The following is a 253,989-nucleotide window of genomic DNA, read 5'->3' as shown; positions in this document are numbered from 1 at the left end:
CTGCCTCTGGCGCTCATCCCCACCCCCAGAGGCAGAAAGCCCCATCTCAGTCAGTCCATAGCGCTGGGGCCACCACCTCCCCTCTCCCAGTACACTTCCTGAAAGGTCCAGTGCAAACCTCTAAACCCAGGGAAATCCTGTGCCGTCAGCAGCGCCCTGGGCCAGGGCCTTCTGAGGCTGTCAGGCCAGAAGGCCTAGTACTTTTGCTCTCGGGTTTCCCCAGCTTTACTAGACATGTGAACTCAGGACCCAGAGTGCCCAGTTGTACAGGCACACTGCCAATCCCCAGGACTTTGTCCCCCGCCCCCGCTGAGGGGCAACACAGGGTGGTGCCTGCAGGACGTGGCTCTTGGGTCCCAAGTCTAATCTGACCCTCCTGGTTCCACCCTGAACCTGTCTACAGTCTGGGAGCCAGTGTCTGTGGCCCTCTTCCCTTCCGTCCTCTTCCACGTCCCCCAGAAATCCCCAAGCTGCCACCTCCTCATCCACTCCAAGATGGGCCCTCCCTTCCACTGAGGAGGGTGCCGTGGTCACCAGGTCAGGACCCCTGATGTGACCCACTCCACGATCAGGACGCCTGCAGCCCCCACCCCGGGGGCATGCTCACCACCTCGTCCCCAGCATGCACAGGAAGAGGACCGCGGGATAACGCCTGATCGGGAACCTAGTCATTTCAGTGGCTCAGCGAGCACTTCTGGGGTGTCCGTGAACCTGCTGTGATTCCCTCGACACACCCTATCCGACCCTATCCCTCCTTCCAACCGTATCACGCATTGCAAGGCAGTTTTATTCTGAGAACTCTGCTTTTGAGAATGGTATTTATCAAAACATCTGCTATTTAATGGGCAACTTCTCCGGGAATGCGACGCCTGGAGGATGTCCTGTAGTTGTGTGGGCCCCCAGAGACACAGCCACCGGGGCAGGTGGCGCACCAACCTCCCAGGGCACATTCCGGCCCAGGGCCTGGGGCACAAGGTGAACACGCCCCACTGCCTCTCTCTGGAGCAGATTTTGGAAGGTATGTGAGAGGGTCTTAGGAAGAATGAGACCGAGCCGGCCCTCCCCTCAAAGCTGAGGCCTGCGGAGGCGTTCAGTCAACCAGCCTGTGTTCCGGGACCAACCCCACAGAAACAGGGAGTCTCGGGCCTCCCCCAAACCAGGCCTCCTTCCAGCTGAGACCCCCGCTCTGCTGCTCCTGCACGGGTTGGTACGTGAGGCCAATTCAAGATGAGCAAAGGCATCCCGAGGCGAAGGCACGTTGGTGTGGCTGAGGTATCGGAATACCGTGCCTGGGTCAGGCCAGAGGCCAGTCACCCGCATCAAGGTGCGTTTCGGCCGCCCTCGGCTGCAGCCATGGAGGCCGACTCGGCCAGAGTGAGGCTCATTCGCGGCCATTGCACCCTTGTCTGCTTTACTCTCCCCTTGATCCCAACGTTCTCATCTTTGTCGGGACTGTATGCTCTGGGGCGAAGCTGCCTCCGTGCTGGCACAAACTCATCGTCGTGGTATCTATATCTCTTCGCTGTCCCCAGCAGAAGAAACTCAAACCCCACTCTTTAGGCACCTAAACCCTGGTCTCACGAGCGCTTCCGAAATCTAGACAGGATACAAATAACCCTTATATCAGGCCCCGCGGTCTGTAAAATAAGGGTTGTGGCAATCATAAAAACGTTAGGAGATAGTGCAGCAATGAGGCAATCCCCACCCATACCCAGAGACCAGAGGGGGAGGACTCCGCTCGCAATTGTTAGGAAGAGCTGTCATTCATCTGTTGAAGCCCCAGGCCAGGGCTTCCCCCACCCCATGCCCCCCTAGCTGGGGCGCAGGCCGGCACCTGCCAGGCACACGTTCACCGCCTTTCTATGCCCAAAGTCCCAGCTCCTGTCAAGTCGTCCCTGTGAAGACACGAATGCCAGCAGGTACAAGCACCTCTGTGAACCTTGCTCCCCTGGCACTGGGGGAAGAGCAGAGAACATGGCCTTGACCTTCAGGAGTGCATACGCCAGTTGAGGCAGCCCCACACAGGAGAGACAGGAACACATGCCCTCCCCTCCAAAAGCAACCACTCGACAAATGTGAACTCTCAAAAGCACGAAAGCATGTTTTTTTCTGTCTTACCATTTCTGAAATGAGGATGTTATTACAGCCAACGTGTACATTTAACGTGGGCGTGTTTCTCTTCTTCCTGCCATGTTATTAAGTTGATGAGAAGTCTCAAAGCTGCTTGTGGTGGCGTTTCGCAACGGAGGAAGCGAATACAAATGAAGAGGAAGGTTTCCTGGAGACAAACGGTCTGTTCCAGGGGTGGGGGTGGGGCGGGCTGCCAGGGAAAGGCAGACGTGGTGGCAGAGGCTTTGAGCAGTGACGGAAAGGGACGGCGGGTCAGTCTAGAGCAGCGCCGTCCAGCAAAAATAGGGTGGGAGCCACAACCGATATTTTAAAATTTCTAGAAGCTAGTCAAACATTTTAATTTAGCCCAACGTATACAAAATACCAACGCAACATATGAATATAAAAAAGTTACGGGAGTTCCCGTCGCCTCGGTGGCAGGTGGTCACCGCCGCGGAGGGCAGCGCCCGGGGGCCCGGGATGGCTCGCAGACAGCCAGCAGGAATCGGCAGCCGGCGGGGAGGCAGGTGCGCGGCCCCCCGAGTCGGCCTCCCCCGGGACCCCGAGTCCCCCGCTTTTGGACCCTCAGCTGCAGCGGCCCAACCTCCCTCTTCCTGCGCCCGTTCTGGTGGGCCTCCTCGCCGGCCTTCCGGCCATATCACGTTCGGCCTCGGCGTCCCCCGCGCCACCTGCGCGCCGCCTCCGCGCCCCGACCCGCCGCCGGCACCGCCCGGGACGGCCGAGCCCCGCCGGCCCCGCGGTGCTGGGCTCGCGGCACGCACCGCCCGACCCTCACGCGCACCGGAAGTTGCGTAGGCTCGCCTTCCGACTCGCAGAGCTGGGGGGGCGGTGTCAGTTAAGGACAAGCCGTCCAATCAGAATGCAACACGAAGGGTTTCAGAGGCGCAGACGCAGCTCCGCCCTTCACTCGGGAGCTCCGCCCCACTGCCACGTTTGACGACGGATCGCGCGGGCGTGCGCGTATCTCTTGGCCAATCAGGAGCCGCAGATCCTGGCCTCCGAAGGTAGCAGCCATTCCAGACCCGCGGAAGGTGTAGGAGAAAGCCACCAGTCACAAGTCGAGGGAGAGAAAGTTCTCCATGGGGAGCCAATGAAAAAACCGGGTAGAGTGCGAGCGCGAGCTCCTCGGCCAATCTCGGGCGAGGGCGAGGGAAGCCCCCACGGCGATTTCGAATCCGGGGTCGGGGGCCAGAACGGTCAGCCAATGCGAACGCTTTAGAGGTGGGCCCCGGAGCCCGCCAGCCAATCGAGAGTGGGCGCAGGCGGGCGCGCGCGCGGCGGCGGCCGGGCTTATAGGGGCGGGGCGGCCGGCGCGCGCTCTCGTGGCCTCGCTGTCCCGGCGGCGCCAACCGAAGCGCCGCGCCCGCTGCCGACATGCTGCGCCGCGTTCTGCTCTGCCTGGCCCTGGCCGTGCTGACGCGCGCGGGCGCCGCCGCTCCGGAGGAGGAGGACCACGTCCTGGTGCTGCACAAGGGCAACTTCGAGGAGGCGCTGGCGGCCCACAAGTACCTGCTGGTGGAGTTCTGTGAGTGCCGCCGGCCTGGCCGGGCCTCGCCGTGGCGGGGCGGGGACGCGGGGGGGCCGGCGGGACGGGCGGGGGTCTCCGGGGCTGTCAGCATCCAGCCCCCCCTCAGGAGGCGCAGTCCCGGGCTGGTGCGGCGCGCAGAGCTGCTGTCGGCGTCCCCGCGCTGCCCACGTCCTGGGGGCATCCCTCCTGCTTGAGCCGGGTCCCAAGGCTGGCCGCAGGCCGACAGCCAGGACATGCTTTGTGCCTTACGTCCACATGGCAGGGGCCCTCCGTTAGCCTTGTGTGAGCTGCCACCAATACAGAGGAGCACGCCGGGGTCCAGCCCCCTGACCGCCCCCCAGGACTGATCCCAGAGCGCCCCACCTTCAACCCCATACCGCTCGCTTTAGCAGTGCTGTCACCCAGACTCAGCACCGCCGTCTGTGTTTATAAGTGTGTAAGCACTACCTGGGGTGGAAAGCTCCAGCCCGCCAGAGCTGCTAACCTGAGCTGGCAAAGAGTCACTTTTAAGTGGGAGTCTTGGGGCAGGGGTGCACAGGTGTGCGTTGCACATTCACGACTAGGTCTTGCTGAGCGTACAGGTGCCGAGGCGCTGGCTTCTTGACTTTTCTGGGAGATCCCAGAGACGTGACCGTCCTCACTGCCTGCAGATGATGGGAAGTCACCCATCGTTTGTCCCGTGCCAAGCAGCTTGGGGTCTGGTGTCAGTTTGTCGTTCGTGGCCTCTGTACCAACATTGCCCAAGAGCGTCAAGCTATCAGCTCAGCCCTGTGGGTTCAGGGGGGTTATCTTGGCGAGTAGATAAGATTTTTATGGAAGGAAGTGCAGGAGAAGGTGGGGGAAGCGGCGGAACTTGGTCGACGCTGCTTTCCAGCATCCGCTTCTCTTCCAGATGCGCCATGGTGTGGCCACTGCAAGGCTCTGGCCCCCGAGTACGCCAAAGCAGCTGGCAGGCTGAAGGCGGAAGGCTCGGAGATCAGACTGGCAAAGGTAGATGCCACCGAGGAGTCCGATCTGGCTCAGCAGTATGGTGTGCGTGGCTACCCTACGATCAAGTTCTTCAAGAACGGAGACACCGCTGCCCCCAGAGAGTACACAGGTGTGGTTGCCGCACCGCCCTTCTCTTCCCTGCAGACAGGGGTGTGCCTGCAGGCTTTGGGAGAGACCTGAGAGGTGGGGAGGCCCGTTTTCAGAGGCAAGGCGGGGAACCTGGTCTCAGACTGGATTCTCAGTCGAGGTCAGCCTCTGACGCTCTCGTGAGGAAAGTGCTCCCATCCCCGAAGAGTGCGTCAGGTAGAGAGGGACATCCTTCCGGGACGGGTGGCAAGCTGAGGCTTGTCCTAAGGTTGACCGGTGAGAGGAGGAAGGCTGGGGCCCTCGGGCCCACTTGGAGCAACAGGGGTAGCGATTTGGGACTGTCCGGTGTGCCAAGCCAAGTGCCCAGGGCCTTCCCCAGGGCAAGGGCTGAGGCTGCGAGCCACTGGGTGACAGGCTGGCGTCACTCACCTGTCCTGGCAGAGCTCAAGTGCAAGGCCCGGCCCCTCAGGCTGCCTCCTGGGGCCTGGGCCCCTTTGTAGCCTGGTAGGTACCGGGACAAGAGGAGAGACTTTTGTCCACAGAACCGGTTCTGTGGCTCTTCTGTCAGAATGCTCTCGAGCAGCCTCGTTGATTCTGATGTCTGCGGCTCTGGTGTCCTTACTAGGCTGCTGTTTTGTTGTTCACACGTTCGCCTGGGTTCGCTCTCAGGACAGGAGGTGCAGAGTTCCCACGGTCCCATCGCTCGCGCTTAGGTTTGGTGAATGAGACAGCTGCTCCTAACTCCACCTGGAACTGATGAGTCAGCATCTCGTTGCCACTTGGGAGAATCCTTCTAAGCGTGAGCCTCGCACCCTCCTCGTGCCGGGCCAGGTGGCCAGATGCTTTGAGGGGAGGAAGGCCCTCCTTGGCCTCAGTCCTAGGAGGAGCAGGCTTCTACCTTTTCGGTTTGTCAGCTCTGGGTGGCGTGCGGGAGCCTGATCCCTCTCATTTTGCTGGTCTGGGAGGCGTGTGGGAGGGCCAGGCCGAGGACAGGGACCCCTGAGCGGCCTGCATGTCCCAGGTCAGCTAGAGCTCGGGGAAGGCGGGGGTTGAGCTGATTTACCAAGCAGCCTTTTTTTATCTTTCTATCACATCTTTAATTATGACGGAGCCTAGAGTGAGGCCGCTGGGGGAAAGTGTGTGTTTGATGAATTTAAGCGTCAAGGGATTTAGAAAGTGCAGAGGGGTTTAGAGGAGGGGGCGGCGGCGTGATTCTGCTACCCTGGGGGCAGCCGCTGCGTCTCCCCTGCTTCACACCCAGTCCCGGTTTCTCAAGAGACAGAATAGTGCTCTTAGCGCTAGGATTTGCACAGGCGCGTAGACAAGGTTCCTCTTCTGGAAGGAGAGTGTTGAGCCCCGGTCTTGGCAGAGAGCTCAGAGAACGCGCAGGGAGGGTGGGCCCTGGTTTTCAGCGGAACCCGCCTGTATTTGGGTGCAGCTGGCAGAGAAGCTGAGGACATCGTGAACTGGCTGAAGAAACGCACCGGCCCCGCCGCCAGCACGCTGCCCGACAGGGCCGCCGCGGAGGCCTTGCTGGAGTCCAGCGAAGTGACCGTCATCGGCTTCTTCAAGGTAGAGGCTTCGGCACTGCGCCCCGTCGTCGGGGAGGGGTTCCCTGTGGTCTGGGTACTGCCTGTCTGTCCTGCTGGCGGCCCGGGCGGGACCCTCGGTGCTTGGCTGAGTGGCCGCCTCTGCTGCTTCTCTGTAGGATGTGGAGTCGGACTTTGCCAAGCAGTTCCTGCTGGCAGCGGAGGCCATCGATGACATACCTTTTGGGATCACGTCCAACAGCGACGTGTTCTCCAAATACCAGCTGGACAGGGATGGGGTTGTGCTCTTCAAGAAGGTAAGTGGCCCTCCAGCAGCCCCGCCCAGGGCATGGAGACACCGCGGGGGGGCTGCTCTCCTTATCACTTCCAGCCCCCGAGAACCTTGCCCGGGCGGCGCTGGACCGCCAGCTGGACTTATCGGGGGCCTGTTGGCAACGTCAGACCATAGGAGCCACTCAGACAGTGGCCTTCAGACTTTGCGCTGTGGGCCCGTTGTTCCGGCTCGAGTGGCAGCTCCAGGGCCGTGTTTGATGAAGGCAGAGCTGCTCTGGAGCGTTTAGCGTTTCCGAAAAAAAGAAAATGGCAAAATATTCGGGAAGGTCTGCCGCCTTAACCTTTTCTAAGCACGTGATTCTTCGTATGAGGCATCAGTTACGTCGACGGTGCCGTGCAGCCGACACTCCTGTTTGCTCAACTTTTTGATCCCTGGACAATGGAGGCCGTGCGGGTGGCAGGCAGAGGAGGGCAGAAATCAGGAGAGGGGCAGGGGGCAGGAGGCGGGTCTTCGGGGATGAGGATCGGGCCTTTCGCTCCTGTTTTGTCCTGGTGGGAAGAGGGCGGGTTTGGAACCCCAGCAAAGCAGGAAACCCCGTGGTCAGAAAGGTCGCCGCCTTCTGGTCTAAGGCCGTCGTGCGTGTGCGCCCCACGTGTAGGGCATCTGGGCCGAGTGACTGAAGACAGGTAACCTTGTGTAGAAACTGCCGCATCTGGCACCTTGCCAGGGGCTGGCAGGGAGGGGTGAGGGGGTCTCCCGGCTGTACTCCTGAGGACTGGGGACGCCAAGGTGGCTCCGGGTGGCTCTGTTCCAGCGTCCTTGCCACTCCAGTGTTTCTGTAGTCTTGCTTTCCTCAAAACAATTCCAGATCCTCGTAGCGCCCGCCCCCCGCGAGGGAACGGAGGGGCTATGAGGCCCCCATGGGGGGCCTGGGTGGGACTGGGTGGGATGGGCCTCTGCGGGTGGCCAGAGTCCTGGGCCCTGAGGTTGAGGCTGACGGAGGGGGCGGGTGTCTCAGAGACCGCCGAGACCCATGTGCCATCCCGCGTCCACACCGTGCTTTCCTACCTCCTGAAAATCCAGAGCGCCAGTTCTCACGCGTCCTCCGGCCTCGGCTCCCTGTTGTCTTGGGCACTGGGCGCGGCCTGGGTGACGTGACCCCTTGGGTCTGGTGCCAGTTGGGGGGCAGCCTCGAGCAGAGGCCTGGCAGGACCCCGGGGACTTTGTGCCGCGTGGGTCAGTATGGGTCCCAGCTGCAGTCACAGACCGTCGTACGGACGAGAAGGAGGAGGCTCAAGTCTGGCCCCTCCCGGCTCTGTTGGGCCGGCCCCCGTTTTCTCCATCATGCTCGTTTCCTCAGTCTTTCTTGTTCCCTTTTCTCTAGGTTGTTCGATCGCATTTCTTGCAGTGTGTTGGGTCTGTCCAGGGGCCGCTGTGGGCAGCCTCACTGAGTCAGGCACCTCCCTAGTGGGACAGGGCAGGCCACTTGCTGGGAAGGATGGGGGCTCGGATGGTGGCTTGGGTCATGGGTCACTGGCAGTTGGGCTTCTGGTTTGAGAGCTATTCTGTGTCTTTATTCGTCCTGGTGGTTACTTTGCTTTTCTTTCCTGAAACTGAGGGGTAGGAGTAGGTGTCGGGCCAGGCCTGTCCTCCGCTGCCTGCAGCGTTGCGCCTTTTGGGGATGTTTGTCATTGTGGCCTGACGGGGCTGGGCTTCACTACTGTCCCTGGCTGAATGAAGGCTGGTTGTGTGCTTTTTACTGAAGTAGAGGGGGACTGTAGCGTGATGTGACCCCGTTACTAAAAAGATTGTGTCTCAAGACAGGTGCGTGCGGCAACTCTGTTCTTTGGGCCTCTGGGCATGAAACTGGGCACACCGCTCACTGCTCGGAGGGGCTGGCGGTACGGTTCTGGAGCAGTGGGGGCCTGTGTGCCCCTGGTAGGGGCTCAGGAGCATGCCTGGTGGAGCCGGGCCCCCTGGCCTTGGCTTTTCATCCCCTTTCCCCTCTTCTCCTTGGGTTTGGGGAAGAGAGAGCAGGCTTCAGCTTTTCCTGGGGGTGCTGTGCTCGTGGCCCCTGGCACCTGGCCCTCGATCTGGTCTAACTTTAGCAGCCGGTGTCATAGTTGAGCTGAATGAAGGTCAGGCTGTAATGTGATGTTGGCGGGAGCAGGGAGGGGCCACCTGCTTTTCTGGAAGTTCCTTTGGGGAAGTGTAACTGGAAATGACTGGGAAGAAGAGGTGAGTAGTTTCTCTCTGTGGGACTCATTCGGGAGTTCAGAGGGAAGGATGAGATGCTCGTGTGAACAGGTGTAGAAGCAGCATCGTTTTTGTGCTGGGAGTGGTCTCTGTGCTCCACCCAGAGCCAGGGCTGCAGCTTCGCTGCACGGCTGCCCGTGGGCCTCTCTGGTCTATAGCAACAGCCTTCCAGCTTCGGGGCCTCAGGACCTCTGAAACTCTTAGATATTACTGGGGATCCCAAAGAGGTTCTGTTGCTGTGGATTCTATCTATTGATTTTTACCAGGTCAGGAGTCAGAACCGAGAAATGTTTCTAAGACCCTAACCGTCTAGGGTGTGTGGCTGGCTCCGTCGGTAGAGTGAGTGACTCTTGATCTCAGGGTTGTGTGTTCAAGCCTCACATTGGGCACGGAGCCTACTTAAATAAGAACTCGTCCGTCTAAGTAACAGTTACGTGTGATCAGAAGGTCTTGTGAAAGTTAGTTTTTCCCAGACAACTGCATTTGAGTGGTGAGCGTGTTCGGGTTCTGCTGGTTTCTAGCCTCCACCTTGTGGAGGGCAGACCTGGCTGATGTCAGTCTGTCGGGACGTCCCTTGTCACTCTGCTCTGATCTGAGGGCATAGCACATTCGGGAGAACGTGTGTTCTGAGCAAGAGCACGAAATTGCAGCTGCCCCGGAAGGGCCCCACACTCTCCCCTTGGTGTCGCTGTGGCTCAGTGCCCGGAAGAGGCTGCTGTCTGCAGCCCTCATCCGGCTCTGTTCGGTGGACAGAGGCGTGTGGCTTCTGCTATCGCAACTCCGGGTTGCTGTGCCGGGCCGAACCTGGGCTCTGGGGGGGGTGGGGCGGCATGGGAGGCTTTGGGAGGACCGAGGTTCTCGCAGCCCTCTCTGTGCCCACAGTTTGACGAAGGCCGGAACAACTTCGAGGGGGACATCACCAAAGACAAGCTGTTGGACTTCATCAAGCACAACCAGCTCCCGCTGGTCATCGAGTTCACTGAGCAGGTGCGGCTCTCCTGTGGGTCCTGTGCCCTGAGGGCGGGGCGGTGTGGGAGGTCGCGGGGCCCCGACCCCGGGAACCCCCACGTACAGATCGTCGCAGCGGTGGCATTGCAGCCGTTGAGAGAATGTTCTGTGTAAATGGCTTAGTTCGTGGCTCAGCCCCAGCAACCTCTGTTTACAACACAGACAGCCCCGAAGATTTTCGGAGGTGAAATCAAGACTCACATCCTGCTATTCCTGCCCAAGAGCGTGTCTGACTATGAGAGCAAACTGAGCAACTTCAAGAAGGCCGCCGAGCGCTTCAAGGGGAAGGTGAGCGGCTCAAGTGACTCCGGCTGCAGGGTGGCCCGGGGCTCTCTGCGGCTCCCGGGTCCCTCTGGGAGGGCCAGGCCGTGGCGGTGCGAGTCTGCACAGTGTGCGTGGCGGGAAGCAGCCAGGCAGGGGAGCGGAAGCTGCCTGTGGCCCCCCCGCCTCACCTGCCGCTTCTCCCCTAGATTCTGTTCATCTTCATCGACAGCGACCACACGGACAACCAGCGGATCCTGGAGTTCTTCGGCCTCAAGAAGGAGGAGTGCCCCGCCGTGCGCCTCATCACCCTGGAGGAGGAGATGACCAAGTACAAGCCGGAGTCGGACGAGCTGACGGCGGCGAAGATTGAAGAGTTCTGCCACCGCTTCCTGGAGGGCAAGATCAAGGTGGGGGAGCCACAGCCCGAGGTGGAGCCGGCCCGCGCCGGCCTCTCGGCCTTTGGGGTCCCGGGCTCCCTGCGGCTGCATCTGGAAGGTGTCCGAGCTGAGCGTGGACTCCTGTGGACGGGGCCCCAGATGGCGTGAAGATGCTTGGGGAGAGACGCGGTGGTCCCACTGCTTGGGGAGCAGAGCAGCCCCGACCCCGTGGGCTCGGCCCTCTCCCGAGGCTCCGTGAGCAGCTCTGGTCCCTGTGTGTCTCAGGCCGGGGTGGGGGTCCTGGGGGCCAGTGGGGTCTTGAGCCATCCCTGACCCTGCTCTGCCTGCCCTCCAGCCCCACCTGATGAGCCAGGAGCTGCCCGAAGACTGGGACAAGCAGCCCGTCAAAGTGCTGGTCGGGAAAAACTTCGAAGAAGTTGCTTTTGACGAGAAAAAGAATGTCTTTGTGGAATTCTGTAAGTGGAGCCTCCTCCGCTCGTGCGCGTGTCCCCCACGAGGGCCAGCGGGCCGGGGGTGGGCAGAAAGCGGCTCCTCGGCCCAAGGGGGGGACTCCGCTGCTCTCTTCCAGATGCCCCGTGGTGTGGGCACTGCAAACAGTTGGCCCCCATCTGGGACAAGCTGGGAGAGACGTACAAGGACCACGAAAATGTCGTCATCGCCAAGATGGATTCGACGGCTAACGAGGTGGAGGCCGTGAAAGTGCACAGCTTCCCCACACTGAAGTTCTTCCCAGCCGGCGCCGACAGAGCGGTGCGCCTCCGGCGGGGGGCTGGGGGAGGAGGGGGGGAGGGCCGGGGAGCGCGGGGCCGGCTCCCTGATTCACATTCTCGCTCCCCCTCTCCCCCCCCCTCCCCCAGGTCATTGATTACAACGGGGAGCGGACACTAGACGGTTTTAAGAAGTTCTTGGAGAGTGGTGGGCAGGACGGGGCCGGAGACGACGATGTAAGTGGCACGTTGGTTCCGCCCGGCCAGCCTCTGGGTCACACCCTGTAGTCCGTGGGACAGGCCTCCGTGGGCGCCACTTGAGGCAGGCACGGGGACCCGGGCTGGGGGGCTGCCGGGAAGCCCTCACCGTGCCCCGCAGAGCCATCCTACCTGATGAACACGCTGTACAGATTGCCCGAGAGGGGCCTTTAAATGCTGACATTTGCTTAAGAGATTTACTCGTCCCGTGAGGCTCCCTACTGCGCTGGACCCGGACGCTCCTCCCCGGCCACTGGCTGAGGCGTCCTGCCGGACACCAGCTTGGGCCTGTCCGTGCAGCCGTGGGCGGCTGGGGAGAGTGGAGGCTGGTCTGTGCCCAGGCCAGAGGGCAGGGTGGTGTGGGGGCGGGGGCCGGCAGAGTGTGTGAGACCGGGAGCCAGGGCAGTGGTCAGCTCAGTGGGGTATGGTCGGCGGGCTGTCGGCGGCCCCACAAACCCTGGAGGCTGGGGTCCCGGGCTCCCCTTGCACCGTCTTACGGGCAGAAGCTCTGAGAGCCGACAGTTGGCTGCTTCTGCCCAAAGGGCCAGCCAGTGTCTGGCCGACCGAGGCCCCGCCCCGTCCTTCCTGGTCCCTCCCATTCCCTCCCGGTCCCTCCCGGTCCCTCCTGGTCCCTCCTGACCCATGTGCTTGCTTCCCTCCCTCTTCCTGCTGCGCCCCAGGACCTGGAAGATCTGGAAGAGGCGGAAGAGCCTGACCTGGAGGAAGATGACGATCAGAAAGCTGTGAAGGATGAACTGTGACACGGAGGCCAGACCCTGGCGCCCAGACACGGCACCTCATGGCCGCACACCCAGCGGCGCGGCCTCCGGAAGCTGGGGCCCCTCCCCGGAAGGAGGGAACGTCCATCGGAAATGCAGGGAACTTTTTGAAGCAACACTTCATTCTAACACACGTGTAAATCGAAACCCATCACCCTTTGCTTTTCAATCTTTGGAAAGGGATTTATCTCCAGGCCAGCCCATCTTCTGGGCCATTTTTTTTTAAATCGTGATGTACTTTTTCGTACATGGTTTTGTCCAAAGTGCTCGTTAAAATGTCTTGGAATCTCGGGCAGGTGAAGCCTCCTTCCTGTTAGGTTTATACTGTCACTTTTGAACATGCCATCGGTGGGATTTTTAGACATTTTTGGACGTCAGGGTGTCTGTTCCACTCTGGCCGTGGCTCCCCGGAGACTCCTGTCCCCTGCTCGGGGAGGGGCCCGGCCGGCCTGGACAGCCACTCTCCACATGCCGGTGTTGCCATGGCTGAGCGTGGTTCTCCCGGTGTTTGGTTAAATGGACGCTTTGGCACGGTGGGGAAGGCGGGGGGCCTTCTGTGCCTGGAGGGGTGGTGGGTGCCGGCCGAGCCCCGGGCAGCCCCCCATCCTTCCCGAGCCAGGCCCCCCGTTCTGTGACTTCCAGGGTAACCTGAGGCCCGTGCCAGGCAGAACCTCCCATTTCCAGACTGGGAAACGGTCAGGCGTGCTTGAGCCGAACCAAACGTTGACAGTTTTCAGGCATTTCTACCACAATATTGGAATTGAACACATTGGCCAAATAAAATTGAAATTTTACTACCTCTCGTTGTCTCTGCTCTACGGTCCCTCCTGGGCCTGGGCTCGGGCGGGGCCTCTCGCCAGGGCCTTTCTTGGCACGTGGCGCCAACACGGGAGCCACAGGAGTCTCTTGGGTCGTCAGCCCGAGGTGGTGACCGCCTGCAGGTCACCAGGTGGAGGCGCTGCTCCCGCGCCCCACCCAGGCGAACGGTCCACAGCCAGCCAGCGGGCAGGGAGCACCCGGTGTGAGCACTCTGGGCAGCGCCGACCAGACCCCTGTGCTGCCTCCCCAGCCCAGTGGCCCGCGCTGAGCGCTGCCCACAGCTGGGCTTCCTTCCCCCGTTCTCCAGTCTCGGGTGGCCTGTGCCAGCAGCTTTCCAGCTGGTCCGCTCCCGGGTTCAGCTGTGCGGTGCCTCCGTCCTGCTGGCACAACGAGACGCTTAGCCGCGGAAAGGTGAGCTGGCGCCGTTCAGCTTCAGTGGGAGGACGGCGGCCCTGCCCTCCAAGATGGGAGCTGCTCCCCCAGGGGGCGCATGGCCTCCAGCCTCCAGAGGAGGAAACCCAGCACGGAGTGAGGCTGCCACGGGGGAGGGGGAGGCGGGGTCCAATCCTGTGCTCCCTGCCCCAGCGACCGGTGTGGGTGACCCTGTGGACCCAACTGCGCCAGAGCCAGGCCCCTCCGCGTGGAGAGCTGGGACCGGGCGGGAGCACAGTGTCATGTGCTCCTGGGAGCGGCGGTGAATCACCCGTACCTTTCCCCTTTTGCAGAGGCAGCTGATTAGCACATTCCAGGGCCTGGATTTGCTGGGAGGCTGTGGGGGTGGAGTCCAAAACCTGGCCGGGCTGCTGGATTAGCAGGCAATTTTGCACACTCAGGGTGGTCAGTTAAGGCTTAGCAGCCCGGGCGTCCCAATCTTCTCTTCCTCTCCCCTGCCCTCCTTCACTTCTCTCTCCAGGTGGCAGGAAGTTACTGCCCTGGTGCACCAGACACCCCTCCCCTGCCTGTCCCCCCAGGTCCTCAGGCCTCAGAGCCTGCCGGCAGGGACAGGCTATACAGTGGGCCCTGCACCCAGTCTCCCAATGGGCTCTCTGGCTCCTGTTTTCTGCTGGATAAAAAGCACCACCAGTCGCACTCCTCGGACTTTTCAAAGTGGGCTTTTTGCATTAAACGTTTTGGTTTGCTTTGTTCCTCTAGAAGGTAGAAACCTAACATCGTATAAGCCAGATCGCGGGTTCACACGGGCATCAGGAAGAAAGCCACATGAATACAGGTGTGGTTCTGATGTGGTTACAGGTAGTTAGGGTTTGCCAACCAACATTCTTAGGTGAGACGCTCACAGCCAGCTTCTGACAAAAGGTTCCAAAGTGAGACGCTTCAGGCCAGGCCCACGGTTTAGAGGACGGCTCCAGTGCCCAGGTAAGAATTAAAAGCACATTAAATACCTTTCAGGGGAGTCTGTTGTGAAGGGGGGGGGGGCGCTTTGGGCACCAGTCCCTTCTCTGGCCCAAGCTGAAACCCAAAAGCCAAAACCCCCACGCTCTCAGCTCACCTCGGTAGGACGGGGCCTGTCTCCAGCCCGAGGCCTGGCCACTCTCGGGAAGGCCTGGGTGGCAGCTTCATAAAGCCTTCTTTCATTTGATCCCCTGAGCAGGGAGGGCAGACAGAACTTTCCACGACACCAGAACAGGTCATCTTCACATCAAAGGAAAGTTTTCTCCTGTAAACACGCCAGAAGGAAGTGTACGGACTCCTCCCAGGTGACTAGGAGTTAAGATCACCCAGCACCGTCCTCTGAGCCCTGGAGCTCAGGAACCCCAGGCACCACCCCTGGATTGGGGGCCCTGCAGGGCCTGGCCGGGGAGGAGGGTTCCATGGTGGCCAGGCCCGGCCAGCAGGTAGGGGCTCTGAGACCAGCCGAGAAAAACCTTGTCAGGGCCGGGAGTCTTAGGCGGTGCCCCATTTCTCCACAGCATTTGGCCCCAAGGCTTTGCACCTAGAGGGTGTTAAATGCATTTGTTGATTTGGTTCTGTTGGATGGAGACCAGCCTGGTGATGCAAGGCTGCTGGTGACCAGGTGGCCGGCCCCACCCCCAAGAAGAGTGCCAGTCAGCCTTGGTTCTGTCCTTACTCAGGACTCCAGAGACTCCCCGGGGGCTTCTCGCCAATGTCATGGCTTGAACTGCATCCTCCAGTATTCCTAAGTTGAAGTGCCAACCCCCGGGACCTCAGAATGTGATCTAATTTGGAAATACAGTTGTCATAGATGTGGTTGCACAAGACGAGGTCATTCCGGAGTAGGGCGGCCCCTAATCCAATGACTGGTGACCTTATAAATTTGGACACAGGCACACACAGGAGCAAGGCCGTGTGAACATGAAGGCAGAGATGGGGTGATGTCTCTACAAGCCAGGCAACAAAGACAGACACCAGCAGCCAGGAGGGGGCCTGGATTCTCCCTCAGAAGGAACCAGTCCTGCTGACACCTTCATCTTGGACTTCCCGTCTCTAAAACCATGAGGAAATAAAGTTTTGTTTTGTTTTTCAATGTTTGTTTATTTTTGAGAGACCGAGTGACACAGAGCAGAGCAACAGAGGGAGACACAGAATCCGAAGCAGGCTCCAGACTCTGAGCTGTCAGCACAGAGCCAGATGTGGGGGCTCGAACTCAGGTGTCCATGAGATCGTGACCTGAGCCGAAGTCGGCCGCTTAACTGACCGAGCCACACGGGTGCCCCGGAAATAAGTTTGTTTCAGCCCCCAGTCTGGCACTTTGTTACAGCAGCCCAAACACACCCAGCTAGCCAACAGCACGTGCTGCGGGCGCTGCCCCCCCCCCCCCCCCCCCCCCCGCCGACCCCGTGAGCTCCTGGCCCAGCTCTGCTCCTGTGTGCAAGGCTCATTTCCACTGGCTCTTCTCCCCACCAAAGTCTCGGCCACCCCTGGACACAGGCTGCTGCGGTGGACTGCTAGCGCCGGCCCAGCCTGCCGGGCATCTTCGACGCATTGCACTGGTTACGTTCTTACAGGGAAGCCCCGACCAGGCAGAGTGCGTACGCCACCCGGGCCGTGACGGCCCTTCCGAGGGGAGCAGACTGAATGCTCCCTCAGGCGTGAGCATGTGTGTCCTTGGCAGTTAGAGGCAGGAGTCTGGAGCCAGAGGAAATGGGGGTGGAGGGCACGGGGCTAGAAGGAAATGAGGGCGGTGTGGGGAGGGCTACCTGGTGGGCAGGGTGGGATGGGCTAGTGGAAGCAGAGGCATTTATTTACATTCTAACCTGGGAAGGTTCCCAGCGGGAGGGCAAGGTGGTGCAGGCCCAGCTGGAAGGTGACAGGTGGCAGGGGGGCACATGGGTGGGGCTGGACCTGTGCTGGCATGGTCAGGACCCTGTGCTTCCTCAGATGTGGGCAGCCCCTTGCTTCTCAGGAGGTGGGAGCAGCCACCCCCACCAGACCTCGGGCCTTTTCCCTGAGTTCCCAGGACTGTGGGAGATGCCCGGGCCCTCTCCATGACCTTGGTACCCGCTTGCCGTCCTTATGGGTCCTGTCCTTCTAGTGCCTTCTCCTGCCCTCTGTAAGGCACCTTCTAGGCCCAGCTGTGGGGCAGACAGCAGTGGCCAGGGAGGATCTGACCCCTTTGGCCGGGGCAGAGCGACAGGTGGGCTGAAAGACGAGCCACTAAACATGATCCTGTGTGCAGGGCAGAGCTGCTCTGTTTCAGCCCCTCCCGGTGTGAGCATGACTGCGCAGCTTTATATAGCACTGCGGGCCCTATATAAGAGGGAGGTGGCCTCATCACAGGAGAGCACGGGGCGGCGGTGGCGCAGGAAGAGCCTGTATGCGTTGTCTGATCCGGGCCGGACACGTCCCTCCCCCGAGCAGTAGGGTCCCCGCAAGGTGGACCCACCACAGCCCCCAGGATGCCCAGCAGGACCAGCCGCTACGCCCGATATAGCCCACGACATCGGCGCCGGCGGATGCTGGCCGATCGCAGCGTGCGTTTCCCTAACGACGTCCTGTTCTTAGACCACATCCGCCAGGGTGACCTGGAGCAGGTAGGGCGCTTTATCCGGGCTCGGAAAGTCACCCTGGACACCATCCACCCCTCAGGTGAGCGCCTGTGGGGCCAGCCGAGGGTCTGTGGGGTGTTGGGGGAAGACCTCAGCTTTGACCCCTCCCGCCCTGCCCTGCCCAGGCCTGGCCGCCCTGCACGAAGCCGTGCTCTCTGGAAACCTGGAGTGCGTGAAGCTGCTGGTCAAGTACGGAGCTGACATTCACCAGCGAGACGAGACTGGGTGGACACCCCTGCACATCGCCTGCAGCGACGGGTACCCTGACATAGCCAGGTAAGAGGGCCAGGCCTGGGGCTTCATCCCAAATGCCCTGACCTCAGGTGGCCTCCAGGATGTGGTCTCCTGAAAGGCGGCCCTGGCAGTAGAGCTAAGAGCCCTAAGAGCTTCTAGGATCTCCTTTCTACCCTGTTGCCTTCCCTAGAGCAAACCAGAAAAGTCAGCCACTGTTTCTGGAGGATAAAGTTTCTTCCTCTTCACCCTTCCTGGAAACACTTTTTTAAAAAGGCGCACGCCAGGACTCCAGCCTGCTACCCCGGGGTTGGGGTGAACATCCTGCAGGCCGCCTTCCCCCCACCACAACCTTTGCACCCCAGGTACCTCATCTCCCTGGGGGCAGACAGAGACGCAGCCAACGACGATGGAGACCTGCCTTCAGACCTCATCGACCCAGACTTCAAGGACCTGGTGGAGCTCTTCCAAGGGACTCGGATGGACTGAGCCCAGCCCTGACCTCCCAGGGCTCTGGCCCTCCGGAGAGAAGTTGGGTGCCCACCTCCCCCACGTACGAGGACTTGCCCCACCGGTAGGGGCGGCAGCTGGCCAGGAGCCCGTACCTGGGCACAACCCCCACCCCCCACGCTTCTGGCCTGGCTTTTTCTCCAGGTGAATTTTTTTTTATCGTGACACTTTTTACTTTTTCAATAAACGTCATTCCCCAGCCCCTGGTGGTAGCCTGATTACTGGGCACGGGGCCGTCCCGGTTCTCCCGCTTCCGGTGGTCAGTGGGCCCTGCCATCCCAGCGCCAGGCTTGGGGGTGCAGGGGGCAGCGCCAGGGAAGGGAGCCAGCGTCTCGGGGCTCCGGGGTCTGAGGTCTCTGACCCCGCCGACCCCCGACTCCCAGAACCCCAGCGTCCCCAGCCCTCAGCTCCGCTCCCCTCGGCTCTGCAGCCCCCGCTCCCGCCGCTCCCCCCCCCGTACCCCGCCGACCCCGCCGACCCCGGACCTAACGAAACCGGAGGCGCCCGTACCGCCGTCCCCCGGTCTCTGGCCCCGCCCCCAGCGGCCCCGCCCCCGCCCCCAGGCGCGCGCGCCGGTCACGTGGCCCCCGCGCCTGCGCCTGCGCGCGTGGTGGTAGCATCACTTCCGGCCGGGCCCCAGCTGGCGGCGGCGGCGGTGGCCGAGCGGGCGAGGTGAGGCGGGAGCGGGGGCGGGGGCGGAGGCGGGGCGGGGCGGGCGCGGCCGGGACCCGCCCTGGCTCGGCGGCTCGCGAGGGCAGGTCCCGGGCGGGGTCGCGGAGGGCCGGGACCGGGCGCCCCGCTCCGTCCGCTGCGCCTGAGTCCCTGGGCCTGCTGGGGGGGGGGGGCGCGCATCCCGCCGCGGGCGGTGCGGTGAGGAGGGGGCGTGGGGACGTGGCGGGGCCGGTCCGCACCTGTCCCGGGACGCGGCGCCTGGGTCCCCCCGGGGGAGACGGGCGCGGAAGGGGCAGCGATGGGCCCGCCCTTTCCATTCTCTGAAGCTGCCGCCGCGGTGGTTGACAAATGTCCTGCCTTCCCCCCTTTCCGAAGGGAGCATTCCTGAAGATGCTCCTTGGCTCTTGGAATGCAGCTGGCCAGGCCCCCCGCCGTTTTCCCTGCCCTCCGTTATCCAGCCTTTCCCACAGCCCCGGCCTCCGCAGGCCAGGTGGTGCGGTGCCAGGTGCAGGGTGGAAACGGGGGAAGACGGGCCTGCGTCTGCCCCGCCCTCGGGGAGTTCCCTGGGTTGCAGGGCCTGACCACCGTAGCGGGCTTCCAGAGATGGGGTGGAAGCCGTGTGGGGTCGGCTTTCTAATCACGAAGGCCACCGGGCTGTCATAAACATCAGATGATACGGAGGTGCAAAAGTTGTATTCTCCGCCCAGCCCCAGGGAGACTTCCAAGAAAAGGCTGTCTTGTAGCTGACTCCCAAGGATGAGTCAGATCGTGTTGGGCAGAGGGGACACCTTGAGCAAAGGCCCTGAGGTGTCTGTGGTGAGCAGTGGGAGTCCTGGGTAGAGAGCTTTAAGAGAGGAGTGGGAGTGGGGAGGAGAGGAAGCGGGGCGTGGGCTTGATTTGGGGTGAGCTGAGGTTTCCAGGTCACGTGGTGGGGGGTGCACACGCTCGCGCTGGTCTGTTGCTGGGGATGGGAGCGGCTGCCAGCAGCCAGAAAAGAGGGGGTGGGGGTGGGGCAGTGCTAGGGGCTTGGCCTGAGGGGTCTTCAAGGGAAAGCCCCTGTTGGACGTGGCCTACAGCAGTATTCTGGCTGTTGTTGGGGTAACATCATTTCTAGAAGTCTTAGTGGCTGAAACTGTTGAGTACCACAAAGACACAGGATGTGATGGGAAAGCGGAATCTAAGAAAAATTTAACATCGGAAATTTTAAAGGAATGCCCACCATTTGCATCACCGATTCTAATTCTGGAATACTCATTGTCACTTTTCTGGAAAACAGAGTAGCATTTTCTTTCCTGTCCTAAAGCATATGGCTGTGGGGGGGGGGGGTGGGGAAGAATTTGAGACTGGGTAGCCAGAGGCTGGGCTTCGGGTCCCCCCCCCCCCCCCAATGCCCTGCCTTCCCCTGGGAGGTCTCTGAAGTCCTTGGTTCCCATGGAAGGGCAAGGTACAAAATTCACCCATCTGGAAGACTCCCTCCTTGTCTCTGAGCACAGCCACGTTGACGTCAGGGGTGTCCCGGGACCTGGCAGGGGTGCAGGCAAGGGCAGTGGTGGGCTCCGGAGGGCTCAGGTCGGCTGAGCTGTCCGGGCCTGGCCCTGTCTGCTGCCCCGGAGGCTCAGAGGCTAGGACTCCTTGGGGTTCAGACTCTGCCTTGCTGGGTGCCGGGCTGCTGTGCCCAGCAAGCCTGTAACCAGCCCATAGCAAGTGCTTGCTGTGGCTGGCGGTACCGCAGCCTCTTCACATATGCTGGACTTTCCTGGGCCTCTGCCTTCCTCTGAGTGGCTGGCTCTGCATTCGGTGTGTCCAGCACTGTCCACAGTCGTGCTTTGTGGTCAACAGTGGCCCTTCCGCTCTCAGAAGTGCCCAGTTAGCGCGCTCTTCCTAGGACGGTCCTGTCTGAGGGCGTGTCTGTGGTCCTATTGGATGAGGAGCCACAGAGGTGTCGTTCGAGGTGGTAGCTCCACATGGTTGTGCTGGGGTCCCTGTCAAGCGGGAGAACCTGGCGAGCCATCTCGGGGGCTGCTTTGGCTTCAGTGAGTTCTCTGAGGTCCAGAGAGGGAGGGATTTCCCTGGAGGCAGCAGAGCAGGGGGTGGATGATCTCCAGCCACAGAATGGTTCTGGGCCCTGCCGTGGGCCCTGCCATTGGCTTGGATAAGAGTCAAGGCGCACAAAGGGGGCATTTGCGTGTGGTTCTCCGTGGTGATGGCAGCTGGCAGAGACGGCTCTGTTTATACTGTGTGTGTGGGTGGGCCTAGCAATGGGTGACACCTAAAGAAACGGACTGGGGCCAGATTGAGGGCTTGATGGCTTTAGAGGGCCCAGGGCGTGCAGGGTGGGGAATTATTTGGGGAGGGGAATTAGGACAAGGGTGGGGGATAATGGTGCAGCTGGCTGTCGTGTTGTGGGGGGTGGTAGATGGAGGAGGGGCGGCTGCAGATGGGAAGAGGTGATGAGGGTGAGCGAGTGGCGGGTCACTGTCCTTTCTGTCTCCAGGAAGGCACCAGGCCCCTGGTCTCTTTCCAGGAGAAGTCTCTCAGTGTCCCCGAGTCTTGCCGGGTGGCAGGACCCGGGGTGGGGGGGGGGGGGGGGCAGTACAAGGTCTTGGTGGTGAAGACCCAGGGCCCGAAGCTGAGCTCTGGAGGGGGCGGGAGGACCCAGATGTTCCTGGGAAGACGGGTTGGTAGGACCTAGGCTGTGGCCGTCAGCTGGGTGGGGTGTGATTTTCTGCTGCAGAAGGAGGTGGAAGGCGGCGCCCATAAATGTTATATTAGCCTCGTTCTTCAAGTCCCCAGGGGGTGAGAACCTGCTGACTGTGTGGCCAGTCCTGTCTTTCCAGAGTAGCAGAAACCTCCTTAGCTAAAGTAGGATGTCCGTACAGGCAGCCCTTTGCTGACAGATGCACAGCCCTGGGACAGGGAACTGATGTGACCTCATCCTGCTCCTGGTTTGGTCAGGAAGCCCAGCAGGCAGTGGGGCCGGGTCCCTGGTGTGGGGACCGAGTGCTTTGTGGGTCCAGGGCTCTGGTCTCAGGCACAGCCGTGCGGGCCAGCTGCTCTGGGCCCAACCCGGGTTTGGCCTTAGGTCTGCAGGGACAGGGGAGCTGGTGAGGTGTCCAGAGAACCCCATTCGGCACGTGCCTGCAGGCAGGGCGACCGGAGCCAGGAGGGGGTGAGCACCTGAGTTAGCCCGAGAGGGTGAGTAGGCGGCCCTGAGATGACGCCACAGTGCCCACAAAGGCTGGGTGGCCCCCAGAGGCTGTGGCCAGAAGAGGCAGAGGCTGCCGTGCGGGGAGAGGCCCGAATTGGGGCGGGTGAGGCTGGGAAGGCAGGTGCCCTGAGCAGTGGCCTCCGGGGTTGAGGAGAGCAAAGTACAGGAGGAGAGGGGGGCCTGGCTGAGGCGGGGGGCCATCCTGTGGCAGGACCGGAGCTTCCCCGCCGTGTCCCACTGCCGATAGCCCCCCGGGTCGACCAGCGCACCCTTAGGCCCGAGAGGGCTCCCTCTTGCTCTGGTGTTCCAGGGGCCGGTGCCTGGGAGACAGGACCAGGGCAGGGAGACCCCTGAGTCCAAGAAAGAAGACGTCACTTTGTGAGGGAGGGGCGCAGGGTTGCACACATCCTCCAGGAAGCTGGTTCTGTGCTTTTTTGTGTGGTTCTTGCTCTGCCGCCTGGGCTTGCGTTCAGCTGTGCGGGTGTTCAAATGCCTGATCATTGGTGAGACGGCGAGCGAACCGGAGAGCGGGTGTCCACAGCGTCCCGCCTCTCCAGCCCTCTGGGAAGGCCTGTAGCTGCACGCTGGGGCCGCAGGGGCGGGGGCTCTTGCGTTCAGGGCCCCCTCCGTCTGCCCTTGGCACCTAGGCTTGTCCTGTCCCGAGGCCAGGCCTGGGACCGGCCCCGTGTGGGCAGTAGGCAGCATCCTCACCCTGTGCTGTGTCGTCCACCAGAGAGGGAACCCTGTCCAGCTGGCTGGTTTTAGAGTGAGCCTGAGAGTAACCCCCGCCCGGGGCTATGGCCGCCAGCAGGCGGCACCCCAGGGTCTCGGTCCCTCGGTCAGGCCCAGCTGCTGCTTCCAGGCTCGCACCTTTACCCCGGCCCTCCTTCCCCGTTGGGTTCTGTGTCCAGGGCCCCAGTTCACTCGCGCCCCGGCCTCTGGGACCAGGAAGCTCCGGCTCTGCTCGACTCCTCACTGAGGAAGCATGGCCCTGCAGACAGGGAACCAGGCTCAGTGCAGACAGCCCCCGGGCCCCGCAGGCAGTGAGGGTGGAGGTGGGGTTCACTGGGATGGTGGCAGCTCTTTCCCGCAGGCCCACGCTTCCCTGACAGGTGTCCCGGGACTCTGGAAAGGGGGCATCTGGGCTCTGCTGCCGGCGCCTTCCCAAGCTGCCTGACTGCGGGGGAAGGGGCTCCCTGGGTAGCGGGGGCCCAGGTGCCGGGATCTGCCCAGAACCGAGGCTGCTCTGAGCGCAGGTGTCGGCTGCTGGCCCCCAGCCTCCACGTGCTTGACTCTGCCCACACTGGGGCTGCGCCCCAGCCTTGAGGGACCCCGGTGGGCAGCTTGAGGGAGGAGGCGCAACTCTGTCCCACCTCTGGGGTCTGGGCTTCCCTTCTAGAGGCCGAGGGGACCCGGCAGCGGAGCGTGAGGACCAGACACCCCCGCGATGACCAGGTGGGTCTCGGGTTGTGGAGCGGCCTCGCCCAGGGGTGGGCCCCACTCTGCCCCCAGCCCTTCCTCACATGCTGGGCCCCCCCAGTTCCCCCGTCTCCAGAGTCGTCTACAACGGCAAGAGGAACAGTAGCCCCCGCTCTCCCCCCAGCAGCAGCGAGATCTTCACCCCGGCCCATGAGGAGAATGTGCGCTTCATTTACGAAGGTACGCGGGGCACCGCCAGCCGGGAACTCTCCAGAACCCCCCTCTTGCCATTCCGGGATACGGGCTCTCCCCTGGCCTTCAGGGGCCCGGCAGCTGGGGTCACTGGGGACTTGTCTGGTGAGGAGACCCGGTCCTTGTAGTGGGAGGCGGGCAGCTCCTAGGACAGGCCCCATTTGGAGCAGGCCAGGTTTACTTGAGGACAGGGGACCGTTGTGGAAGACGGGCAGACGGTGCCCCCCAGGAAGACCCAGGGGTGTCCAGAAGTGTGGCCGGGGCATATGAGCGTGTGCGTGATGAGTGTGCTAGGAGGCGGGAGAGGCCCAGAGCCTCCTGGAGGAGAGCTGCCGGGTCCCGCGTGTCGGGTCCCGCGTGTCGCGTGTCTCTGTGACCGCAGCCCCCTACAGACGAGGGGCGGAGCTCTGAGGGCTGGGAAGGGGCGAGGGCGCTGAGCGCGTGGGCTCCGCCTGCCACCGCCCGGCCGCGCTGGGGGATCTGACGTCCTCCCTGCTCTCCGCAGCCTGGCAGGGAGTGGAGCGAGACCTGCGGAGCCAGATGTCGGGCAGCGAGCGGGGCCTGGTGGAGGAGTACGTGGAGAAGGTCCCCAACCCCAGTCTGAAGAGTGAGTGGGGAAGACGACCGGGGAGGGAGGGGCCTGGCCAGGGGCCCCGCGCCGCGGAGGGTGGAGGGCGGAGGGCAAGAAGGCTGCCCACTCGCGACGCGGTTTGGCAGCACGGGTCCGGGCCCAGGGCTTCCAGAGGCAGGTACGGGATGGGGGGCCCGGGCCCGGTCTCCGTCTGTGCCACCGTTGACCGCCCCGTCCCCTGACAGCCTTCAAGCCCATCGACCTGGGTGACCTGAAGCGCCGGAGCACGCCTGACGCCAAGAAGTCCTGAAGCCGGTGTCCCCTCCCCACCCCCCCACCCCCCTGCCTCTGGGAGACCCGGGTGCCACCCGATGTTGGTCTCCCGTGGGCTCGGTTCCTGGGAGGGGGAGGGGCTGTGTGCCCAGGGGGCTGTCAACCCCAGGACCGGGAGGGGCACGATTGGTGGCCAAGGCCTGCCCTTCCTTCCTGAGCCCCCTCCTTTCCTCCTAGGGGGTCTTGAGCTGCCCCTGCCCCTGGGCGGGTCTGGGCCCTGCCAGCCCCCGCTCTCCCTGTAGTTGTCTCCTCGGAGCTGCCTGCCCCCACCCCAGGGCCTCGGCTCTGACTCCCCTCCACCTCCCGTCACCTTCCATTGCCCCCGCCCCCTGCCCCCCGGCCACTTCCAAGGTCACGAGGGAGACCTGGGGGGCCTGTGCCGTCTCCCAGGCTGGTGGTACTGGGCTGGCCTTGGCCCTGAAGTGGCCAGGAGGCAGGACAAGGGTGGCCCTTCCATGCCTGTTGTATTCCCTACCAACTCCTGCTGCTTCTCTGGCCTGGACACGTTGGGGAGCATCTAATTCTTCACCCCACTGTCCAGACTGGCCCTGTCCTTCCCTGCATCAGCTTCGGGTTGGCACCAGCCCTCTGGGCCTGGGATGTTGCGAGCACCCGCTCAAAAGGGGTCCTGGGCAACCAGGCCTAGCCCCTTGTTGTCTGTGGCCCTGTGGTCACAGCAGCCCCCTTGGGCAGGGGTATGAGGCTGGCCTTGGCCCTGTGCTGTGTGCTGGGACGGTCACCAGGGCCCCCCTTTCTTCCTGTGCTCTCCAAAAGCCAAGTGTCTGTGACTGAAGCCCAAGGACCAGTGAATAAAGGCGGGTGGCGCTGGATCGGCCCCCCTTGGTCTGTCAGGCCGCTGTCCCAGCAGCCCACGCGGGGCTGGAGGTCCAAGGTCACGGTCTGGGCGCCAGAATCCAGAAATTTCATCTGATCCCTGGGATCCTCTAGGGGGGTTCGGGCCTCCTGGGGGGCCGTGGGAGGTGGACGTGGGGCTTTCTGGAGGAGAGATCGGTTGGGGTGTCTCTATGCTCTTCAGGGGACCATCCTTTTAAGGGCAGGGCCCTGCAGGCAGCAGCCTCCCTCTGCAGCCCTGAACCTCTGTGTTGGACCCCGGAGGGAAGTGGCTTCGCTGCTGTTCAGATGAAGGGGTGGCTGTTGAGCCCTGAGAGAGACCCAAATGCACTTGACCTTCAAACCTGGAAAGCCCTGGCAGGCCAGGCCCAGATAAGCCAAACTGGAATTTATTTTGGGAACACTGTTTCCTGGAAGAGTATTCTGGGGCCCTACAGGTGGCTCCAGGAGGCATCTTCTCCGGTGGGGGGAGGGGGGCTCCCCAGGGAAGGGGCACAGGAAGGACAGGTCCTGCAATAAACAGCCGCCTTGGCTCGCTGCCAGTGGGCGCTGGCTGGTGCCAGGCCCTGAGCCAAGCCTCTAACCACGTGGCCTTGTTTGCTCCCTGGGGACCCGTGGGGTGTTTTGCAGAGGGTTTGAGTGCCCGCAGCTACCCTCCCTGGCCTCGTGCACTAGTGGTGATAGCCGTGGACCCGTACACCCCACCACTGTGTGTGGGGGGACCACAGGACACCCCCTCGAAGCCTTTTTCACTCTCCGTGTCCCTGCAAACTTAGCTTTTCTGTGAAATGGAGGCCCTCAGCCTGTGGTGTCTGCCCAGAGCACCTGGGAGGTGGGTGGAGGCTCGGGGGGGCAGGGGACGGGTGGGGGCAGGGCAGATCGGAGGAGGCATGCCGGCTAGGTGTGGAACCACCCCTTCCCTAACTGGGGGTCCAGGTGTCCATTTGGAGATTATGACCGGTGGATGAGGACTCTGTGGTCATAAAGGGGGTCTTGGGACCAGGGGGGAAGGGGCAGACATGGGGTGGAGGGATGCTAGCTAGTGGGAGGTGGTGGTTGGGCAGAAGTCCTCCCTGTTGGCCTTGCCCAGCCGTCTGGTGGGCATGGGTCCTCTGGGCTGAGCCCAGCCCCAGCTGTGCTGCCACCTCCCTGTCCAAGGTGCCTTCACCAGCGCTGTGCGGCTGCCTACGAGTGGCTGGAGACGCCTCACCTCGGAACAGTGAGGGCAGCGGGCAGCGTGGTGGACCAGGGCTGCGTCTGTTTCTCCACGTTGTATGCTGCACGTGTGCACGTCATTTCATTCGATGTCAGTGACTCCGTGGGGCAAGTTTTATTACCCTAGTTTCACGAATGAAATGGCCTCCTATAAGAGACTGCCCTAATTCAAGTTTTAGGACTTTAGTTTTATCAGAATTTTAATTTAGTAAATATTGAGCATGTTCATGTGCCTTGAGCATGAACGATAATCCCCAGTCCACATTCCCCTTATCTAAACGCATTCTCGGTGGGTCACAGACTCAGGATGGGAAGGCAGAGTGCATCAGCTGCCTCTGCTTGACATGTTCCTTAAGTCTTAACAGCTGCCCTGCCCCATTTTGGTATTGAGGACCCTGGGGTGCTTCAAAGTGGAGTTTCCCACACTCTGGATTTGGCCAGTCACCTCCTTCTGCTAACGGGCTCCTCTGTCCCCTGCGTTTCTGTTAACTGAAGTGAGATATAGAGGCCTGATGGGATTCATAGGAAGAGACCTTGGATGTAATATGATCACTTTGGCTGCTAAAGTTGAGAAAGGACTGTAGGCAGTTTCAGGGTAGAAGGAGAGAGACCTATTAGGGCTATCTCAGTGAACTCTAGAAAGAGGAAGGTGGGGGTGGGGCAGTGAGGAGCTCTGTGGATTGTGGGATTTGAGGTGTTACATGGGAAGATGGGTCCAAAGTGTGGATATGAGAGAGCCACAGGGGCTGGAGATAAAATTGGGAATCATCTAGAAAGATAGTTTTCACAGATTGATGAGAGGAGGAGAAATGTGGCCTGGTCCCTGGGCAGGGCTGTCAGGGAGGGGAGGAGGAAGCAGGAAAAGGGACTGAGCAGAGGAAAGGTCAGAGAAAGAGCAGGCAGGGGGAGGATCTGGGGCTGAGGCTTGCCAAAGTGTCCAGGAAGAGGTTGAGGCAGCTCAGAAAGTGGACCAGCAGCCCTCTGTCTTCTCCCACCCCTCCCCCACCCACAGGCAACCCTTTTCAGCTCTTCAGCTGATACTTTGACTTGTATTTCTAAGTAGCAAACATATGCTGTTCCTTCTTGATTTTCCACTACACACATACGCCGTTCCCATCCACTATTCTTCCTAGACAGTTCTTTTTTTCTCCCCTACCTTTGGTTACATCAGTGTTGAGTATTTACATTATGACGTCTATGTTTGTATTTGAAGCTGAACCATGTGGTAAATTGTGATTGTTTTTCTGTCCTGCCCAACTTTTTGTTTTCCTTGAAGTTATTAATTGCCTTCTTTTTTTCATTTGCTTAGTTTTCTATGTACTAACACTAAGTCCTGAATTCTCCACCAGGTCATTTAAATTTCCCCTTGGTTTAGTCACTTTGGTCCTCTTGAGGGTGTCTCGCCTGGAGCTGTCTGCCCCCCACCTAGGGATGCACTCTGGTGCAGAGCTGCCATCCTGGGGAATGACCCCTCAAGTCTCCTAGGTTTGATCCCTGTTTATTGTAGTCTAGGTATTCCTCTTTCTTGTTCTTCACACTCATTTTAGTAGTGCGTATGTACACACGCATGTGCACACAGGCAAGGCAGTACCCGTGTGTTCTTTGGGGGTAAGGCCTGAGGTGAAGGACTGTGGTAGCGATGGGGAAGGCAGAGGGCCTGGAGTGTTCATTCTCCTGGGCAGAGAGAGGCGGGGGTGCTGGGCTGTGAGAAAGTGGGTTTCTCGAACCATCCCCCTCCTCCTTACTTGCAGGGCTGCCTGGTCAGAGCCAGTGTTTATTGGCTGGGCAGGTCCAGCCCCTGCCAGACCTCCGCCTCCACCCTCAGCTCTACCGGTCTGCTCCAGTTCCCGTGGGGACAGGGACAAGGGTGAAGGAGGATAAGGGCAGAGGGAGTCAGGATAGGGAGGGCTGTCAGGAGGCCACTAGGTGAGTGGCACACTCCCCAAGGCAGTCACCACCCCTGAGCTCAGCTGGCGTGAAGGAGAGCTTACGCCCTCCTTGTGCCCACACAGGCTTCCGAGCATCAAGGGCTGGCAGGGGTGCCCTGTGGACAGGGGCTTGGGAGGCCCTGGCACAAGGGGTAGCCTGAAGCCTCAAGGTCAAGGCCCTCAGTCTTCCAGCTGCATGGCTGGTACTGCCCACCAGTCCTACAGAGGCACAGTCAGCTCTGCAGACTGCCATCAATCAGTAACGCTGGAGACCCCCCTGGGCCACGCAAGAGCTCAATCTCCCCTAACTTGTCTCCAGCGCCTCCCTGACCTTCCCCCCCCCCCCCCCGCCACTTCCCTCCCTGCCACACCCGGGCCTGCGGTGGGTGTGGGCAGCACAGGGTGAAGGCCCCCTCGGGAGGGCCCCAGTGCCTGGCGGGTGAGTAATTTTATTTACCTTTCCTGAGAGGCCTTCTGTCCTCTCATTTTCTCCAATTAGCCCGGCTCTGCCTGAGCAGCTCCAGCCCACGTGGCCTGTGGGGGCTGTGGGCACCCCACACCCTAGAGCTCAGTGGTTACCTCCCAGGTCCTTGAGGCAGGGACACCTGGCAGGCTGGTTAGCTTGTGCTCTCTGTTCCTCTGGCTCCTTTCTCCTCTGACACACAGCCCAACCGGTGTCACCGCACTGGCTGCATGGGCACTCAGGAGGGGTGACCACAATCCCCACACTCGTTCCTCCTCCCGCACTTGCCTCCATCCCCCGCGTCAGATACACTATCCCCAAGATGGCAACCTTGACCTTGGGGTGCTCCCCAAGCAATTGGGTTCCCCGCCTAAGTGCACCGCCTGGTTCTTCCTGTGTAGGACACGCCACTCTTCCCTGGTGAGCACCAGCCCTTGCTGCCTGCCAAGCAGGGTGCCCACCCATCATGCCACGGACAGTGTCCTTGCTGCACTCACTTGGGTGGAGCGGGTCAGGCTTCTCTGCTAAGCGATGACGTCAGGACGGCGCAGAGGTCTTGGGAAAATAGTGCTGCTGCCATCACTCAGACCATTTCAATTCCGGGGGGCCTGTTCCTCCCCACTTCATCTGCTAAATGGTCTGTGAATTGTTGGGGTTAGAGCCGGGATCGAGTAGCGGCCAGTGGAGGACATCCGGTTCTGGATTGTCTGCCGATGCCCCTATCGGGCCCGAGCTCAGCCCTGGCTCCAGGAGAGAGGCCGAGGTGTTCGCGCGGGGTTGGCGGAAGGAGTGTGGTACCTGCCGACTTCCCTCCGCCATCGTCCGCCCCTTCACACCCCTCCGCTGGCTGATGGTGACCCTCTGGGGGTTGGGAGCCAAAACGAATGGACCGTCCCCTCGGGCCCAGGGTGTGGGCGAGCCCCACCTAAACCAGCATGGGAGGGTGGCTAGAAACTGCCCCGGTGGGGACGGGGAGGGGCGCTGTCAGCCACCGGTCGCGCTTTGGGACCCCCTCAGGGGTTCCAGCTCCAAGTTATCGGGAAAATGGGGGGCTCCCAGAGGCAGCACACCAGCTGCAGTCCTCATCCAAGGCTGCTCCCTTCTGTGGGGAGGCCCTGGGCCCGGCCCCGCCCTCTCTTTCAGCCCAGCTCCCCACGGGGTGCGGCCGCTACTCAGACTCTTTATTGTTGGAGGGTACACACGTCCTTAAACACCGTCCTTAAACACCGGCTACTCCGGCAGGCGCTCACAGAACAGCTTCCCGTCACACCCCGCCCCCAGCACAGGGCAGAAGGGAAGCCCTCAGACCTCCCACACCGGGGCACGGGTGGACGGTGGGGTCGCTGTCCGGCTCCCGTCCCTCCAGCCTGGGCTCTGGGTCGTTCAGCAGGGCCCTCTCTCAGCACCCGAGTCCGGCCTCGGCTGGGGCCCCCGGGGGAGTTAGAAGGGGCTCTCGGCCAACCCAGGGAGGCTGCTGACCCGGCAGGTCTCCGCGGATGGATCCCGGCCGGCCCCGTTGCTGCCGCCTCCGTCCCCGGAGAGCAGCAGCTTCGCGCTGGGGGGGCGGCCCCGGGGCCGGGCGGAGGCCGGGGGCCTGTGCACGTGGCGCTGTTCCCGCAGCGAGTTGCCCACGTGCCAGCGGTGCCAGCGCCGCCGCAGCTCCGACTGCACCTGGGGGGTGGGGGGACGGGGCAGGTCGGGCCAGTCCCGCCCCCGCCGGGACCCCCAACCTCCCAGCCTTGAAGGACCCGCCGGCGGCGGCCCCGGGTGTAGACAAGGCGGGCTGCACCACCACGGGCCCCTGGGGTCTTCCGGTTCCCGGGCCCCCCTCTTCACCACGCATGCCCCGAGCACCAGGCCGAGGCTGACCATCGGGGGGGGGGGGGGGCAGCACCCGGCATCATGGGGACCGTGGCCAGTGAATGCAGATGGACGTGGGGGGTGCCCCCTGCACGGGTGAGGCCAGGGCGCCTAAGCTCTCTCCTCCGACCCCAACCGCAGGCCGGGTCCCAGACCTCCCCGCCTACCTCCTTATTGAGGAAACAGTATAGAACAGCCACCAGCAGGCCCTGGAGAGAGGAGGCAGTCAGGGCCTCACCCAGGCCCGGAGGGGGCCGGGTGGTTACAGGGGGCAGGGCGGGCACCTGGAAGGAGCTGAGGAAGAGGTCGAAGAAAAGCTTGGCGGAGCGCAGGGTCCCCTGGGCGTGCTCGTCCGTCACGAAGGCAAACACCACCTCGTGGACCCCCAGCAAGGGGATGAGGGTCAGCGTGGACTTCGCCAGCCTGTGGGAAGGAGCCTGAGCCGCCGGACCCAGCCCTGCCCGCTGGGGCCCTGGTGTCCCCCGCGCCCCCAGCCCTCCCGCCTCCTCCTGGCCTTGGGGTCCATAAGCTGCCCGCACCCACCGGAACTTGTAGTCGGTGTAGCGCATCTGGCGGGCTCGCAGCTTGGCCACGAGGACGCGGAGGACGCGGGTGAAGATGAGGAGGTTGATCTGTGTGTGGAGGGCAGAGCTCAGGGCGGCCCCTCCTGTCACCGGCGGCCACGCGGGCCGGGGTTGGGCACCGGCTGGTGTCCCAGCCGAGGGCCAGGGCCTCCCCCCCCTGTGGCCCACAAGGTTGTCCGCCTCCTCAGGCCCCCGGGGCCCACCCAGGAGGAGGGGGCGGGGGCCAGACGCCGGCAGCCTCCGCACCCCTCCCCGTGCCTCACTTCCTCACCAGGATCGCCAGGAAGACGGGGAAGCGCAGGATCCACCAGAAGCCCATGTTATCGTTGCTCGTCCAGCACCTGCAGGGCGGGGCGGCTCAGGTCCCGCCAGCACCCCCTCCCCCCACCCATGGGGGGTCTGGTCAGTGCCTTGGGAGAGGAAGGGAGAGGGCCGGAAGTGACCCCCATCCTTGGGCAGGCTCGCTCCCCGCCCCGCCTCCGACTATTGACTCCGCCCACAGTGCTGTCCGGCCCAGCACCCTGCGGCCGCCCCCAGCCCTGTCCTCTGGCCGGCCCATACTCACTGGATGTTCTCAAACAGACACTTGACCACAGCCCAGGGGATGACGAAGAGCATGGGGGCACCTGTGGGGAGGGGGCGGCTGTGGTCCCGCGGCCCCAGCCAGCCTGCCCCCCCTCCGCCCCGCACCGGCCTACTCACCCCAGCCGAGGCCCAGGTAGAGGGCGAAGAAGCTCCTCTCCGGGAAGGCGGCGAGGCCCAGCAGGCTGTGCAGGTACACGCCCTCCACCAGCAGCCAGCAGTAGTTGGCCACGATGCCGTACTGCATGAACACCGCGGCCACCCGGCAGCCGGCCACTGCCTGGCCGCAGGGGCGGTGTGAGCTCAGGTCCCACGGCCACCTGCCGCCCTGGGGCTGGGAGGCCCGGAGGCCCGGTCTGGGTGCTCACCCCATCACTCAGCCAGACGCTCACGCTGAGGTCGTCGCCGATCTTCTGGCTGTATCGGGTCTTGAGCAGCGTGTCGATGACCAGCACGGAACTGGCCTTGAGCACGAAGGACGCGAACAGGTTTGCGTGGATGTAGTTTCGGGTGCAGTGCAGCTTGCTGCGGGGACAGCGAGTCGGTGCCTGCCCGCCGGCCCGCTTCCCTCGGTGGGGGCGGAGGGGGGCCGAGCAGGGTGGGCGGGCGTACCTGAGGCCCAGCAGGGTGGCGAGGGCCAGGAGCAGGGCCCCCAGGGAGAGAGAGTACCCCACCGTGTACATCACCTGGAAGCTGTTGTACATCTTGGCCACCTCCTTCTGCAAAGCGCGGTGGCCGGTCAGGGCTGGGGCGCCGCCGGGCCCCGCCTCCCCGGGGCCCCGCCGCGCCCGCCGTGGGCTGACCTGGACCTCAATCTCGTCGTCGTCCATCTGGCACTGAGACGCATTCCGCCACGGCTGCCCCCGGGGCCCGCGCACCCACTGCCCGTCAGGCCCGCACTTCTTGAAGACGAGGCGGTGTTGCACTGGAGGGGCAGGCTCCGGTCAGCCCCCGGCCCCCGGCCCCTCGGCCAAGCCCCGCAGCCCCTCCACAGTTACCTTTGTGGTGCCAGGGCAGGTACCAGGGGCAGGAGATGTTGGCCGTGGTGTTGGGAGGGGTGTCCGGCCAACAGGAATACTTGTCGAAGGTTCTGTTACAGACCAGCTCTGCGAGGCAAAGCAGGGCGGGCTGGGAGGGGCCCCTCAGCAGGGCCCGGGCCTACGCGGCCGTCCGTCCTGCCTCCTCTTAGAAGCCCCTGCCTATCATCCTCTGCTCCCCAGCATGCAGCCCTCCCCCACTCCCCTTGCACACCTGCTGTCTCCAACGTGCCCCAAACCCACCCGGGCTCGTCCCTCTTCCCAGTGCTCCCTTGCAGTGCCTCCCTCTCTGGGGGCTGAACCCCTATCTGTTGGCTTCCTTCCAGGGTCCAGCCCCGAGTCTGTGGCTCACATCCCCTTTCCCTCGGCCCAGCACGGGCTCCCTCCCTCCATCGGACAACGGCTCTCGGCCTCCCTCCCGGTCTGCCCTAATCCCTTGCTGTACCCCGGGTGACCCTGAGTGACCCTCAGAACTTATGTGCCCCTGTCCCTGCCTGCGCCGCATGACGGCCCATCTCCCGCTGCACCCGGGCCTCGTGTGGGCTGCCTCCCTCACCACCCCGTCTGCCCGCTGGGCCTGAAGCTCCATGGGGGCAAAGACATGACCCCTGGGACCAGCAGCGGACGGGGGGGGGGGGGGGAGGTGGGGGACTGTGTAGCTCCCAGTTCTGGACCGTTTCTTTTCCTTCCTGGTGTGTGGCTTTGAATAAGTCGCTGACTGGCCTTTTCCGCGGCTCCCCTATAAACGGGGGGAGGGTGGGCAGGGGGCCAGGAATGGTGAAAGGCTAGGGCTCACCAGTGGGGGGGGGCAGCAGGCTCAGGTTGTAGAGACACTGATCACCGTACAGCTTCCACTTCTCAAACAGGAAGTCCATCACCTGGGCGGAGGGGGCCTGTGGCTGGGCGGACAGGTGAAGGGACAGGGGACAGGACTGCATCAGCGGGAGAGGCAGGCCGGTGGGTGGGAGCCCGGGGGGGCTGGCGGGGCGTCTGGCCGTGGTGCTCACCTGGCAGGCCAGCAGCAGCAGCAGCGGGAGAAAGTGGGGGCGGTGTGGCCGGGTGGGGGGCATGCCTCTGAGCGGCCGCCCCCCACATTTGGCTGGGACTGCGCGGCTGGGGCAAAGCGGTCCTCCTGGGCACGCACGCTCCTCTGGGGAAGTCCGGTCGAAGCAGCGGGGCCTGCGGAGGGACCCCCACGGGTGAGGAGACCCAGCTGGGCTCCGCTGCGACCAGAGGGGTTTTCTTCTTCCCTGAAACCGCCCCTCTGAGCCTCTGGTCCTGTTCATGAAGTGGGAGCCGGGAGGGAGAAGATGCCAGAAGTCGCTCTTGGCCAACGACAGGGTTGGGGTCCGGCCCGGTGCCAGGAGGTGCTGCCCAGGGTCGTGGAGGCTGTGCTGCCTCCCCCGGGGGGAGCTGGGTTTCCCACGGCTGGTGGCTGTGTGTCTTGCAGCTCTGACAGGCCCGGAGCTCTCCCCGCCCCATGCTGGTGGCGGTCACCATCCTGCCTGACGACAAAGCTGCTCGAAGCAGCCTCCCTGGCTACCCACCTCCTCCCTTCAGCCCTTGCCATCCTCCCTACCTATTCTTAGCCCCTGGGAAAGGCAGCTTGCCAGGCCGGGGCGGGGTGCCAGGGCCATCCATCACAGTGCCGTGGTTATCCAGGTGGCCCCAGGCCAGCTCCCAGCCTCGTCCAGGGGCCGGGAGTGCCGGGCACATGCCTAGGATGGTCCCTGTCACACACGTGCCCTCTTCCCAGGACTGGGGTGTCGAGGGGTACCCTCTGGGCCCCACCCAAGGCTCAGGCCTGGCTTCCTGGATCCCCTGGGGCACATAATGCAGGTGGCTGGCTGCCCAAGCTCGGGACCCCCGCCGTGGTGGTGCCTGCAGGGGGGTGCCCTGGGCCCGGCCTGAGTCTGAGTGGAGATCTGGGGTGGCAGATCGGATGGACTTTCTTTGCTTTCAGAGCCTGTCTTTGGCTCTGAGCGAATTCCCCGAGGGCAGGAGGGAGGGGCCCCTTAGGGCCTGGGTGTGGACTCCCTTAGGAATGGCCTGCGTGAGCCCTCCAGGGCCCTGGATAATCCCTTCTCTGGGCACCCTGGCAAGGAGTGAACAAGTGATGGACGGACGGATGGATGGACAGATGGACAACCAGTTGGCTGGAAGACAGTGAGCGGCCAGGGGTGGGAGGGGGCGGGGCGGGGTGCAGGCAGGTGGAAGGTTTCAGCTTCCTCCCATCAGCGTCCAGTTGGGCCCTCGTGGGGCCAGCTCAACCTAGGGCTCCCCTGAACTCACCCCTCAGCCTTAAGGGGACCTTGAGACGTCACCATGTGGGGTGAGAGCTCAGTGATCCAGGACGGGCACTTCTGTGGGGCTCCTGACCCAGCCCCTGACCACAGGTGCAGACCAGCCCGGTAGAAGCCTCACCCAACGGTCACCAGTCCCCAGTCTACAAGCCAGGCGAGGGGACACGCTGGCGGAGGGCTCAGGAGCGGAGGCGCCACAGTGTGGAGGACCCTTTTGGCAGGGAAAGTGGCAGGCAGGTGGAGCACGAGGGCCAGTTCAGGTATCTCCAGCCCTGGGGTCGCCCAGCCCAAGGAGCCTTATCTCCTGACGCTGATCGGCCAGCCCCAGCCCCGTCCGCTGCCCTGCCCCTTGCCGGCTCCGGCCACTGAGCTGGGTGGGTAAGGAACAGGCAGGAGCCAGCCTCTTGCAGGAGGGAGAGGAGGGGCTGGTGGGCAGGCTCGGCGGTGCAGGGGTGGCCTGAGAGGCAGGGAGGGGGAGGCAAGGGCTGGCTGGGGCACGGCGGACAGCGAAGATGCAGGCAGGGGACACGGGGAGGAAGGGCTGCCCAGTAGGTTTTCCCTGCCCAGCCCCGCAGCTGGGGATGGGGAGACGGCGGAGCCGCAGGGACCAGCGAGGAGCTCCACGCCAGAAGGACAGCCCCTCGGACCACAGCTGGGGGTGGCGGCCGGGACAAGCCTGGCAGCACCTGAGCAGCCGGCTGGAAAAGGGGAGCTCACCTTGCTGACTTTCGGCCGTGCAAGGCTGAGGGTCTCGGGCCCCGGCTTTCGGCACCCAAGGTGCCAGGCCGGCCCCACAACAGAGGGCCTGTCGCGTGCCAGCCCCGTTCCGGTTCTGGGAGCACAGGGAAAGAATCTAATTTCCCAGAGGCTCAGTTTCCCCACTTTACAAATGAGGACCCCTGCTTCCCTATCTTGAGGAGTAAATGAGCTTTGCCACACGGATGACCGTGGCCAGGCCCCTGCCCTACCGCGGGGGAGCACTGAAATCCAGCCCCGGGATAAATATTTGCTGGATTGGATGAAGGTTGAAGCCGAGATGATGAGGCGGTCAGAGGCGGAGATGCGGCTCTGGGGCTCCCCCGGCCCCCCATCGGCCACAGTTCCAGAGCTAGCTATTTCCCACCTTATTACCCTAGCTTGAGCCGGCGGGGGTGGGGCACGGCCCGCCAGGGACCCGAGCCTCCTCCCTTCGTGGACCGGGTGACCTGGTCCTGGACTGCCCCCGCACAAGTGTCAGCTCAGTGCTGGAGAGGTGGGCAGGGGTTCAAGCGGAGAGGCAGAGTCAGGGGCCTCGTGGGAGGTCTGGTGGGCTAGGAAAGGACGAGGTGGCCTCCCCCAGCTGCTCCGCTCACCTCCTGTCCCCTTTCCCAACCCTTTCCCCTTCCCCCTTGGATTCTGCCGCCCCCCACACCACCTATTGGGCTGGCTTGCAGGGGGTGCCCAGCCCCAAGCCTGCCCGAGGCACCACTCCTAGGTGCTCACGGCCCAGCCACCATCCCACCAGCTTCCACTGGGGATAGCTGAAGGACTGGCAGACTGGACTGGAGGAGGGGCCCCAGAATGGGTGGTTGGTCCAGGGGACCGGCTAGGTTGCACTGGTCACCCCCTGTTTGCCCCTTGATCCAAATGGGTGGGTTTGAGGATTCCCAGCCTCAAAGGGGTGTGAGGTAGTGGGGGTGGGGGGTGTTTTTGTGAAACCAGAGCAAGAAGGTCATGGCCCCAGGGCAGGATCAGGGGCCACCGGCTGTTGACAAAGCCTGACTCCCGTGTCCTCCCCACCCCCGTGGGGCGGGGCAGACCTGGATGCCAGCCAGGGTGCGATTCCCCTCCAACCCTCATCCCCCAGCGCCGGGGGACCAAGAGACAGCCAGGGCCAGTCCTGTGACCATGCGGGTGCCCAGACGTCAGGGGTCAGTTGGTTCAGGGTGGGGACAGAAACCCCGAGGCCTGGAAGTAGTGGGGGGGGGGGCACTGGAATGGTGGGGGCAGAGCAGAGCAGGTCAGCCACCGGCCCTCGCTCTGGGTCAAAGTGACAAGTGTGGGCCCCACGAAGAATGGGCCGGGCAGGGTGCAGCGCCACTCGCCCCCTCCTGGGGAAGCCGGGTAGAAGGGATGATGCAGTGGGAGTCCTGGGGACCTGGGGCTGGGGGGACGGGGAGGGGGAGCTGTTCTGGGGAGCTGGGGCCAAAGGGGACAAGCAGGACTGCCTCTGCCCTCCCCCTGGGAATCTCTGGGGTGTCTCCTTAGAGCTGCTTGTGGGCGCCTTGCGGGCGGCCAAGGGGGCGGGTGCTGGACAGGAGTGGAGAGCTGACTGGGGCCGCAGGACAGAGCGCCGGGCGGCCGGGACCACCGCGCCGCCGGGACCACCGCCCGCAACCCCGGCCGCCCTCCCCAGGGAGGAGACCCCAGACTGCCCGACGGTGCGGGACCCGGTTGACCGTCTGAGCTGGAAGGGCGAATCGGATGGGGACGGAGGTGTCGGCCGGGGTGAGGACAGCGACACCCCAGGCCCTGAGACCGCCCGGCCCACGACAGGGGTCCCCGCCGGCCATTTCTGCGCTGCCCACCCCGCGGGCCCTGGCCGGGTGGGCTCCGGGGACGTCCCCTCGGGGCCGGGCCAGGGTTGCTCACCGTGTGCCGCTCGGCCTCCCGCTCCGGCCCCGGCTCCTCGCCGCCCTCCGCGCTCTCGGGTCGGCGCCCGCTCCGCTCCCGCGTCCGCCGCGCGCAAACTTTCCGGCGGCGACGCTGGGTGGCGGTGGCGGTGGCGGCGGCGGAGGCGGAGGGGCGGGGGTGGGAGCGGCCCCGCGGGGGGCGGGGTGGGGGGAGGGGGAGCCGCACGGAGGGTCCCCGCCCGCCCTCCGGACGCGCCCGGGTCCCGGACTCCTGCCCGCAGATCGCTGCCCTGCGGACCCCCACCCCCGGGACGGGTCTGCAGACCGGGTCGCGGCGGGTCAGCGGCTACCCCGGGGAACAGGAGACGCGGGGGGGGACTGGTGGGGGTGCGCAGAGCGCTTGGCCGTGGCGGGAGGGGGGCTGTGACTCGACGTCCCCTCCTCTCGCGCCCCCCCCCCCGCCCCCCGTTCCCCCTCCGCGCTCCCCGACCCGCCCCGCCTCTTTCACGGATGCCGCGCCGACTGGACCCCACTTACCCCCGCCGCGGCTCTGGGGGACATTTCTTCCGAGCGCGCCACGGGGCAGACTGGGCTGGGTGGGGGCAGGGTGGCCCGTGGGGTGTCCCCCGGCCCCGGGCTCTCGGGGCCTCTCTAGCACCGCTGGCTTGCCGGTGCCACCGACCCGACTCCTCCCGCCGATGCCGCCCGCTGCTGCTCCCGGTGCCCCGGGGGCGCTCTGCTCCTCCCAACCTCCTCCTCCCCAGACTTCTGCCCTGGGCTCACCCTCCTGAGGGTGCCCTCTCCTCCCCGTCCCCCGGGAGGGGGCTAAAGCCTGAATCCCAGCCCCTGCTCTGTGCCCAGTGACTTCAGGGTCACCAGACCCCAGGGACGCTTTGGGGCCTCCTCTTTCCTGGCCTTTCAGCATCCTGGGACCCTAACCGTCCTCCCTCCTTCTAGAACGTTATCTGGTGTCTGTGGCTTCCAGGGTGGCACTCCCCCCTCGCCCTCTTCACTGCCCTGCTCTCTCCCTCTCCTTCACAGCTCCCAGTCCCCCCCCCCCCCCCGCCTCCTCTGGGTGCCCAAGGCCCCCCTCCCCCCCCCGGAGCCCTCTCCCCCCACCTGCTCCCAGTTCCCAGAGGGACTTCCTCCACCCACCCCACCCGCCTCTGGACACCGGGCAGTGTCCCAAGGCCTCCTGTCCATCAGCAAATCTCCGTTCTCCTTCTGAGTCTTTCTGGAATCTTTTGGGTCTCTTCTCCACTGTCAACCCCTGACCAGCCATCCGCTGTCACCCAGGACAGCCTCCCTGGCCCAGCTCCTTTTTTGGTGCTACCCTTTGTCCTTGGGACCCTTCTCTCGACTCTACTTCCGTTTTAGGGGGGCACTGGAACCTGTAGGCCACCCCTGCCGCCCATCCCGCAGTCCCCGGAACAGAGCTAAAGCTGGCCCCGCTGGGCTACAGGTAGCCGGTCTTTAGCACATCTGTGCCCGGCCGCACACCCCATCCCAGGGTGGGGGTGCCCTTCCGACCTCCATTCTTACCAGCCCACCCGAGACCCTGCTCCCAGAGCTAGCCTTTCTGTTTTCATTCTGGGAACAGGCAGAAGGCAAAGGTCAGAGGCAAAGGTCAGAAATTGTGGCTCCACCTAGGGCCACAGCTAGTTGGGTGCAGGTGCTGGGCTGGGGGCGGGGGGAGTTAGCTTCCAAAGACTCCCTTTGCCTCTGCCTCCGCCCTCCCCCTAGCCCCTTCCTCCAGCTCCCCCCCCCCCGCACCTTTCTGTGGTGGGGCCCGTGGAGGGGGGGGGGGGGCACAGATCTGGGTCATGCCCCGTCCATCCCCAAGGGAGACCCTGCCCTGCAGCCCTGGTTGAGTCCCAAGCTAAAGAGATGGGGGGTGGGGGCAACACCTGTGACTTGTGGACTGGGGCGGGGGCCGGGGGCGAGGGGGGGTGGGGGGGCATCAGAAGGGGATGGGACAGATCGGGGTGGGGGGCCTCCCAGGGCTGGGCCACCTCTATTTACATAACGGAACTCATAAGACATAAACAAAGTGGGAGCTGGGAAAGGAGGGGGCTGGGCCTTCCCACAGAGCCTGAGTGCTGAGGAGGGTGCCTGCCCGCTGCAGAGTCCCCGAGGGTTCTGAGGGGAGTGGCATGTCCCTGGAGGTATGCTGGCTGGGCTCTGGGGAAGGCCAGAGTGAAGACTGGAATGCGGGCTCCATCTGTCTGCACTGAGAGGTCTGGAGAGAAGCCCAGCAGGGCTTAATTCAGGTGCTTGACCAGCTTATGGAGTGCTGCCCACAGGCCCAGCGCCCACTTGCCTGACAGACGCCCACCCTCATGTTCTAGGGTGGCCAGACCGGTGGCAGAGCAACAGAAACGAGGGCAGAGGGAGCCCGGGTTGGGAGGGGCATCAGGGCTGCAGGAGAGAAGGTGGAGCCAGAAGGGGGTCCTCCCGCCGGACAGAGCTGCTATTGACAGCGTGGACCGTTTCCTCCAGGCGCCTTCCCTGGGCTCCTGACCCGGACGTAGTTTTGTTCCCGGCTTTGCACTCCCCACCCCAACTTGTCACATAAATGTCCCCTCTATCAACAAGAGGGGACGGAGTGCCTATCTCAGCGCCACTGCGCTTGGGTGAGACCCATCAGATCTGACTCAACCAGAGCCCGGGCTTGCCTGGCACCTCGCTCTTAGATGTGGACGGAAAACCGGGGACCAAGAACTGAGGGCAAGAAGGACGCTGGAGAAAACGTCAGCGACGCGGTGGCCGCGCTGCTCACCCCGCGGTGACGGCGAGAGGCGCCCCTGCAGCGGGAACAGGACATCGTGGAAGACGGGCAGAGAACCAGAAAGAGCCCTTGTAGATGAAAAGTGTCGTATCTGAGGGGCACCTGCGTGGCCCAGTTGGTTAAGCATCCGACTTTTTTTTAATGTTTATTTATTTTTGAGAGAGAGAACAGGGGAGGGGCAGAGGGAGGGAGACAGAGGGTCTGAAGCAGGCTCTGAGCCTTCAGCAGAGCCAGACACAGGGCTTGACCCCGTGAACCCCGAGATCACGAGCTGAGCCAGAACCGGATGTTCAACTCACTGAGCCACCCAGGCGCCCCACCTTGTGCGGCTCTTGATTTAGGCTCAGGTCATGATCTCACGGCTCGCGGGCTAGAGCCCCGTGTCGGGCTCTGTGCTGGTGCAGCGCCTCCTTGGGATGCCCTCTGCCCCTCCCCCACTTGCGTGTGCTCTCACGCACTCCCTCTTTCCCAAATAAACATTAAAAAAATATACGAACCGTCTCACACACAAAAAAGTACAGGAAATATCAGGTGTCTGGAGAAATAAAACGTTAGGGGCACCTTGGCTGGCTCAATCAGTACAGCGTGGGACTCTCGATCTCGGGGTGGTGAGTTCGAGCCCCGCGTCGGGCTCCGTGCTGACAGCTCAGAGCCCAGAGCCTGTTTCAGATTCTGTGTCTCCCTCTCTCTGACCCTCCTCCGTTCATGCTCTCTCTCTGTCTCAAAAATAAATAAACGTTAAAAAAAAATTTTTTTTAAAAACGAAGTGGTTTGAATGTGAGCCGGGGCTCACCCGTGTTAGCCAGGGGGCGCACTGGCTCTCGGCTGCCGCCTGGTAGTCCCGCGTGTGGGGCAAGCCCACTTTCCTGTTCATGCGTCTGATGGAGGGCACTGGGTTCGATTCCTCCCCACGCCATCCTCTCCTTTCCTTCTCGGCCGTGACCGTGGAGCTGCCAGGAGCGGTCCTGGACGGGCCTCCTGTGCACGCGGGCTCGGGGCTCTCTTGTCATCGGGCTGTGCCCATCGTCAGGTGGCTAGGTTTGACGGGCTGTTCCTAAAGCGCTTGTGTCCCCTCGTAATCCCACCAGCCCGCGCTCGCCAGCATTGTGTTTTGTCTTCTGATGGACACGTTCCCGTTGAAAGTCAGGCTGGTGGAGGCTTCATTTGCACACAGAGAAACTTACCCTTGAGAGATGTATAGTTCAGTGCACACATGCAGCCGGGTAACCCCCACAATGGGGGTGCCCAGCGTCTTGCCCCCAGAAGTCCCTGCTGTCCCCCAGCCCCAGGCCGCCCCTGCCCTGGCTTCTGTCCCTGTGGTCCTGCCCTTCCAGGAATATCCTGTAATGGGGTGTGGGGCCCTCTGCGCCCGGCTGTTTTTCTTTATCACAAAGCCCTGGGGGTTCTCCTCTGCCGCGGGATGTGACAGTAGTCCCTTCTGTCTGTCCCCCGCTGGCAGCCACAGCTCTGTTTCTCCACTCTCGGGCCGGCGGACACCCGGATTGTGTCCCCTCTCGGGCGGCTGCGAGTGGACAAGCGCGGGTCTCCCTGCGACGCGGGTGGTCGTTTCTCTGAGGCTGTCGGCTCCCAGAGCAGGCGTCTGCTCCCTTCGACAGAAACTGCCCGGCCCTTTGCTGGAGCGGCTGCTCCGTCTGGGTTCCCACCTGCCCAAGGGGGAGGGGCGGGCGCCCCCCTCCCCACCCTGCCGACCTTCCACGGTCCTGGCTGTCGGGCCTCTCTGTGTTTGGTCCTTTTGGCCATTTTAGTAGATGTGCAGTGGGACTTGGGGCGTCTTCACTTGAACTTCCCCAGGAACCCCGCCCGTGCTGCCTGGCCGTCGGTGCGGCTTTTGTCATGATCATCTGTTCAAATCTATTTCTCATTAAAAAATCGGCTTCTTTATTTTATTTTATTTTATTATTTCTATTGAGTTGGAAGAGTTCCTTATACCTTCTGGACACAAGTCCTGTACCGGGTACGTGTTTCTGTAAGTGTTTTCTTCTCCATGCCGGCAGTTTTCAGTTTTTAGAAAAAATTTTTTCAGCATTTATTTATTATTAAGAGAGACAGCGTGAGCACGGGAGGGCCAGAGAGGGCGAGGGAGACACAGAATCCGAAGCAGGCTCCAGGCTCTGAGCTGTCAGCACAGAGCCCGACGCGGGGCTCGAACTCATGAACTACGAGATCGTGACCTGAGCCAAAGTCGGACGCTTAACCGACTGAGCCACCCAGGCGCCCTGATTTGCTAGCATTTTAATAAGGATTTTTGCATCTGTCCTAATTAAGGGTATTATCCTGTAATTTTATTTTTTGTGTATTAAAATTGGCGTGGGTATCAGGAAAATGCTGACTTCATAAAATGAGGTGGAAAGTGTCCCCTTGTCTTCTATTTCCTGGAAGTCTCTGTGGAGGTGGTGTTATTACTTCCTTAGAAGTTGGTAGGATTCAAAAACAAACAAACAAAACAAAACAAACAAAAAAAGAAGTTGGTAGAATTGACTAGGAAAGCTGTCTGGGCCTGGAGCTGTCCTCTTGTGGGAAGGCCTTTAACAAATTCAATGTCTTTAATAGATACAGGGTGGGAAAAAAAAAAAAAAAAAAAAAAGATACAGGGTGGGGGCGCCTGGGTGGCTCAGTCAGTTAAGTGTCTGACTTCAGCTCAGGTCATGATCTCGCAGTTTGTGAGTTCGAGCCCCGTGTCAGGCTCTGTGCCCCCTCTCTCTGCCCCTCCCCTGCTTGTGCCCTGTCTGTCTCTCTCTCTCAAAATACATACATAAAGAAAATAAATACATATACATAGATACATATATAAGCAAAATAACTACATAAACATTAAAAAAATAAATGAATCCAATAAAACCATTGTGCTCATCTTCACCCCATGTAGGATTTGGGGGTTTCTGTTGTTAATCTTCACCAATACAAGGCTCTGTTTCATTTTCAAGTGTGTGCGTGTGGTATTTTCTTAATGTAAAGCACCAAGATATCAGGTCAGTGTCCCCGTGGCAGGTGCATCCGAGGTGGGGGGGGGCAGTTATCTGTCCCTGTCCATCCACGCACATCCAGCTGTGGGTAGAAAGCCTCAGTTCCGTCTGCAAACAAAAGATTGTGTCATCAGAGAGGCACTGCCTTGAGGTGGCAGGTGGCAGGTGGGAGCCCTGAGCCCTGGAGGCTGAGGGAGAAGTGCGGGGTTTGTGCGTGTGACTGGGGTGAGGTCCTGGTGTCAGCCTGGCCACCCCCATGGCCGCAGCACGGGACGGCCTCGACCCTCCAGCCCCTGCCCCTGGGCTCCTTCCTGTCTTCCTCCTCCTGACCTGCTTTTTCTCCCCTTCCCCCGCCCCCCATCACCTGATTTTGAATTTTGGTTGTAAAAGAAACATCTGTAGGCGGCCCTCGTCCTCCAGGCTGGACGCTGGCCCGGGCACCATTTCCGAGAAGACAAACTGAGGCACGGAGGAACTGAATAATGCAAGCTTGCCCAACGACCCTCCAGGACGAAGAAGCATCTGGAGCCCAGAACCCATGCACTTGACCTGCAGGGGACTCTGATCCCTGGGACCAGCCTCTGTGGAGGGGAGGGCTGTGCTCTCCCCTCTGCAGATGGGGAGCCTGAGGCTGTGGAGGTGAAGTGGCTGGTCCAGGGTCACGCTCTGTCCTCAGGGCCCGTCCCAGGGAAAGGACCCAGGCCCCCCGCTTGCAGGAAGGGGGGCGGGACCAAGGAGAATGGCCTCCCCTCCACGGCCTTCGTTCTCTCCCCGAGTGACCCCCATCCTCTGGGAGGACACCTGGGTCCTGGCCTCTGTCTCGCCGGTTGCCTCTCGCCCTGGGGCCACCATCAGTGTCATTTGGCTCTGCAAAGTCACATTAGGTGTCATTCCAAGTGGCTGGATCAAATCAGGCCACTTAGAGGGATGGTGGCGGCTGGAAGGGGCCCTGGGGCCGCCAGCTCCGGATGGGGCCAGGCTCGGGTCAGTGACAAAACGGGGACGGGGGGAGGCTGGGGTCCAGTGCCGCTGGCAGGGGAGACCCGAGGACAGGGGGGCAGGGGCATGGAGGAGATTGTGAGACAGGCGGCCCCTGACCCACGAGCTCAGGACCCCCCCATGTGGCTCACGGAGCCCAGGTGATGTAGGACAGGAGGAGGCATGGCCCCTGGGCTCCTGCAGAATGAGCCAGGCCAAGTGGGGTTGGGGGACAAGGAGGCAGGAGGGGTGAGGACTAGGGAAGGCACCGGAGGGGGTTAAGTCTGGTGCCTCTCAGGGTCCGGCCCACCACCTCTGCGCACACCCAGCGGCTCAAAACCTGCCATGACCCCCGCGCCCTGCGGCCTCTCAGCGGACACAGACTGGCCTCTGCTTCCCTCTCTTGTCTCAAAAAGGTGAACTGGTAGAGTCCTGGGGCAGGGACGCTGGAGATTAGCTGCCACCGGCCTCAAGGGTTGCTGGCAATGGGTGGTGATTGCGGGTGGAGACAGCCGCTCCGCAGCCTGGCCTGGGCCACGAGGACAGGAACAAGCGGCCGAGACTCGCCTCCAGCATCCAAGAGATATGGGGGCGACAGGAGTTCTACAGATTGGGCATTAGCGTGGAGCCCCGAAGGCGGCTCGGTCAGCAGATTTCGGGGCCTGCGGCGAGACCCAGGAGTGCCCTATGTGGGCTGAGCGGAGTCCCTCCAAATTTCTTTTTTTAATTTAATTAATTAATTAATTAATTTTTTAAACGTTTATTTTTGTTTTTAATTTTTTTTTCAACGTTTATTTATTTTTGGGACAGAGAGAGACAGAGCATGAACGGGGGAGGGGCAGAGAGAGAGGGAGACACAGAATCGGAAACAGGCTCCAGGCTCTGAGCCATCAGCCCAGAGCCTGACGCGGGGCTCGAACTCACGGACCGCGAGATTGTGACCTGGCTGAAGTCGGACACTTAACCGACTGCGCCACCCAGGCGCCCCAAACGTTTATTTATTTTTGAGACAGAGAGAGACAGAGCTTGAACGGGGGAGGGGCAGAGAGAGACGGAGACACAGAATCGGAAGCAGGCTCCAGGCTCTGAACTGACAGCACAGAGCCCGACGCTGGGCTCGAACTCACGAACCGTTGAGATCATGACCTGAGCCGAAGTCAGACGCTTAACCGACTGAGCCACCCAGGTGTCCCTAAAAATTTTTTATCGTGAGTAGGCTCCACGCCCAACATGGGACTTGAACTCATGACCCTGAGACTAAGAGTCACATGCTCTACTGACTGGAGCCGGCCAGGCACCCCTGAATCTGCATTCAATTTTTTTTTAATGTTTATTTATCTTGAGAGAGAGAGAGAGAGAGAGAAAACGAGTGAGGGAGGGGCAGAGGGAGAGGGAGGGAGAGGATCCCAAGCAATGGAGCACTGTCCATGTGGAGCCTGACGCGGGGCTCGAACTCACGGACCACGACATCATGACCTGAGCCGAAGTCGGACGCTTAACCGACTGAGCCACCCAAGCGCCCCCCTCCAAATCTCTATGTCAAGTCTTAGTCCCGGGTACCGCGGGGTGTGACTGTCATTAACGTACATGAGGTCCTGTGGGCGGGCCCTGAGACACTAGGAGATGCGAGCACAGACGCACACAGAGGGACGACATGTGAGGACATGGAAGAAGAGGCCTCTGAGCCCAGGAGAGAAGCCTGGGGAGGAACCAGGGCCGGAACCAGGCTCTAGACCTGGTCTGGGCCCCCAGTCTGTGGCACGTGCCGTGACCGCCCCCGGCCGCCACAGCACCAGAGTCTTGATTCCTAAAGCCAGGGAGTGGATTGTCCTGGAAATCAGGCCAAAGCTTTGATGAAAGGGTGCTGGGGCCACAAAGGAGGGGACAGTGACTCCTCAGTCCTCCTCCCATGCTGCAGCCAGGGCCCCTGAGGACAGAGCGGACCCCACCCCCTGGGGGGGGCGGATATCTACGGGACTCACCTGCGGCCAGGAGCCAGCAGCCCGGGCCCACGGGCCAGCTGAGGGGCCAGCCTCCCGCGTCCTGGGCCGCGCTGTCACCTGGGCCAGCTGTCCCTCTCGACCTCCCTGCCGACCCTCTGAGCTGCCTGGGCAGAAGGCTCTGCAGGCTGCAGGCGGGAGGCATCATTGCACAGGGAGTGGCCGGCCAGCAGGCCCCGGGAGAGTGCGAGCCAGGGGATGAATGTTGAGGCTGCCGGGGGCTTGGGCCTGACCGGAGGAGTTTATGGACGCGAGGCACTTTGCAAATCCTGGCCAGGCTGCGTGAGAGCCGCTGCGGTGCCCCTCGAGGCTGGGGCATGACAGGCCCTGCGGCGAACGGGACGGAGGCGCCCCGGCTGCCTAGGGCGAAGGGGCGGAGAGGCGGGAGGGCCGGGGTGGCCAGATCAGAGCCCCTGTGCCCACCCAGTCCCCGGGAGGCCCAGAGGGCAGCGAGAGCTGCCATGGGAGGCGCCGTGGGTCCTCCTTCGGCCAGCGCTGGTGGTGGGCCCCGCCAGAGCTGGGGTCCCTGGAGTTCCCGTGGGATGCCAGGGCCCTGAGCTCCGGGGCTGGACCGGGGGGTGTGTGCCCACGTCCCGTCGGCAGGGAAGCGGCTGGCGCTCACCTGCAGGCCGCCGCACGTTTCCTGCTTTGCCCGGTGACTGCTTCTGCTGCCGCAATTCTAGCCTTTGGAAATGTGCACACCAGTGAGGGTGTTTCTGCTTTCAAGTCACTGCAAACTCAACTCAAACTTGCTGGAACAATAAATGACCAAGGGTCCACGTGGCGCCCCGGGTGGCTCGGTCGGTTAAGCGTCCGATTTTTTATTTCAGCTCCCGTCATGATCTCGCTGTTTGTGGGATGGGGCCCTGGGTGGGGCTCTGGGCTGACATTGCAGAGCCTGCTTGGGATTCTCTCTCTCTCTCTCTCTCTGACCCCACCCTCTCTCTCGAAAATAAGTGAACAACGGTGCCTGGGTGGCTCGGTCGGTTAAGCGTCCGACTTCAGCTCAGGTCATGATCTCGCCGTTTGTGAGTTCAAGCCCCGTGGTGGGCTCTGTGCTGACAACTGAGAGCCTGGAGCCTGCTTTGGATTCTGTCTCCCCCTCTCTCTGCCCCTCCCCGACTCACACTCTGTCTGTCTGTCTCTCTCTCTCAAAAATAAACATCAAAAATTATTTTAAAAATAAATGAACAAACAACATTTTTTAAAAATTAAACATTTTTTAAATGGCTGAGGGTCCAGCTTCAGGAGAGGCTTGATCAGGGCTATGGTTCCATCTCTCTGGGATTGTCTATTCTGCCCACTCTATGTGTTGGCGGCCTCGCCAGTCCTGCCATCGAACCCACACGCCATGCACACATGCAGAAAGTGTAGGTGCCTCAGTGGAGACCAAATAGTCCTTCCAGGTGCCTGGTCCCATGTGACTTCCGCTCTGACCACCCTGGGGAAGGGGCCAGCTGCCTGGGTAGAGCCCAGACCTCCCTGGAACCACTCTCGGCCTAGAAGAGTGGAGCCGTGCCCTGCCTGCGTGGGGAGCTGGCCCAGGGGACCTGAGCCTTACAGGAGCAGACAGTGGGCCCTGGGTCGGGCTTGACCCTGATCCCCCAAGAGGGAATGACTCACAGAGCCTGCAGTGACCAGGCTTCCAGGGACCACAGGCACCTGTCATGGGAGGTGAGGCCCTCTTGGGTGCCGGGTGCCCCAAAGAATGAATCACCTACCTCCTCTCTGATGCCAGGTGTGGCCTCTGCATTGGCCCTCAGTGGCAAAGCAGGCCATAGTGGCTGGTGCTCCAAGTTCCCTGGGGGGGGGGGGAGGGCGGTGCTCTTGGTATAGGGTGCTGGGGAGGGAGGGAGCCCCACGGTGGTCCTGGGCTTCCTGGTAACCCTCACGGGGTCCGGAGCCATCACCTGGAGAAGGAACCTGCGCTCGGTTGACCCCCCGCGGGTGAGGAAGGACCTGGTCCCACACAGGGCAGAAGGGGCAGGTGGGTCGGAAGCCCAAAAGGGGTGGTGTAGAGGCCCCAGGGGCCCACAATGGAAACAGCCAGGCCCCTCTCCATGCCCCTCCACTGCACCCGCGTCAGGCACCCCGAGGCCTGCCATTGCACGGTCCTCTGCACCCTGTCCCTCCAGCCCCCTCTGTCCCGTTTGAACTCAAGACCATGCTCCCCAAACCATTCACCGAAGGCAGCCAGAACCTTCTGCCCCAATCTCTGGGGTCTCCCTCCCGCGGTAAACTCCCAGGTGTCCCCAGCTGGAATCTGGAGGGACAGACTCGTCACATGGTCTGGCGTGTCCCCCTTCGTGCTTCCCCCAGATGGGCTCAGGCCACCCAAATGTCCCTCACCCTGCCTACCCTCCCTCCTCAGGAGGTGCCTCTGTGGTCTGGTGCCGGCGTCCGCGTGGGGAGCACAGAGGCACCCCAGGGTCCGACCTGTGCCCCTGGAGCACCCTCTCTGCTGGGGGCCGGGAGCCCACACGCACCTTCTCCCCAAGGCTGCCTAAGCCCCCAGGAGCCGACAGGTGCAGGAAGGCCTTCCCGCCTGGACCCAGCCACCCCCTCTGAACGCTCGGACCGCCTCTGATCCCCGTTTTTGTAGTTTTCTATTTTCCAGACCACTGCTGTTCCCAGGCAAACCCAGAAACATTTCAGCCAACTTTTCGTCTGTCTGCTCATCTTCCACCCTGGAGGGCCACGCCCTCAGCAGCCAGCCTGGCACAGGGAGCCCCGGCCGCACCCTTCTGGGTCACCTCCTGAGCCTGGGCTGTTCCACTCCTGGGCCGTCCTGGCCATCGGTGCCTCGTGGCTGCCACCCCGCGGCCACTCAGGGGGTGGCAGGCTTTCCCCGTGGCTGCTGGCCTGCCAGGTGGGCACACTCACCCCCAGCTCCTCTCCCATCCACTCCTTCGCTCAGCTGCTTGCTCATCCATCCGCCCATCCATCCATCCATCCGTCCATCTGTCCGTCCGTCCATCCGTCCATCCACCCATCCGTCCAGCCATCTGTCCATCCGTCCGTCCATCCATCCATCTGTCCATCTGTCCATCCATCCATCCGTCTGCCCGCCCGTCCGTCCGTCCGTCCGTCTGTCCATCCGCCCATCCATCCATCCGCCCGCCCACCTGTCCATCCGTCCATCTGTCCATCTTTCCGCCCATCCGTCCATTCGTTTGTCCATCTGTCATCCATCCGTCCATCCACTCATCCGTCCATCCATCTGTCTGTCCATCCATCCATCCGTCTGTCTGTCCGTCCATCCATCTATCCGTCCATCCACCATATCCGTCCAACCATCTGTCCATCCGTCTGTCCATCCATCCATCTGTCTGCCCGCCCGCCCGTCTGTCTGTCTGTCCATCCATCCATCCATCTGTCTGCCCGCCCGTCCGTCTGTCCATCCGTCCATCCATCCATCCGCCCACCTGCCTGTCCATCCGTCCATCTGTCCATCCATCCGTCCATCCACCCATCCGTCCATCCATCTGTCTGTCTGTCCATCCATCCATCCGTCCATCTGTCCGTCCACCTGTCCGTCCATCCATCCATCCATCCATCCGTCTGTCTGTCCATCCATCCATCCATCCACTTAACAAACAACAGTGACCTCTGCGAAGACAGGCCCCAGCGGGCCCGATGGCTGGAGGGACACAGCCAGAGGAAGCACTGGGTCCCCCTGCTCAGGGACCACCTTTCTAGCAGGACACAGACAACTTCGCACACTTGGGCAGCTGGCACGTGGGACAGAGGGACAGACGCGCCCTGCCCGGGGCCGTGCTCTAGGCGCCATGACCTCCCTTCTGCGGGGGGTGCTGGGCTCCCCGTGGGGAGGGTGGGCGGGCCGAGGCGCCAGTGGACGCGCTGTCCCCTCCAGCTTCACACACCTGCCACAGGTGTCCTTTTGTTCTGTTTCTTCTAACGGCTTTACTGGCGCCCCCCCCATTCACTCCCTGGAAGTGCACCGTCAGGGGGCTTGGGAGCCTGTGGTCCCTTGAGAGACCCCCTGCCCTTGCCGCCGCCCCCACCCCCCAGCCGCTGACACACTGTCCAGGGACCCGCTGTCCGTGGTCTGCCCCCTGCTCTGGCTCCTTCCCTGGGAGGAGTGTCTGCCGTTCCCCCCGGGCCTGCTGTGCGAGCCTCGATTTCCCTTCCCTGGATGGGCCTGCCACGGTTCGTTTATCCGCTCATCCTCCAGGGGACCCTCGACTCGTTGGCACCTTTTGGCGATTATGAGTAAGGGGGCTTCGAGCGAGCGGGCGGAGCTTGCTGAGGGGACGCGAGTTTCACTTCTCCGGCACAAACCGGGAGGGGGGCGGGGGGGCAGCGGTAGCTCAGGGTTTCCCTGAGGAACCTCCAGCCGGGGGGGGGGCCTCCAGCTCCCAGTCCTGACTCAGCCACAGCCCCCACCCAGGTCCCCACAGCCCCTGCCACGCAGCCCGGCCGGCCGGGCACCCTCCCTGCCCTGCGGGTCCTGGGCGGGCTGTCCCCTCCCTTCCCCTGCTCCCCCTAGATTCCCACCCCCACCCCCCCGCTCCCAATTCTCCAGCCCCTTTCCTGAATTGCTCCCACGGTGTCTGTGCAGTCAGTCCATTAGAGTCCAGTCTGGAGGCTGCAGGAGAGAGAGTGTTCCGTCTTGAAGCACATAGTAGGTGTTGGTCTTAAAGCACATAGTAGGTGTTCCACGTCACCTGGTGAGAACAAACTTTCTGAGCAGGACAGGATCCAGAGATGTTTTAATTTCTTTTTCTCTTTCACTTTTTTTTTTTAAAGTTTATTTTGAGAGAGAGAGCGAGCAGGGGAAGGGAAGAGAGAGAGTCACAAGCAGGCTCCACACTGTCAGTGCAGAGCCCAATGTGGGGCCTGAACTCACGAACCATGAGATCATGACCTGAACTGAAATCAGGAGTCAGACACTCAACCAACGGAGACACCCAGGTGCCTCTCTCTCTCTCTCTCTCTTTTTTTTGTAGTTTCAAGTTTAATTTAAATTCCAGTTGGTTAACATACAGTGTAATATTAGTTTCAGGAGGTAGAATCTAAATTAAAAAACCTTTTTTAAAATTTTATTTTAGAGAGAGAGAATGCGCACGCACAAGGGAGGGGAGGAGCAGAGAGGGAGGGAGACAGAGAATCCGAACCAGGCCCCACACTCTGTCAGGAGCCCGAGGCGGGGCTCGATCTCGTGACCCTGGGATCATGACCTGAGCTGAAATCAAGAGTTGGACACTCAGCCGACTGAGCCCCCTCGGGCGCCTCGGGCGCCCCTCAGGAATAGATTCTAGAGACTCATCGCTTACATCACAAGTGCCCTCCTTAATGCCCATCCCCCATCTAGCCCATCCCCCACCTCCCTCCATCAGCCCTCAGTTTGCTCTCTCTAGTCAACAGTCTGTTTCTTGGTTTGCCTCTCTGTCCCCCCAGCCCCCACCGTGTTCATCTGTTCTGTTTCTTAAATTCCACGTAGGGGTGAAATCATATGGTAACTGTGTTTCTCGGACTGACTTATTTCACCCAGTGTTACACTCTCTAGCTCCATCCACGTCATTGCAAATGGCAAGACTGCATTGTTTTTGACGGCTGAGTGATATTCCATTGCTGTTTTAATTTCTACACGGGGCTGCATGGGACAGAGTTCTCTTTGGCCTGCAGAACATTCTCCAGTCCCTCCCTGTGCATCTGTTCCCAGCATGTTGGTTTTCCCTTGGGGACCTTCTCCCCACTCTTGGGCTAAGGGAGACTGGAGCCTCAGACTCGGCTGCTCAGCCTGTCTAGGGCAGCTAAGGTTGAGGTTGGCCCGGGGGCCAAATGGCTCAGGCGGCATAAAGAGACGCTATCCAGGTCTTTACTGCCCCCCCACCGCGCCCCCCTCCCATGGGGAATCTGAACTGGTGGAATGTGGCCACCATTTGAGGAGAGGCTGCTTGAGAAGGAAGCCACGTAGAGGAAAGCTGGACTGAGGCAGGAGAAGAGGAATGAGTGAGGCACCCAGATCGAGCCATGCCTGAAGGCTAACACCCAGGCTCTTCAGTCATGGAAGCCAATGATTTTCTTTTGTACGAGTCATTTTGAACCTTGTTTCTGTACCATGTAATCAGAAGATTCCCAATTAATGTGGGTGTATGAGCCACAAAAGAGTAACAGTCTTAGCCTATTCTTTTATCAGGTTTCCGAATAATTTGCAAGAGCAATTAATTGCTAATTAATTAGCAATTAGTAGGGACTTTTTATTACAAACTTTGCAAATATTGTCTCTGATTCGTTATTTGTGTGCGTGTTTGGTATATTTGTTTATGAAACTTTTTGCCGTGCATAACTTTATTTTTTTTTTAATGTTTACTTATTTTTTTGAGAGAGAGAGAGAGCACGAACAGCGGCGGGGCAAAGCGAGAGGGGGACAGAGAATCCTAGCCTGACACGGGGCTCGAACTCACGAACCGCGGGATCAGGACCTGAGCTGAAGTCAGACCCTTAACGGGCTGAGCCACCCAGGCGCCCGCCATGCATAATTTTAAAAGATTGTTAGATAATCAAATGTCTATCTCGCCTTCTAAATGGATGCTTTAATTTTGCTGTACATTTTTAAGGAGATGCCCTTTAGCGGATCAAGAAATTGTTTTTCTACTCCTGAGTTGCTAAGAGATTTTTTTTTTTAAATCACAAGCGTGTATTAAATTGTGTGAAGCTCCTTGCATTGCTTACCAGTCTATTTAAGCTTTGTGCAGCACGGCTGTGACCTAGATGGCTTTACTCATATTCGTTTTGCGGCCGAGCGCCTGCTAGCCTTCTGCGAACACTGCAGGACAGGGATTTTTCTGATCCGGACACAGTCCGTGGACATGCGGCAAAAATTCACCTGTGGAGCCAGCCAGCTCTGGGATTCGGGTGAGGTGCGGGGTATCGAAGGCGCCCAGCCGGGGCTCAGTTCCCAGAGCCCGGTCCGGCACGGAGTCGGCCCCCGCGACTCGCACTCGGGCAGAGACTCAGGCCGGAGGAGAGGGACAGCTCGTGGTGCAAAGCGGGGGGCTCAGGGGCTCCCCGGCAGGGACGGGGCTGTTGGCCTGGGGAAGCCGGGAGGCACAACGTCTGTGATGGCCGAGCGGGGCGCACCGGCTCTCTGCTGGGGCCCGAGTGGGCAGTTGAAGCAGGAATTAGGGAAGCTGGCAGTTATTGACCAAGTCCTGGCCGTTTGGGGCCCGAGTGGTGTTGGCATATGTCACCACCGTGCGGTTGTATATTCTGTCTCCGTTCTTCTAGAACATTATCTGTCCGATCTTGTCTTCCAAATCTGCGAGCCATTTGGGGGGATTTGCTTAGGTCTCTAATCTCTAAGATTTCTTTAAGGTGTTCTCCTTCACGGGTGGTTTCTACCCTCGCTCGTTTTCCCCTCGTTGGACATCCATAAGTTGGATGATTTAATTCGTCTTTTCAAAGGGCCGGTTGCGTGTTTCTGTCGATCGATTTCTCTTTTACTGGCTCTGTTCTTATCTTAGTATTTCCTTCCTTCTGTTCTCTCTGGGTTTTACTCTGCTCTTTTCATGCTTGCTGAAGCTGAATGCTTAGGTGTCCTTTCAATCCTGCAATAAATGCATTTCAGGCTGTAAGCTTCCCTTTCAGTGGACAAGCTGTGGCCGCAGCTACGAGTTTGATGCGTTTTACTTTCATCGTTGGTCATTCTTAGTTTTTTTCATGGTTCCCCTTGTGATCGCCCCTTCAGCGGCTAAATCATTAAGAGTGTGTGTTTTAGTTTAAAAGATTTGTTTAATGTGTATTTATTTTTGAGGGAGATACAAAGCGTGAACAGGGAAGGGGCAGAGAGAGGGGGAGACACAGAATCCCAAGCAGGCTCCAGGCTCCGAGCTGTCAGCACAGAGCCCGACGCGGGGCTCGAACCCACGAACCGTGAGATCATGACCGGAGCCAAGTCAGACGCTTAACCGACTGAGCCCCCCAGGGACCCCTTATTTTTTTCCTTTTTAAGACAGAGTGCTAGCGCGGGAGAGGGGCAGTGGGAGAGAGAGGGAATCCCAAGCAGGCTCCACGCTCATCACAGAGCCTGATGCAGGGCTCAGTCCCACGACCCTGGGACCATGACCCGAGCCGAAATCAAGAGTCACTCAACCGACTGAGCCACCCAGGAACCCCTGTGTTTTAGTTTATAAGCACATGTTATTCTTTCAAAGAGCCTCCCTTTTTATAAACAAAAAATTTAGTTCTAGGAGAATTTTTTTTTTCCTTTTGTAGATTCTGTGTCAACGGGGGTAGTTTTATTTCTTCCCTTCTCTGTATGCCTTTTGTTTTCTGTCCTCGAGTCCTGTCCTGAGCGCAGGGCCCGCTCTGACCTCGGGGAAGCACCCTGCCCCCGAGCATTAAGTGTCATGTTAGCCGTAGGCTTTTTGGAGAAGTTCTGTATCATGTTGAGATCATTCCTCTTATTCCTAGTATTTTTTTAAATAATTTTTTAAATGTTTATTTATTTTTGAAAGAGAGAGAGACAGAGTGAAAGTGGGGGAGGGCCACAGAGAGAGGGAGACACAGAATCTGAAGCAGGCTCCAGGCTCTGAGCTGCCAGCACAGAGCCCGACACGGGGCTCAAACTCACGGACCGTGAGATCATGACCTGAGCCGAAGTCAGGCGCTGAACTGAATGAGCCACCCAGGGGCCCTCCCCTGTGATTTTCTATCCAGTTTTTTTTTTATCACCTGAGAGAGGGGTCAAGTGTGATTGGTCGAGTGTCCAATCACAACGATGCATTTGTCTATTCTTCAAAATAACCCTTTGAGAGAACTCTTGAGCAAAAGAGGAAACAAATTTTAAGTGCCTGGAGCACCTGGCTGGCTCAGTGGGGGCGGGGGGGGGGGGCGGTGGGAGGCAAGAGGCTCTTGATCTCGGGGCTGGGAGGACACTATTGATCAGAGACCTGGGAGCCAAAGCGGGTCTCAGAGAAAATACTCTGCAGCCATAAGTGCATAACTTAGAAAATGTGAGTAATTAGTAATCAATGGACTGATTAAGAGGGCGTTCAAGGAACATTACAGACAGTTCCAGGCCAATACCTTCAACAAGTTCCTTGAACAACGTAAAGTACAAAGCTCACCAAAGAAGTAGGTGACCCGAATAGGTAGGCCTGTATCTACTAAAGAAATCCAACTTTTAGCTACGAGGAAAACAGAAATAAATATATAAACCAAAATAAATAGTTTGCTGGGGTTATGTTTTAAAAACCCAATAATAAGAAAACAATTCAATTATAAAAAATGGTCAAAGCATTTGAACAGACCCCTTACTAAAGAAGATGTACAGAGGGGCGCCTGGGTGGCTCAGTCAGTTGAGACCACCTTACTCTTGATCTTGGCCCAGGTCGTGGTTGCAGGGTCGAGCCCCGTGTCAGGCTCCACACTGAGCTTAAGCATGCTTAAGAGTCTCTCTCTTTCTCTCTCTCTCTCCCTCTGCCCCTCTCCCCTGCATACTTTCTCTCTGTATAATTAAAAATAACAAAATAAAAAGTAAAAAGGATCAAAAAAGGAGGGAAGGAAGGAAGGGAGGAAGGAAGGAGGGAGGGAGGAAGGGGAGGGGAGGGAGGGGGGAGGGGTACGGCGGCAGGTGAGCCCACGCACAGGAAAGGGCTGCATCTCGCTTGTCCTTAGGAAAACGCACCCCAGACGCACAGGACAGCCCAACGTGGGGCTCCAACTCGTGAACCAGGACACCAAGACCTGAGCCAAAGTCAGATGTTCATCCAAGGGAGCCCCCAGGCACCCCAAATAAGGAACTTCTTCCTGGCCTTGGCCTTGGCCTTGGCAGGCAATGGTGCAGGCTGCTCGCGGCCCCGACCCTTTTTGACACGACCAGTACTCCTTCTTTTATCGGTCATCTTGGAGGCGAGGACACGAGGAAGGATATAGCACTTTTATAAAGAATATATAAATGAACTTAAAAAAGAAAGAACTTCACGTGGTCTCCTGGAACACCCGCTTTGGGGAAGGTCCCTCCTGGAACGCTGTGAGACACACGGGGGGCCACCTGTGGGCACTCGGGTCAACAGGCCCAGGGTCCCCCGGCCCGAGGAGGCCCCTTAGTGGGAGCCACGGTGATGACTGTCGCTCGGGCCCAGGTAACACCTTGGACTGTAGCACCTTGGCCTTGGCCGGCAGTGCCGTGTGTGGAGAGGCGGGGAGGCCTCTGCTCCCAGGCAGTTGATGTCCGGCTATCCTCTGTGGAGGCCGGAGGGGCCAGGCAGCAAAGCACCCTGGGGTGTGACCCTGGGACTGGGGTCAGGGAACAAACAGCACCCCCTCTCCCGGGAGCCAGATGCCGAGTTTTGGGCAGAGCCGGGCTGGATGGCAGGTCCACTGGGGAGGCAGCTCCCTCCCTGCTCTGGGCCTCGAGGGTGCCCCAGGCTGGGGGTGAGGCAGCGGGAACTGTGAGTGGGCAGCCGTGTCCCCGAAACCCCAGAGGACCTCAGGGGAACCAAACTACATCGGAGCAGGGCGTGCAGAGATGGGCAGTGCCCAGCGAAGGGGTGGAGTGGGGTGCGAGGGGAGGGCCGTACAGGGAGAGGGAGAGCAGGGAGGGAGGGAGGGAGAGGACAGAGAGCCCAGGAAAGCCAGTGGGCAGCCTGCAGGGACAGACCAAATGCCTGATCTGGGGAAAGGAACCAAGGAAGGAGCAAAGGGCATTCGGAGAATGGGGGAGAATCACTCAAATTAACCTCCTGTCAAGGAGCAGGACAGAGCCAGCCAGGGGCAGCCTGGGGACAACTCACAGCAGGACAGCCCAGCGTGGCCCCTGGGGACACAGAAGGGAGGCAGGTACAAGCAACCTGGGAAAAGTAACGGGCGCGCAGCACAAAGACTCCCCAGGGGAAGGTGTTTCTGGAGGGAAGCCCTTTACCTGAGGCAGAAAATGTTCTAGAAGGCGCAACGGAAGCCGAGGTCCGAACCCGGGAGGGACTCATGCACAGATCCAAGGTGCACTCGTTCCAGGAAAACACTGCCACAGACAGACCTTGAGACCCACTGTGGTTGTCACTGAAATTCAGGGTTGAAGAACCATGCAGGCCCGGAGTTGGAAGAAGAAGGAGGGTAAGGAAGGGATCAGCATTTACAAAGGGGCGGAAGGTATCCAGGGGCTGTGGTTGGCTCACAAGGCAAAGGGTAGTGTTCAGGCTGAAAGACCCCGAGACTTCCACCCCCACCCCAGCCTTTCTTTGAGGCTCCCCAGCAATGAAACCCTGGCCAGCAGGAATCTTCCTGGGGATCACAGGGTAGGAGGCAGAGCTGGATCTTCAGAGGCCTGGGGGCACCTCCCACCGATTGTCCCCCTGGGTCCAGGTCCCAGCGGCAGAGGGTAAGGGTCCTGGAGACCGGGGGCAGGGTCCAGACGGGGCTGCTGGGGAGCCAGGGGCACCTTCAAGGGCAGGACAGAGGCAAGCTTCCGTGCTGGAGAACACACACTATAGGAGGGGCAAGTTCCATGGTCGCCTGTGCCCAACCCTCAGAAGGGGCCCTGCTGGTCGCAGAGTGTGGGCCTGAGCCCAGGGACAGACCCCTCTGGCTTATGCACCAGCAGGACAGCCACTGGTCTCAGAGGACAGGTTGACCACTGGGTGCCAGGTGGTTGGGTGGCCTGGGGAGCAGGGGAGGAAGGGGAGGGGGAGAAAGGAGGAGGAGGAAAAGAAGGGGAGGTGAGGGAGAGAGAGAGAGGGAAAGGGGAGGGGAGGAGGGGGAGGAAGTGAGGGGAGAGAGGGGACAAAGGGAAGGGGAGGGGAGGAGGGGGAGGGGGAGGAGAAAGAGGAGGGGGAGGGGAGGAGAAAGAGGAGGGGGAGGGAAGAAGGGGAGGCAGAAGAGGGGACTAGGAATGGGGAAGGGAGGGGGGAGAGGGGAGGAGAAATAAGAGAGGGGAGGGGGGAGAGGGGGGAAGGGAGGGGAAGAGAAGGGAGAAGGGGAAAGGAAGAGGGGAGGGGGAGGGGGAGAAGGGAGGGGGAGGAAGGGAGGGTAAAGAGAGGAGACAAAGGGAGGGAGGGGGGGAGGAGAAGGAGGAGGGGAAGGGGAAGAGAAGGGAGGAAGACAGAGTGGGGAGGGGAGGGGAGGGGAGAGGAGGGGAGGCGCCTGGAGGAGAAAAGGCACATGACTCCACTTTGCCCTGTTTTCCATCATTTTTTGGGAACTAGCATCTCGTGGAACGTTTCCTGAGCAGCGGAGATTCCCCGTGGCGTGTCTGTCTGTCCCCTGCTCTGTCACAGCCCAGCGAAGCGGGGAAAGTACCCAGGTCAGGTGGGCGGGGTGTTTCCGGGGAGGGTCTGGTCGGAGGGAGGTGTGTGTTCCGTCCCAAGAAGAGCCTTCCCAATGTGGAGTTTGTGTCGAGGTGCAAGGTCCCTTAAAACCCCTAAACGGACAGAGGAACTAATGGGTCGGGGGAGCAGAGCGGGAAGAGGCTGGTGGCCCAGGGTGGCAGGGTCGCGGAGAAGGCTCTCCCTGCCTGCCAGCCTGCCCTCTACACTCCTTTGGGCTGGTTTCAGGGCTCCGCCCTTGTCCCCAACTGCCCCAAACGCCCACCAGCCTCACGCAGGGATCCAAAGTTCCTGGAGGGGCTGGGCGGGGAGGGCAGTGTGTTCGTCACAAGGCCGTGCCCCCAACGCCCCCTCGCGTCCCCCACTTCAGTGTGGCCACTCGCAGGGTCCCTAGTCCATCACTTATTCCTGTGAGCACCCGGCTGGCTCCGCCGTCAGAGCGTGGGAGTCTCAATCTCGGGGTTGTGGGTTTGAGCCCCACGTTGGCCGTAGACGTTACTTAAAAGTAAAATCTTGGAAAGGAAATTCTCTTTTCAAAGTTAAATATAATTATCTCCCTTCTAAGCAAGATATGAAATGGATGTCTTATTTAATGTTTCCATATAGCATTATAAACGCTCCCATATGTTACGGTCCCATTACAACAGATGGTCCCGTTTCTGTGTTACCAACACTACTACTGGGGAATGTGCGGGTGGGGAGGGACATTTCTACCTGTTTGGCTCCCTTTGTAGTTTTGTGTATTGCTTGAAGTTTTGTTTTGTTTTGTTTTTTTTCCTTTCTGGCATTTTACTTATTTGCTTATTAATGTTTATTTTTGAAAGAGCACAGGCAGGGAAGGGGCAGAGAGGGGGACAGAGGATCTGAAGAGGGTTCTGTGCTGACGGCAGACAGCCCAACGCGGGGCTTGAACTCACAAACCCTGAGGTCGTGACCTGAGCCAAAATCTGATGCTTAACCAACCGAGCCACCCAGGCACCCCTAACATTTTATTTTTAAGCCGTCTCTACACCCAGAGTGGGGCTCGAACCCACAACCCAGAGATCAAGAGTCACAGGCTCCACCCACTGAGATACCCAGGTGCCCCTTTCTTTTTTAAAACCCAGTTTTTCGTTGGAAAACTACGGAATGCCTAACTGCGTGCGGTCCTGGTGCTGGAGCCGTGCTAACCTTCCCCCGTTTCCGTGCGCGGCTGTGGACCTGCGCCTGGCTGTCCTCACTCCTGAGACAGCGTCCACTGGCAAGGACAACCACGGCCCAAAGCAGGAGGCTTGACTCAGTAATCACTCGGTAACTTCCTCCTATTGCAAGGGGGGAAAGTCCATGGTGACCTGACCGCCACCGCCCGGATGCTGCGCTAGGGGCGGGGGAGGGGGGCGGCCTCGGGGTGCAGACAGAGCTGGGGTCCTCCGGTGTCCCCGCAGCACACGCTGGATTCTCCCGGCCGTCTGGACTTCGTTCTTTTATGGCCAAAGAATACTGCGTTAGGCGAACACACACGTGGTCCCCCGGCCAGGTGGTGGACGTTCGGTTGGTTTTACACCACAGGCGGCCGTGACCGTCTGTGCACAAGTGTCTGTGTGGACACACGCTTCTTGGCCTCTGCCAGAGCGAACTCTGGGTGCGTGGCCCCTGCTGGTTCCCGCCAGGGTCACCGTGTCAGCTCTGACACGGGGGTGGAAGACCCACTGCCGGTGACATTGCAGACGCACGAGGGGAGGGTGCGGCTGCACGCCTCAGCATGTGGACGCCCAGCTGCCCCGCGATGCTCGTGGACAGACTGCCCTCTCCCCAGGACTGGTCTCGGCGCCCTTGTTGGAAATTGACAATGCCCGTCACGTAACTTTTTGTAAATTATAAAGTGTTTCTTTAAAAAAAAGGGCTGAGGCAGACCCTGGAAATGCTGACATGCCCTCAGGCCCGAGTGTGAAATTAATCGGCTTGGGGCCAGACCGCAGGTGGAGCCTGGGTTCTGAGGCCGCACAGAGATCGAGGGGCCCAGGCCTTCCAGCCGCCCTTCCGCCCCAAGCTCCACCCTGGGAAGCCACGGGGTGGGCGGGTGGACATCTCTGCTCTAGGAAAGGTACCGTCACTCCCTCCTCCGCATCCTGCCACGTCCCTGCCAGGCCTGTCGTGTCCCTACCAAACCAGTCAGGGCACTTCCTCCCCCTGGTCCTGGGAGGCAGCTGGTGAAATGCCAGCTTCACGTAGGGCAGACCATCCTGTGGTAAGCCCAAGCGGCTTCGAGGTGAGAACTTGCCCCTCAAGTGGCCCAAACTTGCTGCCGGGGGTCCGAGAAGCAGCAGCCTTCCTACAGCTCATTCACTCACCCCTGCCTGTCCTGATTTCCTGTTTGGGCTGTGGGTTCTAGTCCCCTCCATGGGGGGGCTGTGGCCTGGCCTGGGGAACCGTATGCGAGCCCCAGGCCACCGCACAGCCGGGCAGGGCCAGAGCGCACCTCGAACACAGCAAGCCGGGCCGGCCCGCTTCCTCTGTGTGTGTCAGGGCACGCGGCTGCTCTGTGCTGACCCCCAAACGTGGCCAGACCCGGAGACCCCTGGCAAGGATGTGGCAGGAAGCACGCCCCACACCAAGTTCTCTCGCCCAGGAGTGGGCCTGGATCCAGATCGCTTGCTGGATTTAGGAAAGAGCCCGCTGGACGAGCTGCAGAGAAACGGCAGGGAGGGGACCCCGCTCCGCACACAGCCAGCACAGGGGAGCCGGGAAACCTGAGGGTAGTGAAGACTGACCGTTAGTTTCTATCTTGGGTGGATTACCACCGCAGCGATCACATGCTTTGAAAGACTAATGTACAGGTACAGGTGTGAAGTATCTGTCTGCAGATGATTCAAAGTCTGGGATTTGCTTCCAAATAATGCAGTGGGTGGGGACGGGGCTGTGGGGTGTGAAGGTCACGGACAGCCCAGTGGGTGCTTACCCTGTAGCTGGGGTGGACAGGCTTGTTTTGCAGGAACAGCTTTATCGGGATATAGCGGGTTTTAGTACATTTGCAGAGCTGGGCGACCCTCACCACTAATTTTTTTATACACTTGAAATGCTCCAGGACGGTGTCGGAGGTCCTCATGTCTGGACGAGCTGCCAGCAGACCACCTGTCAGTCTCTGGTGAGCAGGTGGCCCCCGGGGCGGCGCCCACAGCTCCTGCCCCAGCCCATCTGCCCGAAGGTCTGAAGTCTTCGAGAGCCAGGGTCTCCCCAGCCCCTTTCTGGGCTTGCCAGACAACCGGGCAGTGCCCAAGAGCCCAGGACTCCGACTCCAGGGGCTTCTCCCACAGCCAAAGGGGGGGCTCCCAGGGCAGCCGGCCGGCCCAACAGGGGACTCTCAAACCATGGCGCTCAGGTGCCTGCTGAAAAGGGAGAAACCCTGGGGGTCCATGGTAACTTGGACCTGGAAACTCAACGCTGACCAGACCTCCAACTTGCACACCCTTCCCCTCTCCTTCCCCAGTTTTGGGCTGCTGTCAGCCCAGTGTCCCCCAATTCCTTTGCCCACAGGCTGCCCCAATGTATCCAGGGGCTTCTTTCCCACTCTGGGCCCTCAGCCTTGCCCCCGCCTCCCCCACCGCCCCGGACACTGGAGAGCCCTCCTTGGAGGGTGCAGAGTGGGTCTGTTGCCCTGGAGGCCAGACTCAGAGCACTTCACGGTCCTTTATTAGTGTCCCTGCGGAACACCCCTTGCTGGGGTGGGGGTGCAGTACCCGGGGGTCCTGGGGAGGCAGATGGACATGGCCCCGGCCCACTTGCGGGAGGACAGGCTGCTTGGACCCAGGTGCTGACATCTGGGTCTTGGCTGCGGGGGGCCTTGCGGACAGCTGCCGTCCACACAGAGAGGGCCCCTGAGGGACACTGCACAGAGGGGGCTGTGCAGGGAGCAGGGGGAGGCGCGGACCCCGTGCACGACACCGCACGCTCCCTGAAGGCAGCAGGACCTCCTGGCTCTGAGGTTCTGGCGAAACTACTTGTGAAAGCAACCGGGGGCTGGCTGGACCTGGTGCCCGCGGGCCATGTGGTCACCTCCCTCCTGGGCATGTGGTTTCTGCACGGTGCCATCTGCCCACTGGCCTGGAGCTACCAGAGCGTGGCCGCCTTCGAGAACTTCGGAAAAGCGGTGGTCCCTCTCCACGGATAAAAGTGCCATGTGCACACACACAATTTGGTAAAGCACTGCAGGGGGTCTGTGCCCCACTGCTCTGCCACCCAGGTCCTCCACGGAAGCTGCTGGAAGATGGTGTTGAGGGCCCCAGGGGGCTGCTCAATGAAATGAAGAAACCTCAGGGGCCAAAGAAGCAGGGGCAGGGGACCCCAGACCCTAGAAGCCCCAGCCCAGCTCTCCCACCTCCAGTGTTAACCAGCTACCCAGGGAGGAGAGAAAACCGGACCCAGGGCCTGGATACCCCCCTCTGGGTGAGTCAGCAGTGTGCAGGGGACAGGCTGGGGCGGGCAGGTAGGAGATGGAGGGGGCGAAGGTCACTGGAATGAGCCTGTTGGGAAAGGACAAGGTGGGGTCTGGGGCCAGGGGCCAGGGAGGCCGGGGTGCGCCGGGGCAGATGCTGGGCTCAGGGCAGCGCTCGCCCACGGCCCTCCCAGACCCTGGAAGAGCCTGGCGCTGGGGGCTGGCCCTGGCTCAGCCCACTCCTTGGCCCCGTCAGGAAAGCACTTTGAGGCCAAAGTGTTTGCGAAGCTGTTCCAGGAAGACAAACGTGAGCACGGTGTGCGGCATGAGGCGGATGCCTGCAGGCACGAGGCCCTGGGCGGGGAAAGGGGAAGCAGGGAGTCAGAAGACCCCAGAGGGACCCCCAGCCCTGCCGCCCCAGCCCTGCCCCAGCCCTGCCGCCCCAGCCCTGCTGCCTCAGCCCTGCCCAACCTTGTAAAAGGCCAGCGGCCCGAGCTTTGCTGTTTCTACAGCGCAGTGAAAGACACCCTGCAGAAAACACAAAACAAAGCAAAGCAATAAAAGAAAGGCTGCTTTTGGCTTGAAAGGCACAAATCAACCCCCCTCCCACCCTCAGCAACAGCCAGCAGCCCTGTGCAGAGAGGTCAAAGGTAACGACAGCTGGAGGCCAGTGCGGGGGGGGGGGGGGGGGGGGGGGGGGGGGCGTGGGTTGGGGGGGGTGAATGGCCACCCCGTCTGCTGACACAGCAAAACCAGAGCCAGGGCAGGCGACCCGCCCGGCCCCCACAGCGCGTGGGGGGCTGTTCACGCGGCAGGGCAGGCACGAAGCAGGGCACCGTAATGACTGTGGGTCTGCCCCGGGCACTTCCCGAAAGTTCATGGACTACAGTGAACCGGCTGCCTCTGTGAACGCATCGAGGAATCGGATTTAAAAACACATACAGGGGGGTGCCTGGCGGGCTCCATCGGTAGAGCCTGCGACTCCTGATCTCAGGGTTGTGAGATCAACCCCCATGTCGGGCATGGAACCTACTCAAAAAGAATAGAATAGAATAGAATAGAATAGAATAGAATAGAATAGAATAGAATAGAATAAAATAAAATAAAATAAAATAAAATAAAATAAAATAAATAAAATAAAATAAAATAAAATAAAATCTTTAAAAACACAGTGCCGACCGCTGCCCCGGGGCCAGCCGGGGAGGACAACTGAGGGGACGCAGTCACAGAGGGAAGAGCCTCATCCACCTGCCAGGACGGGGCTCCTCCAGCCATGGAGCGTCACGTGGCAGCACGGGGACTCCCTCCCTCCCTGCCGCCCCCGGGCCCCCAGGCCCCCGGGTCTGTACTCGGGAGGGGGTGGTGCCTGCAGCCCCCATTCACCTTGTACTCGCCCTTGGAGTTCATCAGGCGGGTCTTCAGGACGTCGAGGGGCTGACACAGGACCGTGGCACATCCACCCTGGGTGGGGTGGGGTGAGGTGGGGGCGCTTATCACCAAAGGGCCTGCCAGGCAGAGTGCGCAAGCACCCTCCCTCTCCCCTCACAGCCCCCGGCCCAGAGCCCCGGATGCATCCCGAGGGACACCAGGAACCAACCAGGGACTGTCCTGGCTTCGGCAGCAGGGGATCCGTGAGCTCCTCCCTCCCCAGGGCCTCGGTGCCCACTTACACAACCCGGAGGGACACCCCCAGACTCGCCCCAAGCCTCCTGCTTTCTGGGCTCGGGCCTCATCCTGGGTACCCTCAGCTCCCAAGGCTGGTGAGGGACCCCCACCACCTCCGCGAACCCAGCACTCACCGCGATGAAGCTGGCGACAAAGTGAGTGAAGATGTTGTCGGCCAGGTACCCGGTGCTGAGGACCAGCTGCTTGGCCTGATCGTAGCAGGACAGCTGTGGGCGTGCAGGGGCGATCAGGGCCTGGAGGAGGGCCCCCAGCTCTGGGAAAAGCGGATGGGGGCCCACAGTGACACCACCTGGGCTGACCGAACCCCAGGGCCAGCAGAAGCCCCACCTGGCCCACGGTGACGAACATCCCACGACTGGCCGCCATGCTCGCGCCAGAGAACAGCTTCTTCAGACCCTCTGCCGGAGAAAGGAGGTGAGGCGCCCAGCCCAGCCCGATCCCTCAGGCCCGCCCAGGTCCCGCACACGCCCCCCCATGCCGGAGGAAGGAGGTGAGGCCCCCCCAGGTCCTGCACGACGCTCCCCACACCCTCGGCCTCCTTGGACCCCCTCCTCTTACCTTCTCGGGCCACGCGGTACAAGCCATCCAAGGCATGGGCGTAGCTGCCAGGGACACAGAATGGACGCCGTGAGGCTCTCCCTGACCACCAGCCCCCGAGGGAGGGTCCTCCCTGGGGAGAGCCATGCAGCTCTCACAGGAGTCAGGGGACAAAGGAGCCTGAAGATCTCTCAACTACCACCAGAAAACCCTTGCTCTGGGGCTGGTCCTGTCTGCCCGCTGTTGCTGAGGGTGAGGAGGGGGCCTGCCTGACCTCCTTCCACCCCATTCCCGTGGCTCACAGTCTGGCCACAGAGAGGACAACGGGCTTGCCTGGAGCCCCATTTCACTGCTCAGCTGACTGTAGCCCGTGTCTACACCTTAGCTAGGAGGGCAAACCGTAGGCAGCCTTGGAGTTAACAGGAACTTAAACTTCATGGAAAATAAGATTTTTACCGTTAAAAAAAAAAAAAAAAATCCCAGCTTCCAAACCTGTTTGAAGGCCCAGACTCAAACTTCTAAACCATCCTCCCTGTGAACAAGGACAAGCACAGGCCTCGGGGGCCCTGGGAGCCCAGCCACCATCCCAGACTCCCCCCCAAAGAAAGCAGCCAGAGGCCTTCTGACCCAGGACGGCCGTGCCCCGTGCGGGTTTCCCAAAGCTGTCAGCCGCCACAGGCAGCATGGCCCACTGGGGCCCACGCTGGCGCCTGCTTGGCCCCCCACACCCGCCAGGAAGCCCCAGGAGCTGACCTCGGCCCTGCTACTCACTTTCGGCGCTGACTGGGCTCCAGCTTCACGTCGTTTTGCATCCTGGAACGGGGGGCACCGGCTCAGGGAGCGCCTCACACGCCCCGCACGGAGGTCAGCGGGCTCCAGGGCTCACCCTGGCAGTGAGCAGCTGGGCCCGCCCCGGCCTGCCCCCCAGTGCCCAAGACCCCAAGGCGTGAGCGGCTCTTTCCGAGCAGAACACACCGCAGTCCCGTCAGGGGACAGGAAAGACCCCGACCTGGGTGGGTGTGCACACTGACCTGACGTTGACCATGTCTGCAGGGGTCCCCACGAAGCCTCCGATGCAACCTGGGGCGACAGACCCCGGAGCCAGCATGCGGCGACTGGCGATGCCCGCATGCCCCCCCCCCCCCCCCCCCCCCGCCCAGCCCAGCTGGCAGCTCACCGCTGATGGAACCCAGCAACACCTTCTTGTAGAAAGGCAGGGGTCCCTGGCTGCCCATGGTCACGTGGTCCCGCACAGACTCATAGATGGCAAACCGAGTCAGGGAGTAAGTCATCTGGGGAAAAGGGGCCCAGCTCAGAGGGCGCAGGTGGAGGGACCCTGCTGGGCATGTCTGTCTGACACCTGTCGGGCCTCCCCCCCCCACCCCCCCCACCCCCCCCGGTGCACAGTCATCACCAAATGGGCCATGGGGATATAGGGACTCTCTCGAAGCCACATGGTCAGCAAGTGGCTGAGACAATGTGCAAATCTGGGGCTGGCGGAGTCCAGAGTCCTGCCCCTTCCTCTCTCTTTCCCTCCCTGGGCTCAGCTTCCCCACCTGTAAAGGAGGGTCTTGAGCCCCGTAGGAGGCAGAGCACACCCGATCCCACGGCACCCTGTGCCATCTGGGAGCTGCCGTCCCTGGGCCCTGTGGTTCCTTTGTCCTAACCACCGTGAAGAGGAGGAGAAGTCACTTCCACGCCCACAGGGCACCCATGGTGAGGAGGCGTGGCTGTGTCTGAGTCCAGGCCTGGGGGGGCGCCAGCCTTCCCTTCAACCTGCCTGGGCTCTGGGGCCGGGACCTAAGGAAGCCCCTGGCCGGGAGGCGGAAGTGCCCCGGCCATGCGTCCTGCCCACCCGGCGTCCTGGGAGGGGGGCCCCCAGGGGCACCTGTCTGCACAGGGAGGCGCTGAGGCCGTTGTAGAGCGCCAGGACGCCGTCGGAGCGCACCACCTGCAGCGCCATGCCCGTCATGCGCAGCTTCACCTCCTGCTGCGTCTGCAGATGCACCTGTCGGGGTCACACCTGCTCAGAACAGGGCCCCTGCCCCAGGGCCCACCCAGGCCGGCTCTGCTCTGAGCCCTTTCCCACCGTCTACCACTTTACGTCCTCATGAAGACCCCACGGGCCGACTATTACCAGCACCCCAGTTTAGAGGCGGGAAACTGAGGCACGAGGAGGCAGAGAGGTGTCCTAAGGGCATCCAGCTGGGGTGTAGAGATGGGACGCCACGCCCACCCCTGGCCCCAGCCTCGATCCCACACTCTTCATCGACACGTGACAATACCAGCTGATACGTGAGCCCGCCAGGCCCGTGAGAAATACTCCACATATGTGTCTGAGTCCTCATGGCACCTGCCACTGGGATGGCGGTTGGCAGTCCCATTTTACAGATGAGGACACCGAGGCACCATGCAGACACCCACCAGGTGACTGCAGGGCCCCGTTTCTTAGCTATGCCCCTTCTCAAGAGGGACCAAGGGTCATGGGGACTCAGAGACAGTCCCGGTGGGCTGGGAAGAGGTGGTGGGAGTTCAGCGGGGGAGAAGGGGAAAGACACTTCTGGGAGGGCCAGGACACGGCCACCCCGGGGTCTGTCCAGCCTCAGTGATGTTCTGGCTGGGCCTGCTGGGCAGGTTACCGACCCTCCTGCTTCAGTTTCCTCGGTGTGCTGTGAGCACTAAGTAGCTCAGCGGATGGACCCTTCCCTTCCCACTCTGTCACTGCCCAGGGGCTCTGGTGGTGGGGCAAAGGTGGGCTGGGGTGGAGAGGGCTTCGTGCTCAGCACAGCCACATCAGCCGAGCTGGATAGGACAGAGGGCACGGGGCCTGGGGGCAAGGTGGCCATGCAGGAAGCAGCCCTCGTCCAGGCGAGAAGCAGCCTTGAGGACTGAGCCAGGGCACAGGGGCAAAGGGAGAGATCAACGAGCTATAAAATAATTTCTCCAGTGACCACAGGGCCAAGAGGCAACAGCCTCAGCCAGCGCCTCCCCTTGAGGCTGGCCTCCGTGGCTGTCCACACTGCCTGCTGCTCCCCAGCAGGGGCCAAACAGTGGCCCCGGTCCTGTGGCTGCCTGCCTCTCTCGACCTCCTCCCCCCGCAGGATTCTGTGGCAAAACAGCACCTGGGGGGCAGGCACGGGGCCTGTGGACAGGTACAAATGACTGTAGGCTGCCTGTGAGGGCTCCAAGGGCCCCTGGGAGCTGTGTCCACTCACCATCGGATGAGAGCCTAACCCTCCAGGGCCCCACGGTGGGGACGGGGGAGGGGACATGGGGAAAGCAAAATTAAACATGAGGAAGGGACCTTGCCTCCCCTCTCTCTGGGGGTCAGAGCAGCCTTGACTTGGCCCTGCTCCTTCTGGCAGCGCTCAGGCCCTGGGGACTACCAGGAGCCATGCAGGCCTCTCCCAGGAGAAGCCCGGGGGCCACCAGCTTCTCAGCCCCCCTCCCCATCTGCTAATGCTGCCTTGACTGGGGAGGGGGTGCATTTTTACTAGAGAAGTCAATTTCCTCCATTCAGCAAAAAAGTCGCTGGAAGGAAAATACCTTAGAGGGACGACAGCGTGGGGGCCAGGCCGGGCTGCAAGTGAGGCTGAGGTTTGGGTCAACAGGGCCCCCGTGCCAGTCCCTCCCAGAGGGTCAGTGTGGGGATCAGGCTGCTCTGGGTGGGGGCAGGGAAAGAGGTGGCTGGGCTGCTGTCCCTTGCCCACGGGTCCATGTGACCCCAGTCCAGGTTCCCCGGGGCAGGGCCTCCTGGGCAGGCTATGCTTTGCATCATTGGCCCTTTCTTCTTTGTTCTTTGTAGGGAGAAAGGGGCAGAAAACACCCCCCGCCGGCTCTGGGAGACAACAGAACTTCTGTCTCGTACTGCCCCATAAGCGTATTTTCTAAAAGAAGTAAAGTGAGCATGAATGCTTCTTGCTCACCCTCACAGGGCAGGACCCGCGTGGGCGCAGGGTCCCTGGCTTCCAGGCGCCCACCCGGTCCAGGAGGAAGCAGCCACCTGCGGTCCGCACTCCCTCACTGTGTGCTGGGTCCCCACCAGGCAGGGAGGCCACCTGGGCCCTGGGTGTGCTGGAGCCCTGGCTCGTCTCTAGATGCCAACTTCTGTGCGCCTCACAGAACCACCCCCTCAACTTGCAACCAGGCAGAAGAACTGTGCTCAAAAGTGAGGGGTGGAAACTGGCTCGGAGAGGCCAGTGGGGGAACCGCGGCCCGTGAGCTACGACAACGGGGCGCCTCCATCCGGGAGTGGGCAGGGTCTCCCGGCGGGGGCGGTGAACCGATGTCCCTCAGGCCCGGCGCCAAGGCCGACCCAAGTCCGAGGCCCTCCTGGGCAGTGCAGCGCCAGGCTGATCGGCGCCCAGAGCTTGGGCGGGCCCCCTCGCCCCACCCTCATCCCCACCGCCCCGGCCCTTAGCGCTCGTCGCCCGCCCCCGCCCGGCCCGCGCCAACCTCACCTTGAGCAGGTCCAGCGGGTGCGTGCAGCAGGCGGCCCCGCACGAGGCCAACCCCCCGAAGTACCAGCGCGACACGCGCGCCTCGGCCGCCATGGCTCGCGCCGCGGACGCCCAGGAGCGCCGGCTGCCGGCCCCGGTTCGCGCCGCCCAGACCCCGGCTCAGGCCCAGGCCCCGATCGGACCCCGACCCCAGTCCCGGGACCCTGGCCCGCGTAGCCGTCCGCTCCGAGTTCAAAGCACCGTTCGCCACCCGCGCGCCGCGCAGCCAATGCGCCCGCGCGGCCCTGGGGGCGGGACCACTTCTGGGGGGCGGGGCCACCGCGACCCCGCCTCGAGCCGGGGGGCGGGCCCCGCGCCTTAAAGCGGCCGCGCTCGGGCTGGCCAGCGGAAAGGGCTCCTCTGAGCCGCCTCCCCGTGTGCAGCAGGCGGCGGGAGAGGGAAGGGGAACGGGCGCGGCCGCGCGGACCCCCGGGAGCTTGCTGAGTGGGCTGCTCCACTCTCCCCGAGAACCGGGCGTCCTTCGTCCGCCCTGCTCCAGCTCCCCCAGGGCCACCCCCACGCCTAGGGCAGGTCTCCGAAGGTCACGGCTGAGGAGTGGCCTCGGCGCTCGGCCAGTCCCCGCCGCTCCCGGAGCCCGGCCTCCTGCAAACACCCCGCCCCAGCCGAGGCCCTGACCTTGCACCCTGTGTCCCAAGGCAGCCACACAGGCCCTGGGGTCAGCCCTGGGACACGTGTGCCCAAAAGAGGTGGCACAAAACCTTCTTGGAGCCAACCTGCGAATTACATGAAAACTAGGGGCAGAAGACAATCCACTCTCCGGAGCTCCCAGCCAAGGCCAGCCTCAGGTCTGCTCTGACCAGACAGCCCCAGGCAGCCATCCCGGAGTAGGACAAGGGGACAAAGTTCTGAGCCACGGGGGTTCAGGCTCCTGGGAAGTGGCAATCAGGAGGCCGGCTGCCTGTCCCCATGAGAAACACACCTGTGCACACGTTCCCACTCTCATCTCACCATCCAGCAAACAGCAGGTGCAAGTGCTGGACAAAGACACACCTGCTGGGCAAGATGGAAATTGGAATCCCTGGGGCCACATGCACCCAGGGGTTCTCCGCACCTGCTGAGAACCCTGAATAACAAGTCCAGCTGGCCTCTGAGCGCCCAGCAGTTATCTCGCTGTGTCAGAGGCGTAAGATGGGCCAGCAAACCTATTTGCTTCAAGTGGCCACCCGAAGACTGAGGAGACTGCCTTCCAGAAGGCTAGGAGGCTTCTGACCCTGAGGTCATCATCTGGGGAAGTGAACAGCCCAGAAATGCTGTGGGCTGGGGAGGTGGAGGGAGCGTCGGCCACGCAGACATCCGGCTTTTTCTTAGGGGGGGGGAGGGGGAGAGATGGGAGCTGCATCTGGATGAAAGCACAGGCCAGTGGGGCCCGGTGGCGGCGGTGGCGGAAGGGAAGGGTCGGAAGGGCCGCAGTGGCTCTCCAGAAGGAACCAGAGAGGGGGCGCCTGGCTGGCTCGGGCGGGAGAGCACGCGACTCCTGATCCCAGGGTCGTGAGTTCAAGCCCCACGTTGCGCACAGAGCTTACTCAAACAAAAATTCAACGTTATTTTTATACAACAGCAATAAACAATCTGACAATTAAATCAGGAGAAACAATTCCATCAAAGAGAAAGAAAGAAAAGAAACCAGAGAGGATGCGAGGCACAGCTCCGTAAGGAAATGTGAAAATGTGTCACCAAACAGCAAGATGGCTTTCGCAGCTGAGCTGGCCCTTTGTTTAAAAAAAAAACAACAGGGCTACCAGATGGAAGTGGTAGGCTGCAGAGGAGGGGCCTCCTCGTCCAGGGTCCTATGGGAAGTAGGAACACCTTTGAGCCCACTCCCTCTCTGAGACCCAGGCCAGCACAAGACCTGCCCCTGCACCGGTCTCATTCAGGATAAATCGAGATGTTGGAATCCTGGATCACCCGAGGGCAATGTTATCATCTCCTGACTAAGCAAACACGTCAGTGGCGTGGAGCGGGCAGCCCAGAAGGTGAGGGGCCAAGGGGCCAGCGCTTGCTGTGTACAGATGGCGGGCCACCCAGAACATGAGACACAGCACGAGCGATCTGCGAAGCCCCGGAAGTGCGTGGAGTGTGGGGAGCCCTCTTAAGAAATAAGGGGTCTAGCTTTTGGCTTTCTGCTCAGGGGCACGAAGGTGCTACTGTCTTCAGTAGTCCCCAGTCCGAGTTCCTCCGACAGCGGCCGCCTCCACCCTTCCGCCTAAGTTCCACCCCGAGCAAGACGAAATCCAACTCGTGGACCTGAGGCGCGCCAGTGGGGGAGTCGGGGCTACGTCTGCCCTGGCCCCGAAGCTCAGCCCTACTGGCCTGTCTCCAAGATAGGTTGGTGATGACATCGCCAAGGCAACCAGTGACTGGAAGGGTCTGGGGGTTACAGTGAAACTGACCATTCGGGACAGGCCCAGATTGAAGTGGTACCTTCCACCTCTGTCCTGCTCATCAAAGCCCTCAAGGAACCGCGGAGACAGAAAGAAGCAGAAAAATATTAAGCCCAGTGGCAATGTCGCTTTTGATGAGAGTGTCAACGTTGCCTGACAGATGCGCCACTGATCTTTAGCCAGAGAACCCTCTGGAACCATTAAAGACCTCCTGGGGATGGCCCGGTCTGTGGGCTGCAACACCAATGGCTACCACCCTCAGGGCACCACAGAGGACATCGACAGTGGCGCAGTGGGATGCCCCACTAGCTAAGAACTACGAAGGAAAATACTTCCGTGAAGGATCATTTGGCAACCAAAAAAGGAAAAAGGTGGGACTTTGCAAGCTGCAGGTCAGGGGGGACTCAAAAAGATCCCCAGCCAAATTCTCAAATGGATCATGAAGACTTCTGCATAAATCCAAGGGGCTCTGAGATGCAGAGGTCAGGTGAGGTCTCGAGAACAAGGCTGCCGGCCACGTCTCTGGAGGACGTCCGTTCCTGAGCGCTCCTCATGGCGCTTAGGGAGCTAGGATGGCACCACACGGGGGCCAGGTGGACACCAGGGTTCCTGGAACGGGCAGGAGCCAGGGGTCAGCTTCAGATCTCCCCCTGCCAGGCCCTCTGTGACCATTTCATCAGCCTGGACGAAGACGCGGTACGCAGATTCCTACCAGGATCTGACGGGACCTCGCAAGGTTCTGTGCTAGTAACATCAAGCCAACGCAGGATGCATAGACCTACCTCCTGGTGTCAAGCCCACGGGCCAAGGCCAAGTGGCCTCCGGGGACCCAGGGCACACCCCATCTACTGCCAGGTCTGAGACACTTGGCCAACTGCACCACAGCAGGTGGAGACCACAGCTGGGGTGGGGTGGGTGGGGTGGGGTCAGGACCATGAGGGACTGTGAGGTCAGGTCGGGGGCACCAGGTGACACTCAGCATCAGGGAAGCAAAATGAGTATGGCCTGAGGCACACGGTCAACTGCGCTTTTGAGCAGTCAGCCCCAGCACGTCCAGGACGCAGTGAGGGTGTCATCATCCCAGGAAGAGGGGAGGGGAGGAGAGTCCTAATCATCACCCACAAGTCCCTTGGAAAGACAGGGGCTCAGAGCACACACAGACTCGGGCCACCAGTGCGAGGCCGAGGCTGAAGGCTATCCCTGACTTTAGATCCTCCCTTCCCCTGGGAAGGGCAGTTGGGCCAGCAGGATACCCAACCGGTCATACCCGCCTCAGATGGCCCAGGAGTCACCTCTGCTGAGGGAAGGCATGCCCAGAGACCTGCTGATGGTGAATCATTAACTCCCTGGGACGGTGCGGGCCTCAGGTTTGGCTGGTGGGGCTCTCTGGGTCAGGGAGCAGCCTTCTTACAAGGAGGTCCAGCAGGGTCCTCCGGGAGGGCCCACAGGTGGCATCCAGGTGCTGGGCACGCCCACCTGGGCACATGCCAGCTCCCCAGACCTGTCCTCAGGGTACCCAGAGCCCGGCACTCCCAGATGCAACATCTCCTTCCGGGCCCGCAGCCCTGTCCTTGCAGACCACTCTTCCAGCATGGCCAGGGAGGGGACACAGGGGCTGGCCGTTCTCAGGTACACGCCTCACCTCCTGCCTGTCTGTAGGCCAGTGCTACGCTTCCTGCCGAAGACCAGCACTGGTGCCCCACGCCCACCTCCCAGGTCACGATCTGACATCAGCCTCGCGGCAGCTGCCACCACTCAGGCAAGCTGGGTGCTGCCCCAACCCCCCCCCCACCCCCCCACCCCCCCACCCCCCCCCCCCCCGTGCCCCTCTCCGTGAGGTGCTGCCGGACCTCTGAGGTCAGGCCCCTGCACAGAGAAGACACAAGGAACGCTGGCCGACCCCCACGTGCCCTGCAGGGAGCGAGCCCTGCCACCCCCGGGCGGCCTCCCTGGCGGGCAGGAGCTCCAAGCCAGCCCGCACCGCCCACTGGCCGCTGACCCAGACACACCACTGCACACACGGCGCCCGAACAATGTATTTTTCTCAGTGGCCACCAGGGGGCGCGTGTTGCCTCTGGTACGTTCCAGAGTTCATCTCCCCGGTGCTCACACAGGAGCTGCCCACCCCCCCCTCTCAGCAGGTCCCTTGTCTGTCCCGGAGCAGAGATGGCAGAGCCAGTGCCAGAGCTCTGCCCTGAAGCTGCTCCCACCACGGGTCCCGGATGCCAGGGCTGGAGCAGGAGGGGGCCTCCCCCAGGTCAGGTCCCAGGGACCCCAGTCCACCAGTCCTCAGAGCTGGCCTATTCTAGAACCACGGTGCCGCCCACCGCCTCCAGGGCTGCCTTGATCTTCTCCGCCTCGGCCTTGGAGACATTGGCTTTGATCTCCTGGGGCAGGGACTCCACCAGCTTCTTTGCCTGCCAGAGAGCAAAGTCAGAAATGGGGCCCATGTTGCCCCAAAAAAACCTGCCATAGGAGGGGCCGGTCTGAGTACCATTAGCACGTTAGCGGCAACAGCCAGAGGGCTGTGCAGCGCGGAGCTCACCTGGACGAGGTTTATGCCCTGGATGTAGTTCTTGATTTCTTTGATCAGCCTCACTTTGTCCACAGGCTTTGCCTCTGTCAGGCGGACGGTGAAATGCGTCCGCTCTTTCTGTCTGGGGATGTCTTCTTCTGCCTCCTGGGAGAGGGAGAGAGAAAGGATGGGGTAAAGCAGGCACATTCGGTCCTGTGGCCCCAAAGTCGACAAGATGGCACAGCAAGGCCCGCAATTCCAGCGGGAGGCCGCGCCGGGGCCCCTCCCTCATGTGCTCCTCAGCGACACCTGCTCCGTCGCTAGAAACCTTGCCATCTCTCCGGAGGCGGTTATGAAACCACCTCCCCCCACCCCGACCCCGCTCAGGTTCCCTCGTCCCTTAAAAACAGTCACTTGTGGCCGGTCAGGGTGACACCAACAGTGCTCGGCCCATCCTCGGGCGAGCCCCAAATCACATGGACACATCTGCAGCTGCACCGTCCCCAGGTGACCAGTGGAGGACTGGGGTTGACAGAGCCTCTCCCACCACACGTGAAGATACAGCACCGCGGAGAGCAGGGGGCACGCGGCCCGGCAGCCTGGGGCTGTCCTGCTTTGCACCTGCCCTATTATTAACAGTGTTCCTTCGTCCCCCAAGGTGTCCCAGTTTAGATGACAGACTTCAGAGTAATTCTCTCTCCTTGTCCCAAACGTTCAGGCTGAACATGATGAGTCTGTAAAGCTACCACTTCGTGGCAGGTGGGGGAGTGGATGTGATGCCAGGGGAGCCACAGACACATATGGAGCCGGGAGGGCACTCTACGGGACCCCTGACCTGGTCTCCTTGGTGGGGGATGGATGGCCAGGGAAAGGAGACCGAGGACAGTGATCCAGACTTCAGACACCCAATGACCAAATGCAATTCACAGACCTCGTATAGATTTGGGTAAACCAATTGTTATAAAGTCTGGGACCATTAGCTAAATCTAAATAGACTGAGATAGAAAACCACTGCTAATTACATTTGTTGTACAAATAGCTCCTGGCCTGCATTCTTAGAGGTGTGGGCTGGAGCGCACCAAGAAAGGACAGATCAGAAATGTGCCCTGAGGGGCACCTGGGTGGCTCAGTCAGTTAAGTGTCTGACTTCCGTTCAGATCACGATCTCATGGTTTGTGGGTTTGAGCCTCACGTCGGGCTCTGTGCTGACAGCTCAGAGCCTGGAGCCTGCTTCAGATCCTGTGTCTCCCTCTCTCTCTGCCCCTCCCCTACTTGTGCTGTCTGTGTCTCTCAAAATAAATAAACGTTAAGAAAAAAAAAAAGAAGCAGAAAAAAAAAAAAGAAAGAAACTTGCCTTAAGCTTCAAAGGACAAATGAATTAAATATCAAAACCTTACTAATTATCGAGACTGGAGACAGATACACAGGGCATTATCTACAGTTGCAGATAGAACTTCGAAACTTTTTGTAAAAATTGCAACAGCCCCCAACCAAACTAAAAAACCTAGAAAACAAAAAACAAATTCACATGTGGCTTCAAGTCTGCTGGTTTCCTTACAGAAACCCCAGACTGTCCAGTGCCTCCCCACCTCACCGCTCCAGCCCCTGACGTGCCCCCATGGCTCTCTTGCGTGCAGCCCCCTTGCAGCTTGCCTCCTGTATCCTCACATCTCCTCGGCTTTAGGGCCTTTCTTGACATCATAACCCTCCTCTCCCCTCAGCTTCTTCCCTACTTTTTTCTCATAGCACTTCTCAAGTCCTGCTATTCAACAAAAATTTTCTTCTCCTTTGACTCATTGTCAATTCCCCCCGCGAAAACGTGGTCTCCACGCGGGCAGGGACCTGCACACCCTTGGCAGGGCTGCAGGGGAACCCAAAGACAGCACACACAGGTCTGCAGGACGCGCTGACTGATGCAGGGCCAAGACAAGGGACGAGAGAAATCTGGGCGTCGGGCCATGTGACACGAGGCAAGACGGGAGCCTTTCTGCACAGGACCCTGGCCTGGGCTCACCTCTGGGGCTGCTGCAGCAGGGGCAGCACCAGGCACTGTGCCACCCATTGGCATGAGTCCAACATCCTGGATCTTCAGGGTTTTCTGCAGGGAGGGGAGAGAGCAATCTCAGTAGCTGCCCATCACACCCAAGATAAACACACAGCCTGGCAGGATCCTCACATTCAGAGGGCACACTCTGGACAATTTACTACACACCCCAAATACACCATGAACAAGACACAGGCCAGGGCCTGTGGTACCTTCAGAAGCTCGTTGAGATCTGAGATCTCCAAGAGCGTGAGGCTGGCGATGTCCTGGACCAGCTGCTGGATCTTGGGGGGATACTCCTTGGGGGCGTTATCCAGGGGTGCACCGGCGAGGGCCTCCCCCATTCGAGGGCTGCTGCATCTCATCAGCCGCACAGCGCAGACACGGGGCACCTGTTGCCTAGCCCCCCAAACAAAGCTGTCAGCCTGGCACAGACCAGACAGGTTGATGATAAGAGCGCAGTTCTAGCTCCTAGGTCCCAACCCAGGGTTCTCAGATTCCAGGGTCCACGCGAATAAGGGGATTTCCCAGCTACCTTAAGCACTTCAAAGAGCCGTAGAAATGCACGCAATTATCCGCAGACAGACTACCCACACCGTTAAGTTTCCGTGTCGGAAAACTCTCTATCAACCCACGGGAGCAGGGCAGTAACCTGACGGCATTTTGCTACACTAAGGCCTTCAGAACCTGGGGCCCTCGGACGGCACAACGCCGGTCCCACCGATGGAAGACCTCCAACGTCACTAGGCCTGTAGGGGAAACTGAGGCCCGCAGAGCGGCAGGGACCTGAGCAAGGTCATCTGGGACCACCCCTAGCACTCTGCGCAGCACGCGTGGTTAGGGGGCCGGCAAGTGGGGACCCCCGCGACCCGCACCGCCTCCGGGCCCCACCGAGTCGGGGGTGGCATCCCGCCCGCCGCACGCGGACACCGCCCCCAACCTGCACCCTCAGTTGGCGGCCCAGGGCCCCGACCCTGCCGCCCCGCCAGCCCTCGGCGGACCGTGGTACCTGGCGAGACGGAGCGCAGCGCCCTGACGTCTGAGACACGGCCCCCAAAAGGGGCGAGCGGCCGCCGCCAGCATCGGTCCGCGAGCGGGAAGGTCACACGCGGCCCCCAGGAGGAGGACGCTCTAGCCGCCCGGGCCGCCGAGCATACGAGCTGCGTGAGGACGCTCTAGCCGCCGAGGCCGCCGAGCATACGAGCTGCGCGAGGGCGCTCTAGCCGCGCGGGCCCGACGGGCGAAAGAGTTGGGGACCGACGCTCTAGCCGACGAAGCCGCCGGGCAAACGAGTAGGAGAGGACGCTCTAGCCGCACCTCGCGCTCCCTTCCCGAGATTACCCACTAGGCGGCGAACCGCGCAGGCGTGGAGGGTCGTTGGTGGCGGCCGGGGGCCTGGGGCTGGACGGTGACCGGCTGGGGGCCCTCTACTCGCTGGGGGAATCAAGGCCAGAAAAGGCCGACGCTTGGAGCCAGGCTCCGTCCGATTCGGGGAGGCGGTCCCGGCCCCCGGGCAGCCCGGCCAGGGAGAACCTGGGGAAGCCTCGCGGCGGCTGACAACGAATTTCCGCCGCCGAGGGGCGGGCACGGGGATCCCAGGTGTCCTTTCTCCGCAGGTCGGTGCTGGGGGCCTTGGCTGCCCGCAGCCAGGAGCCACCTAGTGCGGGGAGCCCCCGCTGCCCTCTGGGCAGTCTTTTCCTTGGTTTCCTCCTCCTTCTGAAGGATTGCCTTTCCCGCCCGCGCGGTTCCCGTAGCCTCGGGAGCGCCTCGGCAGCTGAGTTGGGGGCTCTCCCCTTACAGCGTTGCCAAGGGTTGTGCTTGAGCTCTGAAGCGTCGAGGGATGGAGCCCTGGACGGGAGGGCTAGTCGTACACCTGGCTCTGTCTCCAGCTGCCTTTCCAGCCAGCTCCCAGACATTCTGCACCTGCTCTTCTGCTTAGACCTCTGTAGCTCCACCCCGCTCAGCCAACACCTGCTCTGAGGGCCCTGGGTCTCTCCTCTTCCTGCTCATTTTCCAAGAGCCAGGCATGGAACCGCACTTTAGATCACGAAAGCAGAGCCGTCCTCTGCCTCAACCTCTTGCTCTCCTGGCCCTGCTTTTGACCTGCACTCAGATCACCTCTCTATTAAACTAGTCCATTCTTTCTCAGAAGAGCTAATGCCGGGTCATCTAAGAGACTTGGTATTTAAGGTGTGAAATGTTTTGAACTCTAGATGCAAAGGGCTGTGAGTTCACATTCTTAAAATATTTTCTTCAGGACTACGACTGGTGTAGAATCAGACCAGATCCTTGGGCTTTGCAAGTCTTGGAGGAGTCTGGGCAGAGCAGAGCCGGGTGGAGAGGGCTGCTGCTGGGTCCCCAAGGGCACAGCTCGATGGCGCCCAGTTTTCAGGGCGGGAGCAGATCTGCAGCTGCTGCCAGAGAGTATCCAGCCCTGGCAACTGCCTGTGGAGCTGTGCCAGGCTTGGAGGACAGGCTGGCCTACAGACACGTGCCCACAGGCCCCTGCCCAGACCTGGGCCGGCTGCCTACCACCTTCTTTCTGAACAGACACTCCAATACTTGTTGAAAGACGTTTTATTTTCAGTGTTCCATTCCGTCTACTCAGGGCACTGGATGAGATGGCAGCTCAAAAGCAGAGAAGCTGGAGACAAACCCCCACCTTCCCGTGAGGGCCAGGAGTGCCTGCTGACCGCTGGGGGGCACGCACACTAGTCAGACCACAGGCTGCACAGGCTCACGGTGCAGATGGGAGGGCACAGTCTGCACGGGACAGAAGGGCCCCACTCCAGCAGCCCTCACAGGACCTGACACACTGGGCTGGGGGCTCCCTCTCAGAGAAGGTCCTTCCCTCCCACCCTCTGAGGCTTGGCCCTGGGGAAAGAGGTCAGAGACCCAACTCAGGGAGATGGGGATGAGGGTAGGGCCTGGAGCATGAGGAGTCAGCAGAAGAGGACAGAAAGGGGGAAGGGGCCAGGGAGAAGGGCCACCCCCTGCCTGTAGCAGGGACACTACATGGCGGTAAGAGGAGAGCAAGGCAGGACGATGCTAGTTCGAGACGGAGGCAGGGGTTTCAGAGAACCGTAGTGTTGTTCTGGATGGCCACCTGGCAGCTGGGGATCAGTCAAAGGAGATGAGCTGGGCTTCGCTGCCCTGGGCCGGAGGGCCCTGTGCCGGCGGCTGCTGGGCCACAGGGGGCGGCTGCTGGGGGGGTCCCCCTGAGGGCGCCATCTGGAGGGGACACACAGGAACCATTGGCCCCGCCTTCCCACCCTCTACTGGCTGTTCTATAGAATGCTCTGCCCTGGTCTCAGCCCCAGTGAGGCCCCGCCCCACTCCCTCCTCCCAGCGTGTGGCCGGTTCCTGGTTCTCTTCCTGCCCCAGCATAGACCCCCACGCGTTCCCAACCAACGTCTGTGGAGTTGAGCTGACTTGGCCTCGAACTTTTAAGGAAACGTGCGTAGCTTGGATATCTGTGGGTGCTGTGGTGGGCGTGCGGTGTGTGTTGATGTCCTCGCTGCTGGGAACCAGTCCTGGCCTGCACTGTCTGTCCTCCCCAGGGCAGCCCCACCACCCTCAGCGTCCTGAGCCTCGCTGGCAGCCTTGGGAGAGGCTCACCTGCTGGTACATGGGCTGCTGCCCTGAGATGTAGGGCTGCTGTGGGGGCGGCATCGGTGTGTCCTGGCCGGGAAGGGTGTTCATGAGGTTCTGTGAAAATGAAGCGAAACTCACATTAAGGAGTCCTGCCGACAATAAAGGGGGGGGCATTTCTGACCTGAAAAATCAAACACCCACCAGCTAGGAGACCCTAACGGTGGGGAAGGGGGTGTTGAGCAGGATGGCCTGCCCTGCCCAGTGCTCCCCTGGCGTCTTTTCCGTGTGGACGCCTCACAGTCTCTCACCTGCATGCTGTACGGCTGGTAGCCCATGGACACCGACTGGCTCCCCATGTAACCCATGGCACCGGACTGTGGAGGCTGGGAGATGGCCGGGAGGCTCTGTGGGGCCTGGGAGGCCACGTTCTGTGGAGGGAAGGGCGTGATGGGACAAAGGCTCGGGTCTTCTGCCCGGGAGAGGGAGCAGCCCTACCTGCCTACCTGATAGCCCTGCGTGGGGGTGGGCTGATAGGAGGAGTAGGCTGGGCTGGCGGTGGGTCCGGCCGGGCCCTGGGGGGCCGCCTGCGCACCGGTGCCTCCTGCTGGGTACATGTAGGCGCTCACCATGCCGGGATCTGCAGGGGAGAGGAGCAAGCTGGCTGTCCTGCAGGGTGGGGGGTGGGGAGGGGCAGCACTTCGGAGTCTCCCTTTTTGCCGTGACTTTTGGGAGCGAGTTCATGTTTCACGTTCTCCCAAAAAGAAAAGCAACGAAATCAACGAAAATAGGAGAGGAGTTCTAAAACAGAATGAAACCAGAAGAGATGAACCAAACTGTACTGACGGTGACAGGACAACACGGGAAGCTGGTGAAAATGAGCCCTCGGGCCCTCGGAAACTCAGCGTCTGGAACCTGCGTCCTCGGCCGAGAGAGGACCACAGACCTAGTGAACCTGTCAGCAAGTGCCTGTCCCCAGTGGCTCGGGCTGGCGTTCCCAGAGCCACTTTGTGTGTATCCCAGGAACGAACAAAACAGCACATGTGGAGTGGACGAGAGGCAGGAGTGAGCGGCGTGGGAAGGGGAGGGAGCCCCGTGCGGTATCACTGAAGCTTTGCCTGCCGGAAGATAAGCCGCACGTGTGCGTCTACACGTCCCGGCAGTCCCCTGCGCTGAGCGCACCTGGGCCCGGGTTGCCAAAGAGCCTCTGCTATCAGGACCAGGGGCTCGCTGGACGGGAGCTACATTTCAGGAAATGGAGCAGCCGAAGGGGTTTCCTGGGGCCACAGGAAACCCTGTGACCATCCAAGCGTCCAAACACACTGTGAAATTTGAATAAAATGGGTCTGCCTGATGAAAGAGTAAACAGGAGAGAAGAAAAAGTGCCTTATTTCGAACAGACCTCTGATCAACGGGAGGAGCGAGATAAACTCAGACAAAACTAGCAAAAAACATTAAAACCACAAGCTAAAACCTGCAGAAGAACAAGGATGTAGGTGTCTTATCTCCTCGCCAGGGTCTTGCTGGTTACGGGAAAACCGTCCCCTCCAGGGAGGACACCCAACAGACGGCCCACGCACCACGTGGCCAGCGGCCGGCTGTGCCTTCCTGCTAAACACTGTAGCCCCCCTGATGACTGGCCCAAACACAGCCACGGGCCGTCACGCCGACCGAGACCAGACAAAACCCACTGAGGGGTGGTCTGCAAGACATGGGCCAGGGCTCTTTGAGAAGTCCGTGTCATGAAACACACAAAGTAGGAACATTCTAGGTTAGGGACAAAAAGAAACAGAACCAGTAAAGACAACAACCGTGGGGTTCCTACTGGCACAAAGGGATGTGTGAGAGCTGAACCCGGCTGCGGACGACGTCACACCACGGCCTCAGGGGCTCCTAGCGTGGCATCCGTGCCCAGGCCGTGAGGGAGTGACCTGGTTTTAGGACACCCGTGCCGAGACCACGAGGAGCAAAGGGCATCGGGCCTGCCCCTTACTCTAAGAGGTTCAGGACAGTGCACACGTGCCCGTATGAAAAGAGAGCGCAAACGTAACGAAACGTTAACGTGGGGAAAACCTGGAAAGCTCTCGGTACTGTTTTCACTTTCCTGTAAATCCAAAATTACTCCAGAACGAAGAAGGACAAGCTGGTGGTCTGGGGCTCATCGGAGGTGCCCGCCCTGTTACCTGCTCCGGCCCCAGGCATGCCGGGGTAGGGGCTGCCGGCGGTGGGCGCCGGCTGGCTCATGTACACGGTGTGCATGGGGGAGCCCTCCACCGAGCCTGCTGGGCTGAAGGTGCCTGGGAAGCTGGTTGGACCGGAGGGCTGGTAGAGCACGCCCCCGGCCGCGGGCATGGCCTGGAGCTGCAGACAGAGAGAGACGACGGTCAGGGCGGTCAGGGCAGTACTTGGTCACGGGCGTCGCCGGCTAGGGGTGGGCCCAGCGGGGGGTGCGTGCCTGGGCGTAGGGCAGGGAGAAGGCGGGCATCTGGGCCCGCATCTGGATGGTCTGCTTCTGCTGCTCCAGCCGCATCTGGCGCTCCTTCTCCTGCTCCTGCAGGCGCTGGATGGCCAGCTGCCGCTGTACCTCCAGGTATTCCTGCGGGCCACGAGGCAGGGGTCAGGGCTGCCCGTACCTGGGCACCCCCGTCCCCCTCCCCCCCCCCCCCCCCCCCCCCGCCCCAGGGCCGACCACCGCACCTGCTTTTTCTGCCGCATGATCTCCAGCTTCTGGGCCAGCTGTATCTGGCGCTGGCGCTCGGCTTCCTCAGCTGCCCGGCGAAGCTTCTCCCGGTGCTCTTCCCGCAGGGCGCTGAGGGCCCCCCGGGCATCGCGGATCTGCGCCAGCTTGTCCTGCAGCCCCTCGTAGTATACTGTGGGGAGAGGGCGGAGCCGGGAGCCCTTGGAGTGGGTGGGAAGCGCTGGCTGCCCAGGGCTGGGCTCCCACTCTGGACAATGGCCACTGGGCCTGCCTCTGCCCAGCCAAGGGCTTGGCGACAGGGCACGGCCAGGGTGTGGGCTTCTCAGGGGCAGGGCCGGGGGTGGGATTCCTCCTTGAGCGGACTGCCCTATGCTCAGCGGGGTACTTCCCACCGCTGGGGGCACTTCCCCGAGTTGCCCGCGGCCCGGCCCCGCCCCCACCCTAAAAACCTTTGCCGCGCCCACGGCGACCGGGCCGGCACTGCCCCGAGGGGCGCAGCGAGGCCGCCACGGAAGGTCCCCCGCGGCACCTACGCCTGCGCTCGTCCAGCTGGTTGAGCAGTTCCAGCAGCTGGGGGTGCATGCTGTTGATGGACTGAAACAGGGACAGCACGGCCGAGTCGTTGGTGATGCTGCGGCCGCGCACATGGTTGCTCTTCATGCGGTTGACGAAGGTGGTGACGGCGTTCTGCAGGGCCTTCAGAAACTGCGCGTGGCTCTCCTCCGACTCCCCGTTCTGGAATTGCTGCTCGGGACACACGTGGGACCTTGCTGAGCGTCCCCGCCCCACCCCGTGCCCTCCAGGGCCTCCAGACAGGACCCGCCACTCCAGGCGCTACGCTCCGACCCTGCTGTGCATCTGACTCGATCCTCCCAATGGTGCCGCTGAGCCCCAAGGAGCCCCAGGAGCGCCTCCTGCACTGGGCTCCGTGTAGGCTGGGACGGAGCTGGCCGAGCTTGGGCGGCCTGGCTCGGAACCCTTCAAGGTGGCCTGATTCCCTTGAAGAGGCCCTGGTCTCTTAGTCAATGGCCCACAGAGCCCCCAAGCCCCAGGACAGGGCAAACAAAGATTCATCCGGGTGGTTCTGGGCTGCCCTACAATATTCTGATCCACGCCAGGCAGCAGGTGGCCAAGAGCCAGCTGGTGCGCAGGGGTTCCATGGAGTTCTCGGCTGGAACAGCTCGCCTCCGGGAGGTCACTGTGGGCGGGGCCCTGGCCCCACCAGGCGTAGTGCCCGTAACGGGGCCCTCAGAGGGGGCCATGGCTTACCTCGCCAAAGGGGCCGGTGGAGGGGGCCACGGGCTGAGAGTCTGTCTCCGGGAGGGGCGTCTGGAAGAGGCCAGAGGGTGAGAGGGGCGTCCGGCCTATCCCAGGCGCCGCCCCCCCAGGACCGTGGGCCTGGAGTGCCGAGAGCAGCCCACCTCCAGCGCACTGGCAGGGACTGTGTGCCCCTCCGCGGGCGGGGCAGCCGGCTCCGTCAGGGGCGCGGGGGCAGACGGCGTGGGGCTCTTCCGGGACTCCTCCTGCTTCTTCTCCCAGTAGTTCCGGTTGAGGTACCGGGCAAGCTGCACGGGCAACAGAGGTCACTCCCGAGGACCAGGGAGCTGCATGGGAAAGCACCACGCGCAGAGGCACCCTCACCCCCTCACCTCAGGGTCGATGTCCTCAGCCAGAGGCGCCGACGAGGTCTGGGGAGACACAGGCCAGATCAGCAGTGACCCACGGGCTCGAACACTCACCCAGCTCCTCCCAGGCCATTGCTCAGGATGCTGGGATGCCACGGCCGTGACAGTGGGCACTGAGCACCGGCCAGTCTGTCCGAGGGGCCCCCGGGGCTCTGGGTGTGGTACCCCCACGCCACTTCCCAGAAACCACACTGTAACGTCCCAACGGCAGGTGCAGGGTCTCCTTAGGCCCTTGGCCAGCTGGCCCCCCTGCTCGTGCAGCCCCGCAGAGCCCACGATGACTTCCTAAATCTTCCGCCCCACCTGCCACCCACCCCCTATTTACAGAGGAAACTAAAGCCAGAAAAAGGCAAGACCCCTTTTGACCCCAGGGTTCACCCATCTCCTCTTGCTCGGGGCGGGGGCGGGGCGGGGGGGGGGGGATGCCTCCAGCCTTCCCATGTCCTCTCCCCTCACAGGGGACCCCCGGCCAGGGGCAGTAAGGCCGGGGAGGGCCAGCCCGGACCTCGACCTTCACCCACCCCATCAGGCGCCGTCTTTTCTGGGGCAGCCCTCCGGCCTGCCTCCCCACCCCCTGGCACAGAACCGCGGCCCGGCCTGGGACGGGCTCACCACTGGCGAGGAGTACAGGCTGCTGGCAGGAGGCGCCGACGAGGCCACGGGCGCGGGTTCTGCTTTGGGGTACGTGGCAGCGGCGTAGGCAGACTTCTGTCTCTGCAGGAGCAGGGAAGCGTCAGGGCGCAGGCGGACTAAGCCTTCACACTCCTCGGCCCTCCCCAAACGTCTAGGGACGTTCTCCCCCCGTGCCCCCGGACCGGGGGAGCCTCCCTCGGCTCACCATCCTCTCCTTCTCCTCAGCCTCTGACTGAGACAGAGCCAGGGCCAGCTGCAACTCCTCCTCCTCTTGCAGGGCCGTCTCGTCCCGCTTGGGGGGCAGCTGGGGACAGACAGGCCGGTGAGCGGGGCCCGGGGCCAGGAGTACCTGGGACTGCTGGGACAGGGGGCCGCTCAGGTACTCTGGGGGCAGCTGGGGACAGACAGGCCGGTGAGCGGGGCCCGGGGCCAGGAGTACCTGGGACTGCTGGGACAGGGGGCTGGTCAGGTACTCTGGGGGCAGCTCCGCTGTGGACGACGCCTTTCCTTCTGCTTTCCTGGAGGCGAGAGAACGTTGGGTGGCCGAGCACCTCACTCCAGCCCCCAGCATCCCCACAGAATGACGACAGAAGTACCACAGGCCATGCTCTAGAGAAAAGCCGGTCCCTCAAACCAGCTGTCGCCTCTGGGATGCGGGACCCTGGGCAAGTCACCGGCCTAAGCCCCAGCCCCCTCTCCTGAAAATGAGGTTCACGCGTGGGAAAGGAAGTTTGCAGGGGAGCGGCCTGCAGACACCATCGCAGACGCCGGAGGATGGACAGCACGGGCCTCCAGACGGGCCGCACCGAGAGGGACGAAGCCTCACTCCTGGGACGGAACCAGAAGCACAGAACCAGACTCTAAGGCAGCCGAGGAGGTGGGACGGCCACCTGTCATGTGCCACGGACCTGGATGGGCCTGACAGGGACGCAGTGGAACCAGAATGGGAGCGCAAAGTAGGTGTTGGCCCCGCGCTGATGTCACGTGCCCCGGTGTGACAACTGTGCTGTGCTCCCAGGAGAGCGCGCACTTCTAGGGAAACACACGGGGCTTGGGGTACAGGGGGGCGGGGGGCTACCCGCGGCTCGCTCACAGAGATCCAGAACGGACACGGTGTGCGTGAACATGCAGGTGGGTGGGGAAGGGGGGACCGTGCAATTATGCCAACGTGGCGGCCTCAACACTGAGGGAGCCGGGAGGAGGCCACACCACATGGCGTCTGCTTACCGCCCCTGCGTCTTTTCCCTAAGTTTTACGTCCAAGCTAAAAAGTTAAGAAGCACACAAACCCTAGCACCCGGCTGGCAGGTCTGAGAGCCTGGGTGCGTGCCAGCCCCCCTCCTGGACAGCCAGGACCCGGAGCACACGAGGCCCTCGGGGCAGCCGGCGGGGACTCACTTGTTCAGCTGCTCGTAGCAGGGCTCGCACACGCGCACCTCCTTCTCGATGCCGAACTTGGGGATGGTGGAGGACTTAGAGGAGCACTTGCCGCAGAAGATCTGGCCGCACGCCCGGCAGTGGTGCTGTGAACGGGGCGGGTCAGGGCGCGGCCCACCGCCGGGCCGCTGCCCTCTCGCGCCCACCCTGCCCGCCTCCGCCTGCTGCTGAGTGCCCCCGGCTGGGCCTCCCCGGGTGGGAGCTGGGCCAAGAGCGGGCAGAAGGCAGGCCTGAGTGGCCACAAAGACCCTCGGGAAGCAGCACGCTTCCAGGCTCCCGACTGCAGCCATCGTTGTGGGAGAAGAAGTCCAATTAAAAAAACCCACGCACGAGTTGTGCTCGGGGACGAGTACTTGCGGGACAGTAGATCCGGGGCGTCAGCTGAGACCCCCCCCGCCCCGGCCCCAGCCTGCACCATTGCTATCTGTGCCTCAACAGGAAGGGAGGCTGCAGCACACAGACTGTTGGCCGTGAGGTGCAGCTAAGGGCGCAGCAGGCCCGGGAAACACAGGCCCGAGTCTCCCGCGGCCCCAAGCCCACGGTATTCTTGTCCCCTGGGGGACGCAGCCTCGCCCAACCTTCCTCTGACAGCACAGGCCATCAGACTCAGGACCCCTCGGTGACCACGATGACCACACGGCTGGGGGTGGACTTGCCCCGCCCCCCACCCCACCCCCCCGCACCACGAGGTCACACCCAAGAGGGAAAGGACCTCGAGTGGGTGCAGCGGCCTCACGGCAACAGCGGGTGGTCTGGGGGCTGCCCCGGGGGGCACACTCACCTTGCGGGTCACCACCCCGAACTGCACCCGGCAGCGGTGGCACTCTTCGGCATCCACCCAATCGGGGGCCTGGGGGACAGGCAGAGTCAGGGTCACGTGGCCCCCGCCTTCCCTGCCAACATGCCCACTCCCCACAAATGGGGGAAGACCCCAGAGAGCGCAGGGGCTGGGGGCCAAGTCTGCAGACGCGAGGAGGGAGGCCACTCCAGGAGACCCTGTTCGTTCTAAGCACGTGGCAGCCAGGCTCCCTGCGGGCCGCAGCGACACAACGGCGGGTCTTAACTACGCGAGCCCGCCAGCCACAGGCACCTCGAACGACCTTCCGACCCCAGCCTGACGAGACCCAGCGACACGTTCTCGTGGAGACGGCAGCTCCCCCACCAAGGTTCCCAACAAGCCGGGCCCCCCGGGTTTCCCTTCGGCTCCCTCAAAGCAGCCTAACTCCCAGATGCCCAGCACCCGCCCACCGGTGAACTCACTCTCTCTGCAGCAAACATGGCATCGCTCTCCTTAAACTCCGGGAACACGTGTCCTGGAGAAAAGAGCCCGCGGTCACCGCCGGTGCTACCCTGGCACGCGAGACCCTGACCGCCTCACCTGTCCTCACCCCGTCTACCCCGAGACCTTTAGGAGCCACGTTCTAACTCTTGGCATCCGCCTCCCCAAACAGACCTACAAAAGGAGGCCTAGAGCCCCTGGGTGCAGAGAGCAGCGACCCGGCACCAGGTGAGTGCGCCTGGGTGCACGAGTGGGCCTGCCCGGTACCCGGGGTGGCTCCCCATGGCCGCGCCATTCCGGGGCTGTGGCACCCACCACACCAGGGCCTCACGGATCCTCCCTGGACCTCCCATCTGGCTCCTGGCCCCACGCTCCAGCCCCCTGTACCTCTCAGGATTCTTAAAACCAGTTCCCAAGCTTTTCTGAGACGCAGATCCCTCGAGAATTCGAGCTTCGGATGCTCTCCTCAGCAAAGTGAACGTGAGCATATACCCACCATCCCAGGTCCGAGGTCCAGGGACTGTGGGCCTGAGGCCAACTCACCAACACGGACAGGACCCTTGTCACACGTTCTCCACAGGTTCCTACCCACCCGTAGCCACCAGACGCTGCCCCTGCCCCAGGCCTCATTTTCAGGGCCAGAGGACTCTGCACAGGTGGGGGACACACCCGCTCAGCCATGGTGGCCCAGCCCTTGCCAGACCCCACCAGCTCGGCACGGCCACTGCGGCGGCGGGGAGGAACCTCAGCTGTCACGGCCCAGCTTAAAGCCCTCCTGGGACCAGCTCTGCCTGAGCTCTCCTGCGGCTGGCACCTCCCATGCCTTCGTACCAGCCCGCCGTGGCTCCAGGGCCTCGGAACGGAATCCTCTGTGGGATTCCAGGGCCCAGCCCTTCTCACGGCCCGTTCTCGTGTTCAGGTCTGGTGTGCGAGCTGCCTGCTCCCCAGGCACTCTCCAGCCCTCGGGCTAAACCAGCACCAGGGTTTAGAGGCAGGGTTCTCAGACTTTACTTCCTTCCTAGGACCTGACGCTCAGGAATTGGCTCCTTCACTAACCCTTCACTCGTGTGTCATCTGCCTCACCCAGGGGGTGTCGGGTTGCCCCACGGCGATACCACCTCACGCTCCCGCCACCGATCACGCAGCACGATGCCGTCCCCTGCCCCGCACACGGTGCACACAGCCTTCCTTGGGATGGCCTGGTGCAGAGCGGCCCCTCAGCTCCTAGAGGCTGTGTCCCGAGCCTGGGACCTGACAGACTCCGCCCAGCTCACCTTCCACCTTCATGATCTGGTACGTGTCCTGGACCACCTTGTACTTGGGCTCATTCCGGAAAGCATGCGCCCAGGCCTGGATCAGATACAGAATCTTGTTTCGGACATTTACCTCCACCTGCCTCTGCAGAGAAAGGAGAAAGAAGAACAGAGAACGAGGAGGGCCGTGAGAAATGGGAACAGCAGAGAGGTGCCTTGCGAGGAAGTGGCAGGGAGACCGCGCCACTGTGAGCGCACGGGCCGGCAGGGGTGGGGGGGGGGCCCTGCGTGGGACACAGGGGCCACGCACGGACCCACTCCCCAGGCCCGATGCTCCTCCGTGAAGCCCGGCCCCGAGGACAAGCCCATCACAGCCATCTACCCACACAGGACCGAACTTGTCCTCAGTCCCCTAGAAAAAGCTGGGGCCTCCCTGAAGCCCAGCTCCCCAGATCCACTACCCTGCCTCCTCTTGCCCTACCCCAAGGCGGCCTAACCAAGCCCAGAGGCCCCTCAGTCTGTAACCCCCTGTGGCTCCAGCAAATGCCAGGCCGTAACAGGCAGAGCCGGGCAGGACTGCGTTGAGGCCGCGGACACGCGGCCGGCTGCCTCTCCTCTGGTCACAGCCAGCCTGTGTGGGTGGGGGCCGGCCGCTCCAGGAACCTCCCCGCGTGCACAGCTGCCATTTCCACCAGGTTCCAGCACAGCCAGTCACATCTGCAGAGCTCTCTCGGGGACGCTCAGGAAGACAGCAGGGCGAGTAAGCTGCTTCCTGGAGATGCCAACTAGACTCACACACGAGGGCTCCGGTTCTCTCCCGTAACCTGCACCCAGTGAGCGGAGCCCTCTTTCTTACGGTTACCCTCCCTCTACAAAACGGGGTTAACAGGCTCAAGCCATGTGTGGCACATGGGATGTGGCCGCAATAGCACGAGGGGCAGGGCTAGCCCTTCTGACCTTGTAGCCAGGCCACCCTAAGGACTGCCTGGGTCACCAGTCGGAGCCCACCTCAGGCCCCAGATGGGCTCTTGGCCACGTGAGCCCACGGGTGCCCACCCGGGCCGGGAAGCGGTGGCCCCGCCCACCAGTGGTGACAGAGCCGGTATATGGGGCTGGGCTCCTTGGCCGCCCCCAGGTGGCCTCACCCCTGCGAGATGCCCTTTCACCTCAAAGAATGGCCGCACCACCTGCTCTGTATCACCCAACCTCATGTTGTCACCACCCACAACACAATCCCTGCAGCTGGGCGGTGGCCCGTGCAGGACACTCTCTCTAGGGACTCTGGAGGACCGTCCCTCCCCTAAGAACAGAGAGTGTGAAACCCACTCCCCAAGGTGTCCCCGGTATGCCGTCTCCCCCAGCTCTCCCTCCACGAACACGTCAGACTCACGTGCCTCCCTGCTCAGAATCCTGGCTCTGCGCGTGGGACAGCCCCCCCCCCCCGCCCACGCTTCGGGGCTCCCCACAGGCCTCCACCCGCACACCCTGCCCACAGCTACTCACGCACACACAGCTCCTTCCCCACCACCCAGTGAGGCTCTGAGCCCAGCCCCTGGGAAGCCTTTCCCCTAGGAACGGCAGGGTCTCCTCCGTGTCCCCAGACGCAGCAGCCTGGCTCACTTCTGGTGACGCCCCGACCTCACCCAGCTGGGATTCCTGAGGCTGAGGTGCTCACCTTCCTGTCCTCTGCTCTGCCCGGCACTGCTCTGCCCCAGGTGCCGGCAAAGACCCAGAAGAGCCCGGCCTCGGGGTCACCGCACTCCCCACAGTCTAGAACCGTCTGTCCCTTCCAAGAGCCCACCTTCAACAGCTCCTTCAGCTCCTCCATAGTCTGCTTGTTGGCCACCTCATCGTGGACCGTCTGGCCACAGTTCTTCACCACAGACTCCATGACCTGCGGGACCCGAGGAAGGGACGGGCCAAGTCACTGGTCAGGGTGGGACGCCCCTCTTGGACAGGCCCCTCGGGCAAGCCAGCCTGTCGAGGGATCCACGTGGCAGCTCTGGGTCGGGCAGCAACCGCTGCTACGTGCGCCCCTTCTGATTCCATTTTTTACTACCAGGGACAGAGACTGGAGTCCATCTCTGGGCCCTAAGTCAGCCGGCTGCAGGTGGGAGAGCTGAGGCATGACCTCTATCAGGTCGCTCGTATCTCCCTCGTTCCCCAGGCAGGTGGGCAAGGCCCCAGACTCAACTCGTCTCCGCCTTCCTGACACGGACACCGAGGTGGGGACTCCTGAGGTGGCCAGAGCGCGGGGCGGGGGGGCGGGGGGGGGTGCTAGTTACCTCGAGGGCATACAAGGCCACGTGGGGATTCTTGTCGTTGACTTTCTTTTTGATAGAACTCACTGCGTATTTTGCTCTGAAAGAAAAGGACGTCGGTAAAAGAAAAAGAAAACCAAACCACCTCGGAAGCTAACGTGAAGAGAGCCCACCCGCCCTCTGGTCCTCAAAACCCCCAAGCAAACGGTAAGGGAATCACACGCCTCCAGACTATACAGAAAAAGCCCTTTCGTTGTCCCCAGATCCCAAAACTCCCAGTGTGGAGACCACCCACTTCTCCACCTCAGGACCTGCTCCCATGAGGGCAGGCCACTGCCGGATCTTGGTGCATCAGAGGGCACCAAGCAACCCCGAGCGCGCCATGGTGCCGCCCCCTCGCTTCTGGGCGGCACGGGCCCGCCTCACTTACTGTGTGTCCCCCTGGCGGATGAGGTCACAGATCTGGAGGATGGATTCCCAGTCGGTCTCCAGCAGAAGCTGGCTGGTAGCTTTGTCTAAAGCAAAAACGCATCATTACCGGGGCTCGGCATTCGTCTGATGCCCCAGGTGGCCCCAGAGCTCCGCAACAGGGAGGAGAGACCGTCTCCTTCCCATTTAAAACATTTGGACTGAATGGAAAGGCACATGAAAATCCTCTTGCCACCTGATAATGACAGCGCTGTCCTTCTCAGAGAAAGAACAAACCGCTTAAAAAATGACGATACGGAACACCGGTTACGCACTTGTGGGCCAAATGCCGTTCCAAAGGCTTTATGCAAATGCTGAATTCTCACACAGCCTCGCCAGCAAGGTCCTGTTTCCATTCTCTTTACCGACAAAAACAAGGAAGCCGAGAAGTGAGGTCACACAGCTCTCTGGGGCAGAGCCAGGCAGAGTTCAACACTACACTCGGCCACCTCATCCCGCAGAGTCCCTGGTTCTCCCCAAGTTTAGCCTAGTTGATGAGATCCCAGCAAGGGCGAGGCTGGAGAAGATGCCAAGTGTTTTGTGGGATGAGGACAGGACTGACCCGGAAGAAGTACTCTCCGAATGACACCTCCACACTCTCCACATCACAGTTGCCTCAGGCAGACACACATGCTCTGTCCTCCAGCCCTGCTGGCTCTCCTCCCGGGGACACACAGGTGATCTAACAAGGTGTACCCACTCGCAGTACTGGTCTGGCAGTAACTTCGGGGTTGATCTCTGGGGGGCTGAGCCACCGCTCAGCTGCGTGTGCTCAGAACAAGGAAGGTGCCTCATCTGAGGTCTTCTCCAAAACCGTATTCAAGGGGAAAGCGTGACAGGCTCAGAGTGACCACTGGAGCACAGGGAGCACTGGCCCCAAACAGAGCCCATGCAACGCAGTCTCACTGGGGGCAGAAGAGGACACGTCCCTAAACATTCATTTTCTTTGCTAAAACTCGTGACCTCCAGGAGGCTCCCAAAGGATCAGCTCCACCTCCGGCAAACAGAAAACCCGCCTTCCTAAACCACCGCGGCCTTCCGGGAGCCCAGTGGGGACAGACAGCGCCGGCCTGGTTCCCCAGGGAAGCAGCGCTCACAAGAGCGTGGCAGGTCCCAGTGAAGACACTACTGGTTCCACCGTTTGGAGCCCAATGTTTGGGGCACCCTCAAACCCCATGCAACTTAGGTTTTTTGGGGGAGCGGGTCTATGTGACCAGGTCACCCGTTTCCGTGACTCAGGACTTGTGGCCCGCTCAGTCAGATGCTTGTTTCCCCGGGACCGCCCCGCACCCGGTCCAGGAGCAGAGCCCCGGGCGCAGTCGCCGCGGGCGCGGGCCCGGTCTCCTCCGCGGACCCTCACCTACTCGGGTCGGAGCCCGCACCCAGCACCCGGGACTGCCCGGTCCCCAAAGCGCGGGCGCGCCCACCCACCCCGGGGGCTCGGCGGCCGCCTCCCGGCTCAGCTCCCAGGACGCGGGCCGAGCCGCGGGGGGCGGGGGCCACGTTACCTAGGAGACGCTCGAAGGTGCCGCTGCCGCGCCCCATGGCGCCCCAGGACCCCGACCCGACGCCGCTGCGCTCCCCGCTGCGAACCGGCGCGCCCCCGACTTCCGCTTCCGCCTTTTCCCCGGGCGCGCGCACGCGCGCGGCGCCGGCCGGGCCGCGAGCGGCGAGGAGGCGGGCTTTTCGGCTCGCTCCAGAGGCTGTGCGCCGATTGGGCTGCACCAGGTCGTGAGCGCCGCGAACCAATGAAGAATTTGGACGTGAGGCCTATCCAATGAAAGCGGGGTGGAGGGCGGGACTTGCGCGGGCTACGGATGCCGGGTGGAGTCCGGGGACGCGATGTGTCTTCTCCTGGGAGCCTCGGGTGTCGGGAAAACGCTGTTGGTGAAAAGGCTGCAGACTATCCTTCCGCGTCGGGCGAGGGCCCGGGGGTGGGGGGCGGGGTGCTCCCGGGGGCGGGGCTGGGGGCGCCGGGACGGGGGGGTTTCCCCGGGCGGGGTCCGGCTGTCGCCTGCCTTCCCTGCCTCGCTCTGGGGATCCTTGACCGCTCGCACAGCTGAGCTCCGGGGATGGGAAGGGCGACCTGGGCGATGCTCCCCCGACGCGCCCCACGGTAGGCACCCGTCCTCTCGCGGGGCTACGAGAAGGGGGTACCCTTCGCGGTTTGCAAAGTGCTTTGGGGCTGTTCTAAGCGGATGCTGGAGTCCGGCCGGTCCCTGTGTTAAACCCAACCCTCAGGAGGTGAGGGGTGTCTTGGGAAGGAGACTGCCTCCTGGGACACAGCTGCAGGGGAGGTGGGTGCGGGACGGGGGCCCAGAGCCGCCCACCCCTCACCACTCTTGAGACTGCTTTTTCTGGTCGCCTCGGAGGGCGAATCCCCCGATGGGTGTGGGTGCTGCGGCCACAGTCAGCTCTGAGGGTTAGGGCGTTGGAACCCAATTTAGTCTTCCTTACGTAGGACTGTGTTTTAGGGGTTATGCCCTTGACAAGGGGCGTTTTGGGGTTTGGATCACAGTGTAGAGAGCTGCTAGCCAGGAGTTCCCAATGGGAAAGTGCTTGTGTCCTTTGTGCATCTCGAGTTTTTCCACAGGTGGGCACCAACCTTACTGACATCGTCGTCCAGAGAAAGATTACCATCCGGGAGCTGGGGGGGTGTATGGGCCCCATCTGGTCCAGCTACTTTGGAAATTGCCACTCTCTCCTGGTAAGTCGTAATCCTTTGCACTTAAGCGTTGTCTGGTGCTGGACCTCACTCTGCATAGGCTGAAGTTTGGGTTCCTGAGCAATTACGCGAAGGCAAGGAAACATGACCGAACTTCGAGTTGCTTCCTTTTCCGAATAGCTTGATCCCTAAATGCTTCTGCTTCAGAACGGGCATAAAAGCTCACGCAAGGTTTGCTGAGGGGAGCGTTTATTCTCTGCCAGTAACTGGCGCTTGCTCTCTGCCTTGATCCTCTGGGTGTGTTTTTATGTTTGTGTTTGAATCCCACATCTCTTGGGCTTGTCCCATCCTGGCAAGGCCTGTGCCCCAGATTCCAGGACCCTTCCTGGGAGAACTGGTGACCACGTGAGTAGAGGGACTTCCACGTAGGTGAAAGCCAATGACATCAGGTCGCTCTCATGAAAGTCATTTCCCCTAACTTCTGCTGTCCCCCCAAATGCTTTGTTTAAAAGTCCTTTTGCTCTTCCTGAGCCAGGTCTTGCTGCCCCAGGGAGGGGATTTGGGAAGGACTGTCTCCGTCACGGGGTGGTCCCATCTGTTTTCTTCCTCCCCAGTTCATGATGGACGCCGCTAACCCCACTCAGCTGTCCGCGTCCTGTGTGCAACTCCTGGGCCTCCTTTCCGCAGAACAACTCGCAGAAGCATCCGTCTTGATTCTCTTCAATAAGATGTACGGTCTGTCTTCCTGGAGGAGAGCACGGCCGCGAGTCCTGGGAGGAGCTCCCTTGGAGTGGAGCCGGGACCGTGGCTTGGGGGGGTGGGGGGGTACCGTGGGGTTTGGGAGGCACTTGTGGCAGCCCGCCGTGACGGGGTGCTTCTTTTGCCCTAGCGATCTGCCCTGTTACATGACCGTAGACGAGATGAAGTCATTGATCAGGCTCCCAGACATCATTGCCTGTGCCAAGCAGAACATCACCACGGCCGAAATCAGCGCCCAGAAGGGCACTGGCTTATCGGAGGTGCTGCGCTGGCTCCAGGACACCCACAGAACTGACAGGCGACTGCCAGGGGGAGAACCATGACCGGCCGGCTCTGGGGAGGAGGCAGAGACCCGCACCGCTTGGCCTCTGGCGATCTGTTCTCAGCAGGGACAGGACGACCCGACGTGAGCCTAGGAGACGGGCTCCTGTCCTGAGTGGCGGTGATGGGTAACTGGCCTCTGGACGAAAAGATCGTCCCCGGGGCCGGGAGAGGAGGACAGGCTTGCAGGCGGCTGCGTGTCCTGCTGCCGTCCTGGGATGTGCTTCCCGCCCATTGGGAAAGGAGCTCTACTTTCCTGACGGCGTTTGCACCGCCTGGGACCAGACTTGCTCTGGGGACTGTGGCACCAAGTTGTACCTGTGGAGTTTCCCACATGCTGACAATGTGGCCTCCGTCGTGTGAGGCCGTCATCTTAGGAAGAACTGAGCCTGGAGTCAGGACAAGAGTAGTGTCTTCATTCGTTCAGCAAACGTACCTCACCCCGAGGAGGGCACGGGGCTCCCGCGGGCCGGTGCGAGTGGGAGCGGCCCTGCTAGAGCACAGGGGGTGCTGTGCTCAGCTGAGGGGGCTCACGTGGGGGGGCGGGGAGGGGGGATACCTACTGGTGTATTCGTGTCCTAGAGCCTCCGTAACAAATTAGCCCAAACCTGGCGGCTTAAAACAAAAATTGGTGCTGACAGTTCTGGAGGCCAAGCTGAAATTGATGTCATCAGGGCTGGAGGCTCTGAGGGGAGAGCGCGTTCCTTGCCTCTCTCCTGGCTTCTAGCGGCTGCTGTACTTCTTGCCGTGACCTGGCTTGTCACACACAGAACTAGGGTCCCTGCCTGTCTTCCCACGGCTGCTGCTCCCTATGGGGACACCCGTTACTGGATTTAGAAGCCACCCTAAATCCAGGATGATCTCTTGAGGTCCACGATTACGTGTGCAAAGGCCCTTTTCTGAAGTAAGGGGACACTTGCATGTTCCCGGTCGCAGGGAGACCTCTTTAGGGCCGCCATCCAGCCCACTGCAGTTGGCCAAGAAGCCTCTACTCCTGGGCGTGGTTGAGTTTCCGACAAACGGGTTTCTCCATCTCAGCTGGCAGCAGGGGCTGGCTGGACCACGAAAGAATGCCAGGCATCTGTTGTCTTGCTTCCTGCGTGCAGGGCACCAGGCCCAGGGCCTCCTCCCGCACACGGTTTCCTGTTGGCCACTCTGCTGGGGTGTTCCCTCAGGGGTTGCAAGTGATGCCTCAAAAAGGCTCTTGCATAGACTGCGGGGTAATTTGGGCTCGAGTCTCTCCCCGACCCCCACCCCGTGGAAGTGACAAACCCCCTCCTCTCTGGGAAGGGCACCACTGCTCCAGGGGTCCCACTGTGCGGCTGTAGACGCGGTGGTCTCCATCCCGTGGGTGAGTCCTGATGGATGTCACGGACAACCTGGCATCCAGGGTGAATGGGCTTTCCTCACACCTCCCACCTTCAGAGAGCTCCGTGCACTCAGGGGACATGCACTTTGTTCCGTCTCTAGGGGCGACCCCCAGCTCAGGGTCCATCTCTTAAGATTTGGGCCTGGTAATCTCTCATGGCAAAGCCATGGGCTGAGTTGGTGAGTTTGGGGGTGACTGACAGGCCTGAGCAAAGCTGACACGTGAACTCAGTTTTGAAAGGCAAATTTCCTCCCACCACAACCCATCTCTACCTTCCTGCTTTTGTGCCGTGCTTGGCGAGGAGCCCAGGGACATGGGCATTTCTCAGGGACTGTGTTCACCCCTGGTCCTGCCCCTGCCTACCCGCTGCGCTCTGGGGGGGACTCCTGCCACCCCATGCAGGGGACGGGCCCTGCCACACAGAAACACGTTTCTGAGAAGGTAATAGCTCTGATCTCAAATACAGCTTCAACGTAAAATTTCTTGATTTGAAAATAAATGTTGTAAGGGATACAAACTTAGGGAAGGGCAAAAAAGGATCCCACAGAAACACACCCCCCATGTCGTGCAGGGCCACCCTGGCCAAGGTGGAGACAGCACTTCCTGAGCTGTCCCAGCCCAGCTCTGCCAGCCAGAGGCACCTGAGCTGGTGAGCCCGAGGGAGGAGCCAGGTGCCTTCACAGGGATGTGAGCAGGACGCCTCCCCTTAATGCTCAACCCCCGCCCCCCCAGTCCTACAGCTGAGCACCCTCAGAACATCTGGGGCTCCCTCCTTCGGCAGGAATTCTCACGCAGCCTTTTTAACTACAAGAAAGTCGTGGGGCCAGGGTCCTGTCCTTGCCGTCAAGCTGCTTCACACCTGCTCTTCTCTCCCGAGTCCTTGGGGACGCCAGGAACAGACCTCCTCAAACCCACTCCACATGGGGGTGTGGCATCAGGGACAAGGCACCAGGAGAGGGTCCAGGTGGCCGAGGCGCTGAGCCCACCCCCACCTAGGCTGTGTTTCCACCTGTGCTGTGCTGTTGAACCCAACGGAGTCCCAGTTATCAGCTTGGCTGGCCAAGTCTGCAGTGTCTACAGTTAGTCGGCATTTAAGGACAGGGTTACGGGACTGGCCCTCCCCGAAGTGACCGTGGGTTGTCTCAGGCTGGACCTGTGTGTTCAGCACAAAGCCGTGCGTGATGCCCGACTGGCTGTGTCCCAAACAGGTGCTGGTCTGTCTCTGGGAACTTGGGATGGACAATGCCCTGTGGGAGATGGCCCAGCAGACGGTCAGTCACAGAAGAGCCCTCTTCGGGGAGGAAAAAATGAGAGAGCAGAGACCTGGAGCCCTGTTCTACACTCGAGAGCTGGTACAGGGGGGCCTGGGAGTCCCAGTGTGCTCCAGGGAAAGGACCCTTGTGTACAGGCCGTCTATGTGTCCTCCCCGACCCAGGTGTGGAGGACCTGGTCGCACCGTCACAGACAGGTCTCTGCCTTCTTCCTGGAAGCGGGGTGGGGTGAACGGGGTGGCCGTGGGGACTGAGCCGCCTGCTGCTGCCGTGTCTTTAGTGCCCGGTAGGCCTGCACAGCCCGCTCTCTCTCCTCTCCAACGATCCGCTGTCGGGCCAGCGACGCGGTCAGAGGCTGGGACACACCACCAGGGCTCAGAAGCATCCTCAGCATCAGCGATTTCTTCCCAGGCTAAAGAACAGAGATAGAAGTTGAGGCACAGGTTCGGGAAGGAGGGAGATGAGGAAGGGCCCACGTTGGTCCGACAGCTGGACGCCCGGTGAGAATGCAGCATTCCGTCTGCAGGCCGTGGACCCGGCAGCGCTGGGGGACACACAGGGCCACCCCCCGCCCCTGCTCACCTGGCCCCCGCCCCTGCTCATCCTGGGCTGGGCGGTCAGCTCTGGGGGCTGCAGGGCAACCTCGCCAAACTTCACCGTGTCTGCAGGGGCAGAGGAGCACAAGTGAGGCCTCTCCCACACAGCCGCGGCCCCATCCACTGACCCCCCTCTGCTGACCCCGGGAAGACAGCGGGGCCCGAGGCCAACGCAGTCGCTTCAGGAAGAGCCACCTTGGAGCAGCTCCTGCTCCAGCCTTTCTGCTGCCTTTTCCTCCCTTCTCTGCCGGACTCTATCCAGTCGCCGTTTCTGGAACCTGGGGAAGAAAGCACGATGCTGTTCAGATTCCTATACTCTCATTTCTCTGGATTCCGAAGGTGGAGATCACCCTGCCCGGGAGGGTGCTCTAGAGTGGACCCCAGTGAGCTGCCACCGTGTCCCCACAGCTGTGCGCCAGAGAGGGCTCCGAACGGCAGGCGCCCAGAGTTCCAAGTCAGTGGTTCTCAGTGGGGGCGACGGTGCCCCGGGGTACGTATGACAACATCCAGAGATGTTCTGGGTTGTCACAGCGGGTGGGAGCGCTCCTGGCACCTCAGGTGGAGGCCGGGGATGGTGCTCCCACACCCTACACCAACACAGAACGGCCCCCACCCCAGAGAATGACCGGCCCCGAGTGTCAGCTGTGCGACTGTGTCTAAAGGGTCTCACAAAGCGGCCCTGTGTCCGGGGCATCGCTGCGGGTACGTGGGACAGGTTTCCTGTGATGGGCTTCTGGTCACCTGACCCGACTACAAGCACAAAGAGTGCTCAGATGGGGAAGCCCCACGAGGCTGCAGACCATCCCCAACTCACAGGTGCTGAGGGAACTGCTGATGAAGCCCGGGCTGACGCAACTCAAAAGCCGCAGCTATGGCAGAAACATCTCGAAAAGCCCTTGTTTGTCAAAACCACCTCCCAGCTCCGGCCCCCAAGCCCAGGGAGGTGGCACATGGCTTCCTTCCCAGACTCCAGGGCTGGGAGGCAGGGGAGCAGCACCTGGCAGCGGGCTCCCCCTGGCCCCAGATGCCGCCTGAACCCCCCTGGAGATGCTGGTGTCCCTACTTTGCGGACAGGACACGGGAGCTGAGAGGGGTCACAGAACTTGTGCATATGGCACAGCTGAAGGCGCTCAGAGATGACGTGGCATCTCCCAGCCAAAGGCAGGGGAACCCCGGGGCTGCGTGGGAACCCCACATGTAGTACTGATCTCCGGCAGAGGCGGCATGGTCCCCTGGTGTTCAGCAAGCCCTCCCGAGAGAGCATGGGGCCTTGTCTTTTCTCCACCTCCCTACTGCAACTGGCCAGGAGGACAGCTGGCCCTTGACCTCATCTGGCTCTTGGGCCCCCTGGATGCTTTTCCAGAGAAAGGCAAAGACAGAGCTAGGCCTTCAGAGTTCCGTGGGTTTAGAGGCTCCCTGCACCCCAAGGTTAAGAGGCTCGGGTGTAGAGAGAACACTCACCGACTGACCAGCTTTTCACTTCTTTCTGTGCTCCCCATTCTGACACTGCAAGAGACAGTCGTGGGACCCCAGCCCCTACCCCGCCCCCACTCACGCTTTCTTCCGCTCTGATTTCTCCTTCTTGGGAGCCACCTGCACCTCAGGCTGCCGGGCCACCTGGTTCTTGCTGAGAAAAAGCACATGCTGGGCCTCCTGCTCCATACGCTGGATGTAGGCCCCGTCAGACTCCCACTTCCTCTGCTTGAATTTGGGGACAGCAATGTCCGACTCCACTCCTTTTGCTTCCTTCTCCAATGTCTTTCTGAAGGCCATCTGGGCTGAGGACAAAGCGGGCGTGGGGTGAGGAGCAGGAGGGAGACGGTGCCAGGCTGGCTGCACGTGCTGGTGCCTCTGCCCAAGGCCACGGGGAAGGAAGACCAGACCCAGTGGGAGCAGCCCAACCACAGTAGCTAAAGAGGATTCACGATGCCCAGCTCGGGCACCCTTGCGGATGGGATCCCCATGGCCCACCGCTCCATGTCAAAGATGTCCACCACGGCTCGGCTGAAAAACAGAACAGGAAATAACCTAAATGTCTATCAAAACATGGCTGCTTGAGGGAGCACCCTATGTTCGTGCGAAGACTTTATCACACAAATTGAGAACAGTAAGCAAAGCACGGGATGAAGGCATAGCTTTACCGCCATTAACACGTGAAAATAGGCAGACCCTCTCTCTCGGGAAGGCATCTGAGAAGATGAACGGTGCTTTGTCTCAAAAGGTAACAGCAGGATTCAGAGACAGGGAGCCAGGCTATGCCGTACCTCATACCTCGCAGAACTGCTTGATTTACTGTGTACGTGAGCGTATATCTCTTAAATAACCGAAAACGAGGGCCAGCTCAGGAAGGCACAGTTCAAAGTGTGCCATCTGCCACTGGGCCAGTGCGCCTCCTCCAATTCTCCCCTTCCGTGCCTCTCTCACGTTCTCTTTGGCAGTCACGTAACCCCAATGAAAAGCAGGAGGTTTACAGAGAAATTCTAGAACAGCACTGCTGTAAAATCAATCTCACATTTGGGAAAACATTTGCATACACAGAACATGCTGGACTCCATCCCCCTCAAACGCCCTGAGTGTTGTTTCTGGCAGAGGCTGACAGGTGGGCGCCCAGCCTGGCCTTGGGTGAGGGTTGGAAAGGTAAGTTTCTCAGGGGGGTCCGATCAATTCTCTCCTTAACCTCCGGAAAACATCCACTTCGCTGCACCATCCTTTCCGCACTCCCATCCGAGAAACTGCCATTTCTCACTTGCAAGAGCTTCACTGGCCTTTCGTGTCCACCCCCTCAGTTGTTACACAGTGATCTCTCTTCTGATGGATCTCCGCTACTTCTGGGAGGGGAATCCACAATCCTCACAGGAGGCCCCTTGGGGTTGTTCTGGAGCCTCATCTGAAACCACACTACCACCTGCTGCCAGCCACCTCTTTGGCCCTGGTGACACCAGCCCTTGGTTAGTGCCCCACATGTTCCTGCACCCTCAAACCACTAGGTCCTGGCAGATTTCTTCTGCCTGAAACAGGGCGAGTGGATTCAAACACACAAAGCTTTATTACCACCCAGCATGGGCCTGCACGTTACCTTCTTTCTTTCTCTTTTTGTTACTGATGGGATTTTTCATCTCCTGGCGGCTCCTCATAATCTCTCGGAGCCGGAAAGGGATTTCCTGTTCGTCCTGGTTTTGGGGCTTGCAATTTACTTTCTTTTTTTCTTTGCTGGGAGGGAGAACAGGAGGGTGAGACGAGACTTAAGCTCGGCATAAGCAGAATCAGAGAAAACTGAAGCCGGGCCTGGGACGGGAATTTCGCAGGCCACCTGGCTGCTGGGGTGCGTGCCAGGCAAGGAGGCATCCTCACCGCAGACTGTCCCTGCGCTGCGTTCTCGCAGGACGCTGGGGTGGAGGGCCGCTCCCACAGCCCCAGGAGGACTCGTCCCTGACCTCCACTAGGATGGCAAACACGGCACCCCGGAAGGTGGCTAGTGCCTCCACGCTGGAGACCCTCACGCCTTCCCTCACCTGGCCGGTCCCCCGTCGCGCCCATGGCACGGACACAGCGGGGGCCGGGTAGAGACCCACCTGCGCGGTCCGGGCCACGGCGCCGAGCGCCGCTTCCCCGGCAGCTGCTGCTTTCTCCCCTGCGGCCGCCCCGGGCCCCCAGGCCCCGCCGTCCCCACCGTAGTAGCCCCTCTACGCCCGACTCCCGCCATCTGCACGCCGGGCGCTCCAGGAAGAAGCCACTTCCGCCCTTCCGCACAGTCCCGCCCCACGACCGCCACTTCCGCTTCCTGCGCTCAGCCCCGCGCCCATTGGGGCGGTGCCGCTTCCTGGCGGGCCAGGATTGGCCAGAATGGCCGCCCCTCACGCCTCGGTGGGCGGGGTGAGGCGCGCGTGTGCGTGGGTCGGGCCGTATGTGATGCTGCTCCGGAGCTTGGCCCGGGAAGGCCGGGCGGTGGCCGCCGCTGCCCGGCGTCCGGCAAGTACCAGCGGGTCGGGGGCCGGGGCTGGGCGCGTTCGGGAGGCCGGGGCCGGCAGGGACTGGAGACGTCCTGCCTTCCCCGCCTGCAGGGGACCGTGGCTGCCTGCCCTGGCTCCACGGGAAGGACCGCCCTGCGCTGGACCCACCCGCTCAGCAGTGTCCCTTGCGCGCCCTCTGTGTGCGAGCCCTTTGGGGAAGCTGCGGTGAACAAGGAGCTGATGCGCCTCGCAAGAGTTAGGGAAATGGATAGAGTCAGGGCCGCGTCTGTCAGTGCTGAGGGCCCCAGACACAGTGAAGAGGGGAGGGGACCCTGGGGCCGGGGCTGGGACCGGAGAACGGATAGGAAGCGGGAGGGCTGCCCTCGGAGCCTTTGGGGGATGACCTGGGGGAAAACAGGGATGAAGGGGCGGTGTCCTCAATCAGGCTGGTAGGACAGGGACGCGGCTGCGCTGGTTGGAGAGGGAGAAGCAGCTGTGTGGCCGGAGCTCAACAGGCTCCCGCCCCGCCCCCATTCTGCCAAAGGAGCAGAGCGTTCTTAGCTGGAGGTGCCAAGGTACCCCCCACACCACCATCTGCTGGAGGGCGCACCCAGTGCCTGTACCCGAAGCCAGCATTTCTCATGAGTTGTGTGTTATAGCAGCCCTTACGTCCACTTTGCAGAGGGAAAACGGAGTCTAGAGGTGAAGTAACTTGTGTAAGGTCTCATGGGAAATGAGGGAGTGGAGAAGCACCTGGGGCCCCCTGCCAGTGACAGGGGCCGAAATTCCCCTGGAGCTGGGGGCAGGCAAGGCCTTACCAGCCTCTGTCTCCTTAGGGGCCATGGCGACTCTCCAGCTCGGGCTGGTGCCGAAGGCTTCCTGGAGGCAGCAGCACTCTTTACCAGCACTGTGCCTGGGTCCAAGCCCGGGAAGGCCACGGAGAGTTCGGGAAGGACCACGTGGAGGTGGGCTCTCAGTCCAGTGCAGAGGGCACCAGGCAGCACAAGTCCTCCTTGCCTGGCGGGGGCCCCTTGGAACCCCCATTTCCCCTGCCCCCCGGGCTGGAACCCCCCACAAATTGCTGCATGAGTGGCTGCCCCAAGTGCGTGTGGGTGGAGTATGCGGACGCGCTGCTGCAGCACTACCAGGATGGCGGGGAGCGGGCCCTGGCCGCCCTGGAGGAACACGTGGCTGACGAGAACCTCAAGGCCTTCCTCAGGATGGAGATCCAGCTCCGAGCGAGGAGTGGAGGCTGAGCCGGCTTGCCCACACCCGCACCCAGACAGGCCCCGGCCTGGCAGCTCCTTCCTCCTCGGGAAGCAACACGGAGCTTCATTCACAGCCCTTCACGAGGCTGGTGTCAGACAGGAGTAGGAAGAATTATTTATTGACCTCATCTGGGAATAAATAAGTTCTCTGTGGTGCTCAGACCGGAGGCTTCCGTGTTGTCGTTTGCAGGACTGACGTTGCGTTGTCACAGAAAGACGGTACAGGTTGCAATCGAACATTCGTTGAGGGCCTACAGCTTTACCAACCTGTAAGGGTAACATAAGCTCCATTCTTTTGAATAATTATGTGACGACGACCCCAGGAACCCCCTTCTGCCTCCCAGCGTCCCAGAAGTCCTGCCCCGAGGTCAGCTCTGGTTATTAGTGCTGCAGCAGAGGGAGGGCCATCTGGTCCCTCGAAGCTGCTGTTGGCAAGGCCTGTAGCAGGCATGAACGCCCGCGGGCAGCCTGGGAAGGGCCCCTTTGTTCCAGCTGCAGGGATCCTTGGGGAGATACCCATTCAGCCAAGGGGGAGGCGGTAGATACACCGCCGGGGCCTGAGCCTTCAGTCCTTCCAACCCACTTAGCTCCGAGGATCGGGGCGATTGGCCAGGGCATCAGCCCTAGAATCAGCCTCCAGGAAACCAGCCTGGTCGGCTGCAGACCTGGCTGCTGGACCATCCAGCCCAGGTAGGACTTTGTCTTAGGGTCCTCACTGCCCACCTCTCCTGCTCACCACCAGCGTGGAAATTGTCCCACCTTCTCTCCCTCCCCCAGCATTTCCAAGCGCTGATACGAGCAGCCTGGGCGAGCCAGGGATTAAAGGAATTTATGCCTGTTTTATCTCTTCTCATTTTAAGAAAAAGCTAAGATTGTACTAGAATTTTGTGAGAGGTTTGAGCTGATAGGTCTTCCCAAGTAGGGGCCTTAATGTAAAGCTAGTGTATCACATGGCGATGTGTGGGCCAGGGAGTGGGAGAAAATGTGAGCCTAGTGAGACCCCTGCGGCTTAGGCTGTCTTTCCGAACAGCTGAGTGCCCTCCAGAAACAGGGTTTTGACTGGTTCAGAGAAACCTGATTTATGGTGACACATTTATTGGACTATATCTCAGAGCATCTAATTTAACCGCATCCTCACACAGATTGAAAAACGGCCCAGGAAGAGAAAGAATTTCCCGAGACAGCAGCACAGCAAAGCTTGGTGGGCTCTGGGCCTCTCAGACACATAGAGGTTTTATGTATTTTTCTCAACAATTCAGGTTTATGGGGTGCCTGGTGGCTCAGTCAGTTAAGCAACCGAAGCTTGGTTTTGGCTCAGGTTATAGTCTCATGGCTTGTGAGATCAAACCCCACGTCAGCATCAGTGCTGACAGTGCAGAGTCTGCTTGGGATTCTCTCCCTCTCTCTCTGCCTCTCCCCCACTCTCAAAATAGACTTAAAAAAAATCAGAGTTATAGAGGTTTTGTATATGTACCCGTGTATGCACGTACGTATACCTCGAGTGCATGCTACTCAGTTGGCCTCGCTTCAGAGCTCAACAGTCCTAGCAGAGGCCTGTGTGATGTGAGCTGTCCCCATCAAGAAGCCACTGGTGTTGTCCCTGGCAACGAGGCAGGCCCCTCCTGCACGTGGAACGCGGCAGTCTTGCCAGGGCAGCATAACACCAGGCTTGCTGAGACGCATGCGGGTGTGGATCTCGTCCTTGTGCATCTGTTTGTTTCCCAGGTACTTCACCATCTGTGACGTTCTGGCCATCTGGACCCTGGGCTAGCCGCCGGGGTCCAATAGAAATGTCTGCCCCACTCCACTGTAACGTGCAAGACGGAGGTTAACACAAGCATTACTCAGACGAACGACTATGTAAGAGTGATGAAGGAAAGTTCCGGTTGCCATGAGGTCCTGTGAAATACGTATCCTGGTCTAGCCTGAGGGGTCACCCTAAGGAAGGGATCCTGGTGCGGAGCTCTGAAGAGGGAGCTAGGGGAATGAGGACAGGTGCAGAATACACCCACCGGAGGGGGCAGCCGGTGCAAAGGGGGAGAGCGAGGGGGAGGGATACAGATGAAATCAGAGAAGTGGATAGTGGCCACACTACGCGGGACTTGGGGGCCATGAAGGCAGTTTCTTTACAAGTCGGAGGGTGGAAAGAGGGGGAGACCCAGGACAGCAGCCAGTTTCTTCTTCGCTTCAGAGATGAGCAGCTTCAGGAGAGGGTCTTGTCCGTCCCCAGCTGTTTGTGATCGCACACCGTATCCCTTGTCCCAACCACATCCCTGGCTCATCCCTTGGACCCCAGAGCACACCCGAGCCCCTTCCCTCCTCTCCCCGAATCCTCGGAGGTGGCGCCCTCCCTCTGCCCTTCCGAATGGCCCTGATGATCTCATTAGTGTAGCGTCAGGGGACGATCCTAATCGGTTTAGCCAGAGGCAGGATAAATTTCCAGCTGCACCCTGCTGAGGGAGACCTGGTCACTCACACCCATGGCCCCCTGAGACCTGCCCAGTGCGTGGTGAGTAGTGACCTTCCTGGTTGCCTTTCTTGGTGGCCACTTACCCAAGGGTGTTGGTGGGGATCTGCCCCGAGGATGGGGAGCTGGCGGGCTTTTTGCCACCGCACTGAGGACTGGGTCTGTGGGGGTCTGCCTGCTGTCCTATTCAGAGAGGTTGCCCAGCCAATCATTTTCAGCTCCCCCATATCAAACAGTGGCTGCAGGCAGCCCCCAAGGCCAGCAATGGTCCGGGGACCTTGGGCCACACACTCCCAGCCAACTTGAGTGGGCATCAGCCACAGGCTGGGCTGGGGCCGGGGCAGCTGGGAGAGCTTAGACGGCGGTTTCCATGAGGCCAGCATCTGAGAGTAGGAGTTCGGTCTGGGCCAGGGCTGCGCACACTGGGCCCACGGCCTGGGACTGGGGAAGGGTCTGGCTGAGCCTACACTGTCTAGGCTGTGAGGAGTGGGCATCACAGGGTCTGAGCAGCCAGGACCACCAGGCCCGCTGCCATGCACCTTGGACCCCGTGCACGTCCTCTCGGCATGGAGGCGGAATCTTAGGGAGGGAAGGTCCATGGTGGGGTCCCCCTGGTACCGGGTACCCACACCCACCACCCAGCCTTCCTCGGGGTGGGCCCATCTGTCCTCGCCTGCCAGTCTCAGCCCTGGTGCTCTAGCAGGCAGCTGGCAGTGGCCCAAGGCTGGATTCAGGCACTGCAGCCCACAATACCAGGGATGGGTCCCAAGAGGCGGTGCCTGGGGTATCCAGTGCCAGGGGCTCCTGTCTGTGTCATGTGCTTAGCCCCAGAACCTTCCAGGCTCACAGTGGCCCTGAGGGATTAGGGTCTCCCTCTGGAGCTAATAGGCTTAGGGGAAGCTGAGTCGCCCTTGAGCAGGGTCAGGGGGCTTAGGGCATCCAGGGAGAGGTTCTGCGGGAGGGGCAGAGGGGAGTTCACCCTATGCAGTGGGTTCAGGGACACCAGCAGGTGGCACTGGTGCCCGGAGCAGTCCCTCAGCACAGCGAGTGGCGGGGGGGGGGTGGGGGGGGTGGGGGGGGTGAAAAAGTCTACTAGTTGAGAGAGGAAGCTGCTGGGGTGGAGGGGAGGGTTGCACAGCTGAGCTCTGGACTTGTTCTGAGACACGCCCCTCCCTGGCCAGCCCGCTGCCCTCGCTTAGTCGTTTCTTCATTGACACTACTAGCTGCCTGGCATGCCACCAAGAATGAGACAGAGTGTCCCCACCCATCTGAGGGGGGTGCACCTGCAGGGCCACCCAGGACTCTCATTCCCTCTGCCTGACCCCAGCTGGAGCCCCACCTGGAGATGAGAGGGGGCTGTTGTCAGGGTCATGCCCAGGATCTCGTGTTTCAGGATTTCCTCTGTTCTTCTGGGTTGAGACCTGCAAGGGGGCTGACTGGGATCCCCTCCCCCTACCAGCCTGGTGTGCCCCCAGCCCACAGCGTGAGGAAGTCTAGAAGCCAGAGGTCTCCGCCATCCTGGCCATGAACCTGGAGCCACCCAAGGCCGAGATCCGGTCGGCCACCAGGGTGATTGGGGGGCCTGTCACTCCCAGGAAAGGGCCCCCCAAATTTAAGCAGCGGCAAACCAGGCAGTTCAAGAGCAAACCCCCCAAGAAAGGCGTCCAAGGGTAAGTAAGGCTTGGGGAGGGGCCCAGCCCCAGGCTACACAGGAAGGAGGCAGGGCTACACTTTGAGTGGCTGCTCAGCTGTCCTGTCCTGGCTGAGGGTGGTCCCATCGTCCTAATAGGGTGGGGGTGGTTCTGGAGGGCCTGAGGGTCCCCCTCAGCATGGGGGTGCGGGAGGGCTCCGGGGCTCCTGTCCCCCTCTACCTGTTACTGCCAAATGGGTCTGGAGACTGTGCTCACTGCCACCTAGGGATTCAGCCACAGGCCAACCACCGACGTGTGTCCCTGCACACACACTCACAGCCAGGGCATGCTGGGCAACTCAGGAGTCTGCGGTCAAGTGCATGAGCACCCCCCCACACACCCCCACTCCTCTTTTCCTGGCCGCTGGCCCTGACCACTCTGTCCTATAGGTTTGGGGATGACATCCCTGGAATGGAAGGCCTGGGAACAGGTATGATGTCCTCGAGGGTCTTCCCAGGTCCCCCCCACTCCCCCACCTGTGGGCTTGCCTGCCGTCCCACCCTTCCTCTGGCAGAAGCTTATCTAGGGCACCGCCCCAAGCCCGTCCTTCATTCTCTGCCCCAATATCGAGCTTTAGACCTCCTGTTCGGTGGGTTCACTGTGGACTTGGAGGGGCTGGAAAGGCATGGGGAGCTCTTGCCGTCCCTCTCTCCACCTGGCCTACTGCACCCACTGTCTTCCACCCGGCCCGCTCCGGCTGGTGTGCCCCAGTGGGGAGGGCTCTGCACCCAGGACTTCTCTCACCCCCTGAGGGGATGATGGCCCCTGGGGCCATGACCCTCCTGGTCCCACTGTCCCTTCTCCTGCAGATATTACGGTCATCTGCCCGTGGGAGGCCTTCAACCACCTGGAGCTGCACGAACTGGCCCAGTACGGCATCATCTAGTGCGAGAGCCTGACCCGGAGTCCCAGGGCCCTACCCCCCGCTGCCCGCTCCGACCCCTGGTCAGGATTCCTGTGAGGAAGCCCATCCCCCCGAGAGTGTCTGGATTGTCCAGTTTGTGTTTGGAGACCCTTGCAACGTGACAACCTTGGGACCCTAGATACTAGTTACCAGAAGCCCCCCGTCTCCCTGCAGGACATCTCGGGCCCGGTCAGGCCCTGCTTAACTTCCAGAGGCCCGCAGATCTTCTTTTAGGGCTGGAAAGCCAGGGCAGGGCTCCCAGAAATGTCCCTCACCCCCTGCTCCCGTCCTGCTATCTGGTGGTGAGGACAAGCCCCCCTCGCCAGTCCTTCCCAGCTGGTGCCCTTGGGTTGGTGGCGGGGGAGGGGCGGGGGGCGGTGTCCCGGTGGCATCAGCAAGAGCGCGGCACCCCTCCAAACCCATCACGCCAGCAGGAAACCTGACCTCCCCGCCACGGCCCATGCTTGCTGTCGTGTTGCAAAATAAAGTCAGCATGCCTCCCCTCGCTCGTCTAGAATGTGCCGTGGTATGGGCAGGGCCCAAAGGTGTGGGTCTCCAGCCGGAGTGCACGGGTACAGGTGCAGGGTGTCGGGGGCCGCAGGGGCCTGGCCGGGCTGAGGGGGAGGGACGCCCACGAGGCGCTGAGCCTGGGCCTGTGGTGGCTGGGGGTACGCCCGGCGAGGCCAGACACGCTGGGGGGCAGGGCGCGCACACCTGGCTGCTGGAGCCCACCCGCCAGGGGGTGGATGGGGCCCAGCCACAGCTCCTGCCCCACAGGTGAGGAAACAGGCGCAGAGACATTGTGGAGTTTGCTCAGTGGCCCAGCCAGCCTGTCCTCGGTGGTCCACGAAAGCTGGATGGGCGCCCGCCCGCGACCCAGCAGCTCCGCCCCTGACACCACACCCGGGGGAAGCGGGCGCACCTGCACACACACACACACACACACACACACACACACACACACCTGTGTGGAACTGTCCCCAGCAGCAGTCACCATCCGGAAGCCACCCAAGTGTGCGTCCACACGGGCCAGGTGCGTTTGTGGGCGTCTGCACACAGCACGGTGCAGACGTGACTCTTGGGGAGGGTCCTCTGGGGTCCGGTTAACGTGAAAGGGTCACCGACGGTGATGAAGTGCGATCGGGGTGCCCGCAGCGAGGAGTTGGCAGAGGCCGGCTCCTGACCTGGCAGCCGATCTGCAGGTGCTGAGCTAGGTAAGGTTTCCTCACGCTGCCCGCTTAACACCGGCGCTGTTTATTGTGTGGATGCTGCCTCTCGCTCAAGTTTACTCCCGCCTGGGCCCCACCTCAACCACCACAACGGTGGGAAAGGGCGAGGTGACCCCAGAGGAGGGCAGGTACCCAGGCCGTGGTGAGAGAGTGAGGCATCAGGGCTGGGATCAAGACTGGGGGTCACAGGTGACATCCTAGGCAAAGTGTCAGAGGCGGGGTCAGAGTGGAGGTCAGAGGCAGGGTTTGGAGGTAGGCATCAGAGGCGGTCGGAGGTGGAGGTTGGAGTTGGGGGCTTGGCAGCAGGATTTCATCCGGTCTCCATACCCCACACGCTCCCTGCCTGCTGGGTGGCTCTGCCTGGCGTCCCCAGAGGAGGCAGACAGCGGCCAGCAGCACCCACCAGGCTCAGCTTACGCTCAGGTCACAGCGGCGTTTGCCAGGGAGCAGGCAGTGCCCGACTCAGTGGTGGAGAACAAAAGTCCCCAAAAGATCGTGAAATCAGGGGGTGGCACAGGGACTCATTCTAGCAGGGCCTGATGGAACCGGGAAGGAGGCGGACGTGCTCTGCCCTCAGGGGAAGGGGGGCCCTGGGGGGCCGGAGGCACAGCCGGTGGAGGAGGCCAGGGCGTCTGGGATGGCGTAGGACACCTTCCCTGGGGGTCCTCCTGGGCTGTCAGCGCTGGGCCAGTTTGGCAGGGGCCGTTTCACGGAGTGTGAGGCGCGGGTGGACAAGGCCACCGTCCCTGCGGCTCTGGGGCTGTCCACCTCCCCCTGGCGGACGGCCAGGGCCCTCACCAGCTGGTTGGCCAACAGAAGCTCCACCCCTTGGACCGCCACAACCACGATGGCGTAGGCGCCCGCGGCCCGCACGTTCCTGCGCAGCCACCGCTGGAGAGGAGGGCCACAGCCCTCCAGGTGCACCACTCTCCGAGCGGCATCCTCGTCCAGGCGCAGGGCTCCAGAGCCACACTGGTCGTTGACAGAGGCTCCGTCTTCCCCGGGGTGGACGCAGCAGGAGGCAGGAAGGCTGCAGGCCTGGACCCCCGGGGAGCTGCAGTTAAAGTACCTGTAAGGGCGGGCACACCTGGGCGTCAGTCTGGAGGGCACACGCAGACACACAGATGCGTGCACGCCCGCACACATACTTGTGCACACACAGTACCCAGGTTTCCGGAGCTTATCCCAGCATCCAGTAGCCCTGCGCACATGCAGGCACCTGTAAAATCTCGGCTAGAAGGGACGTATTTGGTGACAGGGTTCAAGGGGAGACAAGCTCGTGAGGGGGGGAATGAAGACCACCTCGCTCGGTGGGGGCTGCTGAGTTGGTCTGAACAGGCAGGACTGGAGGGGGCAGGTGGGCGGAAGCCTGCGGGGGGTCACAACGGAGAGTGAGGGGCAGCACTTGGGAGGAGCTCGCCAGGCGGGAGGAAGCTGCTCTCCTCACGGCCCCCGCCTCCAGGCAGCAGCCCAGCGTCCCCGGCCTTTGACTGGGGTCCAGGGTCCTGTGCCTCCAGGTCACCCCCCTTGCCCTCCCTCACAGGCCTGCTCTCATCTCCCGGAAGAGTGGGCCTCACCAAGACAAGGACTCGAAAGCCGGCAGGATAGGTGGCAACGTGACCCCAACAGGGGCCCGCCACCAATCCAAAGTCAGACACAGCCCGTGAGTGAGAACACCCACATGGATGCTTCTGGAATGCCTGGCATGTTTGAGTGACCGTTGGATACAGATGGCTGTTTTTCAAGCCTCTGTATGGCTCTGTCTCTCATGGCCGGTTGTCCTCAGGCACAGTGTAAAAAATACACTACACCGTGTTCCTAAATCCATGCACACACAGACGCATGCTCGCACACGGACACCGGCGTGCACACGCCGTGGAGGGAGAACCGTGGAGTCCAGAGCCGTGTCCCCAAGTAACCTAAAAGTCATTTTCATTTGACACTGAGATGTCCTGTACGATGACCTTCACAAAAACACCCCAAAAGTGACTTTCTGACTCTGCTGGCTCGATCTCGGTCCACCTGGTCCTGGTCCACGAGAGGGAGCAGAAACACGGGCCCAAGAGTGTGTACGTGCATGTGTGTGTGCATACATGCAAGCGTGTCCACGTGAGCACGTGCATGAGTGAGTGTGCCCACGCGAGCGAGTGCGTGGCCTGGTCTGCTGGCCGCTGGGGACCGTCCCTCCCCCTTGGGCCCGGGACTCACAGGTTCCGCGTCCAGTCCCGGTAGGAAGACGCCCCGCAGCACTGCAGCCCAAGCTGGATTTGGTCAATAAGGAAGCGCAGGCCCGGGTCATCCTGATAGTGGGTGATGGCCGCACGCAGGGTGTGCTCCAGGCCATCCTGCAGTGGGCCCCAGAGGGCCACCAGCAGGGCACCCACCACGGCCTCCAGCAGCAGGAAGGCGACGAGACCCCCCGAGAAGCAGCGGAGCAGAAACGCGCTCTCACACAGGGCCCCCAGGCAGCCCGCCAGGCTCACCGCACTGACGGCCAGCCCCCCCAGTACCAGTCCCAGAATGGGGTCTTCGGGCAGGGCCGCCCCCCAGACGCTCCCCAGAGACCCCTTGACGGCCAAGCCCCAGAGCCCGATGGCCAGGGCCAGCAGACCAAGCAGAGAGAAGAGGAAGTTGAGCAGGAAGGTCAGGCACTTCAGGCAGCTGATTCCCAAGGGGAGGGAGGAGGCCGGGCCTCCCCCGGGGCCTGCCCTCCAGACCTGCTCCTCTTGGGGCACCGGACCTGGACGGCTTGAAGTGAGCGGCCCCTCCTGGCACCCGGGGTCCTGCAGAGGAGGGAGGGATGAACAGGGAGACTTCACCAGCACGATGCGATAACCAACAGGGAGGTGGCCTCCTCCTCGCGGCCAGGGGTCAGAGCCTGGCAGCGGGAAAAAGGCTGGACAGTGCATAGAGAAGGGGGTGCTCAGAGACCCTCGGAGGCCGGGGACATGGTGGCCTCCGGGCTCGTCGTGTTCAGCCAGGCGGCAGAGGGGACGGTGAGGGCCCACCTCCTTTCGAACAAGGGCTACCTGTACCCTGCCAGTTCACGGTCCAGACTGAGCAAGGGGATCCAGAGAAGCAGCCATTCCACCAACACGCTCCTGCCCTTTATCTCCCCCCGCCCACCCGTGTGATGAAGGCTGTGGGTCAGGCCCCCTGACTTTCCCGCAGCGCAGGCACGGGGCAGGCAGCCGGTTACCCCGGGTTTGGAAAAGCATCTGTGTGGGTTGGTCTGTATGTGCAGTGGAGAGAGGGGCTTCCCCACCCAGGCCAGGGGGGTGGGGGCTGTCAGGCAGAAGGGCTGGCCCAGGGGACTGCCCTTTCTGCTCCCCCCTCTGAGACCAGCCCCAATGTCCCAGGATCTGCTGGGCTGGTCCCACTGTCAGAGCACAGACGTGGTACCGGGCCTACAGCTGTAGGAGGCAGACTCCCAGGGCAGGGAGAAGGGCGGCCTGAGACCAGGGCTCTGTAGGATTCAGGGCCCTCCAGCAGGACATTCAGCCACCCTCTGGGGCACTGGCCGGGCCAGGTGTGGACTGTCGGGAAGTGCTGACCCCTCCCCTGCCCCCACATCTGACTCTGCATCAAAACCTCATCTGTGGGGCGCCTGGGTGGTGCAGTCGGTTAAGCGTCCGACGTCAGCCAGGTCACGATCTTGTGGTCCGTGAGTTCGAGCCCCGTGTCGGGCTCTGGGCTGATGGCTCAGAGCCTGGAGCCTGTTTCCGATTCTGTGTCTCCCTCTCTCTCTGCCCCTCCCCCGTTCATGCTCTGTCTCTCTCTGTCCCAAAAATAAATAAACGTTAAAAAAAAAAAGACTTTAAAAAACAAAAAACAAAAAACAAAAAACCTCATCCGTTATGACCTTGGAGCTGAGGAGAAGAGAACTATTTATCAGCCCCTGAGACCCCAACAGTCAGTAGGAGCAAAAGGGCAGGTTGCTGGCACCAGGTTGTGGGGGGCAGGGGGGAACAGGAGGGGGGAAGGGGGCACCAGGGCAGGTAAGAAGGCCAAGAGGCTGGTGGGGGCGTAGTCACAGGTGGAGGTGGATGAGCAGGACAGGAGGGAGGTCCCGAAGGCCCCAGTGGGCACCGTCCCCCCGTTCCCAGAGCACGGACGCAGCCATGTCAAACACAAGGCAACAACAGGAAACGTTTCGGAGCTGGAGCAAGGTGCGGGGTGACGGTCGGGTGCCTGATCAGTAACCCCCCATCCTAAACTTAGCTCCTCACGGGCGCCCACCTGCTGGCTGGTCCCAGCACACCGCAAGGCTCAGGGTGGGGGTGAACCCAGCCTGTCCTCCCAAGAGCCTTGGGGGGGGGGGTGGAGACACCTCCAATCCGGGGCTGAGGCCAACAGGGCACTGGCTTACCTGGACCAGCAGGGGGCTCTTTTCCCCTTCCTCCATTCTCCAGCAGGACAGGTGCGCTGGGCCCCTGCCTGGCCTCTCTAGCTGGGACGCAGAGCTGGTGCCGTGTCCTCGGCCGGTCTGTGAGCTGTGCAGTCGGGGCCGGCTGAGCTGTGAACCGAGCCAGGAGGCCACAGTCATGACCAGATCATGTGAGGCATCACATTTTAGGGCTTAAGGCAGCCTCTGCTTGTTGAGACGGAGAGCCTCTGTGGATTCCCTGAGGCTCCGTGCAGGCGTGATGTGGGTCGGCTGCCACCTCGTGGTGACCGCTGCAGGCCCCCAGGGTGGGCCTCGGCCTGGCAGGTCGGCTCCGTCAGTTCACCCAGGGAATCAGACCCGCGAACTGGTTCCCAGAAACAATCCTGGGAGACCCGCCAGCAGCTAGATGCCAGGTTATCCCCCCGATTCATTCACTGCAAGAACGACGCCGTGTCCACTGGCCAGATCACGTCCCTCCTGGTTTTGAGGTACGTGGGCTCCCCACTCCCTCTGAGTTTGTCTTCTCAGGGGCAGGACTGTGTTCACCGTGTCCACTGGGCCCTAGAGCTTGGACGAACCCGGGCCACGCAGCTGCTGTGCAGACAGGGTGCTGTCTGGCCCTGTACTTCCTGGCCCCTCTCCCTGGCTTGGATGGTGGGGGGAAGCAAGGCTCAGAGCAGATGCCCACCCGATACCAGTGCTTTGACAACACGGGCGCATACCTCTCCACACCTCCCTCCCTCCCTTGTGATGTGTGGGATTATGATACGAAGGTGAGTCCTTGGCTCGCGGGGATCTCTGGAAGTTGGGGGAGCACATGTTTCCATGGCAGGAGAAAGTTGGGGGGCCTCCTCCGGGGCAGGTATGCCACAGGCCCCGCTGTCTTCACCATCCTCTCCTCTGGTGTTTCTTGGCTGCTTCGGTTTGACATCCAAGCGCCCCCCCCCCACCCCCCGACCTTACAGTCCAGCAACATGGGCTGCCTGCCAAGCACTCAAGTGCCCTTGACCTTTGCCACCCCCTGAAATCTCCTCCCTGTGTCCAGTTCCAGACCACATCCTGCACAGCGAGCGGAGGCCTCCCCTCTCCTGGGCTTTTGGGGGGCACTTTTCACTTCTAATGTGCTCCTTTTGGCTTCGTTTTGTAATTATCTGTGTTCTGGCTTCGTGTTCCCATGCGACGATCACACAACTGAGCCCAGTCTACATTCCTGACCTGCAGGACCGGGAGGCAAATGAGTGGCTGTCGTTTGAAGCCGCTAAGTTTTGGAAGAGTTTGTTTCACTCCATTACCATCACAATAGATTTACAATAGATACACAATCCTACGACAGATAACTGTCGCAAGAGATCACGGATATCTGCCAGGGACTGTCGGAGCCCTGGCGATACGGCAGTGGAAAAACTCGTCAACTTGTCAGCAGGAAGCGGAAGTCCCAAAGTAGGCGAATAGATACGTGAATATATGTGATTTTATATGGTCGCCAGAGTTATGAAGCCAGGAAAGGAGGCAGGAGAGTTGGGGGAGGGGTGTTGTCTAAGGTGCTGAGGGAGAGCCCCACTGTGAGGCATCTGGCCCCCAGGCATGTCCTGAACTGCAAACAGGGACTCAAACAAATTCACATGCACGCATATTCACAGTACTATTCACAACTGCCAAAAGGTGGAAACAGCCCAGGTGTGAATCCACGAAGAACAGATAATCCAAATGATGTGCTCCATCCACCCAATGGAATGTTAGCCACGGAAAGGAACAGAACTCTGACACCTGCTACAACATAGCTGGGCCTTGGAAAATTCGCGCTCAGTGAAGGAAGCCAGACACAAAAGCCCACACTGTAGGATGCCGTCGCGTGAAATACTCAGAATAGGTAAGTCTGTAAGGACGGAACGAAGATCAGTGGCTGCCAGGGGCTGGGGGAGGGGGATGGGGGGGCTGCTGCTGAATGGCGTGGGGTTTCCCTTTGCGGGTGATGGGAATGTGTGGGAACCACAGAGGACGTGGTTGTACCACATTCTGAAAGCACTAAATGCCCCTGAATTGTCCACTCTAAAATGGTTAACAGCATGTTACGTGAATTTCATTTTTATTTCATTTCATATCATTTCATATTTTAGAGAGAGAGAGTGTGTGAGTGAGGGAGAGAGGTAGAGGGAGAGAGAGAATCTTAAATGGGCTCCATGCTCAGCACGGAGACTGATGTGGCTCGATCCCATGACCCTGGTCATGACCTGTACTGAAATCAAGAGTTGGATGCTCAAGTGACTGAGCCACCCAGGCACCCTGAGAATTTCATCTTAATATATTTAAATCTGGGGCGCCTGGGTGGCTCAGTCGGTTGGGCGGCTGACTTCGGCTCAGGTCATCTCATGGTGTGTGAGTTCGAGCCCTGCATCGGGCTCTGTGCCGGCAGCTCAGAGCCTGAAGCCTGCTCCAGATTCTATGTCTCCCTTCCCGCCCCTCTCCAGCTTGCACTCTGTGTCTCTCGCTCTCTTTCAAAAATGAATAAATGTTAAAATTTTTTTTTGAAATTTCCTTAAAAAAAAAAAAAGAGGTTATCAACTTAAAATGAGGCAAATGGGCCAATGGCCTTGTACGAAGAGGAAATTGGGACACACAGAGGGACACCAGGGATGCCTGAGCACAGAGGAAAGACACAGCTGTCTACCAGCTAAGGCGGCCGGCCTCAGAAGAAACCGAACTTGGTCACCTTGATCTCAGGCTTCCAGCATCCAGAACCATGAGAAAACAGATTTAAGTTCTCCAGTCTGCGGGATTTTGTTACGGCAGCCCTAACAAAGTGAAACGACCACCATAGAACTTTAAAGAGTCAGTGTAATAGGGGTGTCCGGGGGGCTCAGTCAGTTAAGCGTCGAGTTAGGCTCAGGCCATGATCTCATGGTTCATGGGTTTGAGCCCCGCATCGGGCTCCGTGCTGACAGCTCGGAGCCTGGAGCCTGCTTCGGATTCTGTGTCTCCCTCTCTCTCTGCCCCTCCCCTGCTTGCTGTCTCTCTCTCTCTCTCTCTCTCTCTCTCTCTCTCTCTCTCTCTCTCATAAATAAAGATTAAAACATTTTTTTTAATGAATACGTTTGGATAGAAGAGAAGCAAAAACACCAGAGGCCATTCTGTAAAAGAGGAGCAGGAAATAGAAGGGTGCGTGTTGGTAGAATAAAACCCAGTACCTTGATCTTCCAGGCAACCCTTTCGGCTCTCCCTCCGGAGTTTGTCTTGGATCTGGACACTTCTCAGCCTTTGCTGTCACCCCGCTGTCCTCTGGACTATGGCATCAGCCTCCTCACCCGTCTCCCTGCTTCTCCCCACCGTCTCTTGTCCATTCAGCTTCCGGAGAATCCTTCTGAAACATAATGGAGAGCATGCCTTCTTTGCTCTCTTCCCCCCAAAGGCTTCCTAACTTCTATTTAGAATAGAATTTAAAGGCCTTTCCATGTCTCACGTGATTCTTCCTGACCCAGTCCTCCCCTGCCCTCACTCATGGTACTCCAGCCACGCTGGCTGCTTTGTTGCTTCTGGAGCACCCAGCACTTCTCAGGTCGCCGCCGGACCTTTGCACATGCTTTCCCCTCATCCTTTCACTCTTCCCTCAGATACCCATATCGCTCACTTTACCTAGGAACCGCTCACACGTCATCTCCTTAGAGAAGTCTTTGTTTACCATCTGCTTTCAGATAGCCTCTGGGCGCCTGGGTGGCTCAGTCCATCAAGCATTCGAATCATGATTTAGGCTCAGGTCACGATCTCACGGTTCATGAGTTGGAGTCCTGCATCAGGCTCTGACAGTGACAGTGTGGAGCCTGCTCGGGATTCTCTCTCTCTTTCTGCCCTTCCTGTGCTTGTGCTCTCGCTCTCCTTCTCTCTCTCTCTCAAAAGAAATAAACAAACTGAAAAAAATAAAAGTCTCTATCACCCTCCACCCCCTCCCCTGCTCTGGTTGTCCATTACTGGACATCGTACACCTACATGTATACCTACAACCTGCCTCCTGCTGGGAAGACTCCCCCAGGGGGTCTCTTTCTGCTCTATTCCCGGCATTAGCTTAGCCGAGCCACACACAGAGAAGACACTTGAAAAGTTATCTGTTGACAGACTGAACAAGGCAAGCTCAAATGACTGTTGAGATTGGGATTATAGAACAGATGGTGGTGTAAACGTTGGTATTGGAGCAGTAATAACAGAGCCGGGGAAGGTGGGAGGTGTCGACAGGGAGGAAAGGAGAGTGGCATGGCAGTCCCCTGGATAAATACAACCTGAAGCTGAGCCACGGGGTTAAAAAACACGGATTTTGGCCTTTAAAAGTTTTCATAACTCTCCCCCACAGTCATGGGCAAGGTCAGCCACGGACTTTGCAGGGCCCAGTGCAAAACAAGGAGGGGCTCCTAGCTGAACATTATGAAGAGTTACCAGCCCTTGGCAGCTGAACGTCGAACCCAGCACGGGGCGGGGCCTCTGGGCCAGTCGGTGGCCCGTGAGGCTGGCCCTGGCGGCACAGTTTAGACTATTACATCTCTGGGGCGGAGAAATGTTGACCTTACATGCAGTTTAAATTCAGTTGTTTCTCTTCTGCCGGATTCCTGGCAATACCTTTTGTCGTTTTTCGTAGCATGAAAGTGTGACGTTACCTTCCTGAAATTATTTCTCTGCATGCTACCGGCAAGACGGAGGGCGTGCTAGTTTCCTCAACTATCAGCCAGCAGGGATGGCTTCTGGGTGAGAGCCGGACTTTCTCCGCACGGCCCGCGCTTTCAGAAAGCAGCGCGTCCCCGGGGCGTCCTTCCCGCCTGCCGGGCGGGGCCCTGGGCTCCGCGCGCGGCTCCGAGGCGGGCTCCGGGGCCGCGCGCCTGCGCATGCGCGGGCCGTTGGAGGGCCGGAACTCAGTTTCGGGGCTGCGCTGCCGGCGGAGCGCGTTGGGCGAGGCGCCGGACGTCGCGGCGGTGGCGGCCGGCGGCGAAGCTGGAGCGGCGGTGGCGGCGGCGGCGGGAGGCCGGGGCTGAGGCCGGGGCCGGGGCTGCGAGGCCCGCGGGGCGGCAGGCGGCGGCGGCCCGGGGCTCGAGCCCGGAGGCGGGATCGGCCGCCATGGCCGAGAGCATCGTGAGTGGGGCGGCAGCGCGAGCGGGGCGCCGGGATGAGGCAGCAGATTTACCGGCGCGGCCTGTGGGGCGGCGGAGTCCGCCTCCCGCCGCCGCCTCCCGGCCGAGGGCTCGCGCCGTCCCCGCCCTCCCGTCCGTCCGCCCGTCCGCCCCTCCCCGGCCGTTGGCGACGCGGGCCGCGCGGGCCCCGCCGGGCGGGCCGGGCCGGGTGCGGGGCCGCGGGCCTTCTGCCACCACGTCCCCGGCGCGGGCCGGGCTGCGGGGCAGGGCTGCGGGGCGGCGGGCCCTCGGAGCCGGGGCGCGCCCCTGCCCGCGCACCGGGCCCCGGAGGTGCCGGCTCAGAGTTCCGGCGAGGAGAGAGCTCTGTGTCCAGAGGGGCCTTTGCGGACGCGGGGTGCCGGGCGGGGGGCGCACGGCGGCTCGCCGCCTCCTGCTCCTCGGTGGCAAGGACAGTTTGACAGCTACCTGTTTGAAAGGGGACGTTTTAGAATTTGACTTGTGACCAGGAATTAGGAATTGGCATGCCCTCCCCCCCCATCCCCCCCGCCATGCCCCTTAAAGAAGTCAGTGGAAACGAGGAGGAAAAAACAAAACCAAATCGGAAAACAAAACAGTCCTACCTTTACTTACTTGTAGCAGGTTCCCTCCCAAAAGTAAATGTGGCTGGAAAAAAATCAACAGACCAGGTGGACAGAAGAATTTTGGTTAATGTTAAGGAATATTTGGGATTTCTGGGGGGGAAGCAAAGCAGTACTGGGTGGCAGGTACTATTCCTGCTTCAGTGGAGTGAGTGATGGCTTCTGCAGTTTGGCTGGGGGGTCCAGACTGGCCTGGATTCTCCCTTGTGGATGTCTTGGGTCTACACGAAGGAGCTCTGGAGTTGGAGGCTTTCCTCTAGCCCTCCCTCAGCTGCCACGCAGGCCCCCTGGTGTCTCCTCCATGTTTCCCAAGAGGAATCTAAGAGAAGTTGACTCTTTTCTTGTTTTAAATGTTTTTATTTTTGAGACAGCGTGAGCTGGGGAGGGGCACAGAGAGAGGGAGACAGAAATTGAAGCGGGCTCCACACTGACAGTACAGAGCCCGACGTGGGGCTTAGAACTCCGGAGTGATGAGATCATGACCTGAGCTGAAGTCAGACGCGTAGCTGACTGAGCCACCCAGGCGCCCCTCTTTTCTTTTTTTTTTAATGTTTTTTTTTTTTTAATTTTTATTTTTGAGAGAGAGACAGACAGACAGACAGAGCACCAGTGGGGGAGGGGCTGGGAGAGAGGGAGACACAGAATCCGAAGCAGGCTCCAGGCTCCGAGCTGTCAGCACAGAGCCTGACTCAGGGCTCGAACTCATGAACCCGTGAGATCATGACCCGAGCTGAAGTCGGACGCTGAACCGACTGAGCCACCCAGGCACCCCGTCAGTAACTTCTAAGAAAAGGATGAGAATCAGCATTCAGATCTACTTTCAACCTCTCTTTACTGTCATACTTTTAGTTCAAGTAGCCACGGACAAACATGTTTTAGAAAAGGACATTTTTCTACTGGTGTGTGTAAGGCTAGGTGAGAAACTGTGGGTGTAACTGATTTTTATCTTGCTAATGCTTGGACTCTCCAAGAAGTGTTCCAGGCTCATTTTTTTCTAGATAGTGAAACCTAAGTTAGCAGGAGGCTGTGTGTCTCTGCCTCTCCTTGTGTATTCTATTTTGTGGCCTGTGTCAGAGACCAAGCTAGAACTTCCCTCGGTACAAATTACGTTTGTTGGAGTTAAATACTGGGTTTAGTTGAGAAACCTGGACTCCGCCCTGTTGCAGTGATCAAATAGAAGGACTTAAGCTTCAGAACATTCCAGAAACATGTAAGCCTGGCCTTTAGCTCAGAGGTGGAGTGTCAGGCTCTTGTTCCAAAGTGAACGGTCAAAGGGAGGGTCACAAAATCTCCCACAGAGCAACACAGCTCTTGTTAACGTGCCACAGTGTTGCAGACAGATTTCAGGAACAAATGGAAGTATTTGCTGCCCGTGCTGTGCATCGTGGAAACGTTTTTCTGGGTGTTCAGTCCAGAGTGAAGTGGAGTAGAAATCAAAGCTCAAAAGAATCTGTATTTGCACTCCTCACTGATGAGGGAGAAAGTTGAACAGATGTAGTTAAACAGAAAATGTTTTGTGCTCTTAACAATTGGGATTTCTTAAGAGTTATTCAAAACAAAATCTTCAAAATGGAGCACTGTGGAGACAAAGCCTTTTCAGTCAAGTGAAAGTAGAAAATGAGACAGTCCAGCTACTTGAGGAGAATCTAGATGATTCTTATTTTGTTCGAAAGTAGCAGGCAGTAGATCAAAAGCCATCGTGGCATTTTGTTGTGAATCCGTGAAAAAAAAATTTTTTTCATTAAAATTCTGTTGTTGTTTTTTTTAAGATTTTATTTTTAGGTGATCTCTACACCCGACGTGGAGCTTGAACCCACAACCCCAAGATCAGGAGTCACACACTCCTCCAACTGAGCCAGCCAGGTGGCTCCAGTGAAAACCTTTTTTAAAAACGATGGCTTGTGACATTTTCCATGTGTAAAGGGTTCTGTTGTTTGTTTGGTGTGTGTGTGGTTTTCTGTACGGGGCACAGTGCAGAAGTTGCTGGGAGGAGAGTGCACCGGGAGCACTGGGTGCTGTGCTCCTGCCCTTTCCTCCTGTCCCAGGTGTCCCTGGGAGCGCTGTCCGTCTTGTTCCTGGCAGGGCATGTCCTTTCACGCTCCCTGACTAAGGCAGGCACTTGGACGGTGGGCCTTGCTGGGCCTTGCTGGGCCTTGCGTGGCAGCTCCCTCCCCGCCCCCCGCCCCCCAAGGACTTTGATCAGCATAAAAATCCAGTCCTAGAAAGTGGTGCTCTTTGTGTGGCCCTCCAGGCCTGCCAGAAAGAAATTTTTTCTTAAAACCCTGCCAAGCTCACTGTGATGTTAAACACCTTTATTTCTTTTCTTTTAGTCTCTTTATTAAAGCTCACAAGTTAGAAGGTTTCCTGTGATTCTTTTAGATCACTCTACTTTTTGTGTACGGGTTCTGGAACACGGTGAGATCTTTTTTAAAGAACCCGGCTGGCTGTTCGTGGTTCATGGAGGAGTTTTTTCTTGCTGTTGTTTGTTGTTGTTTTTGTAAATCCGAAGAGAAAAATGTTAAGTGTTTCAGATATCTTCCTTGTGAATAGTGGTTAAAACCTGAAGTGTTTCTCTGAGTGAAATGGCAATGGAGTTTCTTCCCTTGTGGTGGTGAATCTCCTCTACCTCGGCTTCATCTTTTGAAATACTGGGTTGGGTGTTGCCAGGGGAAGGGTGAGGTTTGGCTCTAAGTTTTGGTGACCCAGATGCTGAGAGACTGCAGATGTTAGTTTCAGTGGTAGGTCGGGAGCTTACTCATCCATGTGGTGACCGCCTTGTTTCATTTGTGACAGATAATTCGTGTCCAGTCCCCGGACGGGGTGAAGCGGATCACAGCCACGAAGAGAGAAACAGCCGCAGCGTTTCTGAAAAAGGTAGCTGTGGCCTGGGTGTGTCCTCCCTCCCCTGCTCTTTTGCTCCCTTCCCGTCTGTGCTGCCTCTTGCCTCCTCCTCTCCTGATTCTGCCCACTCCCTAACTCAGCCTCTGGCACTGCTTTTCTCTGTCATGACGGATTGGACTGACCCGGCGTCAGATCGTGTCACAGCTGACCATTGCTTACACTCGTAGGACCAGGGGGCCGAAGATGAGTGGAAAAATAGTTCACGGGACTGGTGTTTACGAGAATGAAAAATTGGAGAGTGAAAGACTTCAGCTGTCCACCAAAGGAGAGTTGTTAAAAACACGTATAGAGTGATCCACTTTGTTCCTAGAGACTTAGAGCCACGTGCACAGATGTGTCGGGTGAGCACAGAATGTAATGGGAAAGAGCACAGCCAGATTTAAGAAGGGTCACCCAGGGAGGAGAGTGGCCCTTGCTTTATACCCCATGCCAGAGATTGGCAAACTATGGCTCATGGGCGGCCTAATTTTTTTCCCCCTCGGCACGCTGATTGCATTTCCCTGACCTCCTGTTTCTGTAAATAAAGTTGTATCAGAACCCAGCCACACTCACTGGTTTATGTATCGTCTGGCTACTCTTGAACTCCAGCAAGGAGCTGAGTAGTTGTGACGGACACCATATGGCTTGCAAAAATATATACTTTCCTTTAGGGGAAAAAGTGTGCCCACCTTTATACATTCTGTGTTATTTGAATCTGTTGTAAGCAGATGTTACCTTTGTAATAATAAATATTGTTTTTCATTTTCATAAACAAAAAAGGTTTCGGGGTCATAGAGTGTTAGAGCCAGGGGAAATCTTAGGTGTCATGTAATCTGATCTTTTCTTTTTTTCACAAAGGTGGAAACTGAAGGCCTGGGAAGTAAACAGATTTAGGAGGATCACTGGGCTGTCATCTGTTAGTGGGTCCACAACACTTATTTGGGAAGTTTGGTTTCTTTCTTTTTAAATTTTTTTAACGTTTATTTATTTTTGAGAGAGACTGACAGAGCATGAGTGGGAGAGGGGTAGAGAGAGAGGGAAACAGAACCTGAAGCAGGCTCCAGGCTCTGAGCTGTCAGCACAGAGCCGGACGTGGGGCTCAAACTCATAAACTATGAGATAATGACCTGAGCGAAAGTCGGGCGCTTAACTGACTAAGCCACCCGGGCAGCTGTGGTTTCTTTCTTTCTTTCTTTCTTTCTTTCTTTCTTTTTTTTTTTAATGTTTTTTTTAATGTTTTATTTTTTTTTAATTTTTTTTTTTTTAACGTTTATTTATTTTTGAGACAGAGAGAGAGCATGAACGGGGGAGGGTCAGAGAGAGGGAGACACAGAATCTGAAACAGGCTCCAGGCTCTGAGCTGTCAACACAGAGCCCGACGCAGGGCTTGAACCCATGGACTGCGAGATCATGACCTGAGCCGAAGTCAGCTGCTTAACCGACTGAGCCACCCAGGCGCCCCATGTTTTATTTACTTTTGAGACAGAGAGAGTCAGAGCATGAGCAGAGGAGGGGCAGAGAGAGAGAGGGAGACACAGAATCGGAAGCAGGCTCCAGGCTCTGAGCTGTCAGCATACAGCCCGACGCGGGGCTCGAACTCACGAACTGCGAGATCATGACCTGAGCCGAAGTCGGATGCTTAACCGACTGAGCCACCCAGGTGCCCCTCCTCTTTTTTTTTTTTTTTAAACATTTATTTATTTATTTATTTTGAGAGAGACAGAGTGTGAGTAGGGGAGGAACAGAGAAGGAGACATAGAATCCAAAGCAGACTCTGAGCTGTCAGCACAGACCCTGATGTGATGCTTGAACTCACGAACCGTAAGATCAGGACCTGAGCTGAAGTCGGATGCTTAACTTACTGAGCCACCCAGCCACCCTTTGGAAATTTGGTTTCTAAAAGGTAGTTGCTATCATAATGCCATAGCACTGCTTACAGGGCTATATTTATAAGAATAAAAGGAGAGAGAATTAGCTGCGCTGGACGCCAGAGAGGAGAATCTCTGAGTCTTTAAGAAATTCTAATTTCCTCCTCTTTGCTCTTTTTGTAGCTGCTGACTGTGGTCAGCTTGCTCCTAGGGGTCGAGCTGGGGTACGGTGCATTCTGGAATTCTCGAGAGATCATCTGAGACTGAGATTAAGCATTAAGTAGCTACTGCTTAGGCAATTGCGTGGTAAACACCGGCCATTAGAGTCCTGCATGCAGTTCTTTTTTTCTTTGAGGCTTTGTGGTAGGGAAATTTCTTAAATTTGTAGTGACCATGTAGGAATATGATTTTGATTTTAACTTGAGGCTTTTGTGCTTGGTAGCAAAGTAGGGTTGTCAAACAGGTTACATTCAGGTTTCAGAGAAACCTAAGAATATAACATCGTAGTTCTCACTTTTACTTGCTTTACAAGTGTCCTTACAGTGCTAGTACTTCCCTCTGGGTAGTTCATTGTGACCTCACACAGGGAGACGCAGAATGACAGCCAGTCACTGGGAGGGTTGGAGTCGGGGGATGTGGGGTAGCTTTGACCGCTTTGTCTCTGAAGCCATCGTCTGCGTAGTAGTTACCGTCTAGGGGAGATTTTCTTGGGAATACTCAAAAAACAAACATACTTATTACTCTGAAATGTGTTTCCCCTTAAATGAAAATCCTTTCTTCTGGTTAGAAGAGTAATATGGATTAATTATAAAAGGTGCAAACAATACAGAAAAGTATAAAGAAGCAAGTGAGAACCACTCAGAAATAGCCGTTAACATGGCACATCTTTAGTGCACACGTGTGCACACATACACAGGTGTGTGCACGTCTTCAGTAAGTGGGATCGTACCGTACCGTCGCTGTATTTCATCAAATCTAAGACATTGTTGAGTTTAAGGAGAAACATTTATGTACCATTAGGAAAGAAAAAATGCTTTCACACCTGCTTTCCCTTGTCGTTTAGGTTTTATACTTACATAAAGTGTTTTTCTAGACTTGCTTGGAATTATTTATTTAAAAATGTTTGAGAGAGAGGGAGCGTGTGGGCATGTGCTCAAGGGAGGGACAAGAGAGAGGGAGAGAGAATCCCAAGCAGGCTCTGCACTGTGAACAGAGCCCAGTGCAGGGCTCGATCTCACGGACCATGAGATCATGGCCTGAGCTGAAAACAAGAGTTGGACGCTTAACTGACTGAGCCACCCAGGCGCCCCTGGAAGTTTATTTTAATCACGTGTTGTTCTTATACATACACAAGAAAGAAAATCTGAGTGAAATTAATTGGGTCGGATCTCTCTCCAATGCCATATTCAGAGTCTGGCCCTTCTGAACCATTGTTTGGATTCAGCCGTCACTGTCCCCATCTCCCTCCAGAGGGTCATCTTCTGCTCTGTCAGGAGGATTAACACCAGCTGCCCACACCTGTTCCGTAGGCGCTGGTACTGGAGGTTTTCTTGGGAATACTCAAAAACTGCTGTCTTACTAGCGGGCGGGGCCCAGCAGCCAAAATTCCTGTTCTTTCCTTGATTGATCATTAGATGGCTTGTTTGACAGAAATGTTGAGGGATGACAGTTATTCAACCATGCTACCTAGGTGACAGGTTTACAGGAGCTCAGGCAGTCACCTGTATGTCCTGCTGCCCCGCAGGCAAGAACTGTAACATGCCATTGTTCCTAAGATGCATCCCTTCCAAAGATGTTAAAAACTTACAGGAGAATTTGTAACTTGGTTTTTTTCACTTGACAATACGTTAAGGAATGGTTTTATGTCAATAAATGTAGATTTATATCTTTTTAAAAATTATGTTTAAAAATAACGCCTAACAGGGGTGCCTGGCTGACTTAGTCGGTGGAGCACGCAACTCTTCATCTTGGGGTCGTGAGTTCAAGCCCCTCGGCTCTAGAGATTACTTTAAATTTAAAAAAAAAAAATTTTTTTTTTTTTTTTTTTTTTTTTTTTAGTGTTTATTCTTGAGAGATAGAGACAGCGTGGACAGGGCAGGGACAGAGAGAGACACAGGATCCAAAACAGGCTCCAGGCTCCGAGCTGTCAGCACAGAGCCCAATGAGGGGCTTGAACTCATGAACCACGAGCTCATGACCTGACAGGAAGTTGGATGGATGCTTAAACGACTCAGCCACCCAGGCACCCAGAGATTTATAAACATTGGTTTAGGGGCGCCTGGGTGGCTCAGTCGGTTAAGCGTCCGACTTTGCGTCAGGTCACGAGCTGGCGGTTTGTGGGTTCGAGCTCCACATCGGGCTCTGTGTTGACAGCTCAGAGCCCGGAGCCTGCTTGGGATCCTGTGTCTCCTTCTCTCTCTGCCCCAACCCTGCTCGTGCTCTCTCTCAAAAAAATAAATGAACTTAAAAAAATTTTTAAAAATTGGTTTAGATGGTAAATTTTGTGTGTCATTTTCTTTTAAGAGTTTAAAGTTTATTTTTTTGTAATCTCTACAGCCAGCGTGGGGCTCGAACTCACAACTCTGAGAGTCCCACACTCCACCGACTGAGCCAGCCACGCGCCCCCATCTAACCCGTTTTTAAGTGTACAGTTCAGTAGTGTTAAGTGTACGTGTATCATTGTGCAACCGTCGTGACCATCTGTTTCCAGAACTTTTTCGTCTTTCAAATCTGAAACTCTCCCCATAAACAGATAGCTCCTCTTTCTCGCCACCCCCGGCCCTTGGTATCTGCCGTCACGCGTTGTGTCTCCGCGGAGGACCACTCCAGGAGTCTCACGAAGTAGATCGTACTCATTTTCAGTAACTAGTGATCTGGCTGTGCGTAAGTGGGCTTGGAGTGGCTTTCCCGTTCCCTCACAGACTCGTGCGTCGGCCGCTGTGACCATTGCCGGCTCCGGCTTGCCGTCCCCACGTTGGACGTCCTTGATCCCGCCTCAGCATGTGGCGCTGCGCCCTCTAAGGAACCATGTTTGTGAGTGTGAGGACACGGGTGAGGTGGAGTGGCTCTCACGGTCTCAGCGCAGCTGGTTCTTTGAGACCATCTAACGCTGCTCGTCCCGCGCGCCGCCAGGCCTTAAGCCCCTCGGAGGGGCCGCTCGTCTGGCCGGTGCCCGTGCCCACCCCTCGTGCTCCCCCGCTGACCCGCCGGGCCGCTGCTGTCCCTCCCCTGCCCGGGCAGGTGGAGGGCTCCGTCCCGTCCTGACTGCCCTCTGCGGTCTGGGACCCGGTCCCGTCTTCTTCTTTTCTAACCACGAAGTAAAGTACATCCTAAGATGTGCTCGCACATTACAGGCAGCCAAGTGACGGAAGGTGGCGGACACACTTAGGTCGAGCGGGGGCGCCGCTGGTGCCGCGGGATCAGCCGGTTGGCCTTCCCCGCTCCCTCGGCTTTCTCCGGGCTTGACGCGGAGGGCTTCCCTGATTTTCGGTGTCGTGCCACCTCAGCGTGCGTTCCTAAACCCCAGATTTTGGTTTTGCCTGTTTCTGAATCTAACGTAAAGGGAATCGTGTGTTCTTGTTACTTTGAATAATACGTGTATCAATTTCATTCCATACCATTTCTGGCTCTAATACGGTAACCGTACGCAGAGTTTACCTCAGGTGTGACTATAAAGTTTTTAAGACCTTGATGATGCCCTTGTGAGACTGTGCTCAGACTTCCGTTGTTAATGGTCAGTGCCTCGTGGTAGATTGCCAGATCTTTAGGTAAAGCACTCAAAAGTTCGCAGAAGCAGTTCGTTGGAGTAGCATAAAAAAGTACTCCGTACACTTCTGTCTCTCTCAAAAGTGGGATTCGACGTATGTGAAGTACTGTTGCTGGTCAGCAAGTTTGAAAATGCTGCTGCATCTCAGGCCTAACAGGAAGCACAAAGCTCTGGTCATGCGGTCCTGGGGGGACTTGCCTTCACACAAAGGGCCGGCTCTACAACAACCCTGCCCCATTTGGGAAACGCCTTTTCATCCTGGGAGTGTTTGGCAGCTTTCATGGAGCTCACACTTCTGGTGAAAGCTTTCTCATTTTTGGGAATAGCTTGCAAGGCATTGTGTACGGAAACACACGATACTTTTGCGGAAAAGCCGAAATGCCACAGTCGGTTAGTTTCAGTTTATACCTAAGTTATTTCAGAGAAAAGTCAAACTAAAGATGTTATTTTTAGTCTTTAGTCTTTTTCTGCAGTTGGGAATACACATTTCATGGTCTTCATTTGCTCGTGCTTTATTTTATTAATGCCTTTTTTATTTTTTTAATATTTTATTTTTGAGAGAGAGAGAGAGCAGGGAAGGGGTGAAGAGAGCGGGACAGAGGATCTGAAGTGGGCTCTGCGCTGACATCAGAGAGCCCGACGCGGGTCTCAAACTCCCGAACCGTGAGATCATGACCTAAGCCTTGGACACAACCTATTGAGCCACCCAGTGGCCCCTTATTAATGTCAGTTTTAGCCTGGAAAAAACCATATGGATGGTATCAGATACTTACCACGTTTGTCTCATAGAAAATCTTGTTTGTCTGAAGACCATTTCTTATCACTTGGAGAATTTCAGAGTTTTCAACAGTTTCCTGTTACATAGTTTAGAGTTTTTGTTGTCATACTTTCTGCCTTATTATCCTGGTGGTTGGAGTTACTTGCAATCCATTTCTTTAAAATGAGTAGAGGGGCGCCTGGGTGGCTCAGTTGGCTAAGCATCTGATACCAGCTCAGGTCGTGATCTCATGGTTTGTGAGTTCGAGCCCCACATCGGGCTCTGCACACTGACAGTGTGGAGCCTGCTTGGGATTCTCTCTCTCCCTCTCTGTCTACTCCTCCCTAGCTTTTGTGCTCTCGCACACGCGCGCTGTCTTAATAAATAAACGTTCAAAAATAAAATCAGTAGAAAATAAGGTTAATATGTAAGGTTAATCATTAAATCAACTTTTTTCTCATAGTGAATTAATAGTAGGTTTTAGCAATAAATCTGTACATTTTTCAAAATATTTATTTATTTATTTATTTATTTATTTATTTATTTATTTATTTTGAGAGAAAGTGAGTGCACACATGCGCAAGGCGGGGAGGGGCAGAGAGAGAGAATCTCAGGCAGGCTCCATGCTGTCGGTGCAGACCCCATCATGGGTCTTGGGCCCATGAACAGTGAGATCATGACCTGAGCCAGAATCACAGAGTTGGGTACTCAACCCACTGAGCCATCCGGGTGCCCCTGCAGTTCTTTTTTTAAAACCAATCACAAGAGGGGCACCTGGTGGCTCAGTCGGTTGGGGGTTGAGTGTCCAACTTCGGTTCGGGTCATGATCTCGCGGTCTGTGAGTTCGAGCCCCGTGCCAGGCTCTGTGCTGACAGCTTGGAGCCTGGAGCCTGCTTCAGATTCTGTGTCTCCCTCTCTCTCTGCCCCTTCCCCACTCATATTCTGTCTCTCAAAAACGAATAAGCGTTAAGAAAAAAAATTAAAGAAAACACACGAGACACACCTGGGTGGGTCAGTCAGTTAAGCATCTGACTTCAGCTCAGGTCATGATCTCACGGTTCGTGAGTTCGAGCCCCGCGTCGGGCTCTGTGCTGACAGCTCAGAGCCTGGAACCTCTTTTGGGTTCTGTGTCTCCCTCTCTCTCTGCCCCTCCCCTGTTCATTCTTTCTCTCTCGAAAATAAACATAAAAAAATTTTTTAAACCAATCATGAAACATTTAATGTGATAGTTTCCTATTGTATAGTTTAGAATTTTTGCTGTCATACCTTCTGCCTTATTCTTCCAGTGTTTTTCCTGGATGTGACTTGTACCTGGTGTTGCATTCATCAGCCTGGGGAACATCCGGCATTTCCTGTAGTGGAGGCTTGCTGGTGACGCCCTCTTAGGTTTTGGCCTGAAAACGTTTTCAGTGTGCCTTTGTATTTGAAGGGTATTTTCGCCAGATACAGAGTTCTGAGTTGACAGATTTTTGTTCCATCTCAGCACTTTGAAGGCGTCCTTCCATTGTTTTCTGGTCTCCATTGATCTCCGGCTGTCAGCGGTTCGAGCATGATGTATGCACCTAGGGGTGGTTTTTTAATGGATCTCACTTGGGATTTGCTGAACTTCCTGGATTTGTTACTCAGTTTGTTGTCACTTTTGAGGTTTTCAGCCATTCTCTCTTCAAATACTTTCCAGTTCTCTATTTTCTTTTCCGTAGGATCATTAATTAAATATTGTCCCAGGAGTTCTGAAGGTTCTGTTCATTTTCTGACAAATCTCTGTTTTGAGGTCGTGCAGGCTCTAGTAATCTGTCTTCAGGTACATTGACTCTTTCTTCTGCTTCTCCCTTTGGCTGGCAAGCCCATCGGTGTTTTCCATTTCAGTTATTGTATTTTTCTGTTGTAGAATTTCCATTTGATTCTCTTTTATTGTTTGTTTCTCTGATGAGACTCCTGGTCTCTTCGTTTGCCTCTACCCTGCTGGCCCCTGAGCATTGAGCCATGGCTCGGACTCCTCTCCTGGCCGGGTCTCAGGTGCTGACTGCCGGCTGATGCCTTCCCCAGGGCGCCTGGGCGTTGGAGGGAAGGCTTGGCTTTCCCTTCTGTCTTCCTCCTCCTCGGCCCTCTTCCTTGCTTCCTTACAGGTGTGGCTTCCATCCCACCTGCTTCCAAGCCAGAAGTCTGAACACCCCGCTTATGTCCTTCCTTTCCCTCACTCTGTCCTGCCCCTCATCCCACCCATCAGCAGAGGCCGTTGATTATGAGAGCTGGAAGGTCCTCCCCGCTCCGTCCCCAAGTCTTGGCCGTGTCTGAGCCCGTCTCCTCTGGGCTCTCTTCCCACCTTCAGACTGTCAATGGCTTGGCAGCCCCCTGCCCTTAGCCCCTGCGGCCCTGTGTGCCAGCTCTTGTCCCCCTTCCCATTCTGTTGCTGACCGTTTTCTTTCTGCCCGCTGGGCTCTGGCCTCACTGGCCTCTCTCTTCCCACCCCCTTCCTGCCTCTCGGCTTCTGTGCTGCTCCTGCTGGCTGCACTCTTCTTTCTCAGCTCTGAGTAGCAGCTTTAGTCTCTTCCTCCGGGCCTCTGCTCAGACGTGGTCTTCGCAGAGGCCTGTCTGTCCTCCCGTCTAGAGTGGCCTCTCCCATGCTTCCCTCTCTTCCTTTCCTGCCGTGGTGCTGACCTCGACCTGTGCTTCTCATCTGCTAACTTTCTCTCCCCGCTGTGATGCTGAGGTCCTCGATAGCAGGAACCTTGGCTTTGTTGTTCACGGTCGTGTTCGGAGCGCCCAGAGCGGAGCCGGCACGTAAGACTGTTTACCGGTTGGTGAGCGAGCAGTGAGTATTCTCAGCACCCACTGAGTACCTGGCATGGTGGACACTTGCTGTCATAGACACGGGAGCCTCGTTCTTCACTTCTGGCTTTCTTCTGCTGGGCTTTAACATTGGAATTGATTTCAAAAATAGAAATAAACTTTCCAGATATGGCCATGACTTTTGCTTGCGTCAAACTCTTACATGTGTCATTCAGTCTTATCATTTACACAAATCTTCGCTTCTGCTTGGCCGCTTTTTTCATTTTACTTGACATCTGTGTGGGCAGCACAAATTTCCTCCCAAGAGAGCAAAATAACAAAAGAAATTTGGTTCACGAGGAACAGTTTCTAAATTTAACGAGTGTTCTAATATTATCATTTGGTATGTGTGTGGCCCGAGTAGTGATACTCAAAATTTTTTTAAATCTCTGTTGTCTTCTGCTTGTTTTAGGTCGCAAAAGAGTTTGGCTTCCAGAATAATGGCTTCTCAGTTTACATAAATAGAAACAAGACTGGAGAGATAACAGCATCATCTACCAAATCCCTGAGTCTGCTCAAAATCAAGTAAGTGCCGTGGGGGGGATGACAGGGCGGGGAGGGGGTGACTCCAGTGGCCCACCGATCGCTCATTGTGCCCGATTGCCTCCCAGTGCCACCGCGCGGTGGCTGGAGTGCAGGTGAGCGTGTTTTTTGCCGGGATTTGAGCAGTCACACAGGCTCCGCTGGTCCTCTTGTGCTGAGCTGATTGACTTGCAGATTCTGAGCTTTTGTCACTGAGGAGAGAGAGTTATGGGTTCGGGGTGTGCGCTCAGCTGCACACTCAGCTCTGTCTCTGCAGAGAAGGACCTTGAACGCGGCCATGGGGAGTTCTGCCTCGGGACTGCTTGGCGGGGAGGAGGGGCCGTCGCCCACACTATATTTCTTGGTGGCATGACCCCCTCAAGCTCCTTAGCGGGGGGCAGTCACGTCAGTAGGGTTTCCAGGATGTAAAGACCTCTTACCGTGGCCGCTGCCTGTTCTCCGTAGTTTAATTGGAGCCCAGCCACATCCATGCGTTGCTGTGCTCTCGTGCTCCAAGGGCAGAGCTGAGTGATTGTGATAGACGGCCTGGCCCCCGAAGCCGAAAATATTTACTGTTTGGCTCTTCACAGAAGAAGTTTGCTGACTCCTGTCCGAACTGTCTGGGCATACCTGCTCACGTGCCGGTGATCTCCATCCTCGGCGGCGAGCTTGGAGCTCTCTCCTGTCGGGGCTGCAGGCCGTGTGGCTGCTGTGGTGATCAAGCTGGCTTTGCTGGCGGTCAGCCCTGCATCTGTTTACCAGTTAGAATAATAGGCTATTTGGACAATTTGTGTGATTGTTTTTAGGTTCGTAAATTAGTATGCCTAGGAGGAAAAATATGCAATTATAACATTCATTCATTTGTTCCTCAACAGATATTTGTTGGGTACCTGCCACTTGCCTATTTCTGTAATTAGCTAAAGCCTTTCGTTGTTGTTGACGTCCATTCCCCACGTGGGTGAGGTCATCCTTCCTCCCAGCTTGTAAAGGGCTTTGCATCTTAAGAATCACTTCTCGTGAACGTTCCGTGGTTTGAGTTCACCTGGGGAAGTTACTTAACCCCCCTGGGCCTCACCCTCTTGGTCTGCGAGTAGCAGTGCCGCCTTCCCGTGGCTGCGCAGCGCCTGCCCACGGCGAGCATGCGGATGACGCCTGTGTTACCCAAAACTGTTTTGATAGCAGATGCAAGCAAGGGCGGAGGTTACAGAGCGAAACGCCTCTGAGAGAAAGCCCCCAAACTGTAGTGTTGTCATAGAGCTGTCCCAGAGGGGTGGGGCCCGGGAGTGGGGCAGCTCGGCCATCCTGGGGGGCACTTGGAGGCACTGTGAGTCACGCTTGAATGTATCTTTCCAGTGATAGTCGTACTAGTTATTGTCCAACTTGGATCTGACCTTGTGGGCTATGTTCTCTCTTACCTGACGTCTTTGGGCAGGAGTGACGTGCCTCTCCTTGACCTTGGTGTTGGTCTTCCCCCCACTTCTTCTGGCCTCTGGGGTTGTAGTCCAGTCTGCTTGACTCTGTTGTTCATTTAGAGGTGATCCTTTTTTCCCTCTGGCTGCTTTTAGATCTTCTGTTTCTCATGGGGTCCTGGTTTCTGTCTGATCTGTCCAGGTGTGGATTCCTGGTTCCTTTAATCCTGCCTGATGTACGCTGTGTTTCCTACACCTGCAGATCAGGTCTGCAGAATTTGTGGCCATTATCTCTTTTTATTTTTTTTTAAATGTTTATTTTTGACAGAGAGAGAGACAGAGCGTGAGTGGAGGAGGGGCAGAGAGAGAGGGAGACACAGAATCGGAAGCAGGCTCCAGGCTCCACGCTGTCAGCACAGAGCCGACGCGGGGCTTGAACCCACAGACTGCAAGATCATGACCTGAGCTGAAGTCGGACGCCCAACCGACTGAGCCACCCAGGCGCCCCGCCATTATCTCTTTAAATATCACTGCTCCCAGTTCTCTTTGTTATTGCAGTGATTACATTTTTCACTTCTAGAATGTTCGAATTGATTTCTTTTCGGATCCAGCTGTTAGCAACATGCACTCGCGGGGGCCACACTGCTCTCACACTGGCCTCTAGGCTTCCGGTGAGGAGCGCCGGGCTCCCCGGGGGCTCTGCCTTGGCCAGTCACACGCGTGAGGCTTCTGTCTTGGGTCTTGGGGTGTCTGTGGTCTGTCTCCCCCGTATGGAATCGGGGTGCATGTTGGTGCTGTCTGTGGTTGTCTGGCCTGTCCGTATGAGGGGGACTTGGGAAGATTTACTGAATCTGTGACCCTGCCACCCTGCTCCCAGAAGCCCATGTTGTTGGGTGGCCTCTTGCTGCTTGGGCTTTTTCCATCCCGTTTCCGGTGACCATTCTGTGGCAGTTTGTGTTCCAAGTCGTGTAATTCCAAATCTGAAGTCCTTGGTTCTCTTTCTCGGGTATTGTTGTCTCTGCCCACTCGTGCGTGTGATGACTCGGTTCTCTCCTGCGCTTGGGGACCCTTTTTTGAGAGCTTGTAGTTGGCCAAACTTGGTCTTGGGGAGTCCTGGAGAGCTGCAGGGGAGTGGCTTTTCCGTGGAGGGAGGCCTGCACTTGCTTCTGTTGGGTCAAGGGGGCCCGTGCACCTGGCGGGCCTTCGAGTTAATTTCTGTCTTTGGGCTTCCTGAGCCGGGTAGCGTCCCTCATCCCACCCCGGTGCGTGCGGCACAGCAGGCCTTTGGTTTCAGACCCTGAGGGACTACAGCATCCACCGCTGCGTAGTGGGTGGAGGAAGACAGGATTCCTCCTTGGTTCCTATTCTCAGCTGGTGGTCTCCCCCAGCTGTTGAGACGTCTGGCTTTATGTGTGGCCTCTCAGGCTGGGCAACCTGCTTTGGACAGGCTGGCTCAAGGCCTCTCTTCCCGTTGCCCAGACAACAACTGTGTAAGCCAAGCTCAGGGCCCCTGTCGTGCAGTGTTCTCTCGCTGTTCTTGTTTGAGCTACTGTGGGCTGTCGAGACCCTGCGGGAGCTCCGTACTTTGTCCAGAGCGCCGCAGTGCTTGTCGGAGTAGATCTGCTAAAGCAGAAGCAGCCGCCGAGCCAAGAATTCCACGGCTGGGGGTGTGGAGGAATGTCCGGTCCCTTGCTAGAGACAGAGGTCTCTAGCTGGATCTGGCAGGTCTGTTCCCTCGGTGGGGAGGAGGAGAGGGGAGAACAGACCCGCTGCAGAGCCAAGGGGCCAAGCCTCTTGGCGGCCTATGTCTCCGGTGTCTGTGCTCGAGGCCCTCTGCCCACCGCGCCCGGGGAGCGGGGTCAGGGGTGCGGCAGGCCGTCCCTTCGGTCTTCCGGCAGTTCGGTGCCTACCACACGTGGTGCCACAGCTCTGCCTCCAAGACCGGGGCTGATCTTCGTGCCACAGGCCCTCCGCGCGGGAGCCCATGCTGCGTCTGGAGCGCTGCTTGTGAGTGGGGACATCACACGTCTCGGGCCTGGGGCTTGGCTGTGCCCGCTGGGTCTGGCGGTGAGTCAGCAGTGTGGGTGAGCAAGGAAGGAGCGTAGTTGACATGGCAAATGATAGAAGGTGAAACTCTGCCGTTTGAAATGTGAGTTGTGCAGCCTGTTTGGCTTTAAAAACCAGCAGAAGCCCTGCTCATAGGGCCACTTCTGGAAACGTGCCCCGTAGAAGTAAAACCACGCAGCTGCCTGACTTTGGTCATTCGTCCAGTGGTGTCCATGGTGGCAGACACCTGTCGGTGCACATGCCACCGGCGTGGGAGACGGGGTGAGCTCGGAGGCAGGCTCACCGGGGAGTGCGGCTGTTAGAAGCAGTGCTCAGACCTAGACCGTGTTTGGAGGGATCTCGGGTGAGGTATCGTTGAATGAGAAAAGCGGATGCAAAGAATACGTCTTCGGTCATCTCATTTTTATCGAGCGGGACGTACGTGCCTGTGTATACGTGTGGGGCGGTGAGTGTGAACGTAGGGAGGAACGTAGGGAACGTAGGGTGGAAATGGAAGGCTGTGTACTAGGCGGCGAGACTTAGGAGTGCTCGATAGTAGGCGGGAAAGAAGGAACAAAGAGAAGTGGGAGCCAAGCTCGGCGTGAGCAGGGGAGAGTGCCGCCCACGGGCCGGGTGTATACGTCGCGACCGTGTTTCATCGGTGTGGCGTCGGGCGGGCGTGGGGGTCTTACAGTTGGGCGAGAGATGAAGTCACGGCCACGGAGCGCCCTCCCTGACCTTCAGAGTGCTAGGCGCGTGGCAGTGCCGTGCAGGGAGGGCCCTGGGCTCTTAGAATTAGCAGCCTCGTCGTTTGGGCCTTCAGGGAGGTTGGATGCCGGAGACCCTCACGTCTGAGCAGCTCATCTGGGCGGCCCAGGTTGTGAGAGGAAGGGAGGCAGGCCCTGCCCTGTGTTCGTCACCTGACAGGCATGGAGATTTGCTGTTCCTGTTCCCCTCGGGCCTCGCCGGCCCCTCGTCGGAAATGGAGACGTCGGTCCCGCCGGGGTCGAAGGCCTGCGGCGCTCCCACCGTGGTGGAAGACGAGATCGACCAGTACCTCAGCAAGCAGGACGGGAAGATTTACAGAAGCCGCGACCCACAGCTGTAAGTGCTGGCGCCGCTGAGCTGGCGGAGGGAAGGGTTCGGACGGGCCCTGCTTTAGGGAGTGGCTGAGGAAGAGAGGCAAGTTCTGAGTTTGATCCTCTCCGTTCAGGCGAGATTTCACTCCAAGTTACTCTGGAAGCTTTTTCTTACCGTGTGAGTCTCCAAGTGTGCTGCCACACGTACTTTAAAAGCGTTCAAGTGTTTGGAACTAAGATCTGGAATACGGGAGGGAACTGGAACCAAGCCTTTCCCGGGATGTGCTCCTGAGACACTTGCCACCCACGCAGCGGGCGTGGCTTTAGCGGGTGTGGGTGCGGCGGGGCAAGCGTGGGGGGGGGGGGGTGACGCCTGGGCACCTAGCAGCGGAAGGTCCTTGTTCGGGTCCCCTCGTTCACTTACAGGAGGGACATTTCAACAGCGCATCCACACAGTACGTTCTGCCCGTTCTGTTCGGCGGGTGTCCCATCCGGGGACACTCGCTGCTCCTTGTCGGCACGGTTACCTTCCACCCGGGATTATGTGGGGCGCATTTGTGTAGTTTTGGTTTTTTGCAGTTCTTTTAAAGAAACCAGTTAGAAACATCTGAGTGGACGCTCAGTGATGGGAAGTTGTCTGGGGGCAGGTCGTTCGTCTCTGCAGTAGAGCTCCGTAAACATGCTGGGGTGCTGACGCCAAGATGCTGGGATCGAAGTGCTGCCTTAGCAACTTGCGGGTCTTGGACTAAAGAGCCCAAGCGGTGCTCAGCGGCTCAGCATGGAGCCGTTCCAGAGCCACAGCCTGTGTCCCTGTTCATTTGCATTTCCTCCCAGGGATCCCGCGCTGGCTTCCCCCACGGCCTGTGTCTTCGGGCCTTCATTAGGAACCTTTCCAAGGTGCCTGTGTGCGTGTATGTGTGCGTTCTGGCCTGCCATCTGTGAGAGCCTGCCTGTTAGCAGACACAGGCCGTCTCTACTCTGGAGTGTAGAATGCTCGTGCGTCCAGGAGTTCTGACCCCATTTAGAAAAGGATCTGCTTGAGCCCAGAGGGACTGCCACTTGGCTTTCCCACCAGCCCATCACTGCCCTCCTCATTGGAGCACATTGCGCTGTCACCTCGCACGTGTGGGTCTTCTTAAGGCTTCTCTGACTGAAATGGCCGAAACCCACAGAGCCAGGCATCCTCCGTGCATTTCTCAAAACTTGTGCAAAGTGGGTGTTTTCCAAACTGGAGTGACTTCTGTTCCACTGAGAAGGATTCCGCCACATCCGCATCCTGGCTTTGTTAGTATTTACTTAACATCTATCGAAATTGATTTTAAGTATACTCACTTTAGTTTTTACTCGGTGTCATTTTAAGCAGTTAATACCCATAGAATCACAGGTTTGACGTCCTGATGAATTTTTTCTAATAACACATCCGAGTAAATACTAAACTGTTTTATTACAATAAAAATGTTCACATCCCAGCTAAAATAATTCTGCACAGCAGGTGCCTGGCTGGCTCAGTTGGTAGAACCTGTAATTCTTGATCTCGGGGTCGTGAGTTCAAGCCCCGTGTTGGGCGCAGAGTTTACTTAAATAACAAAAAAATAATTCCACACAGGTCGGGAAAAACTTTATTAAGTATGGTGTGCGCTTTAAATATCAAAAACATTGGGAGGCAGCAACAGGAAAACAGGCCTACTAATCACTGTGTTTCTCTCGCCCGTGCTCTCAGGTGCCGACACGGCCCCCTGGGGAAATGTGTGCACTGTGTTCCGCTAGAGGTGAGAGCGTGCAGCGTAAGTTCCGGGCTGGCGGGAGGGACTGCTTCCCAGGGCGTGTCAGGTGTCCGCTCTGCACCCCTGCGCCGGGCCGGAGCCGGAGCGGACCTTACCTGTCTATTGCCCTGGGCCCTGGCGTTCCCGCTGGTGCAAGCCGCGTGAAGAGGGCCGGCCTGTATTTATGGGAGTGACCTTGTGGTGGGTTATGAATGGCCGACGCGTTTGTATTGCTGTGATGGACGGGCAGCGTTCCGGCGGGCTCCCCGGACAATCCTTCTAAAACCTGACACGGCGCTGGGGCTGGCAGTTTCTGTGCTTGTCGTCGTTTTGATTTACTTTTCCCTGAGTCTCCCGTCCTCCTACTGATTTGTCCTGGTGAGATTGAGAGTTACCATGATAATGCTGACTGGTAACTGGTTACTGCTGAGTTTACAGCAGCAAGGCCAACCTGATTTTCTTCGTGAGCCTCCTCTCCATCTTGCGGCTCCCCCCGCCCCACCAAATTTTCCTGATAGCTACCTGACCTAGAGCATTTTGTATTTAATAGAGATTTATTTTAATCTCGGGAAGATAGCTGGTACGCGAAGAAACCTTTGGTTCTGACCTAGAACGATAAGTGAGAAGCCAGCCCCGGTTCTCTCTCGTTGCCCTCCGTGGGGCCTGGCTTGACCCCCCCGGGGGGCGTGCAGCAGGAGCGCGGCCCGCCTCTCCTCACCTCTCCGCGCCCGCGGGCGTGGGACTGTACTGACTGTGTGTGTTTCGGCAGCCGTTCGACGAGGATTACCTGAACCATCTTGAGCCTCCTGTGAAGCACATGTCCTTCCACGCCTACATCCGAAAGCTGACCGGGGGGGCCGACAAGTAAGCAACCTGAGCGCAGTTAGGCTGTGCCGGTGTGGCTCTGGCGTGGCTCTGACGTGCGGGTGCCCCTTTGGTGTATCTGGCAGGGGTCGCTTAAAGACCACGAGCGTGTGAATGAGAAAAGCAAAGATCGGGGTCTGGGCGCAGAACGTTTGAATTCGTGGCTTCTGCCCCGATTCTAGAAAAGAAACAGACGGGTGGAGCCTCTGATGCCCTGTCATAATCCTTGCCCGGACTGGCAGGCAGATGCCAAGCTGGCAGTGGTCTCTGTGGAGGCCCCTGGTGAACGTCCCCCGCTTTCCCCAGATACGTGGTGCTCCCACAACTTAGTGGTATGTGAAGGCGGATGAGATAAGGCGGCACGATGGTCAGTCTTGTGGAGTGTGGGCTCATCCTCTGCTTTTCAGAAAAACTGAACCACCGCATGGTTCTCTTGGCTCACTTATTCCACAGCCCCCATCAGCCCTTTGCCCTGGAGCCCGCCCCTTTATCAGCTTGATTTCACAGCCATGGTGTGGGCTCGGCAGGCGTGGGCTGCAGCCTCGGCCAGGTGGGCGGTGGGGCGGCCAGCTCTGGGCTCCCTGAGCGCGGGCGGTGACAGTGGTTGGAGAGGGGCTGACCGAGAGCATTTTGAGTTCTTCCAAGCCACGTCTAGTACTTGCCTGTGCGACCCCTTTCTGCTGACTATACTTCACCCTCCCAGAAAGTGATGGACTTCACACCAGGATTTTACAATTCCCATCAGTGCAGCAGGACGAGATGGTGGCTGAACCCAAGGCAGCAACGTTTTGTGAAGGGTGTCATGTTGGCCTGATTGTCGTTTTTTTCTCTGACAACCTACTGACATCCTAAAAGGAGTTTTTAAAAAAGTTAGACCAGGAGGAAAAAAGTCCAACCAGAAACCCATTCTTGCCTGTCCGTGGGGTAAGCCATGGAACTTCCTGGACTAGGTATGAGTAGAGATTTTGTTGTGCTGAACTCCGTCAGCCTTCCGCACATTTGCAGCTGTCGGTAACGTGCAGGCCGGTGGCAGTCCCTGCTGCCAGCGTGCTGTTGGCCTGTGAAGACAGGACTGAGTTATGGGACCGTTTGTGAATGGGAAGCTGGCAGAGGGTCAAGGCACAGGTGCACATTCTCCCCACATCCAGGTGGCGCCCTGGCTTCCTCACGGGATAGTCTTTATTCCAGCTGAAAGCCGGGGACAGAGGTCTTTGTAACGTACCCTCGTCGGGGTTCTTCCCTGTGATTCTGAATTTCTTACGAGCATCCAAGTACTGGACTCGTGACGTAGATGTTGCTGATGAGTTAATGAAACTTAAAAACTAGCGTTGTTTCCTCTTAGTGGCACGGGTTAGAGCAATAGATATTTAATTGCGTCCCTGAAAGTCTTCATGAGTGTTAGTGACCGACATTGAAAATGGAGACGTTTTGTAGGCCGGTAGTTCTGTATTCGTGCGCAGTCTGCATGTGCAGGACGGAGGCTGGGACTCCACGAGAGCACTTTTTAGCACGTTTCCTGTTGCCTCCACACGCTTAGGTCTTTAGAACTCTGTTCAGGAGGGGTAGGATATTTGTCATCTGATTTCCAGTTTCCTGCTGAACGTTTCACCATCGGAATGTTTACTCAAGTTGCCTCTTCTTGTTCAGGGGGAAATTTGTTGCTCTGGAGAACATCAGCTGCAAGATTAAATCAGGATGTGAGGGGCACCTTCCGTGGCCCAACGGCATCTGTACTAAGTGCCAGCCAAGTGCCATCACACTGAACAGACAGGTGAGACGTTTGCCGTGCCCGCCTAGACAGCGGAAAACAGTAGATTGGTTTTCATGGCTCGGAAATGAACATTTCCAGAAGGGGCCATCCTTGGAGGGAGCCACCCCATGCAGAGTGCGAGTTCAAGTGCACTTTCAAGTCCTACGCTGGAGGCCTGGAGGTGTTATTTGTGAGATCTGTTTCGGGCCTGGGCGAGGGGGTCTTCAGTTTTCTGTTTTGTCGGCCTGCGTGGAAGTAGAATTTTCTTGGTGACTTTAAAATGCTCCTTGGTTGTGACTTTGCCTTCTGGGAGCTGGGAACCGAATTGTCCTGGAGCCCCCTGAGAGCACCTGTCCGGGCCAGGTAAAGAAGGGAGCTGGACTCTGGAAGGAGGAAGAGACAGGGAAAGCTATACGCAGTATCCTGGCCTCTTCCCCTCTGGTCTCCGTGCTCACCTGGCCTTCCCTGCACCACTGGCCCACGTTTCCTCCTTAGAAAGCTCTCCATAGCCTTTGTGACTGCCTGGGAATGGCTTTCTTTCTTTTCTCTCTTCCCTTCCTCCACACCCCTTCTCTTTCTTTTTTTTGAAAACTGATTTTTGTGCCAGAGATCGTGAAAACCTGCACTTTAGGTGAAATCCCAGTAAGATGAATTTGAATTAATTTACAGAGGAATCCCACCTCTACCCACCCACCCTCTAGAATCTTGATGGCAGAGCACATTCTTTTTTTTTTTTTAATGTTTATTTTTGAGAGAGAGAGAGAGAGAGAGAGAGAGAGAGAGAGAGTGAAAGTGAGCAGGGGAGGGGCAGAGAGAGAGGGAGGCACAGAATCCAATGCAGGCTCCAGGCTCTGAGCTGTCAACACAGAGCCCAGCGGGGGGCACAAACCCCCATACCGCGAGATCACGACCCAAGCTGAAGTCAGACGCTTAACCTACTGAGCCCTCCAGCCCTACTGCCCCTTCAGGGCACATTCTTAAAACGTGTGTGCATGTGTGTAAGAGCTAGGTGAAGGCAATTTATGAATGGCTTAGACTAGAAAAATAAGTTATTTATTACTGAGTGTTTTCATCACCCCATTGTTTGCTCTACAGAAATACAGACACGTGGACAATATCATGTTTGAGAATCACACAGTTGCCGATCGCTTCCTTGACTTCTGGAGGAAGACAGGGAACCAGCATTTCGGGTATTTGTACGGACGGTATACAGAGCACAAAGACATTCCACTTGGCATCAGGGCCGAAGTGGCCGCGATTTACGAGCCTCCCCAGGTAGGCGGGCTGGGGCTTCACGGCCCGAGGCTTCTGTGGCTTCTGCTCTGAAGGCTGCGCGGGACTCTCATTTCGGGCTTCGTTTCACTCCTTTTGCTTTATCATTTCCCAGTCTGTCTCCGTCTGTGTCTACACGAGACACGTGCACACAGACACACGGTATTTATTTTCCGAATTCTTAGAGGGTAAGCTCATGGCCCCTACGTATTTCAGTGTGCCTTTCTAACGCGTAAGGATGTCCTCTTACCTAATGATAAATACACTTGTCAACTTCAGTAGGTTGAACATTGATGCGATATTGTCATCTGTGCCCTATGTTCCACTTCTGTCTCTTGTCTCCAAGTGCCACACGGCTGCTCTCTCCCTTGTAATTCTGTAGCTCCTTTGCCCATGCCTGTGGTCAGCTGGCTCAGAAATGATGGAACCAGGGGGTCTTTATCCCTGTGCCACACACACAGCTATCTTAGAATGACAGCACCAAAATCACCACCGGTATAAGACTGGAAACTTTTCTGGTGGAAGGAGGAGGGTCCTTAGGGCGTGTCTCATGAGGGACCAGCAATCAAATACTGTTTTAAAGTCACTTGGAAAGTCCTCTCTTAAGGACTGTGCCACCAACTAGTTAACACATTTATGTTTGTTTGCTTTATTTGCAGTATTTAGGGATAGGTTTTATGTACGTATACTCTTAAACGTGTTGCACGATTACGTGAAGTACTTGTGTAGTATGTTTCATTGTATACAATTATTACGAAAGTGAATACTGTAAACATGGAACCCAAGTGTGTGATACACGTGCTGCAGTACTTGGGGAGGGTGTGCTCGTGTCTCTAGTTCCCTATGAAATCAAACAAACTAAGGTGGCTTGGGGGGTGGCCAGAGTATAGTAAATGTTAGTGGCTGGCTCTAAGTAGTCGGTGTATGAGTCCTCACAAGGAAATTCTGTAAACTTTTCTGTATGTTTGAAAAAAATTTTTAAATATTTATTTTGAGAGAGAGAGTGAGCGAGCATGTGAGCAGGGGAGGGGCAGAGAGAGAGGGAGAGAGAGAATCCCAAGCAGGCTTCACACTCAGCTTGGAGCCCAACGCGTGGCTTGATCCCAACCACGAGAACATGACCCGAGCCAAAAATCAGGAGTCGGACACTTGACCAGCTGAGCCACCCAGGTGCTCCTATGTTTGAAATTTTTAATTAAAATGTTAGAAAAGAAAAAAATCACATTTCCAAAGATCCAAGGTACCCCTTCATCCTATCCCTCTTTCCGAAATATTTGGCTTAGACTTCTAAAATTTGAGTTTTTAAAATACAAGCGAATAGACAGATGTTCATACTATCCTTTGGGTGTATGCCTAGCATACTCACCCTTGTCGCCTTGCACTGTGTTCTTTACGTCGGTCCGTGACCCACCAACTTCTTTTTTTATTATTATTAATGTTATTTTTAACGTTTATTTGTTTTTGAGACAGAGACAGAGTATGAGTAGGGAAGGGGCAGAGAGAGAGGGAGACACAGTCTGAAGCAGGCTCCATCCAGGCTCTGAGCTGTCAGCACAGAGCCTGAGACCCACCGACTTCTTAAGTAAAGGTCTGAAACCGCGGGCCCTGTCACTCCTGACTGGTGTGCGGGTGTGTGGCTCTTGCACACGTGCCGTTGTCTCCCCGGCTGTATCTATGCAGGTTCTGAATGTCGTCTACACCCCTTTGTCCATTTCTGTATTTACTGAGAGCTGCAGAGGAGGTGTCTGAGTGGACCTACTGTGGTGGCTCCTTGGACGGGGGTCGCTAGGTGGCGACAGAGGCTCTGCCTGAGAGCCGGGATCCCCGGATTGCCCAACCGGTAGGGCACTAAGTGTGCTCCGTAATGAGGGGGCTGCTTTTGGAAGCGTGGTACGTTCGCCTTGGGTTTCATACAGGGTCTCTCTCGTGAGGAGTTTTCAGCAGGTCTCTTGGGAGCTGATTGAATTAAAAACGGAAACAAACCTCTGTCGTCCAGACAAACTCCTAACAGCATCGTCCTGGAGGTTGAAGCCATTGAGCTCCAATAGCATCCGCTTCATTAGAAGCGGAAGCCCATGCTGTGACAGGTCTTGAAACCAGATCCTTAGATTTGTCCGGAGTCTGTGGTGTGACCTGTGCTCCGGAGGTGTAGGTGATCTCCATGTGCTAATACTCAGTGACAGAAAGTTCTTTTGTTGTTTTGCCAGAATTTGACTAATTTACAAGGACGTGCCCAATTAGTATAACTTGGTCTGGGGCGGCCTTCACTTTTCTGTGCCTATGGCTGGGGTTTCTGCCGGGTACGGTACTTCCTAATGACCCTTGAGCTACGTGTCAGTGCAGGCTCTGTCCACGGCAGGGAGTTGGGCTCTTGTGGCCGGCGTAGGTTGTGTGTGAGCCAGCCAGAGTCTGAGCCCACCTGCCGCCCCGAGTGCGGCAGGTGCTCTGCCCACCCACCGGCAGGTTGCCTTGTCCTTTCCTTGCTTTCCGCCTGTCATTGCTCACTTGGTCCTGTGAAGTGTAGCACTGTGTGCGAAACGGCACACATGTTTTCCTCGCCTGTTTTCTGGAGACACGTTACCTTAGGTTTTCTGGAAACGTGTTACCTTACAGCTCAAATAATCTTGCCTAACCCGGCCAAACCCGTTTGGAAGGCAACTGTTTACCCAAGGGAGTTTTGAAACGGACTTTCCTCAGTGAAGGAACCCAGCAGAAAAATGTGTAGAGAGCCTTTCCCCTCCCTGAGAGCAGCCACATACTCGATGAGGGACTGTGGTGGGAACCACCTTGCCCTCTCAGTCTGGATTGCAGAGCACCGTACGGCCTGAGGAGGCCAAGCCCCCGGGCTGTGTTTAGCTGCCCTTGGGACTCCTGAACTGGAGCCAGGTGGCTGTGGGCTCCTCTGAGTTGGGTCTCCTCCTTTTACTGCCCCAACAGATTGGCACACAGAATAGCCTGGAGCTTCTGGAAGACCCGAAAGCTGAGGTGGTGGATGAGATTGCCGCCAAGCTTGGCCTGAGGAAGGTACGGAACATTGTGCTGGCTTTTGATGGGGGGGTCGGAGCTGTCTGTTGGGGACCTCCGGGTGGGTGGCACGGCCAGGTCCTGTCTGGGACTGAGCTCCCAGCTACTCAAGGTCAGGTGCAGGCCCAGTGTGTTTACTGGGCGCCACTGCCTCTCTGTTCCTCTGATTTGAAATAAAATGAGAATGTTTCTCTGATCTAAAGTAAAATGAAAACAGATGACTCCCCATTCTGGGGCTTGTGTTTAAATCTGCCGGCCCCTCTTCCTGAGGACAGCTCAGAGAATGGAGGAATGTAATGGCGGGAGCCAGACCCCCTCTTTTGTCCGGGAAGGGGCCTCGATGCCGGGCTGTGTGTCCCGCCCGCACGCTGCGGCCCGGGCTCCTGGTGTGAGCCGGTGACAGAGGCCTGTGTGTGGGGTTCTGTTTCTGTCTCAGGTGCTTGCAGCCTCCGGTGCTCCTTCTTCTGTCATCATTGGACTTCCTATTTCTGATTTAGGTGTCTGAGCACGTGAGGTTTCCTAATTTTACTGGGCAGTTAGAAAACAGAGAACTTTCATTTTGAGTCTGTTTTGTTTTTTCTATTAAGTTTACTTATTTTTGAGAGAGTAGGCGAGAGAGTGCACGAGCTGGGGAGAGGCAGAAAGAGAGAGAGAGAGAGAGAGAGAGCGAGAGACAGAAGATTCCAAGTGGGGCTTGATCCCACAAACTGTGAGATCATGACCTGAGCTGAAATCAAGAGTCAGACGCTTAGCCGACTGAGCCACCCAGGCTCCCCAATCCTTTATTATTTGTTTTTTAATTTAAAAATTTTATTTTTATTTTTTAAAATTTTTTATTTTAGAGTGCGAGCACATGTGTGAGCAGGGAAGGGGCATAAGGTGAGAGAGAGAAAGAGAGGGAGAATATCCCAAGCAGGCCCCTGTGGCCAGCGTGGAGCCTGTTGCAGGATTTGATCCCATGACCCTGGGATCATGACCTGAGCCAAAATCAAGAGTTGGATGCTCAGCCAACTGAGCCACCCCGGTGCCCCTATCCTTAATTTCTTAATCAACTTATGAACATGGAAAAATTAACTCTCTACAGAAGATAAACAGTGCAAAATAAGGAATGTATTTAAAACCTAGGAATGTTATAAAGCAAAGTCATTTTCACAAAAGCTTTCAGAAAACGTCCTATTGTTTCTAGCAAGGAATCGGCATCTTGATTTAGGGCCATATTTTGGTTTAAATTCTTGAAGTTTCTCTTGTTCAAAAGAGAAACTGGTATAACTTCCTCTTAAAGTTTTTTTTTAATTCGTACTCTTTTTTTTTTTTTTTTTTAACGTTTATTTATTTTTGAGACAGAGAGAGACAGAGCATGAATGGGGGAGGGTCAGAGAGAGAGGGAGACACAGAATCCGAAACAGGCTCCAGGCTCTGAGCGGTCAGCACAGAGCTGAGCTCACAAACTGTGAAATCACGACCCGAGCCAAAGTTGGACGTTCAACCGACTGAGCCACCAGGCACCCCGTTTGCTTGGGTATTTTTGAAGAAAATGAAGTTCACATTTGCCTGGTCTTGCGTGCGGGAGAGGGATTTGAAGAGTTCTGTGTCAGGGTTGTGCCGGAGAGGGTCTTGGGCACTGCATTGCTTCTCCAGAGGATGTGTACTTGGTGTCCGTCCCCAGCCCGGTTCTGGTTCAGGAGGGGCAACCGGCTGTGAGGTTCATGGGTACAAGAGGATCAGGGATCGCGGAGCACACAGACAGGCAACCGTCCGGGACTGGCGTGTGGGTGCCCTAGTGACAGGACTCTCACTCCTTGTACCCCCCAGACAGTTTCTTCAGCACTGCGGCGGAATGCAAGGGAGCAGCTGGGCAAGGTCTCCGTCGTAGTGCTCCTTATTCTAAGTGCCTTCTCTATGGAGTCCGTTTTCTTGTCTCACAGAGAAAGCCGTAGCCTCTTAAACAGCATTGTCTCTAGTTGCTTGCTCATTGTGTGCCTTCCTGGTTGGAGTGTAAGCGTTCTGTTAATCTTGTTCTTGCCGGCAGTCTCCCCCCACACCCGGCACGCGGCCGGGTACCGAGTTGGTGCCACGGGGCTTCTAACAACAGGTGAGCCCTGCTCGCTCACCGTCACCTCCAGCCCAGCAGTGCCAGGGGAGTGTGGCCATTTGCAACCGAGTGGAGTTTGGAAGTCATGGTAGCTGAGTTGAGGAGCTGGCTCGTGAGAGAGTCTCTTACTGAGAACATTGTTCTTAAGTTCTCCGGGCGGAGGCCAGAAAACGTTCACCACCCGTTTTCAAGAAGAGGCTCGGAAGATACTTTCCTTTTTCCTGCAGGTTGGCTGGATATTTACAGACCTGGTCTCAGAAGACACCCGGAAGGGTACCGTGCGATACAGTCGGAATAAGGTGAGGTGGGATGGGAGCCCGCAGCTTGGTCACGAGCCCGCGGGGTGGCCACGCACAGCTCATCCTGGCTTCTAGGCCAAATGATTTTCCACACAGTGGGGAAAATCGATAAATTACAGATGGGTCTGTCGATGTGTCTTCTAGAGCACAACCCCTGGCCTTCACCTGCCAGTGCTCTCGGAAGGTGAGCCTGTAGGGCGGATGCTTGACGCTTCTGGCCTTCATAGTTACTTGCGGTGGGAAAGGAGCCCGTGACAGCTAGGGACTGGAGGTGTTGACGTCGTGTAGCCGTTGACAGAGTTCAGTCCTTAATGTTTTCTAAAGAAGAAATAGATGCCGTACAACTCCATGTGCCGTTTCTCTTTTCTTAGGACACCTATTTCCTGAGTTCGGAAGAATGTATCACGGCAGGAGACTTCCAAAATAAGCATCCCAACATATGTCGGCTCTCTCCAGATGGACATTTTGGATCCAAGTTCGTTACCGCGGTGGCTACAGGTATGTGTTTTGTTCTTCTTTTGGTGGCTTTTCATTCTCAACTTAGTTACTACTGTGCCTGTGAGATGCAGATTCCTCTTTTTGTTTTGTGGTAGAAATCTAGAACTGACCTGCATCGCCCGTAGAGCCACTGAAACTGGGGCCTCCGCGTGGCTCTTCCCTCATCTGCTCCCGTTCCAAGGTCAGGTTCACTTGGTTCTGGGTCTCTGCTCGGGGCTGCCTTTGCCCCTTCCGGGAACCAAGAATGACTCTGGCCGTGCAGGAGAAGACTTACTGTTTGTTACTTATTTTTGACGTCGTGAATAGGAGTCACTCAAGATACCATTTCCGTGCACGTGTGTGTGTGTGTGAGAGGTTATATATGTCCTATTCCGTGTTATGTGCGTCACGAGTAGACAGTGACCAGAAAAATCGGGGCCCCATAAAAAAGTGCCGCCACATCTCCCATAACATCCTTGACGGACGCTGTCGTAGGAAGAGCCAGCCATAGGACCGTGCAGTTTAAAACGAGTAGGAACTTTAAACTTGAGAACCAACTCCTGCAGACGTGATCTGTTTGGTCACTTTGGTCCAGTCTAACCCGGACCCCGTGAAGACCTGGTTTCTGCTCTCACAGTTTGTTCACGGTGGCCATCCTTCCCCTAGTCTTGTAGGAAGAAGCACCCTCAGGTCACACCAGTGTGCAAATAGCCCGAGCCCGTAAGCAACTAGATCCCCTGCTAATCCAAGTTGAGGCTGCTACGCCGTCACGGGAACCGTGATGAAAAACACTGCCTGAGATTTTAAGATGCATCAGCTTGAGGTCCATTGGGATTGGTAGTCACTTCTTTGAAATGAATGTCCTTTTGACGAGTGAGAGGCAATGGCAGCAGCTTTCACATGCTAGTGTGAATTAGTTGAGTTGGATTTATTTTCCTAACCTGTTTTTGGCCAGGTACTTAAGGGAGTGGATGAGAGCGTCGAGTGGGGTTACAGTAAACGGTTCCCCAGCGTAGGGTCCTTCCAGGAAGGCAGCTTGGCCACGGGCTGTCACGGTGGGTGCCGAGCAGGAGGAGAGCAGCTCAGACTGGACGACGAGCAGGGGAGCTGGGGCAGGGTCGGGGGCGGGGGGGGGGGGGGGGGCCATCTGAAGCATCGCACCTCGTCCCGCTCCCAATGAAAATAAAGCGCGCCGTCCCCCTGCATCAGTGGTTCCTCACCGGGGGCGTGTCGCTGCCCCGTGGAGCTGTTAGGGCTGCACTCCCCACGCTGCACGCCCGAGGCCCCGGTGGGATGGGAAGGAGCGGGCCTGTGTGTCTGCGGCCGTCTCCCAGGAGACTGTCTGCTGAATCCCGGCTTTATGGTGCCTCTGCAGGCTCCGTGCCCGCAGCCGCCCCTCGAGCTGCTGCTGAAGCTCTGAGCTCCCCCTCGCCCCTCCCCGCCAAGAACAACTGTAGCTCCAGACGTTTGGAGGAAGGGAGTAACGATCACGTGTGGGGTTTGCTCCTGTGAACACGAAGGGTCTGCTGGAAGGAGAAGGCTTCGTTGAGCCCGAGTTGAAGCTCTCTGCTCTAATGCTAGCTTCTGTGTGTCTTGGAGGGCTGGCCGCCCACACCTGGGGGCTGTGAGAGTCCCTTCCCGAGGCCAAGGCCCAGGCACAGAGTTCTTCCGCCACGGGCCCTTTCCTCCTGCCTGCGGGTTCCCTTGGCAGGTTGACTAGGGAGGGGAGTGAGAGAGCTCGTCCCACAGTCCCCTCAGCTCAGCCGGGATCAGGCCTCCCGCGAGCCTAGAGAGACCCGCCAGAGCTTGGCATCTCACTCCTCCGCGTGGAAACGAGCGTGTCTTCTCATCGAATGTACCTTTGGAGGCTGTCCATGTGGATGAATACTGCTTTGTTTTAAATAGCCTTCCATTTTACAAATCCTGTTTTCTGTTTTTCGCTGGTCCTCAAAGGCCAGGTTTTTTTTCCAACAACCCATCCTATTTTAATGATCCATCCAAAAGCCAGGGTGGGTTTACAACGCCCGAAGTAAAATGATAGCCAGAGGCACGCACTGAGGGCGGCCTCACCACGCTCCTTCCCCACCTCCCCCTCTGCTCCTTCTAAGCCAGCGTGCTCCTCTTTGGTGCGAGGGTGGTGTGCCTGACCCTGAGCGCACCGGAGGGTGATGAAGGGCTTTGCATCTGCCGCCTCGACCTCAGTGAGCGGTCGTGGCCAGCTCTCCGCAGGATGTGCGTCAGGGCCGGAGAGATGCTAGGCTTGCTTGCCGGTGGGCCCCTGGAGCCCGTTCAGCTCTGCTTTGGGAAGCCAGCTGCTGCCGTCCTCTGGTGTGCAAAGTGGAACACGGCAGGCCCCCGGCTTGTCCTCTCCAGGCTGGTTCTGCCCCTGTCCTTCACACTTTCTGATCGTTTGGTCATCAGGTCTGGTTTCTGATAAATGTTTGAAAGCCAGATGGAAAAACATTTCTGTTCCCCGATGAGGAACTTAACTTTGTTTTTGTCAGAAAGACTAAAGGAGAGATACCGAGAATTTTTTGTTTTTTTTAAATTTGCCAAAGCTGCCAACGATAATGGACTTTAGAGTTGTCAGAACGTCACCCGATTATGGAGGCGCGTGTATTTGTGGCAGTGGAAGTCAGCCGAGTCCACGGCCTGGTCTTCCCTCGACCAGAGGCTCGGGGCCCGCCTTTGACATGGTGCCCGTCCTTCTCTCCAGGGTCTCCTCTCAGCCAGGTTGCTGCTCGGTTCCACTTCGCTGGATGGTTCCCTCTCAGTGGCTTTTGCACTATCCTTGTCCCTAATTTTAAGACTTGTTGGAGGTTTTATGAAGCGATGATGGAGAGAAGAGTGGGGAGAGGCACGCAGGGCCGCACACGGCACAGTGAAGCCAGCGGCCCGGGCTGAGGCCCCCCTACGTGCTGGCCCTGGCTCTGTGGCAGCGTCCTCGCCTCCCGAGTGTGGCGCTAGAGGACAGTGCGTGGCCATGCGGGCGTCTGTAGGGTAGAGACCACGGTACAGACGCTGTGTTATCTTCACTGCTTGTCCCGTCCGTCTCCATCCCCCTCCGCTCACTCAAGAACGCAAGCGTGCTGGAGGCAGGGCTCTGGTGTTCCTGACAGCTAAGAGCGCCGGTGCTGGGTGACAGCACACATAGTCTGGGTGGGATTGGAGGATTTTTTTTTTTTTTTTTAATGTTTGTTTATTTTTGAAGGAGAGAGAGACCGAGCGTGAGTGGGGGAGGGGCAGAGAGAGAGAGAGAGAGAAAGAGAGAGAGACAGAATCTGAAGTGGGCTCCAGGCTCTGAGCCGTCAGTACAGAGCCTGATGTGGGGCTCAAACTCACAAGCCGTGAGATCATGACCTGAGCCGGTCAGACACCTAGGCACCCCAGGATCGGAGAACATTTACCAGTCCTGTTTTCTGATTCTGAGAGAATGTGTCCTTGGTGGGAACCGCTTGAACAGCTGCGCGGCGTCTTCGTGCCCTGTGTCCACTGCCGTGCGCTCCAGCCACTCGTAAAGTTGCGGCGACACGTTTTTGAATTCTTACCCGAGACAGACTCTTTGGAGTTGATTTGTTCTGTTGGTCCGGAGTGAAGAGTGACAGATACGGACTGGGTTCGAATCTCCCTCGTGGATGCTCATCGAAGGACTCTCTCTTGCAGGTGGTCCCGACAACCAGGTCCACTTTGAAGGGTACCAGGTGTCCAATCAGTGCATGGCGCTGGTCCGTGACGAGTGTCTGCTGCCGTGCAAAGACGCCCCTGAGCTCGGCTACGCCAAGGAGTCCAGCAGCGAGCAGTATGTGCCTGACGTGTTTTATAAGGTAAAAACACCACGGTACTCAAGGAATCGTGCAGCGTGGCGTGGGCGCGGACCCGTGTTGGACTCCGCGGTCCCCTCAGCTGCTTCTCCTCTGAGCTTGTTTAGGACCCACCTTGTGGGTAACAGCGCCCGTCTTCAGGGCTTCAGGGCTTGGTATTCAGCTGCTCGGGCTTCTAACCGAAAGGAGACGTAACATTCATGGGGCTGGGTCCTCTGCCGCCAAATCAAAGCCCTGCAGCACAGAGACCATTTCTGTTTCTCAAGACAAGACGACGGGATACATCACCAGGAGTCCAGAGTGGAGCTGTGTGCTCAGTAATTAGGCCCTCCTCGGGGCGCCGGCATTTGAGTTAACGAGTTGGACAAAGGATTGTCTGTTTAGAAATCCTTTTCCTTGTGAAAGCTATAAAAGCTGTTTTTATTGAGAAATGTCCTGTTGAACGTGTAGGAGTCAGGTGCTTCCCTATGGGAAGCTGGAGACCCCATTTTCCTCCTCTACTCGGCACTCGTTCTTGGGTCCCGTTGGGTGGACTTGGGTCCCGTCTGCCCCATCCTGCCGCCTGGAGGGCTCCTTGAGTCATGTCTCTCGGTGCAGGGCGGCCTTGCCGCGTCTGAGGGCACTGTCTTCACTTGGGTGTCTTCACGGTAGAAAGAATTCTGGGTTGACGGTCAGCTCCACCGTCCCCTGCCTCGGGGTGTTTCTCGCAGGAAGCCCCTGTGCCCCTCGTGGGCTCCTCCATTCACAGTGTGACTTTCCTGCTGACTGCCTTTCCGTTCTTGTCTTATCGCTGGTTTTTAGCAGCTTGACTTTGACTCGGGTAGTCTTCCTCGTGTCCTGCATTTGGCGGTGGTTGAGCTTCTCGGGTCTGCGAGTTGTGTCAATTTTTGGCCATCGTGTTTGTTTTACATTGCTGCCGTAACAGGTGTTTGCGGACGTGGCGGCCATGGGACCCGGCTCAGGCGTTGCCTCGTAGTCCGGTGCTCAGGGGTCTAGGGTCTGTCCGGGCCACGGCAGGGTCGGTTGGGGCTCTGATGTTCTCCGTGGCGTGAGGCGTCGGCAGCACCGAGTGTCCCGGCCCCGGCCCGGCGGCAGGTCACGGCAGGGCCGTCCGCTGCTCTTCCCTGGAGGCCCGCAGGAGTGTACCCTCCCGGCCTGCCCGTCTAGTCCAAGGTCATCTCCCGATTTTAAGGTCAGTTGATTAGTAACCTTCATCACACCTGCAAAATCCCTTTGCCACGTGAGGGGACAGACGCACGGGTGTGCGTCCTCCTCCCATTCACGGTCCTGGGGAGGAGGCTGGGAAGTATCCCAGAACCATTTCTAGAATTCTGTAGAATTCTGCACATGCCAGCCGTTCAGTACCTTTTTCTTTTTTGGTTTGGGATTTTGTTGTTGTTGTTTGTTTTTGATCGCTCAGGGACTCCAGTCACACGTGTATTTGGCTGCTTGAAGTCCCACAGCTTACTGATGCCCCATTTGTCGTATTCCAGTCTGTTTTCTTTCTGTGCCTCATTTTGAGGAGTCTGCGTTGCCGTTTCTTGCGGCCTGTTCGTCCTGGCTTGTGTGACGTCTGGTCTGCTGCCGCTCCCATCTAGCAAACCGTCTGTCCCGGGCGTGATCGCTGTGGTTTCCTCTGGTGTGTGTGTGTGTTGTGTTTCCCATTCTTCCACCTGCCTGCACGCGTGGGATGCAGTTATAATGAGTATTTTGATGTCCCGATCTGTTAAATCTGTCTGTCACTTCTGGATCAGTTTTGATTGGTTGATTTTTTTTTTTCCCCCGAATTATGGGTTGTGATCATGGCGTCTTAAGATCCTCGTGTCCAACATTTGTATCATCTGTGGGTTTGCAGCTGTTGTCTTTTTTTGGTGTAACGTCTGTCTTTTCACACGTTTGGTAAGTTTCCGCCGTGTGCTGGTCATCGCATATGAAAAAGCCAAAGACCCCGGAGGACGTTTTTCCCTGGAGACGACCCCCCCTCTGTCCAGCGGGGCCACGATGCAGCACCCAGATACACCAGAGCGGTACTTAGGGGTCAGGTCTGACTGACATTTATGGAAGACTGTCCGCTGCGGGTTCTTGCCTTTTCATGGAGTGCAGTCCAGAGTTCCTGCTCTGTAAGATGACACCTGCTTCGGGTGTTTGTCCCCTCGGCCCCGAATGACTGGGAGATTCAATCTCCTCCTGAAACAGGTTTCAGCTTGGTTGCTGCATCGTGCAGTGTAAACACGTGGAGACTCCACCCCACACGCTTCAAAACTTGTATTATCTTGACTGGGAGAATGGCTGTGTGTTTGAAACCCCCGGGTCTCAAACGTGGTCGCCCCAGCCCTGTGCAAAGCCCGTCTCCGCCAGGTTCTCTGTGTGCGGCCCCGGCCCGCTGCCAGTGAGCTGAAATCCCCGCCCTTCATGCTCTCGGGAGTGGGGGAGCCTTGTGGCCCTCATCACTGCGTCCGCGTGTTCACTGCCCTGCTGTGCGGCCTCCAGGCCCCTCCTGCCCTCAGAGCAGCCCTCTTCGGAGGTCTTGCACGTTCAGTGCCAGGCCACCGCAGTCAAGCAGATGGTGCCGTGACACGAGTCAAACGCGTGTTTTGGTTTCCCAGCGCGTGCTGAAGTTCTGGGTACACTGCAGTCTGTTCAGCGTGCCGCGCTGTCGTGTCTAAAAAACAGCGTCTTTTATTTATTTATTTATTTTTAAATTTTTTTTTTAACGTTTATTTATTTTTGAGACAGAGAGAGACAGAGCATGAATGGGGGAGGGTCAGAGAGAGGGAGACACAGACTCTGAAACAGGCTCCAGGCTCTGAGCGGTCAGCACAGAGCCCGATGCGGGGCTCGAACTCACGGACCGTGAGATCATGACCTGAGCCGAAGTCGGCCGCTTAACCGACTGAGCCACCCAGGCGCCCCAAAAACAGCGTCTTTTAAAACTTTAATTGAAAAATACTTCATTGGGGCATCTGGGTGGCCCGGTTGGCTGAACATCTGACTTTGGCTCAGGTCATGAACTCACAGTGTGTGAGTCGGAGCCCCACGTCGGGCTCACTGCTGTCATCGCAGAGCCCGTTGGGATCCTCTGTCGTCCCCCCCCTGCACTTCCCCTGCTCACGTGTGCGCCCTCTCTCTCTCTCTGTCTCTCAAAAATAAATAAACATTAAAAAAAAAAACATATTTTATTACCCAAAAACGCTAACCATGATCTGAGCTTTCGGCAGGTTGTAATCTTTTTGCCTTGACCTGGGGGCTGCCAACCGGTTAGGGTGGGGGCTGCTGAAAGCCCGGGTGGCTGTGGCAAATTGTTGCCAGACGACAGCCGGGAAGTTTGCTGCAGGCTCGTTCCCTCGCCGATGGCTCCTCTGCAGCAGGCGACGCTGTCTGACAGCGGTGCACCCCCAGGAGAGCTTTCGGAGCCACAGGCCGTCCTCTCAGGCCCCACCGCCCCCTCGTGCACGAGTTTACGTGACAGCAGAGATCACTGGGCACGGGTCACCACGACAAATGTGGTCCTAACGAGAAGCACCAAACAGGACACAGACACGAAGTGCACAAAGGGTGTGGGCCATGGCGCCGGTGGACTTGTGTGACGGCAGGGCGGCCACAAACCCCGGTTTCTAAAATCTCACAGCATTTGTAAAGCACAGTAAGACGAAGTGAGGCGGCTGTTCCGGGAGATCGCACGGGGGCTGTGACCTGCCCTCCAGGTGCGCGGCCTCCGTGTGTCTCAGGGCTGAACTGGGTCGGGGGGGCATGCGCCCCGGGCCTCCAGTGTCCAGTCTGTAGCTGTGGCACCGCCACGCGCCCTCCCCAGCATGCCCCTGGCTCTGTGTGCGCTGGACACCCTGAGGACAGCCCCCCACTCAGTCCCCTGTCCCCTCGCCACCGCGTGCCCACGGCTCTCTAACAGCTTCTCAAGTGCAGCTTTAACGGTCTGTGTTCTCAAGCTGTTCGTGGGGGCCGTTTGGCACATTGTGTGGGTGTCTCTGGGTCCCGGCAGCTGGCGGGGTGCCAAGGCGTGGATCTGAGAGGGGGCAGGATTCGGGGCTCTCCTTTCCTACCTGAGAACTGTGCTTCCCGTGGCCGTGGCTTTCTGAGAGCTGCAAGCGTCTCCTCTACTCCCCACCTCGGCCGCTGGGTTAGGTTTCGTTCCGATTGTGGTTGTCACCCTCCCCTTTCTGGTCGGAGAGAGGAGGCTCAGGGAGGCTCGAGCAACCACAGGTGGAGGGGCACGGGCGGGGCCTGCCGGGACCGCAGAGTCTGGGCGCCAGCACGCTGCCCGCGCGGGAGCCTGTTATCCCTGGGGACACTCGAGACCTGTGACGCTCCTAGCACATGGAGTTCTAGAATGGATAAAGGGCGCTGCCTGCTGAGCCGGATGCCCTGCGTGAAGCCTGGCGGAAGGGCTTCCCTCTCTTCGCTGTCTGTGCAGAGTCCTCGTTGTGCACAGAGTTTTGGAGGGGATTCCCTTTCCGGAGGTTTTCGCTGCCCGGAGTGCGTGTTCTGGAGTGATTTGCTGGGAGAGGCCTGGAGGCAGCACTTGGGGAACTGGAACTCATTCCAGTGCTTATAGGCTCTGTGACGCTTTTGACATCCTTTTCTTAATGAGCAGGTGTCCACGTGGAGAGAGATTTTCTTTTTTTTTTTTGTTTTCAAAGATTTATTCTTTTTTTAATGGTTATTCATCTTTGAGGCAGAGAGCGAGAGGGTGAGTGCCCTTGAGTGGGGGAGGGGCAGAGAGGGAGGGAGACAGAGGATCTGAAGCGGGCTCCCTACTGTCAGCAGCAAGCCGGGTGGGAGGCTCCAGTTCACGGACCGTCAGATCGTGATCTGAGCCAAAGTCGGACGCCCAACCTACTGAGCCACCCAGGCGCCCCTCAAGTCTAAATTTTGTTTTAATTTTTCAGTGTTCATTTATTTACTTTTGAGAGGGAGAGAGCGAGAGCGAGCATGAGCAGGGGAGGGGCAGAGAGAGAGGGAGACACAGAATCCGAAGCAGGTTCCAGGCTCTCAGCTGTCAGCACAGAGCCCGACGCGGGACTTGAACTCACAGGCTGCGAGATCCTGACCTGAGCCGAAGTCGGACGCTCAACTGACTGAGCCACCCAGGTGCCCTTCAAGTCTAAATTTTTAAACCATTTTTGACAGATGAAATTCACATGTAGTACAATCACCGATCCACCCATTGAAAGCGCACGGTTGGCTGGTGTGTAGCATATTCACAGGGTCGTGGGGCCAGCACCACCACCTAATTTAGAACCTTTGTCCCCTAGACAGAAACCCACAGAGCCCGAGCCTCCCGTCCTGAGACTCCTGGTAGTCGTTCCTTTGCTTCCTGTGTGGGTTTGCTTGATGGAATCGCACACACGGGATCTGTTGTGATGTGTCCTTCACCGCTTCCCATAACGTCTTTAGGTCCAGCTGTGTCTGTGGGGTGTGGTCCTCAGTCTGTCTTATCAGCACACCAGGCAGCCTGGTGCGGGCGGCGGGGCCTTGACCTGGAGAGGGACTTTTGAAAGTGGAAACAACCCCACTTGTAACAAAGAATTTACTTCCTCGCCAACCAGAAGGAAATAGAGGCTGAACACCCCCTGGATTGCTTCATCTGTGCGTGTGTGTCCGTGTTACTGGGTCACGGTGGGAGCGCTCCTGGGCATGGGGAAGGGACAGGGCAGAGGGGCAGACGACTCGCCCGTGCTCTGGCTCCCGGCACCTCCTGGCTCCGTTCTTTCTGCTCCTGAGTCCACACGGCTGCTGCCACTGCAGGGGCGGCACTCTGGGGTCCTGGCTGGACAAATGGGGTCCTGGCCAGATACACGGGGTTCTGGCTAGAAACCTGGGGTCCCGGCTGGACATGCTGGGCAACCGGCAGGGTGTGTGTTGTAGGGGACAGGCATGCTTTCCTTGTTGGCCACGTGTCTGGAAATGCCTGCGAGTGAAGGACCGTGGCTCTTGCCGCCCCTGCTCCTTCCAGACTGGTGCCGTTGAGGGAGAGTAAGGCTTTCCTGTGACGGTTCGCTCGGACGCCTCTCAGGTCTGGGGCAGTAATGGAGCTAATGGGGAGGGGTGCTCCCATTGGTCTTCCAGGGGGGTGGTTCCTAGTCCCTTGTTTAGGGCTTCTCCACCTCTCCCCCATGGTGTTTAATAAAAACCAAAACCATGAGGCTTGACAGCACAGACCTGGCTCTCAGGTCCTGTTTCTGTAGCAGGTACTTCACTCGTCAAATCACACCCTGCCAGGAACCCATGTGAGAGTTAAGTTATCCCCGCCCCCACCCCCAAAGTTCCTACCAAAGTTCCTACCACCCCCAAAGTTCCTACCTTAGATGCATTTGTGATGCAGTGTTTTGTAATGCAAAACCAGTATTTTGACTCATTTTTAGCACTTGAGACCTAAGGTCCTGCTGGCTGCCATTCTGAACAGCTGGACAGTGACTTCATCTGACCCTTTGTAGGAAAGCTGTGGGTCTGCGGGTGATGACAGAATCCGGTGTCTTCTTTCACGAGCTCAGTGTCTCCCATCCGAGGCCCCTCACCCAGGCTCTCTGCCTCCTTTAGCAATAGCGTGGGCCCCTGGCTCCACCCCAGCACATGCTCAGGAAGCCCTCACGTGCATAATACGAATGAAAACGTCACTTCAGATGAATCAAACTGCCATCTGTTTTTCTTTTCAAAGTTTTTGAAATGAAACATCAAATACATATGAGGATTATTACTTTTTAAGTTGGCCAACCAATACTTTTTTTTTTAACTTTGTTTTTGGGAGAGAGAGCGCGCGCGCGCGTGTTTGGGAGTTGGGGAGGAGCAGAGGGAGAGGGAGACACAGAATCCCAAGCAGGCACCAGGCTCCGAGCTGTCAGCACAGAGCCCAATGCGGGCTTGAACCCATGAACCGTGAGAACATGACCTGAGCCGAAGTTGGACGCTTAACCTACTGAGCCACCCAGGCACCTCCCCCTACACTGTGTCTTTTTACCTTTTTTTTTCTTAACTTTTTTTTTTTAATGTTTATTTATTTTTGAGACAGAGACAGAGCATGAATGGGGGAGGGGCAGAGAGAGAGGGAGGCACAGAATCAGAAGCAGGCTCCAGGCTCTGAGCTGTTAGCACAGAGCCTGACGTGGGGCTTGAACTCACAGTCCGCAACATCATGACCTGAGCCGAAGTCGGACGCTTAATCGACTGAGCCGCCCAAGGTGCCCCTGTGTTTTTTTAAAAATTACATTTTTTAGCATTACATTAGCCTATATTTGGGCCAAAAAAAAAATTAGGTTTTCAAACTGTTTGAAATTGGTAAATGTGTGTTTGGCAGCTTTGCTGTGTTATTAGTTCCTTGAATTTATTTTATTTTATTTTTTATTTATTGATTGTTTAATTTACATCCAAGTTAGTTAGCATATGGTGCAACAATGATTTCAGGAGTAGATTTCTTAATGCCCCTTACCCATTTAGCCCATCCCCCCACCCACAACCCCTCCAGCAACCCTCTGTTCTCTATACTTAAGAGTCTCTTATGTTTTGTCCCCTCCCTGTTTTTATATTACTTTTGCTTCCCTTCCCTTAATGTTCATCTGTTTTGTATCTTAAACTCCTCATATGAGTGAGGTCATATGATATTTGTCTTTCTCTGACTAATTTTACTTAGCATGATACCCTCCAGTTCCATCCATGTAGTTGCAAATGGCAAGATTTTTGATCGCTGTGTAATACTCCATTGTATATATATTCCACATCTTTATCCATTCATCCATCGATGGACATTTGGGCTGTTTCCATACTTTGGCTGTTGTCAGTAGCGCTGCTATAAACATTGGGGTGCGTGTGCCCCTTTGAAACAGCACACCTGTATCCCGTGGATAAATGCCTAGTAGTGCAATTGCTGGGTCATAGGGTAGTTCTATTTTTAGTTTTTTGAGGAACCTCCATACTGTTTTCCAGACTGGCTGCACCAGTTTGCAATCCCACCAGCAGTGCAAAAGAGATCCTCTCTCTCCGCATCCTCACCAACATCTGTTGTTGCCTGAGTTGTTAGCGTTCGCTATTCTGACAGGTGCAAGGTGGTATCTCATTGTGGTTTTGATTTGTATTTCCCTGATGATGAGTGATGTTGAGCAAGTTTTCATGTGTCTGTTCGCCATCTGGATATCTTCTTTAGAGAATGTCTGTTAATGTCTTTTGCCCATTTCTTCACTGGATTATTTGGTTTTGGGGTGTTGAGTTTGATAAGTTCTTTATAGATTTTGGATACTAACCCTTTATCTGATACGTCATTTGCAAACATCTTCTCCCATTCCATCAGTTGCCTTTTAGCTTTGCTGATTGTTTCCTTCTCTGTGCAGAAGCTTTTTATTCCGATGAGGTCCCAGTAGTTCATATTTGCTCGTTTCCCTTGCCTCCAGAGACGTGTTGAGTTAAGAAGTTGCCATGGACAAGGTCAAAGAGGTTTTTGCCTGTTTTCTCCTCCAGGATTTTGATGGCTTCCTGTCTTACGTTTAGGTCTTTCATCCATTTTGAGTTTCTTTTTGTGTCTGGTGTAAGAAAGTGGTCCAGGTTCATTCTTCTGCGTGTCGCTGTCCAGTTTTCCCAGCACCACTTGCTGAAGAGACTGTCCTTATTCCGTTGGATATTCTTTCCTGCTTTGTCAAAGATCAGTTGGCCGTACGTTTATGGGTCCATTTCTGGGGTCTCTGTTCTGTTCCATTGATCCCAGTGACTGTTTTTTTGTGCCCGTGCCATACTGTCTTGAGGATTACAGCTTTGTAATACATCTTGAAGTCCAGGATTGTGATGCCTCCAGCTTCGGTTTTCTTTTTCAAGATTGTTTTAGCTATTCAGGGTCTTTTCTGGTTCCATACAAATTTTAGGATTGCTTGTTCTAGCTTTGTGAAGAATGCTGGTGTTATTTTGATAGGAATTGCATTGAATATGTAGATTGCTTTGGGTAGTAAGTTCCTCTAATTTATATACATATTCTTGTGGGTTTTCTGCACAGATGAGCATATTGTCCAGAAATGGCAGTTGTCTCCCCTTCCCCATTCATTCATTTCGGCTCCTCGTGCTGGTAGGGCTTCCAGAACAGTGTCCAGGGACCAGTACTATTATCTTGTTTGCGACCGTGAAATAAGAGCTTTCAGGATTTTATCATTAACTGTGAGTCTGTCTTTCTGGTAATGCTCTTTATTTGGAGATTTGCTTTTTGCTTGCGTGTCTTGTAAGTTTCTTGCACTTAAGAAGCGAGCTCCCTTTTGTCACGGAGCCTATGTTGTTTCTTTAATCCTGCTGTGGTTTCCCTGGATTGCTCACTCGCCTGTCAGTGAGAGCAGGCTAGCAGTGCTTCCCACAATTTGTTACAGACTTACGGGGTTTGAGACAGTCATTTCTCACGTTTAAGGAAAATACCAGTTTGAGCAAAGAGACCTCCACAGGCAAGCATTGAAGTAACTCCTGTGGGCCGTGGGCTGTAGGCTGTGGGCTGTGGGCTGTGGCCTGCAGGCTTACAGATGGGACACACACCGATGCCTGTCTGAGGCTACTCATCGTGTTGTTGTATGTGGTAAACAAAAATGGGAAGTAATTCTACAAGTTCAATAATAACAGGGCCTTCAATTAAAATATGTCTCTGGGATAAAATACTATGTATGTGACTGTTAAAGGCATGTGCTTGAAAATTATTTAAAAATCTGGGATGGGGCGCCTGAGTGGCTCGGTCAGTTGAGTGTCTGACTCTTGGTTTTGGCTCAGGTGGTGGGATTGAACCCCACGTCAGGCTCTGTGCTGAGTGTGGAGCCTGCTTTACGTTCTCTCTCCCCCTCTTCCCCTCTCTCCTGTTTCCCTTGCTTGCACTTGTTCTCGCTCTCTTAAAAAAAAAAATATCTGGGATAAAACTCATAATGTAAAATTAAGCGTGTACCTGTACGTGCAGCGTAAAGATACATGTGTAGGTGTTTGTGCACACATCGATGTGTGCATTTATACGGAGGACGGGGCTGGAGAGCTCGGGGGTCCTTTGGGAGGGTGGTGCTTGTCCACAGTTCCGATCTGTACGTCCCAGCACGTACTGTGCAGCCTGCAATAAATGGCTGGGGGTTGGGAAGAGGTGCCCTGAGACCGAGACACCGGAGAAGGAAGGAAGGTGAAGAGACCCGCAGGACGGCCAAGGCGTCGTGTTTTCTGTGCTTTTCCTGAAGGAGTCACTGCTTGACCTGGGTTATCTTTGGGAGGGTGTTCACGGTGGAGGGGACTGGCCTTTTCTGTCTTCTGTGCTGCGTTGATGCTACGTGTGTGTTTCTTTTATAATTTAATGCAAGAGTTGTACTTGTTCATGGTCGCACCCTTGATTCCTACAAAAAGACACAGGGAAGGCGTGATCAGCGGTAGCCACTATTTGTGTCTAGCATGTTTCCTTTTCATTTCTGTTATTTTAGAGCAGATTTTTTTAAGTTTATTTATTTTGAGAGCACAGCTGCGCACACAGGGGAGGCGGAGAGAGAGGGAAAGAATCCCAAGCCGGCTCCACACTGTCAGTGCAGAGCCCAACACAGGGCTCAATCCCACGAACCCTGAAATTCTGACCTGAGCCGAAATCAAGAGTCAGATGCTTAACCAACTGAGCCCCCCAGGCGCCCCATCAGGTTTTTAAATGGGGCTCATAATGATAAGGGAGCACATTATTGAATATGTGGCTGAATCAATGTATTTAACAACTGACATCTGCTTCCGTTGCTCCTGGATGCCGCTAGGGGTGCTGGTGCACGTTGGTGCAGCTCTGGACAGGACGCCGGTGCCGGTGCCCCCATCGTCACCCCGGCCACGGGTAGGTGAGGGTGCGGCTTGGGAGAGTGCTGCGTTCCCTGGGGGTTCCCTGGGGGTGGATTTGCAGGCATGGTGTTTGGATGGTGTTCGGGGCTGTTGCCTGGATGAGGTGGAGACGAGCGTCCGGGGCCAGCTGAGGCCTGGGCCCCCAGCACGGACAGGCGGGGCTGCCGTGCACCCTCGGGGCACAAGGGCACACCTGGAAGCCAGGCAGAGCTTCCTTGTCAGGAGGCGCCCGTAGGTCCAGAATGGGGGCGCCGTTGGCACCATGTGGCCGTCGGGGCCTGGCGCAGCTAGCGTGGGGAACGCGGGGCTGGTTAGCACGTTTTAAAGAAGAGACCAGGGAGGAGCCAGGTCTGCTGGGAAGGCAGGCGGAGCAGTGGCCGGTGTTGCTGTGGGAAGCGGGGCCAAGACACTTGCTCGTTCAGGGTTTCGTGAACATCAGAGAAATATCCCGCGTGTGTGTCCTGTGGGAAGAGGTGACGGGCGGGGAACAGAGGAGACCGCGAGTGGTGTCCTTGAGGCAGCGCAGCACGGTAGAGAGTGTGTGGCGGCCCTGGGCTCCGGGGTGTTCAGAGACAGGACGGTACCGGCTGGGGGTGGACGGGGGCCCCGAGCTCCCAGGCCGGCGGGCCGCTGCTGGAGGGCTGGGACTGGGAGTCTCGGGGGACCGGTTTGCACACGGGAAGCCAGGCTTCGGCCGAGAGCAAGGCCACAAGTAGTAGGTGGAAGCTCGCCAGCGAGCATGTAGGCAGCTGGAGCCCCGAGGGGGTGCCCTCGGACGGGGTGCTGCAGCTCCAAGGCGCATGTGCTTCAGGGGCACAGGTCTGTGTCTCGCTTAACGTACAGGGACTTTACTAATCCAAAATCGGACGTGTGCTTCCGGGAAATCCGAAATTCTAGATGACGGGGAAGTAGGCGCCCGGCACCAGCCTTCACCTGTGCTTCCAGCACCCACTGTGCACGCGTGGGGGCAGGAGAGCCTAGGACGGCATCGCCAGGGTCTGCAGCGTCTTCACTCAGGCCAGACCTAGACCCCCTGCCAGGTGTCACACCTGGGTCCCCGGACGACAGCGGTGGGCGAGTCTCACCGGTGCCCTCCTCCCAGGCGGCCCGTGGGGCGACCGTGGGGGTGTCCCGGTGTGGCGTGGCAGGGCGCTCCAGAACTGAAGAGTGTGAGAGTTAGCCGGGTGGGGAGGGCCTCGTCCAGGGGCCACACGTCCTCAGGGCCCGATGCGTCTGGGGGCCGTGGCTCTGCGGTAGGTGGGGTGCGCTGGAGATGGTGACGCGGGTGGCGGGAAGACACGGGCAGAGGTGGAAGGTGGCTCTGGGACGTGCCCGCCGGAGGGGATGTGGAGGCGGGTGGGTTTGGCGGCAGGCAACACGAGCACCACATGCTGGCTGCCGAGCTGGGAGAGGGCAGCAGGGGGGAGATGTGAGGCGGGCCTGAAATCCGCGAGGAGGCGCGCTAGGAGGGGAGGGAGCTCACTGTTGTAGAAGGTCATTGTGGGCACAGGGCTGGGGAGCCCGATGAGGCTGGCGCTGTCATGCAGGGGACGTGCGTCCACTGGCTGTGGCCTCTGGGTGTGGAGACTGGATGCCAGGGCCCAGGGCTCTGCCGTCCTAGCAGGAAGGGACCCGGGCTGGAGCCAGGCCTCTGGTTGGGGTGGGTGGGAAGGCACTGGAGTCATGAACTTCGGCGAGTAGCACCGTGAGCACGGCCGGGGCTGTGTGTTTGAGGTCTGGCGTGGCCGGACCGCAAGGAAGCCAAGCCAGCCATCTTTGGTGTCCTCCGCTCTGGAGGCCCTGGAAGGGGGAGAGGGGACAGGGAGGCAGAGAAGGGGCAGCTCTCCTGCAGGGAGCCGCCGTGGGGGCTCTCGAGGCCCGTGGAGCCCCTTTCTGTCTCCGCCATCGTTCGGGGGCCGTCCCAGTGCCTGGCGCTTACCCAGGAGTGCTCCCTGGGCCAGCCCTGCCTCACTCCTGCCACGTGCTCTGCGCCGGCGTCATTTGTCAAAGGATAAGTGTGTTTCGGGGGTTTTATGCACTCTCCCAAATCTCCGAGAAGGTGGCGCTGTCTGAGCCCGCGGGGCCGTGCTGTCGGGACCCCGTGCTGCACCCCTTCATCCTGAGAAGGGTGTCTTCTGTTTCCTTGGGGAATTGCCTTGTGCTTTCTGCATTCGGTCGGCCGGTCTTTGTGATTAACCCGTCATGTGCTGCACACACATGCCAGGGTGCCGTTTTCTTTATAGTTGTCGTACAGAGAAGCTGCAATCGTTTCTGTTCAAAGAGTCTTTTTCGTTATGATTTCTGCCCATTTCATTGTATTTGGGGAAATAATTGTTTATCCCAAAACTACGTACTTACTTATGTTTTCTCTTGGTGTTTTTATCGTTTAATTTTACATTGAGGTTCGTGATCCATTTATCCGTTATTTTTTGGTTTATTTATTGTAGTTCTCTTATACATCACATGTTTGTCAGGGTGGGACCCTTCACTCATTCAGCTGTTTGTTTGTTTGTTTGTTTATTTATTTATTTATTGAGAGAGAGAGAGAGAGAGAGAGAGGGAGAGGGAGAGAATCCCAAGCAGGTTCCGTGCTGTTGGTGCAGAGCCTGACTCAGGGCTCGATTTCATGAACCATGAGATCATGGCCTGAGCAGAGATCAGGAATCAGATGCTTAACCAACCGAGCCCCCCAGATGCCCTTCATTTAGCTTTTTTAAACAAATGGTGTTTTTTTTTTAATGTTTGTTTTTTGAGAGAGTGAGCACACATGGGGAAGGGGCAGAGAGAGATGGAGACACAGAATCTGAAGCAGGCTCCAGGCTCTGAGCTGTCAGCACAGAGCCCGACACAAGGCTTGAACCCACGAACTGTGAGATCATGACTTCAGCCAGAGTCAGACGTCCAACCGACTTAGCCACCCAGGCACCCTTCCAAAATGTTTTAATTACAAGAGATTACGTTTGCTACCAACGTTATTTAGGAAAACTTAGCAATTAATCAAGAAATTGCCAAAAAGAGAAGAGATTCTGAACAACATACTAGCATAATGTCCAGTCTCAGAAGAAGGATTTTGTGGTACCTGAAATCTCCAAGCTAGGCTTTCATTCAAATCTACTGTCAGGACCAGGGTCTGTGGCCACAAGGTCCCCACGAGGGGAGGAGTAGGGTTGGAGTGCGCGACCTCACGGCGCCATCGCGTTGTTGAGCGGAGATCGCCAAGTTCTGATGCAGAGATGAATTCTGCTATGGATGGACCGGGTCTCTGACCCCCTCCACCCCTCCCAGCCGTTAGATCTTGGGCAGGTGAACTCACCTTGGTAGCCCTTCGTGTCCTCATCATGCGCTGGGGACCCAGGGGTTGTGTGCACGCGGTATCTAGCCTGGACTGTAAGCTACCAGCGCCTAATACATGCCGGCGACTGGTTGTGTCTGCATCTGACAGACAGTCTGCAGGTGGTTATCAGCAAGACCGTTTCCTAGACGGTGATTCTTGGAGAAAGTTTGTTCTGAGATCTTGCCAGTTCTTCAAAGAGAAAAGCAAAATAGGAGTAAACTTAAAAAAAGGGGCGCCTGGGTGGCTCAGCCCGTTAAGGGTCTGACTCTTGATTTCGGCTCAGGTCATGATCTCTTGGTTCGTGCGTTCGGGTCCCACATCAGGCTGTGCGCTGACAGCACGGAGCCTGCCTGGGATTCTCTCTCCCTCTCTCTCTGTCCCTCTCCTGTTCGTGCTCTTCCTCTGTCTCTCGAAACCAAATAAACTTTAAAAAATAAAATAAAGAGCAAAGCAGTACATCAAGGATTCCATTCGCCTTTTCCAAAGCAAGGTGGTGCCACCCGGTCAGTGGAGTTTTCCCTTTCCCTGGCACAAAGACAGAGATCCCCGGACTCTTCTGTGATGTCACAGCTACGGTGCCGCGGTCTATGCTCATGGTCGTTGCCGGTGGGGGGGTGCTGGGCACCTCGGCCCCTGCCTCTCCCGGAGGCTCGCTCCCCTCGGACGAGGAGCCGCTGACGCTTTGTTGACTGCTGACCCGGGAATTGAGAGGCCCTCCTCCCTCAGTCCGACATCTGCTGACGCCCATAAAAAGTAATTGCTTTTGAGATGCGGTAGAGGACTGGGGGCTGGCTGGCAAAGACATCAGCAGGGAGGCATGTGGGAGAGAGAGAAGTTACCTGTTTTCCCCCAGCCCCGGGGAACAGAGGGGGATGCAACACCTTTATTTTCTTGGGGAGCAGAAGGGTACAGTTGGGCAGTTAAATTTGAAAGAGAATAGCACGACACAGAAAAAGGAGAGAGGGGCATTTAACAAGAAAAATCCCTAGAGGGGGAGATTAAAGCGAACAGGTGCTGGAGGAATGTTTCTGCATATTAGAGCTTAATTAGATTTGAAGATGAATTCCAGATGGGCTAATTATGGATGAGTTGTTGCAGGTTCTTTCTTGTAGGGGCAAGCGCGTATTTTTGGAAATGGTGATTTAGTTTGATTGGGTTTGATTCCCACCTCCTACCATATCTCCTCCGTCGAGAAACCACCGCCTCTGGGGCCCCAGGACCCGCTCAGCAGTCTCCTGTCTCCAGCTGCCCCTGTGAAGCCGGCAGGGCCACAGAAAGCTGGGCCCAACCTGACTGCTGCACAGATGAGCCCAGGGTAGCCACCTGGCACGTGGCAGGACAAGTGACTCTTCCCCGAATTCAGTAGGAAGTCACTCCGACTTCAAAGGAAGGCAGACAGACAAAGCGGTGTGTTGTTTTCGGGATTGTGTCCTTTGACGGGTGCTAATGCTCCCTGGATAGCTAGCTGGTTCAAGCTGTTTGGACCATTTTCTGGGAGAGCCGAGGGGCAGGTGCTGGCGGGCAGCTCTCTTACATCGTGACTGGAAGGAAGGGAGGGAAAGACTAGATAAACTGAGACGTATTGCAGATGAGAAATTTTAGTTTCTAAAAAACAGGATCTGGGCCAAATGGGATCCCTGGTCTTGCCATTAGGGTGATAAGCCTGGTTCGACTTAGGAACCACCGACGTGGGTTGTCTGGAGAGAAGGTGCACACCTCTGACGTCCCCGGGAAGGTGCCCGTGTGCCGGGGTGGCCCTGCATCATCCTGCAGGGGGAGCCCCTCCGGGGGACCTGCTTGGCTTCCCTTCAGGTTTGAGAGCTTTAATAAGTGTAAACTTTTATGTAAGGCCTCATAATTGGAAGTTATGGATATATAATTTATATATGACTCAGAGAATGATTTATATGATGTTAAGTGATGATTTAGATAGAAAATATGATCCCCTCTCACAGAATCTTTAATGAAAAGTGTTGGTTCTTATGAATTTATTTCTAGAGCTCTGTTTGAACTCAGCATGTTTGACATAAATCAGATATAATTGTCATTTTATGATTAATGAACATATGCTGGCCGTTTTTCCCCATAATTAAACTTTATGTTCTGTGCATCTGACAAAGCAGAACAAGTTTAGACTCTGACAGATTGGTGGCGGGGGTTTTCCATGTCTGCATATTTGTGTGTACGTGTGCTCATTTGCGTACGTATTTATTTTATTAACGTACAGGATGAAGTGGGGATTTCAGAGGAGGGTGTGAGGGGGGTGGTTAGGAGCTAGCACTCAGTCCCGAGGTTGGGGAGCGCTTGTGCGGGACAGAGAGGTGCAGGTGGGGCGTGCGGGCAGGGTCCCGGGCCATGCGTCCTGCAAGGGGCAGCGAGTGCCAGGCCTGGTGTGTGTGTGGGGGGGGGGGGGGGGGCGGGGAGGGGGTGCTGGAAAACGCTCTCCCAGTGGAGACACGCTGTTAACCAAGAACACGGCTGCTCCTTCATGTTGTGGCCATCATAACAGAGGCAGATGCGGGACAAAAACATGCACATCTTCCTCTCCTTTTTACATACTCCACAAGAATTGTGGCCATTGACCAGGTAAGACAAGCTTGTGAGAGGCCAGCCGTGTCACTGGTCAGCAAACCCTTGCTCACACCTCTCGCTTTTCTTTCCCGTTTCAGGACATAGACAAGTTTGGCAATGAGATCACCCAGCTGGCCCGGCCCCTTCCCGTGGAGTATCTGATCATAGACGTAAGTGTGCGTCGTTCACCCCCCCCCGGGCTGCTGGGTGGGGGTTGCGTTCAGTGGCGGCTGCGGCATGGACAGTCGCCCCTCTACCTGGCCTGGGACAGCCACCCAGAAAGCGTGTGAATCCCTGAGCTCCTGTCATCCCCGAAAAGCTGGTGACTTTACGGGGGTTTTCTTCTAGCTTGTTTTTTTACTTCCTTAAAAACAACTTAGGGTTTACCTCTCCCTGACAAAAATGCAACCCTGGACCAGCGACCTGGCCAGGCGGCCTCTGGAGATCAGCCAGCCAGCCCGGCGTGGCTCTGTGCTCGGTGTGCTCGGTGCTGTGCTGGTGACGGTGCGGCTGCCAGGCCGGGCTCGCGGTGGGCCGCCTCACCTGAGTCAGTCCCGGGGGCACACGGCTGTGACTGTCCTCGGGTGAGTCGGCAGGTGCTCTCCTGGGCAGAGCTCCAGGAGCCAAGGAGGCAGCTGGCTCCACCATCCAGGCTCTCCTCCTTGCGGGAGGTGTGGCCCCCGGCCAGAGCGCCACAGAGGGCTCCAGTGCCCGAGGCATCTGTAGCAGCCAGCTCCGTCCCAAGGGGATGGGCAGCGGCTCGTTTCCTGACTGCTTCCGGCCAGGATCTCTTCGGCCGTGTTTGGACTCAGGAAGGGCATGTGATTCAGGCTGTAAAATATCATTGCATTTGGAGCAGCAGGTCCCCGTGAGCCAAGCCCACCGGTGCTCCATTCCAATTGACAGCTCCCGAGAACGTATTTATTACCTAGGCCATAAAGGCATCTGTTTGTTAGACTACCTAGGGTGTAATTAAGATGAAAACAGATTGATGGAACATACACTTAGGAGGGGTTGGCATGATTTAAAGCCAGCTTTCTGAGGTCTCCCCTCCCCGTGGCCTCCCCACCCCTTTCCTTTTAGAAAAGAACCGAGTTCTTGCTTAGTGTGCTGTGTCAGTGAGCTTGGTTGTAAGGGAACATTGCGCCCTGAGACACCTGAGCTCTCTGTTCTTGTGGAGGGAGGCTGGAACAGTCCCTTGAGAGCAGGTGTCCAGACCAGATGGCCATCTCCAGCCCCACGCCCGACCAGGCTTGTCTGATGTCCTCAAACCTCGTGACCGGGCCACTAATGTCACGCAAGAGGAGGGATGGGCCTCGCTACCCGGAATGCCGTGGATGTGCTGTGGAGGCGGTCGGGCATTGGCCAGATGACCTGAAGCTGGCTGGGTGGGGGGCACTGAAACAGGAGACGAGGTGCTGGGCTCACCGCACCCCTCTCCGGTGTCTGAGATATTCACAGACCGCCTAGGGCACTTTGGTTCGGCCGTGCTCTAAGGGGAGGTTACAAGTCCAGCACAGACCTCTCTTAATTCCACATCCGTGGCCTGGGAGGTGCCCTGTTGTGCTGGTCCACCACTGTCTCTGCCTCCCGAAGGGAGAGCACTGCACAGTCCACAGACCTTTGTCTCTGCAGCAAGGACAGAGGCTGAGACTAATAATGCAGGCTTGCGTGTCTGAACCTTGGTGACTGTAGGCACTCGGGGCTGTCTTTGTCTTGCAGAGGGACAGAGCGAGGCCTAGGATCTGTCCGCAGCTGACAGGCCACACAGCCAGTACGTGGCCCCGGGGCTGGAGTCCACACGGCTGCATGCTCTCGTCAGTAAAAGATGAGTGGGCTGGGTGCCAGCCTGGCTCAGTCGGTAGAGTGTGTGGCTCTTAACCTTAGGGTTGTGAGTTTAAGCCTCACATTGGGTGCTGAAATTACGTAAAAATAACATCTTTAAATGGGGCGCCTGGGTGGCTCAGTCGGTTAAGCATCCAACTTCGGTTTAGGTCATGATGTCGAGGTTCGTCAGTTCGAGCCCCGCGTCGGGCTCGCTGCTGTCAGCGCAGAGCTGACTTCAGATCCCTCGTCCCCCTCTCTCTGTGCCCCCCACCTGCTTTCATGCACGTCCTCTCTCTCTCAAAAATAAACATTTAAAAATAAACAAAAATAAAAGTAAAAATCAACAAATTGTTCAGTTGGGGTGCCTGGGCGGCTCACTCGGTTGAGCATCTGACTCTGGATTTTGGCTCACGTCACAGTTGCGTGGTCATGAGATGGAACCCCACAACGAGGAGTGGAGCCTGCTTGGGACTCACTCACTCTCTTTCTCTCTCTCTCTCTCTCTCTCTCTCTCTCTCTCCTTTCTCTGCCCCTCCCCTGCTGGCTCACGCTCTTTCTTTACTAAAATAAATTCATAAACTTTAAAAAATTGTTTTAAAGAGTAAAATAAAATCTTCAAGACTGTCAGGGCTCTGGTCTCAGATGCTGCTGCCGGCTCAGCTTGTCCTTGAGCCTGCTGGCACAGTCACAGCACATCCCGGGCCAGCCCCAGACAGCCCGCTGCCTTCGCCGATGCAGAAAACAGACCAGAACAACACTTTCCTCCTCGAGAAATAGTCCCGAAGGAACCAGAATAGCTGCTCTGAATCTGGACGAGGTGTAATCCGCTGCCGCTGGTGTCACGTTGCAGAGGAAAAGCTGCGTCAGCCACAATGTGGCACTTTGGGGTGGGGGAGCATCTGCCCAGAGGAGTGAAAACTATTTGTATCGATTGTTGCACATTTACCACTGTCCTGTAGTGTCTGTCGATTGTGTGCTGGATTTAAAATGCTCTCTGTTGTTAGGAAAGCACGTCTGAGCCAAATGAAGAGTTTAGGTTCCCCCCTGGACACACGTTCTTGACTCCAGCCCGTCTGATGGGGAGCGGGATCGCCGTGCGCCGCGCCTCAGGGCTGAGCAGCGGCTCCCTTGCGGCCTGGACGTGTCCTGACCCCCTGCAGTGGCGCCGCGGGCTCTCTGGAGATCACTGCGCCTCTCAGACCGTCGCGGGCTGCCCCTGAGAGTTCTCCCAGCCTCGTCCGTTGTGCTCCCACGGCGCACCCTCTGGCTGATCGTCGGCTTACAGAAACCGCCCACAAATGGCATGATCATAGAAATCATCAAAAACGATTCTTCGGTTTGCTTCCCAGAGTCCTGAGCATCAAGGGGTTTCACTCAGGCGTGTCGTTAGCGGGTAACCGCTGCGTCCAGCGTGGAGCAGTCGGGCCTCCGCGGCCGTGAGGGACTCGGAGCTCGGGGAGGGCGTCGTGATCGGCGCTGCTTGTGGCATCTGAGGGCCGCCCTCACCCGTTGGCACACGAGTGATCGTGGCTTTGTGTTTTTGTTCATTAGATCACAACAACTTTCCCCAAGGATCCAGTTTATACTTTTTCTATTTCGCAAAATCCGTTTCCTATTGAGAACCGGGACGTGTTGGGTGAGACACAGGTAAGCTCTTTTCTTTACAAACATAATTTAAAGTAACTGCCGCTTGTTTATCTGGTGTCAGTGTCGTTTTCCCAGAAAGTACCAAGCTTTTACACTCTCCCGATTGATTCTTACGGCAAAACCACAAGCTGGGACTTTTTTCGAGACACTGTTGGTCACCGTGACACCCTCTCTGGAGTGGGGTTGATGAATCCCCACAAAGGCAAATCCTCGGAGACCCCAGGCCTGTGGGTCTGCCGGAAGAGCCGTGGTCGGCTGACTTCTTTTTTTCCCCAGATCTATTCATCACTTGTGTCCTCTCCCAACAACTTTTGTGTCATTTGTTTGTTGGCCAGCGTCCCGTCTTTGTGGAGATGTCTCTCTTTGCTCTGTCATCCTGCCGCGTGGGCCTCGGGCGGCCCGGCCGCCTGGGCTTCCCGCCACGTCCTGCGCGGTGACCCCTCCTCTGAGGCACAGCGGAGGCCGTGCAGAATTGCTGAAGCTGCCTCGTGCTGCCACACGGATGGTCCAGGACACGTGTGTTCCTAGGTGCATCTGTCTGTGCGGGGACCCGGGCCGCTTGTAGCGGTGCAGAGCCACTTACCAGGTGGCTCTCTTGAACTGTTTTGAGTTTTGCCGAAGGCGCAGCGTCTCATAATCCCCCCAACTCGCACACATAGTTACTCCTCGTTGCAGTCACGCTGCCCCAGTCAACAGCGCGGCTGCACAGGGAGCACAGACCAGTCGTCTCGCCCCGAAGTGGGCCCTTCCCGCAGCCCACTCCACTTGGACGTGTCTTTTTTTGAACGCGTCTCCCAGCTGGGTCAGCTTTATAAACGTGCTCCCTTGCACGTCCCTCGATGTGTCTGTCACGTGTGCCGAGGGCCACAGCCTGTGCCACGGCCACGTGCGTCCCTATGCCTGGGTCCCCGTCGGTGGCTGTAGAACGAGATGGGAGAGGTGTGTGTCCACACCCTGCATTCGGCCGTGGCCCAGGCGGAGACGGACAGCTGTCTGGGCAGTGGGGTGGCCACAGCATGCTCCCGTTCACTGCGTCCTTCTGCCTCACCACTCTAGGACTTCCACAGTCTGGCCACCTACCTGTCCCAGAATACTTCCTCCGTGTTCCTGGACACCATCTCGGATTTCCATCTCCTGCTCTTTCTGGTCACCAATGAAGTCATGCCTCTGCAGGTACGGGCCCGGCCTGTGTGTGCGCGCCCGCCGAGGGCCTGGCTTTGTGGTCCTCGGGCGGGATTGGCTATAAAGAGACGCTGCTTTTCCTCTCAAGCCAGAGCGTGGCTGGGAAGCCGGGTCGCAGTCCCTCTTACGTCCTGCGGGCGGTGGCTTTTCACAAGGGGCTTGCCGGTAGAATGAGGGATTTTTGACACGAAGCATTTGCACTGAAACAACTTGTTTTAAGTGTCTGCCCCCCCGTGATGGAGGACAGCTTCGTTTGTTATAATCCCGTGGGAGGCAGACAATAGTGAGCACCGTGTCCTCTAGCGTGGAGCTTTAGAGATCAACCGTTTACGTAATTTCTGTCCTAACGGTTTTGGAATCCTAGCCTCTGCTTCTTACTGATCTCTCGCCTCCTCCTGAATCAGCTTTGGTTTTATCGCCTAGGCCCAGAAGGTTGGCCAGCGTCCAGACCCTGAGTGCACAGCTGCATAGTTGGCATTTTTAAGGCATGCCGTCAGGGAGAAGAGGGCGTCTGTCACCGACACTGGCTGCCATCTGAGCACTGCGGGGGTAGGGGGCGGTAGGCGGTGGTCAGTGGGTCCAGCCAGGAGGCCCCTACTTATTTTGTGCCACCTTTCTGTCGGAGACCCAAGGAAACACCAGAGAGAGAGGGGGACGAGTTCTTTCTGAGCCACTGACTCAACACATTCCCTGCAGGTGACAGAGAGGAGAGGAGATGCCCCTCCCTCCCCACTGTTCTCCTATGTCAGGTGGCCTATAGCTGTTCTTGGGTCCTGCTGGGTTTATCTTGTGTCTGTATTTTGTCCCCGAACTGCCCACTTCTGGTATTTGATATCAGGCACCCCGAGACTCCCCACTGGCTTTCTTTGCCTGCCTTGTTAAACCCAGAGAGTGGCCCCCCGGCCCCAAGTGTAGCCACTGCCAATCCGGTTGGACAGGTGACGAAAGCCTGGGCTCTTCACACCACGGCCTCCTCGCCAGTAAACACGTACTGTTTGGCGGTCACCTGCTGGAAAACATTTTTCCGGGGAGCTCCTGAGAGCCCCTAAAGCTTTCTTCTAGATTCTCAACGTATAAACTATTTTAATTCTCTGCACATTGACCCTGGAGGCCTGGGATCTAGAGAGCATTTTTACAGACTTGGTTGAGAAGGTAGAGAGCCTCCAGGGAGAAGCGTGAGGGTGGAGGGTGGACCCCACGACCACAGGCGCCTGTCTGTGCATCTGGGCCCTCAGGGAAAGGAATGTGAGCTTCAGTGTCCGGTGGCTGAGAGCGCTGGTTGGCTTAGGACAGAGAGCAGCACATTAGGGCTATTTGGGAAGAACTTAAATTTTAGCACTAAAATTCAGCATGTAGATGTATAGACCTAGGTGTGTGGTATTATGTTTCATGGTGACGGCCTGTGAGGTTTTTTACATTCCCTTTGAAGAGTGTCTTGATGTTTCCCAACACACGGTTAATAAGAAGCAGCTTATTAAGCGGAGTGTGTCCACCATAGGCAAAGCCAGTTGGAGCCTTCGGTTTTGGGTTCTTGCAGGACAGCATCAGCTTGTTGCTGGAGGCTGTGAGGACCAGAAATGAGGAGCTCGCGCAGACGTGGAAGAAATCTGAACAGTGGGCCACCATCGAGCAGCTCTGCAGTAAGTGTCCTCCCTTTCCTCAGTCCCGAGGGTCCTGCTCTCCTACTCCTAGCGCTGGAGCCCAGGCAAAGCTGCTTATGTCCTGGGAGCTGGACCCCCCGGTGCGCCCCGACAGGTGTCATGGGCCATCACACGAGCACGGCCCTTCTCGTTGCTGTAACGTGCGTGCTGTAAAGGTCGCCCAGATCGTTGGGATACAGTTCCGTGCACGCACCCACATGTATATGGAGGATCTGCTAAGCGTCCAGCGTCTTAGGAGCAATTTGAAAGCCCTTATTTTAGATAAACAGAAACCTCACATTCACGTAAGTGCTGAAAGGCCAGAAACCTTTGGTCTCAGCCTTTTGTTTTTCCCCTTCTTTCTGCTGGTCCTCCGAACTTTCTCGATGGATAAGGAGGGAAAGTGTTCCAAAGAGAATGTGGGGATCTGTGGCTCGGAACCTGACTCGGCACGCTGCCCAGGAAGAGCCTTCCGTCTGTGGTTCCTTCCGGGCAGGTGCTACGCTGTGGCGGACCCGTCCGGCCGAGCACTGAGAGTGGTGGCCGCGGTGCAGCCTTTTGCCCTGTGGCTTTGAGAAGCTCTGGAATGCCCTCTTCACACAGCTTGGCAAATCCACATGGGGGGCGCCTGTAGCGTTTGCTCAGTGCAGTGGGTAGATCTTAGAGCCAGTGGAGTCTCCGCTGTGAGGGCACCCAGATGGAGAGTTCTTGTTCTCTCTTGATGCTAAGGTCCCCGGGGGATCGGGGGCCCGAAGGGCCTAGTATTTGTTGTGCTGCGCTGCTCGTCAGGTTTTTTCCTATACGATTCTGACGGACCAGTAACGCAGCCGGCTCCACGTGCCTTTACTCTTGCCCTGGCGTTCTGAAACACTGCCCGCGTATTCTGAGGCAGAGGACAAGGTCTCCCCACCAAATTCCCGAAAACATAGGCCTGCAGCCTCGTGTCCTCGGGAGAACGGCGGTCTGGTGCCAGCCAGCGGCACTCAGCCCCTGGTGCAAGTCTCTGGTACCCGTGGCCCCCACGCCGGCACCGTTCCGTTTGAATCCTTCACACGGGAATGCGGATGGGAACAGCTTGAATATTCCGGGGCCCTCAGCGTCAGCCCAGGAATGCCCAGAGAGACTGGGCACGGGGTTGACAAGCACAGCACGGGGAACAGTCAGGGATGTTGTGATAACGTGGGGGGAGCACTGGGTAACTTTCAGGACCGTCGAGTCACCATGTTGGGCACCCAAACTAATAGAAAGTTGTACGTCACCCGTACTCGAATTTAAAAACACAACAACCGGGCAAGACATTTCACAAAAAGAGGTAACGGCGACGGTCACCATCGTTAGTCGTCAGGGAAACGCAAAGTGCAATAAACAAGAGACCGTTACCCATTCGGCAGAGTGGCTGAGACGAGAAACTGGCAGTGTTACGTGCTCGCGAGTTCGCCCACGCTGGTGAGGACGGGAAAGCCGTCTGGCCGCGTTTTGTAAACAGTCACTTCCTCTGGGATCCGGCGAGCCTGCTCCTAGGTTTTCACCTGAGACGTGAAAACACAGGGCCACGCGGAGGTGCGTGCAAGCATGTTGATGGCAGCTTTGTTGATAATGGCTCGGAACTGTCAACGACCCAGATGGCCATCACCAGGGAAGTGGGTAGCCAGCACCGGTGTTCTCACAAAGAGCCCACACGCAGCAGGAGGAAGGAGGGCGCCATGGACACGGCACACGAGGAGGGTGGCGGTGGGGTAGAGTTGGTCACGGGTGACGGCTTCGGGTTCTGCGGGCAACGGTGTCGTGTATTTAGCGGGGTTCTGTGTGCGAGCAGGGGACTCGCAGTGGGGGTCCTGGCACCCAGGCCGTCCCTACCTGTAGTGCTTTCTTTGCGAGCCCCCATTTGCTCTGGGGGCGGTGCAGGAGAGCTCTGGGGCGGGTGGGGCGTCCCTCCACGCCCCACCCGCTACCGACGAACCACGACGAGTGGCCGTTTCTCTCCCCCCCACAGGCACGGTCGGAGTGCAGCTTCCAGGCCTCCAGGAGTATGGAGCCGTGGGCGGCTCCACGCACGCTGCCACGGCCGCCATGTGGGCCTGTCAGCACTGCACCTTCATGAACCAGCCGGGCACCGGCCACTGCGAGATGTGTAGCCTCCCTAGGACCTAGGGCCCCCGGCCCCTGCTGGCAGGACGCGGCCCACCGCAGCCTCTCTCTGCAGCCGGGATCATTGCAACCGTCGCCCCGCGGTGGGCAGCCCTGAAGGGCGGGGCAGGGGGGGCTGCCCTGGGGTCTCCGACCCTCGAAGCTTCTCAGCACCAGGCTTCCGTGGAGGGAGAGCCAGCCTGGCGCTCTGCGGGCCGGCAGCAGCCTCCTAGCAGAGCGGCACGGTGGTCCCCCCCCCCCCCCGACGCCCCGCGCCGGCCTCCGAGGTGGTGGAAGGCCCCGGGCGCCTCGGAATCGTCACCTGGGGTTGGGAGGGACGCCGAGGCCTTACTGCCACCATCCAGCTTTCTCTTCCCTTCCCTTTGGATGCTTTTTGTTCTTGCCTCTCCCGTGGTTCCAGTTGGGAGTTTTTGGTGGCCGCCGTACCTGTCGCTCTGGGCAGACCCTGCCCGTGAGGCCTCTTCCTCCCCTGCCAGCAGCCGCCGTCTGGCGGAACGTGAGCAGGACCGGGCTCGCCGACCCACCGTTTGCTTGATCTGCGGCTTAGTTTGCTGCCCACCCTTCTCGCTCTCACCAGACATCCAGGTGGGGCTTTTTAAAGTCTGCGTTGGTTGTAATAACAGTTATCAGTAATTTCTGCCCGGAAGACTTTTATTTATTTCTTTTTAAGGTAAAAATAACATAAAAGGGGAGTGAGAGAGACTAGTTTCCACTTCCTGCCCTCCCATACCGAGTCCCTGGGAGCGGGCACAGGGTGGGCACAGGGTGGGCGAGGGTGGACGGGAACCCACAGTCAGTTCTTGGAAGTAAACCTCAGTGCCTGAGATTCTTCTGCCAAGCCACACAGCCGCCACAGCTGCGGACTCGGTGGACCAGCAGGAGGGTGGCGGTGGTTCCGCCGAGGATCGCCTCCCCCCACCCCGCCCCGCCCCGCCCCTCCCCCTCCCCGAGGCCTCGGACCAGGCCTGCGTGGGGCAAGCTGGGTTGTCCAGGACCCGCTTTGCCCTGTACACCGTCTCCTCCCACTGCCCTGCCGGCCCCCAGCCGCCTGCATGGCGTGTGGCCGTTGCGGCAGGCCTGCGTGAGAGAGCAGGGGCCGGCCTGTAGGGAGGGCTGCTGCCAGGGGTCGAGGTCAGACCTTGCACGTGTGCTCTGGGGTCCCCGGGGACTTGTGGGCAGCACCCTGATGCCTCTTTGCCTTAATGCCGGCCACGTCTCTTCGCTGCACGATGCCCACGAGAGGCCGGCCCGGACGCAGACCGTGCTGACGACTTCATGTCTCTGCCCTGGGGGTCGGAGGTGGGCCTGTGTGACCCTCCCTTACCCGTGGCACTGGGGACAGAGAGCCCCGTTCTCTGCGTGTTGGCTGCTTTTGTGGCAAGGGCTGTGCCGGCACCTCCGAGTCCGCCGGGCATGGGGCACACGAGACTTGTCTGCTCTCCAGGCCAGGGGCCAGCTGGGGTGGGTCTGGCCTCAGAGCCATCGGTGGGGGGTGGGGGGTGGCGGGAGAGGTGCAGAGCGGCCGGCCTGAACCACAGAGTCCCCGCCAGCGTGGCCCCGTGTCGTCTGGCCGCTGTGATCCGACGCGAGGCTGCGGGGGACCCTGTGCCCAGCCTGTGTGTCTCCCGGGCCCGCCCCCGCCGGTTCTCCTGGTGTCGCCTTCACCCACCTGCTGCTCTCCGTCTCTCTTCAGCCAACAGTCTCCTCACTCTGAAGTTCTGGCAGATGCAGAACTCGTTTCCTTCTGTCTCTGAGCTGAAGGAAAAGTGTTGTGATTTCTCTGCTTCTGGTTTCAAGTCACTCTTTGTTCAGTAACGCACTTTACTTCATCGTCCAAATAGATAGACTCAGCTCAGCATGCGGGGGGGGGGGGGGGGGGCGCCCTGCCAGAGGCCTTGGCCGTGGGCAGTGCAGCCACCTCCTCTTGCCCAGGGGAGGGTCCCCCGGCCCCGCCTGCATCCTCCTTGCCCTTGTGCGCACACACCCTCTCTCGTCACCAGGCGAGGGGTGACCGCGTGCTCCCCCGCCCAGGTGCACACAGCTGGCCGCCCCGGCCTCCTCTGACTGGTCCGCTCCTGGTGCTCACGCTCCAGCTCCGCTTGGGGCTTACAGGTGGGCGTCAGTTGGGTTTGCGTTAGCGTTACCTGGACTCCCGCCCTGCCGGGAAACTAATAAAACGCCTGAAGCGACTCTTGGGCTCCCCATTTGTCATCCCGGGCCCCGAGGCCTCTCCCTGCGCGTCGAGCTTCTGTCTGCAGGTTGTGTCGGAGTCTGCTTCCTGTTGCGTGACTTCACTTTTCCCTGCACGTCACTGACCTCGTATGGAGCCCTCTCCCCTGCCCGGGCTCCCCGGCACTGACTTGTGGTGTGTCATCCGGTGGAAGAGGAGAGCGTGGCCTCCCTCGGGCGCTTCCCTGCCTGTCAGCCACGTGGCTGCTCCCAGGTCTCTCTGTCTGGGGACAGGTGCTGGTGTCAGGCAGCAGGTCAAGGACGCAGTCTGGAAGCCCCTCCACTGCACAGGTGTAGGGGTGTCAAGCCGGGAGGTGACAGGCTGCCTGTCCTGAATTGTCGCGTGACGGCGGCCAGGAGGCACTCCCTCTTGGGGTTCAGGTGCCCGCCTTCACACACACACCTTTCTGCACCACCCAGTCCTTGGGCCACGTGACTCATTGCTCCCTGGACAAGTATATAGAAAACGGCACCTGCTGACGTCGGGGGGCCCTAGGTGCCTCTGGGCCTGGCTGCTCCAAGCAGCGTGCGGTTCACACTCCCAACCACGGCCTCCGAGTTGGGGTCACTGCCATACCCGGCCCTTGGTGCGCCTCAGAATGCTGCACTTGCTGGATCTGAGGGGAGCCACCCCCACCTCAGGAAACCAAGCAGAGGGGACGTGCTGCCTGTGAGGGGGCCCAACAGGGCCTGCTGCTGCCGTGCACACACCAGGGATTTGCCCCCCAGGCTGGCAGTGTCATTTGACCTTAGGAAGATTGAACTGCCCCCAGATTTGGCACAGAGAGCACTGGCGGGAGCGTGCACCTTGCACACCCACGAGAGGCTGCTGGCCTTCAGCCCTATGTTCGTGTCTGTAAACTCCAGGGGTCAGCACCCAGGGCCCCCCTCTGTTTATATAGGGCATTGCTCATAAATCCTCACATCACAGTGTGGGCTTCCCCGGCTTGGGGCCAGGATCCTGCTAGGCCTCCTGAGCAGAGGGAGAGGGACAGAGGAGTGACCTGGCCCAACAGCGCCTGCAGGGTCGTCCTGGCCAGCCAAGGGTTTGGCCATCCAGGCCAGACCTGGGCAGGGTGCGGGAAGGCCCGCCCAACTCAACCCACCTCCTAGATCCACTTCCCCATGTGCTCATTTTCTCTAGGACAGCTCCTCGGTGTTGGGGAACAGCCTGGGAGGACTGGGATGGGAGTTAATATGAGCGGGTAGTTCAAGAGGAATAGTGGTCAGACTGGCAGACAGGCCTTGGGCCCCGGGCACAGGAAAGGAGCCTGCCCCCACTTTCCAATTATGAAGGCTTATGGGGCACCTGGGTGGCTCAGTCCAACTTCAGCTCAGGCCGTGATCTCTTTCCAGCCCAGACTTCACCTGGGCGAACTTCAAAAAGGGCGAACGACAGACTGCGAGGGTCACGTTCACGTTGTGTTCAACCCATCACCCGGAAACCGTGGAGCGGTGGCTGTCCGCTGCCCGGGGCGGGGCGGTGGGGGGGCGGGGGCCGCCTCAGCAAGGCCAATTAGAACTGCTACCAGTTGTGCATTTTGGCAGACACGGCAGCCTCGGTGATGTGAGTTTAACTCCCACGCCCGGGGAACAGTTGGCAGCTGGCCCCTTCAACGTACTGTGCTAGGCTGCACCCCGCAGATGCCTCGCTCACTCCTGGGTCTCTGACCTTGGAGATTTTCCCGTTGGCAAGGAGTGGCATGTATTTGACCTTCCCGTCTGCAGGCACCTTTCAGGGACTCTCTGGGCCTCCTGACTCATCCAGAGGAGAGCTCTTGGCTCTTCTCTGGTGAGCACTTCCAAAGCCCCAGGGAATGTGGGGAGAGAGAGGGGCAGCCAGGGTGGTGGGGACGAGAGGTGTCTCGCCCTGGCTTCACTTCACCCCAAACCGATTTCTGGTTAGCCATACCCTCCTCTTCATGATCCTTTGCCCCCATTGTCCAGCCAAACTAATACACACCCTGAACAACTCGTGGCCAGGATCGGAGGGAGGGGCACCTCTGTCCATGTTTAGCTCAAACCCTGGGGTTGGGGTGGGCTCAGAGGGAGGTGACCCGTCCTCGGGCCTGGAACGCCCGGGCTGCGGGAGCCCTGGACTCCTCCAAGAAGTCCAACCGCTCCCCGGAACCCCACAAAATCGCTTTAGGAGTGGACCGTCTGCCCAGAGGAGGCGGTACGCTGGCCCCGGCCCCCCCCACCCCCTCCCCGGGGGTTCCGGCTCCACGGCGTACAGGGGAGGCGCGACGCGACTTCGGTCCCGGCCGACCAGCCCCGAGGCACCGCACCGGCGTGGGAGGTGCCGCGGCGTTCCCCGCTTCGAGGGCGCCTGGGGCCGCGCGGCGCACGGGCGGAATTCCCTGGGGTTCCCCGCGTTTGGCTTTACACACGCGGGCCCTTTGCCAAACCGCTGTGCCCACTAGTTTCCTCGCAGGGGCGGGGCCTCCCAGCCTGCCACCCAAACTGGGACCCGGCACCCGGCGCGGAGCCGCCCCCGCCCCTGCCCCCGCGCCCCGCCCCCGTCCGGACCGCTTTACGGCGGAGGTCGCGCCGCCACGAGGGCGGCCGTAAAGCGCCCCGCCCCCCCCCCCCCCCCCCCCGAGCCTCCGCCGGCACCATGGCCGGCTTCGCGCCGCGGGTCCAGTACTTGGCGGGCTTCCGCTGCCCGCTCGGGGGCCTGGCGGCGGGCAAGCCCCGCGTGCTGTGCCGCGGCGCCGAGATCTTCGTGTCCACCGGGAGCGAGCTCGTCTACGTCTACGACCAGGAGGGGAATCTGCTGACCGTGAGCGCCAGGCGGGGACCTCGGGCCCGGGAGGGGCGGGGAGTGGTGGTGGGCTCTCGGGCGGAGGGGTTGGCGGGGGCCCCGGACGGGGAATGCGGGGAGGAATCGGGTGTCTGGAGCCCGGGGTCGGGGGAGGACATGGGGGACAGGCCACCCGGGGCGAGGGGGCGGGGCGAGGGGACAGGGTTCCGAGGGTGAGGAGACTTGGACGTGGGGGGTCCTGGTTCTCTGGGAGGGGCCGGCGCTTTGGAGGAGCTTGTGTAAGGACTGGGTGCCGCTCTCCGCCTCCCCTCGGTCCTTCTCGCGGCCGGCCTGACGCCGCTTTCCCTCCGATGTCCAGGCCGTCTTCAGGTTTCCTGGTCGGGTGTGGCACCTGGAGCTCTCGGCCCTCGGCGGGGTGCTCTACGTGTTGTGCGCCCAGAAAGGCGTCTACTGCGTGTCGTTGGACCAGGCGAGCAGGTGAAGAGGGGTCACTGGGCAGCCCTCATGGCGGAGGCTGACATGGTCTCAGGTGGACTGTGGTTGTCTGGGACCGTGGCCTCCCTACTCTGTCTTCTGAAACACGCTTCTGTGCCTGCTGCGACCTGTACCTTCTGCTTGCCCCCTGGATTAGGTTCAGAGTGAGCACCCACCAGCCCTGTAGGGCTGCTGGGCCCCGGGGCCGGCTCTGAAGTCTTGGGTGCCCCCAGCCCCCGGCGTCTACATTCTCTAGCAGGCTCCTGCTGGAGGAGAACCCTTACTAAATGAGGTCTAGGCTGTAGAGTGTGCAGCCTGAGGTAGGACCCCGTCCCCTCTGCTGTGACACACTTTTTAGGTGGGCCCCTGTGGTTAGCAGTCACAGCCAAGGCACCCTGAACCCTGAGTCAGTTGGGGGGGACCGATGTTGAGGAGTTAGGCCTCAGCCAGGTACCAGTGCAGAGGCTGGACGCAGGCAGCTGCTCGTTGCTGGTTTAGGACTTAAAAAGGTGGGGGCCGCGATTCAGAGCCTAGGCCCCGGGGGCTCTTATGGTTCTGCACTGATGAGAATTTTCCTTTGGCATCCCGTTTCTGGAAGCCTGGATACATCCCGTCGCATGTGTCCCTGGGTGACTGGTCAGAACAGTCCGCGGGCAGGTGGGAGGTAGTGGGGCAGACCAGCCGCTCCCTGGGGGGGCCTTCTGCCCACTGCTGAGGGGCTGTAACCCCCTCACCAAGGTCACTCCCCGTGGAGACACTGTGCCCCGTGTGCTCGCTGGCGGTTTGTTGGGAAGAGAGCTTATGAACGTTCTGACCAACAGTCCCCTGGTTCTTGAAGGTCTGTGAGCCAGGATGACGGGGATGACAGCGACAAGAACGATGAGGACAGTGAGGACGGCGAGCCCCCTTGCCCCGTGATCCCCGTGGACCCAGATGCCTGCATCCTCCCTGACGCCACACTGTGTGCTTTCGTTGTGCTCGATGACATACTGGTCACCCTGGCACAGGGCCCTGCCCAGTGGAAGGTACAGCTGTTTCGGTGTCACCGTCCAGGGGAGGACGCCAGGCCCCCAGGCCAGATCGGCGAGGTGGAGTTGTCCACTTCCAGCCCTCTGGCTGGGAGCCTTGGGGAGCCCACAGCCCCCCACTTCCTCCCAGTGCTGTGCTGTGTGTCACCACCGGGCTGCAGCGGGCTGTGTGGCCGTATGCCGGGCTCTGGGGGCTTCACGCTGGAACGGGCCCTCTTTGGGCTGCTCTTTGGAGTTGACGCCTCCCTCTTGGAATCACCTGTGATCCTCTGTGGTCTCCCTGATGGCCAGCTCTGCTGTGTGGTCTTGAAGACTCTGGTCACCTCCAGGTTGGCCCCTGGTGACCCAAAGGCCCTTGTCAAGATTCTCCATCACCTGGAGGAGCCCGTTGTTTCCATCGGAGCGTTGAGGACAGAGTCCTCAGGCGAGAACGTGGAGGACACACACCCAGACTGCCTAGTGGCGCTGGGTCGCCACGGCCGGGTGCTGGCCGTCAAGGCCAGCTGGGACGAGGCGGGGGATCCGGTGCCGGAGCTGCAGGAGTACCGGCTCCCAGGGCCTGTGCTGTGTGCAGCCTGTGGCGGAGGCAGCCGTATGTACCACAGCACCCCCTCGGACCTCTGTGTCGTGGACCTGGCTCGGGGAGGTGCCCCCCAGGACCCCGTGCAGCCTGACAGGGGCCCGGGAAGCCTGCCCTCTCTGCTGTGTCCAGCCAGCTTAAGCGTGTGCGGCGTCGTCACACTCTCCGTGTTGTCCGAGGTGCCTGAAGGTACGAGCGGCTGTTTAAACCTGGAAAACCGGAGCCTGTCGTGGCGGGGGGTGGAATTTTCCGTGTGGCTGTCTTCTCTCCTGCGACCTGGCCCGTCCTCCCCTCTCCGTCTCCTTCGCGCCTTTTGTAAACCTGACAGGCAGGTGTTTCCTTGCCTGGAGTAGCCTGGGGGTCGGTACTTGTTTTCCTTTGGGTCACGGGGTGTCTGGTCGTGTGTGGCCTGTGGGGGCCGCAGCGGCAGCCGGCCGCTCGCCCCGGGTGGGGTCTGCACCTGGGTGACCTGCGGGTCTCCTGCGGTGGGTGGCCCAAGGAGGGGCAGGTGGTGTTTTTTGAAGGTGGGAGGCGCCTGCCCTGCTTCCCGTGTGGCCTGCTGGCCAGCCTCCTGTGCCCCGGTGCGGGCGGCATCCCGGAACTCTGCCCCTGTGTTTTCCCCAGATAGAGCCGCAGAGGGTTTTTGCCGTGTCGGCCCGGCGCCGCGGTGAGCGCAGTGTGCGCTCTCGTTAACATGGTGCGCGAGGCCCGTGACGCCAGTGTGGACGGGACTCACCAGTGGCCGTACCGCAGGGAGAGGGTCGTGTGGATGGCTGCGCCCAGCAGCGGCTCGGCCTGGGCGTGCTCTGTGCCTCGCTCTTCTGGCTGCTGCAGCTCGGGCCGGGGCTCGGGGCCTCCGCGGCATTGGGCTTGGGGGACCAGTGGCCAAGTCGCAGGAGGTGGAGCCTGTCTCCCGGAGGCTCCCCAGGAGCCCGGGGGTGCGGGAGGGGACGGAACAGGTGCTAGAGAGAGCAGGCTTCTGGGGAGGCCCTGGCGAGTGCGGAGTGAGGACGAGGGGCTTGTGCGGCACCCTTCGGTCTGGAGGCACCTCTGCCTTGTGTGGCCCATCGAAGGTAGAGCCGCACCGGGCTGACTCGGTGGCCCGCGTGCCACGTGTGTGAGGTGGATGTGGGCAGTGGCTCTGCCCCCCGGCCCACGTCCAGGGCCCTTCGGTCATCCGGCATCTCTTCAGGGCCGTCGCCAGGACGCCCTCTCTCGCCTGGGTCCTGGCTTCTGGCCACGTTTGTCCCGTGCCTCCAGCCATTTGCCCCTTCTCGCCTGTTGACCAGGCCCCGTGGGTGCCCATCCTCAGGTGGCACCAGGCTCCTGGCCCTGTCTGCCAGGGGCCGCCTGATGACCTGTAGCCTGGACCTGAGCTCCGAGGCGCCCTGCCCCGCCAGAGCGACAGTGGTGAACACTGGCCAGAAAATTAAGGAGCTGCTTTCTGGAATCGGCACCGTCTCTGAGAGGTGAGCGGCTGGGCTGCCTGTCGTCCGGGTGGAGGCTAGTGCCGTGTCCTTGGGGGTTGGTATCCTTCGGGGGGGACGACATCCTGGGTGGCGGTGGCGGTTCAGGCCAGGCCTGTCGCTTTGCCCCTGACCCCAGTGAGAGCCCCAGATGCCGCGTCGTGTCCCATCCCGGAGGTCGGGAGGGACGCCCGCCGCGTCCTGGGCCCTGCTCGCGTGTCTTCCCTGCCATCGGGGAGACTCTCTGTGCCGACGCCTCAGCTCTCCCCCAGGGGTCCCCTCTCCTCAGAGGTCTCAGCCCCCCCCCCCCCCCCCCCGTCTCAACAAAGGCCCCAGCGGCTTCGTCCTCTGACCTGCCTTTCTGTGTGGCCCGGGGTGACAGTCTGTAGGCTCCGGGCCTTGTCACTTAAGGCCGTTCCGTAGTGCCTGCCGTCCCCTGGGCTGTCACAGCACTGCTGTGGAGGAGCAGAGGGGCCAGCTCAGGACGTGGCCGGGAACGCAGCGGAGAGGCCAGCCCTGCTGTGGCACCACCTGGCCCATGTGGCCCCGACGAGGTTGGCCGTGGCCATGAGCCTGGTGGACTAGGCCAGGCCCGCTGAGTGGGGTTCCGTCAGCTTCAGCCTCTGTCCCCTGTGGCCCTGCTGCCCGAGAGCCGGGCTTCAGCCACCTTCGAAAGGGCTCCGGTAGGGGTGGGGCCGGCTAGCCGCCCTGAGGCAGGCCCTCGCTCCTCTCTGGACGCACGTCACGGGGCCGGGTCCTGGTGTCTTCCAGGCCTGGGAGGAGGGGACGCGGCACCCACCCCCGTGCTTCCCCCGTGCTTCCTCGCCCGTCCCCGAGGTGCCGTGTTCGTTCTTTCCAGGGTGTCTTCTCTGAAGAAGGCAGTTGACCAGCGCAACCGGGCCCTCGTGTGCCTCAATGAAGCCATGAACGTGAGCTGCGTCCTGCTGGCGAGCCGCGAGGGCCCCAGGCCCATCTCGTGTACCACTGCCACCGCTTGGAGCCGCGCGCAGCTGCAGGACGTGCTGACGGCCACCTGCCGGCTACAGAACGGCAGCGGCTTCAGTCTGGACCGGGGCTGGACTTGGTGTGTGCAGGTGCGTACCCGCTCCCGCGCCTCAGACCCAGACTCGGCCGGCTCGGCCGCCACCTACACCATCCCCGTGGACCGGCTGGGCCCCGGCGACCGGCGGGAGGTGACGCTGCTCCTGGGTCCCGGTGAGGACGGCGCGCCGGACCTGCCTGTGACGGTGTCCTGTGCGCTCCACTACAGCCTCAGGGAGGTTGTGGGCGGGGCCCTTGCCCCCCCAGACTCTTCCGAGGACTCCTCCTTGGAAGGGTGCCCCCCCGACATGTTGCCTGAGCAAGACGGCGTCTGCCTGCCCCTGAGCGAGCACACCGTGGACGTGCTGCAGTGCCTGCGCTTTCCTGGCCTGGCCACGCCCCCCACGCAGGCCCCCAGCCCGCGCAGCCCCGCTGGCGACCCTGTGGACACCTTCTTGGGAGCGCGCCTCGGGCCGGGCAGCGAGCCGGCCGGACCCGCTTCCCTGCGGGCCAAGTTCCCACCCCCGTCGGTGGCCACCATCAAGGTGTCAGCAGGGCTTCTGAGGGCCGCCCTGGGGGACGGTCAGCCAGGTTGGTGTCGCTGACGGCCTGGCTCCTGCCTGTGGACGCGGGGCTCCCACCTCTTCCAGGACCTGTGCGAGCTCCCTGCGGTGCCTCTCTCCACCAGGCATGTCCCTGGGCTGTACCACCCTGCAGTGGCTGCTTGCCGAGAACAGCGCCCTGGACGTCGTGAGGGCCCGACTGCTGTCCTCCGTCCGGGGAGTGGCCCCCGACGGCACTGACCTCCACCTTGTCGTCCGAGAGGCAAGCCAGGGGTCAGCTCTCTGGGGAAGTCGTGTCGATAGTGGTGGTTTTCAGAGCGGCGTCTGAGAGCCCACAGCATCTCTGGGCTGCTTGAGAGGAATCAGGGCATTGGGCCCAACCTTCCGGAGGTTTCTGACGTGCACCACCCGACGCACGCTTGTGCCGGAACAGCCTTCGCGGGGCCAGTGGCAGCGTGGACCTCGCGTTTCAGGCCCCTGTGGGGACGGGCCCACGCACTGCTGGAATTCGTGGCCAGGTGCCCCAGCATTGCTTGGCGACAGTGTGTACTCCGGGACCCCATTGACCCCAGGCCCTGAACCACCAAACCCCTGCCCTACAGGGGCGCTGAGACCCCGGAACCAACTGCCAGCATGCTTCTCGCACACACCTTCCCTCCCAAGATGCTCCCGGTGGCAGGCCTGGGGTCGCGTCCAGCAGACTCACAATCCAGTGTTGGAGGCTCACAGAGTGGCCCAGGCGGCCAAGACACCTGTCCCTGAGGTGGCGGGCCGCCCACTGCACGGCCTTTCGGGCCAGATCAGCGTGCCTGGGTTGGCGCATCCCTGGGCCGATTCCGGGCCCTGACGGTGGCTCCCCAGGTGGTGGGAAGGGCCGGGTAGTCGACCTGGTGAGCACTCGCAACCCCAGCACATCCCCAGGCTGCGGAAGGAAGAACTTCCAGGACAGTGGCTCCGCCCCTGGGCCGTTGGGTCCTGCGTGGGGAGCGAGGCAGCGCGTCCTGGCCTCTGGCCTGCCCGTGCTGTGCTGGGGCTTCCCCCTGAGCTCGGTGTGCCCAGAACTTCCTGGGGGCACTTGGCTGACTTTGGGCACCCAGTCCCCTCCCAGTTTCACTTCTGAAACCCTGACCTTGCGGCCGGGTGACCCGGGATGCCCGGTGTGGGCTGTCCACGGTGGAGTGGGCACAGAGTCACTGCATTGTAGAGTGAGTGCCGTGGCTGTAGTCCGTCCCACGGGAGCCGTGAGTGTCCGTCCCACGGGAGCGGGACGCCTTCTGGACGGCAGTTCCCAACGGGATGCTGCTGGTCGGGTGCAGGTGGCAGGCTCTCAGGTACAAGTTAGCAGGTGGGGAGGCCCAGGCCCGGGAGCCCTCCTGCACCTCTCCGCTTCCAGGCTGCGGAGGGGCGGCCCAGACTGGGGAGTTGGGGCCCTCTGAGAGTTGCCCTCGGGGTGGGGCAGGGCGGTGCGTGGACAGCGAGGCTCCTCGTGCTTTGCAGGTGACGGTGACCCACCTGTGCGCGGCAGGGCCCATGCAGGCCGTGGAGATCCAAGTGGAGAGCTCCTCTCTGGCCAATCTGTGCCAGGCACACCATGCTGTCATTGGGCGTCTACAGGTACACGGGCTCGCTCAGGAAGTCGGAGTGCGGTGGCGGGAACAGGGGACTGTGGCGGACCGTGGCTGCCTGCGTGGGTGTTGCAGGACGATCCTCCCTCCTCTTTGCTTGTGCGTGTGTGTGTCGTGCAGGTGAGCTGTGGGCAGCTGAGGGGTGAGTAGGGCAGCTTTGCTGATGGCACTTCAGTAACACACCGCCATCTAGTGTGCCGGCGGCCCCCCAGCGCGTCCGTGAACCCACGTGGGCACTGCGTCAAAAGAGGACGGTCCGTGTGCTACCTGTCACGCTCACGTGCAGGCCTCCCAACTTGCCTGGCTGTGCCGAGAGGCCGTGCCCTGGCGAGATGCCCCGAACGTGGGTCCTGGGACAAGGTGCCTACACTCTGAGCCTCCACATCTCTGCCAAGAAAGCAGGAGTGACGGCCAACCTCTCACACGCCTTTGGGGCCCGTTTTGCCACCTGGCAGGGGATGAGCTGTCACATTGCTGTCCTCGGGCTCCAGATGAAACCTGCCACCTGGTGCCCTTGGCGGGACAGAGCTCTGGCTCCGAGGTTGGCCGGCCTATCTCCTCCCACCTGTTCTGAACGAGGCCTTGACAGTCATAGAGGGGTCTGCGGTGGTAACCGTCGGCCGATGGTGACAGCTCTGCGGTATGGCTCTGGAACCAGCCTCCCCGTGGAACTTCCCAGAGCACATTCCCAGGCCCCATCCCAGACCTGGGAATCGGAGAACCCGCGGTCCTGGCGTTTAGGCTTTGACGAGGACCTGAGTGGTGGTGGTCTAGACTCTCCAGTGCACCCTGGGGAACCAGGAGCCCTCACCAGCCCAGGCAGGTGGGCGCTACTCAGGAGCCTGTGACCCCAGCGGTCCCCCCACGCAACACTGGTGGCACATGTGCCCACCGTGGCACATGTGGCTCAGGGATCTAGTCCTGAGTGTGTCGAGCTGTCAGGGGTGTGGGCCTGGTGGGGACACCAGCCCCCGGATTGGTTCTTGTTCCCTGTGCCCAGAGAGGGGCCTCTTCGACCGTCCTCTCGCTCCTGCCAGGCCGTCTCCAGACGTGCCGAGCACGGCAGCCAGGAGGTTGACGCTTAACGTGGCACTCGGGAAGGAGCGTGCTGACCCGACCACTGGCGGGGAGGGGACGTTCGTGTCCAGGTGCCACGACAACCACAGCCTGGGCACGAACGGCAGGAATTGCGTGCTGGAGGCTGAGGCCTCTCCGTGGTGCACAGACAGCCGTGTTCTCCTGTGTCTTTCCGCGGCTGTCCTCTGTGCACGTCTGCACGCTTCTTACAAGGACACCGCTCACGTCGGTTTAGGGCCCACCCACGTGGCCTCCTCTTCCCTTGTTCGTTGGCAAAGACCACAGCTCGGAGGACAGTCATGTGCTGAGCTGCTGGGGGCAGGTTTGGCTCTTAACAGGGAGCTGCAGACGCTCCCTTGATAGGAACATTCAGGCGGACTGCAGGCCACGGTCTGTCCTGTCAGCTGACACCGTGGTCCACGTAACGGTCGCCCTCCACCCCCCCCCCCCCCCCCCCCCCGCCACATGGTCTTCCTGCAGCGGCTGCCGCAGGGGCTGGTGGGGCCTCGCCGCCCGAGCCTGTCTGGGGGCTTGGATCTGAGCTCCCAGGAGCTGCCTGGGTTTCCCCAGAAAGCAAATGGGGCAGGTTGGGTGGCCCCCTCGAGGGCAGCAGCTGGCGCCAGTCCTGACACCAAGGAGGAGAGAAGGGCTCTGTGAGGACGAGGGAGGGAGTGGGCAGCAGAGGAACGGGGAGCGAGAAGGACGTTCCTTCCAAGTAACCTGCTGGGGCTGCAGCAGACCATGCAGAGGGCCCCTCGGAGGTGATGGGGCCCCAGGCACCCCCTCCAGATGGGAGGTGGAAAGTGTCCTCTCCAACCACCTGCCCCTTGTCCCCCCACCAGAGGATGGTTGTGGAACAGGCTGCCCAGAGCTCCAGCCCACCCGACCTCCGTGTTCAGTATCTCCACCAGATCCAGGTCAACCACGAGGTGAGGTCCCTCATTTGGGCCTCCCCCCCAGCCTGGCCAGCAAACGCGGGACCTGGCTGGGCTCCTCTGGGGACATGCACAGGGCCTCAGGTGTCCCCAGCACAGTGGAGCCTGTCAGGACTCACAGCCCGAGGGTCGAGGGTCGGGACAGGGGCTCCTCCCGCCACCTGGGGAGTGGGGACTGTCCTCCCAAGTAGGATGGGCCTCCCCTAGAGGGGCCGGGGCTGTGCCCAGCAGGGAGGTGGGGAGTCTGAGTGCCGCCCCTTCCCCCCTCCCCACCCCGCAGACGCTGCTGCGGGAGGTGCAGACCCTGCGGGACCGGCTGAGCACAGATGATGAGGCCAGCTCACGGACCACGGCAGAGCGGCTCCTGCAGGTGTACCAGCAGCTGCGCAGCCCCAGCCTCCTCCTGGTGTGATGTCCCTCCAGGTGAGCCCCACCCCTTCTGGGCCTTCCTCGGACCTCCCACAACTCGGGGGCCTTGGGTCTTCAATGGAGAAAGGACCGCTTCCAGCCCCGACCCTTTCTCTAGATGTGGGGGAGGGGTGCATACTGGACGCAGGGCTCCTGGCTGCGGGGGGGGGGGGGGGCGGGGGGGGGCGGTGCTCAGAGGAGGTGGGGTGTGAAGTGCCAGGTCTCTGGGGTCTGCCCTGCGGGGCACTGGGCCCTGTTCCTGTTCCCCGCCTGCCTGGCCCCAGACGGCCCGAGACCCCCAGGTCCCACCTTTCCCTTCGACAGCTTCCTTTCGCCCCCGCTGCACGTGGTCCTGCTGGGCGGTCTCTGCCCTGGAGCACTGGAAGCTGGATCAGCGAAGTCCCCTCCGCCCGGAAACGGGGTCTGGACTCCAGAACGGTGGCATTGCCACGTGGCCTGCCCAGGCCCCGGAGGAAGTTTCTGCGTGTGACGTGGGGTGGGCTGCCCACTCACCCACCCACAGACCTTTTTGTCCACCTGTGGGCCCGTCAGCCCTGCTTCTCTGCAGCCGCTGAGCTCACCGGCTGGGAGGACGCTCCCAGGGGCTGGAGCACTCCCCCGGGAGATTCTCCCATCCGAGGCCGCACTCAGCACCGGGCACTATGCATTGTTTGCAGGGTCCCTCGGGGTGGGCTGCAGCCCCCCAGCTGCCTCCCTCAGCCTGGGCAACGGCCCAGCTTGATTCCCATTCTGGTGCTGGCACACTTAGCATTTGGGGAGGGTGACCCTCCTTTGGACTGTGACGTGGTGCTCTTCTGTGCGCATGGGGTCTTTGAGGCACCCCCTGCTGCAAGACACGTCCACTGTTTGTCAAGCTGCCTTGGCTTCAGCTGTGTTTTATTTCTGCTTGCCCTCTTCCTCAGTTGGGTGGCAGCTTTGACCGGGATTTTTGGGCCTCCCCCAGGTATGCTTGGGTGAACCCCACATTGGCCTCTCCGTGGTCCTGGGGGCCAGTAGGGAGTCCCCAGCACTGGGGTGAAGTGGCCACCCAGCCTTCAGGACACGCGAGTCCCTCCCCGGGAGAACGGAGGACATCTCTGGGGAGGGAGAGGGGCCGGTGGGGTGCTCCAGTCAGAGCACGGGAGAATGGGTGGTCGTCGCACGGACCCCACACTGGAGGCTGCTCCAGGGCAGGAGGGAGGAGTGACGGAGGCGGTGGGCACGCAAGTGTGTGGAAAGAGCAGTGCTGGGACCGCCACCCCAGCACCTGGCGTTTGCGTGGCTGTCCCTGGTCCCCAGCGTGCAGCTCCCCACCCCCACTCCGACCCGCTGGGCCCTTCACAAGGGTCGCCCTCAGGAGGCCTGAGCACTGGGCCTTCCAGGGATGGAGAAGCAGCAGTGGCGGGAAAGCGCTTCTGCTGGCGGGAGGCCCCGGGCGGGGCGGGGCGGGGGCGGGCCGACCACGCAGTCTCGGGAAAAGGAGAAAAACGACGTGGCGGAGGGAAGGGGACTGTGTAGAACCTTCGTGGATTGGCGGAGATCTGCAGGGGGCTGATGGCAAATGGGACACAGGCCAGGGGACCGACCTCAGCCCAGCCGGGTGCTTGGGGAGTCTAGTGTTCTCGGGTGCCCTCTCGGTGCCCTGTCCAGGATGGAACGCCACGCTGAGCACCAGGTGTCCCTCAGCCGTCTCTGTTGCTTGTGGTTCTCCGTCCCCCGCGCACGGCTCCGAGCCACCAGAGACTGTCCTCCACCTGCTCCAGTCTGCTTCTCGGACTGGGGGTGCCGAGGCACCCTTATTGCGACCCCAGCTGGCCCCTCCCGGTGACCCAGGCACTTTCCCTGCCTGCCCCCCTGCAGCCGCTGTGTGGGCTCCATTCAGCAGGTGCCTGGGACCAAGTGTACTCTCTGGCGGAGGTCAATAAAGGGGAGCCGGAGGACCCCCGAGGGTATCTTTTCCTGTGAACGCAGGCCTGTTGCCTTCTTGCACGGGGTGAGCCCTTAGCAGATGAGCCCCCCAATTCTCCTGCCCTGGATGCCACCAGGGGGCAGCGCAGGCCGTGGCTTCTTGCCTCTGCCTCCCCTAGGCTCTGGTGTGTGGTCTTAAAAGGGTTAACTCAGCCACCTTGGACGAAAGGATCCCTTGTACTCAAGGCAGAGGGAGGGGGCGGTGAGGCCAGGAGCAGGCCAGGCCCAGGAGGGGCCTGGGAGGGGAGGGAAAGGGGTTCCCTTCCTCCCCTCTCCGGTCCAGCACATCCACTCTTGCACCCCCTGCCCTGAACCGCCTCCCCAAAGTGCCACAGTCCCAACTGGCCCACACTGGCTGGACTCATTGGGGGAGAGGGCGGGGCTTTGGGCCCCCAGGCAGGGGCAGGGGCAGGGGCAGGGGCTGCCCGGGGTCTGGAGAGGGATGTAGGCCTCGGGGCAGGGCGTCTTCTGTCTCCCCTCCCTTCAAGCTCTAGGCCACCTGGCCGTGTACTACCCCTTCCCCCAGCCCCCTGGTTCTACTTCTCTCCCTAGGCTCTCACCTCATGGCCTAGGTCACCCAGCCCATCCAAGGGGAATTGGCCTGGGTGGGGGTCCTGGAGGGCTGGGGGCTCTGGGTGCTGGCTGGTGAACCACAGACTTTGTCCTGGTATCCAGCCTGGCCACAGGGAGCCCAGCCTGCAGGTGCCCAGGCTCAGGGTCTGTGAGTAGGGGGGCGCCCTGGGGATAGGAGGCCTGGAGCCCCCTTCCTGGCCTGGTAGCAACAAGTGGGTGCAGGGGCTGAGAGGGGCTCTCTCCCCAGGGTTAGCCAGACACAGCCCTGCTTGGGATGGGTGGGGTCGCTTTTGCTTCCAGGGCTTTCTAAAACCCTGCCCCTGGGGAGAAAAGTGTGAGCAGACACCTCACCCCGAAGCCCCTGCAAGCTGCAACACGCAGGGTCTCGGACCAGGCAGCCCACCCCCACCCCGTCCCGCCAGGTCGAAGGGGGGCTCTTCTCCCTGGGTGTTGGGGAGCAGCTGTGTGGCCAACACGTGACAGCAGCTGGTGGGGGTTGGGGGGAAACCAAGGTGGAGCCAGAGAAGGTCCGGGCTGTCCCTGGACGGGAGGGGTGGTGTGCCGGCCAGCTGGACCCTCCTCCCGGCCCAGCTCCCCAGCCCTGGGTCTCCGGCGCTGAGGGATGGGGAGGCCCAACGACCCCCGGGGCCGAGGTGCAGACCCTCCGCGTACACCCCTCCCCGCCCGGTGGCGCCACGGAGCCCGCCGGCCGCTGCGACACAGACACGGTTTAATGGGGGACAGGCCGGCCACCCGCTCAGTACTCCCAGAGCGCGACCCCGGCGGGAGCGTCCGCGTCCGCGCGCAGCAGCCCCGAGGCGCCGCCGCGCAGGTACTTGCCGCTCCGGGCGCGGATGGCCAGGCGGCCGCGCTCGCGGAACTCGAAGAGGAAGTCCTCGGCGCGCTCGCCGTCGCTGCACACGCTGCCGTGGCTGCCGGTGTACCAGAAGCCGCCGCCACGGCCTGGGGGCGGGGGACGCGGTCGGCGGGGGTCCTCCCGGGCCCTTCCCGATCGCCGCGTCCCCGGCCCGCGCCCCCCCCCCCCCCCCGCCCCCGACTCCCGTCCGGATCCGCACCTCGGATGTGGTAGGCGCCGTCGCTGAAGCTCAGGCGGAAGACGTCGTAGACCGAGCGGTTGGTGTCCAGCTGGTTGGAGCCACGACGGTGGCAGACGAAGCCGTCCAGGCCCCGCAGCACGAGGATGGGGCGGTTGATGAGCTTGAGAATGAACTCGCCGTCCTCACCTGGGGGGCGGGGTGGGGGGCTGAGGGGTGACCCCGCGCCTGCCGCCTTCCCGGGTTGGGTGAGGTGGGCGGGGCACGTAAAGGGCCCGGACTCTTGGCGCCTCTTGTGGGCCCCGTGGGCCACGGCCATTGGTGACCTTGGCAAGGGGCCCGCGGCCACTGAGCCCCAGGTTCCCCCCAAATGTACAGTGGAGATGAGGGCGCTCTGGGCTCCGACTGCTCCCTGGTGTCCCGGGCGCTTTTCTGGACCAGCAAGGATGACTGGTTACCAGGCACTATGGCAGCAGTGATGCAGGGGGCAGGAACGGGTTCTTAGAGGGGACCGGGGTCTCTGCGCAGAGAGCCCAGCCCTCTTTCCGCAGGACAGGTGAGGAGTGCTCACCCACAAAATCGCTGGTGGCCGCCAGCTGCCCATTCTTCTTCATGCACACGTAGCGCCCATTGCTAGCCTTGAGTGCCACCCGCCGGCCGCGCCACTCCACCTCAAACATGGTGCTGGCCGAACTGGAAAAGGCAGGGCATGGTCCCCTCGGAGCAGCAAGACATTGGGAGCTCAGGGTCAGGCTTCCCCGTCCCCCTCAGGTCCAGGACCAACCCCCCCAGGGGGAGACACTTGCCTTCTTCTGGCACACCCACCACCACTAGGAGCTGCCCCTCACCCCAGTGGGCATTCGTTCCAGTGGTCCTCCTGGTGCAGATGAGGTGACAGCGGTGGTGATGGATCTGGAGATGGGGGTGATGTAATGGTGCTGGTGATGGTGGTGACGGAGGTGGAGGTGATGGTGATGGTGACAGTTGTGACAGAGGTGGCGGTGGAGGTGATGGTGGTGATGGTGACAGTTGTGGTGGTGACGGAGGTGGTGGAGGTGATGGTGGTGACAGTGGTGGTGGTGGTGACAATAGTGGTGGTGATGGAGGTGACGGTGGAGGTGATGGTGACAGTTGTGGTGACGGAGGTGATGGAGGTGACGGTGGTGACGGAGGTGGTGGTGGAGGTGGTGATGGTGGCAGATGTGGAAGTGAAGGTGCTGCGGAGATGGGGACACACTCACACTTGTGTGGCCGTGGCCTGGATGCCCCCATGGGTGACCAGGGTCCAGTAGCCCCCCGTGCTGGAATAGAAGGTACACTTCTTTGTCTCCTGGTCAATTTGCATCAGGAAGGTCTCATGATGCAGTTCCTCGTCTTGGTTGGCTGAGACGTTGAGCCCTGGAGGGAGGATATGGGAAGCCCCTCACGCCTCTCCCTGGGTCGGGGGGGGGGGGGGGTGGGAGCAGAAAGGTGGGGAAAAGCATGCTTGGGGGCAACGCTGGAGACAGAGGGGCTCTCATCCAGAACCCTTTGGAATGAAGACTTGGAAGGCACTTCTCGGAGGGCGGGGGCCCCCATGGCCATGTGGGCTCACTGCAGATCTCCACGTCTGGTTCCCTGAAGGTCCTTGGCCCAGCTCCTGCCACAGCCCCAGGAGCCGGGCCCTTCCGTGCCGGCAAATCCCCTGCCTCTGCTAATCGTCAGGTAATCAGCTTGCCTCTGCCCTCTCGACCCAAGCCTTACACCAGCCTCTATTTATAACTCACTGTAAGCCACTGGGTGGGCACAGTGGGGTCCCTTTCTTCCTCAAGCCATCGCCCAGGACACACAGCTGGGGCCTGGGGTCCACTGAGCAGAGGCTGGCCCCCTGTCACCTCCCCAGCCCCCCTCTCACATGTGTGGTCTCCCAGGAGCCTTGAGGGAGGGCAAGACTATTTGAGGCTCTGCCTGGGGTTCCTAGAAGGGGGACACAGGAGACATTCATGCCGGGGTGGGGTGGGGGGGAGAGGGCAGGCACCGGAGCCTCCCTGGTATGTTCCCATGAACCACGCCCCTGTTTCCAGTGATGTGACACATCATAGAGCTCCGGACGAGGCTGGCCTCCAGCGTGTCCGGCTGGTGGGGCCGGAGGGAACGGGGGCCTGAGGGTCAGGGCCAGATCCTGTCCAAGCCTGTCCCCAGGAAGGTGGGGCGGGCGCCAGGCAGGGCCTGTGCTAGAGAGGGTGAGACCTGGGGTCCTTGGCCAGCTCCCAAGGCCGTCCCTCCAAAGCGGGGTCTGTCTCCACCGCCACCGTCCCATCAGCAGTGCTGACAGTGTCCAGTGCCCGTGGGCGCTGTGGGCTTTGGCCGGGGCCGCACGCCGCTGCCACCTCTGAGGCCAGCGTCCTGGGCATCTCCGGTCACACACCCCTCCAGACAGACCGCGGCTGAGGGGCTCCAGCTCACACGGCTGTTGTCAGCAGCCGTCTTGTGACCACGAGGGCACCAGCCCGATGTCAGAGCTGTCCCAGGAGAGCAGCACCACGAGAAGCGAGCAAAGGGCTTTGATGACGCCACTGGACTGGCAGTGGTGTCCTGCCTGCGACCCCACGACCCCAGGGCCTCAGACTTGCACTCATACGAGATACTTCGTGTCCTTGGGCCATTCGGGACCATATTTCTGTTAGCCACACTGTGTCACTGAGGGCCAGCGGTGGAAGCAGCAGAAACAAGCAGGCTCTGGTTGATGGAGGTTAAAGAAGATCGTGCAGGCCAGTGGGGTGCTCCCAGACACCCCATGGGGAGGAAGACGGGTTTGGGGCTGCCCGGCCGGCAACAGCACTGGGATGAAGCCACCAGCACTCGGCAGAACCTGCAGCTCCGGCTGCCTCGGCAGCCCCCGTGTCCCCCCCACAAGCCACGGGTTGCCAGGTCAGCATCTGAACATGGGGGGTGGGGGGCAGGTCATATGCCCTCAGGCTTATTGCAAAGGACCGAGCAGGCGAACGTGGGGCGTGTCCGGCTTCTACCCTGGAAGGCAGAGCTTGCCCTTAGTAGGGGATTCCCCCGTGAAAGGGACAGGCAGGTGCACGGTGGTCCCGAGACGGGAGAACAGTCCAGACGGCACCACTGCCACCAGCACTGTCCCTGTCACCACCTCCAGTGCCACCGCGGCCCTGCTCGCCAGCTGAACACGCACAGCCGCCTTTGTGTCCAACACCTCCTCTGACCCTCGCGGAGGAAGCCCTTCACACCACTGGCTGCGTTTTACTGACGAACCAACCACAGGGGCCTTCCTGCAGGCCAGAGAGCCGTGCGGCTGGACTGCAGGGCCTGTGCTGGGAAGGACAAGGGCTGACTGTCCTCCGTTGTGCCCCGCGACCTGGCCACGGTCCAGACAGGCGGGCAGGAGGGGTTTGCTGGATGACCGTCCCCACACAGGACTGGCCTTGGGAACCCTGACTCCAGGCAGGGCCCCCACAGCCACAACAGGGCTGTCCCCCTCACCCCCCACCAGGGGGCTAGTGGCTGGGCCTCTGCCAGCGGGACCAGGGGCCAGGTCAGGGTGCACACACCCAGGAGCCCAAGTAGGGCCAGCCATGACTGCCGGCCTGGGCCTAGCGAGGGGCCACTCCGGAACCTCAGCTTCTTCTCAAGGAAGCAGCAGTTGCCCGTGTTCACCCCGTAGGTGTGTGATCACACGTGGAAAGGCCCCTTGGGCACACGAGGCAGGTGACCGATGATCCAGGATGCAGAGAACCAGGCTGCACCCACCGGGCAGAGACCATGCCTTCCACCAAGAAGCCCAGGCCCCAGCGGGGGGGGGTGGGGGGGGGGTGGGGGGTGGGCGGGCACCAGACTGGAGAGACCCCGAGGTCCCTCCTCATTCCACCCCTGGGTTGGTGGAGGATCCCCACTGGTCAGGCACGGGTGGTGTGGGCACCGGAGCCCTGCCCACTGCACTCCTGCTGGCTCCTGGCCCTTTCCTCAGCCCCCTCCCCAATTTCCTGTAAAGTTCAGAAAATGGAGCGATGGAAGAGAAGGGGTGGGTGGGGACAGCGGGGGCAGCCCCCTGCCCCTCGCAGCAGCCGGCCTGGGCCTTGCCCACCTCCTGCTGGGCACTGCCCGTCCCCCACTCGAGCCGCTGCCCAGCACGCCCAGGGCTCAGTGGTCCCGAGAGGGACCCCCTCCTTCTGGCCCTGCAGCCGCAGCCCTCCGCCGGGACCCCACACGCGGCCCAAGGTGCACCCCTGCCCCGTGCACTGCCACCATGCGTCGCCACCCGCGCGGACACGATGCCACTGCCCCAAGCGAGCCCCCACGCTGAGGTCAGAGCGGCCGGCCCGGTCGCACCCACGTTACCTTGCCGCACGGACACGTAGCGGTGGTTGGCGGCCACCAGCACCACCTGCGGGTGACTCTCCTCCAGGTCGAAGAGCTCGTCCTTGCCGGGCCTCGTGTTGCGACCCGCCCTGAGCGTGGCAGTGGGGCCCACGGGCGCCAGGTAGCGGCCATCACAGTCCTTGAAGGCCAGCTTGCCGGCCTTGAACTCCAGCGTGTAGCGGGCTCGGGGCTCGGGCTCCCACACGAGGCGGCCGTCGCTGCGCAGGTAGCGGCTGTCACAGGACCTGAGGCAGTACTGCCGGTTCTGGAAGATGAGGGTGATGAGCGCGCCCACGCCCCACGGCGTGTCGCTGTCCGCCACCATCTCGTCCTCCTGCGGGCACAGGTGCGCGTAGCGCCTGCGGCTGACACTCAGCAGGTGGGCCTGCGGGTGGATGGCCAGGTGTACGGTCCACAGCTCGGCCGGGGAGATGGCCGTGGCGAAGCAGGACAGCCGGTCCTCGGTGCCACCGAAGAAGCGGCCGTGGGGCTCCGACCGCAGCACCCAGCGCCCGTCGGGCTGCGGCAGGACCAGGAAGCGGCAGTCACGACCCGGCCGCTCCGCCTCGCAGGCCACGCGCCCATCCTCCTCGGCTGACAGGTAGCGGCCCAGGTGGCTGCTGCGGAACAGCACGGCCGGGCCCTGCCCCGGGTCCGGCTCCAGCACCCACATCTGCTTCCGCTTGAGGCTGGGTGCCGAGGCGTTGACCTTGAAGCCGAAGCTCTCGGCTGTCAGGTAGCGGTCGGTGTCGTTGACCAGGCCAAACTGGATCTTCAGCACCTGGTGCAGGCCGTTGGTGGGCATCTTCGGGGCTGGCCCTCGGCGCCCCCCCGCCCCCCGCCCCCCAGGGGCCCGGGAAGCTCTCTCTGCGTGCTCACGGCCCCCGAGGTCCCCCGGAGGCCTGGCCGGCGTCATGCATGGACCCGCTGCCCTCTGACCAGCGGCTGCGGGGCCCCCGGGGCCGTTCTTACGTGGCCCGCGGGCAGTGGAGGGCGGGTGGGAGGGCGGATCAGAGCTGTGCCGGCTTAGGGACAGCGGCTGCCTTTTGTTACCCCAGCTTGGATTTCAGCCACTCCTGGACTTCACCAGTGAGCGGCCGGAGCCCCAGGGCCTGCACGGCTGGAGAGCTCCGCCCGCCCCGGGGCTGCCCACCTCCCTGTTGTCTTCTGGCGGCCGCCCAGGCCCACGCCTCGGGCCCTGTGCCCCGCCTCCTGGCCCCCCCACCCCCCCCCCCCCCGCCGCGCCTCTTGGCCTCTCTCCCACGTGTCTCCCACCTCAGGGCCCCCAGACCCACTGCACAGACTCTCCAGCCCAGCCCAGCTCCTTCCCGATGCAGAGAAAACCGCCTGATGGAAAGTCGCAGCGGGGCCGCAACCCGATCGCAGCCCTCAGCCCGCAGCCGCCGCCAGATCCTCGGCGGGATCTAATTACCCTTCTCTGATTCCTGGTGCCAGGGGCCCAGCACGGCCCCCCGACTCAGGCAGCCTGCAGCCCCGCGCCCGGTACCTCTCCCAGGGTGGCCCAGGCTGGGCGAGTGGCAGGCGGGGGCATCAGTGCCATCGAGTGGCCAGGTGCGCCCAGGCACCCCCATCCAGGCCCAAGCCAGGGTGCAGGCAGTGTGGAGAGGCCGGCCGGGTGGCCTGGTGGTGCGGGGCCCAGGAGAGGCCCCCAGTTTGCCAAGATGGCAGTAGTGTGATGGAGAGAGCGATGCCCGCCTCAAGGACCACACCGAGGGAAGGTGACATGGGACCGTGAGCGTGGAGCAGATGGCGTCCCAAAGGCCGTGTGGACCCAGGGCCGGAGGACCAGGCCTGGAGCCCACCCCCGTGCTGTAGGCACCACAAGGAGCCCACTCTCCCCCTTCCCCGGGTGAGCGGAGCCGAAGCCAGCCTTGCTGCGTGGCCCTGGGGACTCCTAAACTGTCCTTTGTGTTGCTGGGGCGACTGGTCTGTGAGGTCTTTACAGGGTCTGGTCTAGGGGGTTGTGGGGGCCGAAGCCCTCTCAGCAGTCAGATGTGAAAAGCGGGCTGGGGGAGGCCGGAAGCCGGCCACCCCTGACTCCAGCCCCTCCCGGCCCCAGCCGCTGGGACCACCTGGCTAGACTCCCTCCCCCTGAGCCCACGGGGGCCATCTTTGGGGACGCGCAGGAGTCAGCTCAGCCGCACCCTGCCTGTCTGTCTCCTGCACCTGCCTCCGGGGCTGGGAGCCAAGCGGTGAAAGCAGAGCTGCCTGGCCTGGGCCCGGGCCAGCCGTGGCGCCCTCTTCCTCATTGTAGCGTGTGCCACTCGGGCCTCCCTGGGGAACGGGCCCGGGGCCACGGGCATTTCCAGCCAAGCCTCCGGAGCCTTGCCTCGGCCTCGTGGGTCCCGGATGCTCCGGCAGCACCCCTTCGACCCTCTGGAGGCCATGACGGGCCCCCCACTGGGGGAAAGGGCCTGGGGCTGGGCGTGTGTGGGCCCCAGGGAGCGGGGAGGGCGGACAAGACCCAAGAGTGCTTCCTCCGTTCTCCAAGCCCCGGGCAGCACCCTTGGAGGCACATGCAGACACTGGGGAGACAGACAGGGTTACATGTCCCTTCGCGGGGGCCAGAGTGGGATTCCGGGAGACAGCCCTGGACACAAAACCTCACAATAGCTCGGTGCACGCCATGGGTTGGTCAAGTGAGGCTGGTCTTGGCCCTCCCTGGGGGCTGGCATCGTCCATCTCTGTGACCCACACGCATTGAGGGGGCACCAACTGTGTGCCTGGCTGGGCTGTGTGCCAGGTACCCACTGGCAGGGAGACGTATCCTCCCCCCCAGAGATAGTGCCCACATGAGATCTTCCCAAGCCCCGGGGGCCCGGGCCTAGCCGCGATGCCAGGGAAATGTCCGTGGTCTGGGGGTACAAGCCATGATGCTGTCCACACCTGTTCCACGCTGGATCTCACTTTGTGCCACCTCCCAGGGCTTTGGGAACACCCATGGGACACGTGCCCAGCAGCACTGCTCAGTTCATCTGTCGGGGGGGGGGGGGGCTGCGGGGCGTGCCCAAGGTCCCCCCAACTCCCAGCTCTGACGGAGCGCGGGATGCCTGATTAGCACCAAGGCCTCATTAGTGCTGACGGGTGCTGGCAGGGTGCTCACGGGCGTCACGTGCCCAGCGGGAGGGTGGCCAGCTGCCAGGCGCTAAGTGGGCCTGGCTCCGGGAGGCCTCTTGGTGGCGGGGCCAGAAGTGGCTGTGGCCTCTCAGTTCTGGGGCCCTACAGCCCGAGGTGGGCATGGGGTGGGGCTGCCTGGCACTGACCCAGAGTTTAAGCCAGGGGGTGACCTTTCAGGCCCCAAAGGGACTCTTGAGAGGTGGGCCTCGGAGCCCGGGCTTCCTTGGAGGCAGGTAGTTGCATGGATCTACCCTCCACCCCCCTCCGGCCCCAGGGCCCAGATGCCTGCCGGGGGTCACGGTTCCTTTCCGGGTCCCCTGTGAGGCTCTGGCACACAGTAGGTACTGTGAATGTTTGGGAAGGTCTGGACCTTGTGTGATGCGCTGAGACCCTGCAGCACACGCACCAGTGTGGACGTTGTGTGTGCAGGTGCCCGCGGACGGACGGACGGACGGGGCGGGGCAGAGTGAGCCGCGGGCAGCTGCTGGGCCAGCCCCGGCCCCGGAGATGCTTCCCTGGACCCCAGCCTCAGGGCCCACTCATGGCCGCCCGGAGGGTGATCAGGCTGCGTGCAGCACAAGGGAGTCGGTTTGAGACTCCCTGTGAGCGCCTGCGGTGGGCTGGAGGTGTCCTCGGGCCACGGGGAGCACTCCTCACGGAAACACGTGCCACCCTGTGGCCACGCCCCCCCCCCCCCCCCCGCCAGGGGGTGTCCACACAGCCACCGTCTGGGGGCACACAAGGTCTGGGGCCTGTCCAGGATGCCCTCAGGGGCCTCCAAAGCCCCCTGACCCCGCTCACCTCTGAAACTGCCCTCCTGGGGGGTGGGGGCGTGTGACCCCCGTGTGTGTCCATTGACCTGGGCTTTCATCTGCGACCTCCGGACGAGGCCCCAGGATGATGTCAGCCCGACTGATGCACCAGCTGCAGCCCTGTGTCACTCGAGGACAGGTGCCTTTCCCTCATGGGTGCTTAAGGGCTGGTCGTGTGAGCGGCACCCCGCGCCCCCTTCAGGGAGTGGCCAGCTGTAGACGGACAGAGCTGGGCGGACCCTGCTGCGGAAGCCGGGCCTGCAAAGCAGGGGCTGACTCAGCTCTGAGCTCCCAGCAGACAAGCTTGGGACAGATCCCCCGCCGCCGGCCCCACTTAGTGAGGTCGGGTGTGGCCAGGAGCAGAGAGGGCCTTGAAGCCCCCGGCCCCTGGCATCGACCCCGGAGATCTCAGGAAGCCGTCCCTTCCCTGGGATGCTGGGGGGTGGCTTTGGAGGGCCTCCCTCCCCAACCCCGTCGGGCCCCTCCCGGGGCGGCCGGGAAGAGGACTCTCGGTCGTATGTATCTAGACCACTGGCCTTGGATGCGCAAGGCCCGCCCGGGCTCCTGCCGGCACACGGCTTGCTGCCATGGCGACCGGCACGTGTACCAGGCCGGGTGCCCGGGCAATGCGGATGCTGGTGGCGTGAGCTGGCACAGGCCCCGTGTGTGTACAGGCCGGGGGAGGGGGTGGGTCCCCACTTCGGCTGGCCTGGAGCCCTGGAAATCGGGAAACGGCCCAGGACGGAGACCGGGGCAGCCCTACCACCTGAGGGACCTCCACGGGCCACACCTGTCCCGGACCCGGGTCTCGGGTCCCTTGCTAGAGCAAGGCCGGTTGTGCCCTCCCCGCAGGGCAGTGAGTCTCTGGGAATGCCTTCCAGGAAATCCCCAGCGCCCCACCGGCTCTCCAGTGCCCCCGCCTCAGCCTCGGGACAGTTGCTGCTCCGGTTAGAGTTCCTGTCCTACTCGGTTCCGGGCACCGTGCCCTCCGGGGGCCAGGCCACTCCACCAGGCCCCCTTCTGGTCCCGGCCTCCCCAGGCGAGGCGAGGCGAGGGCTATCCCGCTGGCCTCGAGGCTGCTGGGCCTGGCCCAAGGCCCTGATTTTCATGCTCCCAGCCCCAGCATCTGTTCCTGGGGGGGCCAGCTTGGCAGGCGCCCCAGGCCCGGCCTCCTGCATGGTTCCTGAAAACAGGCCCAAGGCTCAGTTGCCTCATGATTCTTTCATGGTGGAGTTCTGCGGCTCTGGAGCTCCATTTACACGGGCGGGGCCTGGGTTGGTTTACGGGAGGCCTGCAGGCGGTTTAGGGTGACAGGCTCCCTTCTGCAGGGCAGAAAGGACAGGGCAGTCCTTGGGATGAAGAGTGTGGGGAGGGGGCCAGGGGGTGCCCGCCTGTGTGCTGCCTGCTCCCCATGAAAGTCCAGCCCCCGGCCTCCCCCTCCCCCTCAGCCCTACCCCAACCCCGCTCCTCCTGAAGGCAGGGCAGCTACTGAAATACTGGTTTTCATGGGCTCCTCTCCGGCGTGCGCCCCCCACCCCGACTCCCCGAAGTGGAGAGCCGGTGTGGTCTCCCGGCTCGCTCTTGGCTCTTGTCTCTTGTAAAATCGTACAAGTCCTGGGGAGGGGGCGGTTATTTCTGGAGGGGTGTAGGGAGAGAGAGAGAGAGAGAGAGAGAGAGAGAGAGCCCTCTGAGCCCGGCCAGAAGTCCAGGGCCCCCGCAAGGCTGAACGTCCCTGAAGGGACCATGAGGGCAGGACCGCGGGCCCCTCAGCAAGTCCAGATGCCCTGTGACCACTGCTGTCTTCCAGCACCCAAACCCCAGGGCCTTTGCATATTTCTGGAACTGGAAGGGAGCACTCACAAGAATATCTGAGAGTAAATCCCTGGCTGCACGGGGCTCAGAATCAGGACCAGATCAAGTCCAAGAAGCGACGGGGGTAATTACCGTCCATCTGGGCTTCCAGACACACACCTGGCAGGGACAGTCAGGAGCCCGCGACTCTGAAGGTGACCAGGGCAGCCCGGCACTCTCACACGCGGCCACGCACACACAGCGAGCCACAGACACACACGCACATAGCTGCTGTCCGTCCGCAGAGGCTCAGCCCACACCCCGCACGCCGACAAGCACAGACACACAGTAAGTACCTACTGTGTGCCTGAAGTCTCGCCAGAGAGCCAAAAGGACTTCTGGGACCAAACAGCAATGGACCATTTCCTCGGCCTACCGTGAGAAAAGCCACGCACGTGCCCACCGTCCTGTGTCAGATGGCTCCCAGGGGCATCAGCTCGGGCCTTTGTGCTGGTCCACTTTTTGTAAAACTCTCCGCACCTTTGGGTGATGCTCTAAGTGGCGAGAGAGTAAGACAGGGGTCGTGGGGATATACTATCTGACTTTATGGCAACTCAATGACATAGGTGATCCGGGGTTAAGTCACTGTTGGGACAGCCATCATTAAAACACCCGCTGTGGCTTAGATGAACGTGTCCTATTCACGTTAAATCGCCTGGCTTTGATCACTGCACTGTAGCTACGTGAGACAATGTCCCTGTTCTCAGGAAAAACACACTGAAATATGAAGGAGAAAAGGGCGGGATGTCTGAGGCCAACTCCCAAGCTGTTGAGAAATGAGAAGAGAGAAAGAACAATGAGGCAAGTGTGGGAAATGTGAAAACAGTAAGTGTGAAATTATCTCAAAACAAAAAGGTTAAAAAGTATAATAACTAGAATAAAGAATTCCATCACGGGGTCAGAAGAAGGCAAAGAAATGTCCCAGAGAGTTGGGGGGGGGGGAAGCAGAAACAGGAATAATGTTAAAGGACTCATCTGAGAGATAAGACGCCCAATAACAGAAATCCCAAAACAGAAACGCTGAAAAAAATAAAGCAGGAAAGAAACAAACTGTGATAGAAGGGACACAAGACATTTCGACGTTTCACCAGAACCGAAGAGTACTGAGTGGCCAGGGCCTAGAAGTGGTCCAGACAAAGAGACTTCACCAGAAGCACACCCAGAGATCTCAGATCAGCAGAAACAGAGAAGCCTAAAGCTTCATAGAGAAAACACAAAACAATCCTGAACATTGGATCAGGATTCAAATGACACTCATTCCCCAAAAACAACAGCATAAACAAGACACAGAGTCAAGACTTCAAAATCCAAAGGGAACATTTTCTTTATTATTATGGTTACGTTTAGTTAATTTTGAGAGAGAGAGAGAATGTGAGCAGGGGAGGGACAGAGAGAGAGGGAGACACAGAATCCGAAGCGGGCTCCAGGCTCCGAGCCGGCAGCACAGAGCCCGACGCGGGGCTCGAATTCACAAACTGAGTGCGAGATCATGACCTGAGCCGAAGTCAGATGCTCAACCGGCTGAGCCACCCAGGTGCCCTAAAGGGAACATTTTCAACATGAATTTTCCTCACTCCCCAAACTACCCTTCCCAGGTAGGGTAAAATACAGGCCTGTGCGGGTACCCCGCCCTGCCAGGGGGCCCACCAAACTCCGTCCGCCCTGGCGTAAAGCTGGGCCTGGAGAGAGGGGTCTGGGAAGGTGCTCAGCACAGCTAAGCTGCAGGTTCGCTCCGGGTGCTTATGGGTAGGGGCCCCTCCTGGGGGTGGGCTCCTGCAGTCTCCGGTGGTACGGTGGGGCCAACCCACCCGTCACCGAGGGAGGTGGAGGTGTCCCGAATGCCCAAGAGCATCATCTGTCTTTCCTCGCGGTATGCTGTCTCTGCACCCCCCACCCCCCCACTCCACCTTCAGGGCGAGCTCTGTTCCTCCGCGCTACCCCACCCCAGGGCATTCTGTGGCTCCCCACTGCCCTAGTGGGGCACTCCAGCGCCTGCTGCCATCTTCCTGGGGCTAGCCCAGCCGCTCACAGCCCTGGGAGGGCCCCTGGACAAGTGGAATGGACTCACCCCCTCTGTCCTCCAACACGGGCGGGCCTCCCATAGCTAGCAGGGTGAGTAAAGAGTTGGCTGTCTCCGGGCCCCACCTTTCTGGCCGTGGGACCTGGGACTTGCCTCAGCCTCTGAGCCCCCATGTCATTCTCTCTGAATTGCTTATCATTGGCCGTCTGCCTGGGTGGCCTAGCTGTCAAAATAACCCAGTGTGCCCAGGAAGCAGACGGGGCATGGCTGCTTGGACCCCTGCGTCCCCATCCCCTGGGCACCAGCACTGTGTATTCCAAGAATCAGGTCCAAGTCTGCCCTGGCTTTGGTGTCCCCCTGTGGCCGCTGTCTGTTCCTGGACAGAAGGTACCTGGGCATCATGGTGGGCTGGCGCCGTCTGGCTGAGTCGAGGCCCCGGCCCTCCCCCTTCCGTTGCCTTGGGTACCGGCTGACCCCAATCCCACCTTCTCTCCCTGCGTCGGCACTGGTTGAGGTCACCGGCCACTCCCCTCACTCTCTGGCGGCAGTGACTCAGCGGCTGGCCCGCAGTGCCGGGCGCCTCCCCAACCCCGTCAGTGGCCGTAGGGGTCCCTCCCTGCGCTGGGGAGGGCTCGGCCCACCGCGTAGCGGGGAGAGGGCGGCGCAGACCGGTGCAGCCTGGATTTCTCGCTAAGCCCCAGGCGCCCAACCCCGCTAGCGGGACCCACCTGGCGGCCCACCTGGGAATCACACCGGGCCCGCCTCGGAGCTGGGCGCCGTCTTCTGGCCCAGGCCTTCAAGTTCGCTGCCCCTAGGGGGTGTCCCGATTCCCAGCCCGTGGCCCACCCGGAGAGGTGCGCGCTGATGCGGGCCTAGGAATCAGGGTGCCGCGCCTGCCCGCACCCCGCCGAGGCAGAGGAGACGCGGGGGTGCGGCGGACGGCTCCGACGCCAGGTCTGAGGGCCGCTAACAGCGGGAGCGCAGAAGGGCTGCGGGCGGCCCCTGCGCGCATCCCGGGAGACGGTGCGAGTCTGGACAGGTCAGGGAGCCCCCGGGCTCCAGCCCCAGCTTGCGCGGCCTCTGGGCTAGCCTCTTCCGCGGTCCTCGGCCGCCCTCTGGATTTCCGTGCGGGGTCACTTGCGCGGTCCCCCAAGGGCGCGGGGACTCGGCTCCCAGAGGCGAGGCCGGGCCCAGGCGCGGGGAGGGGCGCGCGAGAATTTGTGGTCTCGTGGCCGGGCACCGCACCCTGTCCATAACGACACGCGGCACCACCCACCGGGGGGGGGGTCCTCGACTCCCCCGAAGCGTCGGGCCCTCGCCCCCCATCCCGCCCCGCCCGATACCCAGCCCCAGGAGGGTGGGCGGGGCCTGGCGGGGCCACGCCCGCGCCTCGCCGGCCAGGCCCCCGCGCGCCGCGCAGCCTTCCCGGGAAGTCTGGGCGGAGGAGCGAGGGCGCAACAAGCGGTCGGGTGACCGGTCCGGAGCCCTGGCTCGACCCTAGCCTGGCCCACTCTGTCCACGCCCCCTGCAGCCCTCGCGACAGTGGCGGGGAGGACGGGGCGCCCAGGGCAGCCGCCTCCTGCCGGTGTCCCGCCCTGATCGCCTCCATGCCTTCCGCCTCCGCCGTTAGGGACACCTGCCGCGCGGGGCCCTGGCCCAGTCGGGAGAGCTCGGCCGGCCGGGCGCGTTCCCCACAGGCCGGGGCCAGAGCGGGAGGTGCGGGTGAGCCCGCACTTTTCTCGGTGCCCTACCCCACCACCTCAGCACTGCCCCCTGCAGCCCTGCGAGCCTACCAGCCGGGGTAGGCGGACCCTTCCCTCTCAGCCCTAGAGCCATATCCCGGAGTCAGGGTAGGGGACAGCTCGCCCAGCCCCCCTGTGACGGTCCCTCCGGGGCTGCTCCGTCTTCATTCTTTCTGCCTCCGTTCAGGCGTCCTGCAGCCACAAAGGTGCCAGGCGTTATTCCGGTCGCAGGGGACACCAGTTTCACCATTGTTCCCCGGGGAAACTCTGGGGCAGAGGGTGGGGGCAGACAAACAATGAATAACCAGTATTCAGGGAGGAGGTGGGGGACTGGACCTGAGGCCAGGGCAAGGTCTGGGGGACTGCAGGGCAGTGGCGGCCAACCAGAAGAACTTGTAGAGGAAGAGCCAGCCAGCAACTGAGGTTGGAGGGCAGTGAACAAGAGAGGCAGTAGGTGAGGGGTTGGGGGGTCAGGCAGGGCCACCAGAGAGCTTCCAGCACAAGGGTAAGGGCTCAGGCTCTGTCTCGAGGCAGTGGCAGGCCCGGGGAGCAGAGCGAGCTGATTTGCAACATGGATCCCGTGGAAGCAGGAGGCGGGCAGCCCGGCTGGACAGACAGCATGGCAGGTCAGGGGCGTGCGGATGTGCCGTCGCTGGCGGGCACCTGGTGTCTGGCTTGAGCTGCGTGCGGAGGCGGGGCTGTTGCGAAGCAGCCGGAGGCGCGGGCTCCTGGGTTGAATCCTCGGGGTCCCGCCGCAATCTGTGGGTGCAGCTCCCAGAGAGTAAGGGCCGTGCAGAGACCGAGCGGTGATCTCTTGGGGAGGCAGCTGTGAGGCGGGCCCACGGTGCGTCCACGACATAATTTTTCTTGGCAAAGGTGACGGGCAGCAGACGGACCACTGCTGGGCCACGGTATCGGGCCCCGCACCCCCACCCTGTGGTATAGGGAGCGCTGTCACTCTACCTGCTGAGGCCCAGGAAGTGAGGCCTGGAAGAGTGCCCTCAGAAGCAGAGCCAGGAGCCAGCTGCTCCATCAAAGGCCGCTGCTCCCAGGAATCTTGGGTCTGATACACAGAGGCGCCAACTGAGTGCTTCTTAACCAAAACTTGAATACCGCGACGTCAAAGCCCGAGGCTGAGAAAACCGCAGTGAGGCCTGGGGCGGAGGGAAGATTCACCTCCCAGTGGCCTCCAGTCCCTAGACCTGTCGTCTAGTGCAAGAGGGCCGCCAGCCTCAGATCCTCTGATGGGCTGCACGACTAGCCCACTTCTTTACAGAAGGGGGCAGTGGGAGGTCGCAGCTGGCACAGGCTGAGCCTGGCCCAGAACCCAGGTCCTGACTCCTCGCCCAGTGCTCTTCCCGGGGCCTCCTTGGCTCCTGCTGCATCAGGATGGGGAGACAGAAGCTCTGGTAAACTCCACGGGGGCCCACCCATCTTTGAAATGCCTGGAACCCTCCTCTGCTGGAGCAGTGGGTAAGGTTAAGGAGGGAGGGGCCCAGGGACTCTTGGCCTGGCTGTCTCTGTACACCTGTCTCTCCACACTGCGTGTGGGGAGCGTACCCTGCAATCCTGTTTTCCCCACCTGCAAAACGGTATGGTTTCAGGGCACCTCCCCAGGCACATGCAGAGGCCTGGTTCACAGCTTCCGGCTGCAGGACCAGCGGCGGTGATAAGCCGGCGGCGCCTGGCTCCCGCACAGCGGTGCACGTGACCAAATGGCCAGCCACCAGAAGGCTCTGCAGAGAGAGGATCTGGAGCCCCAGCTTCCAGGTGTGCCGCAGCAGACACGGTGCCCTCAGAACGGCCCCCACTGGGCACGAGGCCAGAAGTATGTGGCCCTGACCTCGCCCTTGGAGTTGAAACTCAGACGCAAGCAGGCCACGCCAGCAGGAACTTGGCCTTGTCTACCTCGGCAGCCCTCAAGACCACTGTTCCTGACAGACAGACAGACAGACAGACAGACAGACATAGCCGCCCAAGCCTGTCCCCCTCTCCACGGGAGACTGCCCAGCGCCCTGCAGACACAGGCAGAAGAAGCAGAAGAAGAATCATCCTGCCTTTGATCTGTCCACAGGCCTGGGAGAACCAGACAGGGACCTACGGGTAGGGAAACTTTGCTTTTCCTTAGATGTTCTAAAATGAAGTTCTTATTATAATGTTAGATTTACAGAAAAGTAGCAAAGATTGCGTGAGCTTTGCTGTAGCCTCCCCACTCAGTTTCTCTTAAGGTAACAACTTACACAGGCGTGGTTCAGCTGTCACCGCGAGGAACTTTGGCACTTGGTATTAAACTCCAGACTTTACTCAGATTTCACTGCTTCTTCCGCTGCCTTCCTTTTTTGTGTCCCAGGATCCAAACCAGGATCCCACGTCGCATTTGCATGGAGAAGGCAAGGCATTCCTCGCAGGTGGGAATGGCCAGGCCAAAGGCTGGGGGCGCCGACCCATCACCAAGTCACCTGTGCTGTGTGCCTGACAAGTAATGACTAGTTGGGAGGTGGCTAGAGGTGGGAGGCTAGCAGGGTGAGTAGGGGGTGCAGGTGGGCTGGTGGCCACGCTACCAAGTGCAGAAGTCCTGGGGACCACCCCTGAAGAGAGCAGGGAGATGACAGCGACGTGGGGTTGCCAGGCAGTGCCCAGGACCCGGAGGCAAGGCCTCGAGCTAAGTCTCAGCCCCACCACAGTTACCTGCAAGGTGACCCCACCTCCCCGTCCCGCTATTTCCTCAGCCATTAAACGCATGGAAGATAAAATGAAATGCAGCAAAGTCACAACAAATCGCCCAAAGCCAGCACTGAACTAGGGGGAAAAAAAAATCACATCATTTCTCTGAGGCCCAAGTTTCTGTCCTCAAGATGCAAAGGACACACCCGCTTCTGGGCAAGGGCGCAACTGCTGGCCCTCTCCCTCCTCCCCAGAGCTTCCCCGCTCGCCCGAACCAGGGGCTGCCGCGTCCGCGCGGTCCCCTCCCCAGGGACGCCGGGCCCTCTCCCGCTCCAGGCGGGGTGGGGGCGGCCCCGAGCTTCCAAGTGCACAGCCCTGAGGTGACCTTGGGCGAGGCCTCGTACTGCCCGGTTGCAAAACAAAAAAATCACGGCACAGAAGGCGGCGCTCCCCCGTCCCCCCCGCCGGGGTCGAAGGGCCCAGTTCTACCTGGGGCAGGGCTCCTCCGCGTCCACGTACTCCCGGCTCCCGGCGGTGCTTCCCAGAAGGGCCGTCACTCCCCTCCTCCCCCGCCGGGAGGCGACCCAGCCCCGCATCCCCCGCACCCCCTGCAGCCGCCGGACCTGGGGGGGGGGGGCGCGGGCACGGGTAGCCCCACCCCCATCCTCGGGGCCGCGCCGGCAGCGGAGCTGTGGGGTCGCGGGCGGCCAGGGGTGGGGGCCGGGGGTGGGGGCGGGGGCCAGCCGCTGCCCCCTCCGCTCCCGCCCCGGCCGCCCGCCACCGCCCCTTTGTTCCGCCGGCCAATCGGCGGCCTCCTTGACTAAATAAGGCGAGGAGCGCGCCCGGCGCCCCCCGTCCGTTACTTCCACCCCCGCCCGGCCGGTGACTCAGGGCCGGCGGCGGGCGGGGACGGGGCTGCCCGGGCCGCGGCTTCCCGGGCGGCGGGCGGGGCTCCCGCGGCGCCGAGATCGCCTAATATGGCCGCACCGCGCCGCGCGCGCCGCCGTCCCCCGCCGCTCACCTGCGGCCGCACCTTGTCCCCCTCCACCCCCCCCCCCCCGCCACCGCCTGCCCAGCCGGTGACACGCCGCGGAAGAGGAAGTGGCTCCCCGCCCCTCCCCCCGCCGCCCGGCGCCGCGGGGGTGGGGTGGGGGGACGTCGGGGCTCCTGGGCCCCGCCCCGCTAACCTCCACGACCCCGGGGCCGGGCACCCGGCGTCCCGCGGACTGCAAGGTGCGGAACGAGGAAGGGGGGCGGGGACCGAGGTCTGTGGATCTCCGCTCCTTCCCCGTCTGTTCCCAGAAGTGGCCGCCCCTTAAACACACCAGACAAAGGAGCTCTAGAGGGAACTGGCGTTGGAGGAGGGGCAGGTGCCCCCCCCAGCCCGAGTCAGAGGCCTGGACGCCTTCGCGGAGTGGGCGGACCCAGGACGTGGAGACCTCCCGCCCTTCCCACCTTCCCCGTGGCCTGTGCGTGACACCTTGGGACCCCCAAGTGGAAGTCCTCCTCGCATCTCTGACACCCCCACCTGAGGGTTGAGCAGGCCGTGATTGTGCCCAAGGGCGCGAATAAGGACAGGTTTTACGGAGGCCAAGCCCCGGGGTTCTCTCATGGGTGGGGCACACACCTGATGGACAGCAGTCTTGCCCTGCGCCCCCAAAACGCCCGGGAGTCGGAAACCCAGCTAGGCCTGTGGCCATAGACAAGGCCTTGGCGTTCGGGAACCGCAGTCCTCAGGTGAGCTGGACAGCTGCCTTACCTTCTGGGCCTAGCGTCCTTAGCCACAGATGTGGCCACCAGTTCAGCTCGCGGGGCTCTTGGGGCGCCTGGCCCCGCCCCCCCCCCCCCCCACCGTCAGACACCTGCCCGGGTCAAGCTGAGCGCCCGGGGGGGGGGGGGGGGGACCTTGCGTCCCTTGCCTCACTCTGCCTGGCCCCGCTGCCCCCACTCTTGGCCTGTGCTCTTCCCCACGCCTCCTCTGACCTTTAATTCTATACTGAGCAATTCCGAAAGCTTACAAATCAGCCCAAAGAAAGCCCAGCCTTTGATTCCCCTCTGGGCAGAAAACATTGGCGCCAGCAGGTGCGGCCAAGACCCTGCTGGCAATGACAGGTCTTCCAACTCAGGCTGCTGGAGAAAAGGGCGCGTCCGGTATCCAGGAGAACCTACAATTCCAGGGCAGTTGGGGCGGGGCCGGCCTGGAGGCGACCTGGGGTCGGGAGAGCAGCGGGGCTTCCTGTTCCCGGGGACCAGCAAACCCACTCCCACCCTGGTTCTCTCTAGTGTCATAAAGCGGAGAAGATGGTGCCCGCTGAGAGTTGACCGTTCGGAAGGTCAAAACTTCCCTAATCTGCCTCAGTTTCCTTATAATGCTCACAGGAATTTAAAACAAAACAAAGCCCCTCCCCAGTGGATGGGGGAATGGCCCCAAACCCCGAGTGTAGCTCGCTTAAGGGGACAATCGGGCCTGCGGTTTGAGGGGCGGGAAGCTTTGGCTACGGCTGGAATGAAGCCTCTGTCTCTGCACCTCCAGAGACCCCAGGCAGGGAGCCCCATCCTCCGGCGGAGGGGCCTGCGCGGTGGCCGGCAACGCTGGGGGACACGCGGCTCCTAGCTCCCGTCACCGAAACGAGGTCACGACACCTCGGGGCTCCTCCGGGCCGCGGGGCCCAGAGCACCGCAAGAGCGACCGACAGGGACGCCCCCCCCCCCCCCGCCTGCCCCTCCCCCAGCCCGGCGTCGGCCTTCACAGTCCACGCTCTCAACGGAGCCTGTGGGGGGAAGCTCGGAGGGGGCGCGCGGGGCCGGGGGCGAAGCCCCCAGTGAGGCCGGGCCGCGGGGACACACCCCGGCTTGGGGCGCGGCCCAGCTCTGGGCCAGGCAGTTTCGGGGCGCAGCCGGGCCCTCCCCCACGGCGCGGCAGTCCCGGGGCGGGCCAGTCGGACCCGCAGCCCTGCCCGCGACCCCAAGTGGGGGGCACCCACCCGCTCGGCCCGCGCGCGCGCACGAGTCCGCACAAGGTCTGGGGCGTGGGGTCGCGAGCGCGCGGGGGTGGCGCGGGCGGGGCCGTTGGGGGCGGTGCGGGCGGGGGGCGGGGCCGGGCGCGGGGCCCCACGTGTCCCGGCCGGGCGAGCCAATGGGCGCCCGGCGTTCGGAAAGATCGCCATATATGGACATGTTCTGGGGCCGCGCGCGCCGCCGGCCCGCGCGCGCGTCCCGCTTCGCTTAAATAGCGGCGGGGGAGGCCGCGCTCGGTCTCACTCGCCGCAGCCGGCCCGTGCTCTGTGTCGTCTCGTCGTTTGTCGTCCGCGTCCACTGCCGCCACTTCCACCGGTAAGAGGCCGGCCTGCGTGCCCGGGCCCCGGGTCCCCGAGTCTGGCGCCGCAGGTGCACGCCACGCCTCCTGTCCCAGGGTCCCCGCAACACTGCCTCGGGAGTTGCGGGGTCCGCGTCGGGGCGGGGTGTGGTGCGGACGGCCGGTGCACGGCTGGCGCGGGGGGTGGGAGGGTGGGGGGGTGGGGGGGGCGGGGCAGGGCCGCAGTGCGGAGAGTCCCGGTCGCGCCGCCGCGAGCGAGTGAGGGGCGCCCCGAGAAAGACCGGGTCCCAGTTCCGGGCAGTTACTCCCCGCCAGGCTCGGTGGGGGCGGGGGGCGGGCAGACGGACCCTCAGTGTCTAAGCCGGCCGCGTCTTCACGCAGACCGCAATGGAAGAGGAGATCGCCGCGCTGGTCATCGACAATGGCTCTGGCATGTGCAAGGCGGGCTTTGCTGGGGACGACGCCCCCCGAGCCGTGTTCCCGTCCATCGTCGGGCGGCCCCGACACCAGGGCGTTATGGTGGGCATGGGCCAGAAGGACTCCTACGTGGGCGACGAGGCCCAGAGCAAGCGGGGCATCCTGACCCTCAAGTACCCCATCGAACACGGCATTGTCACCAACTGGGACGACATGGAGAAGATCTGGCACCACACCTTCTACAACGAGCTGCGCGTGGCCCCCGAGGAGCACCCGGTGCTGCTCACTGAGGCCCCCTTGAACCCCAAGGCCAACCGTGAGAAGATGACTCAGGTAAGCGCTGCCCCAAGCGCCCGCCGTTCGTCTGTTTCATTAGCCATTTTCTGTTCCGCCTTATTTTCTGAAATTCAAGTATTTCTTTCGATATTTCCAGGGTTCTGTTCTTCTGGCATTTCCTTCCTGAAGTCTCAAGGTTTCTTACTTGTGTTTCTGCCTGCAACCTTTTTTTCTTTTCTCTACACATCACATTTGTGGCATGCCAGCATGCGGTGTGTGAGCATGGGGTGGCTCCGGGTCCCTGTCTCTGACTAAGGAGCCCGTTGCCTTCTTCCAGATCATGTTCGAGACCTTCAACACCCCGGCCATGTACGTGGCCATCCAGGCCGTGCTGTCTCTGTACGCTTCTGGCCGCACCACTGGTATTGTCATGGACTCTGGGGATGGGGTCACCCACACTGTGCCCATCTACGAGGGGTACGCCCTGCCCCACGCCATCCTGCGTCTGGACCTGGCTGGCCGGGACCTGACGGACTACCTCATGAAGATCCTCACGGAGCGCGGCTACAGCTTCACCACCACTGCCGAGCGGGAAATTGTGCGTGACATCAAGGAGAAGCTGTGCTACGTGGCCCTGGATTTTGAGCAGGAGATGGCCACGGCCGCGTCCTCGTCCTCCCTGGAGAAGAGCTACGAGCTGCCCGACGGGCAGGTGATCACCATCGGCAACGAGCGGTTCCGCTGCCCCGAGGCGCTCTTCCAGCCTTCCTTCCTGGGTAGGTGTCTTGGGCAGCCGTGAGTTCGGGCCGCGTCGCTTTGGGCCCGGAAGAGGGGCGGATGCCCTCTAAGGGAGAGCATTGTCTCTTAGGTATGGAGTCCTGTGGCATCCACGAGACCACCTTCAACTCCATCATGAAGTGTGACGTTGACATCCGGAAGGACCTCTACGCTAACACGGTGCTGTCTGGCGGGACCACCATGTACCCCGGCATCGCCGACAGGATGCAGAAGGAGATCACAGCTCTGGCGCCCAGCACGATGAAGATCAAGGTGAGTCTAGTGCGGCCGTGGGCTGGGCCTCCCGGGGCCCCGCTGTGAAGACCGCGGCCTAAACTAAAGCCGCGGTTTTGTGTTCGCAGATCATCGCTCCCCCCGAGCGCAAGTACTCCGTGTGGATCGGGGGCTCCATCCTGGCGTCGCTGTCCACCTTCCAGCAGATGTGGATCAGCAAGCAGGAGTACGACGAGTCGGGCCCCTCCATCGTCCACCGCAAATGCTTCTAAACGGACTGCGGGCAGATGCGTGGCGTCTGCCGCACGAGTGAATTCCGAAGTCTAGGTTTGCCCTGGCAAGTGTGTGCGCCTCCTGCTGGCCTCGTGAAACTGGAATAAGCCTTTGAAAAGAAATCTGTCCTTGAAGCTTGTATCTGATGTCAGCACTGGATTGTAGAACTTGTTGCTGATCTTGACCTTGTATCCAAGTTCACTGTTCCCTTGGTATATGTTTAATACCCTGTACATCTCTTTGATTTAAATCCTTAGGACGTGCGGCTCGGTCACTTCGTGGCTGAGGTTGAGAACATGTTCGTGGAAGAGAAATCCGGTGGTTTGAGAATCTTCGAGACCATGATATTCTCGATCTGTGCAGGGTATTAATGTCTAAGAGCTGCCTATTCCAGGATTTCTCTAGAGGCTGGCAAGAGTCCCGAACCAGTTGTCATTTCTGTCTTGCCGGTCTGACAGGGTTGGGAAGGTCCGAGCCTTGGGACCCACTTTCCTTTCTTACCCGATGTTTTCCTGCCAGAACACCGTGGGTTGTTAATTGCCTTGAGTTGGAAAACGGTTTGCATTTACAACTGTAAATTTATTCATCCTTTTAATTTATGTAAGGTTTTTGTACACAATTCTCAATTCTTGAAGAGATGACAACAAATTTTGGTTTTCTACTGTCATGTGAGAACATTAGGCCCCAGCAACGCGTCCTTGTGCGAGGAAAATAAAGTGCTGCCGTGAAGCGCCCTGGCTTCTGTTTGGGGGGGGATGGGGTGTGTGGCAGGGGCGGGTGGTTTGGGAGGAGAACTGGCTGAAATTGGGCAGCAGCTTGGTTTCCTGCAGACCAGGAGTTGGGAGTATTTTAATAAGGTCTAGTGAACAGCCCAGCACACAGCAGCTTGGGGTTTGGGGTCCCCTGCCCTGCCATTTGGGGGCTTTTGCGTGAAGGATCCTGTGCAGGAGAACTCTGCAAGTGGCTATGAGGAAAACGGTGTTGCAGGTACTTGGGAAGCACTTGGAGGCCTAAGGGGCAGGTTCCTTGATCGTGGGCTTGGGGTTGCTTTTTTTCCACCAGTTTCAGTGAAGCGGCCACGGAATCCATGAAACATTTGGGTTACTGAACCAAGGAACTAGTCTTAGGTGTGAAGGAGGCTAACAAGCCTTCATCTGTAAATCCTTGCACTCAGTCACAGGTCTGGTTCTTCTAATGGCATGCCTCAGTCTTCAGTTTTTTCGGATTTTCAAACTATTGTCTATCGTTTGCAGGTTGGCTCAGGGAAGTAACGGTTAACTAGACTTTAGAAGCTTAGGAATTTGGAAGGACTTAATTTTGAAATGGGAGAACAGTATTTCGACTGGCAGATGGGCCATTTTTGCCTTTGCTGCTGGGAAGCACATTTCAGCAGGGAGGATTGTGGTGGTGCTTCCTAGCTGGGGCTCTGCCGGTTGGGAGGGGCTTTGTTAGGATTGGAGCAAGGGGACCCAAGAGCACGTGACTGAGGGCTGTGGAGCATCTCAGCCTGAAGTGGGATTTGCCAAACTCGGGCCTTCATCCTGTTTTCCCTCCTGTGACCACCCACGAGAACATAGAGCGGCCATTCAGATTGTTTTTGTTTTGTCCAGAGTGAGTGGGGGTGTGGGGCGGAGGCAGAGAAGAGGATAGAATCTTAGGTCCCCCCCCCCCCCCCCCCCCCCCCGCTCCATGCTGGGCCCAAGGTGAAGCTCGATCCAAGAACCCTGGGATCACGACTTGAGCTGAACTCCAGAGTTTGACACTCAATCCCCTGAGCCACCCTGGTGCCCCTCAAATTCCTTTTTTACCCTGGGCAGCTTTCCACTTTGAGTTGGGACTAAGTGTAATTCTTAGCGTGCTGGGTCCCAGGAACAACGGACCGGGCTCCATATGTGTTGGGGGAGAAAGACCTCTGGTGTGGTGACCACACAGGCCCGTGCGGACTCAACCTTTCTGGTGTTGGGTGGGTGGGCTCATCCCTCTACGCCCTGTGTCCCCAAACAGGAGAGCAGTGCCTCCTCCCCGTGGATGTGAAGGCTCAGTGAGGCCCCTGACACCTAAGCCAGGAAACCTGTCGTTAGCCTCATTGCTCAGTAGCCCCGAATCCACCAAGAGGCTGTTTTGAGAAGGGAGATGGGGCTTGAGAGGGCTTTTGAAACCATCCGCTTAAAGCAAAGCAAGACAGGGACAGCTTTGCCTGCTTCTACAAGAGAAAAAGCTCTCTTTGAGGAAGAACGCCATCAACCAAGTCAGTAGACCAGTACTTGGGGTGCAGCGTCCCCTAGATGGAGAACCAGGGGTTTATCTCCAGACTATGCAAGGAGCTGCAGACCAGCGAGGCAAAGTCAGGGAAGTCTGCCGACAAGCGAAAGGAAGCATGTGAGTGGACGACGTCCAGAAGGTGAAACCTCAGAGGCTGTCTTAAATGCTGTTTAGTTTAACAAATGGAAGCTTCTGGAAGGGATGGCTCCTTGGAGAAGTGTCTTGTGTTCCCCGGGGACTCGGTGCGCCCCTGAACGGCTCCTTCCCCACGGCCACTTGGGAGTCCTGACAGTGAGGCAGAGGTGAAGGGTGCGCTCTGAGTGGGGCGGGAGGCTCGCGGGTGCCCAAGCTTCCCGCAGTGTGAGGAGCGTCCACGTGCCCAGCAGGCGGTCAGTGACCGCTCCAACCTGGAGTCATTGTCCCCACGCAAGAGAAGGACATTGTGTTTATCGGCTGCAATTCCAAGTCCGAGGTCCTTTCATCCCAAATGACCAGTGCTCTAGGAGCGGACAGGGACCATTTCAAGGATTCACACTGGCGAGGCTGGTCTCCAGTGAGTGAGAGACTATGGCTTCCAGAACCTGTTCTGGTTAGAGGCCCCAAACATCCAACCCAGAGAGCTTCCCTCTGAGAAGCCTATGGGCTGCTGCTGCGGGGGTCCCTGCTACATGTGGAGCCCCCAGGGCCTCGCGGCCTCCCACAGCCGTGCTGGCCTGCAGCCCCCCCGACCCCCGCACTGGCCGGTGGCCATCCGGGTGTACTTTCCTGCACGAAGCTTTCCTTCCCTCTCCTCTCCCTGCTGGGGCCCCTCCTAGGGGTGTCCTCCAGGGAGGCCTGTCATGGTGTGTGATTCCCAAGGGTCTTCTAACATTTGGGGGAGGCTGCCCCTCTCTGGGGACAGATACCCTTCCCACCCCACTGATTGTGGGTTTTGGCACACGTTTGGGGCGTGCCTTAGACAATGAAATATGAGTGGAGGAGCTTTAGGGAGCCAGCGGAGTGGCCCTGGGACCACAGTATTCCAGAGAGAGGCTCCTGCCTCAGCCTGGAGGCTGGAGAGATGCCATCAGAGCCAACCTGGATGGACATACAGAGTGAGCAGGAAAGAAATCTTTATTGCTAGCAGTCAAGGAGATTGTGGGGTCACGTGTTATGCAGCATAACGAGCCTCTCCTGCCCGATACAACATCATAGTAGATGTGAGCGGCACCCTCTGGAGTTGTGCAGTGTACCACCTGTGCGACCATCCATGGTATCCCTGCACAGCCCAGTCTGCCCCCTGTGCACCTACCCCACCATTTCGATGCCTGTGTTACTTGTCTCCATCCCTGGAGTGTAAGATTGATCGATCGATTGGTCTACCTACCTATCATCTATCTTCGTTGTAATTAACCATTTATTTTATTTTTTAAATTTGTTTAATGTTTATTCATTTGGGGGGGAGGGGCAGAGAGGAAGGGAGACACAGAATCCGAAGCAGGCTCTAGGCTCCGAGCTGTCAGCACAGACCCAATGCGGGGCTCAAACTTGTGAATCGCGAGATCATGACCTGAATCAAAGTCTGATGCTTAACTGACTGAGCCACCCAGGTGCCGCTTATTTGAGAGACAGAGAGAGACAGAGAGAGAGAGAGAGAGAGAGAGAGAGAGAATCTTGAGTGGGCTCCACTCCACGCTCAGGGGGCTCAAACTCACGAACCGTGAGATCACGGCCTCAGCTGAAATCAAGAGTTGGACACTCAACCGACTGAGCCACCTAGGCAGCCCTGTCTCTCTTTTAAATTGCGCTAAAATATACAAAATATAAAATTTATCCTGTTTATAACGGCATCAAGAAGAATAAAATACTCAGGAATTACCAAGGAAATACAAGACTTGTGCAATGAAGACTATAAAACTTTGTAAAAAAAAAAAAAAAAAAAAAAAAAAAGAATTTTAAAACACATAAGTAGGTTGAAGTATCCCATATTCATGGATTGGAGAAAATCTTGTTAAAATGTCAGTGTTGTCCCAAGTGATCTACGGATTCAGTGCAACTCCTGTGAAACTCTTAATGGTGTCTTTTGCGTAAGATCGGAGCCTGCCTGGGATGCCCGCCGTGGCTGTGCCCCTCTGATGCCTCCCGGCCCGAGGTCTGCACGCTGCTGCATTTCCCTGTCCTGGCCAGGAGCCGGGGTGGGGATGGCCCTGCGGGCGGCTCGGGGGGGCCCCTGCCAGGCCCCCTGTGCCCTCTCTGGGCTGCTCCCCTCGGGTCGGGGCAGCCTTGGGCCAGCGCAGTGGCACAGACAAGGCCATGAAGCCTTGCCGGCGGGAACAGGACACAGCAGATCACCGGCCGAGCCCTCAGGGCTGCACGAGGCTGAAACCAACCGGGCACAGGCCTGAGAATGTTCCACAGACACAGGTGTGGTGATCACAGAAGGATCCTGGCAAAGAAGCGCGGCTCAGGGTCCGAGACAGGCTGGCAGGACCTGCCGTGTGGAGGGAGAGCGCGTGGCGGGGGGCAGGGTGGTGGTGGTGGTGGTGGTGCAGAGACCCCTGCTGAGGCTGCAGGAGGAGGGAGAGAGGGGGGTCCACAGCCCGGCCCCCCGCATCCACCCCACTTCCCCCTCCTGAGGGGGCTTTGGCCCACCCTCTTCCCTGGCCCGGCCTGGTGTGGCCCGGTCCCCTTGCAAGGGGGGGCCTGCTCACCAAGGCCGTGCCCCGCTCCTGGGAAGGAGGTCTGGCGTGACCTTGTTTCTCGGGGGAGAGGGGTCAAGCAGACAGATGGGGGGGCTGCCAGATCTGGCAAATAAAGCTAGAGGACGCCCGGTTAAATTTGGGTTCCAGACGTGCCACAGGTCACGTCTTAGTGGAGGCACATCGCTGCCTGCAGACATGCTCTTTCCCGACAGTGGCTTTCTTTCTCCCCAGAGGTGTGGACCGGTGACTTCTTGCACTCTCCTGATGTGTGAACAGGGCTGTTCGGGGGAGGGGGGGGACGCGGCACCACGTGGGGGTGGCACTCAGTCTCCAAAACTCACAGCATCACCTGTGATGCCTAAGGGTTCCCTGTGTCCTCAGCACGGGCCCTGGGCAGGCTGTGAAGGTACTGTGCGTGGTCAGGTCAGCCTGCAGACCCCTCTGGAACTTTCCTGGTGAAGAGCAGTTTCAGTGTGTGCCTTTCCGGGTGTTTCTATTTCAATGAAAAGTCTGGCGACACCGTTCTTTTGGTCACAGCCCCAGGGCCGCTTGGAGAGGAGGGGCTTTGAGAAGTAGGGGTTCTGGCGTCATGCCCCTCCCCCTCCATGACTTGTTTTCCCCAAAGCAGAGGCTGATGATAAGCTGTGGTTTGGTGTGGCAGGGACACTAGAGAGAGCCCTGCATTTCTGAGATGTTCACTCAGGGCACGGGAGGGATGGCTCCAGGGGCTGGCCCGCTCCAGCAGGACACGAGGGGGCCAGCTTCCCACCGCCCATCCTGCTTTGTTGGGCAGGAGGCGTCATGGTGGTATCGAGAGCCCCGTCATTCTTGGTCACTCACTGTGACCGCAACACTTGGTCACTTTGGACTGGCCTTGTCAGGGCCCCTGTTCTCATCCGCATGAGGAAAAGACCCCTAAAGGCTTGCACTGCCTGAATCATGAAGAAATTCTGCCCCTGGGAAACAGACATATATTTCTGTATTCAAAAAAATGACACGGGGGGCGCCTGGGTGGCACAGTCGGTTAAGCGTCCGACTTCAGCCAGGTCACGATCTCGCGGTCCGTGAGTTCGAGCCCCGCATCAGGCTCTGGGCGGATGGCTCGGAGCCTGGAGCCTGTTTCCGATTCTGTGTCTCCCTCTCTCTCTGCCCCTCCCCCGTTCATGCTCTGTCTCTCTCTGTCCCAAAAATAAAAATAAAAACGTTGAAAAAAAAATTTTTTAAATGACACGGGGCGCCTGGGTGGCTCAGTCAGTTGAGGGTCCGACTCTTGATTTGGGCTCAGGTCATGATCTCACGGTTGGTGAGGTTGCACACCAAGTCAGGAGCCGCATTGGATCTCTCTGCCCCTCCCCCTGCTTGCATGCTCTCTCTCTCTATTAAATAACCTTTAAAAAATAACACATTATGTCTGAGCGCAAAGGCAGAGACGGACACGTATGAAGGAAAGCGATTACCACAAGCACCGAGGAAAAGCTTGTGAGCTCTGAGGCAGGATCCTTCATTTTCTCCCTGAGCTTTAAAAAGGAAAAGACAAGTTTATATTGAATATTCTATGCTACCCCCTGAGCTAAATTTATCTTCCCGTATTTTTCTTTTTCCTCTCTGTCTTCTTTCTTTTCTTTTTTTTTTTTTTTTTAGTTTCTTGAAGATTTTTTAAAGTTTATTTATTTTGAGAGACAGAGCAAGAGTGAGCAGGGGACGGGCACACAGAGAGGGAGAGAGAGAGACTCTTAAGCAGGCTCTGTGCCATCAGCGCAGAGCCCAATGTGGAGCTCAGTCCCATGAACCGTGAGATCATGGCCTCCGCCCAAATCAAGAGTCAATTGCTCAACCAACCGAGCCCCCCAGGCACCCTTCCTTTATTTTCTTTTTTATTAAAGCTTTAAAAAATATATTTACTTATTTTTGAGAGAGAGAGAGAGACGGACAGAGCACGAGCAGGGGAGGAGCAGAGAGAGAGGAGACACAGAATCCGAAGCAGGCTCCGGGGTCTGAGCTGTTGGCACAGAGCCCGACGCGGGGCTCGAACTCAAGAGCCGTGAGATCATGACCTGAGCTGAAGTCAGACGCTTAACCAACTGAGGCACCCAGGAGCCCCTAGTTTCTTTTTTCGTCGACTTGTAATCTTAGAACAGTTACAGATTTACAGAAAGGTTGCAAAGAGAGTACAGAGTTCTCATCCACCCCACCCCGTTTCCCGCCGTCAGCACCTCCCGTCAGCGTGCCGCATGTGTCACAAATCACAAACTACTACGGGCTCGCTGCTGTCAACCAAAGTCCACACCGTTCAGGTGCCCTCGGTTTTCCTGTCATCCTCTGTCTGCCCCTTCCTCACGTCTCCCCAGGCATCTCTGGACTCAACCATCTCTCACGTCGTCCCTGGTTTCCGGTGGCCCGGCAGTTCTGGGGGTGCTGGGGCCGCCCCTCTGTTGGGATGTGTCTGATGTTGCGTGATGGGCTTGGGGAGGAAGACCGCAGAGGCAGAGCGCCCTTCTCTTCGTGTCAGGGGTCCGTGCCGTCAAGGTGACGCCATCACCGTGGGCAGGACCTTGACCGCCTGGCTGAGGTGTGTTCTTTCCCCCTCCCGGTACTGTTCTCTTTGGGAGGCCGTCACTACGTGCGGCCCACACTTCGGGGCTGGGGGGTCGTGCTCCACTTACGCTTCACCTCCTCGAGGGGGAAGCCTCCACATACATTATTCAGAATTCTGCACGCCAGATTTGTGCATTCTCCTCCCTCCATTTATTCAGGCGTACGTTTATAGCAATCGATAGCTCGGTATCCGTGGGTCCTGTGGATTCTAATCCAGCACCTTATTTATTTTGTTGTTTAAACTGGCCACTGGGAGCTCTTTCGGTGGGAGTGCTCCTGTGTCTTTTGGGACTAGGACCATCACTGTGGCTTATTTTGGGGCACCTCCTTTCCCAGCACCACCGGATGCTCCAGGCTGGTCTTGTCCGTTTCCTGCTTCAGTCCTAGAGTCAACCGTTTTCTCCGAGGAGCCTGGTTCCTTTGCTTGGAGAATGGTATTAGAGACCAAAATTTGGGTGCTGGGTGTGCTCACTGCTACCGGGATGTCCTTGCTTGTAGGCCCTCCCTGGTGACAGAGCAAGGAGATATATTGTGTGTGTATTAATCTGCACACACACACACACACACACACATTTCTATATGCGACCACCTGTGTTTATATTAAACTAACCATGAGTTCTTACCGATGTTTCCACCCCTAACCCACAGCACGTGGGTCAGATAAGCCCCTTGCTCATCTGCCCACTCCCACCCCAGCGGTGGGAGACCTGGCTCCCAGCCCCACCGCCCCTCCACTCAATCACTCAGTCCCAGCGCGCACGCCGTGGCTTCAGAACTGCTGACGGGCACCCAGCCGAAACAGCTTTACCGACTACAGTGCCGGTCTTGTGATGGTCCTTCTGCCCTTACAGACCCCGCTCATTTCCCAGGTGACCTGGGTCAGCATCGTTTCCCCACCCCCTCAGGCAGGCGGCTTCAGGCTTCGGTAATAGAGTGAGATTCTCTGTGACAGTCCGCATTCCTTCCCGGGGTCCCCTGACCTAGGAGGTCATTTTTTAAAATTTGCATACGTTATGGCTCACTTTTTCTGCTGTAAAATTCTATGGGTTTGGCCAAACGCGTGGTCTCACGTACCCGCCGTCACAGGACCATGAAGACAGCTGCCTCACCCTAAAAAATGCCCTGTGCGCCCTCTTCCCAACCCCACTCCCGTTAAACCCCTGGCCACGATCAATCTGTTTACTGTCTCCGTTGTTTTCCTTTTTCTAGAAGATCACATTCACGGAGGCAGCAGTATGCAGCCTTTTCAGACTGGCCTCTCTTGCTTTACAAACATGCACGTCTGGTTCTCCCACGTGTCAGCATTGGCTCAGTAGCCCCTTCGCAGCACCGGCTCGTGTCCAGTGTATGGATAGTCCCACAGTTTATCTAGCCGCTTGCCTCCTGGAAGACATCTTGTCTGTTTCCAGGTTTTGGCAACTGCTACCAGAGCGAATGCAAACATTTCTGTGGATGTTTTTATGTGGACACACGCTTTCAAATCAGGTGGGTAAAATATCTGGGGCGTAATCACTGGGCCGAATGGTAAAATTATGTTCACCTTTGTAGGCATGTGCCAAATGATCTTCCAAAGTGGCTGTACCATTTCACATTGCTGCTAGCAGTGGATGAGAGGTTCCACTGCTCTCCACCCTTGCCAGCAATGTGGTATCCTCATTTTTTTTTTTTTTTTAGAAAAAATTGCAGTGAAATACACATAACAGAGAATTTACCGTCAAAACCGCTTTTAAGAATTCAGTGCTGTTAAGTACGTTGTTGTGCAACTAACGTCTAGAATTCTTTTCGTTTGTTTTTTTGGTCAATGTCTTTTTTTTAATTTTCTTTTTTTAATTTTTTTTTTAAATTTTTTTTTCAACGTTTTTATTTATTTTTGGGACAGAGAGAGACAGAGCATGAACGGGGGAGGGGCAGAGAGAGAGGGAGACACAGAATCGGAAACAGGCTCCAGGCTCCGAGCCATCCGCCCAGAGCCTGACGCGGGGCTCAAACTCACGGACCGCGAGATCGTGACCTGGCTGAAGTCGGACGCTTAACCGACTGCGCCACCCAGGCGCCCCTATTTTAATTTTCAAGAGAGAAAGAGACAGAGTGTGAGTAGGGAGGGGCAGAGAGAGAAGAAAACCGAATCCAAAGCAGGCTCCAGGCTCCACGGTCAGCACGGAGCCTGACGCAGGGCTCAAACGCACAGACCGCGAGATCATGACCTGTGCTGAAGTCTGACGCTTAACCGACCGAGCCACCCAGGCGCCCCAAATAATCCTTTTCGTTTTGTAAAGCCAAAACTCTGTCTCCATTAAACAACAACTCCCCATTTCCCTCCCCAGCCCCTGGTACCCACCACCCTACTTTCCGTTTCTATGAGTGACTTCTCTAGGGACCTCATATAAGAGGGTTCCTCATATCGTATCCTTTTGTGACAGCTTATTTCCCTTAGTATAATGTCTTCAAGTTTCATCGATATTATAGCATGTGTTAGAATTTCCTTCCTTTCGGGGTGCCTGGGTGGCTCAGTCGGTTAAGTGTCCGACTTCAGCTCAGGTCACGATCTCACGGTTTGTGGGTTTGAACCCCACCCGTGTCCGGCTCTGTGCTGACAGCTCGGAGCCTGGAACCTGCTTCGGATTCTAGGTCTCCCTCTTTCTCTGCCCCTCCCCTGCTCGTGCTCTGTCTCTCCCTAAGATAAATAAATACTTAAAATTTTTTTTAAGTATTTCCTTCCTTTTTAAGGATAAACAATAAACGATATTCCATTGTATGGATGGACCCCATTTTGTTTACCCATTCATTCGTCAGTGGACATTCGGGTTCCTTCACTGCTGCCTATTATGAATAATGATGCTGTGAATCTACGTGTGCAAATATCTCTGAGGCCCTGCCTTTAGGTGTTTTGGGTATATACCCAGAATTGGAATTTCAGAATCATATTTATGATAATCCTATTTTTAATTTTCTGAGAAACTGACGTGTCAGGGTTGGTTTTTATGTTAGCCAAACAGTGTAGCTGTATCTTGCTTTCATCTTGCGTTTCGCTAATGACAAATGGTGCCCAGCATAATTTCATATCTTTGTCATCTGTGTGTCTTTGGTAGCAAAGTCTGTTCAGATCTTTTGCCCATTTTGTACCAGGTTTGTTAAATTCTTTTATTTACTTTTTTTTTAAGAGAGAGAGAGCATGCACAGGCAGAGGAAGGGCAGAGAGAGAGGGGAGACACAGAATCTGAAGCAGGCTCCAGGCTCCGAGCTGTCAGCACAGAGCCCGACGCGGGGCTCGAACTCATGAACCGTGAGACCATGACCTGAGCTGAAGTCGGACGCTCAACCGACTGAGCTACCCAGGTGCCCCCAGTGTTGTTAAATTCTTATTATTAGTTTTAAGAGTTCATATATTTTGGATGCGAGACCTTTATCAGATGTGTGATTTCAAATATTTTCTCCAAGTCTGTGACTTTTCATTTCAGTAACAGCGTCCTTCACAAAGCAAAAGCTTTCCATTTTAATAAAGTCCAGCTCGATGTTTCCTCCTGTGGCCCATGATTTTGGTGTCAGAGCTAAAAGTGGAAATCCGAGGTTGTGTTTCTTCGACGTCTCCTCTGGAAATCCGACACTTTCAAATTTTCCATTCAAGCCTGGGGGTTCAGACTTCAGCACATGAATTTTGTGGGGACACAATTCAGCCCATAAAAACAGTGCGGCTAGAGCTTTATCAAAGTTACTGAGGTTTTCAAAGAGCTTTCTTTTGCTTTCATTGATTTTTCTCTGTTACTTATTCATTTTCTACATCATTGGTTTTTGCTCTTTTTCCTTCCATTTTGGGTTTCATCTGCTGTTCTTTTCTCTAGGCCTTAACATAAAAACCTATATACCTGATTTTGGACCTTTATCATCTTTCCATACAAACATTGAAAACTATATATACCCTCTAAGCACTGTCCTGGCTGCATCTCCAGGTTTTTGATGTGTTTTCCACATAATCTGGCTAAAAATATGTCCTAATTTCCCTTGTGATTTATCAGGTTAAGTTTTGAGTATTGATAGTGTGTTCAGGTATTCTGTTCCTTACTAATTGTTTTCTTGTCCTCTCAATTCCTTGTTTGTGATTTTTAATTTTTTTTTATTTATTGAGAGAGAGAGAGAGAAGGGGAGGGAGAGAGAAAGGGAGAGAGAGAATCCCAAGCAGGCTCCACGCTGTCAGCACAGAGCCCGACGCAGGGCTCAAACCCACAAACCGTGAGATCATGACCTGAGCCAAAATCAGGAGTCGGACGCTTAACCAACTGAGCCACCCAGGCCCCCCTGTGATTTTTTTTTTTTTTACTCAGTAAGCTCTACGCCCAACGTGGGGCCTGAACTCGTGACCCAGAGATCAAGGGTCACGTGCTCTACTGACTGAGCCAGCCAGCCACCCTTGTCCCCTCAACTTCTAAGAAAAGATTGTTGAAATATCCAACTCTACTTGCGAATATTCAGTGAGACTTTGTCTCATGTATTTTGGAGTTTTGTTATTAGGTGTATACACCTTTAGAGCTGATATGCCTTTACCTCTGGTGATATTTCTCGTCCTTAAATCTACTTTGTCTGATACTAATATGGCAACTCCCCTTTCTTATGATTACTGTTTGCATGGCCCAATATATTCCATTTGAAACTTTCGGCCGATTTAGGGGCGCCTGGATGGCTCAGTCGGTTGAGCGTCTGGCTTCAGCTCAGGTCACGATCTCGCGGTCCGTGAGTTCAAGCCCCGCGTCGGGCTCTGTGCTGATGGCTCAGAGCCTGGAGCCTGTTTCGGATTCTTTGTCTCCCTCTCTCTCTGCCCCTCCCCTGTTCATGCTCTGTCTCTGTCTCAAAAATAAACGTTAAAAAAAAAAAAAATTAAAAAAAAAAAAAGAAACTTTCGGCCGATTTATATTTAAAATGTGTTTCTTGCAGACATCAGTTATTTTGGTCTTGTTTTTCCATCCAGTATGTCTACCTCTGACTTCTGATTGGAGTATTTAGACCATTTTCATTTAATGCAACTGTTGATAAGTTATACCATTTTGTGACTGAATATTTTCTTCAGTACTTCGTTTTATTTCTTTTATTGGCTTTTATTCACTGTCTCCCTGTCCCCACACCCCCTCCAGACGTACCACGGTCTACCTTCAAATACGATTTTACTGGTACACATACAATGTAAGAACCTTACAATAATACACTCCCATCTCCTTTCTCTCATCTTTGTGCTGGCTTTGCCATATAGGACTTCTACATGTGTTAAAACCTGACAACGCATTGCTATTCATTTTTGCTTTAAAGTCAACTTTAAAAGAATTAAAAACAGTAAAAAAAATCTTACATTTCCCATTTAGGGCATTCTTTATTTCCATTTGGTATGACTTTCTTTCAGCTTGTAGCTTTCCCTTCATTATTTTTTTTTAATATTTCACTTAAATTTTTTTTATTACTTTTCTTTATTTTTGAGAGGCAGAGAGACAGAGCATGAGCGGGGGAGGGGCAGAGAGAGAGGGAGACACAGAATCCGAAGCAGGCTCCAGGCTCCGAGCTGTCAGCCCAGAGCCTGACGCAGGGCTCAAACCCACGAACCGTGAGATCATGTCCTGAGCCGAAGTTGGACACGCAACCGACTGAGCCACCCAGGAGCCCCTTAATATTTTACTTTTTTAAATAATCTCTACACCCAACGTGGGGCTTGAACTTACAACCCGGAGATGAAAGTTGCGTGTGCCACCAACTGAGCCAGCTAGGCACCCCATATATCTTTTTCCTTTGATATTTCTTGTAGCGCAAGTCTGCTGGCAAGAAGGATCTCCATTTTGTCTTTCTGAAAAAGTTTTGTTTGCCTTCCTTTTGGAGGAGCAGTTTCTCTGGATACAGAATTCTAAGGTGATAGGGTTTGTTTCCTTTCAGCAATTTAAACATGCCGTTACATTGTCTTCTGGTTTTCATTGTTTCTGACAATGAGTCAGTAGTCATTCTTACCTTTGTTTCCCTAAATAAAACACGCCCCTCCCCCACTCCCTACACACCTTTGGATGCTTTTAAGCATTTTCGCTTTTTATTACTGGTTTTCAAAAATTTGAGTCAGATGTACCCTGGCATGGTTTCATTTATCTTTACTTTGCTGGGATTTGTCAAATTTTTGGATCTGTGCCTTGACAGTTTTCAACAAATTTAGAAAAATTTTAGCCACTATTTCTTCAAATTCCAATTGCAGGATCGCCTGGGTGTCTCGATCGGTTGAGCATCCGACATCAGCTCAGGTCATTATCTCACACAGTTTGCTGCTGTCAGCACAGAGCCCACTTCAGATCCTCGGTCTCCCTCTCTCTCCCCCTCCCCCACTGGTGCTCTTTCTCTCTTAAAAATAAAAATAAAACATTAAAAAAGCTTCCCACTGGGGCACCTGGGTGGCTCAGTCAGTTGAGCGTCCCGACTTCGGCTCGGGTCATGATCTCGCGGTCTGTGGGTTCGAGCCCCACGTTGGGCTCTGTGCCGACAGCTTGGAGCCTGGAGCCTGATTCAGATTCTGTGTCTCCCTCTCTCTCTGCCCCTCTCCCGCTCATGCTTTTGCTCTCTCTCTCTCTCTCTCTCTCTCTCAAAAATAAATAAACATTAAAAAAAACCACTTCCCATTACATATACGTTAGGCTGATTGCTATAGTTCCACGGGTCACTAAGTTTCTGTTCATTTTTCACATTTTTTTCTCTTTGTGATTTAGTTTGAATATTTTCTATTGTTGTGATCTCGGGTTCACCAGTCTTTTGTTTTGCTTGTCTCTCTGCTTTTAGGTCCCTATAGTTCATTTTTATTTTGAGGTATTGTATTTTTCAGCATTAGACGTTTCATTTGGCTTCTTTTATATCATCTCTTTTTCTCCTCCTTATGTTCATGTTTTGTTTCAAATTCATGAACATCTATATATAACATCTATTTTTAAATATCCGCTAATTCCGCTCTCTCTCACCTGTCTTGGTCTCTTCGTATTGACTGATTTTTCTTCTAATTATGGATCACATTTTCTGCTTACACATGTCTGGTAATTTTTCATCAAATGCTGGACATTGTAAAGTTAAATTATTGAATCTCTGGATTTCGTCTCTTTTTTTTGTAAGAATGTTGAAGTTTGGGGGAAAAAAGAATGTTGAAGTTTGTTTTGACAGGAATCAACTTACTTGCAAGGCAGTTTGATCTTTTTTGAAGCCTATTTATTCATTTATTAAATTTTTTAAAACATTTATTCATTTTTGAGAGACAGAGTGTGAGCAGGGGAGGGGCAGAATGAGAGGGAGACACAGAATCCGAAGCAGGCTCCAGGCTCCGAGCTGTCAGCACAGAGCTTGATGTGGGGCTCAAATTCATGAGCTGTGAGATCATGACCTGAGCCAAAGTTGGATACCTAACCAGCTAAGGCACCCAGGCGCCCCTATTCATTTGTTTTTTTTTTTTTAATTTTTTTTTTCCAACGTTTATTTATTTTTGGGACAGAGAGAGACAGAGCATGAACGGGGGAGGGGCAGAGAGAGAGGGAGACACAGAATCGGAAACAGGCTCCAGGCTCTGAGCCATCAGCCCAGAGCCTGACGCGGGGCTCGAACTCCCAGACCGCGAGATCATGACCTGGCTGAAGTCGGACGCTTAACTGACTGCGCCACCCAGGCGCCCACCCCATTCATTTATTTTTAAAGATTTTATTTGTAAGTAATCTCTACACCCAATGTGGGGGGTCGAACTCACGACCCTGACATCAAGAGTCGCGTGCTCTACGACTGAGCCCGCCAGGAGCCCCTTTTTGAGGTTTTTAAAACTTTGTTAGAGTGAGTCTGGATTAGCCTTTTATGCGGGGACAGTTTAGCCCTGCTACTAACGTGGCTATTATGAAACCTCCGTGAAATGCCCTGGATGCTTAATGAGGTCCGTCGGGAGCCCAGACGTCTCTCTGTCCCATGTGAGCTCTGGGACTTGCTCAGCGCTACAATTCTCCAGGAACCACTCTTTGGTGAGTCTCATGGGATTTCCTCGTACACAAGCACAGTTTAAAATTCACCAAAGCCGTAAGGGAACCTCTGCACAGATTTCTGGAGCTTGTTCTCTGCATAGTGACTCCCACTTAGCACCTTGCCCTGCTAATTCCAATCGCGTCTGCCTCGCCACACTCCAGTCTCTGTGTCTCAACTCAGGAGACTTCTGTCTTCTGTGTCTCAGTCCAGAGCGTACTGCCAGGCAGAAAGACGAGGTCGTTGTACGGCTCACATCTCTGTTTTCTTCTCTTAGGGATCTGAGTCCTGGGCTGTCTATTGCCGGATGTCTTAAGAAAGTCGCTACATATATTTTTTTCTTGGCAGTGTCCTAGTTGCTTATGGCACGAGGACAAATCCCACACCAGTGAACCCATGACGGCGGGAGACAGAAGTCCCCTCTATACTTGGTAATGTGCACAGTAACATATTTTTACACGTAAAGGATGTATCCTTCCATGATCTGATTTTTCTTTAAAATTTTTTTTTAATGTTTATTTATTTTTTGAGAGAGAGAGAGACAGAGCGTGAATAGGGGAGGGGCAGAGAGAGAGGGAGACACAGAATCCGAAGCAGGCTCCAGGCTCTGAGCGGTCAGCCCAGAGCCCGACGCGGGGCTCGAACTCACGGACCGCGAGATCGTGACCTGAGCCAAAGTCGGACGCTTAACCGACTGAGCCACCCAGACGCCCCAGATTTTTCTTTTATCAACATGCTAGTGACACCTTTCCGCGTCCATATGTTCAGACATACCTTCTTCATGGCTGTGTAGTATTCTGCTATGGAAATTTACTGCCAGGTAACTGCTTCTCCCTGATGGCTGCTGAGATGGCTTCACGTTTCTTACTGTTGCCCCCAACATAAGGATGGGAATTCTTACTTACGCACCTTTGTGAACTTGTCTGGGAGCGTCCGCTTCTTCCGACCTCTCAGCCAACCAACCTTGAGATTTCTCCGAGGGCGTTTGCATGTTAAGCCTTTTCCTAATTTTCATGGGGGAACTTTCTATTGAAACAAGACTTCCTGCCAGCTAAGCTAAAAGCCTGGGTAATTGGTTTCTTGCTCTCAGTAAATAACACTTCATCAGACTTTGCCAAGACAACCCCAGGTACATTCCGTCCTTTTCACTTGCCGTCACGATGCAAGCATTTCCCCGGCGTATTAAATATTCTCTGTAAGGTGGCTGGGCCGAGCTTCACGCCCTCGCCTCGCTGCACACGTCGGCTGCTGCCACGTGCTATGGCTAAAATCAACCCTTCTGTGATGGCGTGAGTGGTCGAGGCTCCCCACTGCCACCCCCATCCTTAAGAGAGGTTACCTAGCGTGATGTTGCTGGGCCACAGGGGGTGGCCATTTGGAGGCTATCCGTATGTATTGCCGAACTGCTTTCCAAAATGCTGTGCCGGCTTATGTCCAATAGGTTAAGAACCTCCTTCTCACGTGAGGTCAGTGGTCCGGGCTCCACCAACCTGGTGCGCCCACCTCCAGCCTCGACTCACACCGTGAATAGAGGCGGCATAGGACCCGCGCTGGCCGTGGGCGGTGGCGGGGGTGACAGCAGGGCTGGCAGTGGGCCCGGTGGATGTCCGGCGTGTGGCCTTGGTTGTAGCCTTCTGTGCCGAGGTGCCCGGAGGCAGCAGCAGGGCTGTGCTCACCTGTCCGGCCCTGCGGCAGTGTGTTGGGCTTTCTGGCCGACCACACCGTCCTTGATCTTGGTCCCCTGGGTAACCTGTGAGCCTCCCAATATCTTGTTAAAAAATTCCCCTTCTGGGGCACCCTGCTGGCTCCGTGGGTAGAGTATGAAGACTCGATCTCAGGTTTGGAAGTTCAAGCTCCAAGTTCAAGTTAGGTGTCGAGGTTATTTAAAAATACAATCTTAATTAAAAAAAAAAAAAAAAGATTCCTCTTCTGCCTGAACATGCCAGGGCCTTCCCACTGGTGGCAGCCTGCTGCCCGCCCGATCTGGACTCCCACTGTTTTCTTGCCCACGGAACCATTCTTCTGTTGGGACTGCTGAGCCCCAGGGTTGGGGGATGCTTGGCTAATGCCGACCGTGGCCAGCTGGCTCCTGGCTGTCTCGAGTCCCTCACGTGGTGGGAGGTCCAGCGGCCTGTTCTGGCCAAAAGGCCTCGGGGAGAATTTGCTGCAGAGGCTTCTTGGACAGGTTTCTCTGGCCATAAAAGGGGACAGATGTGACCCGCCCAGCCTCTTCCTCCTTTCTTTCCATTCTTTCTCTCTCTTTCACTGTGGTGAGGGCTGTGAACAATGTCTGAGGCTCCGGCGAATACTTTGCAACCCGTGAAGACCAAAGCTCAGACCCACCTACTACAGGCGTGGGAGTAGAAAGACTAAAAGAGTCTGGTCCTGGCCGAGGACAGCCCCCACGTCTACATTTCTGGTTATACCAGGACAATAAACCCCTATGCGTCGGATCGCCTGTGAATTGGGTTTTCTGTTACCTGCAGCTGAATTTATTCCTAATTGCCATGCCATCCACCCCTCCCCGCCCCCCCCCCCCCCCCGGGGACTTGCCTCTGCAGAGAAATGCATGCATACACACGATGCGTGGTGGCTTAGGGAAACCCTTACGCAGCCATTTCAGGCTATGTCCTCGGTCCAGATTCTTGGTGGTGATACCCCGCACTGGGAAACAAAATGAGAAAAGACAGTTTGGCAGATGAGATTGGGCAGCCCACCGAAGCCGCAGGAAGCCTGAGCGCCTTTCCTGGTAGGTGGGCAGCAACCCAAGGAAGCAGGCTCCCAGCCTAGGTATACCCAGGGTGCTCCGGTTGTGGGGTCTCCTGCCCTTGAACCCTCTGCTGTGGGCCCCAAACTCTCGGTGCAGCTGCTAGTGATCCCCCCAAATTGGAGTCTTTTCTATCACTACCTCCAGATACAAAGTCGTCTGTGTTTGGCCGAGGCCGAGCTGCAGGGGTGGGGGTGGAAGGTCATATTCGGCCATGGTTTTGCGTCAGGCTTCAGGGAACCACAGGCTCCAGGCAGTGTGAACAGGGCCGCACGGGGTTTCTCGGCTCTGCACACCCCAGACGCGCCCCGCGCGTCCACGCCAGCTTGCCGCGCGTGGAAATAAACATCTCTGCTCCAAGGGATCCCCCGGGATCCGACCCAGAGTCAGAGGGAGCTGTGTTCTGATTGGCGGAGGCCCGCACGGTCTGGCCAATCACCTGCAGGGAGGCAGCCCGCGCGGGCGTGCGGGTGGCAGGGGGGAAGGCGGCGGGAAGCCCCCAGCGGTTCAGAGCCGATTTCCAGAGCCGGCGGTGGGGTCTGAATCCGGGCTTTGCCGCTTCGCAGCTGTGCCCTCTTGGTCCCGTTACTCAGCCTCCCGGGGCCTCAGTTTGCACATCCGGGGGTCCGGGGTGGGGGTGGGGGGCGCTCCTGATGCTGGAGTGCCCGCTCCAGGGATGCGGGTCCACCCGTCTGCATTAGTAAGTGCTTTGTCCCCTCCTCTCCCCTCCTCTTTCTGCTTAAAAACAGATTGAACCTCGGGGAGCCTGGGTGGCTCAGTCCTTGAGCGTCTGACTTCGGCCCAGGTCATGGGTTCGAGCCCCGTGTGGTCTGCTTCAGATTCTGTGTCTCCCCCTCTCGCTGCCCCTCCCCCACTCATGCTGTGCCTCTCTCTCTCAAAAATAAACATTGATTTATAAAATTAAAAAAGAACAGACTGAACGTTGATGTTTCATGCCCACTCACAGCAAACATTCAGTAAGCACCCACTGTATGCCTACTGTGGTGCAGGGTCTGTTGCTGAGCACAGCCGTGGGGCAGGGTGAGGCCTCCGGCAGGGCAGCCCCTCCACGTTGGGAGCAGTGCCTGCGTGGGCCGGCTCCACCCCACAGGATGGGCAGGAGCAGGCGCCCTCTAGTGCCAAGGACGTCTTGGGCAGAGAGAGCACTGCATGAGAAAAATGCTGGCGGGACCAGACAGCTGGCCAGCTCCCAGCGGAGGGGACCCTGCAGGGCCTGGGCCACGTCTGGAGAGGGGGCCATGAGGCTCCGGCCCAGGATCTCACCCTGAATTCAGGCTCCCCCTGCTGCTCCTTGTCAGAAAAGGAAAATCATGGACTTGCCGGTCCCTCGTCTCCCATTTTCATGATGGGCTCAAGGTAGATGCCTGGCTACATCCGTTTCTCTTGGCAGCCTGCCAGTGCAACAAAGTGCCCCCAAACTTAGCGGCAACAGTATCCAAGGGTCAGGAAATGGCTTCCCCGGGGGGGTCCTGCTTCAGGGTCTCCCATGAGGCCGTGGTCAAGCTGTGGCCTGGGCCAGTGGTCTCTGAAGACCGGAGCTGGCTCGTGTGGCTGTTGGCAGGCCTCCGTTCCTCGCCAATGTGCAGGGAGTGACCCAAGGGAGGGCCTCATCTCTCTCTCTCTCTCTAAGTTTCCATATGTAAGTAATCTCTACAGCCGATGTGGGGCTCGAACTCATGACCTTGAGATCAGTAGCCACATGCTCTTCCAGCTGAGCCAGCCAGGCACTCGGGGCCTCCTATCTCTCGTAACCTGGTCTCAGAAGTGTCATGGCATCGCTTCTGCCCTATTCTATTGGTCACACAGACCTCGGCTGGTACGGTGTGGGAGGGGACCACAGGGACATGGGTACCGGGAGTGGGGCCATGGGGGCCATCTTAGAGCTGGCCCACCATAGATGGCTGCTGTGGTGTGCCTGTGTCCCCCATCTATGTGTTTGTTTTAGAAACTAATTAGCAGTTTTGTTATTTGTCTACTTACGTATTTTTTAAGGATTTTATTTCTTTAAGTAATCTCTGCCTCTAACATGCGCCTTGAACTCACGGCCCGAGGTGGAGTCACACGCTCCCCCGACCGAGCCAGCCAGGCACCCTCGCCAGTTTTGTCCTTAAGATGCCTCAAGTCCGGGGGCGCCTGGGTGGCTCAGTCGGTGAAGCGTCCGACTTCAGCTCAGGTCACGATCTCACGGTCCGCGAGTTCGAGCCCCACGTCGGGCTCTGGGCTGATGGTTCAGAGCCTGGAGCCTGCTTCCAATTCTGTGTCTCCCTCTCTCTCTGCCCCTCCCCCGTTCATGCTGTGTCTCTCTCTGTCTCAAAAATAAATAAACGTTAAAAAAAAAAATTAAAAAAAAAAAAAAGATGCCTCAAGTCCGTCCTCACGTCCATTGAAGCAGCTTGAGGGCCACACCTGGAAAGCAGAACGTGGCTCTACTGCCGGGATTCTTCTGGAAACCCTTCTCGGAGGCCTTCAGACTCCTATGGCCTCAACCCGTCCAGTTTAGACGAATAATTCCCTTGGATACTTTTCAGGTTTCTTTCTGCTGAGAACATTAATTTGCTGAAAACAAATCCTTTTTTGTGATTCTCTCAGGTCTTGCCTGTCTTGGTGATTTCGGCAAAAGAACAACCAAACTGTCCCTGCAGCCTCGTCGGTCCCGAGGAGAGGTCAGCATCCCCCCCACCTCAGCCCAGAGACTACCTGCCCCCCTGGGAGGCATGGACAAGAGAGGCCAGGGCCAGGCACTGCTGCCTGGAGGGGTGTTCTGGACATGGGTGTCCACCATTATGGACAAATGAGCCAGCTGCTAAGGACAGCACAGGCTCTGGTGATACTGCACGGGGGGAATGGCCCAGGGCCAAACGAAGGAGCATCCGGGAGACAGAAACGGGGCCTTCAATGCTGGGGACCCATTACATCAGCCTTCCAGGGTCAGGAGATAATTTGTCAGCTCTCTGCCCCATGTGGCCCCTGTGGAAATCAAACAAGCAGTCTTGCCCATTTTTAGAGATAAATTAAACGCATCAATATAAAAAAGTCAGGCAGCAACGCGGAGAGGAGAGCGTGGGGAGGTGGACAGAGCTGTGATTTATTGGCCCTTTAATAAGTATTTCTGGGGCTGTCCTGGCTGCCTCCCGCCAGTCGCATGGTGGCCGTGAGCCCCTCCACGGAGATCGTGAGGGGCGCTACCACCCCGACTTGCCAACCCACCGGCCAGAGAGGTGGCTCTCCTCCCAGCTGGTGTCTCGGAGCATCCAACACAAGCTGCATGGGGAAAAAGACGGAGAAGGAATGAGGGGCCAGCCGGCAGGGCGAAGGTCTCACCAGCTACCCTGGGGCCAACTCCTGTGCAGTCACAGTGCACCGAACACCCCTCTGACCTACACCTGGGTTTCAGCATCCAAGGAGCCTGGAGGGTCCTCGCTGGCTATACCTCTTCAGTATGAACCTGCAAGGGCCCTGCGGGGCCACTGCCCGCCCTCCCACCACAGGCACCGTTCCCCTGCACGCCCAACACCAGCCACGACCACCCTGTAAAGTGTACCAGTCTGGTAGGTGAGAAGTGACCCTTCCTGGTTATTTGGACATGCGTGTCTGATTTGGGGCGGGGGGGGGCTGGAGCACTTTTTCATCTTGTCTGGAGCCACAGTGGGGTGTGCTGTTTTTCTCCACTGATTAAATAAAGACCCTCTGACGTGTTGAGAATGTTATACACAGTGGCCCAGTTTGTTGCCGTGCACGGGTTTTGGGGTGGGGTGGGAGAAGGGTTGACCTTGATCGGAAAGGTGGTCTGCGGATTTATAGTGGATTTATATTCACTACTTTATTGTCAACCAATACTTAGGGAGGGCCTCGTGGGAAGCATGCAGGACACAGCTAGAAACACAGTGGGCAGAAAGAACTCGAAACCTAGTAGAGGGAAACAGACTTAACAACCAGGAAACTGGAGAATGTCAGAGGGCGTGTGAGCTATGGAGAAAAAGCTGGGAGGGGGTTGCCAGTTTACAGAGGGGCCAGAGGAGGTCCCTCTGAGAAGACAACATTTGAGCAATCTTTGACAACAAAGATTTGAAGGAGGACATGGGGCACCTAGATGAAAAAGAGAGGTCCCCAGAGACATAGATGGTGCAAAGGCCCTGGGGTGAGTACAGGACTGAGTGTATTCCAGCGACTGCAGAACAGCCAGAGCAGGGAGGTGGTCAGATGGCGTGGGGCTGTGGGCTCCTAGGAGGACTCTGGCTTCTCTTCTGAGAGCTGGGTGAGCAGGTGTCAATTGTATAGCAATGCAGTTTGGGCAGCTGAGTGGGATTCCCAGTGTGGGTAGAGAGCATTGAGGCTGGGAGCCAATTTACAGAGGTTTGCCTCCCCAGCCCTCCACCCCTGCCAGGACCTGGGGTTTCTGAGGCACACCCAGGCAGCCCTTGGGGTACAGAGACCCTGGACAGGTAAGATATGCCGCCTCCCCCCCCCCCCCCCCCCCCCGTACTCTCTGCAACAGAGAGGGGAGGGGAGAGGACATGGGGTGATGCTTGTTGCGGAAGCCTGGCTTCCATTGTGCACAGGGGCGAGGTGTCACCCATACCCAAGGGCTCCCCGTTAGAGTGGGGACAGCACCTGCTTGGCTCTGTCACTCAGCCCATTCCCCTTCCTGCAGGCCCAGGGCTGGCCGGGGGCCTCATCCTCACTCTCCATCAGCTGGGGCCGGGTCACATGTGGTGCTGGTGGGTGTACGTGCTGAAGCTGCGGGTCCCTGCGGCTTTTGTGCGGATCCCCGCCCTGGGCACCTGGGCAGGCCCGAGGCGGGAGCCGGCCGGCCACGGACGGGGGGCGGGGATCCGAGCGCTCGGCCGCGTGGGCACCGGACCGCAGGAGAGACGGAGCAAGGTCCTGTGCTGGAGATTCCGGGTCCCCGCGGGCCTTTAGAACCCGGGAGAAGTTGTCTCCGCGGAAGGGGCGGGGGTCGCAGCCGCTCAGATTCTGAAGCAGAGCCGACTTAATGGAAATTCTCCCGAAGCCTTTTCTCGCCGCTCCGCCGAGGGGCTGGAGCAGAGGGAGGGAGGGAGGGAAGAGAGCCCGGAGGAGGGAGAGGCCGGCCTGCCTTGGGGGGCGGGGGGCGCACCTGCAGGCCGCCGCCTCCCGCGCCCGCCCGGAGGAGGAGCGACAGGACCCCCCGCCGCTGCGGCCTCGCGGGCCCAGGGACGCCTTTGTCTTCGGGTGAAGGGACCCCCTCCCAGCCCGCCGCAGAATGCGCAGCCAGATGTCGCCCTCCGCGCTCCGAGGGGGCCGTCTCGTAAATTTTGCGTCTCTTTTTTGTAGCGAAGCGCTGGTTCTCCTACAATAATGACCTTCCCGGGCAGAACAGCGCCTCCTGCTCCCACTCCTGGTTGGAGAGTTCGGGTGCCCGGGGCCGAGGAGGGGCGGGCGAGCACTGACCCGGGGCAGGCTGGCGGGGCCGGCGGGGGAGGGGGAGGGGCCGTGCACCTGCAGCACCTCCGGCCCGCACCCCGTCAGAAAGCAGGAGCGCGTCCACACCCCCAGCACAGGGCAGGGTCGCACCCGGCGCGGGAAACCCGAGCTCCCCGGGGGCCGAGGGTCGGCCACGGGCGGGCCCCCAGAAGCGCCGGCGGGGCCGCACGTAGAGCCCATTGCGCACGCGCCTCCTGCCCCGCCCACCACGCTCCCATTGGGCGCTGGGCCGCCGCCCCGCGTGATTGGCCCGGGCTGCCGTGCTCTCGGCCAATGGGCGTGTGGCTCCTGGTGAGCCGGGCGGCGGGGCGAGGCGGGCTGCGGTGGCGCGGTTGCCGGGGCCCCGGGGCCTCTCCTCGAACGGTCGTGTTGCCGCCCTTCGGTGCGGGCCGTGAGGCCCCGGGTGAGCCTGCGGTCCCAGTAGTGGACCTTTGCACAGTTGCGCAGTCCGCCCAGCGCGAAGCCCCCGCCCCACGTTGGCCGGGGGCAGCGCTGGGCGACCCTCGCAGGGTGTCGTAGTCTCCCCCCCCCCCCCCCCCCCCGCCACCTGTGCTTACCCCCTTGCTGTCATCCTGCCCCCAAGAAACAAGGCCTTAGAAAGCAAACAAGCCTACCCTTGTAAAAAAACAAACACTATCACCAAAAAATGAGCGATTGGAGGTAAAGACAAAATGTTTCTTTCTTACATAGTTTATAAATTATCTTCAATGGATATATAATTTGTAATGAAAATATTACTTTTTTAAAAGTTAATGGTACACATTAAGGGAAGGGAAGCAAAAATAATATAAAAACAGGGAGGGGGACAAAACAGAAGAGACTCATAAATATGGAGAACAAACTGAGGGTTATGGGACGGGTTGTGGGAGGGGGGGTGGGCTAAATGGGTCAGGGGCACTAAGGAATCTACTCCTGAAATCATTGTTGCACTATATGCTAGCTAACTTGGATGTATATTTAAAAAATAAATTAAAAAAACAGTTAATGCTACACTATGAGAATAACACTAAGGAAAGGAACAAGTGTTGCCCGGGGATGTAGAGAAAAAGAAGCCCTCATACCATGCTGGTGCAGCCCTTAGGGAAAACAGTCTGTCCACTCTCAAAGAGCTAAAGATAGAATTACCTCCCACTGTTAGCTAGATGCCCAAAGGAATGGAAAAGAGGAGTTCCAACAGGTACTTGCATTCCGATGTTCCTTGTACCATTAGTCACAACAGGGAAAATGCGGGAACAACCCAAGTGTCCATCAGCAGATGAACAGATAAACAAAGCGTGGTCTCTTCACACAGTGGAATATTATTCAGCAATAAAAAGCCATTGTGACATACTGCTACAACATGGTGAGTCTGGAGGACATTATACTAAGTGACATAAACCAGACAGGAAAAGACAAACATTAGATGATTCCACTTATGTGAAACCTTTAGCATAGGCGAACTTTAGAGACAAAGTAGATGAGCAGTTACCAGGGGTGGGGTAGGGTGGACTATGGAGCTATTGCTTAATGAGTACAAAGTTTCTGTTTGGGATGATGAAAAAGTCCTGGAAACGGGTAGCGGAGAGGAGATGGTTGCACAATATTGTGAATGTACTTTAATGCCACTGAACGGTACACGTAAGAGTGATTTGAAAATGGCAAATTTAATGTTCGATCTATTTTACCACAATTTTAAAAAGTAATGATGAGGGGCACCTGAGTGGGGCACCACTCAGTGGGTTGTCTGTCTGTCTTCGGCTCAGGTCATGATCTCACGGTTCATGAGTTCGAGCCCCACATCCAGCTCACTGCTGTCAGCCTATCAGTCAGCGCAGAGCCTGCTTCGGATCCTCTGTTCCCCTCTCTCTGCCCCTCCCCTACCTGCGCTCTCCCCAAAGTAAATAAATATTTAAAAAGCAATGATGTAATATACCAAAACCATGGTAAATTGCATGGTGTGTGAATTACAACTCAGCAAAGCTGTTGAAATATTTAAAGCAGTACTCTTGGAAATAGTGTCTGCTATCCCTGCTCCAAAAGTGCTCTTGACCTGGGTGAGGCAGGATTTGAGCTCAGAAGGAGGTGTTGACTACTTCTGGGTGGGCTGCCTTAGCAGGTGTGTGTGGCTCCTTCTCCATCCCGCTGGGTGAGCTGTGAACAGGGCCTGACCAGGAAGCCCACCACTCCAGAGGCTGTGTCCCCTACAGAGACAAGGCCCCGGAGCACACAACCGCACCTGATGGGGATAAAACTAGACCCAGCTCCTCACGTAGTGCTCCCTCCACTCCTCCTCAGCTCCGCCCCCTTGGGGATCCAAGCAGAAACCGAGCAGAGTCACCCCAAAAGGTGTCTTGCTTTTTACTCTCACAGGGCAGCCTCCTCTTTGGTGCCTAAGTTACCTCCCTTCCCATCAGGAACACGGGCGCGGGGACGGGCGGGGGCGCTGTCCACTGGGTGCAGAAGGGTCGCGGGGCGGGGGGGGGGGGGGGGGGCTGGAGAGCGACCAGCTGCCCCGCCCCGCCCGCGCGTCCTGCAGGTCGGCCGGCCTTCCGGGCCGCGGCCGCTGGAGGGCGCCCCGGGACCGCTCCTGCCGACCGGCTGGCTCCCGCCGGGAGGGCCCTTGGCGGCGCGGGAGGTTGATCTCCTGGTTCACGCCAGAATGGTGGGCGGAGGGCAGGAGCGGGAGGCCGCCAGAAGTCTTTAGACCTGGTCCCCAGACCCGCCAGGCGGTCACTTCCCGCCCCAAGGCTGCACTGCAGCTGGCGAGGTAGCGGCGAAAATGCAGCAAAGACTTAGTGGGCGGAGTAACCGCTTTGCGTTCCTTCCAAGGCCATGTGCCTCCCTGTTAACTGCTTGGTGCGCGGCTCCTCTGCAAGCAAACCTGAACTAATCCCGCCCTTATGAAGCCGTGTCCCTCTCGGGTTTCACTGGCCCATCCTCAACCCCTCTGTGCCTCAAAACTCTACCCTAGGGAGAGTTGGGGGATCCTCAGCAGGTGACCTGTGAGCAAGAACCAAGAGAGTGACTGTCACCCTCTCCTTGCACCTCCATGCCTTTACCCCACCTGGCAGGACCTCTGGCTGCAGCAGCTGGCCTGGAATTCAGGCTGCCTCCCAGTGGCCTGGCTGGGAAGGGGGCAGCGTCCACACCGACGCCTCCCCTGCGTGGGCTGTGGAGACTGCAGGGGTCTCCTCTTCGTCTTCCAGGGAATCCGCCCAGGCTAGTTCCGGAAAGCGGGACCCTCAGCCAACCCTTTAACCCCGCAGCCCTTTCCCAGCCTCCGCCCTGTGGCTCCTGAGTGCCAGCAGATGAAGGTCTCCGGCTGACCACTCTGTCCTCCATGGGAGTTTACTGATAAGACCCTGTCTGCCGCAGGTGGCCCAGACACAGTCACTTGACATCAGGGGGACAGACGTGGTCTGGCTGTTCAGGGTGACAGTGAGAGCATCACTGCCGTGGCCTGTGATAAGCAGCAGCCCTTTGGCAAGTACCTGTTGGGGGGAATGGCAGCTGATTCACTGGGACCCCGCCTGCAGCCCTAGGAGAAGCCAACAGCCCCCCAGGCTCCTGGGAAGCAAGTTTGAGGAGGTAGCCCTGCTGCCCTTGCTGGAGTAGGGGACCGGGTGCAGCTTGGGCAGGGGAGCGCTCCAGCAGCTGCATGGGCTCCCAAGCAGTGGCCAGCCCTGGGTCAGCTGGGTCACAGAGCAGCCAGCCCCTAAATCATTCTGGGCCCGGCCTGCCCGAGGGGGAGGCTTCCGCTCCAGGTGGGTGACTGGGGCCCTAGCTATCACCTCCACGGTCTGTTTCCTCTTTCCTGTGCCGGCTCCCTTGGCCTCCTGGGGCAGCCTCCTCTTAGGTGGAGCCTCCCAGCTTCCGGAGGCCTCCGTGGGAGAGCAACAAAATACCTCTGAAAGGAGCCTGTGATGTTGGGAAGCTCTGGTGCCCCGAAAGTTTGTAGGGCAGGCAGCCAAGAAGCCCAGAGTGCCTGAATCTTAGGTGGAGAAGTGGGTCTCACTCAGCATGGCAGAGGGGGGCAGGCACCGCCCACCACTCGCAGAGTCTCCTCCACATCACCCTGGTGACTCTGCCCAGCACCCCTGGGCTGGCTTTTCCTTCCCTCCCTGTGGTCAGCACAGAGGGTCCTTGCCCCCCAAACAGCAGGGAAAGGGTGCATCCCACTCCCATGTCCACCCCGAACTCTCACCAAGGAGACGCCCAAGAGGAGGGCGTGCTGTCCCCTTCCCTCTGCTTCGCTTCTTCCTGTGCGCTATGCGCCCAGCCACCCGGATGGGGCCTGTTTAATTGATTCAATTTGTCTAACAGTAAAAACACTCTGCAGATGTCAGCCTCCCAGCACCCCACCCCCAGGGAGGCAGCAGACACCTGCCAAGGCCCTGGGGCTGGGAGTCCTTCCAGGGGCCACTACAGCCAGACTGCGGGGGAGGCCCCTGGCTCCCAATGCTGCTTGCTGGGAGCTGGAGCCAAAGAGCCACCTATGGCTGAGGGACTGTTCCAACAACCGCCGAGAGGCATTCTGAATGCTGATCAGATTAGAATCTTTCTCAGGGAATTACGGGTTTTTCGGACTCCCGGTTCCAGGCAGATGACTCCTGTTTTGGTCAAGGCCCTATTCCTGGACCAGTGTTAGGGTTCCATCTTCTCCATCCTGTAGGGCTTGGGGGCTCTCTCAGGTCACTGTGGGATGTGAAGGGGACTGAGGATTCCCTGGGGCCTGACAGCACCCCCCTCCCCCCCCCCCCCCCCCCCCCGCCTGGCATCTCCCCCTATAGCTTGGTGGTCTCCTTGGTTGCCACCTGGTGGAAGAAAAGGAGCTGAGGCTCTGAGCTCCTAGCTTGTTGGGGATTCCAGGCCCCTGTGTAGACAGGGTACTCCTGCATCTCAGGTCGGGGCAGACCTGCAGTGCCTCTGTCTGCCTGTGGCGATGTGTTCACAGCCCCCGCCTCATTGGAAAATGCTTTCCAATGCATTTTCTGGCCCTTTCTGGGGGGAAGGTGGTGGGCTAGGAGGGAGGCTCGGACCTGAACCCCTCCCTCCGTGTGAGGGCCCCTGGCTCCTAGAGTCACCACTTTCTACCGCAGAGGGAGACCCCTGGAGCGAAGAGCAGGGATGGTTTAGGGAGGGTGTGCACAGCTGGCCAGGCCGTGCTTCTTTCTGCCCCACCCCCCACCCAGTCCCATCTGGGACAAGAAACCTCAACCATGATTGGGAAGGGGCTGTCACCCGGAATACGGCCACGGGTTAGCCAAATCCGGACACCCAGTCTCCCCTTCGCAGCCCTCCCCCACGTGCACCTTCTCGGGAAAAATCGGGAGACTTTCTATCATTCACTTGTTACATTTTACAAAGATCCCAAGCTCATTTTTTATGGCCTCTTCTCCACAATTCCTAGGAGACAGGGAGAAAGCAAGGGTAAGGGAACCGAGCAACGGAGAACGGAAAGGGCTTGTCCAAGGTCAGACCCTGCACAGGCCGCGTGTCAGGCGGTTGATTCTTTCTGTTGCGTGTGAATAAGCTAGGGGCTGGGGGAGGCCGGGCCCCCCCGAGCGGCCATTTTGGAAGGACGTCGGGCGGCGGCCTGCAGCCCCCCACCAGCTCCCCTGCCGCCCCGGCTCCGGGTGGGGGGGACCCGGGCGGCAGGGAGCGGGAGGCGGGGCCCGCGGCGCCGAGGAGGAAAGAACAAAAGGGAGCCCCGCCCCCTCTCCCGGCCAGCCCGCGGCGACCAATCGTTGCGGCCGCTGCTGATGGCGCTCTATGATTGGCTGAACGGAGACCAATCCGGCGCCGGAGCCGCGAGCCCGTGCGGCCCCACGTGGGGCGGCGCGCGCGCGCGCGGCCCTTCGCGGGCCGCAGCGGGCGGGGCGTGTGCCTCGGGGCCGCGCCTCGGAGACGGGACCGGCGACCGCGCCCGCGCTCCGGCCCTGGGACCGCAGCCGCAAGGCTCCCCGCGCGATCCAGCCGTCGCCGAGGCCCCCGAGTGCCCGGAGCGCGCGAAGTGCTGTGCCGCTTTCCGGGTGATTTGCTGTGCGGGGCCGGGGTGGTGGCTGCCCTCATTGCACACGCGGAGGTGAAGTGACAGCCTCAGAGCCACCCAGCCTGTTAGGGAGGAGGCCGCTGAGGACACTGTTTCCTGATCCCGCTGCTCGGCCACGGAGCATCCCTTCCCCTGAGGGCCTGGGCGCAGGGCTCCCAGCCCACCCCAGCTCTGCACCCCCAGAGGACTGCGCTCAGGGTGTTACGGGGCTAGGCCCCGGAGGCTGGAGCAGGTGGGGCGGGAGGAAGGACCAGGTGGTTTGCTGTTGGGTGGTGGAGGGACCTGGTGGCATCAGTTCATTCATTGACTGAGTCAGCTATTGATGCTTCTACGGTAATGTCCTGGGGATACAAACACCAGTGGCCCCAGCGGGGGCTTGGGGGCTAGCCTCCCCCTGGTTTCCATGAGTTACTCCAAGCTACACCAAAAGGAACATACAAGAATGTTCTTTGATAGGAGTAATTGACATGGTCTTACATTTTCATAGCACCCTTGGAGGGGGTATTTGAACTGAGGGTTGAATACACGGAAGTCCAGTGAATTAAAGGAGAGAGAGATTGTGCGGTACCCAAGGCCAGCAACAAAGGGGAGCTGTTACCGCTCCAGACCTGAAGGGCAGTGGTGGTCCTGGGAGAGGCAGAGCCCGCAGGAGCTGTGACCTTGGGGAGAGGGACGCTGCGACCTGGCACGGAGGAGAATGAATATGTATACTGACCTCACTTTCCTCCTGCCTGCTTTTCTTGTCTGCGGGCTCCTCATTGGCTAAGTCCAGCCAAGCAGGGGCAAAGGAGTCCCCACTGATACTGGACGGCCTCTGGCTACTGTGTGCAGGGCAGCTGGGGCAGTAAGGTGCCCAGCGCCCTTTCTGAAGTGTGAAGAAAATCATCTTTGAAATGTTGCTGTTTTGTTTCGTGGGCAGTGGCATACGATGTAAGTGAAACGCGTGTGCATCCTGTGCGGAGGTAGCCTCCAAGTGGGTGGGGGAGGGCACAGCTGAGTCCCTCCCTCTTGCAGAAGCCTTTGGAGCCTGTCCTGCGAAGGCATCAGGCAAATGATGAGTGGAACACAGGCAGGGAGGTGCACGAACAGCACTCCTGTCCGTGCCTATGGGCCATGAAGTACAGTTGCCTCTCCTCCTCCAGGAGGCCTTCCTGGTTGCTCCGATTTCATTAACAGTTGTCACGGGGGACTAAATCCCAGTGGCGGGGACTGGCCTTGTTCACTGTCCTCTCTTCACAGCGGTCGTACACACTGGAGAATGAATGGACCATGCTTTTTGCCTGGATGAGGCCAAAGACTGTTCCTTCCCTCTGAGGCGGGGGCCATTTATTCGCCCAATAAACCTCTTTTCAGGGGCCTTTCTCTGCCCAGCCAGGGCTCCCCCCTCCCAGGGCCCCAAGGAGAAAAGGATGTGTTCCAGGAGCGAAGTCCATGGTCGAATAGCACAGCCACACATGCGTTTAGGATGAGGAAGCCTGAGCCAGGGACTCCTTAGAGGTTCAGGAGACAGAGGAGTCCTTGCAGACTGGGAACAAAGGAAACAGGTGGCACTTGTGATGGCTCTGAGGGGCAGGTAGGAGTTGGAGCAGTGGACAAGGTGAAGCCAGGGGCAGAGCTGAAGCCAGAGGTGGAATCACGTGGCATCTGGGAGCCTGATCTCTATATTCATACTGACGGAGCCACCCTGCCTGTCCTCCGAGGCTGGCTTCTCGCTCAGCGCAAACCGTGTCATTCGTGGCATCACTGCGTCTGTCTGGGGCTTGTTCTATTTCGTCGTATGGGCGTGCCACGGTTTACGGTCCCGGTCTCCTGCTCGCGGACACGGGAGCTGCCTCCAAAGTTTAGGAACAGTAGTGCTGTGGACATTTTAGCGCATGTCTTCCGGGTTTGTGCCTGGCAGCGGAATGCCGGGGAGGCAAATGTTCAGCTTTGGTAGATGCCACAGTCCTTCAGGTGGTGGTCCTGACCGCCGTTTCCACCAGCAGTGTGGGACGGTCCTGGTGGCCCTGTACCCGCGCCAGCCCTCGGGGTTATTTGTCCTGTACTCTTTGCCATTTGGGGGCTGGGGGGACACATTCCATCCCTCGATCGTCCTCATGTCCCCGTGAATAGGATGCTGACCTGAAGCAAGGGGTCGTGTCCCGGGTATAAGACGGACGCTCTGGGAGGTGAAGCCACGGCTGTCGGTGAGCCCTGGAGCTGCTTCTGGAAGCCCAGTCTCCATGCTTTCAGAAAATGGAATGTGGCTGCTGTGGCTCTCTGGATGGCCGCGGGGCCTGGAGCTCCCATGCGGGGTCAGGACTGGTGCGGAAGAAACTGCGCTGGGGAGGGGACTCTGGGCTTCGGGGGAGGGTGGGCAGCGGCAGGGGCTGTGGGAGCCCAGGAGGGGCGGTGGGGAGGGCGGTGGTGTCAGCAGGGCCAGCACCCATCTGGTGGGGCTTTGCCGGGTGCACGTTTGTGCCCAGACCCCGCGTTGGGTGCCGGGACATAAGGGTGAAGGCACACGGGCGGGGGCCCTGCCCTCAAGTTAATGGCAGTCCAGGGCAGCAAGGCAAAATCAAGGAAACCCACAATAAATACCTAATTACAGACTGCGATGAGCTCCCTGTGCCGCGAGAGGGCTGACCTGGCCTCAGAGATCACAGCCTCCCGGGGACTCTTGAAGGAGGTGTCCCAGCAGCATGCGGATGAGGGGCCGGAGGAAGGGGAGAGCTGGCAGTGAGGGCCCTCGGTGTGTGGCCCGCAGCCACAGAAGGAGGAGCCCCAAGAGCCTAGGGGTGGGCTAAGCCATACCCAGGCTCTCCGCAGGAACTCCAAAATAACAGCGACTTCGACAGGGAGGCCTTTCTTTCTCTTTCACATGAAAGCTCCGGGAGAGTTTTGGAGGCTCCAGAGTCATCAGGAACCCAGGCCCCTTCTTTCTTTAATATTTAAAAAAATTGTCTTACTGTTTATTCCTTTTTGAGAGAGAGAGAGAGAGAGAGAGAGAGAGAGCGCGCGCATGAGCAGGGAGGGGCAGAGAGAGGGAGACACAGAATCGGAGGCAGGCTCCAGGCTCCGAGCTGTCAGCCCAGAGCCCGACCCGGGGCTCGAACTCACCACCGTGAGATCATGACCTGAGCCGAAGTCAGACGCTCAACCAGCTGAGCCCCCCGGGCGCCCCAAGAACCCAGGCTCCTCCTGCCGGTTGGCTCCGTCATCCTCAACCGTGGCCTCCTCCTCAGGATCCAGTGAGGCTGCTCCAGCCATCAGTATACATTACCGGCGGCAGGAAGACACAAGGGACGAAGAGGAGCCTGTATTTAAGGACCTTGCCATTGCACATGACATTGCTATGCACCCCGCTGGCTAGAACTCGATCCCCGTGTGGCATCTAGCTGCAAGGGAAGCTGGGCAGTACGATCTCGCCCCTGGACATCAGTAACTGGAAACCAGGGGCTGCTGCTGAAGGCCAGAAATGACCAGTGGATCGGATCCCCGTCCTCCCTGCACAGAATATGTCCCGCAGCGTCCGGCGGCAGAGGCCGCGGGGTCATGGGGCATGCTGGAGCCTCCCCACGCTGTCCTGTTGGCACCTCACTTCAACTCATTTTCACAGATGAGGGAACTAGGTCTCAGGGGAGCAAGTGGCCTGTCCAAGGGCCCACAGCTGACAGGCCAAGAGAGGCAGGCCCTGCTGAGAATTTTCCAGAACTTTTACCTACCGGGCGTGCGGTGGGGGTGGTTCAAGACCATGAGGCCCCCATCACTCCCTCACCCAAGATGCCTCTTCTCTCCTGGTCTCTTGTTGACTGAGGCTGTCGCTGCCTCCTCTTTAAGCAGGACACAGGAGTGACCATAAACCCCCTCCTATCTTCCAGAGCACGGGAGGCAAAGCAGGGACAGTGACAGGTGGCCAACCTCTGGGTGACCAGCGTGCCCTCAGCACTGGATGGGAGCCCAGGCAGAGAGGAGAGGACCTGGAGCTGCCCCTCGCAGTCCTGATGTGCTCCCCCCTGCGCCCCCTCTGCTCACCCCCACCCGCCCCACAGCGGATCAGCTCTCCGCTTGGGCCCCAGGGCAGCATCCTCCAGGGCCAGAACTCAGTCTCAGTCTTAGTCACTGATGCTAACTCCCTGCCGTATTCTCTGTCTTCACATTCACCTTAAAACTCACAAAGGGGCACACGTTTATAAAAATAAAAGCAGACATTTCCAAGGTGCATAAGGTCAAAAGTCAAATTCTGCTCCGCAGGTGTGCTGATGCCTGGGTCGCAGGACCCGGAGCTGAGAGCTGACTTGGGGTGGCGGTTGCCAGGCCGTGTCTATACCCGCGTGAGTGCCACACGCACACAGATGCACGCACTGTGCGCTGCCCTGCGGGCCGGTGTGCGGCCGAATTTGCTCAGATGGCTGCAGATGGGCACGTGGGTGCTTCCAGTTTTCCGTGGGAAGCGTTGGCATTGCGGTATTTGCGCAGCGGCTTTGTGGGCGTGGGTCCCCAGAAACTCACCGCCCTCTCTCCCTCATCAGGCCTCCACCCCCCCCCCACCCCCCCCACCCCCGCCACCAGAGCGCCTGCGGGACCAGAGCCACCGGGAGCAGGGGGCACAGTGGCCTGGAGGCTGTCCTCTGGCTGCCTGGGGAGAGGCGGCCGCAGGGCTCCGGCCCCAGGCACGGCGCTGGCCTCTGGGTCTCTTGTTCCTTGGCTTTGCTTCTCTCTGCACGCTGGCCTCCTTCTCTTCAGGTTTCTCCATGCCGCGGGGGGGACGGGACATGACCCAGACAGGGCCCAGCCACCTGTCCCAGCTTGGTTACCCAGTAGGAACACAGGGTTCTCTCTCCACGTCCAGGAAAGGGGCCAGGGGTCAGCGCACTGCGATCTCCAGGCCTGGGTCCCGAGCTGCCCCCTGCCTTGGGGGTGGGTGGTGGCTCTACAGATCCGGTGAAGGCAATTCCTGCAGGAAGCGGGGACATCTGCTATGGGAAGAAATGGCCGGGAGGCCCACACTCTGGCCCCGTGGAAGCCGCACATTGTCCCTCCACTCGCGCCCCCCCACTGGGGGGCCCTGCCTGGCACAGCTTACTTCCTTCCCAACAGAGGTCGACCTGGGTCACTTGACTGTGACAGTGGGAGGCGACCTGGGCCACAGTCCCCTGCGGCGTGTCCACCTCCCTGAATTCTGGTCAGGTTCTGCCCGGTGTCTGCAGCCTGGAGGAGATGCCAGGGCTACCTGCTGCCAGCACGTCTGACGCTGCACAGCAGGAGGAAAGAAGAGGGAAGGAGGAGAGAATAAAGAGCCTTCAACCCCAGACAAGTCAAAATGATGTCCTTGCTTCTCCCCACGGGGTCACAAGCCACCGTCGGTATCTGTGACCCCTCTGCTGCTGACTCTCCACGTTGCCCTCGCCTCCAGCCAGTGCCTCGGACGGGTGGGTTCTTTCCCTGCTGGGCTGATCCAACCTTTACTGCCGAGGGGGTCGGGGCCCTTGTGCCTCTTGCCCTCCTGGGGTTGCAAAGGTCTCCCACCAGCACATCAGCATGGCCCAGGGGAATGCTCCTGAGGTCCCCAGTCCCACCTGCGTCCTGGAGGTCAGACAGGTACTCCACACCTTCTTTCCCCATTCACTCGGTGTGGCCCCAGCTCCTATTTTCTGGGCTGGCAGTGTCCTCCCCTGGGAAACACACTGCAGACCAGCCTAGCTCGGAGTCAGGACAGAAAGCAGAACCGAAGATCACGGGTGTGACATAAGATGCTTGACCTGCTCCCCCAGCTCCCGGACCCAGGTCCAGGGCTGAGCAAGAAACACCCCTTCTGTGGGTGTGTGGGCTGCACCCCTGAGCCTGGGCACACAGGCCCGGCTGCGCGTGGCCCAAGGGTGGTCGCGCTCCTTGCTGTACCTGTGCTCAGAAAGGAGTCCCTTGGTTGCAGGGACTGGGTGGGCTTTCCTGAGCACGTCGAGGGGTCCACAAGGCCCATGACACAGCCACACCGAGAGCAGCGCCTACTCCTGGAGGGCACACGCCATGATGGAAGGACCCAAAGTAACCCACTGGCCGCTGCACAGCTGCCTGGTCC

The 253,989-nt window shown here is 59.0% G+C and overlaps 18 protein-coding genes, 1 long non-coding RNA gene and 1 pseudogene across 30 annotated transcripts; 11 read left to right on the top strand and 9 right to left on the bottom strand.

The window, feature by feature from the left end:
• The first annotated feature begins 3,437 nt into the window (after positions 1-3,437).
• On the top strand, positions 3,438-13,026 carry P4HB (prolyl 4-hydroxylase subunit beta). Its single transcript, XM_027052138.2, has 11 exons — positions 3,438-3,655; positions 4,551-4,757; positions 6,174-6,307; positions 6,444-6,581; positions 9,698-9,802; positions 9,986-10,111; positions 10,294-10,494; positions 10,820-10,940; positions 11,054-11,235; positions 11,343-11,429; positions 12,131-13,026. Exons 1-11 carry the CDS (start codon positions 3,505-3,507, stop codon positions 12,209-12,211), a joined length of 1,533 nt encoding a protein of 510 aa, XP_026907939.1. The 5' UTR covers positions 3,438-3,504; the 3' UTR covers positions 12,212-13,026.
• A 3,764-nt stretch (positions 13,027-16,790) lies between these two features.
• Positions 16,791-18,016, top strand: PPP1R27 (protein phosphatase 1 regulatory subunit 27). Its single transcript, XM_015084501.3, has 3 exons — positions 16,791-17,113; positions 17,199-17,349; positions 17,670-18,016. The coding sequence occupies exons 1-3, from the start codon at positions 16,924-16,926 to the stop codon at positions 17,791-17,793; spliced, it is 465 nt and encodes a 154-aa protein (XP_014939987.1). The 5' UTR covers positions 16,791-16,923; the 3' UTR covers positions 17,794-18,016.
• A 384-nt stretch (positions 18,017-18,400) lies between these two features.
• On the top strand, positions 18,401-25,099 carry MCRIP1 (MAPK regulated corepressor interacting protein 1). 2 transcript variants are annotated; one of them, XM_027052155.2, is made up of 5 exons: positions 18,401-18,486; positions 23,094-23,149; positions 23,235-23,353; positions 23,871-23,972; positions 24,182-25,099. In XM_027052155.2, the coding sequence occupies exons 2-5, from the start codon at positions 23,142-23,144 to the stop codon at positions 24,244-24,246; spliced, it is 294 nt and encodes a 97-aa protein (XP_026907956.1). In that variant the 5' UTR covers positions 18,401-18,486; positions 23,094-23,141; the 3' UTR covers positions 24,247-25,099. The 2 variants fall into 2 exon arrangements, with proteins under 2 accessions (XP_026907956.1, XP_026907957.1); XM_027052156.2 differs by lacking the exon at positions 18,401-18,486 and adding an exon at positions 18,540-18,684.
• A 4,887-nt stretch (positions 25,100-29,986) lies between these two features.
• GCGR (glucagon receptor) lies at positions 29,987-38,723 on the bottom strand. Of its 2 annotated transcripts, none has more exons than XM_053212768.1 (14): positions 38,243-38,723; positions 33,798-33,969; positions 33,587-33,689; positions 32,752-32,859; positions 32,557-32,678; positions 32,366-32,472; positions 32,122-32,278; positions 31,874-32,033; positions 31,737-31,797; positions 31,443-31,512; positions 31,131-31,219; positions 30,872-31,010; positions 30,755-30,796; positions 29,987-30,398 (listed from the first exon to the last, which is right to left on the bottom strand). In XM_053212768.1, the coding sequence occupies exons 2-14, from the start codon at positions 33,858-33,860 to the stop codon at positions 30,168-30,170; spliced, it is 1,452 nt and encodes a 483-aa protein (XP_053068743.1). In that variant the 5' UTR covers positions 33,861-33,969; positions 38,243-38,723; the 3' UTR covers positions 29,987-30,167. The 2 variants fall into 2 exon arrangements, with proteins under 2 accessions (XP_053068743.1, XP_026907955.1); XM_027052154.2 differs by lacking the exon at positions 38,243-38,723 and adding an exon at positions 37,725-37,870.
• A 23,669-nt stretch (positions 38,724-62,392) lies between these two features.
• Positions 62,393-70,097, bottom strand: SLC25A10 (solute carrier family 25 member 10). Its single transcript, XM_053212770.1, has 11 exons — positions 69,840-70,097; positions 67,268-67,387; positions 66,557-66,671; positions 66,411-66,459; positions 66,151-66,192; positions 65,401-65,444; positions 65,170-65,240; positions 64,956-65,048; positions 64,540-64,617; positions 63,628-63,684; positions 62,393-63,510 (listed from the first exon to the last, which is right to left on the bottom strand). The coding sequence occupies exons 1-11, from the start codon at positions 69,930-69,932 to the stop codon at positions 63,409-63,411; spliced, it is 864 nt and encodes a 287-aa protein (XP_053068745.1). The 5' UTR covers positions 69,933-70,097; the 3' UTR covers positions 62,393-63,408.
• On the top strand, positions 69,931-74,072 carry LOC113596992 (60S ribosomal protein L12-like; annotated as a pseudogene).
• A 226-nt stretch (positions 74,073-74,298) lies between these two features.
• MRPL12 (mitochondrial ribosomal protein L12) lies at positions 74,299-78,005 on the bottom strand. Its single transcript, XM_027052539.2, has 5 exons — positions 77,849-78,005; positions 77,052-77,238; positions 76,810-76,893; positions 74,826-74,960; positions 74,299-74,697 (listed from the first exon to the last, which is right to left on the bottom strand). The coding sequence occupies exons 1-5, from the start codon at positions 77,920-77,922 to the stop codon at positions 74,581-74,583; spliced, it is 597 nt and encodes a 198-aa protein (XP_026908340.1). The 5' UTR covers positions 77,923-78,005; the 3' UTR covers positions 74,299-74,580.
• Positions 78,006-79,398: 1,393 nt separating this feature from the next.
• HGS (hepatocyte growth factor-regulated tyrosine kinase substrate) lies at positions 79,399-93,808 on the bottom strand. 3 transcript variants are annotated; one of them, XM_027052534.2, is made up of 22 exons: positions 93,652-93,808; positions 92,106-92,190; positions 91,700-91,775; positions 91,216-91,308; positions 89,436-89,559; positions 88,143-88,195; positions 87,664-87,732; positions 86,844-86,968; positions 85,886-85,964; positions 85,652-85,750; positions 85,426-85,527; positions 84,778-84,816; positions 84,550-84,693; positions 84,398-84,457; positions 83,662-83,872; positions 83,128-83,300; positions 82,886-83,026; positions 82,614-82,791; positions 80,937-81,070; positions 80,742-80,861; positions 80,458-80,547; positions 79,399-80,070 (listed from the first exon to the last, which is right to left on the bottom strand). In XM_027052534.2, exons 1-22 carry the CDS (start codon positions 93,686-93,688, stop codon positions 79,960-79,962), a joined length of 2,343 nt encoding a protein of 780 aa, XP_026908335.1. In that variant the 5' UTR covers positions 93,689-93,808; the 3' UTR covers positions 79,399-79,959. The 3 variants fall into 3 exon arrangements, with proteins under 3 accessions (XP_026908335.1, XP_053068741.1, XP_053068740.1); XM_053212766.1 differs by lacking the exons at positions 91,216-91,308; positions 91,700-91,775; positions 92,106-92,190; positions 93,652-93,808 and adding an exon at positions 90,423-90,646; XM_053212765.1 differs by lacking the exons at positions 91,216-91,308; positions 91,700-91,775; positions 92,106-92,190; positions 93,652-93,808 and adding an exon at positions 90,372-90,529.
• Positions 93,809-93,943: 135 nt separating this feature from the next.
• Positions 93,944-96,286, top strand: ARL16 (ADP ribosylation factor like GTPase 16). 3 transcript variants are annotated; one of them, XM_015085675.3, is made up of 5 exons: positions 93,944-94,046; positions 94,201-94,387; positions 94,737-94,850; positions 95,423-95,538; positions 95,698-96,286. In XM_015085675.3, exons 1-5 carry the CDS (start codon positions 93,961-93,963, stop codon positions 95,888-95,890), a joined length of 696 nt encoding a protein of 231 aa, XP_014941161.2. In that variant the 5' UTR covers positions 93,944-93,960; the 3' UTR covers positions 95,891-96,286. The 3 variants fall into 3 exon arrangements, with proteins under 3 accessions (XP_014941161.2, XP_026908342.1, XP_053068746.1); XM_027052541.2 differs by having other exon boundaries at positions 93,971-94,046; positions 94,201-94,259; XM_053212771.1 differs by lacking the exon at positions 94,201-94,387 and having other exon boundaries at positions 94,008-94,026.
• A 1,523-nt stretch (positions 96,287-97,809) lies between these two features.
• On the bottom strand, positions 97,810-102,866 carry CCDC137 (coiled-coil domain containing 137). The gene is made up of 6 exons (XM_027052537.2): positions 102,697-102,866; positions 102,201-102,334; positions 100,680-100,902; positions 99,320-99,402; positions 99,111-99,190; positions 97,810-98,940 (listed from the first exon to the last, which is right to left on the bottom strand). Exons 1-6 carry the CDS (start codon positions 102,825-102,827, stop codon positions 98,716-98,718), a joined length of 876 nt encoding a protein of 291 aa, XP_026908338.1. The 5' UTR covers positions 102,828-102,866; the 3' UTR covers positions 97,810-98,715.
• Positions 102,867-103,007: 141 nt separating this feature from the next.
• Positions 103,008-104,504, top strand: OXLD1 (oxidoreductase like domain containing 1). Its single transcript, XM_053211854.1, has 3 exons — positions 103,008-103,299; positions 103,619-103,649; positions 103,911-104,504. The coding sequence occupies exons 1-3, from the start codon at positions 103,034-103,036 to the stop codon at positions 104,328-104,330; spliced, it is 717 nt and encodes a 238-aa protein (XP_053067829.1). The 5' UTR covers positions 103,008-103,033; the 3' UTR covers positions 104,331-104,504.
• Positions 104,505-104,527: 23 nt separating this feature from the next.
• Positions 104,528-110,091, top strand: PDE6G (phosphodiesterase 6G). The gene is made up of 4 exons (XM_053212773.1): positions 104,528-104,617; positions 108,203-108,479; positions 108,890-108,930; positions 109,310-110,091. Exons 2-4 carry the CDS (start codon positions 108,334-108,336, stop codon positions 109,384-109,386), a joined length of 264 nt encoding a protein of 87 aa, XP_053068748.1. The 5' UTR covers positions 104,528-104,617; positions 108,203-108,333; the 3' UTR covers positions 109,387-110,091.
• A 91-nt stretch (positions 110,092-110,182) lies between these two features.
• TSPAN10 (tetraspanin 10) lies at positions 110,183-119,881 on the bottom strand. Of its 3 annotated transcripts, none has more exons than XM_015085680.3 (5): positions 119,661-119,881; positions 118,206-118,378; positions 115,003-115,149; positions 112,842-113,416; positions 110,183-111,702 (listed from the first exon to the last, which is right to left on the bottom strand). In XM_015085680.3, exons 3-5 carry the CDS (start codon positions 115,036-115,038, stop codon positions 111,207-111,209), a joined length of 1,107 nt encoding a protein of 368 aa, XP_014941166.2. In that variant the 5' UTR covers positions 115,039-115,149; positions 118,206-118,378; positions 119,661-119,881; the 3' UTR covers positions 110,183-111,206. The 3 variants fall into 3 exon arrangements, with proteins under 3 accessions (XP_014941166.2, XP_014941167.2, XP_053068744.1); XM_015085681.3 differs by having other exon boundaries at positions 118,206-118,375; XM_053212769.1 differs by lacking the exon at positions 119,661-119,881 and adding an exon at positions 118,651-118,912.
• A 76-nt stretch (positions 119,882-119,957) lies between these two features.
• Positions 119,958-180,638, top strand: NPLOC4 (NPL4 homolog, ubiquitin recognition factor). 2 transcript variants are annotated; one of them, XM_027052535.2, is made up of 17 exons: positions 119,958-120,129; positions 123,560-123,640; positions 133,279-133,391; positions 137,771-137,947; positions 139,643-139,691; positions 140,455-140,549; positions 142,197-142,320; positions 143,395-143,574; positions 146,509-146,595; positions 148,915-148,986; positions 149,358-149,484; positions 153,127-153,287; positions 170,103-170,174; positions 173,383-173,478; positions 174,535-174,651; positions 176,198-176,300; positions 178,294-180,638. In XM_027052535.2, exons 1-17 carry the CDS (start codon positions 120,115-120,117, stop codon positions 178,449-178,451), a joined length of 1,827 nt encoding a protein of 608 aa, XP_026908336.2. In that variant the 5' UTR covers positions 119,958-120,114; the 3' UTR covers positions 178,452-180,638. The 2 variants fall into 2 exon arrangements, with proteins under 2 accessions (XP_026908336.2, XP_053068742.1); XM_053212767.1 differs by lacking the exon at positions 119,958-120,129 and adding an exon at positions 123,835-124,008 and having other exon boundaries at positions 123,554-123,640.
• Positions 153,294-156,422, top strand: LOC128313545 (uncharacterized). The gene is made up of 2 exons (XR_008294426.1): positions 153,294-155,942; positions 156,191-156,422. It is a non-coding gene; the product is annotated as an uncharacterized LOC128313545 (long non-coding RNA).
• A 2,605-nt stretch (positions 180,639-183,243) lies between the features above and the next one.
• Positions 183,244-193,094, top strand: FAAP100 (FA core complex associated protein 100). Of its 2 annotated transcripts, XM_027052531.2 has the most exons (10): positions 183,245-183,459; positions 183,800-183,918; positions 184,754-185,712; positions 186,836-186,992; positions 187,849-188,621; positions 188,719-188,855; positions 190,091-190,207; positions 192,138-192,224; positions 192,511-192,653; positions 192,963-193,094. In XM_027052531.2, exons 1-9 carry the CDS (start codon positions 183,295-183,297, stop codon positions 192,640-192,642), a joined length of 2,646 nt encoding a protein of 881 aa, XP_026908332.2. In that variant the 5' UTR covers positions 183,245-183,294; the 3' UTR covers positions 192,643-192,653; positions 192,963-193,094. The 2 variants fall into 2 exon arrangements, with proteins under 2 accessions (XP_026908334.2, XP_026908332.2); XM_027052533.2 differs by lacking the exons at positions 192,138-192,224; positions 192,511-192,653; positions 192,963-193,094 and adding an exon at positions 190,339-191,614 and having other exon boundaries at positions 183,244-183,459.
• A 2,054-nt stretch (positions 193,095-195,148) lies between these two features.
• Positions 195,149-201,811, bottom strand: FSCN2 (fascin actin-bundling protein 2, retinal). Of its 2 annotated transcripts, XM_027052536.2 has the most exons (5): positions 200,576-201,811; positions 197,476-197,632; positions 196,806-196,927; positions 196,256-196,423; positions 195,840-196,142 (listed from the first exon to the last, which is right to left on the bottom strand). In XM_027052536.2, exons 1-5 carry the CDS (start codon positions 201,510-201,512, stop codon positions 195,937-195,939), a joined length of 1,590 nt encoding a protein of 529 aa, XP_026908337.1. In that variant the 5' UTR covers positions 201,513-201,811; the 3' UTR covers positions 195,840-195,936. The 2 variants fall into 2 exon arrangements, with proteins under 2 accessions (XP_053068738.1, XP_026908337.1); XM_053212763.1 differs by having other exon boundaries at positions 195,149-196,423.
• A 5,885-nt stretch (positions 201,812-207,696) lies between these two features.
• Positions 207,697-216,000, bottom strand: LOC106987400 (basic proline-rich protein-like). Its single transcript, XM_027052264.2, has 4 exons — positions 215,939-216,000; positions 214,011-214,137; positions 213,313-213,795; positions 207,697-212,958 (listed from the first exon to the last, which is right to left on the bottom strand). Exons 1-4 carry the CDS (start codon positions 215,998-216,000, stop codon positions 212,464-212,466), a joined length of 1,167 nt encoding a protein of 388 aa, XP_026908065.2. The 3' UTR covers positions 207,697-212,463.
• On the top strand, positions 215,996-218,845 carry ACTG1 (actin gamma 1). The gene is made up of 5 exons (XM_027052142.2): positions 215,996-216,156; positions 216,521-216,889; positions 217,170-217,608; positions 217,701-217,882; positions 217,972-218,845. Exons 2-5 carry the CDS (start codon positions 216,527-216,529, stop codon positions 218,113-218,115), a joined length of 1,128 nt encoding a protein of 375 aa, XP_026907943.1. The 5' UTR covers positions 215,996-216,156; positions 216,521-216,526; the 3' UTR covers positions 218,116-218,845.
• A 20,656-nt stretch (positions 218,846-239,501) lies between these two features.
• On the bottom strand, positions 239,502-242,080 carry LOC113597004 (uncharacterized). The gene is made up of 2 exons (XM_053212227.1): positions 241,044-242,080; positions 239,502-240,824 (listed from the first exon to the last, which is right to left on the bottom strand). Exons 1-2 carry the CDS (start codon positions 242,078-242,080, stop codon positions 240,704-240,706), a joined length of 1,158 nt encoding a protein of 385 aa, XP_053068202.1. The 3' UTR covers positions 239,502-240,703.
• Positions 242,081-253,989: the final 11,909 nt, after the last annotated feature.

Source organism: Acinonyx jubatus, chromosome E1 (genome assembly GCF_027475565.1).
Source record: "Acinonyx jubatus isolate Ajub_Pintada_27869175 chromosome E1, VMU_Ajub_asm_v1.0, whole genome shotgun sequence".
Classification (NCBI taxonomy): Eukaryota; Metazoa; Chordata; class Mammalia; order Carnivora; family Felidae; genus Acinonyx; species Acinonyx jubatus.
The sequence above is the reverse complement of the archived record's forward strand: the minus strand, read 5'-3'. Positions and strand labels throughout refer to the sequence as shown.

Excerpts from the sequence above, each read along its gene's own strand:
- P4HB (XM_027052138.2), top strand. The coding sequence starts at position 3,505 with ATGCTGCGCCGCGTTCTGCTCTGCCTGGCCCTGGCCGTGCTGACGCGC. Across the intron at positions 3,656-4,550 it reads GTACCTGCTGGTGGAGTTCT|ATGCGCCATGGTGTGGCCAC; the intron begins GTGAGTGCCGCC and ends CTTCTCTTCCAG. Across the intron at positions 11,430-12,130 it reads ACGGGGCCGGAGACGACGAT|GACCTGGAAGATCTGGAAGA; the intron begins GTAAGTGGCACG and ends GCTGCGCCCCAG.
- PPP1R27 (XM_015084501.3), top strand. The coding sequence starts at position 16,924 with ATGCCCAGCAGGACCAGCCGCTACGCCCGATATAGCCCACGACATCGG. Across the intron at positions 17,114-17,198 it reads GGACACCATCCACCCCTCAG|GCCTGGCCGCCCTGCACGAA; the intron begins GTGAGCGCCTGT and ends TGCCCTGCCCAG. Across the intron at positions 17,350-17,669 it reads GGGTACCCTGACATAGCCAG|GTACCTCATCTCCCTGGGGG; the intron begins GTAAGAGGGCCA and ends TTTGCACCCCAG.
- MCRIP1 (XM_027052155.2), top strand. Across the intron at positions 23,354-23,870 it reads TGTGCGCTTCATTTACGAAG|CCTGGCAGGGAGTGGAGCGA; the intron begins GTACGCGGGGCA and ends TGCTCTCCGCAG. Across the intron at positions 23,973-24,181 it reads CCCCAACCCCAGTCTGAAGA|CCTTCAAGCCCATCGACCTG; the intron begins GTGAGTGGGGAA and ends GTCCCCTGACAG.
- GCGR (XM_053212768.1), bottom strand. The coding sequence starts at position 33,860 with ATGCCCCCCACCCGGCCACACCGCCCCCACTTTCTCCCGCTGCTGCTG. Across the intron at positions 32,279-32,365 it reads GCCACCCTGCTGGGCCTCAG|CAAGCTGCACTGCACCCGAA; the intron begins GTACGCCCGCCC and ends CTGTCCCCGCAG. Across the intron at positions 32,034-32,121 it reads GCGTCTGGCTGAGTGATGGG|GCAGTGGCCGGCTGCCGGGT; the intron begins GTGAGCACCCAG and ends CCCTGCGGCCAG.
- SLC25A10 (XM_053212770.1), bottom strand. The coding sequence starts at position 69,932 with ATGGCGGCCGAGGCGCGCGTGTCGCGCTGGTACTTCGGGGGGTTGGCC. Across the intron at positions 66,460-66,556 it reads GTTGCTGGGTTCCATCAGCG|GTTGCATCGGAGGCTTCGTG; the intron begins GTGAGCTGCCAG and ends CTGTCGCCCCAG. Across the intron at positions 65,241-65,400 it reads GTACCGCGTGGCCCGAGAAG|AGGGTCTGAAGAAGCTGTTC; the intron begins GTAAGAGGAGGG and ends TTTCTCCGGCAG.
- MRPL12 (XM_027052539.2), bottom strand. The coding sequence starts at position 77,922 with ATGCTGGCGGCGGCCGCTCGCCCCTTTTGGGGGCCGTGTCTCAGACGT. Across the intron at positions 76,894-77,051 it reads ATCTCAACGAGCTTCTGAAG|AAAACCCTGAAGATCCAGGA; the intron begins GTACCACAGGCC and ends CCCTCCCTGCAG. Across the intron at positions 74,698-74,825 it reads AGGGCATAAACCTCGTCCAG|GCAAAGAAGCTGGTGGAGTC; the intron begins GTGAGCTCCGCG and ends GCTCTCTGGCAG.
- HGS (XM_027052534.2), bottom strand. The coding sequence starts at position 93,688 with ATGGGGCGCGGCAGCGGCACCTTCGAGCGTCTCCTAG. Across the intron at positions 92,191-93,651 it reads CACCTTCGAGCGTCTCCTAG|ACAAAGCTACCAGCCAGCTT; the intron begins GTAACGTGGCCC and ends TTTTTGCTTTAG. Across the intron at positions 85,751-85,885 it reads CCCTGTCCCAGCAGTCCCAG|CTGCCCCCCAAGCGGGACGA; the intron begins GTACTCCTGGCC and ends GTCTGTCCCCAG.
- ARL16 (XM_015085675.3), top strand. The coding sequence starts at position 93,961 with ATGCCGGGTGGAGTCCGGGGACGCGATGTGTCTTCTCCTGGGAGCCTC. Across the intron at positions 94,047-94,200 it reads GTTGGTGAAAAGGCTGCAGA|AGCTGAGCTCCGGGGATGGG; the intron begins CTATCCTTCCGC and ends GACCGCTCGCAC. Across the intron at positions 94,851-95,422 it reads GAAATTGCCACTCTCTCCTG|TTCATGATGGACGCCGCTAA; the intron begins GTAAGTCGTAAT and ends CTTCCTCCCCAG.
- CCDC137 (XM_027052537.2), bottom strand. The coding sequence starts at position 102,827 with ATGGCGGGAGTCGGGCGTAGAGGGGCTACTACGGTGGGGACGGCGGGG. Across the intron at positions 100,903-102,200 it reads CAAAAAGAGAAAGAAAGAAG|CCCAGATGGCCTTCAGAAAG; the intron begins GTAACGTGCAGG and ends CTTTGTCCTCAG. Across the intron at positions 99,191-99,319 it reads GGAGCAGGAGCTGCTCCAAG|ACACGGTGAAGTTTGGCGAG; the intron begins GTGGCTCTTCCT and ends CTGCCCCTGCAG.
- OXLD1 (XM_053211854.1), top strand. The coding sequence starts at position 103,034 with ATGCTGCTCCGGAGCTTGGCCCGGGAAGGCCGGGCGGTGGCCGCCGCT. Across the intron at positions 103,300-103,618 it reads AGCCCTTTGGGGAAGCTGCG|GAGCAGAGCGTTCTTAGCTG; the intron begins GTGAACAAGGAG and ends ATTCTGCCAAAG. Across the intron at positions 103,650-103,910 it reads TCTTAGCTGGAGGTGCCAAG|GGGCCATGGCGACTCTCCAG; the intron begins GTACCCCCCACA and ends CTGTCTCCTTAG.
- PDE6G (XM_053212773.1), top strand. The coding sequence starts at position 108,334 with ATGAACCTGGAGCCACCCAAGGCCGAGATCCGGTCGGCCACCAGGGTG. Across the intron at positions 108,480-108,889 it reads CCCAAGAAAGGCGTCCAAGG|GTTTGGGGATGACATCCCTG; the intron begins GTAAGTAAGGCT and ends TCTGTCCTATAG. Across the intron at positions 108,931-109,309 it reads AATGGAAGGCCTGGGAACAG|ATATTACGGTCATCTGCCCG; the intron begins GTATGATGTCCT and ends CTTCTCCTGCAG.
- TSPAN10 (XM_015085680.3), bottom strand. The coding sequence starts at position 115,038 with ATGGAGGAAGGGGAAAAGAGCCCCCTGCTGGTCCAG. Across the intron at positions 113,417-115,002 it reads AGAGCCCCCTGCTGGTCCAG|GACCCCGGGTGCCAGGAGGG; the intron begins GTAAGCCAGTGC and ends CCTCCTCTGCAG. Across the intron at positions 111,703-112,841 it reads CGGGACTGGACGCGGAACCT|GTACTTTAACTGCAGCTCCC; the intron begins GTGAGTCCCGGG and ends CCGCCCTTACAG.
- NPLOC4 (XM_027052535.2), top strand. Across the intron at positions 173,479-174,534 it reads ACGTGTTGGGTGAGACACAG|GACTTCCACAGTCTGGCCAC; the intron begins GTAAGCTCTTTT and ends TCACCACTCTAG. Across the intron at positions 176,301-178,293 it reads CACCATCGAGCAGCTCTGCA|GCACGGTCGGAGTGCAGCTT; the intron begins GTAAGTGTCCTC and ends TCCCCCCCACAG.
- FAAP100 (XM_027052531.2), top strand. The coding sequence starts at position 183,295 with ATGGCCGGCTTCGCGCCGCGGGTCCAGTACTTGGCGGGCTTCCGCTGC. Across the intron at positions 186,993-187,848 it reads ATCGGCACCGTCTCTGAGAG|GGTGTCTTCTCTGAAGAAGG; the intron begins GTGAGCGGCTGG and ends CGTTCTTTCCAG. Across the intron at positions 188,856-190,090 it reads TCCACCTTGTCGTCCGAGAG|GTGACGGTGACCCACCTGTG; the intron begins GCAAGCCAGGGG and ends CGTGCTTTGCAG.
- FSCN2 (XM_053212763.1), bottom strand. The coding sequence starts at position 201,512 with ATGACGCCGGCCAGGCCTCCGGGGGACCTCGGGGGCCGTGAGCACGCA. Across the intron at positions 196,928-197,475 it reads CAGGCCACGGCCACACAAGT|TTCGGCCAGCACCATGTTTG; the intron begins GTGAGTGTGTCC and ends TGCCTTTTCCAG. Across the intron at positions 196,424-196,805 it reads GGCCACCAGCGATTTTGTGG|GTGAGGACGGCGAGTTCATT; the intron begins GTGAGCACTCCT and ends CCCGCCCCCCAG.
- LOC106987400 (XM_027052264.2), bottom strand. The coding sequence starts at position 216,000 with ATGTCCATATATGGCGATCTTTCCGAACGCCGGGCGCCCATTGGCTCG. Across the intron at positions 213,796-214,010 it reads CCGGCCCCGGGGTCGTGGAG|GCGATCTCGGCGCCGCGGGA; the intron begins GTTAGCGGGGCG and ends CGGCCATATTAG. Across the intron at positions 212,959-213,312 it reads GCGGAGGAGCCCTGCCCCAG|TTCAGTGCTGGCTTTGGGCG; the intron begins GTAGAACTGGGC and ends TTTTCCCCCTAG.
- ACTG1 (XM_027052142.2), top strand. The coding sequence starts at position 216,527 with ATGGAAGAGGAGATCGCCGCGCTGGTCATCGACAATGGCTCTGGCATG. Across the intron at positions 216,890-217,169 it reads ACCGTGAGAAGATGACTCAG|ATCATGTTCGAGACCTTCAA; the intron begins GTAAGCGCTGCC and ends GCCTTCTTCCAG. Across the intron at positions 217,883-217,971 it reads CCAGCACGATGAAGATCAAG|ATCATCGCTCCCCCCGAGCG; the intron begins GTGAGTCTAGTG and ends TTGTGTTCGCAG.
- LOC113597004 (XM_053212227.1), bottom strand. The coding sequence starts at position 242,080 with ATGGGCTCTACGTGCGGCCCCGCCGGCGCTTCTGGGGGCCCGCCCGTG. Across the intron at positions 240,825-241,043 it reads GACAGAGCCAAGCAGGTGCT|GTCCTGGCAGGGGTGGAGGG; the intron begins GTCCCCACTCTA and ends CAGAAACCCCAG.